General features: G+C 40.8%; 1 protein-coding gene and 1 long non-coding RNA gene across 9 annotated transcripts; one reads left to right on the forward strand and one right to left on the reverse strand.

Annotated features, from left to right (window-relative positions):
- Positions 1-47,742: 47,742 nt before the first annotated feature.
- On the reverse strand, positions 47,743-181,188 carry NR3C1 (nuclear receptor subfamily 3 group C member 1). 8 transcript variants are annotated; one of them, XR_004680902.1, is made up of 10 exons: positions 178,763-179,192; positions 175,787-176,998; positions 75,738-75,904; positions 70,075-70,191; positions 65,034-65,312; positions 63,909-64,053; positions 61,108-61,238; positions 52,488-52,645; positions 48,660-51,914; positions 47,743-48,522 (listed from the first exon to the last, which is right to left on the reverse strand). XR_004680902.1 is itself a non-coding variant. In XM_035014371.1 (10 exons), the coding sequence occupies exons 3-10, from the start codon at positions 176,980-176,982 to the stop codon at positions 51,762-51,764; spliced, it is 2,346 nt and encodes a 781-aa protein (XP_034870262.1). In that variant the 5' UTR covers positions 176,983-176,998; positions 178,763-178,848; positions 179,399-179,487; the 3' UTR covers positions 47,743-51,761. The 8 variants fall into 8 exon arrangements, 7 of the variants coding, with proteins under 7 accessions (XP_034870262.1, XP_034870264.1, XP_034870265.1 ...); XM_035014371.1 differs by adding an exon at positions 179,399-179,487 and having other exon boundaries at positions 47,743-51,914; positions 178,763-178,848; XM_035014373.1 differs by lacking the exon at positions 178,763-179,192 and adding an exon at positions 181,089-181,188 and having other exon boundaries at positions 47,743-51,914.
- LOC118016767 lies at positions 179,402-225,237 on the forward strand. The gene is made up of 4 exons (XR_004680903.1): positions 179,402-179,487; positions 185,124-185,211; positions 213,618-213,797; positions 224,386-225,237. It is a non-coding gene; the product is annotated as an uncharacterized LOC118016767 (long non-coding RNA).
- Positions 225,238-288,358: the final 63,121 nt, after the last annotated feature.

Below are 288,358 nucleotides of genomic sequence, written 5' to 3' on the forward strand. Positions count from 1 at the left end.
GAAAATTCCCTCTGAAGACAGCTTCCCACTGCAGAAGCCTAATACAGGGCATCTGCTGGCCAAGGAGGACTTTGGGAGACTCTTCCAAGATGTATAAGGGATTGTTTGCTGCAGGGTTTGGCTCTCCTGCCTCCTATCTGGGAAGGGAGTTAGACGACTTTGCTTCTTGTTAAAAAAAGACAGCAACCAGGTTTGTGTGGGGTTGGGGGTAACAGCCTGCAGAAGCACTGCCTACTGTTCAGGCCCTGCCAACACGCCCACGTGCAGTGGCGAGGCCTGTGGGCCTCCTCCCCAGCCTCGGCAGGAGCGGCTAGGGGGGAGCTGTTCTCTGCCTTCTTCAGCCTGACTTTCCCCAGGCTCTGTTTTGTGCCAGGCGTAATTACTTAATTTATGTCTTTCTGGTAAATTTGAATGTAGCTCTGAGCCATTAAAGACATTAGTACCGGTCTGGGACTCAGGATGTCTGGAGTTGAGTCCAAACATTACCGCTGACCAGGTCAGTGATCCGGCGAGTGCCCCTCAAGCCTTGGTTGCTGGATTGTGTGAGGGTGGAGATGTGGGACAGGAACTCTGCAAACAGTAACCTGACCTTGTGATAACTGCAGTCCACAGACACAAAAGAGAACCAGTCTCCATTGCACTTGAGCACCACATGGGGTTATGAGATCCATTTTACAGATGAGAAGGCTGAGGCACAGAGCTATTTGTCCAAGCTCACAAAGCCTGTAACTGATGGAGCAGGGATGTGAGCCCAGAACTTTCAGATGCTGACCTTTGCTGGGTCCAAATACCCCAACAGAAAATAGGGCGCCTGGGTGGCTCAGTTGGTTAAGCGACTGCCTTCGGCTCGGGTCATGATCCTGGAGTCCCAGGATCGAGTCCCGCATCGGGCTCCCTGCTCGGCAGGGAGTCTGCTTCTCCCTCTGACCCTCCTCCCTCTCATGCTCTCTGTCTCTCATTCTCTCTCTCTCAAATAAATAAATAAAATCTTAAAAAAAAAAAGAAAAAAGAAAATAGATCCCAATAACTGTGCTTTCTTCCCTCCCTCTCCACTCCTTATCATCCAAGATAACTTGTTTCAGCAGTTCGTTGCCCAGCGAGAGGAAATGAAGGGAGTGGGCCGAAAGAGAGAATAGCCTGTTTGGTTTGTAGCTCATCGAGGGTAAGAGTGACTAAGGGGGAAGATGCTTTGGGGGGATAGCAAATGTGGTGGGGATATTATTGTTTCCAACACAGTCGTCTAACTTTGTGATCAAGGAGGGGTGAGTTGAGGGTCTAAATCTTACTCCTCATCAACATATGTGAAACTATAGCTGCTGGTGGTCCCCTAATTCAGAAACATCTGCACACCCTCTTAGGAACAGTCCCACCAGCTTTTAACCACAAAAGCCCTCTGGGAATGCCTGATCTTAAGTTGGTGTGGCCAATGTGAAGAGGCACCAAGCATTCGGTGAGTTTTCTCCTTTTCCCACCCAGCTGTAAAGCTGTGTTTGAGACAAGGACCCGGTCCAAGTGCCACTATCTCTGTGTGGATAAAAATAGATCAGTCCTTTGAACTGAATGATGTGGCTGAATCCTTAAATATGAAAACAATAGACTGAAAAAAATCCCCCACCCATACGCACAACCAGCATATATTAGAGGACATGGTAACAGAAATGCCCCAGGCCCACTGAAGGTTTTTATTTCATGACAGTCATCTGTTTTGTGCTTACCCAGGTACGTTGCTTCTCATTGTTCTTGCCTCTCTGGGCCAGTGCAGGTCAGACCTTGGCCACATTTATTCTCTTCTTCAAGTATCACTTCCTGATTGATAGATGGATTGACTGAGTTAAGTCTCTTTGAGATCATATGCAGTTCAAAATCTATGGATGCTCTTCATCGCCATGTGCAGACTGAAACAGAGCTGGGGAGAGGCGTGAAGTGGGAGGGGACAGTGGGAGCTGGGTGACGTAGAGCCCCAGTAGGGACATACATGGTCTATAAAAAATTTATACAAAAATTAAACCAACTAAATGCTGATATGCTTTTTTATTATAAGCTGGTAATTGTAAACAAAGTCCTGATAAAATACTCCTCCCCAGAGGGCTTTCTGTGGTACCATCCTGTTTTTGGTATGCGACTGAGTGAGACTCTTCTAGCTGCTAGTGCTAGAAACTCAACTCAGAAAAGGTTAAATAAAAGATGATTTTATTGGCCCACATAAGTGAAAACACCAGGAGATGCAACTGCATTCAGAAATGGTTGCATCCAGGTGCTCAGTGATGTCGCCAGAGATCTGCCCCTCCATATCTTACCTCAGCTTTTTTTTTTTTTTTTTTTTGAGAGAGAGAGACAGAGACAGAGAGAGGAAAGTGGGTAAGTGAGAGCACACATGCAAGGCGGGAAGAGGAGCAGAGGGAGAGAGAATTTCAAGCACACTCTCTGCTGAGTGTGGAGCCCGAGGTGGGGCTCCATCTCATGACCCTGAGAGCGTGACCTGAGATGATCAAGAGTCGGGCGCTTAACTGACTGAACCACCGAAGCGCCCCACCTCAGTTTTTATTGTTTTGTTTTCAGGCAGCCTTTGTCCTCACTGTACCAACATGGCCGTCAGTAACTCCAGGCAGACATTACATCCACTAAAGTACCTCAGAGAGTCTCTCTGTCCCCAGATTGTCAGCAAAACCCCAGAATTTTATCGCGGATGGGCTTGGGTCACATGCCCATCTCCAGTCTACTGGGATGGAATATGCTGACTAAGAATCTGCCTTCTCAGAGCCCAGGGGCAAGATCAGCATATGCACTAAGAATAGTAGAGGGGTCTTTTCTCCCAGGGAATATTGAGGGGATGTTACGAGAAGAAGGGAGAGTGGATGCTCAGCCATCAGAGCAATAACTGTCCATTATATCCCTGCCTCCAGAGGTGGGCTCATGTTATTCCCCCTTTTCCTCCCCTGTCCCACACCCCCCCCTTGTTTTCTTCTTACCAGAGCCGAAGAGCCTCCTTCTAATCCTATAGTCTTCCAGCTCATGGCAGCCTATCCTCCTTTCAAGTCCAAAGAATTATTGTGCATGCCGGTCACTCTGATAGTTAACCAAGATCAATTCTTTATATGTTGCCCATTATAAAGTAATACATGTGTATTTTAGAAAAACAGAGTAGGAAAAAGAAGAAACAAAAATATTATCTGTGGCCTGACCAAGTCATGACAATCATCAGTTATATTTCTGCTGTCCATAATTTTTGTTTTTTTTCCCAATGTTCTAAGTATAACATGAACTTTACATAACATATATATGCACACAAATCAACTCAATGAATTTTACAAACTGAACACACCCATGTTACCAGCCCCCAGAAATAAGAAATAGAACATTATCAACATCCCAGAAACCAACTCCCACCCCCTTGCTCCTTCCAATTACTACTGCTCCCCAAAGGTAACAGCATAGATTAGTTTTGCCTATTTTTGAACTTTATTTAAATCATACACACTTCTTAAAAACATAGTGTGATCATCGTTTGTTATTTCAAATGACAGCATAAGCATTGCTATTTTGTTAAGCACTTTGTAAATACACTTTTGATAGCTGCATAATCCTAAATCAGGGAGGTACTGTAGTTTACTTAACCATTCCCCTCTTGCTGGAAATTAACATTTTTCTGGACCAAGGTTTTCCTGCTGGCTAGGCAGATCTGGAATCTACAGAGCAGGTCACAAGGAAGGTTGGCTGGAACTCTCAGGCAGGAGCTGAAGGGATAGTCCATGGGTGGAATTTGTTCAAAGAAACTTCTGTTTTGGTCTCCAGGTCTTTCAAATGATTCAGTCAGTTGCCCCATCCCCGCCCCAACACACACACACACCAGCCAGGATAATTTCCTTGACTTAAAGCTAACTGGTTGTGGATCTTAATCACATCTACAAAATGCCTTTGCAGCGACACCTAGATTACTATTTGATTGAATAATGGGACTATCGCTGAGCTAGGCTGATGCATAAAACCGACCATCACGAGAATGCACTATTGTTCCAGTAGGTTTAATTTATTCACACGGCCGTTCTTGCCCCACTCCTGTGCAGTGCCACCTTTAGCATTCTCAAATACATTTTCTTGTCTGCATGTGTTTCTGGAATCTCATTTGGCCTATTCATCAATCCTTCTGCCAGGACCACACTATCTTAATAATTGTAACTTCATAATAAGTCTCAACATCTGACAGAGAAGTCCTTCCATGCAATTTGATTATTTTCAAATACAGTTGACCCTCGAACAGCATGGGTTTGAACTGCACCAGTCCACTTATACATGGATTTTTTTCAATAAATGCAGTACAGTTCTCTAAATGTATTTTCTTTTCCTTATGATTTTATTTTTTAATTGATTTTATTTTTAAAATTTATTTTAGTATGTATGTATGAATGTATGTATTTATTTTTTAAGATTTTATTTATTTATTTGAGAGAGAGAGAATGAGAGCTAGAGAGCACGAGAGGGAAGAGGGTCAGAGGGAGAAGCAGACTCCCCGCCGAGCAGGGAGCCCGATGTGGGACTTGATCCCGGGACTCAAGGATCATGACCTGAGCCGAAGGCAGTCGCTTAACCAACTGAACCACCCAGGCACCCCTGTATGTATTTATTTTTAAGTAGGCTCCACGCCCAGCATGGACCCCAATGTGGGGCCCGAACTCATGACCGTGAGATCAAGACCTGAGCTGAAATTAAGGGCCGGACGCTTAACCGACTGAGCCACCCAGGCGCCCCACTCCTCCATATGATCTTCTTAATAACACTTTCTTTTCTCTAGATTATTTTAAGAATACAGAATATAATATAGGTAGCATACAATATATGTGTTAATCGACTGTTTATGTTATCTATCCTTAAAGCTTCCAGTCAACAGTAGTTTATTAGTAGTGAAATTTTGGGGGAGTCAAAAGTTATGTGTGAATTTTTAACTGAGGGGTGGGAAGAAGAATCAGCACCCCAGCCCCCATGTTGTTAAAGGGTCAAGTGTATAATGTACAAACTATTTTTGAAGAATGATATGTGTATTTTCAAGTATTACATATTGAATTTTGACACAAATGTAACTTAGCTGCCAGGCTAAATCATTTTCATGTGATCCTTGAATTAAAACTTCTATTATTATTATGATGCATGTATAAGAATTTTTTTCCCTGGTCTTTTAAAAAATTGAGGTCTGGGCATATCTGCATGTGTAAAATTATATAAGCAAGTATACTACTATGACTGATATGTACCTTAATTAAATTCTAGACAGGGTTAACGCTACTCTTCAGTGCTTGCTCTCTTAACATTATATCTTGGATTGATAGTCAGTGAAGTGATTAAAACCAGTGAATTTTTTTACAAGATTTATTTATTTATTTTAAAGAGAGAGAGAGAGAGAGGGCAGGGGAGAGGGGCAGAGGGAGAGAGAAAACCTCCAGCAGACCTCCCACTGAGCATGGAGCCCTATACAGGCCTCGATGACAACCCTGAGATCGTGACCTGAGTTGAAACCGGGAGCCAGACGATTAACCAAATGAGCCACCCAGGCGCCCCCAAACTAGTGAATTTTTAGAAGTGACACCGATGTTATTATTGTAGTCTCAGTTTACAATTGAAATGCTTTGTCTGTTTTTTATATTTGTCACAAGAAATGGAAACAGTAGGATATTCATTTTAATTTGCTAAATTATAACTATGTTTATGATTCAGTCTTTATTTTTTACTTTATTTAAGATTCAGCTTTAAATTGTTTTGTTATCCCTCTTTAAGTTTCTCAGCCAGTATGAGAAGAGTAGCTTGAGATTGTACAGCAAACTGTTGAAGAAAAACTATTAATCACTTGCACGCATTTGTGTGTTAAGATTATTTTTGACAAATTGGAACCTGAAGTTGATATGGAACAGAAGTTATCATCCCTGACTTACAGCTGAAGATTTTTATGCTTGTGAAGCAGATGTAAATTTGAACTGAATATATGCTAATAAAATGCTGCACAAGTAGTTTTAATTTTGTATTTTATATATATGTATATTATATATAAGACTTTGTAAGAGACTTTGAAAAAAGGATCTGCTACTAAAAAACATCAGATATCGTCTGCACTCTTAAAACTATTACTGGGGCGCCTGGGTGGCACAGTTGGTTAAGTGTCCAGCTCTTGGTTTGGGCTCAGGTCATGATCTCAGGGTCATGGGGTCCGAGCCCCACATTGGGCTCTGCGCTCAGTACATTGTCTGCTGGAAATTCTCTCTCCCTCTCTCTCTGCCCCTTCCATTCATGCTCTCTTTCTCTCTCAAATAAATTAATAAATCTTTTAATAAAACTATGATTTAAGAGGATAAGAGACAGTATGAATTATTTCATTATTTTTATTTTTAAAATTTTTATTATTTTTTATTTACTTTTAAAAACTTAAAATTGAGTATAGCTGATTCACAATGTTACATTAGTTTCAGGTGTACAATTATATTACCATTTTTAAGCTGCAGAAGTAATGCCCAATCATTGTGGGAAAATTAGGAAATTGTAAGAAGTTAAAACCTCCAGATGTTCTACCACTAGAGATAAACACTATTAACACTTTGTGGCATGTTTCCTTATATATGTTACGTATGTACTCATGTGTGTATGTGTGGCGACAGTACAATACAATGCTAAAATCATGGGATCTAGAGCTAGACTGACTCTCAGCTCTGCCATTTAACAGTTTTGTCCTCTTGGGAGAGTTCACTTTCAATGCCTCATTTTCTCATCCATAAAATGACAATAATAAAAGTACCTAGTTCAAAGGTTGTTCTAAGAATTAAATGGAAAGCACTCAGAATAGTCCCCAGAATATAATAAATGCTAAATAAAACTTAGTGATTTTATACTATTTAAGTATATATGCATAGACCTATTGTTTTAAAAATCTATTCAAACAGACAGCTCAGAAATAAATCCATGCATGCAATTACAGTCAATTAATCTTCCATAAAAGTGCCAAGAACACACAATGAGGAAAGGATGGTGTTTTTAGTAAGTGATGCTGGGGAAACTGGAGATACACTTGCAAAAGAAGAAAAGTGGATCCTTATCTCACACTTTATACAAAAATGCAAAAAAAACAACTCAAAATGGATTAAAGAGTTACACAAAGCCTTGAAACTGAAGAAAATGTAGGGGGAGAGCTCCTTGACATTGGTCTTGGCAATGATTTTTTTTTTTTAGATATAGATCCAGAAGTACATGCAACAAAAGCAAATATAGACAAATGGAACTGCATCAAACTAAAAAGTTTCTGTTCAGCAAAGGAAATAATCAACAGAATGAAGAGACAATCTATGGAATGGGAGAAAATCTTGGCAAACCTTATATCTGATAAGGGGTTAATTTCTAAAATATATAAGGAAATCCCCAAACTCAATATCAAAAATAACTAATAATCTGATTTAAAAGTGGGCAAGGACCTGAATAGACATTTCTCAAAAAGAAGACACACCAATGGCTAACACAAATGGCTAACAAGTATATAAGAAGGTGCTTAACATTGTTAGTCATCAGGGAAATGCTAATCAAAACCACAACAAGATATCACCTTGCACCTATTAGAATCACTATTATAAAAAATCAAAAGATAGCAAGTTGGTAAGAATGTGAAGAAAAGAGAACCCTCGTGAACTATTGGTGGAATGCAAACTGGTACTGTCACTATGGAAAACAGTATGGCGGATCCTCAAAACCTTAAAAATAGAACTACATTATGATCCAGTAATCCCACTTCTGGGTATATATTCAAAGGAAATGAAATGAGTATCTTCAAGACATAATTTGCACTCCCATGTTCATTGCAGCATTATTCACAACAGTCAAGATTTGGAAACAACCTAAGTTGGATGAATGCATAAAGAAAGTACTATACATATACAATGGAATGTTATTCAGTCTTAAAAAGGGAAGGAAAGTCTGTTATTTGTGACAATCTGGATGAACTTGGAGTACATTATGGTAAGTGAAATAAGCCAGACACAGAAAGACAAATAATGCATGATCTCACTTAAATGTGGAATCTAAAAAAATCAAACTCTTAGAGGCAGAAAGTAGAATGGAGGTTATGGGGGGTAGGGGAAATGGGGAAATGTTGGTCAAAGGGTATAAAGTTTCAGAGATGCAAGATGAATAAATTCTGGAGATCTAAACGGTATAGTGGTTATCGGCAACATTGTATTGTAGTTTGAAGTTTACTAAGTTTACTTGAAGTTTACTAATAGAATTAGTAATAGAATAATAGATTTAGTAATAGTATTAACTGTAATAGTAATAGTAATAGTATTAACTGTTCTCACCAAAAAAAAAAAAGATAATTGTGTGAGGGGATCGATATGTTAATTAGCTTGATTGTGGTAATCATTTCACAATGTATATGTAGAGCAAAACATTATGTTGTACACCTTAAATATATACAGTTTTTACTTAATTATACTAAAATTAAGCAGGAAATATGTATGTTAATATTTATATGTTATATAAATATAAATATATATATACACATGAAGGTCATCAATAGGTTAGATTTTGTTCATTGCTTTTTTAAAAATCAACTTTATTGAGATATAATTTACATGTGATAGAATGCACCTATTTTAAGTGAACAGCTTAATGAGTTTTGAAAACTATATATATTCTTGTAACGGCTACCACCACCACCACCCTGGTCAAGATACAGAGAATTCCCATCACCCCTGAAAATTCCCTCTTGCCTCAGGCCAGCCAATTTCCACCCCATCCGTAACTCCTGGCCCCCCAGAAACCACTCATCTGCTTTCTGTTAGTATCAATTAGTTTGTCTTTTATAAAATTTCCAATAAATGGAATTATATAATATGTGCTTTTTGTGCCTGGCTTCTTTCACTCAACATGTTTTTGGATTTGTCCATGTTGTTGCTTGTATCAGAGTTCATTCTTCTTATCACTGAGTCCTATTTCATTTTATGAATGTATTACAGTTTGCTTATCCAGTCACGGCTAATGAACATTTGGTTGTTTCTAGTTTTCGACTACTGTGAATAAAGCTACTATGAACACTGATGTACAAGCCTTTGCGAGGGCATATATTTCCATTTCTTTTGGGTAAATAGGTGGATTTTGAACCACGAAACGTAGTAATAACTCGCTTTGTTGGGGGGAAGGGGGTAGTTCAGAGCTTCCTGGGAGGTATCACAGAAAGGGACCGGGTTCCCAAGCGGGCAGCCTCGACTTTAGGTGGGAGCAGCCTGCCCACCCCCGTCCTACTGGCTAATAAGAGGACGATTTTGGGCGCCTGGGTGGCTCAGATGGTTAAGCGTCTGCCTTCGGCTCAGGTCATGATCCCGGGGTCCTGGGATCGAGTCCCGCATCGGGCTCCCTGCTCAGTGGGGAGCCTGCTTCTCTCTCTCCCTCTGCCATTCCCCCTGCTTGTGCTCTTCTGTCTATCTCTCTGTCAAGTAAATAAATAAAAAATCTAAAAAAAAAAAAGAGGACGATTTTAACGGTTGTCTTTCCATTTGTGGAACTGTACCTTAGCCAGAGAACAGGTGCGTTTACTCTCCTACTTTCACGTACAGTTTACACAAAGCTAAAGCTGACTCGGGATGGATTTATTATGAATGGTAGTAATGGCTATCATTCATTAAACATTCCGCATGCCTGCCATTTCTCATTGCGTTTTATTATTGAATCCTCACAACAACACTGTGAGGTGGGAACTGTCATTTGTCCATTAGGCAGAGGAGAAAGCTGAGGCCCGAAGAGGTTAAACGATGCACCGGAGCTTACATACCTAGTAAAGGGTGTTGTCAGAATTTGAACCCGGGCCAGTCTCACTCCAAATCGAGTGACACTCCATGGAGTGCCTGACTCATAGCACTTGGTAATATAGTAACGGTGACCGATGCTTAATTGCTGATAGGTTTCCAACACAGTCCTTTTAGGGACACTTAGACGACTATGTGTACTTACGCGGGACTCAAATCAAAGGCAGCCTCTCACCCCAAAGAGAAAATGGTCCTTTAAAAAGAGCACCTATTCCATTATACTGTAGATTCAGCCTTGCGTTACTGCCCCGTTGCTCGCCGACCATTTATTTACTGAGCTCTTGGCGGTAGGCCCTGCAATTGACTGTCAAGCATTCCTTCCACCGGTACCGCGGGCTTCTGGTCAATCACGATTAGTGGGCTCTTCCTCGCCGCTGACTGGCGGAGGGGTGGGCGGGCCCAAGCCAGTGTGGGCCAATAGAAGGCGAGCCCAGCGGTTTCCGAGGCCTTCTGGGAGCTCACGCTGCCTCTCCCAGCCTGCCGGTGGGTGGCCGAGCCCTGTTGCCGCCCGACGCAGAGCCGGCGTGTCCCGCGCCGCGGTCTGCAGAGGCGAGGCTGCGAGGGCCTCACGTCGAGCTTTCACGTCTCACTCTCTGGGGTACAGTTTTTCTTTTATGTGTTCCTTAGGCTGGTTTGAGTAGAGTGTCTGGCCCTTGCGCCCACCTGTTGGGGGAGGACCTGGCCAGGTGCGTGGGGCGAGGCAGGTGTTGAGCGGCAGCTGAGTCCGTGCCTTTCCGGCCCTCCACGGCGCTCACGGCGCCCGCGCCCCTGCTGGACTTCAGGCTCCCGCATCTTGGGCGCGTGGGGCCAGCCGGGCAGGATGCACATGCTGGCAAAGAGCTGGGGATGAATTCAGGACACCTTTACGGAGTGTTTTGTGTGTGTCCTTCCAAGGAGGGACGTTGACACGTTTGTTTATCGGCTCTCTGGGCCAGGTGTTTTACACATGCGTAAATTAAACATTAATTTAAGAAGTATTATTGGTAAAATGCTAATCACCATGCTGAGCCACGGGGATGAACAGTGCACATGTAAGCCTCCACTCAGAAGTACGTGTAATCTAGTGCTACAGGGTTGGTGTGTGTGTGTTGTCCATAAGAGCCCCTGGTGGGGTGCCTGCGTGGCTCAGTCCGTTGGGTTTCCGACTCTGGATTGCGGCTCAGGTGGTGATTTCGGGTGCTGAGATCCAGCCTGGCGTGGGGCTCTGCACTCAGCAGGGAGTCTGCTTGAGATTCCCTCTGCCTCCCCCGCTCACTTGCGTGCTCACTCTCTAAAATGGGTAAATAAACCTTAAAAAAAAAAAAAAAAGGCCCCTGCTAACATCCTAGAATTTTGGATTTACTGTAAACAGTAAAGAAATAATCCTTTTTCTTTAAAGATGGAGTGCTGGAAACCCTTCTGAGTGAATTTTAGTGTTCTGGCTAGTTGGTCCTTTTGTTGGCTCTCCTGGTAATTGAGAGTTTTACCTTTCTGCTGAAGTCAGCAGTTCTTTTCCAGACAATTGAACGTCCTTGGTGATATTAATTACTATTCTTGAGACTGAGTTCTTCCCAACTACCCATAACTGGCTGGAGAAGCGAAGAGTCCTTTTGGGATTATATTTGTTGCAGTGCCATTTCCCACATTGTAGACACAGATCAAAATCTTTTGTAAAACACCTCACTGTTAGGAAATGTAGTATATTCTGGAAACGTTTATATTCAAGGTAAAAATAATGTTGAGATTTTCTTCCTGTGGTACAGAAGGCCAAAAGATGGATCTGGCTACAACAGGAGTGCTAGAGAAAAATGTCTTCTCAGCTCTTTACTTAAATGTATATTTTTTGGTGAATTCTTGGGGCACATCAACCATAAAGGAGGTTTCGACAGATCCAATCTTCTGTCTGAATCCCTGGCAGCTTTGTTGATGAGAGGCAGTATCCTATCAGCTTTCTGGTTCAGTTTGTGATTTGACAGTGCCTGTCTTTGACTCTTGGCCCCAAGAAGGTGTGTAATTTGTGGTCTAACATATTTAAGTAGGAAACATCTACACTGTTTGTGGCCCTCAATGCTCAAAGATTATGCCTTGGTTAATCACATGCATTGCCCTATCCTGACACACTGTGTTTTTAAGAATTGAGATATAACTCGACATTTCAAAGTGTGTAATTCACTGGTTTGCAACCATTACCACTATCTAATTCCAGAGCATATTCATCACATGAAAAAGAGACTTTGTACCCATTAATAGTCACTCTCCCATCCCCCTGTCCCTCAGCCCTTAGCAGCCACTAATCTACTTCCTCTTTGGCTTTGCCTATTTCAGACATCTCTTATAAGTGTAGTCATACAATGCGTGCTCCTTTGTGACAGGATTCTTTCACTTAGCATAATATTTTCAAGGTTCACCCATGTTGTAGCATGGAATAGTACTCCATTCCTTTTTATAGATGAATAATACTCCATTGTATGGATATGCCACATCTTATTTATCCAGTCGTCAGTCGATGGACTTTTGGGTTGTCTCTACCTTTGGCTGTTGAGACTACTGCTGCTATGAACATTCATAGACAAGTTTTTATGTAACTGTATTTTTTCTCTTCTTTTGGATATATACCCAGGAGTGCTATTGCTGGGTCATATGGTAATTCTGTGTTTAACTTTGTGAGAAACTGCCAAACGATTTTACACAGTGACTACACCATTTTACATTAACAGGAATGGTTGGGCATACCAGTTTCTCTACCTCCTTGCCAATGCTCTTTATTGTCTGTCTTTTTAATTATAACAATCCTAGTGGATCCTGACACACTGCATTTTGCGGGTGGAAAAGTACAGCCACCATATTTTCACATCTTCAGGGTTAGAGGCCCATTCAACACAAATTGAGTGTTTTAATCTAAATCCTTGTTTTGTCTCTGACCTTCCTGAAGGCTGCAATTAGACTAATTCTATTTTTATGTTTGTTTATAGGTTAATCTTTGAAAATTCTTAATTATGGCTTGAGCTTTTGCCACCTCGCAGGTGGATTTTATTGAGAGTTCCATCTATATCTGTAAAAGTTTATTATTTAGATAAAATTTAAAAATTATCTTTAATTCACCCTGGTTTCTGACTTTGAAGGTAATTCCAAATTGTTTGTTTATTTTTAAACATTTTACTTATTTATTTGTCAGAGAGACAGAGAGAGAGAGAGAACACAAGTAGGGGGAGGCAGGCAGAGGGAGAAGCAGGCTCCCTGCTGAGCAAGGAGCCCAATATGGGGCTCGATCCCAGGGCCCTGGGATCATGACTTGAGCCAAAGGCAGACGCTTAACCGACTGAGCCACCCAGGTGTCCCATATTTATTAACATTATACATTAAACTCTTTCTTCAGAGAGGGCTCTGTGAGGCAGAAAAATAGTAATTTTTTTCTACCGTCTTAAATTTTTAAGTGTATGTATAGTATTGTTAACTAGGCACAATGTTGTTCAGCAGGTCTCTAGAAAATATCTTGCACAGTTGAAAACTTATGGCTGTTGATTAGCAACTCTCCATTTCCCTCTTCCTCCAGCCCCTGGTAGCCACCATTCCACTCTCTGACCCTATGACTGTTTTAGATACATAAGTGGAATCATGCTGTATTTGTCCTTCAACAACTGGCTTATTTCCCTTAGCAGAATGTTCTCCAGGTTCAACTGTATTGTTGCATATGGCAGAATGTCTTTCTTTTTAAAGCCTGAATAATATTCCATTGTATGTATGTGCCACATTTTCTTGACACATTCATGCCCTGATTCTGATTTCAATTCTTTTGGATACATATCCAGAAGTGAGGTTGCTGGTTCATAGGCTATTTCTATTTTTAATTTTTTGAGGAACCTCCGTACTGTTCACCATAGCAACTGCACTGTTTTACATTTCTACCAGCAGCATACAAGGATTCCAGTTTCTCCACATCCTCCCCAACATTTGCTGTCTTTTGACTTTTTGATGATACCCATCCTAATAGGTATAATATAATACCTCATCATGGTTTAATTGGTGTTTCCCTGATTACTGAAGCTAAGCATCTTTTTGTATTTTTTTTTTAAATATTTATTTATTTGAGAGAGAGAGGCAGGGAGAGGAGGGGCAGTGGGAGAGGGAAAAAAATCCTCAGACTCTCTGCTGAGTGTGGAGTCCAATATGGGGCTTGATCCCAGGACCCTGAGATTGTGATGAGCCGAAATCAAGAGTCGGACGCTTAACCAGCTGAGCCACCCAGGCACCCCCTTTCCATATTCTTGTTGGCCATTTATATATCTTCTTTGGAGAAATTCAAGTGTTTAGCCTATTTTTTTTTTCTGATTATTTATTTATTCATTTTTGCTATTGAGTTGTAGGAGTTTCTTACATATTTCAGAAATTAAACCCTTATCAGATAAATGGTTTGCAAATATTTTCTCCCATTTTGTTGGCTGCCTTTTCACTCTGTTGATTGTTTCTTCAGCTGTGCATAAAGAAGCATTTTAGTTAGATATAGTCACACTTGAATATTTTTTGCTTTTATTGCCTGTGTTTTGGTGTCCTTTCCATGAACTAGTTGCCAAGACCATTATCATGAACATTTCACCTAAGTTTTTTTCTAGGAGTTTTACAGTTTTAGGCCTGTTTAAATATTTAATCCATTTTGAGTTGATTTTTGTATAAGGTATGAGATAAAAATAAAAATACAGTTTCTTTTACATGAGGATATCCAGTTTCCCCAGTACCATTTGTTGAAGAAAAACTGTCCTTTACTGGATGTATTGTCTTGGCACCCTTGTTGAAGATTAGGTGACCATGTATGCATGGATTTATTTCTGGGCTCTTTATTCTGTTCCATTGGTTTGTATGTCTTTCTTTCTGCCAGTGCTATATTATTTAATTACTGTATCTTTGTAATGCAAGAATACCTCATTTTGTTGTGCTTTGCACTTACCAGAAGTTCTAGATGAGGTAATTCATGAAGGTAGCTACACCAAACAACAGATTTTCAGTGTAGATGAAACAGCCTTCTGTTGAAAGATGCCATCTCTTGGACTTTGATAGCTAGAGAGGAGAAGTCAGTACCTGGCTTCAAAGTGTCATAGGACAAGGTGACTCTCTTGGTAGGAGCTAATGAAGCTGGTGACTTTATGTTGAAGCCAGTTTTCATTTACCCTTCTGAAAATCCTGGGGATCTTAAGAATGATTCTAAATCTATTCTTCCGGTGCTCTGTAAATGGAACAACAAAGCCTGGATGACAGCACATCTGGTTACAACATGGTTTACTGAATATTTTTTTATTATGTTATGTTAATCCCCATACATTACATCATTAGTTTTAGATGAAGTGTTCCATGATTCATTGTTTGCATATAACACCCAGTGCTCCATGCAGAACGTGCCCTCCTCAATACCCACCACCAGGCTAACCCATCCTCCCACCCCCCTCCCCTCTAGAACCCTCAGTTTGTTTCTCAGAGTCCATAGTCTCTCATGGTTCGTCTCCCACTCCGATTTCTGCCCCCTTCATTCTTCTCCTCCTGCTATTTTCTTCTTTTCTTTTCTTAACATATAATGCATTATTTGTTTCAGAGGTACAGATCTGTGATTCAACAGTCTTGCACACTTCACAGTGCTCACCATAGCACATACCCTCCCCAATGTCTATCACCCAGCCACACCCCCACCACTCCAGCCACCCTCAGTTTGTTTCCTGAGTTTAAGAATTCCTCGTATCAGTGAGGTCATATGATACATGTCTTTCTCTGACTTATTTTGCTCAGCATAATACCCTCCAGTTCCATCCACGTCATTGCAAATGGCAAGATTTCATTCTTTTTGATGGCTGCATAATATTCCATTGTATATATATACCACATCTTCTTTATCCATTCATCTGTCGATGGACATCTTGGCTCTTTCCACAGTTTGGCTATTGTGGACATTGCTGCTATAAACATCGGGGTGCATGTACCCCTTCGGATCCCTACATTTCTATCTTTGGGGTAAATACCTAGTAGTGCAATTGCTGGATTGTATGGTAGCTCTATTTTCAACTTTTTGAAGAACCTCCATACTGTTTTCCGGAGTGGCTGCACCAGCTTGCATTCCCACCAACAGTGTAGGAGGGTTCCCCTTTCTCCGCATCCCCGCCAACATCTGTCATTTCCTGATTTGTTAATTTTAGCCATTCTGACTGACCTCATTGAGGTTTTGATTTGGATTTCCCTGATGCCGAGCGATGTTGAGCACTTTTTCATGTGTCTTTTGGCTGTTTGGATGTCTTCTTTGGAAAAATATCTGTTCATGTCTTCTGCCCATTTCTTGATTGGATTCTTTGTTCTTTGGGTGTTGAGTTTGATGAGTTCTTTATAGATTTTGGATACTAGCCCTTTATCTGATATGTCATTTGCAAATATCTTCTCCCATTCTGTCGGTTGTCTTTTGGTTTTGTTGACTGTTTCTTTTGCTGTGCAAAAGCTTTTTATCTTGATGAAGTCCCAAGAGTTCATTTTTGCCCTTGCTTCCCTTGCCTTTGGTGATGTTTCTAGGAAGAAGTTGCTTCGGCTGAGGTCAAAGAGGTTGCTGCCTGTGTTCTCCTTTAGGATTTTGATGGACTCCTGTCTCACATTGAGGTCTTTCAACCATTTGGAGTCTATTTTTGTGTGTGGTGTAAGGGGTCCAGTTTCATTCTTCTGCATGTGGCTGTCCAATTTTGCCAACACCATTTGTTGAAGAGACTGTCTTTTTTCCATTGGACATTCTTTCCTGCTTTGTCAAAGATGAGTTGACCATAGAGTTGAGGGTCCATTTCTGGGCTTTCTATTCTGTTCCATTGGTGTATGTGTCGGTTTTTGTGTCAGTACCATACTGTCTTGATCATGACAGCTTTGTAATAGAGCTTGAAGTCCGGAATTGTGACGCCACGAGCTTTGCTTTTCTTTTTCAACATTCCTCTGGCTATTCGAGATCTTTTCTGGTTCCATACAAATTTTAGGATTATTTGTTCCATTTATTTGAAAAAAGTGGATGGTATTTTGATGGGGATTGCATTGAATGTGTAGATTGCTCTAGGTAGCATTGACATCTTCACCATATTTGTTCTTCCAATCCATTAGCATGGAACGTTTTTCCATTTCTTTGTGTCTTCCTCAATTTGTTTCATGAGTATTTTATAGTTTTCTGAGTACAGATCCTTTGCCTCTTTGGTTAGATTCATTCCTAGGTATCTTATGGTTTTGGGTGCAATTGTAAATGGGATTGACTCCTTAATTTCTCTTTCTTCTGTCTTGTTGTTGGTGTATAAGAATGCCACTGATTTCTGTGCGTTGATTTTATATCTGCCACTTTACTGAATTCCTATATGAGTTCTCGCAGTTTTGGGGCAGAGTCTTTTGGGTTTTCCACATAAAATATCATATCATCTGCAAAGAGTGAGAGTTTGACTTCTTCTTTGCCAGTTTGGATGCCTTTTATTTCTTTTTGTTGTCTGATTGCTGTGACTAGGACTTCTAATACTATGTTGAATAGCAGTGGTGATAGTGGACATCCCTGCTGTGTTCCTGACCTTAGGGGGAAAGCTCTCAGTTTTTCCCCATTGAGAATGATATTCACTGTGGGTTTTTCATAGATGGCTTTTATGATCTTGAGGTATGTACCCTCTATGCCTATACTCTGAAGAGTTTTGATCAAGAAAGGATGCTGTACTTTGTCAAATGCTTTTTCTGCATCTATTGAGAGGATCATATGGTTCTTGTTCTTTCTTTTATTAATGTATTGTATCACATTGATTGATTTGCGGATGTTGAACCAGCCTTGCAGCCCAGGGATAAATCCCACTTGGTTGTGGTGAATAATCCTTTTAATGTACTGTTGGATCCTATTGGCTAGTATTTTGGTGAGAATTTTTGCATCCATGTTCATCAAGGATATTGGTCTGTAGTTCTCCTTTTTGATGGGGTCTTTGTCTGGTTTGGGGATCAAGGTAATGCTGGCCTCATAAAATGAGTTTGGAAGTTTTCCTTCCATTTCTATTTTTTGGAACAGTTTCAGAAGAATAGGTATTAATTCTTTAAATGTTTGGTAGAATACCCCTGGGAAGCCATCTGGCCCTGGGCTTTTGTTTGTTGGGAGATTTTTGATGACTGCTTCAATTTCCTTAGTGGTTATAGGTCTGTTCAGGTTTTCTGTTTCTTCCTGGTTCAGTTTTGGTAGTTGATACATCTCTAGGAATGCATCCATTTCTTCCAGGTTATCTAATTTGCTGGCATAGAGTTGATCATAATATGTTCTTATAATTTTTTGTATTTTGTGTTGGTTGTGATCTCCTCTTTCATTCGTGATTTTGTTGATTTGGGTCATTTCTCTTTTCTTTTTGATAAGTCTGGCCAGGGGTTTAAAATCTTGTTAATTCTTTCAAAGGACCAGCTCCTAGTTTTGTTGATGTGTTCTCCTGTTCTTTTGGTGTCTATTTCATTGATTTCTGCTCTGATCTTTATAATTTCTCTTCTCCTGCTGAGTTTAGGCTTTATTTGCTGTTCTTTTACAACTCCTTTAGGTGTAACAGTTAGGTTGTGTATTTGAGACCTTTCTTGTTTCTTGAGAAAGGCTTGTATTGCTATATATTTTCCTCTTAGGACCGCCTTTGCTGCATCCCAAAGATTTTGAACAATTGTTTTTTCATTTTCATTTGTTTCCATGATTTCTTTAAATTCTTCTTTAATTTCCTGGTTGACCCATTCATTCTTCAGTAGGATGCTCTTTAGCCTCCATGTATTTGAGTTCTTTCCGACTTTCCACTTGTGATTGAGTTCTAGTTTCAAAGCATTGTGGTCTGAAAATATGCAGGGAATGATCCCAGTCTTTTGGTACCAGTTGAGACCTGATTTGTGACCCAGGATGCGATCTATTCTGGAGAATGTTCCATGGGCACTAGAGAAGAATGTGTATTCTGTTGCTTTGGGATGGAATGTTCTGAATATCTCTGTGAAGTCCATTTGGTCCATTGTGTCATTTAAAGTCTTTATTTCCTTGTTGATCTTTTGCTTAGATGATCTGTCCATTTCAGTGAGGGGGATGTTAAAGTCTCCCACTATTATTGTATCGTTGTCAATGTGTTTCTTTGCTTTTGTTATTAACTGGCTTATATAAGTGGCTGCTCCCATGTTAGGGGCATAAATATTTACAATTGTTAGATCTTCTTGTTGGATAGACTCTTCAAGTATGATATAGTGTCCTTCCTCATCTCTTATTATAGTCTTTGGTTTAAAATCTGATTTGTCTGATATAAGGATTGCCACCCCAGCTTTCTTTTGGTGTCCATTAGCATGGTAAATGGTTTTCCACCCCCTCACTTTCAATCTGGAGGTGTCTTTGGGTCTAAAACGGGTCTCTTGCAGACAGCATATTGATGGGTCTTGTCTTTTTATCCAATCTGAGAGCCTGTGTCTTTTGATTGGGGCATTTAGCCCATTTACATTCAGGGTAACTATTGAAAGATATGAATTTAGTGCCATTGTATTGCCTGCAAGGTGACTGTTACCATATATTGTCTGTGTTCCTTTCTGGTCTATGTTGCTTTTAGGCTCTCGCTTTGCTTAGAGGACCCCTTTCAGTATTTCTTGTAGGGCTGGTTTTGTGTTTGCAAATTCCTTTAGTTTTTGTTTGTCCTGGAAGCTTTTTATCTCTCCTTCTATTTTCAATGACAGCCTAGCTGGATATAGTGTTCTTGGCTGCATATTTTTCTCATTCAGTGCTCTGAATATATCATATCAGTCCTTTCTGGCCTGCCAAGTCTCTGTGGATAGGTCTGTTGCCAATCTAATGTTTCTAACATTGTAGGTTACAGATCTCCTCCTGAGCTGCTTTCAGGATTTTCTCTTTGTCTCTGAGACTCGTAAGTTTTACTATTAGATGTTGGGGTGTTGACCTCTTTTTATTGATTTTTGAGAGGGGTTCTCTGTGCCTCCTGGATTTTGATGCCTGTTTCCTTCCCCAAATTAGGGACATTCTCTGCTATAATTTGCTCCAATATACCTTCTGCCCTTCTGTCTCTTTCTTCTTCTTCTGGGATCCCAATTACTCTAATGTTGTTTCATCTTATGGTATTGCTTATCTCTCGAATTCTGCCCTCGTGATCCAGTAGTTGTTTATCTCTCTTTTTCTCAGCTTCTTTATTTTCCATCATTTGGTCTTCTATATCACTAATTCTCTCTTCTGCCTCATTTATCCTAGCAGTTACAGCCCCTATTTTTGATTGCACCTCATATTAATAGCCTTTTTGATTTTGACTTGGTTAGATTTTAGTTCTTTTATTTCTCCAGAAAGCGTTTCTCTAATAACTTCCATGTTTTTTTCAAGCCCAGCTAGTATCTTTAAAATCATCATTCTGAACTCTAGTTCCAATATCGTACTAATGTCTGTATTGAGTAGGTCCCTGGCAGTCGGTACTGCCTCTTGTTCTTTTTGTTGAGGTGATTTTTTCTGTCTTGTCATTTTGTCCAGAGGAGACTAGATGAATGAGAGAACAAAATGCTAACAGGGTACCAACGTCCCCAGAAAATATACACTAAACAAATCAGAAAAGTCCTGAAACCGGGGGAAAAGCAAGGGAAAGAAAGAAAAAAGAGAAAGAAAAAAAAAAAAAAAGATGATAAAAACAGAACAAAACAAAACAAAAAAAACAGACTATGACCAAATTTGATCAGGCTGGTGCATAGATTGGTGCCACACAGTAGATTTTGGGTGTATTTTGGTCTGTTAGAAGAACGTGCCTTCCCAAGTTTTAAAGTAAAACTTATATATGTACAAAAATAAGGGTTAATACGATGAAGGGATGGAATATGACTGTAAAGATGAAAATTATAAAAGATTTTATAAAAGGAATTGATAAGGGGCGCCTGGGTGGCTCAGTTGGTTAAGCGACTGCCTTCAGCTCAGGTCATGATCCTGGAGTCCCTGGATCGAGTCCCGCATCGGGCTTCCTGCTCGGCAGGGAGTCTGCTTCTCCCTTTGACCCTCCCCTCTCTCATGTGCTCTCTCTCATTCTCTCTCTCTCAAATAAATAAATAAAATCTTTAAAAAAAAAAAAAAGGAATTGGTAAGTTGTTTGAAAAAAGAAAGAAGAGGATTTAAAAAAAAAAAAGGGAGAGAATGTGATCAGGCAGGAGACTAGAACAAAGCCGTACACTAGAGATTTAGGGTATATTTTGATCTGTTAGAAGAAACTGTATCTCAAAATTTTAAAGAGAGAACAACTTATATATATATGCCAAAAATAAGGGTAACTAATATGAAGGGATAGAATATGACTCTAAAAATGAAAAATAAAAATGTTTTTTAAAAAAGGGATTGATAAGATGTTGGTTGAAAAAGGGAAAAAGAAAAATTCAAAAAAAAAAAAACTGTTAAAAAAAATTAACTTTGAAAGACTAAAGAATCATGGTAAAAAAAAGCCAAGGATTCTATGTGCAGTATTCCCCTAGCACTGGAGTTCTGCTGTTCTCAATGACTGGTAAACTTGGTCTTGGCTGGCTGTTCTTGCTGATCTTCTGGGGGAGGGGCCTGTTGCCATGGTTCCCAAATGTCTTTGCCGGAGGTGGAATTGCCCCACCCTTGCCGGTCTGGGCGAAGTCATCTGCACGGGTTTGCTCTCGGGAGCTTTTGTTCCCTACAAGCTTTCTGTACAGCTTTGGAGGACTAGAGTGAAAATGGCGGCCTCCCAATCTCTGCCGTGGAGGAGCCAAGAACTCCGGGCCCTGCTCCTCAGTGAGCCTCCAGAGAAAAGCAGTCAGTCACTCCCGTCTCCCAGGTCTCCGGCTGCACTTCATGCTCATCCAGCCTGTGACCGAGCGTTTCTATCTCTGGCACCCAATCCTGTTGTAGAGTCTCCAAACCCAGCAGATCCCTGTGGTGCACTCCCGCGCCGCTCCTCCCGGGGGAGGAAGGGGAGTCTCCCCGGATCTGCTGCTTGTTGGGTCCCTGCTGGAGGAGCAGTGGCCCGACTGTGCTGTGGATCACGGTTTATGGCAACCCCAAGCTGAGAGCCCATGCCTGGGTTCCGTCTCTGCAGCCGGCTTCCTCGCTCCGATACCTGGGAGCTCTGCTGCACTCAGGCACCCCCGGTCTTTCTGTGACCCCAAGGGTCCTGAGACCACACTGTCCCACGAGGGTCCCCCCCCCCTTAGCCACTGGAGCGATGTCCCTCAGCAGAGCCAACTTCTAAAAGTTCCCATTTTGTGCTCTGCGGCTCTGTCACTTGCCAGAAGTGGCCAACGGAGGCCCCCCTCCTCCTGAATATCACCTCGGATTCACTTCTCCGCACGTCCTACCTTCCAGAAAGTGGTTGCTTTTCTGTTCAGAGAGTTGTTGCTCTTATTTTCTTCAATCTCCTTTTGAGTTTGTAGGTGTTCAGAATGGTTTGATCCCTATCCAGCTGAATTCCTGAGACCAGATGAAATCCAGGTCTCATACTCCTCTGCCATCTTGCTCCGCCCCCTGTTTACTGAATATTTTAAGCCCACTGTCGAAGCCTGCTCAGGAAAAAAGATTCCTTTCAAAATATTATTGCTCATTGGCACTGCACCTGGTCACCCAAGAGCTCTTATGGAGATGACATTAATGTTCTTCTCATGCCTGCTAACACAACATCCATTCTGCAGCCCATGGATCAAGGAATCATTTTTACTTTCAAGTCATGTTATTGAAGAAATACATTTTGTAATGCTATAGCTGCCAGAGACAGTGATTTCTTGGGTGGATCCAAGCAAAGTAAATTGAAAACCTTCTGGAAAGGATTCAAATTGCAGATGCCATTTAGAACATTTGTGATTCAGGGGAAGAGGTCAAAATATCAACATTCACAGGAGTTGATTCCAACCCTCATGGATGACTGCGAGGGGCTCCAGACTTCAGTGGAGGAAGGAACTGCAGATGTGGTGGAAACAGCAAGGGAAGTAGAAGTGGAGCCTGACAATGTGACCAATTTGTGGCAATCTCATGATAGAACTTGAACAGATAAGAACTTGCTTCTTATGGATGAGCAAAGAAAATAGTTTCTTGAGATGGAATCTACTCCCAGTGAAGATGCTGTAAAGATAGTTGAAATGACAACAAAAGATTTAGAATATTCCATAAACTTAGTTGATAAAATAGTGTCAGGGTTTGAGAGGATTGACTCCAATTTTGAAAGCAGGTAAAATGCTATTAAACAGTTTTTCATGCTACAGAGAAATCACTTGTGAAAGGGATAGTCCACTGAGGAGGCCAACTTCACTATTGTCTTATTAGAAGGTACTTCCACAGCCACTCCAGTCTTCAGCAGCCATCACCCTGGTAGGTCAGCAATCAATGTGGAAATAAGACCCTCATTTGGCAAAAAGATGATGACTCACTTATAGCTCAGATAATGGTTAGCATTTTTTAGCAATAAAGTATTGTAAAATTAAGGTGTGTACATTTTTTTAGCCATTATGTTATTGTGTATTTAACAGACTGCAGCATAAACACAATATTTATGTATGCTGAGAAATCAAAAAATTAATTTGACTTGCTTTATTTCAGTATTTGCTATAATGCAGTGGTCTGGAACTGAATCCACACTTTTTTTATTTGAATCCACAGTATCTTAAATGTATACCTGTATATTTTGAAATCAGGAAGCATGATGCCTCCAGCTTTGTTCTTTGAGAAGATTGTTTTGGCTATTTGGGGTCATTTATGTTTCCCTGTCAATTTTAGAATTGTTTTTTTTTCCCTCTATTTCTGTAGAAAACTGCCATTGGAATTTTGATAGGGATTGCACTGATCTGTGGATCACTTTGGGTGGTATAGGCATTTTAATAATATTTAGTCTTTTAATCCATGAACGGGGACATCATTATATTTTTTATTTTCTTCAATTTATTTGATAAGTGTCTTGTAGTTTTCAGTGTACAAAATTTTCACCTCCATAGTTGATTCCTAAGTATTTTATTATTTTTGGTACTATTATAAATGGGATTGTTAGCCTAATTTGCATTTTCAGATAGTATGTTGTTAGTGTGTAGAAATGCAGTTGATTTTTGTACGTTGCTTTTGTATCCTGCAACTTTAGTGAAATTGCTTAATATGACAGTTTTTTGTTGGAATCTTTAGGGTTTTCTATGTAAGAGATCATGTCATCTGCAAATAATGCTAATTTTACTTGTTCCTTTTCGATTTGGCTGGCTTTTACTTATTTTTCTTGCCTAATTGCTCTGGCTACGACTTGTAATACTATAATAGTAGGACTAGAAGTGGCTAAAGTGAGTGTTCTTGATTTGTTCCTGATTTTAAACGGAAAGCTTTTAGTTTTTCATCATTGAGTATGCTGTTAGTTGTGAACTTTTTATTTATGGCCTTTATTATGTTGAAGTAACTTTATTCTATTCCTAGTTTTTTGGGTGTTTTTATTGTGAAAGAGTGTTGAATTTTGTCAAATGCTTTTTCTGCATCTACTGATAACGATTGTGTGATTTTTATGTTTTATTCTATTAATGTGATATATCACATTGGTTTTCATATGGTTGAACCATCCTTGCATCCCAGGGATAATCTACTTGGTCATAAGGTATGATCCTTTTTGTGACCTACTGAATTTGGTTTGCTAGTATTCTGTTGAGGATTTTTACATCTGTAGTCATCAAAGATATTGGCCTGTTGTTTTTGTGTTGTTTGTTTCCTTTTCCTTGTGATGTTTTTGGCTTTGGTATTAGGGTAATGTTGGCCTTATAAAATGAGTTTGGAATTGTTCCCTCTACTTTTTTTTTTTTTTTTTAAGAGTTTAAGAAGGACTAACTTTGTTCTTAATGCTTTTATTCTGTTTAAATTCCTTTTAAATGTTTGATGGACTTTACCTTTGAGGTCATCTGGTCCTGGGCTTTTTCTTTGTCAGGAGGTTTTTGATTGCTGATTCAGTCTCTGTACTAGTTAGAGGTCCGTTCAGACTTTCTATATCTTTATGATTGGGTTTTGGTAGGTTGTGTATTTCTAGCAATGTATCCATTTTTCTATGTTGTCCAGCTTGTGGGCATATAATTGTTCCTAGTAGTCGAAGATTTTTTTAGTTTCTGTGACATCACTTGTAATGTCTTTTGTTTATTTTATTTTGAGTCTTCTCTTTTTCCTTAGTCTAGCTGAAGGTTTGTCAATTTTGTTTATATTTAAAAAAAAACAACCAAGTTTCTGGATTTCTGACAAGGGAATTTTCCCATGAATTGTTGAATTAGTGTGTTTGTGGAGGTAAGGAAGGAGGGCCCAGGGATTTCTATTCTGCCATCTTGCTGACTTATAGAAAATAGTAATTTTTTCCCTTATTACTACTAAAATTTATGTAGCTCCTTAACAGTTTACAAAAATCCTTTCAGAATGTGTTATTACATTATGGTATTTACATTATCCCTGTGAAGACTGATATTGTTAATATTCTTATTTATGTATCTGGAAAGTATATGCAAAAAGATTAACAGTTGGCCAAGGTAATACAGTTTAATCTAGCTCATATATACTTCATGATTTCACTTCTTGATTTTTTTTTTCCTCTCATAGCACCATCTTCAAAATGTAGAATGTTTTAATAAACAAAAAAATGATACAAAGTTTTCAACAGTTGCTTTTTCCACTGCTTTAGTGATAAGAAAAAAAAAAAAATTGCATTGAATAAGAAGTTCTCAGCAATTGCACTGACAAGTCTCCGGCCCACCAAAGCACCCATTCACTTAGAATGGAGCTATGCCTTGGAGAATTGGAGCTAAATCAAGACAGGCTACCTGTCCTTGAGAAGATCTCAATTTAGGGAGTGTGAACAAGGGAACAGATTGTAACATGTGCTGAATGCTGTAAAGGAGGTGTGTGCTGATGCAACAGGCCAAGAAAAGTCTTCCCCAAGATGACCTTTTATAGAAGAACCTTAAGAGAGATGATAGTTCAGTCAGGGGCAGGTCTCTGAGCCTGATGGTACAGAGGCCCAGGGGACATAGCAAGTGGCAATTCCAAGTGGTATGCATGATGTGATGTTGAAGTGTATTTGTGTATGTTGGGCTAAAAGTTGGTGTTGGGGAGATGGAACAGAAGAAAGGGGGCCTAAAGTGGTAAGCTAAGTCTAATCTGAGAAGGGCCTTCCTTGGCTTTGGAGTATTTTTGTCTTTGTACGTTTTTATTTAAGTTGCATTTAATTGACATACAGTGTAATATTAGTTTCAGTTGTAGAATTTAGTGATTCATCACTTCCATGCAACACCCAGTGCTCATCACAAGAGGTTTAACATTTATCCTATGGGGAAGCATCAGAAGCTTTTGAATGGAAGGCCTGCATGGCCAGATTTGGCTGGGGAGGTAAGTGTGGGAAGCAGTGTGGAGGCATGTTTGCAGGCGGTGAGACAAGATCGATGAGATTTTTGCTGTCATTCCGCTGAGGCATCATAAGGGCTTGTGTAGCGGTGTCTGGGGGACTTTAAAACAGGACTTTTTGAAAGAACTTCAAGCCAGATGTTTTAGCTGGAAAATAGAACTTATACATGTTAGTGATGGTCCCAATTTCTAATCTGAGAACCTTTGTATGAACTCTTTTCAGTGCCTAATGTTCTTTAAGAGATAATTTAGGTCTGTGTCTTATTTCTAAGGGCAATTATATCTCATTCTATAAGCTGAAGTTTGTTTTTGTTTTTAAACTTCATGTTTATCGAGGCATAATTTACATATAGTAAAGTTCACTGTATTTAATGTACAACTGAGAGTTTTGCCAGACTCACACCATTATGGAAACATATGTAAGCACCACAACAATCAAGGCATGGCTCCATAAAGTTCTCTGCTTTGTGGTAACTTCCCTCTTCTCCCCAGCCCCTGGCAAGCACCGATTGGATTTCTGTTGCTGTGCGGTGGCCTTTAGAGAGTGTCATCTAAATGGAAGCATACAGCCTGAAGCTTCCTTCACTTAGCTCAGCGCTTCTGAGGTTCATCCAAGCTAGTGCATGTCTCTATCTTTCTTTGATTTTTAGTGCTGAGTAGTATTCCATTGTACGACTTACCATGATTTATTTTTCATTTATTGATGGGCTTTTTCTATTGTGTCTGTTTTTGACTTCACAAGTAAAGCTGCTATGAATGTTAATGTACAAATGAACAAACCTGTGGACATACCCTTCTTTTTCTTTGGGGTACTTAAGTAGCTGGAAGTTGACTGTGTACAGCATAGGGTAGATATATATTTAACTTTTTAAGAAACTACTGTACTTCTTTCTGTAGCATTGGTACCATTATCCATTCCCATCCACAGTGTAGCAGAATTACAGTCCTCCACATTCAACATTGGGTATAGTCTTCTTAATTTTAATATCCTAATAGGTGTGTAGTGTTATACTACTGTGGTTTATTTTGTATTTCCCTAATATCTTTGATGATCATTTTTAAATGCCTGTTTCTCATCTGTATTTCTTATTTGGTGAAGCGTTTCTTCAAATATTTTGCTTTTTTTAATAAAAACGCTTATTGTTGAGTTTTGAAGAGCTCTTTACATATTCCGGGCACAAATCACAAATTCTTTATAGGGATTTATGCCTTAAAAAAACTTTTCTCCCAATTTGTGGTTTCTCTTTTCTTTTTTTAAAGATTGATTGATTGATTTGAGAGAGAGACAGAGGTAGCGACAGAGAGCATGAGCGAGGAGGAGAGTGGAGAAGCAGGCTCCCCACTGAGCAGAGATCTTGATGTGGGGCTCGATCCCAGAGTCCTGGGATCATGACCCAAGCCGAAGGCAGACGCTTAACTGACTGAGCCACCCAGGCATCCCAGATTTCTCTTTTCTTAAGTGTGTTTTGAAGAGCATATGTTTTAAATTTTGATGAAATCTAATCTCTCAATTTGTTTTGCTATGGATTGTGCTTCTGGTGCATGTCTAAGAAATCTTCACTCACCGAAGGTCACAGAGATTTCTCTCTTATGTTTCAATCTGTATATTTTATAGCTTTAAGTTTTACATTTATGTCTGTTTCATTTTGGGTTAGTTTATATATGTGGTGCAAGGTATGGATCCAAGTTCATTTTTAGAACTTGAATAGCCGGTTGTTTTAGTCATTTGTTAAAAAGAATTTTTTTTTTTTTTTTAAGATTTTATTTATTTATTTGAGACAGAGAGAATGAGAGACAGAGAGCATGAGAGGGAGGAGGGTCAGAGGGAGAAGCAGACTCCCTGCCGAGCAGGGAGCCTGATGTGGGACTTGATCCCGGGACTCCAGGATCATGACCTGAGCCGAAGGCAGTCGCTTAACCAACTGAGCCACCCAGGCGCCCTTTTTTTTTTTTTTTTTTTTAAAGATTTAAAAAGACTCTTTTTCTATTGCGTTGCCTCTGTACCTGTGTGAAGAGTTGGTCTCTGTATAAATGTGGGTTTCTTGGAGTCTCTAGTCTTTCTGTTGGAATATCTGTTTTTATGCCAGTACCATGCTATTGTGATGACTATAGTTTTACAATAATTTTGGAATCAGGTACAGTTAGCCCTCTAACTTTGTTCTTCTACTTTATAGATGTTTTCATTATTCTAGATTCTTTTCATTTACACATGATCTTAGAATGTGCTTGTAAATTTCTATGGAAGCCTACTGGGATTTTGATTGTGGTTACATTGAAACTACGGGGCAATTGAGGAGAATTGACATCTTAATCATATTAAGTCTTTTATCACATGAACAGATACGTCTCTAGGTATTTTTAAGTATTCTTTAACTTTTCTCGGCAGTAGTTTATACATTTCAGTGTATAGGTTTTTCACATGCTTTGTCAGGTTTGTCTCTAAGTATTTCTTATTTTTTGAATCTATTGGAAATAGTATCTTTTTTTTTTTTTTTAAAGATTTTATTTATTTATTTGAGAGAGAGAATGAGAGAGAGCACATGAGAGGGGGGGAGGGTCAGAGGGAGAAGCAGGCTCCCTGCTGAGCAGGGAGCCCGATGCGGGACTCGATCCTGGGACTCCAGGATCATGACCTGAGCCGAAGGCAGTCGCTTAACCAACTGAGCCACCCAGGTGCCCTGGAAATAGTATCTTAAACTATCAGTTTCTAATTGTTTGTTGTCATTGTGTCTGTGAAGGACCAGGTAGTAAATATTTTAGGTTTTGCAGGCCATATGTCTCTGTCACAAGCATTCAACTCTGCCATTGCAGTATGAAAGCAATGTAGATCACATATAAAATGAATAAGTGTATATATTTAAAAAACATTTTATTTACTAAAATAGGCAGTGACTAGGTTTGGCCCTAAGTCATGATTTGCTGACCGTTGTTGTATTCTGTAACCTTGCTAAGTTCACTTATTAGTTCTCATAGCTTTTTACTTATTTTTACTTTTATTTATTTATTTATTTATTTAATTTTTAAAGATTTTATTTATTTGACACAGAGAGACAGCGAGAGCAGGAACACACGCAGGGGGAGTGGGAGAGGGAGAAGCAGGCTTCCCGCTGAGCAGGGAGCCCGATGCGGGACTCGATCCTGGGACCCTGGGATCAAGACCCGAGCCGAAGGCAGACGCCCAACGACTGAGCCACCCAGGAGCCACCCAGGTGCCCTACTATTATTTACTAATAGTAAATAGTAAACTAATTGAAATAGAGTTGACGCACTATGTTACATTAGTTTGAGGTACAGTGTAGTGATTCCCCGATTTTATGTTATGTTATTTTTACTACAAGTGTAGCTCTCATCTGTTACCATATGACACTGTTTCAGCACCATCGACTATATTCCCTATGCTGTCCCTTTCATTGCGTGATGTATATGTTCCCTGACTGGAAGCCTACCTCCCATTCCCCTTTAATCCATTTTGCCTATCCTCCCACTCTCTTCCCCTCTGGCAGCCACTAGTTTGTTCTCTCCATTCATGGGTCTGTTTCTGCTTTTCTGTTTTGTTTTCTTTTTTAAATTCCACATATGAGTGAAATCATGTACTATTTGTCTGTGTCTGGCTTATTTCACTTAGCATTATACTCTCTAGGTTCAACCATGTTGCTGCAAATGTTAATTTTTCATTCTTTTATATGGCTGAATAATATTCCATTGTATGTGTATACCACATCTTTATCCATTCATCTATTGATGGACATGTGGGCTGCATCCAGATCTTGGCTGTTGTAGATAATTCTGCAGTAATCATCATAAGGGTGCATATATCTTTTTCAATGAGTGTTTTATTTATCCAGTAGTGGAATTACTGGATCATATGGTTTTTCTAGTTAAGTTTTTGAGGAACCTCCAAAAAAACTGGCTGCACCAATTTACATTCTTACTGACAGTGAAGGAGAGTTTCTTTTTCTCCACATCCTTGCCAACACTTCTTTTTGATAATAGCCATTCTCAGAGGTGTGAGGTGATACCTCATTGTGGTTTAGATTTGCATTTTCTTGATAAGTGATGTTGTGCATCTTTTCATGTGTATGTCCATCTGTATGTCTTCTTTGGAGAAGATGTCTTTTTAGATCTGCTCATTTTTAATTAGATTTTTTTTTGGTGTTGAGTTGTATAAATTCTTTATATACTTTGGATATGGACCCCTTATTGGATAATTGCTTGCAAATATCTCCTCCAATTCAGTAGGTTGGCTTTTTGTTTGGTTAATGGTTTCCCTTCATTACGCAAAAACCTTTTATTTTGATGCAGTCCCAATAGTTTATTTTGCTCATTTCCCTTGCCTGCAGAAGCATACACAGCAAAATGTTGTTAAGACCAATATCAAAGACATTACCACCTATGTTTTTTCCTACGAGTTTTATGGTTTCAAATCTCACATTTAGGTCTTTAATCTGTATTGAGTTTATTTTTGTGTATGGTGCAAGAAAGTGTACATTCTCTTGCATGTAGCTGTCCAGTTTACTGATAAGACTGTATTTCCCTATTGTATATTTTTGCCTCCATTGTTGTAAACTAATTGATCATATAAACATGGGATTACTTCTGGGCTCTATTCTGTTCCGTTTATTTGTGTGTCTATTTTTTGTGCCAGTAGCATACTGTTTTGATTACTATGTCTTTGTAGTATAGCTTGAAGTCTGGGATTGTGATAATTTGAACTTTGTTCATCTTTCTTGAGTGCTTTGGCTATTCACAGTCTTTTGTGGTTCCATACAAATTTTAGGATTGGTGGTTCTATTTCTGTGAAAAATATTATTTACATTTTGATAAGGATTGAACTGAATCTGTAGATTGCTTTGTGTAGTATGGACATTTAAAAAATATTCTTCTAATCCTTGTGCATGGAATATCTTTCCATTTGTGTCATCTTAAATTTCTTTCATCAGTGTTTTATAGTTCTCACAGTACAGGTCTTTTACCTCCTTGGTTAAGTTTATTCCTAGGTATGTTTTTTTGGGTACAGTTGTAAATGGAATTGGTTATTTCTGCTACTTTGCTATTAGTACATAGAAATGCAACAGATTTCTGTGTATTAATTTTGTATCCTGAAACTTTACTAAATTCATTTATTACTTTTAATAGTATTTTAGTAGAGTCTTTAGGATTTTCTGTGTATAATATGTAATGTGCAAATAGTGACAGTTGTTCTTCTTTACCAATTTGATGCCTTTTATTTCTGTTTCTTGTCTGATTGCTGTGGCTAGGACTTTCAGTACTATGTTGAATAAAAGTAGCAGGGCTGGACATCCTTGTTTGTTCCTGATCTTAGAGGGAAAGCTCTCAGTTTTTCTCCACTGTGTATGATGTGGGTTTGTCATATATGGCCTTTATTATGTTGAGGGTTTTTATCATGAATGGATGTTGAATTTTGTCAAATGCTTTTTCTGCATCTGTTGTAATGACTGTGTGATTTTTATCCTTCATTTTGTTAATGTGGTGTATCATGTTGAATGATTTGTGGATGGTGATCCACTGTGGGAATAGTTTGAGGAGAACAGGTATCAACTCTTCTTTAAATGTTTGGTAGAATTCCCTTGTGGATCCATCTGGTCTTGGACTCTTGTTTGCTGGGAGTTTTTTGATTACCAATTCAATTTTGTTACTGGTAATAAGTCTGTCCAAATTTCCTATTTCTTCTTATTCACTTTTGGAGGATTTTATATATATATAAATCCATATATATATGGATATATATATGTGAATATATGGATATGGATATATAATGGATATATAATGTGTGTGTGTAGGTATGTGTGTGTATATATACACACATACACATATATACATATATATATATATATATATAATGGACACACACTCTCTGAATATTATTCAGCCATCAAAAAGAATGAAACCTTATGTCTTTTGATTGGAGCATTTAGAACCTTTACATTTAGAGTAATTATTGATAGGTATTTACTTAAAGCCATTTAAAAAATTGTTTTCTGGTTGTTTTTGTGGTTCTTTATTCTTTTTTTTGCTTTCTTGTGATTGATGACTTTTTTTAATGTTATGATTGACTTCCTTTTTCTTTATTTTTTGTGTATGTATTAGAGGTTTGTGGTTTGAGGATACTGTGAGGTTCATATGAACCTAATATTTGGCACTCTGTATTAAGCTGATGGTCACTTAAGTTTGAATACATTCTAAAAGTTTATTTTTACTCCTCCCTCCATGTTTTATGTATATGTCTTCCTATTTTACTTCTTTTTATTTTGTGAGTCCCCTTTCCTATTTTTTAGACATAATTGATTTTGCTACTTTTGTCTTTTAACCTTCATACTAGCTTTATAAGTGATTACTACCTCTATTATAAGTTTGCCTTTTCATGATATTTTTTCTTTTCATCATTTTCTTTTAATTATAGCCTTTTCTACTTATAGAAGTCCTTTAACATATTTTGAGGTCTTGTTTAGTGGTGATGAACTCCTTTAACCTATGTTTGTCTGGGGGATTCTTTATCTCTGTTTTAATTCTGAATGATGACTTTGCCTGGTAGAGCACTCCCTTCTGGCCTACACAAAAAATCAATTTCTGCTGAAAAATCAGCAGATAAACTTACAGGGTTTTTCTTGTATGTTGTCAGTTGCTTCTCTTGTTGCTTTTAAAATTCTTTATCTTGAATCTTCAACATTTTAATTATTATATGTTGTACCGTGGATCTCCTGGGTTCATCTTATTTGGAACTCCCTGTATTTCCTGAACTTGGGTGTCTGTTTCCTTTCCCAAGTTAGGGAAGTTTTCAGCTATTAGTTCTTCAAATAAGTTTTCTTCCCCTTTATCTGTATTTTTTCCTTCTGGACCACTATAATGTGAATGTTTCTTTGCTTAGTGTTGTCCAAGAGATCCCTTAACCTATTCTCATTTTTTAAATTCTTTTTTTCTTTTTGCCTTTCAGCTTGGGCGCTTTCCATTAAACCTGTCTTCCAGATTGCTGATCTCTTTTTCTGCATTCTCTAATATTATTGTTGATTCCCTCTGATGTACTTTTCATTTCAGTTGTAGTGTTCTCCAACCGGATTGGTTCTTTTTTTTATATTTTCTACCTCCTTGTTGAAATTCTGAATTCATCTACTCTTCTCTCCAGTCCACTGAGCATCTTTCTGACCTTTACTCTGAACCTTTTATCAGGTAAATTTATTATCTCTGTTTCATTTAGTTCTTTTTCTGAGGTTTTGTCTTGTTCTTTTATTTGGAGTCTATTCCTCTGTCTCCTATTTTGCTTGACTCACTGTGTTCCAGTGAATTAGATGGGACAACTACTCCTAAACTTGAAGGAATGGTCTTGTGTATGGTTATAGACTATGTAGACTATGTGCCTGGTGACTTTGGCTGACTGGCTGGAGCTTGGCTGGCATAAGCTGGAGTTTCTGGGGTAGTCTGTTTGGGGATGCATGGTTGGGATAGTTGGAGCCAAAGTGAATGTGGGCTGGTGTGGTTCCAGGGTTCTCCATTCAGGAGGCACCCTGGCAGTACAGTTGAAGCTGAAGTGGGTACAAGCAGGGATCCTGGAGTTCTTTATGTAGTGGTGCCCTGGTGGTTGGAGCCTAGACAGTTGCAGGCTGGGATGCTCTACAAAAGGGCTGCTCTGTGCAAGGGATGCTCCATGCAGGGGTGCTTCTGGCGAGTCATCCAGAACCAAGGGCAGCATTGGCTGGGAAGTCCTGGGGGTGCTCTAGTAAGTCATCTGGAGCTGAAGTGGTGTGGGCCTGGAGTGTTCCAGGATGCTCTGTGCCTGTATCACTTTAGTGAGATAGCTGAAATATAATGAGTGCTAACCAGGAGGGTCCTGGCGTACACTGTGCTGGGGCTGCGCTGGGATCACATGGGCTGGTGTAGGCTAGTGACCTGGGTCTCATTGAGGTGGTGGCCAGCTGTGGCACTGGGTCTGTGCTCTGGTCTGTACTGTTAAGGTGCAGGGGGGAGCATAAACCATGGTGCTTACCAGCCCTTCCCACTCAGAGGGTGTACGAGTAGCTCCCCTGACGTTTTGCAGGGTTTTAAGGCTGGGTCTTTAATATTAGTTGTTCTTTTAAGCCATGGGTTTTTGTCTGTGTCCCAGGGATATGAATCTGCTCATGGTCCCTCTGTACTATTTCTCCCCATGGCAGTTCACAGGGCTGTGGTGCTGGTTCCAGCACCACGGTGCTGGAAAGGATGGTGTGTCTCCATCACTCCGTCCCTCTTGCTATTCTCTCTGCGCTCTCTCTCTCTCTCTTATCGTACAGAAGCTGGTCAATCAGCCCTCAGTTCTTCAGGAAGAATTGTGTATAAATAGATGTGTGTCTGTGGAGGAGATGAGTCCAGGGTCTTTCTGTGTCACCACCTTGGACACTCTCCTCTAGCAGCTCTTTAAAACTAATTTATTGAGATGAAATTAATATAACATAAAATTAACCATTTAAAAGGAAATAATTCAGTGGCATTTAGTATAGTCATAGAGTGCAACCATCCGGTCCAAAACATTTCCATAACCCCAAAGTAAAACTCTTATCCATAAAGTAATTTCTCCTTATTATCCCTTTTCCTCAGCCCCCCAAAACCATCAGTATAATTTCTATATTTATAGATTTATCTATTAGAGGTGTTTGATATAAATGGAATCTAACAATATGTGACATTTTGTGTCTCAGGTTTTCATTTAGCATATTGTTTTGGAGGTTCATCCATGTTGTACCATGAATTAGTACTTCATTCCTTTTTATGGCTGAATAAGATTTCATTGTTTATATGTACTACCGTTTACTTATCCATTCATCCATTGATGGACATGTGGGCTGTTTCTACCTTTGTCTATTGCAGATAGTTCTGCTATTATGAACATGTGTGTATTGCTTGAGGACCTGTTTTCAGTTCTTTTGTGTACATATCTAGGAGTGGAATTTCATGGTCCTATGATAATTCTGTAGGTAACTTTTTTGAAGTCTAGTTGCATTTCTGTAGATTCCACAAAATTTTTGCATGGGTGATCATTTGGTCTTTGAATAAGTATGATTTTATTTCTCTTTCTAATCTAAATGCTTTTTTTCTTTCTTTCTTGTGTGATTGTTTTGGGTAGAGCTTCCAGTGCAGTGTTAAATGGAAATAATAAGAGTGGACATCTTTGTTCTGTTACTGAAATTAGAAGGGAAATACAGTCTTTACACATTAAGTACAGCGCTCACAGAAGGTGTTTGTAGATGCCCTTTATTATGTTGAGGAAGTTCCCTTTTATTCCTACTTTGCTGAGAGTGTTAGCTTTTAATTAAGAGTGTATGTTGGCGGGGGGCGGAGCAAGATGGCGGAGGAGTAGGAGACCTGGATTTCGTCTCCTCTCAGGAATTCAGCTGGATAGGGATCAAACCATTCTGAACACCTACAAACCCAACAGGAGATCGAAGAAAGGAATAGCAACAACTCTCTCATCAGAAAAGTGACCACTTTCTGGAAGGTAGGACGTGCGGAGAAGTGAATCCCAGGCGGGAGGATAGACAGCGGGGGAGGGGCCTCCGTCGGATGCTTCTGGCAAGTGATAGAGCCGCGGAGCACAAAATCAGAACTTAGCCACCGGAGGGACGTCACTCCGGTGGCTAAGCGGGGGGTGGAACCCTCCGGGACAGTGTGGTCTCAGGACCCTCGGGGTCACAGAAAGACCGGGGGTGCCTGAGTGCGGCAGAGCTCCCAGGTAACGGAGCAGGGAAGCCGGCTGCAGAGGCGGAGCCCAGGCGCGGGCTCTCAGCTCGGGGTCGCCATAAACCGTGATCCGCGGCCCAGTCGGGCCCCTGCTCCTCCAGCAGGGACCCAACAAGCGGCAGATCCGGGGAGACTCACCTTCCTCCCCCGGGAGGAGCCGCGCGGGAGTGCACCGCGGGGATCTGCTGGGTTTGGAGACTCCACCCGGGGTTGGGTGCCAGAGATAGAAACGCAGGGTCACAGGCCAGGTGAGCACGGAGTGCGGCCGGAGACCGGGGAGACGGGAGTGACTGACGGCTTTTCTCTGGGGGCGCACTGAGGAGCGGGGCCCCGAGTTCTCGGCTCCTCCGGGGCGGAGATTGGGAGGCCGCCATTTTCACTCTCCGCCTCCAAAGCTGTACGGAAAGCTCGCAGGGAACAAAAGCCCCGGAGAGCAAACCCGAGCAGATTACTTAGCCGGGAGGGGGCAAGGGCGGGGCAATTCCGCCTCCGGCAGAGACATTTGGAAACCACGGCAACAGGCCCCTCCCCAGAAGATCAGCGAGAACAGCCGGCCAAGACCAAGTTTACCGATCAATGAGAACGGCAGAACTCCAGCGCTAGGGGAATACTGCACATAGAATTCATGGCTTTTTTACCATGATTCTTTAGTCTTTCAAAGGTAATTTTTTTTTTAACTGTCTTTTTTGTCTTTTTATTTCTTTTTGAATTTTTCTTTTTCCCTTTTTCAACCAACATCTTATCAATTCCTTTTTTTAAAAAAAACATTTTTATTTTTCATTTTTAGAGTCATATTCTATCCCTTCATAATAGTTACCCATATTTTTGGCTTATATATATAAGTTGTTCTCTCTTTAAAATTTTGAGATAGTTTCTTCTAACAGATTAAAATATACCCTAAATCTCTAGTATATGGTGTTTTCTATTCCCCTGCCTGATCACATCCTCTCCCTTTTTTTTTCTTTTTCTTTTTTCTTTTTTTAAATCCTCTTCTTTCTTTTTTCAAACAACTTCTTATCAATTCCTTTTATAAAATTTTTTATAATTTCCATTTTTACAGTCATATTCCATCCCTTCATCATATCAACCCTTATTTTTGTACATATATAAGTTTTTCTTTCTTTAAAATTTTGGGAGGCACTTTCTTCTAAAAGACCAAAACACACCCCAAATCTAGTGTGTGGCACTGATCTATATACCATATAGATCATATTTGATCACATTTTGGTTTTTCTTTTGTTGTTGTTGTTTTGTTTTGTTTTTATCTTTATCTTTTTCTTTTTCTTTTATTTCTTTTTCTTTTTTCTCTCTTTCCCTTTCTTATCCCACTGCTTCAGGTCTTTTCTGATTTGTTTAAAGTATATTTTCTGGGGTCATGGTTACTCTGCTAGCATTTTGTTCTCTCATTAATCTATTCTCCTCTGCACAAAATGACGAGACGGAAAAAATCACCTCAACAAAAAGAACAAGAGGTAGTACCGACTGCCAGGGACCTACTCAATACGGACATTAGTACGATGTCAGATCTAGAGTTCAGAATCATCACTTTAAAGATATTAGCTGGGCTTGAAAAAAATATGGAAGTTATTAGAGAAACCCTTTCTGGAGAAGTAAAAGAGCTAAAATCCAACCAAGTAGAAATCAAAAAGGCTATTAATGAGGTGCAATCAAAAATGGGGGCGCTAAGTGCTAGAATAAATGAGGCAGAAGAGAGAATCAGTAATATAGAAGATGAAATGATGGAAAATAAAGAAGCTGAGAAAAAGAGAGATAAACAACTACTGGATCACGAGGGCAGAATTCGAGAGATAAGCGATACCATAAGACGAAACAACATTAGAATAATTGGGATCCCAGAAGAAGAAGAAAGAGAGAGAGGGGCAGAAGGTATAACGGAGCAAATTATAGCAGAGAACTTCCCTAATTTGGGGAAAGAAACAGGCATGAAAATCCAGGAAGCACAGAGAACCCCTCTCAAAATCAATAAAAATAGGTCAACTCCCCGACATCTAATAGTAAAACTTACGAGTCTCATAGACAAAGAGAAAATCCTGAAAGCAGCTCGGGAGAAGAGATATGTAACCTACAATGGTAGAAACATTAGATTGGCAACAGACCTATCCACAGAGACCTGGCAGGCCAGAAAGGACTGGCAGGATAGATTCAGAGCACTAAATGAGAAAAATATGCAGCCAAGAATACTCTATCCAGCTAGGCTGTCATTGAAAATTGAAGGAGAGAAAAAAGCTTCCAGGACAAACAAAAACTAAAGGAATTTGCAAACACAAAACCAGCCCTACAGGAAATCTTGAAAGGGGTCCTCTAAGCAAATAGAGAGCCTAAAAGCAACATAGACCAGAAAGGAACACAGACAATATACGGTAACAGTCACCTTACAGGCAATACAATGGCACTAAATTCCTATCTTTCAATAGTTACCCTGAATGTAAATGGGCTAAATGCCCCAATCAAAAGACACAGGCTAACAGACTAGATTAAAAAACAAGACCCATCGATATGCTGTCTCCAAGAGACTCATTTTAGAACCAAAGACACCCCCAGATTGAAAGTGAGGGGGTGGAAAACCATTTACCATGCTAATGGACACCAAAAGAAAGCTGGGGTGGCAATCCTTATATCAGACAAATCAGATTTTAAACCAAAGACTGTAATAAGAGATGAGGAAGGACACTATATCATACTTAAAGGATCTATCCAACAAGAAGATTTAACAATTGTAAATATCTATGCCCCTAACACGGGAGCAGCCAGTTATATAAGGCAATTAATAACAAAAGCAAAGAAACACATCGACAACAATACAATAATAGCGGGGGACTTTAACATCCCCCTCACTGAAATGGACAGATCATCTAAGCAAAAGATCAACAAGGAAATAAAGACTTTAAATGACACACTGGATCAAATGGACTTCACAGACATATTCAGAACATTCCACCCCAAAGCAACGGAATACACATTCTTCTCTAGTGCCCATGGAACATTCTCCAGAATCGATCACATCCTAGGTCATAAATCAGGTCTCAACCGGTACCAAAAGATTGGGATCATTCCCTGCCTATTTTCAGACCACAATGCTTTGAAACTAGAACTCAATCACAAGAGGAAAGTCGGAAAGAACTCAAATACATGGAGGCTAAAGAGCATCCTACTGAAGAATGAATGGGTCAACCAGGAAATTAAAGAAGAATTAAAAAAATACATGGAAACCAATGAAAATGAAAACACAACTATTCAAAATCTTTGGGATGCAGCAAAGGCAGTCCTAAGAGGAAAGTATATAGCAATAATAGTAAAACTTACGAGTCTCATAGACAAAGAAGGCAAGAAAGGTCTCAAGTGCACAACCTAACCCTACACCTAAAGGAGCTGGAGAAAGAACAGCAAATAAAGCCTAAACCCAGCAGGAGAAGAGAAATAATAAAGATCAGAGCAGAAATCAATGAAATAGAAACTAAAAGAACAGTAGAACAGATCAACGAAACTAGGAGCTGGTTCTTTGAAAGAATTAACAAGATTGATAAACCCCTGGCCAGACTTATCAAAAAGAGAAGAGAAATGACCCAAATCAACAAAATCATGAATGAAAGAGGAGAGATCACCACCAACACCAAAGAAATACAAACAATTATAAGAACATATTATGAGCAACTCTATGGCAGCAAATTAGATAACCTGGAAGAGATGGAGGCATTCCTAGAGATGTATCAATTACCAAAACTGAACCAGGATGAAATAGAAAACCTGAACAGACCTATAACCACTAAGGAAATTGAAGCAGTCATCAAAAATCTCCCAAAAAACAAAAGCCCAGGGCCAGATGGCTTCCCAGGGTTATTCTACCAAACATTTCAAGAAGAATTAATACCTATTCTTCTGAAACTGTTCCAAAAAATAGAAACGGAAGGAAAACTTCCAAACTCATTTTATGAGGCCAGCATTACCTTGATCCCAAAACCAGACAAAGACCCCATCAAAAAGGAGAATTACAGACCAATATCCCTGATGAACATGGATGCAAAAATTCTCACCAAAATACTAGCCAATAGGATCCAACAGTACATTAAAAGGATTATTCACCATGACCAAGTGGGATTTATCCCTGAGCTGCAAGGTTGGTTCAACATCCACAAATCAATCAATGTGATACAATACATTAACAAAAGAAAGAACAAGAATCATATGATCCTCTCAATAGATGCAGAAAAAGCTTTTGACAAAGTACAGCATCCTTTCTTGATCAAAACTCTTCAGAGTATAGGGATAGAGGGTACATACCTCAATATCATAAAAGCCAATTATGAAAAACCTACAGCAAATATTATTCTCAAAGGGGAAAAACTGAGAACTTTCCCCCTAAGGTCAGGAATGCGGCAGGGATGTCCACTATCACCACTGCTATTCAACATAGTATTGGAAGTTCTAGCCACAGCAATCAGACAACAAAAAGAAATCAAAGGCATCCAAATTGGCAAAGAAGTCAAACTCTCACTCTTTGCAGATGATATGATACTTTATGTGGAAAACCCAAAAGACTCCACCCCAAAACTGCTAGAACTCATACAGGAATTCAGTAAAGTGGCAGGATATAATATCAATGAACAGAAGTCAGTGGCATTCCTATACACCAACAACAAGACAGAAGAAAGAGAAATTAAGGAGTCGATCCCATTTACAATCGCACCCAAAACCATAAGATACCTAGGAATAAATCTAACCAAAGAGACAAAGGATCTGTACTCAGACAACTATAAAATACTCATGAAAGAAATTGAGGAAGACACAAAGAAATGGAAAAACGTTCCATGCTCATGGATTGGAAGAACAAATATTGTGAAGATGTCAATGCTACCTAGAGCAATCTACACATTCAATGCAATCCCCATCAAAACACCATCCACTTTTTTCAAAGAAATGGAACAAATAATCCTAAAATTTGTATGGAACCAGAAAAGACCCCGCATAGCCAGAGGAATATTGAAAAAGAAAAGCAAAGCTCGTGGCGTCACAATTCCGGACTTCCAGCTCTATTACAAAGCTGTCATCATCAAGACAGCATGGTACTGGCACAAAAACAGACACATAGATCAATGGAACAGAATAGAGAGCCCAGAAATGGACCCTCAATTCTGTGGTCAACTAATCTTCGACAAAGCAGGAAAGAATGTCCAATGGAACAAAGACAGTCTAGTCTCTTCAACAAATGGTGTTGGGAAAATTGGATAGCCACATGCAGAAGAATGAAACTGGACCATTTCCTTACACCACACACAAAAATGGACTCCAAATGGTTGAAAGACCTCAATGTGAGACAGGAGTCCATCAAAATCCTAAAGGAGAACACAGGCAGCAACCTCTTTGACCTCAGCCGAAGCAACTTCTTCCTAGAAACATCGCCAAAGGCAAGGGAAGCAAGGGCAAAAATGAACTCTTGGGACTTCATCAAGATAAAAAGCTTTTGCACAGCAAAGGAAACAGTCAACAAAACCAAAAGACAACCGACAGAATGGGAGAAGATATTTGCAAATGACATATCAGATAAAGGGCTAGTATCCAAAATCTATAAAGAACTCATCCAACTCAACACCCAAAGAACAAAGAATCCAATCAAGAAATGGGCAGAAGACATGAACAGACATTTTTCCAAAGAAGACATCCAAATGGCCAACAGACACATGAAAAAGTGCTCAATATCGCTCGGCATCAGGGAAATCCAAATCAAAACCTCAATGAGATACCACCTCACACCAGTCAGAATGGCTAAAATGAACAAGTCAGGAAACGACAGATGTTGGCGGGGATGCGGAGAAAGGGGAACCCTCCTACACTGTTGGTGGGAATACAAGCTGGTGCAGCCACTCTGGAAAACAGTATGGAGGTTCCTCAAGAAGTTGAAAATAGAGCTACCATATGATCCAGCAATTGCACTACTGGGTATTTACCCCAAAGATACAAAAGTAGGGATCTGAAGGGCTACGTGCACCCCGATGTTTATAGCAGCAATGTCCACAATAGCCAAACTGTGGAAAGAGCCAAGATGTCCATCGACAGATGAATGGATAGAGAAGATGTGGTATATATATACAATGGAATATTATGCAGCCATCAAAAGGAATGAGATCTTGCCATTTGCAACGACGTGGATGGAACTGGAGGGTATTATGTTGAGTGAAATAAGTCAAACAGAGAAAGACATGTATCATATGATCTCACTGATAAGAGGAATTCTTAATCGCAGGAAACAAACTGAGTGTTGTTGGAGTGGGGGGTGGGGTGGGAGGGATGGGGTGACTGGGTGATGGACACTGGGGAGGGTGTGTGCTCTGGTAAGCGCTGTGAATTGTGCAAGACTGTTGAATCTCAGATCTGTACCTCTGAAACAAATAATGCAATATATGTTAAGAAAAAAAAAAGAAGAAGAAGAAGGTAGCGGGAGGGGAAGAATGAAGCGGGGGAAATCGGAGGGGTAGACGAACCATGAGAGACGATGGACTCTGAGAAACAAACTGAGGGTTCTAGAGGGGAGGGGGGTGGGAGGATGGGTTAGCCTGGTGGTGGGTATTGAGGAGGGCACATTCTGCATGGAGCACTGGGTGTTGTGCACAAACAATGAATCATGGAACACTTCATCTAAAACTAATGATGTAATGTATGGGGATTAACATAAGAATAAAATAAAAAAAAAAGAAAAAAAAAGAGTGTATGTTGGGTTTTATCACATGCTTTGTCTGCATCTGTTTGGAAAATCATACAGATTTTTCTTTTTTAGTTTTTCCACTATTGTCAGTTATATTGGTTGATCTTGAAACATGAATCCAACTCTGTATTCCTGGGGTAACCCCTTGGTCATGATGTGTCGTCCTTTTAATATAGTTAGATTCTATTTGCTAAAGTGTTGTTTAGAATTTTTGTATCTATGTTTATGAGGGACAGTCTATAGTTTTCTTGTAATTATTGCCTAATTTTGGTATCAGGTTAATTAATGCTGGCTTCATAGAATGGATTGAGAATTATTCCCTCTTCAGTTTTTTGTTTGTGTTTTTTTTGGAAGAGTTTCTGTAGAATTGATATTACTTCTTCCTTAAATGTTGAATAGAATTGACCAGTGAAACCATCTGGGCCTGGAATTTTCTTGATGGAAAGGTTTTTAAGTACAAATTGAGTTTAACTGATAGAGGGCTGTTTTGGTTATATATTTCTTCCTGTTTTGAACATCTTTTTTGAGTTAAAATTCAAATACTATAATATTTACCCACTTAAAATGTATAATTCAGAGGCTTTTCATATCCTCCAAGTTGTGCAACCATCAGTACAATTTTTGAGCATTTTCATTAACCCCCAAAAGAAGACCAGTACCCTTTAAGCAGTCACACCTCACTATCCCCTCCTCTTCCTCCTGCCCCTGGAACCACAGACCTACTCTGGACATTTAATATAAATGATTTATAAAATATGTGGTCTTTGTGATTAGCTTCTCTTACTTAACATAATATTGTCAAAGCCCATCTGTGTTGTATGCATGCCCCTGTACTTCATTCCTTTCTATTGCCAAATAATATTTCACTGTATAGATATACCACATTTTATTTATCCATTTATTAGTTGATGAACATTTACATTGTTTCCACTTTTTGGTTTCTTATAAATAATGCTGATCTGAATATTTGCATATAAGTTTTTATGTGGACATGTTTTCAGTTCTTTTGGGTATATTTAAAAAAAGATTTATAGTAGTGATTTTGAGCTCAGAATGTTCTCTATCTCATTAATGCCAATTCATGCAATTTAGTTCACATTTATATGCATCAGTTACAGGGAGAGCCTGGGGGAACTCTGCATGTGGGATGAAAGAGTAACAGGGTGGTTGCCTTTTTTTTGGCAGTCTCCTTACTGACCAGGAAATATTCTGTATAAAAGCCCTCAATCAAATCTGTAACTTCGCCACTTCTCCTCTGATCTTAATTGCCTTGGCACTGCTCTTCTCTGTGAGATACTCATTGGAAATGGAAGACCCTTTCTGAAAGAATGGTCCCTTCTTCTGGGGACCCTTGCCAAGGGCTGATAGTTGGGAATGTATGACATAATGAAAATGCAGGCCAGTATCCTAACAGTGTCCCCTAACCCTGTGTGTGACCTTTCTTTATTAGGGTATGTGAGGTTGAAAGTTTGTATACAGTCCTGGTGTTCACATCATTCTTCATCATTCACTTTTTCTGTGTACTTTTGGGGAGAGCATTAAAAAAAACTTCCCCTTTTAGATTTCCTTGAGGATTTAAAGAACAGCTAACATGTCTTGAGCACTTCTAGTGTGGTAGACACTGAGCTAAGCAGATTAAATACTGTATCTCATTTCCTTCTCTCATTCCTTTAAGATGATGTTACTCCATTTTTCATGTGGAACTGGAGTGGTTATAGAACTTTCCCAAGGTCACAGATAGAGTTAAAAGATAGAAGTAAGACTTGATCCCAGATTTATTGCATTATAAAGTTGTAGCTACCAAGGTCTTAGTTATTAACACTTAGTATTTGAGCCACACATCCTTTGTATTTAAAATGAGCTCCTGTATGCTAGTTTTGTGTTTACTTGACATGTTTGTGGTCGCTTTGCACATGGTGGCCGTCTCAGGGTGAGTACAACACAGAATCAATTAAATATTAGGGGAGTACATTCTTGACCATAAGTAAAAGTACATATTGTGAAAAAAAAATATTAGGGGAAAATCTATTACTACTGAGTAAGCCCTTGTTTGTGCTCTGAACTTTAATTGATCCTTTAACGCCCAGCACCATGAAAACCTCTTCTGTAGGCTTCTCAGAAAAACAGCTGCATCAGTCTTTATGTATTCAAAGTACTTCATACTGGCTTCTGATGCAAATGGTGGCTATACATTTGCTTGTCTGCCTGTTATGTATTTAAAAAATACATTTCCTTAAAAATATAGAGAGATAACATACATACCACAAAGTTTTCTCACTGTAAGTGTACAGTTGTATAATTTTTATTAAGTTTACTGGGTTGTGCAACCATCAGTATAATCCAGTTTTAGAACATTTCCATCTCCCCATAAAGCTCCCTCATGCCTACTGTCACCCAAGCCCTGTTGCCATCCCCAAGCACAGGCAGCCTTTGATCTGCTTCTGTATCTGTAGACACGCCTCTTCCGGACATCTCATATAAGTGAATCAAGTCACATGTGGTCTTTTGTGTCTGACTTTTTACTCAGCATATTGGTTTTGAAGTTCACCCATGTTAGAGCATGCATTCTGTCACTTTCTTATTGCTGTATAGTATTCTCTGGTATGGATATGCCACATTTTGTTTATGGCTTCATCAGTTGATGGACATTGGGGTGTTTGCACTTCTGGGCTGTTATGAATACTGTTGTGAACATTTGCATGCATGTCATTGTGTGCACATTTTCATTGCTTTTGAGTAGATACAGAGGAGTGGAATTGATGAGCCATGTGGTTACCATCTTTGATTCCTTGGGGGCAGAAACCTCACCTTGAAGTTTTAGTATTGCCTTTGTGGTCTTTAAATTCACTCATTTAGCATGCCCAACACATAGTGGGTCCTGAAACTCATCGGGAGAGATTTATGGTGCATCTTGTATGAACCTTTGGTTTTTATGCACACTCTCCCCGTTTCTCCATTTTGGAGAGTTTTATTCTTATCTCAGTTCCTTACAGTTTTAGCCAACAATCCTAACAGTATTGGATGGCCCCGATTCTTACTTCGAGCACAGCCGCACGTGTACTGAGACAGGACTCTAGGTGACAGTGACACATGAAGGATCCTAGAAAAGCTTATGGCTATTTTACAGTGTGTACACGATTCCTCTGTTGACCTGCATCAGTTTTCCTTTGTAAGCAACTTTATTCTTCAGTGCGAATGTAGCCCATATGCCCCTTATCCCTTGGAGAAATGTTGATTTTCCTGTGGCTGTTGATGAGACAGGTTCCTTGGATATTTGACAAAGTCAAGCATATTGTCTCTGGGCAGTTACTGTTTTTGACCAGCAACATCCCCAGGGGCTAGGACACATGCGTTTAGGAGAAGGAAATATCATTGTTCAGTGTCTAACTCGTAATTGATTATGGTAGCAGAAGGGATTAGATTAAAAGGAGATCATGTCACAAGGACTGACACAGAATGCTCAGTATGGGTTCTTCTAATCTAGTTAGGAGCTTCATATTAATAATTTCTCAGTAGTGCTTAAGAGCATGAACTCTGGAGCCAGATGCCCAATGTTTGTGGTTTTTTTTTTTAAAGGTTCTATTTAACCACTTCAGAGCTTTGTGACCCTAGGCAAGGAACTCAGTTCTGTAAGCCCGTTTTCCCATATAAATGCAATGAAGGTAATCATGGTAGTTGACAGCACTTGTGAGGAGCATTTTACAGCGCTGCTGTGGAGCTTTGCTAACTTAAATGAGATAATGTATTGAAATGTGACGCCTGGCGCTTGGTTGAATGCTCAGTAAATGTAAAACATTAAGAACAGAAAAACAAAACCAGTTCCCCAGGAGGCTTGTGGACAAGAGGCATGTTCTTGGACATGATGGGATAAATGGCCTCATTACAGAGACTTGCCGTTCAGACCTCAATAAAACAGGCGTTAGCTGCTCTGAACCAGTTGCTTAAACTCTGAGTCTGTTGCCTTTTTTATAAATGTAGTCTCTTCCTCCGAATTTTTCTCCTTTCATGCATGCACCGGGTGAGGACTCGCTGTTGTGATGTGTGTGACGGTGTTCTCCAGCTCTGCTACTTGCCGGGGACACTGAGGCAGTGCTGTGCACGCACGCTGCTGCTGGACCTGGGCCTGTGCAGCGCTGAGCGCTGGGGAACGGTTTGCTAGACACACTGCTCCAATCATGTGTTCTGACTGACTGAGGCTACAGGGATCGTATTTGTCTCTCTCGTACTCGTTCTGCAGTATTTATCACCGAGCAAAGCGGGTACGTAGCAAATGCTTGGTATACTTAGGATGGCTAAGGCAAACTTGGGTTTTAAATCATAATGCCTTTTTTCTTGGTAAAGGAAGTCAGTGGTGGAGAAAAGAGTATTTATTTTTTTTAAAAATTTTTTTTGAAAGATTTTATTTATTTGACAGAGAGAGACATAGTAAGAGAGGGAACACAAGCAGGGGGAGAGGGAGAGGGAGAAGCAGGCCTCCTGTGGAGCAGGGAGCCCGATGCGGGGCTCGATCCCAAGACTGGTGGGATCATGACCTGAGCCGAAGGCAGACGCTTAACGACTGAACCACCCAGGTGCCCTGAGAAAAGAGTATTTATAGGAAAGTTTGTCTGTGACATCATCCAGTCCACGGATCTGACCTCACACAAGGTACTTTGGGGAAATACTCAAGAGGTTGTATAGAAGAGCTGGTTTACCAGGTGAGCCCCTTCTGAATTTATGGTTTATACTGTGCCTCTGTGCTGCCGTATGTACTAAATATGTTTTTCTCTGGGAGAAAGAATTGATTTTAAATTAAGGCAAGAACTTTGGCTAGATAACATGTTTACATAAAATGTCACTTTTCATGATAAAGACTGATCGAGTGGGAGAACCCTTGGGCGTGGGTTCTTCCTTCCCTTTGTACCCTTTGCGGGAATTGGCGTAGGACCATTCGAGGTGTGGACGGCATGGTCTGTGTCTCTGGCACCAGGGTGAAGTTCACTTGGGATTTCCACCCCATTAGCCTGCAAACATTGCCACATCCACTTCAGTGTCTTAAAAAAGTTGCCTGAAGTGATAACTCTGCCTTCAGTAGAAGGAGAAAAAAAAGGAAAATTGGAACTGCATGAGTTCTACAAAAGCATGTTGGAGTCACATAATGAAAAAGCAGATTTTTTTATTATGATGTTTCTCCATATTTGGCATTGCTGTAAATGGCTAACTAACATTTACTGCCAATTCAATACAAATATGTGGTTTGGTAATACCAGAACAGCAAATTTAAATGAAAAATAAAAGTTAAACATTTCCACACAAGATTTTACAGTCTGACATTTCACTGTGTAGGTAAAAAGACATTTTTTTTTTTTTACTACAGATTATTATTCAGCATGAATAAAAAACTACAACTTTTATTTTTAAACAGGAGTCACTGGTTTTAATTTTTACACATTTTTAAAATTACTGTGATAAAAAATAATGAAAAAGCTTCTTAATAATGCCATACACAGTATAATATAGATTTGTCCCCATTATATAGCATTTGTTTAATATACAAAATAGAATATTGACACACTTGAATCTATATGTAGTTAAGCAAGTTATTTGAGGAGGGTATTTTCATACAGCCTTTCATCAGAAAATAAAATCCTTCTTTTAGGCATTTTCTAGAGAGAAGACAATCCTTTCCTGAAAACCTGGTCACTAATCCCTGGTGGACCAGGCTGACTGATCACAGTCTGGAAAATGATGCAACTTCCATTCAAAGTGGTTAAAGTGTCCTTACATTCTTCTTCTCCCATCCAACTCTCAAACCAGGCACGTGAAAACACATTCTTGAGGGTGACCGGCCAACACTGAAATCTCACTGAGGGCTGCCAGGGTTCTTGAGTTTTGACAGACCAGAGTCTAATCTTACTATTCATTCCACAGTGATGTCGCTTTAGGGTATTAAACACAAAACTAAGCTAAGACTGATGGAGAAGAGGTGGTTTAGGTAAAAAACTGCCCCTGCCCCCCCACCCCCCAAGTTCTGAAGCGAGGTCAGCTTTCCTTTGCACGCACACCCAGAGCTCACCTGATGCTAACTATCAAGCTCTTCAGACACGAGTCATGTTAGCTTTCCTTTTGGGGTGTCCTTTTCTTTTTCCTCTCTCCAGAAGGTAGATGCCCTTTCAGGTTCCCCTGCCAGAGTTTTAGACAAGCACTTGGACAGTGTCCCCAGCAAGGCCTAAAAACACCGAGAAGGACACATTTTTCCACCAGTAATTAAAAATACTTTTCAGGATTTGCTGTAAGTCACCTCGGCATGTTGCCAACTCTCCCTCAAGTTGCTACAAACTTAGTTTGGGATGACAAGACACCACCTACGTAGAAAATGAAGCTGCTTTCCAATAGCACCGGATCTTTTCTCACTTAAATCGTAACTCTACTCAAACGTAGCTAAGATAACCTTCTTCCTTCCCACTTATTTCACAAGGGCACAACTTCTTTTCCATGTAGGATACAGCCTCCTAGTTTCACAAATGTCAGTTGATTTTCTTTTGACCAAGTGCACGTGTCTCTTTTTTCACTGAACTCTATTTTTTTTGAGAACCAAAGTTGGAACTAAAATAAGAGTAACATGTGATGTGCTTTGTGGTTTTAACCATATAACCTTTCATAATGAACAATAATTTACCTTCCAGAAGCTCTTTTTGAGACTTAACACTGTCATTGATAATAATATTCAAGCAGTATTTCTTAGGCACCAAAAATTTCATATCCAGCTGGGTTACAGACCATCTTAAAATACTTTGAGATCAATTTAAACCATTACAAAAGGAACATTCCCTTTTAGAGAGCATTCAAAAAGCAAATGATTACATTTTTTATTAAATAATTTCTCCAAATACTGAAAAATAACAAATAACATTCAAAAAAGCATTCAAAGAAAACAAACATGTACTCGTTTTGTTTGGAAATGAACTCTAGTAGGATAGAAAGAAATTAGTGTATTATTTGGCAACCTACGGGATTCTGCACTATTTACAGACTGCTGGTACCTCTGCGCGTCTTATTGCCAAAGTCCTGAAGCCCCCGTGTTGACCACACTGCTGGAGGGGCTCTGTGCTCTGTGGGAAAGTAGCCCTGCTGTCAGGGAGTGCTGGGAGGGGGTGGGACGGCAGGCACCACCTCTCTGTCCCCGCCCCCCCCCCAAACTGCACACTTGAGCCAGGGGAGACTCCGCCCACATACCTGGGCGGACAGACTCACTGTGGGAATGAGGAGGGCGGTCACCTACTGTGGGAGGCAGAGGATGACGCGCTCTGTGACCTGAATGGGATGGAGCCTCGGCAGCCTTCACAGCATACGGGGGCCGGTCTCCGTGTCCCTCGTCCCCTAGGGCAAACCTGTTGCGTTTCTGAGACCACTGCTGCCTGTATGAATGCTTGCACACGCTATAAATCATATGGGTTCTCCATCAACATTTCTTTGACCCCTACAAAAAATATATAACATGTCGTGATAAAACAATCTCATCTAAAAATCATTCTTATTTTACACTATACAAGCTATTTTACAATCATTTTAATAAATTGCATGTAAAGCTGCAGTAGCCCTTCCCTTCCCAGATTAGTGAATACCAATATGATATATATCTGAAACTATAACTAAATATAAAAATATATTAGAAGTTTCATATTTTTTAATATTAGATTTTCAGTTTTCTATTACACAAATAATTTGGCCACCTTGAATAGAAATCAGATTTCTTGTGGCTTAGTAAATATAAGTTTTGAGTTTACAGAAAGTTGGTAAGGTGCACACAGAAAGGGCTACTACAGCTTCTATTTTGTTTAAAATCATTCTCAACAGTGAGGAGAAGTTCACAAGACTTTTGTTAAACTCTATGGCACACAGAGGGATGTGAGGCATGTGTAGTCTTACAAACATGGAAGTCTGACAGTTTGAAATCACAAAAATCAGTAGCTGAGCTTTCCTGCACCGCCAGGAAAGAGAGACCAATTGGTGATGGATGGGAATGTGAAAATGGGTGTCTGGCTACCTTTGCCATATTGGAAATTTATTTGGGGGGTCAAGTTGAGTGAGAGGAAATACTTGGTCTGATTCATATCTCTCAGCTGGTTATCTGGAATCCTGACTTTTTCAAGAACTTATACAAACTACAACAAAAGGTCCTGAACGACCGTTGACCAACTTTCTTGCCATCTAGCCATAGCAGAGATAGGGCATTAAGTGCAAACAGGGCCTCTTGGTAGTTTTTTTGTTGGTGGTGGTGTTTTTTTTGTTTTTAAATTAGTCGTTTGCAACCATCATCCACAGTTTACCGAGCAGGTCACTGGACTAGGTGCTCTACACCAGTTAGGACAGTTAATTTGCACAACCTAGAGAATTCTCCACTGAAGCAGATATATACAAAATATGAGCTTTTTTGACGAGAATACTGGAGATATGAGTCAATTTTTGTGGTCTTCTGACAGCTAAGGGCCATCAGGTTAGAAGCACCAACCCATTTTCACACAGAAGATTAATGTTTAGAGTTTGTTTAGGAAAGCTATGAACTAGCTGCCCATCTTAAACAGCTGTACAATAACTTGGATACAAAAATTATGTAAGAAAAAATGAGCAAGCATAGTTTGCTGAATATAAAGGAAATTGTTAAAATCAGACAGTAATAGCTATAAAAGGCACAACTTCCCTTTTCTGATATACACTTGTAAACTTTTTTTCAGGTTTCCATGCATAAATCAAAAAATACTATCCTAACTATACAGGGGAAAATACACCAACAAAAATTCTAGAAAACTTTGTCCAGCCAGCTGTGAAAAGTATGAGCAGAAAGTTTGTCACGCAGACTTCGGGCACTGGGGGTTTAGGTGCCATCCTTCCCTGACAGTGGAGATCACCCCCATGACTGTGGCTCATTTCTGGGGTCCACCTACTATCACTCTCTACTCTTCCCACCACTGAGAAGCGATGGCTTACCTGCTTCTGTTGCCAAGTCTTGGCCCTCTATAAACCACATGTAGTGCGTATTTAAAACAAAACGAAAACAAAGACCAGACAAAAACAGGAAAAAATAAAACAGCAAAACCGCTACAGGACAAATTGATAGTTTGTACAATAAAAGCTATAAATTCAACTTTCTTTAAGGCAACCTTTCTTGTTAAGGCAGTCACTTTTGATGAAACAGAAGTTTTTTGATATTTCCACTTGAATATTTTGGTATCTGATTGGTGATGATTTCAGCCAACATCTCTGGGAATTCAATACTCATGGTCTTATCCAAAAATGTTTGGAAGCAAAAGTTAAGGAGACTTTCAACCACCTGCAAGAGAAAATATACAAACGATTATTCTTAAAAACTTACTGGTAGGAATATCTTGTACTTTTTGGCCTCTAATTTAGAAAATACATCTGACCTAGAATATACCAATCTTTGCTGGACTCCACCAGATAAAGAAGTTCAGTTAAATAAAGTGGGCATTCAGGTTACCAGGCACATTTTGGATTCTTTAGAATTGTATACAGAATTACATGGTAAACTCTAGTACAATAATATGTGAAGGACATATGCTAATTTAATTGATTAGTCATATAAAAACAGGATATTGATGTTTTTTAGTTAAACAGTGCTATTCTGTACTGGCATCAGGATGTTCTATGCATGTGACTAGATGAAATAATATTTCATAACTGGCCTTAGGAGAAATGTGTGCCAAACTGAGGTTGACAACATGAGCTCCAACCATCACCAAAATCCGCCAACAGGAAAAAAACCAAAACAAAACCGAAACTATTGAGGTATCATTATATATAATCAATCAGATTATATGTAATTATAATTAACCCAATGTCCCAGACAATATTCCGGATATCAGGTCTTAGGTCTGACACTTACATCATGCATGGAGTCCAAGAGTTTTGTCAGTTGGTAAAAGCGCTGCCAGTTCTGGCTGGAGTTCCCTTCCCTCTTCACAATGGCTTTTCCTAGCTCTTTGATGTAGGTCATTCGAATTTCATCAAATAGCTCTTGGCTCTTCAAACCTTCCTTAGGAACTAAAAGGTTAAGATGTTGTCAAGAAAAGAATTTTCTCATGGTAACTCTGCCTGTGTGCCTGTAGGGCATTTGTTATTAATAGCACGCTTCCTGACATACACTATATATACACTCTGAATACATTCTATGAAAACACAAGCATTTCATGGGCTCAGGAAAGTACAGGCAAGAGAGATTAGGGGATAATAGAAAATTGGAGGATTTAACCTGGAGTCATGCCCTGCTGGGGAGCATGTATCTGCCTTCCCTTGTGTACTTAGAAAATACCTTATGGATTCTAGGTTGTAAAACTGGTATCAAGTCAGTCGTTTTATATTACTCTTCAAAAACTGGTACCAGGGAGAAGGACTGTGAACAGAAGGTTAATCATGTTGTCCGTGAATCCTGCAAAGACTGACTTTTGTACACGGCCAAATTTCTCAAAGTGTGTTCCTAGGAACTCTGGTTCTGTGTTAAATGGTTAGGGAAAAAAGGATTTGGTCAAAATGTAAGCAAAACTAAAGGCTAATACAAAGTTAGGCAGATTACTGGTTTTCAGGATTTGTCAGAGCCAAAATCAGGCACTTTCTAGGGAGGTGAGCATGTTGTTTCCCAAACTTCACTTCCTGTTGCTGACCTCTTAGAAAATGCTGGAATTCAGGAAAAGCACTGGCTTTAGGAACAAGAAGTTTTAATTCTTACTTGCCCTGTGGATTTGAGAATAACCTGCCTGAGCTGTGTCTCCTACTCTTCTCATTGAGGGTTTTTTTTTTTTAATTTGTATATATTGCAAAATGTTCACAATACATCTATACTTAACATCCATCACCATATATTAAACATATTTTTTCTTGCGATGAAAACGTTTAAAATTTACTCAGCAACTTTCACATATATAATATATAGTACTAATAACGATAATCACCATGCTGCATGTGACAGCCACGACTTATTTATTTTATGCCTGGAAGTTTGTCCTTTTTAACCCCCTTCCCCCGCTTTCTCCCACCCTTCAATCCGTCCTCCTGTGGAGACCACCAGTCTGTTCTCTGTACAAACGAGCCTATCTCCTTGTTTGTTTTTAGAGTCCACATATAAGTGAGATTCTATACTTATTTGTATTTGTCTTCCTCTGACTGGCTTCCTTCACTTAGCCTAATGCCCTCAAGGTCCATCCATGTTGTTGCGAGTAGCAAGATGGCACTCTTTTCGATGGTGGAATAATATTCCATCGAATATATGTATACTGTATATACCATATATATCCCATCTTTATCCATTCATCCATAGATGAACACTTCAGTTGTTTGTGTCTTGGTTATTGTAAATAGTTATTGCCATGAATATGAGGCTACATATATTTTTCAAGTTAGTGTTTTCATTTTGTGTGGACAGATGCCCAGAAGTGGAATTACCGGGTCATGCAGTAGTCCTATTTTTAACTTTTTGAGGAACATCCATACTGTTTTCCACAGTGGCTGCACCACTTTGCATTCCCACCAGAAGTGTGCAGAGTTCCCTCTTCTCCACACCTCTGCCAACACTTATTTCTTGTCTTTTTGATAACATTCTAATAGATGTGAGATGAGATATGGCTTTGATTTGCATTTCCCTGTTAATCACTAGTAATGATGAGCACCTTTTCACATGCCTTTTGGCCAGTCAGGATTTGCAAGTATTTTCTCCCATTCTGTAGGTTGCCTTTTCATTGTGTTGATCATTTTCTTTGCTGTGCAGAAGCTTTATAGTTAGATGTGGTGCCAGATTTTTATTTTTACTTTTTTGGCCTTTGCTTTTCGTGCTGGATTCAGAAAGTCATTGCCAAGACTGATGTTAAGGAGCTTACTGCCTCTGTTTTCTTCTAGGAGTTTTATAGTTTCAGGTCTTACGTTCAAGTCTTTGATTCATTTTTGGGTTAATTTTTGTGTATGGTGTAAGATAGTCGTCCACTTTCAGTCTTTTGCATATGGCTGTCCATTTTTCCCAGTATCATTTATTGAAGAAACTGTTCTTTCCCCATTGGACACTCTTGGCTACTTTGTTGTAAATTAATTGACCATCTATGTCTGGGTTTATGTCTGTGCTCTCTAATCTCTCCATTGAACTCTGTGCCTCTTGTCTCTTTTTATGCTGGCGCTGTCTTGTTTTTATGACTACAGCTTTGTAATATAGTTTGAAGCCAGGGAGTGTGATGCCTCTAGCTTTGTTCTTCATTCTCTAGGTTTCTTTGGCTATTCTGGGTCTTATTTATAGTTCCATACAGAATTTAGGATTATTTGTTCTGTGAAAAATGCCATTGGAATTTTAAGAGGGATTGCATTTGGAAATATGGACATTTTGACAGTATTCTTCCAATCCATGAATGTGGAATATCTTTCCATTTATTTCTGTCATCTTCAATTTCTCTCATCAGTGTCTTAAGAGTTTTCAGTGTACAGGTCTTTCACCTCCTTGTATACATTTTATTCCTAGATACTTTATTATTTTTGATGCAAATGTAAATGGAGTTATATTCTTAATTTCTCTTTCTGCTAGTTCATTATTAGTGTATAGAACTGCAACAGATTTTTGCATATTGATTTTGTATCCTGCATGGTTAGTAAATCTGTTCTAACAGTCTTTTTGTGGAGTCTTTAAGATTGTAATATCATGTCATCTGCCAAGAGAGTTTTATTTAGTCCTTTTAGATTTGAATGCCTTTTATTTCTTGTCTAATTGCTCTGGCTAGAACCTTAATACTGTGTTGAATAAAAGTGATGACAGGGGATATCCTTGTCTTAATTCCTGATCTTAAAGGGAAAGCTTTCAGCTTTTCACCATTGAGTATGATGTTAGCTGTGGGTTGTCATATATGGCCTTTATTATGCTGAGGTTATGTTCCCTATATACTCATTTTGTTGAAAGTTTTTATCATAAATGCTGAATTTTGTTAGATGCTTTTTCTGCACCTGTCGAGATGATTTTTACCTTTTATTTTGTTAATGCAGTGTATCACTCTCCCTGGATTTGGACTAGAGCTAGAACAAGGGAAACATTCTGATTCTATGAAACAATACTTGGCACTTGTAAGATGTCAGTATTACTGTGAAAACGAAGGCTACTTAATCAGAAGTGGTAAGAGCCTACCATGTTAAAAATGGGTTAATATATTACAGATAACCTAATTATTGTTAATATCTTAAATATTAAAATTTAATATTTTCACTGATAGTTTATCCATAATTTTTTTTCTTGCATGTTACCCGATTTCTAAAAATAATGATGGGAGAAGCCCTATGCAGTGCTTACATTTAAAAGAATTTCATCTATCCCAAATTACCCCTAATTATCCTTGTAGCTCCATGAATTTTTTGCTTCGTGTGGTTAAGCCATATACTTAGAATAACTTTCCTGGTAGTAGAATGCTTTATGTAAGGAGTATCTTTAAATAAAGAGCTGTTTTTTGTTTTTTGTTTTTTTTCCCCTACTTTAAAGTCTGTGCTGATAATAAATGTAGCTGCCATAGATTTCTTTTGGTTTAAAACAGTGGTCAGCAAACCATGACCAGTGGCCTAGTCCCACCAGGAGCCTGTGTTTGTAAATAAAGTTTTATTGCAACATAACCATGCTTGTTCTTTCTCTTGTTGACTGTGTTCATTCTATACGCAGCAGAGTTGAGCAGCTGTGATAGTGTGTATACAAAACTGAAAACATTTACCATCTGACACCCTATAGTGCAAGTTTATCATCACTGGGTTACTGGTATGGCCTTTTACTTCAGTCATTCAGTAGCTTTATTTACATATTCTCATGTCAACAGCATAAAGTTGGGTTTTTTTAAATACAGTCTTGGATTTTTTTGTGGGTCTTTTTTTACCTTGGAGCTTTTATCTCCTATTTAATGAAATTGCTGATAAATTTATTTATACATCATTTGTTACTTTCCCTTACCATGCATTTGCTTATGCTCTCCCCCCTCATTTCGTTTGGATTGCTTGCTTTTCCTTACCATGTTTGCCTCAGCTGCCACCCCCATCCACCAACTTGGTGGTTCGGTACTTTGCAGTCAAATGCTCTACCCCTGAGTTGGTTCGGTACTTTGTATACTTCTCCTATCTTTAGCCATCATTACTGAAATTTTTTTTTAAAAAGATTTTATTTGAGAGAGAGAGCGCACAAGCAGGGGGAACTGCAGGCAGAGGGAGAAGCAGACTCCCTGCTGAGCAAGGAGCCCAATGTGGGGCTTGATCTCAGGGCCCTGAGATCATGACCTGAGCCTAAGGCAGACGCTTAACCGACCGAGCCACCCAGGTGCCCCTGAAATTTAAACACTCATTCTTATCAACCTATCCTTCTTGCTTATATGTAATTATTGTGTATTTCAATTCTGTTTTTTAGACCCTTCAAAACACTACTGTTATTTTATACAATAAATATTAGTTTAAACGTATCTACAGATTTACCATGCTCTGTTCTTTTTTCCTTTTTGGAGATGGGACTCCTTTCCCTTAGCCTAAGTATACCCTTCAATCTTACTTTACTGAGGATCTCTGGTGGCAAACCTTCTTTTCACCTTCATTAAAAAAAGAATAGACTGGTACATTTGACTATTCACATGTCAGGTAATCGATATATTTGGGTTAAGAGCTATCATGTTTGTCACTGTTTTCTACTCATTGCACTGGTTCTTTCTTTTGTAATCCTTGCCTCTTTTCTACCTTCCGTGGTTTTTGCTGAGCATTTCGTATGATTCTAGATTCTCTCCTCTCAGTCTATTATTACTTATTTCTAAAGCTGTTTTCAGTGCTTGCCCTGGAGATCCCCATATACACAGACAACTGATCTACAGCTCCTTTAAATAAGACGGCTCTACTTGATCTGTAGTGCAGGTGCCTACAAACAGTACGTGTGGGTCCTCTCTCCTGTCGCGCATTTCCTTCATCCGCATGTTATGATCATCTCATGCACTGTTGCTAAATTACTTTCCACGGTTGTGGGTCAGATCACATAAGAAGAAAAATGAATTTTCATCTTTATTGTTTCCTCCTCTCATGCTCTCCTTTCTGTAGATCCACATTACTGAACTACATCATTTTCATTTCCTCTGAAGAACTTCCTTAAACATTTTACGCAAGGCAGGTCTTGTAGTGACTAATTCTCTGTTTTTGTTTGAGACTCTATTTCACCCTTACTTTTGAAGGATAATTTCACTGGATACAAAATTGTAGATTGATTTAACACTAAATATTTCACTTGACTCTCTTCTTGCATGTGTAGTTGCTGATGAGAATCTGATGTCATTTTTATCCTTGTTCCTCTATGGGTAAGCTGTTTTTTTCCCCCTCTGGCTTCTTTCAGGATTTTTTCTTTGGTTTTCTCCAGTTTGAGTAAAATTCGCCTTGATGTAGATTTTTTGGTATTTATCTTTTTTGGAGTTTTTTGAGCTTCCTGGGTCTATGTTTTGGCATCTGTCATTAATTTTGGAAAATTCTCAGCCATTATTATTTCATATATTTCTTCCATTCCTTTCTTCTACTTCTTATGTCCCCGTTACTTCTATGTGACACATTGTGTAATGGCGCCCACAGTTCCTGAATACTCCATTCCATGTTGTTTTTATCCTTCTCTTTGCATTTGAGTTTGGGACTCTGCCATGTCTAATCTACTGATGAGCATTCTTCATTTGTATTACAGTATTTTTAGTCTCTAGCATTTCCTTTTGTTTCTTTCCTAGAGTTTCCACCTCTCTGCTTACATTACCCATGTGTTCTTCAATGTTGTTTTTTTCCATTAGAGCCCTTAACATAGTAATCATGGTTATGTTAAATTCCCTATCTGATAATTTTTTTTTTTAAGATTTTATTTATTTATTTGACAGAGAGAGACACAGCGAGAGAGGGAACACAAGCAGGGGGAGGGGGAGAGGGAGAAGCAGGCCTCCCGCGGAGCAGGGAGCCGGATGCGGGGCTCGATCCCAGGACCCTGAGATCACAACCTGAGCCGAAGGCAGACGCTTAACGACTGAGCCACCCAGGCGCCCCTCCCTATCTGATAATTTTAACATCTGTGTCATAGCTGAGCTGGGTCCGATGCTTGTGTGTCTCTTCAGACTGTTTTTTGTTGCTTTTTAGCTTGCATACCTTACCATCTTTTTTGTTTTTTTCCTGAAAGGTGGATATAGATAGATCAGAGTAGAGGTAATGATGCATTTAGTATGAGGTTTTATGTTAATCTGGCCAGGAGCTGGACTGTTTCATGTTGGCCATAGAGGTGTTTAACAGAAACTGAAACCTGTTTCCCTGTTTTTATTGGTTTCCCTTGTTGTTTTGGGTTTCCCGGAGAACTCCTTAAATGGCTGTGCTCTGCAGTTCTGGCAGCTGTAATCCAGTTACTGTCCTGGAGCCCTACAGGGTGGTTAGGTGTTGGGGATGTGGGGGGGTGGGTCTTAATCCTTTTATGATGACATCTGTGTTATCATGACCTTCAGGAGCGTTTCTGAACCTCCCCCCCCCCCCCAGGAGACAGGAAGGGAGAGGGGGCTGCAATGATCTTTCTGCCCTTTCCCTCAGGTCCGATAAAGCTCTCTTACAGCGGTTTCCCTCAGAGGGCAAAAACAGGGGGCTCTTTCTCTGATCTTCATGGTGAGAACGTGGTATGGCTTCTGCAGGTAAACTGCAAGGAAGTGTGGGGAGACAACCCCCATAGTTTTTAATTTTCAAGCTCTTCCTCTCTCTCCAGCAATTCATCAGAATTACGGTGAGTGTTCCAGCAGTTCCCAGCTCCCGATGCTTCTGTCCCCAGTAAGCTGATCATGGCTGTGCTTCTGTCTGCCTGTTTCTCTAGATTTTGATGTGGCCATTTGCCTTATGACCTCAATTATCTGATGGATCCAAGAAAAGCTACTGATTTTCAGTTCAGCTTCTTCTTGTTGAGGATGGGAATGGCAGCATCCAAGCTGTTTACTTGTAAGAGCTGAAGCTGGAAGTCCACCTTCATTTTCCAATATTTTTTTCCTTAGCACTGTTTCAGCCCTCCTCCCTCACTCATGCCTCTTATCCTGTTCATTTACGTACATGATTTACATGTACATATATATACATGTAAAAAACTGTATTCTGGCTAAAAATTTAATAAGTTTAAAGACAGAGGTTGGAAACATATGTGTAATATACCCTCTGAGTACAGCTAACCTCTTTGGGTTCTTGCCTGCTGGTGGTCTAGCATATTTTAGTGGGAGGTTAGGGTACCTATTCTAGTATTCTGTCAGACTAGAAATCTGATTATATCTAATGGTATGTATTTTATTCCTTCTTGGTTCTATGCTTTTTTTTTTTTAAGGAACCAGTGATACTAGTTCAGTTTACTTTTTCGTATCCTCTGCAATGATAAAAGTACATGTAGTACTGTGAGTGTGGCATGTATAAAACGTAAATCACCTTTTTTTTACAAATAAGATTGGTTAGTATTTGGCACTGATCTGTACCTAGATATGATGATCAGAATTTTAACTGTTTAACTCAAAAGACATCAAGCTCACATCCTTAACAAGTGTGCTGTGTTAGGTAGCCTTAAGGTCTCTAGCAATGATCTTTTCCTTGAGGTTTTCTGAGAACAAAGGTAGTATGAAAGCATTAATGATACGTGTGCCTTGGAAAAGCTGAAACCATTAATGATACGTGTGCCTTGGAAAAGCTGAAACAGTCACATGCAACATCCATCCCTTCAAGTTATTTGACAGCTTTGAAACCAGAATTACTCATGGAAAGAAGACTTTTTGAAACATTGCAAATTTATTTGTATATGAAAGAAGTATTCAGTCATCAACTTTGTATTTTATAAACACTAACCTGGTATGTAATTTTTGTTGGAATAGCCTGTAAGTGTATAACACCAACTGTTCACAGACATTTTATGGGTTGTTGAAAACGCCACCTTTTACTAACAAGAGACTTTGTATTTTTCAAAAGCTTTCTAGGTTCACTAAGTAATGCCTTTGCTGGCCACAACTAGCCTCACTCAAGTTTATACACCAGTCCCTTTAGATTGTTCCGTAAATGCTTGCTGCTCTTTTCTAGATGGAATACCTCCGTCCCCCAGGGCGGAAGCAGCACTGCATTGGCCAGTCCTTTAACAGCCAGCAGGTACGCCTTCCGTATGCCCTGTTTTTCTCCCATAATTTCTTAGACATAGTCCTCGTGTCACTAATTTTCGACCTAGTGGTGGTACCGAAGGTCACAGGGAGGAGGAGGTCTGTACACACTCTGGATGAACAGAGGCTCCTGCAGAACTCACATACCTCTCTCTTTCCCCGTGGCACCTAGCTATCTTACTAATCTTGGTATCATTGGCTGTGCCTTTGTAAAATTCGGCATTTATGAAAACCCTAAGTTGTCTGACTAGCAGGGAATATACAAACACACCTCTGAAGTTTCTACACGTTTACATTTCATACTTCTGACATACTTAGAAGTGAATTTTAGAAGCCAAGAGGTGTTCTACCAACCTGAAGAGAGAAGCAATATGGTTTTCATACAGAGATACTCTTCATAAGAGACCTGAAGCCTCTGTAACTCGGAGGAAACATACATCATGTGTCTACATTGGTCATACATGCAGGGGAGGGCCATTCTGTTCCTGTGAAAGACAAACACCAGTGTTTGAGTTAAGTTACCCCCCAAAGTACACTTGTTTGTTTTATCTTACACAACTATGAACTTACAAAGGAAACTCTAACTATTGCTATTAATGCTAATTCCCTATAGGTGAGAACTGTGAGAAAGGAAACTTGTTCCTGAGTCCACAGGACCTAAAGAGAGTACTGAATAATCTAAGTTCACATTGGAGAAATTAGTTTTCTGTTGTGCATGCCATAGATTGTTTTATGTACTTAATTTCCGCAGGAATCCATTCTAAACACTTCTTACCAGTTGCTCATTTAAACCAGGGTTTGATGGCACCATTTGAGTCTGGTCGTTATCTGGTAGAGTGTAAGTCATACTGGCCAGGAAGTTTGTCTGGCTCGATCCCTGCTACTCGGACCAGGCTTACTAGGAATGTGATAAGTACACGCTGTTTCCTCTAATGCATTCTCCATCATGTTATCCTCTGTTTGAAAGCCTCCACTGGCTGCTTTTTGCTCCTGGAATACAATTTCAACTCCATTTCCTGGCCTACAAGCTTCCGCTTGATCCACTTCTCTCAAGCTCGTAAGGGAGTTCCACCTTTTGCTCTCGTTTCTTCTGCCAGCCCCTACTTTTCACACGACTCGTTCTTCTGTACTGTTTGGTGCTCGGCTCCCTACAGAGGTCTTCTGTGGTCCCCAAATCTAAAGTAGACTGCACCCCTTCCTCCCCCCAGTCACACTATTGTATCATGGCTCTCCAAAATAATTTCGTTTATTTATTTCATTTCCCCATTGGAATGTTAGCAGGGGCCTCATCTATTGTGCTCACAATTACAGCGCAAGCTCCTAAAATAGTGTCTGGCACTTGGTAGGGACTCATCTATCACCGAGAGGTATCACCAATAGAGAAAGAACACCAACTTTAACTCAGGATTCAGTTCAGCCAGGATTTCTGGACTAGGGTTTTATGCAGCTAGCTTGCCTGATAGCAGAAAGGTGAAATTTCTGCTTTAGGTAGTTTGTATTTATCCTGCCAGATAAGTGGCCTTGGACTGACCTCGTAGCAGTATAAAGATGTGTTCTGAATCTAGAATTAACCCAGGACTTGCAGCTTCTTTCACAGTCTTTAAAAATATCTGGAGCTAGTATCATCCAGTCTCTATTAAAACACTTAAAATAATGTGAGCTTACCACATGGTAAGGCAGGCCCATCCATTTAACACTACTCCAACAGATGCTTTTCTGGAACTTTTACACATTGTTTTGGGGCCTAGCTCACCCAAAAGATAAAAGAGTATCTCTGTAGGCTCTCCTCCTCACCCCCAACTGTGCCTTTCTCTTTCCTCCAAACATCCCGATTGTTGAATGATATAAATTTCCATACTCTTTGCCATTCTGGACATAATTAAAGTTGTCACTCTTAATTTTAATACAGCATCCTGTTCTAAACACAAACTACTCAGAATGGATCGACTCCTATAGGGTGCAATGGGACTACTCTAATAATGGGATTTAAGGTTTCATCGATTCTTCTGACCTCTGGTCAAAAGCACCCCAGCTCTCACAATTAAATCTTCATTTCTTACTCTGCTCTGACCATGGATATGTGTGTGAGAGGGTGAGAACTCCGTGGCTTCATTCTCCTAAAGGAGATAAGTTAGTAGGCACAGAAAGTTGTAATGTAAGGTAGAAAAGTGATAAGAGCTAGGGATATACAGCAGAGAGGTCTTAGAAGGTGCTGAGTTGAGATGCCTGAGGAACAGAGCCTCTGAGTGGGAGTGCTGTGAGAGAGACAAAGAGGCCAGGTTCTGGGAAGCCAGAAACCATGCTGAGTATGTACCCGGTGGGCAGGGTGGAGACTGCGAGGACATCTGCGTGTTGGGGAGGTATGTAATGGGATCAAACTGTATTTTTGTAAGAAAAAAATTGTCAATATGATGGAGGACACACAGGAGGCAGAAAACTAGTCAGGAAACGACTGCAATGAGGTCCAGGGAAGGGATGCCTCAAATACTTCACAGATGGAAGCAGAGGCCTAGTGGAAACAAGAATAGCTCATGTATAAAATCTGAAAATCTGATTGGTTCTCTCCCATTTAAAAACAACTGTCCAAGTCCTAACATGGAGTAGGCCTTGCCATGACATGAGGATCCTTGCCATGACATAAGAATCCTTTGGCCTCCCCATCAGCCAAGATGTCCTCATCTGTAGTTGCCCCTATTCCAAGTGAGATCAACTGACCCCAGAGTTGACCCCAACTATATTAAAAAGTACCCTCCATGGTGGCTTGGTAGGTTAAGTGTCTGACTCTTGATATTGGCTCAGATCATGATCTCTCATGATGTCAGGTCCTGGGATGGAGTCCCTCGTTAGGCTCTGGGCTAGGCGGGGAGTCTGCTTGAGAAGCTCTCTCTCCCTCTTCCTCTGACCCTCCTCCTGCTTACTCACTCTCTAAAATGGATAAATCTTAAAAAACGTACCTTTCAATATGTCCTGGGACAGTAATAATAATGCCCCATGTCCATTTGGCCTGCCATTAAGCATTGATAAACAACTCTATTTCAAGAAACCTGACAGAATTGATTCAGTCCTGAATGATCACAATAGCAATCCATCAGGAAGACATCAGCTGGTTAAAAATACCCTATGAACACAGGGAAAATGACTCACAAATAACTTACTCATTAATAATCAGATCAGGAGCGAAACATAGCATGCTTCCACTTGATTGTCTATATGATCTCCAGCCCAGGGCAAATGCCATGAGGAACATCCATGAATATTGCAGTAGGGTCATTTGGTCGTCCAGGTGTAAGTTCCTGAAGCCTGAATTAAGAGAAGTAAAGGTGTGAGGAAACACTCTAGTCGCCAAAGAGAAGGCTATCTCTCTGGGAACTGCCACAGACCAGATAGGACTTTAGCCTTGTTTGGGGGGACCCCTGACAGAGAAAGTGAAGCACCGAGGGGGCATAGTTCTCCTCTGTCATCTGACACGTTCAGATCAAAGCCCACAAGTGCTTTTTAATAGCATCCAATGTAATAAAACTTATTGTCACTTTCTCCCTGTTTAAGCAAATTGAGTCCTGACTTGGTACATTACTCAATGAATTTAGTTTTAAAAATGTCCCCTGATAGTTACACCTCTTTCCTTCTTGACAAGAGTAGGAATACAAGAGTAGGAATGACAGGAGGTCAGGGTACTTCATTCTTGCTCTGTCTCTTCTCTATCAGAGTGAACATAAGCTTGTCAAATCTGCAGCCGTAAAGTCTGGCTGACACCGACGTGGACCTCTGCTGTTCCACACCAAGTTCCAACAGGGGGACTTCAATTTCATATGATCTTAAAAATGAGATGAGCTCAGATTTCCATTCCATTTATCCAGTTAAGAGTTTAGTACATCCTGACAAAGTGTCACCATACCTGATTTTTACCAATTTTACCCTGAGTCTTAAAAGTGATACACTGAAGGAAAACAAATGAAGTTCTGAGAAGTATTCTACATGTTCTTGCCTAGATTTGGGTGAAAAAGGAATTCTGAGTAGGTGCTGTGACTCTAGTTCTGACAGGACCTTGTCTGACCTCAAATCACTCTGCTCTGAGCAACAATCTGAAAAGCAGGGAGCAGTGTACGAGTTTTATTATAAACTCTCCACTCCCATGCTTTCTGGCCTCTGCCCTGGTCAGGCCCCAGAGCTGAGGAGGAGAAAACAGGGCAGGTCGTGGGACTTGGATGGACAGAGCCAGAGTGCCCCTGCTGAAGACTATACAGCTCTGTACCTTCGCCAAGTCCCCTTCCGAGGCTTACCTGGTATCGCCTTGGCCCATTTCACTGCCGCAATCACTTGCCGCCCACCTAACATGTTCAGTGTGGTCATGATCCGCCAAGTCGTATCTGGGATAGAGCTGTCATACCCTGCGTATAACACCTCAGGCTCAATGACCTCCAGCAGGGACACCAGCGTAGGGGTGAGCTGTGGTAATGTTGCAGGAACTATTGTTTTGTTAGCAGGATTTTCAGAAGTTTCTTGTGACGTTCCTGGAGTGGCCTGCTGAATTCCTTTTATCTTTTTCTTTGTTTTTCGAGCTGTGGGTGTTAAAAAATATATATATACACACAAGAAATGAGTTCTAATGGGAAGGTCTGGGTGGCAGAGTTTCTTCAGGGAAGTATTTTAATTTCTGAAACTATCAATTATAAAGTGACATGGAAGAAGAGAAGGCAAAGAGTCAAGAGGAACCCATTTGTATATGAAGCCAGGTAATTCTTCATTGGTTATCCTTTATATAAAATTAAGTGTCTTTCAATATTGTGCTAAAGCAATCTAAAGAAAGCACTTCTAGAGATTCTTGCATGAATTAATTTCTGTCTCACTTTCCCTCCAAAGTTGAAATTTTCATTGGTTCAATAAGGCAGTACTTTCACTAGCATTTGAAAGAAAGAATCCAAGCTTGTAATAGCAGACTAGATACTGGGGCTTAGGGTTAACCTAAAATTATGGTATTAAGGAAGAGAGCTATATTACTGGTAACTTCGCACAGGGTCCCCTTCGTCTCAAGAAAGTATTATGATGACATTGCAGATCCCATGCTAGAAGCAGTAACTCCCAACAGCAGAAATGTCCAGTTTTTATGTCTACATGAGAGCTGTTGAGTCTAGAAACATTTGGGGAGATGAAGAGAAAACTTTACATTTCTTCATATATTATTAGTGGGAAATTTCCCTTTTGTAAGAGATTTATATTGATTCCATAAACCTAAAGCATCCTTTTTCATATGTACAAAGTAAAGCTATATCAAATTATAATACAGATTCATATTCTTGAAGTTACAAATGAGAGTGTTTCTTTTTAACTCCATATGCTGCTGAAGGCAACACAGAGTACTCTTAAATAGAAAGTACTCAGAGATCCAAGGAAGGGCAATGAACAGAATTCATATGAAAGAAGAAATGTATCCACCTCACTAATCAGGGATACAACCCATTTTGCTAAGACAAAAGTAAATATTCATCACCTTTAAAATTAATAATTGTTAGATTCTTTGTCCTTAAAATGACAGAATGGTCCCATTATTGTGTACTGTGTTGAATATGATAGGGAGAAACTGAAGAATTCTCACGTAACATTTCAAAACACAGAAAAAGGATCATGACAGAGCTGTTTTTTTTTACCATGCTCTACTGAAAACATAGTGTGGTGTGGTAGTAATGACCATAAATCTGAAGCCAGCATGTTAGAATTTAAACCCTGGCTCTGTCATGCAGTTGGTGGAGTCTCCCAGTTATTTCCTGGGCCTTAGTTTCCCTCTCTGTACAGTGAGGGTAATACTGGTACCTCGCTCAAAGGGTGGCTGTGGATTAAATCAATTAAAATATGTAAAAGGCTTAGAACAGTTGGTGGCTCCCATTAAGTGCTACAGAGCTATCATTACCTCCACTGGTGGTAGAATAGGGCTTTAGAGTATTTTGAATGTAGATAGTACAGCTGGAGAGAGGAGTGATCAACTTTAAAAAAAGAAAGTGCTACTACACCTAACATAAGGCAACACTTTAAACACCAAAGGTACATTTCAAAATCGTGGCAAGTACTTCATCCCCAATCAGTGCCCTGAGACAGTACTCTAAAGACCCCCATTCTCTACACCTTAACGCCTACACTCCACATGAGAACAGGGTGAAGGACAGTGACAGGCTGGCAGATTTTCAAAAATCTTCTGTATTTAGTATAGAATTAATTTCTTACAATTTATCTATAGCCCTGAGAGAACTAATGCTTTTGAATAAAGCTCAAAAATATTGACTAGAGCCAGAATGAGGACTAGTATGTTTTCATATAACCTAAGAAGTTGTTAACTGAATTATCTCAGCAGCCACTATTTTTAAGCACTTGACTAAGATTTTTACTTGATACCAAGTTCCTGACTCCTAGGAGCATAGAGACCGTCAGCATCTGATTTCTACAGAAGTGTTCTTGAGTCTGATAGTTTCCCTCCTTTTGTAATAGAAAGAAAGAAATCTTATTTAGTTTAAAATTTAGCTTAAAAATATTAGGTATGAAATCTGATGTCAAAAACCTCCCTGCCTTTAAGTTCCATGTGGTTCTTTATGCCAAAAATAAAGCTGTAATTTGGAATGATTACAATACACCCTAAAATGAAGTTAAAACATTGAGGATTTATCTGTACTCAACTGCCAGCATCGAGAAAGGCCACCTTAAAATAAATCTGGAGAATTACTTGGTATGGGGGGCAACGGCATCAAAATGTACCATTTCTGATACTAAGGTACATTTATGGAGAGAATCAGGCTCTGAGAAGAGCTGACTTGTTCTGCAACGTTATTTTGGGGCAGTCCTGAAAGGGAATGTTTCTAAAGATTATGGTAAAAAAAACAACAACAAAATGAAACACTTGACCCCTCTCTCTTGTTCTTCAATACAGTTGATCCTTGAAAAACGTGGGAGTTAGGGGCGCCAAACCCCATGCAGTCAAAAATCTCCATATAACTGATTCTCCAAAAAGGTCACTGGTGGCCTACTGTTGAAGCCTTACCAAGAATACACCATTTGATTTACACATATTTTGTACATTCTGTTTGTTATATACTGCATTCCTACAATAAAGGAACCAGAGAAAAGATTTCATTAGGAAAATCCTAAGGAAGAGAAAATACATTTAAAAAATCCATTTTAAGTGGACCCGCACAATTCAAACCTGCATTTGTTCAAGGGTCCACTCTGTTATGCTCTGCCAAACAATTCTGGCACAGACACATACCTACTCCAACTAAAGGTTTTATATATACAGGAATAATTAAAGACAAAAATGAGGCTTTCACATTAAAACCACACAAGAAAACCTCTATGTATTTAGATTTTTAAAAAGCCTTTCAGTTTTTTATAATTAAAATTATGTTACGTATCGTACATGCTACCTAGTAACTGATAAGAACTATGGAGAAGTGGACAGAGGTTAATCTGGCCCTGTTCCAAAGTGTTCTTAATAATGTAAGGATCTCAAATAACCTCTGTGAGTAGAAAATAGGATAGAGACTAGCACGAAGTAGCTCTTAACAAATGCTGGTTTCCCCACTATTCTCATATCTTACGTTGACATCTTATAAAACCATACAATGTATCTTTTTTTTTTTTAATAGTGTTTTGAGAAACTGCAGCTCCGTCTCAACTGTATGCTTACATTTAAAGTAAATCTGATTGGAAAGGGCAGTGATGGTATTGTGGTAACAGAAACTGCGATGTCTCCAGCTGCCCTGGTTGTCTTGTAGTGAGGGAGGGCACTGTAGTTATTAGAGAGTTGTAAGAGAGAGGAGGAATTTTATATAAAGAAAATAAAATATATTTAAGTGGTCAGACAGCAGCAAATAGAAACTCGGTAAAATCAGGGCAGAAATAAAGAGAACAAAACAATTATCCCTGTGGCCCTTGAAAATGAATTACATGAATGTGCCATTCATCTCTGTGGCTTCTGTAACACCTACAAGAAGATGGGCTGCTATCACTTTCTTTAAATCAGTGCTTAATGTGTTGGCCCTTTGCAGTCAAGTTTAAGCAACCTAGTCACACTTAGAAAACATTGGGTTCAGTGACTGGTGCGTCATGACTGTCTTCAAGACGGCGCACTTCATCTGTCTGTGAAATTGGGGAATGAGCCTCTTCACAGTCAGACCCAGCAATCTATTTAATAGTTGAAAACAGGTGCACACACAGTGCGTGCTAGACAACACCAGCACCCGTCTCCGTTCTGCTGGAAGAACCACGCGCTTGCTCTTCTCCCTCCCACATCACGATGTGTTCTCTGGATTACCTCTAGGGTCGTTCCGCTGGTCTCCCTAGACAAGAGGAGTCTTTCTCAAGTACAAATCCGATGATGTCTCTGCCTGCCCGCCCACCCTCCTTTCTTCCTAACTTCTCCTTAGCTTTTCTAGATTTCAGATTCAATGTTGCTTCTGCCCAGGGAGCTTTCCAGGACAGAATGAGGCACCCCTCCTTGTGCTCCTGGGGCTCTGGCCCCTTCTGCAGCACGCCATGCTGTTCTGGGACAGACTCTGCAACCTCGGTAGACCGTACACTCCTTCACTGCAGACAGTCAGACTCAGTGCCTGTCTCTGGCCTGCCTCCTTGGTGGCTTCTGGAGAAGGAAAGTGCTACTATCCCAAGTACGAAGCGTGTGGGTTCCTCCATAGCCACCGCTACCTTCATGGACCTCGCGTCCTCAACTACAGCAGAATTCCAAACTTCTTTCATAGTGAAGTTTTTTAAATGATGAGATCAATGTTAATTATACAACTTGTTATAGAAACAGGGATATGAAACTCAAAATTCAGGTTTCTTCTTTACTTGGAAAGCAAAACCAAACCTATCCCAGGATCCTCCTTGAGGAGTTACTTCCCCGGGCAGATTTATCGTCCATCTGCATCTCTCCAGCTATAGAGCCAAGTAAAAGGTGAATGAGAGGAAAATGGACAGGTAAATACATCTGACAGGGAAGCATTTTTAACTCTAGGGAAGAGTTTGGAGGCTGCAGAAAGGGAGGAGAAAAAGTTACGAGTAATGTTGCTTCAAAGCCACTGTTACCTAGTTGACTTCCTTGGTATATAGTCTGGCTCTAATGAAGGCTGTATGTACCGTAAGAGCTGGTGAAAAAAACTTAAGCAGAATATGAAATATTCATTAAAAAACTCCTAGTTTATAAGGCAGTCCTATAAAATTATATTAGGCACATATATTGTAATGACTAAATTAATACTTTTGCTTACTTTTATTTTAAAAAGGAAAATAATGCATTTTTATATGCATGCAGAGACCATTTCTTTCAGGCATTTACATTACCTTCCAGGTTCATTCCAGCTTGAAGACATTTTCGATAGCGGCATGCTGGACAGTTTTTCCTTCGAATCTTATCAATGATACAATCATTTCTTCCAGCACAAAGATAATTGTGCTGTCCTAGATGGAAAACAAAGGCACTGTCAAAATTTCCCAGGTTTTAAAGGATATTTTTATGGGGAGACTTGCTGTGTTTCTCTTGGGGCTTGAACACAGCCTAGGACCACAGGCACCGATTAAGAAAGGTACAGTGCACTTGCTAACATGGCCTTTACAGAGCTGTGAGCTCAGCTTAAAAAAGTCTCTTACTCTGTTCAACAAATAACTGTAGTTCATGAAAGTCACTGCAGTATATACATAGAGAAAAGGGCACCAATGCTCAGTGTAGCATCTGGTACATTTTCCCAAACTGAACACCTCCCTGACGGAGAAGCAGAACACGTGGCCACCCACCGTCCTCTTGCCTCTTCCCAGGCACCGCCCTCCAAGGCCACCTCGTTTGAGATACAAGCAGAAACTTTTTCAAGCACAGTTTAAAAGCTACGGAGGGTCTGTAAGCACTCCTTCATTATGACTTCTCACTTAATGCTAAGGAGGGTTAAACAGAGAGGAAACTGCTTCCCAAATACTGAGTCCCACATGGGAAATGACTCTCACTCAGCATTAGGCCACCACCTGCAGAATCCAGGGTGCTTCCCCTTCAGCTCTAAGTGACCGATGGCACACACTTCATCTTGAATGGGAAGGCTGCCAGCAACTAGTTAGGGAAAGCACACTGCTGGCCAACTAACTAGTACGTGGATCTGCTGCGAATATTTGAATTGACCACTGACCCCAAATATTTACAATTGTTGCTGTCTGAAATCTTCTGGCACCTAGGATTTAAGACTGTGGTAAGAGGCAGAAGTGCAGTTTTCACCTGGCAAAAAAATTTAACAGGAGAAGACCCAAAGTCTCTGTACCCTTACCCACTGCAAAATGCACATTCTTGTACTTTTCTTTTACTCTGGTTATTGAATGTTGAAGGAAATTGAGGATCTGGCCTGCCAAAAACTCTGAAAGGACCCTCCTGCACAAGACCCATGCAGCTACATGAGCCCTGGGCAACTCAGAGTCCGTGAACCTCACACTAGAGGGGATGGTATTCACAGGACTACGGAACATTTCTCTTCTCAAAAGAAACCACCTTGAGAGAAAAGAGAAAAATCATTATCAAGTCACTAGGTTAAATATACCTCGTTCTGATTTCTGCGTAAGGATCCTTCCTTCGTGAGACAGTCTAAGACTTGGATGGAAACATACTCTGTTCACGTCCCTAGGATAAATCACCATGCTATTAAGCATGTATTTTGGGGACATGGTTAACTGTATCAGGTTCCAGTCTGTGTGAGGAGTAGGCCACCGAGGTGACTAGTGACCTACAGTTGAGCTTTGTTCCAGAGCTGCCCTCCAAGGCCAAATGTCTGTACCAGCTGTTTCCATTCCTTTCTGTGTCATGCATGTTTCGTGGCTTCTCTGGGTGACAGGAAATGGAAGCACTAATCCAGCCATCCTAACCTCTTTAAAGCAAAAGTAGGAACAATGGATGCGTCCATAGTTGGAGCAGTTAAAATATAAAGCAGTTCTACCCTGTAAGCATCCCCCAACATCACTGTCCTACAGAATCTGAGCTACTGGATCAGGGGGACACTGATGAATAATTTAAATAAGTTAAAATTAGTCCTTTCTGGCTATTCCTGTGAAGCTGGGCAAGTGTGTTTGTGTCTTATCTATAAAAGGAGGAGTTTCAACTAGTGGGCAGTATTTTACAAGACATGCATCACTCATAGTCACTGCTGGTCAATCCTGATAAGACAGTGAATCATTTTAGTTTGGAGTTCCTGTGTCTTCTACCACTTTGTAAATTCCTCTTCTACCTAATAGGAGATGTGAGGAGAAAAGACTTCAAGACAGCTGGAATTTTTTTTAACATTGTTTTGTTTGTATTGTATTTACTTTTATGATTACCACCTATTTTTGGCAAGTGATTCTGGTTTCCATTTATGGTTGGTCTGGTAGCCAGCCTCCAAGATGGCCCCCAATGGTCTCTGCCTCCTTGTATTCACACTCCTGTGTAGTCCCTTCCCACACTATAACAGAATTGGTCTGTGTGACCAATAAAATATGGCAGGAGTCACAGTATGTCACATCTGAGATTAAGTCACAAGGACATGACTGCTTCCACAGTCCGCTTCTCCTGTGGATCATTTGTTCTGGGGGAGGCCAGCCGCTAGAGCAGCCCTAGCTTGAGTCCCACACAGCGAGGAACTGAGGCTTCCTGCCAAGCAGTATGACAGGTTTGGAAGTGGATCCTCCGGTCTCAGGCCGGATGACTGCATCCCCAGCCTACAGTCTGAATATGATTCGTGAGGGGCCCAGGACTGCCCTGCTACCCACCTTCCAAATTCTGGACTCAGAAACTGCAGGACACAATCAGTGCCTGCTCTTTTAAGCCACTAATTTTTGGCCTCATTTATTACACAGCAGTAGATAACTAACACAGTAGGGACAGTAAAGTAGTTGTTTTTAAGCTTAAAAAAAAACAGTGGGCCAAGAAAAAGGGCATGTTCTGGGGTTTGTGCACTTGGTTTGCCCTATTTGAAACATCCACATCTTAAATGTGAACTCTGTGAGCTTGAGCGTCTTTCTTTACCTGCTTTCAAAAACTGTGTGGTGTGGTAGAACATGCACTCATGAGCACCAGAAAGGCCCTGATACGAACTGCACCTCTGTTTCCCAGCTGTGTGATCTCAGTAATGTTCATTACATTTTCTGAGCCCTTATTTCCCCATCTGCAAAGCTGGAACATTCGCACCTAGCTTGCTGGGCTTCTGCAAGGGTTGAAGGCAGTTATGTAGAAGGCTCTTACAAATGACACCTACACATTGTGGGCGCTCAGCGAATGCTTGCTGGTAAATAACTCCCTTGGGACTGCTTTCATCTCTGTATCTAACTCGCAGACGAGAAAACTTTGGTCATCTACTCTGAGGGTCAGTGGGATCCCAGCGCTGCCACTTCCACACTCAGCCTCAGTTTCCTGGATGATCAGATGGGATTACTACAGCCTCTGAGAGCTCACAGAGCCCTTAATTCAGCGGTGTGACAAACCTAAAACGTAGTACTGGATTCATGGTACACTGAGGGTACTGGATGCTTATCGCCATTAGGACCCACCAACAAAGCTTACACATACTTCTGTGCAAAGGGGACGTAAGTCCGAGGGACTCCGTGGTGGGGGGGGAGGGCATCACTGAACTAGCATACATGGAAAGAAGTGAAGCTACCCAAAGTTTTCTTCTGTATGCAGAAAAGCGACTCCCAGAATACTGAGTTAAAAACCTCAAAATAGCCATTCAACCCAGATCAAGGATTTAGATAATAAATAAATAAAACTTGTGCAAATTTCTTAAAAACAGCAGAATGTTTGGGTATTTATATTATGCCAATCTGAGGGCGGGGGTAACCACTGTTTCCAGCAGGTGCTGAAAATGGAGTGCCAAGTGTAATGCAGACCTTACGAACGGCATCTCTGTAATTATCTAAGAAAGTGCTCCAAAGTAGGTATCTGGGCTTTAAAACACTTCCATCATGTCTAGAAAGGAAGAGTAAAACTGCTAGGAGTTAGGTTATCAAAAGATTACAGAATTTTAGAGCTGGAAAGGTCCGTTGAGAAAATGAAAATCCAAATAGGATTTACTTAACAGTCCACAGTTAAACCTTTTCCTACTAATTATGTCATCGAGCCATCAGACTTAAACACTACATAAACATTTTGAAATGGTATGGCTAATAGTCTATGAAATTTGTACCTAAAAGCAAGTATAAGAATTTAATCCTAAAGCAGGGGTTAAGCCCAGAGGGCATGGGGCCTGCAGTGGTATTTTACTGGGGAGGTATGTTTAGCATTTGTTTGTTTGTTTACACTTTTTGAAGTTAGGCCCTGGATGCTTTTAGGTAAGCTTGCTCTCTCCAACATCACTGCATGCCTTCCTTGCCCCAAATGTCTTCTCTTTGCCAGAATGACACACACTTGGTCCCTGTAGGCATTTGAATTTATAGCCCTGTTTTAAAGGATTTTTCATTCTCCTCCATTTTAACTAAAATAGTTTTTGAACCATTCTTTCTTCTAAGGTTCCATGGTCTCATTCTGAATTTCACTTTCAGAAATCAATTTATTAATGTTACTGTAATATTACTACTGCTGTCACTGTATTTATATCATGGAAATAACTCATGAGTTAGTGAAGTGCTGAAGTAGGTAAAGTGAGGACAAGAACAGGCTTCACTCTCTTGGGTCTGTGGTGGATTCTGTACCAGGAGGGCTGGGCGTTCCATGTGACCCCTCCATAGGACCCGGCAGCTGCTGACCTGGGCAAAGCCTGCATCCCTGTGCTCTGTGTGGGGTAACAGGAGTAATTTTATAGTTGGCTCATGTTACAAACTAATCCAAACAAAAGAAAATGACTCCTCTGACTCTTAAGGATATGCAAACAGTACTCTAGGCAAATAATAATAATGGATTATTACACTTCTTTAAAAATTAATATAATCAGAGCTTTAGGTAATGCATTCAGGCCACACTACCTTCAACCTGCTTTACAAGTTACTAAAGTACATGATTTTTTCCCAAGATGATTCACTGGTAACATGAAATAAGTAATTTGAGTAATTTCCAAAAATAATGGAATGAATTTCTCTCTCTTGAAGGAGTTGATGTTATTGCCCTTGTCAGTAGGCTGAATCCATAACAAGGGTAAAGTTCATAATATAATATTCATATAGTGAAATCAGCTCCTCTGAAATACCTCTTTCTTGACCACCTCAGGCAGTTTATCACTTGCTTCTCAGTATTTTTTTTTTAAAGATTTTATTTATTTATTTGAGAGAGAGAATGAGAGAGAGAGCATGAGAGGGGGGAGGGTCAGAGGGAGAAGCAGACTCTCCACCGAGCAGGGAGCCCGATGCAGGACTCGATCCAGGGACTCCAGGATCATGACCTGAGCCGAAGGCAGTCGCTTAACCAACTGAGCCACCCAGGCACCCCTGCTTCTCAGTATTTTAACCTCCGTACCTGGAAACTGTTACCTCATCCTTCACTTCAAGTAGACCGTTACCACCCAGAGGACAGGGACCAGCTCTTACGCTGAATTAAGATGCCTGGCTCAATAGGAAAAAAAAAAAAAAAAAAATCCCATCCAGAGACTTTCCCCTTCATAAGTTCTTACTGTCCCTCATTTCTGTCACACTGGAATAGTTGGTGGTTTCAGAACCAACTACCTGCTGGGAGTTAAAGCCCACAATTCTCGTACAATGAACATGATGTTACCACCCGAACCTAACACCGCCATTCCACACGCCATTCCATACCCCTTTCTTACAGTTACCTTCTGTTCTCTGACCAAACTCCTGCCCCTGAATTTATACTTTTCTATTTTATTCTAGTTCTGCTTGTGTTGCTTTTTAAAATCTCTTTCCCACTGGAAGGCCTAAGAGGCCACCTCCCCACCCCACCAGCATCTTCCTGACGTCCAGCCTGAATGGGGTTTACATAATAACAGAAACTTCAAAATCTACCTTGGGAGACAAGAACCCAATAGAGGAAAAATAAAACTCTTCAAAATACACACTACCTTCCACCGCTCTTTTGAAGAATACTTTGCAGCTCCCGCAAGTCAAGACCCCGTAATGACAGCCCGAGGCTTCGTCAGAGCACACAAGGCAGAGTTTGGGAGGTGGTCCCGTTGCCGCAGAGGAGCTGGATGGAGGAGAGCTGACATCTGGTCTCATCCCAGGGCTAAAGAAGGAAGAGGGCAGGGTTATGATGTAACTGTCATGAGTGTCAAAGAAGTATCAAAATCCACTTCTCTTACCTTCTCACTCCCCAGCGAGCATGTTTCACACTGAACTCTGGCTTCACGGACTAGTAGGCATTCCAACTGCCCACCTAAATATATTCAAAGAATGGATTCTTCTTTCAGACAAAATTAAGAGTGAGGTCATTTCTTTTTAAGTATTCCCTCAGAAGAATGGTGAAAACGAGATCCACTTAGAAACTGTAATTGTTAGTTGCTGAGGGCTTGTTTATATTCATCGTCCCCTTTATGAAGGTGTCCTGTGCGTACGGCGTCACTCACCGTTTCTAAGTGTGCAGCTGATGAGTCTGGCTTGCCGGATAGCCTGCATCTCCCACCGGGATCAAGACACAGTATGCATCCGTCACTTCGAAAAGATGCCTCCTAGCCCTTTAATTGCTTAGGACGTCAATTTGATTTTTTATTTTTAAGATCTTGTACAGGCATCTTTCTAAATTCATTCACGTCTCAGGACAGCTCTGCCTACGTCCTGCCCGGGAACTACAGCTTTTTACAGTACGTGAGCCTGGGCCGACATGTCATTCCCGGGGTCGTCTGGGCGGACCCTGCGGCTTAGGGGGGACGCAGAAGCCAGACTGTCTCTCAGCCCCGCGGCTGGCTCACGGTGAGAGCGGAAAGAGCGCGGGGCTTCCGCAGGGGGACCCTTGTTCTGCCCTCCCCACTCAGGAAGGGACTCAAGAAAAGGGAGGAAAGGGGGAATCTGCTGCTCCGCCCAGCTCCCGTTTTTCCTTTTGCGGACTTCTCACCCTGCTGAGTGCTGTTCTGGTGTTTGAAGATCCTCTATTCCTCATTTGTTTTGGAGATCTTCTACAAGCCCAAAAGCTCCTCTCAATTCTATCCGCAAATGAAGCTGCTGCCCCCCGCCGATCCTCTGTCTGTGGAAGAGGCTTCTGTCAAATGGACAGTGTCCCCGCCGCCCCCCCCCGCCCCCCCACCGGAGTTCCATGATGTTCTGTGCACACTCTCAGGAACTTCTGGAGACTTCTCTCTCAGAAGGTATCGATTCTCTGCTGGGTTTGGGAGAGTGGACGGAGCACATGCTGACAGCCTACAACGGGAGAGAGCCACCTGAAGTGACTCTGCTGTAGGTCTGGCGTGAGGTGCCCTGGATGGACGGAAGCTTGTGACTAATGCAGAGCTGCCGCTCTGGGCCGGAGTGTGACAGGGAAGTAGGAGGGCCTTTGAGGGAGTGAGCAGAGCGATGTGTCAGGGAAGCAAAAACTTCTTTGGCTTACGTCCTGAAGACGCTCCTATTCCTGCTCAGCCCATCTCTGTCATCTGACAGCTATTTTTAGAGACCAAGCAGTTGTTTATGGAAAATGAGTAGTAACATTTAAAGACTTGAAAGGTTGCTTCTGTAATTTTTCCTCAACCAATTATATGTGTTGACATACATTACAAACACATACGTGTATGTATTTTTTTTTTTTTTTCAAATAGTGCTTTGTAGTAGAGTCGTAGCTCAGTGACGCTGCAGGCTCCGTTCCAGACCACAGACAGCAGGGAGGGGGGTATCGCAAGAAAGCAAGTCAAATAACTTTCTTGGTTTCCTAGTGCATGTAAAAGTTAGATTTATATTATTTTGTAGTCTACTAAGGTGTGCAAGAGCTTTATGTCTACAAAAACAAGGTATAGGGACACCTGGCTGGCTCAGTCAGTTAAGCGACTGCCTTCGGCTCAGGTCATGATCCCAGGATCCTGGGATCGAGCCCCGCATCGGGCTCCCTGCTCAGTGGGGAGCCTGCTTCTCCTTCTGCCTGCCGCTCCCCCTGCTTGTGCACAGTCTCTCTAACAAATAAATAAAATCTTTAAAAAAAAAACCCCAAAACAAAGTATATACCTTAATTTAAAAATACTTCATTGCTAAAAAAGGCTAACCATCATCTGAGTTTTCAGCGAGTCACCATCACAGATCACTATAACAACTATAGTAAAGAAAAAATCTGAAATAGAGAATTACCATAATGTGACAGAGATACAAATGAACAAATGCTGTGGGAAAAATGGCACGGAAAGGCTTGCTTGACTTCGCATTTTTTACAAACTGAAGCTCTGTGCCAACCCTAAGTGCATAAAGCAGAGTGCCCTGCACCGAGGTGTGCCTGTCCTCTAGCTGTAAAAGGCTTCATGAGTACAACCTCGTCGAGCCTCTCAGCAGCCCTATGGAAGGGGGGCGTCACCCCGAGATGAGGCCGCACGAGAGGAGGAGGGTGATCAGGGGGCCTGTTTGTAGTCAAACCGACATGCTTCAGGTCCCTGCCCTACCACTGAAAGGCCTGTGTGACCCTGGGCTGGTGGCTACTGCGTTGAGCCTCAGTTTCCACAAGCGGACCGGGAAGTAGGACATCACCTATGTGTGCGTGCGTGCGCGCGTTCACTGGGAAAACAGGAGAATACACACATCTAGCACATTGTTCCTGCATCGAGCAAGCACTCCGTAGATGTTCCTTCTTTGCGGTTTCAGGAAAACTGGAGATTTTAGGAAAAAGCATTATGTAAGTATTATATAAGTGGAAAGTAGGATAGAGCCTAAAACCCAGGACAGTATTCCCAGATTCTATCATAAATTAGAGCATACGCTGAACCACGAGCGACCGGCGGCAACGGAAAGGGCAAATGACATGAGCAAATGCACCAATGCAAGTGTAGCTAGGGATCTGTAACTCCAGTCCGCCTCCTGGCCTCCCCTCAGTCCTTCTGCGCTACCTCACGTCGGCACAGAGTGTGTGTGTAACTGCCAAGAGTACCACAGACAGCAGTGGAAGCAGTCCGTACTTGTCGCACACAAATGAAGACACACGGCCCATGATGAACACCACTGGGAAACGCGGATGAGGACAACACGGTATGCAGCTCCAAGGGCGACCCTATGATACCGCTGAAGGACTCCAGTCCAACCGAAGGGCCAGCACGACAAGCAAACCACATGGAATCGCCATCTTTTAAGAGGGACACATGGCAAATACAGGACAGGAAGAAAGAGCGAGCACATAAGACTCCGAGTGTGTCTCACACCCCTTTGAATAGAAAAGCTACCGTGTCCTGGGTCTTTGATCAGCATGTGCCAACAGCTGTGCCAAATGTTCTGAAGATGCTAAGAGCTTCTCTTACGAACGAACTGACTTTATCCACAGTGCTTTCTTTTAAGTGAAAACTCCTAGGAACAAAATGCCTTGTTCCAAACGCATACTTGAACGCTGTTGCCCATTTACAGTGGAGAGTGCGCTCAACACCAGCTTGTTCCTGAGGCCATGGGGTTTACATTAGAGTTGGGAGAGGAAAAACAACAACAACAACACATGCAAAGCTGGGTTTTTCTCTTCAGTTCTCCTGCAAGAGAAACAAGTGATGAGAGGAGGCTCATGGATGGATTGTGAGAACTAATCACAACTTGAGGAGCATGAAAAATGTGCGGGTAAATTACATCCTTTCATTTAGCCCACATTCACGACACGTGAATAGCAGGCACTGGGACGATACGGAGGTCATATCACATATGTGAGTCACACTGTGGGTGAAATGCGTCACTGAAATAATGAACCTTGAAACTTGGTGAATATTTTTTATCTGCCTCCTGTAACATGGGACTGCCTGGAGGACTGCAGGGAAGAGAAGTGCTATCAACACCCTTCCCTATGAGCCAGGGGAGGGTTAATGGTCCTCCAGGAGCTTAGAAGTTCAGATAATTGTAGATATTCTTTGTGATTCTACCTCAAAATATGACACTGTGGTTTTTTAAAGGTTAGTGCTGCAATGTGCAATGTGAAACCCTATCAGCGAACTTTTTCTGATGCTGTTACATTAACATCCACTGGTCTGTCTTGCACTTTGAATGGATCTTTTACCCATGCATGATTTCGTACCGTCATGCATTAGTCATTTGGAAAATATTGTTTCACTGAGTTAGGCAGATTTTCCAAATATTGACACAATTCATTAAACAATGTAAGAGTCACATCTGTCAAGCTCACAGTGGCAGACAGAAGTCTTAAAAAGTTCTAAATTTTGTTTGAAAGCTCAAATTTTTATAGACCAGCAACAAATACTGTCAGTTGTCTTCTGTGAAGTGATAACCTCACTTCAATCATTTTTGAGAAAACCTTTGCCAAGCACCCAAGGCTAAACACCAGAGTTTACTCACGTAGGTCATGAAAAAGGTGGCTCTTCACCACACGACATAAACAATCTTACACCTACTCCTCTCTTTCACACAAGCCTAAGTGCTGTGTGCAGCCTAAGTGCATAATCAGCTTTATGCATCTTCCCATTTTGTCACACAGATGGATGGTAAAGGGACATTGTCAAAAGCGGAGGTTTAAGAAAATCAGTAATATTTTGCGTCCTCCAGGACATTCTTGAACTGTGCGCGCATGGCAGTGAAGACAATGACTACTGTACCCGCAGATGCCTGCAGTGTTACTCATCATTGCTTTTGGACCATCACTGCAAATGTCAACACAGTGAAAAAGGCAAACAGACTGTGTATGATCTTGAATGTATTTCTGAAAAGATCTTGGGGACTCCCAGGGGTCTGTGGACTACATAGAGAGAACTGCTGTTACAGAGAATAGTCGGGACTCTAAGGCAGGCGAGAATTCATAACCTAACTGCAATGTAGTAGCTCGGTGACCTTTTAATCTCTCTCAATCTCAACTGCCCTATTTCTAAATGGGGACTATAATGTGCCTGGCAGAATGATCCAGTATTGCTTACTCAGTTAGAGGCTTTCTCCCCCCAAAGACAACGGAACAGGGATGATAAACATTACAAACCCAAATGGTGGTGTTGGTTTAGCCTTCAAGTTAAATGAATTAAATCAACATTTTTTATTTGGAGAAAAAAAAAGGCAAAAACAGTATGACCTCAGAAAATGAGTATTAATTACCATGGGGAGAAAATCCTGAAAATAAAGCTACTACAACTGGATTTTTACCAACTACACATGGAACAGGTGTCTTCTCATAGGCTTACCAGTTTTTGTCCAAGTACTATAAACCAGTGGTTCTCATTTGGGAGCAGTTTTGACACCCCCCCCCCCCGGGTGTCCCCACTTGGCAATGGGTGGAGACATTTTTTATTGTCACAACTGGGGAAATGCTACTGATATCTAGTGAGAAAAGATCGGAGTGCTGCTCAGCATCCCACAATGCACAGGACAATCCTCCACAACAAAGAATTACCCACTTTCAAATGTCAATAATGCTGAGGTTAAGAGCCCTGTGCCATAAATTCAACAAGGACCAGAAACATATTTTAAAACCTCTTAACTATGGTTAAGTGGAGCAAGCACCCTACTGAGGCAGCCTTAAATATTCTTTGATTCAAGATAAGTTCAAAGGGAGACTGAAAACAGAGCTGACACCAGGGACTATACAGGTCTAGTGATTAATTTATTTGTCCCTCTAGCACTGGCCCTAAAAGGTGGTTTTTACACACCGAAGTCACCTGCATTTTTCTTATCTCTTTTCATTAGGAAGAATGTAAATACTCCGCTGCACACACGAGGTGATTACATTTTCTGACTGCCCATTTATCCCTGCATTAGCTAAAGGATTACTGATGTGTTTGATAATAAGCTATGGACTAGTTTTCAAATCAAACAGAAAAATTGTCTGGTGGAAGGCTTTCACAGTATTTCTGTTAAATGGTTTTAACTAGCATACATTTTGTTGTTTAGTAAGAAACGCCGATGATTCTCTTTGCTTTGCCTTTGTTGAGAGAGGGTTCTACTGGTTTTAGCTTCAAGTGCATATTAAGACAGTTTCCCCAAACTATGCATCATTTATGCGCACTCATCTTGGGGAGAAGGTTAGAGCACCAAACACTATACTCTAATAAGCCAGGAGCATTTTCAGTAAAGGATGCATGAAGAAGGTAACGCCTTTGTCACACCTTTGAGACACCAATGGCCTGTCATTTAACATCTCTGGGCTTAGCTGTTGACTGAAAAATGAAGGTCTTCCATCAGTAAACTCTAAGAGCTTGCCCATGTTTCCCAGGGTGGGGCTGGAGGTATAGGTAGGGAAGAATACATCTGGGTCTGCAAAAAGCTTCTTCGGTCCTGTGTATTTATTTATATGGTCACCCTTGTCTACATTTCTTTCTTCAAGTCTGATCTAACATGTTTCATGGAAGAAATGTATTTCTTTGTCTTTGGAAGGATCAGTCCTCAGTCTGGTCACTGTGTTAGGTAACTTGAAACCATAGGCTGCATGTGTTCAGCTCTGTTCCCTGCATCGGCAGACATGAATTTTAACCAGTAACGATGTTGTGGAGTGAGGATGTGTGTTCCTCACTTCTTAAGAGCACACAGGGATAATGGTGGCCTGGTACATACAGAATTAGGAATGTGACCTCTTCAAAGAATTCAAGAACAGGTGTGACACAATGGCATGCTTACTACCTTCTCCTCATGTCTATCACACTAGATACCGAAGGTTGAAACTGATGGCTGTGGAGTTGTGTTTTTGAGCTCACATCTCACATGTAATGTTTTTTTCCCTATCTTTTCATGATTTGGTTTTTCTCATATACCAATGTATATATGTAGTTTGACTGGATTTTATTTTTAGGGAGTCAGGTGCCAATCAAGTTGGTTAAGCTACCGTGCTGTTCAGTAGGTAAATTCATTATGGGGTCCAGAGCTGAAGGCCATTGTAATTATAATTATCTGCAATCACCCTGTAAGCTTGAATTTAGGCTGGTCCCAGCATCTGTGGGAGTCATCCTGGGTTTCAGTCATATATGTCCAGTTTGTAAGATTAAGTAGACTTTATCAGCTATGGTCTATTTCGGGTTTGTAGTTTAATTTAGAATTGTGTTAAACTGATGGTTTGTATTTGACTTCATTTTACATTAGTTTGAAGTGAACTGTTTTTGAATTCTGGAATTTTGAACATTTATTGTAATCTGTAATACAGTTGCTGTGAAACACTTAAATAAAGATGTTAAGGAAACCAAACACTGGGGCGCCTGGGGCGTCAGTTAAGCGACTGCCTTCGGCTCAGGTCATGATCCTGGAGTCCCGGGATCGAGTCCCACATCGGGCTCCCTGCTCAGCAGGGAGTCTGCTTCTCCCTCTGACCCTCCTCCCTCTCGTGCTCTCTGTCTCTCATTCTCTCTCTCGCAAATAAATAAATAAAATCTTTAAAAAAAAAAAAAAAAAAGGAAACCATACACTGCTCATTTCTGCCCCAACTGACAAAAGGAACTTATTTCTAAGTTTCTATGCTTAGTAACTTGGGCTTAAATGCAGAAATTTTGCCAATTTCAACCCCCTTTCCAGTCTTTTTTATTACTCCCTGTGGCATGGTCATGTACCTTCTCCTTCTTGTCCACTGTGACTGCAGCCATCTCAACACACGCCTTCCCTCTCTTGCCTTAACCACAATGATGGTTTATACTAAAGAGTCCTCCTGACTTTCACTGCTTCTCCTTCCGGTCCTTCCCCACACTGCTAAAACTGCTTTTGTCCCTCATGGGTCTTTTAATAAACTCTCCGGGACTCCTCCACTATATATAGTTCAAGCCCAAAAGGGTCCATATTCTGGCTCTTGTTTCTTTCTCCAATTGTAGGTCTTCCCCACCCCTCTACACAAACCATTAGGTTTATCACTTAGGGATCCTGGATTCTATAAATATTTATGAAGTGACTACTCTGTGCTACATGTTTCCTGGGAGTACTGTCCTAAGAACTGTTCCCCAAGCCTGGAGTGTCCACCATGGCTTTTCAGTTCCATGACAACCTCTAGACTCCCTTAAACACCGGCATGTAGCACTTTACATAGCTGATCCTGGGATACCTTTTGATAGAGGTTTCTATCAATAACTCCTCTTAGGTAAGGGCCATGGCTTAGGCCTGTTTATATTACCATCATCTTGTACAGTGTCCAGTAGATGTTATTGTATTTAGTTTATTTATACATCTTTATCTGTTCTGCAAAAGAATGTAAGGCAGCTAACATGGTAGATGTTTGAGATTCTAGCCAGAATATAGGTTATCACCTAACTACTACTAGGAGCTACTGTGGAAGCTCTTTTTTTATATACACTATCCCCTTTAATCTGTTCCACAAACCTATGAGGTGAGTTCTGTTTTTGAGATTTAGAGAAGGTGGCTTGCCTAAGGTGACATAGTAACTAGCAAAGCCAGGATTCAAACCCAGGCCCTTCGGCCAACAAAAACAGTGTTCTTAACTGATATTCCACCTCTCTCACAAAGATAAAGTGGCAAAACTAAGAAGCTGAGGTAGATCTAGGTCTTCAAATTGAGGTATGAAGGCCTTCTACTTTGTAGCCTGAGGTCTGACTTTAGTGATACACAACGAAAGGTACCAAATTCCCTTCCAACCAGATTCTTCAAATCAAGATTTTTGCCCAAGTAACCGTTGCCCCAAACAGGTCAAACAGATAAAAACAGCTGCCTTAAAATTGTGCAACAGTCTGTATTGTTGGACTAAATTTTCAAATGACCCACACAATAATGCTCATCTCATTCTGCACAATTAGCACAATTCCTAAATCCCTATAAAAACGTTTGTAAAATCAAACAAATTCAGAGCAGCTGTGTCCTTATTCATATTTTATATTAGTATAAAGGAAGGAACGAAACCCTCAGAACCAACCCCAACTTGATCTATGGCCACATGCTTCCTCCCTCAGTTCAAAGCCAAGGATTGATTTTTCATTTCTCAGATTTTTATACTAGTGCAAAAATTTCTTGGTTTCTCTATCATGCCAGTCTACCAGATGAGAGGGTTTTTTGTTGTTGTTGTTGTTGTTTTGTTGTATGGTGTTTTTGTTTTTCTTTTTGCTGTATACATTTTCCCTCGGGTTTTGGTGATGATGCTCTTACTTCACACCCTGGTTTCTAATATCCACTGAAACAATTTAAAGGAAGAATTCTAAGGATTGAATAAACAGTGAAAAGAATGGGCAACTTGTCCCTCGAAGAGGACCAAAAAAAGAGGTAAAGTCTTTAAAACTATGTAAAAGTTACTTAGTGGACATCTGCAATACAAGCAGGCAGATGAAGAATTTAAGACAAAAGGTTTTTAGGAGGTGAAACAAAACACTCCCAGTCATGGTAATACTCATATTTTAAGCCAGGTGATGGATATTTTAATTCTACATGCCAAGCTCCACAAAGCTAGGTACTTTAATAAGTATAATACCTCAAATAATCATTCCTACTAGTCCATTTTACTGATGACAATTAAGCCATTTGTTTGCCCAAAGTCACATGAACACAACCTGGATCTGAATTCAGCACTGCCTTATTCCAAAATCTTTGCTCCTTATCTTTGTAACTGTGTTGCCTGGCAGGGACTTGCAGGGTAATACCCATTCAAGCTTGATAGAGTTTTAAAAATCTTGTGTGAGTCACCAAGTAGATAGTCTTGAGGTAAAGTTAAACATTAAAAATAATTTCTGCTTTTTCTCTCTTCTGTCATTAGTATCACAATAGAATAGAAATTGCCTATAATTAAGAGATTTGAGAGGTGGGAGGAAAAGGGGGATCCTGGGCTCACCTCCTTGCACGGACACATAAAAACCTGCAACTCTAAGTGGAACAGCTCTCGCAGAAAGAAGCAAAGACGAGCAGGAAAGATCATACGCAATGAAGGCTGTTAGAGAGCCCGACTGAGATGTGCAGGACGGGCAGAGACACAGTTTGGCCAGGCCCCACATGCCTGCTGGGGAGGCCCACGAGTGCGAGGGAGAGCGCAACCACAGAGGCCCTCACTGAGGAAGGAGGGGTCTGAGCCCCGCATCAGGTGCCACTGCCCAGGTGAATGGCACCAATAATGACAGGCTTTGAAAAGCAATGGGGCTTACAGCCAAGAGAGCCAGAGGGCAGCAAGAAATGGGGACCGCACTCTTAAAGGGCATGCACGCATTCTCACTTGTGTGGGGGCCCAGGGCAGAGGCAGCAGTTTGAAAAGCACCTGGCTGACACGTGAAGGAAGTACATCCACTGGCGGTGGGGTGTGTGCCAGAGGGGCAGGGATCACTTGGAGCACTCCCTGGGGACATGACCCCGGCGGGCACCATTTTGTACTTGCCACTTCTACCTGGCTGGACTAGCACTGATGGACACCATTTCTAATACTTTCTCTCTATTGTGCTAGCACCATGCCTGGCCCCAGTGTTTCCCTGTGAACTCGCCCCATCCAGCCAACCTGGAGCCCCTCACAAGTGGCTTACCGCCTGACCTCTCCTGCAGGGACCACAGCCCCTGCCAAGCACCCTGCCCTGGGTGCCAGCCCAGCAAGTGGGAACACCTACAACAGCTGCAGCCAGCTGTGCAGGAGGCCTGGCCTGCCCACCAGCCCGGCCATACTGTTGGTGTCGGGCATTGCAGCCAACTCCTGCAGCCCGCCCCACACGCAGCAGTGAGTCCTTATGAATCGGGACCCACCACAACAGCGGGGTGGACACAGCCCACCCAGGGGTTACTCCTTGGGCACCTGGGTCGGGTGACCAGGGCATTTTAGGTTACTGGACCCCACAGGACACCTTCTGCACAAAGCCACTCCTTCAAAACTAACAGATGTAACTGATCTACTACTACAGAGAAACAGACAAAATGCGATAGAAGTATGTTGCAAATTAAAGAGTAAGACAGAAATTCAGGAAAAAAAAAATGAAACAGAGATAAGCAACCTACTGGATAAGGAATTCTAAGTAATGCTTATGAAAATGCTAACTGAATTCAGGAGATAAATGGATAAACACAGTGAGAATTCAACAAAGAAATAGAAAAAAAATATATATATATATAAAGAACCAGAGCTGAAGAATACAATAATTGAAGTGAAAAATATACTAGAAGGAATCAAAAGCAGATGAGATGATGCACAAGAAGGGATCAGTGATCCTGGAAGAAAGGTTAGTAGAAATCACCCAATCGAAACTGCATAGAAAAAAATTTTAAAAACTGGAACAAAGTTTAAGAAAATCCTCTGGGACAACACCAAGCATACTAACATTTGCATTGTAGGGGTCTTAGAAGGAGAAGAGAGAAAGAGACAAAAACCTATTTGAGGAAATAATGGCTGAAAACTTCCCTAACCTGGTGAAAGAAACATACAAGCCCATCCAAATAAGGTGGACCCAAAGAGACCCACACACATTATAGAGGATCTTCAAAGCAGCAAGAAAAAACTTGTTCCATAAAAGGGAAGAAGATTTTTCAGCAGAAACTTTACAGGCTGGAAGGGAGTGGTACTGAAAACACAATCAAGAATACTCTTTCTACCTGGCAAGATTATCATTCCAAACTGAAGGGGAAATAAAGGAGTTTTCCAGACAAAAACTAAAAACGCTCATCAACACCAAACCGGCCTTACAAAAAATGTTAAAGGGACTTTTTTAAATGAAAAAGAAAAGGCCATAACTAGAAATAAGGAAATTATAAAAAAAAAACAACAACACTCTGGTAAAGGTAAACTTATAGTAAAGGTAGTGGATCAAGCACCTACATAGCTAGTATAAAGGTTAAAAAACAAGAACAGTAAAATCATCTAGATCTATAGTACTTAGTCAAGGGATACACAAAATAATAAGATCTAAAATAGGACATCAAAAACATCAAAGGGGGATAAAAAGGTAGTGCTTTTGAACACACTTGAACTTAAGTGACCATCAACGTAAAGGAGACTGCTATATAGAGGTGCACAAAAAATAAAGAGGCAGGAAATCAGACATGACACTAAAGGAAGTCACCAAATCACAAGGAAAAGAGCAAGAGAAGAAGAAAGGAACAGAGAACTACCAAAACAACTAGAAACAATGAACAAAGTGGCAATAAATACCAATCTAGCAATAACTACCTTAAATGGACTAAATGCTCCTATTAAAAGACGTATGATAGCTGAATGGATTTTTAAAAAGACTCATCTATATGCAGCCTACAAGAGGCTAACTTCAGATACAAAGACACACGCAGACTGAAAGGGAAGGGATGGAAAAAATATTCCATGCAAATGTAAAAGAAAGCCATGGAAGCAATTCTTGTATCAGACAAAAAGAAAGTGTGTAACAAGAGACAAAGAAGATCACATAACAATAAAGGGATCAGTCCGACAAGCAGATATAACACTTCTAAGGATCTATGCAACCAACAGAGGGGCGCCTAAAGACACAAAGCAATTATTAATAACATAAAGGGAGAAGTTGACAATAATCCAGTAATAGGGAGTTTAACACCTCACTTACATCAATGAACAGATCACCCAGACTGAAAATCAATAAGGAAACACTGGCTTTAAATGACACATGAGACCAGATGGATTTAATAGATATATACAGAACACTCTATCCCTAACGAGAAGAATACACAGTATTTTCAATTTCACATGGAATATCCTCCAGGATAGATCACCTGTTAGGCTACAAAACAAGTCTCAATAAATCTGAAAAGACTGATTCAAAACAAGCATCTTTTCACAGTGGTATGAAATTAGAAATCAATTATAAGATGAAAATTGGAAAAAAAACCCCCACAAGCCCATGGAGGCTGAACAACATGCTACTACTCAACAACCAATGGGTCAACAAAGCCAAGAGGAAATAAAAAATAGCTCGAGACACATGAAAATGGAAACAGAACAGTCCAAAATCTATGGTCCCAGCAAAAGCAGATCTAAAAAGTTTATAGCAAGATAGGCCTACCTCAAGAAATAAGAAAAATCTCAAATGAACACTCTAACTTTACACATAAAAGAACTAAAAAAAGAAAAGAACAAATGAAGTCCAAAGTAAGTAGAAGGAAGAAAATAATAAAGATCAGAGTGGAAATAAATGAAATAGGGACAAAAAAGCAACAGAAAAGATCAGTGAAACTAAGTCTTCTCTTTAAAAAGATAAACAAAATTGATAAACTTACAGCCAGAGTCATCAAAAGAGAGAGAGAGGAGGGTCCAAGTAAATAAAAATCAGAAATGAAAGAGGAAAAGTTACCACCAGTACATAAAAATACGAAGGATCCTATGAGACTTCTACAAACAATTATCTGCCAACAAATGGGACAACCTAGAAGAAATGATAAGTTCCTAGGAACAAACAATCTTCCAAGACTAAATCAAGAAGAAGTAAAAAACCTGAACAGACCAATTATTAGTAACACAATTGTTGGGAGTTTTTTGATTATTGATTCAAACAAAGTCTAGGAACAGATGGTGACCCAGGTGAATTCTACCAAATATTTAAAGTAGAGTTAATACTTATTCTCAAACTCATACAGAAAACTGAAAAGGAAAAAATGCTTCCAAACTCATTCTCTGAGGCCAGCATTATGCTGATACCAAAACCAGAGACACCACAAAAAAGGAAAATTACAGGCTAGTATCCCAGATGAACACTGATGCAAAAATCCCCAACAAAATATTAGCAAACCAAATTCAACAATACAGTAAAAGAATCTTACACCATGACCAAGTGGGATTTCCTCCAGGAATGCAAAGATGGTTTCAGTATCTGCAAGTCAATCAATGTGATATACCACATGAACAACAACAAAAGGATAAAAATCATTTGATTATCTCAATAGCTACCCAAAAACCATGATATAATTCAACATCCATTTATGATAAAAACTCTCAAAGTGGATAGAGAGAAAGCATACTTCAACATAAAAGGCTATACATAACAAAGCCACAGCTAACACCATACTCAATGGTGAAAAGCTGAAAGCTTTTCCTCTAAGATCAGGAACAAGACAAGGATGCCCACTCTTGCCACTTTTATTCAACGTAGTATTGGAGAGCCTAGCAGCACAGCAATCAGATGAGAAAAAAATAAATAAAAGGGATCCAAACTGGAAAAGAAGTAAAACTGTAAAACTTTGCAGACAACCTGATACTATATATAGAAAATCTTAAAGGGTACACCAGAAAGCTAATCAGAACTTAAAATAAATGAATTCAGTACGGTTGCAGAATGCAGAATTAATATACATAAACCTGTTGCATTTCTATACACTTCTCTTAAGAAAACAATCCCAGTGACGATTACATCAAAATGAATAGATTACCTAGGAATAAATTTAACCAAGGAAGTGAAAGACCTGTATGCCGAAAACTGTAAGATGTTGATGAAAGAAACTGAAGATGACACAAATAAATGGGAAGATATATCATGCTTATGGATTAAAACAATGAATGTTGTTAAAATGTCCATACTACACAAAGCAATCTACAGATGCAGTGCAGTCCCTATCAAAATACCAACAGTATTTTTCACAGAACTAGAACCAAGTAATCCTAAAATTTGTATGGAACCACAGAAGACCCCAAACAGCTAAAGGAATCTTGAGAAAGAACAAAGCTGGAGGTATCCTGCTGCCTGATTTCAAAGTATACTATAAGGCTGTAGTAATTAAAACAATTTGGTCCTGCCAAAAAAACGGACACACAGATTAATGGAACAGAACAGAGAGCCCAGAAATAAACCCATGCTTATATGGTCAATCTGTTTATGACAAAGGCAAGGGAGAAAAGATAATCTCTTCAATAAATGGTATTGGGAGAACGAAACAACAGGCATGACAATGAAATTGGATCACTTTAAGAAACTCAAAAGACTTATATATAAGACCAGAAACCATAAAATTCATAGAAGAAAACATAAGCAGTAAGCTCCTGGGCATCAGTCTGAGCAGTGTATCTTTGGATTTGTCTCCTCAGGCATGCAGAACCAAAGCAGCAAATACAAACAAATGGTAATACATGGAATTAAAAAGCTTTTGCATAGTGAAGGAAACAAAAAGACAAAACAAAACAAAAAGACAACTTCCTGAATGAGAGAAGGTATTTGTAAATGATACCCCTGATGAGGCTAATATCCAAAATATATAAGGCACTGACACAACTAAAAAAAAAAAACAAACAATCCAATTTAAAATGGATTCTGAGGACATGAATAGGCATTTCTCCAAAGAAGAAATCCAGAAGGTCAACAGACACATAAAAAGATGATCAACATCACTCATCATCAGGAAAACACGTCAAAACCACAGTGAGATATTGCCTTACACCTGTCAGTCTGGTGTTATTATTAAAAAGACAAGAAATAACAAGTGTTGGTGAGGATGTAGAGAAAAGAGAACTGCCGTGCACTGTTGGCGGGAATGCAAACTGGTGCAGCCTCTGTGGAAAACAGAGGGTCCTCAAAAAATTAAAAACACAACTACCATACAATCAAGCTGTTTCCCTTATGAAAACACTAATTCAAAAAGATATATATATATACACACACCATGTTTACTGCAGCATTATTTCCAATAGCCAAGATATGGGAGCAACCTAAGTGTCCAGTAATAGATGAATGGATAAAGCAGCTGTGGTATATGTATGTATGAGGGAATATTACTCAGCTATAAAAAAAGAATGGAATCTTGCCATTGGTGACAGCAAGAATGAACCTAGAGGGTATTACGCTAAGTGAAAAAAGAAAAGAAAGACAAAGAAAGACAAATACTGTGTGATTTCACTTATATATGGAATCTAAAAACCAGAATGAACTAACAAAACAGAAAGAGACTCATAATATACAGAGAACAATCTGATGGTTGCCAGAGGGGAGGGAAATGGGCAGATGGGCAAATACAGGAAGGCGATTAGAAGATACAAAATTCAAGTTATAAATAAGATAGGGAAATGCAATGTACAGCATAGGCAATATACTTACTAATACTGTAACAATTCTGCATGGTGACAGATGGTAGCTAGATTTATCTTGGTGATCGGTTCATGTTTATAAACATTAAATCAGTATGGTGTGTATCTGAAACTAACATAATACTGTATTCTAACTATAATTCAATTTTTTAAAAAGGTATGAAAATATCCATGCTACCTCCATTTTCTTAGATTCTAGTTGTGTTAGCTTAAATCTTAAATTAGCATATTCACATTATAAATGATTAAGATGATGTCACAGTAGCCATTAAACACTAAATTACACGGCAACCATGCACCAAAAATGAAAACACAAATCAGAGTGTTTTGTATATTTATAATACTATTCTTACCTTAGAGGAGTTTTGAAGAAATTATGTTTAACTAACATAGTAGACTTTAGACTTTTTAGAGACACATTTCATTTTGTCAGAATATTGTTCCACCAAAGTATCCTGTTGAGGATATGTAATAATATCAATAGTATTCTATTTTTTTTTAACAAATGAGTAACACTTAATTTTAGTAAAATGAACTTGATATTACACAGCCTTAGCTAGAAAGGTGCTATCTAGCCACACTATCAGTTTTACAGATGGAAGGTTTATATCTATTGACTAGAAAAAAATTATGGGTGTAAATTAACATGTCAACCAGTGTCAAAGAGACTGATAAAGCCAAAAAAAAAAAAATTGTAGTTATTCAATATAAGAGCACTAAGGTACTGTAATTACACATTCAAATGGACTTATATAATAACAGCTACCCCTTATTTTGCATTTTTAGGTGCTAGGCACTTTTTGATATACATGGTCTATAATCTTCAGCACCATCCTAAAAGATCTCACTAATCCCATTTTACAGATACAGAAATTAAGGCTCAGAAATGTAGAGAACTAGTCCCAGGGCCCTATAAAAATACTACTGAAAGACAAAGTCTAATTGAATTCAAGATCCCAAGTCTACTACTTCTTAAATTTTTATCACATACCAATAATAAATTTTGGCTAACTATATGGTAGATTAAATTAGAATATGAAAATGGAAGAGCTCCTATTTCACAGAAAGTAAGGTACAGTGAGGCCTGAAATAAGTTATCCTAGATCTAGAATTAGTACTTTTCACCAATAGCCATTATCTATTTATCTTGCATTCTCCAGATACAAAGGGTATAACTACATTTAAAAAAATACATGTGAATTGTTTAAATTCAGTACGTTCCTTACTCTGGGAAGATCCCTTGGTTATATAATTAAATCAGTCAAAACACACTGGAAAAGATAATGTACTGTGGTACTGTCTATAATGTGTATGTATACTGATTTAAATATTCAATATTAAAATATTTCTCCACATAATTTTCTCAACAAAATTTTATAAAAACAGTGATAAGCAACATAAGCTATCATGTAGTTCCACTTTTGCTAAATTTAGCAATAAAAAACAAGCAAGCTTTGGTTTTTCAGAGTCCATCTAAGTGTAGATAACGCTAGCTCATTCTAGAATATTCGTTAGAAAAGTAACTTCTGTTTTTTTCTAAAATGGTATCTGCTAACGTTTTAGAAACCATGTGGGAATGGAGAAGAAACTCTGAAAGCAAGTGATGAGGTGATTTTTGTTTTAAAGTTTTGGGGCTATATGGAATGTAAAAATTTCAAGGGCACAAGCAGCAGTTTTTGGAGAAGGGATAAACGGTAACTCTTGTTGTGGGTGGGAAATTTGCAAGCTGGAAGCTTTGAAAGTGATAAACATTTATGATCAAATAATAGTAATTCCATTTATAAAATAATTTGCAGATTGAAAAATGAAACCAATATTGTATTCTCTCAAACTTGTCTTAAATGCTCTGTCAAAGTTTGTTTTCACAGAAGTGTTACAAAAATCGTTACTTTAACTAAACCAAATCCCTTACTTAAAAGAATAAGAATGTGAATAGTCATCCATTAAGAAAGCATTTTAAAGCTGAATTCTTACATAAGCAGTTGGTTGTGTATGCAGGAAACAGGACCTGCTAAATACCAGATTTGGCATTACTATCAAAGGATATCTCCAAAGTCTAGGAGAAGTGGAACTTCTGAAAATAACAGTCTTCAAGTTAAAATACCAAAGTAGTTTTCAGACTTGTTACTTTCAACAATACCATCACTTCAAACAACTTCACAATTCAACACAGTTCAACAAATAAAGCAACAAAAGAAATTGTAGGCTTTTGAGAATGGCAGGGGAGACAGGGAAGCAATACAACGATGACTTTGACAAAATTTTCATCCATAGTTTAAAACAAAACACAGAACATCTATCTGCCAAAACATCAGTCATAAAATTGATACTATAAGGACGTCATTAATTTATAGCATAAATATCTGACAAGTCTGGACTAAGTGTTTCACTGGCGATAAATGATTCTCCCACATTAATACTGAGAGCTGACATGTATTTCAGAGCAATAAGCAGCACATCACAGTGTGGACTGTTAACTGTTAGGGATAATCAGTGCATGAGCTGAGCTGTTCCAGGCTTATTTTAAGACACTTTGGACACCCTGAGTGTTCATTTTGGTTTCTGTACTTTCTATAAGAACCACAGGCTGAACCGTGACACCTGAACGGTAAGAATTAAAAGTACTGAGAGCAAGATGTTAGAGCCACTCTCTCAAAATTAAATGGAGGTGGTTGGCAAAAGTCTGCCTAGTTAGCTGGAGGAAGAAATGTGCACCCCTCCCAAAAGAGGGGGACAAATGGGCACACACAAATAGTAGCTGGAAACATCCCTGTTTGAAATTTGTTTTAAAGATTTATTTTATGAGAGAGAGAGAAAGATAGAGAGAGAATCCTAAAGCAGACTCCTCACTGAGCACAGAGCCTTACATAGGGCTGGATCCTAGGACCCCGAGATCATGACCTGAGCAGAAATCCAGAGTCGGCCACTTAACCAACTGAGCCCCCTGCCTGTTTAAAATTTTAATTTTTCTCACAATGCTCCAAGAGAGCAAAATAAAATACAGTAAAAATTTTGTGATTTTGAAAATGTAGTTTAACAGTGACTAAGGGAAACTTACAAGACAGAGAACAAGGGCTCACACTCCGCTGCCTCTGGAGTGGGGGGCTGACTGTCCTCGAGCACTGTACCTGGGGGCCTGAGGCTCTCATCTGGGACAGGAAGCCCTGCATTTCTCTCCCTGCTAGGATGCTCCATGCTATGGCAGCTCTAGGTGTGGGCCACCCCAGTTTTCAGTCATGGGGAAAAGAAACCTGAAAAAACTCAATTTTTTGAGTGTGGTTATCACCACACTGAGGAAAGCTCATTACTGTGTCCATAAAACCACACCTGTTTTTGTCCTAGTTCACTTCTTTACACTGAATCCATCAACAACTCCAAGATTATTGCTTTATAGTCATTTAGAAATATTCCACTAGACATAATAATTTGGCAAATAAAACTGAACTACAAGGTATTTTTTTTAAATTATAAAATAAGTATTTCGTTAGAAAATTTAGAAAGCACCAAGAAGTTTAAATGGGAAAATAAAGCCATCATACATTTGTCAGAGAAAACCAGCAAACACTTTTATACATCTTTTATCTTTTAAAAAATGTATGTATTTATTTTGCGGAGAATATTACAGATGACTGCTTTGTATCCAGCTTTTTATATGTGAGGCACTGCTCATTCGTTCTTCATTCCTTAACATTTTGAGAAAATGTCAACAGGTTATCTATTACATGACTTTTTGATGGTTGCAAAGTACTTGGCAGTAACTTAGCTACTCCCTTATTACTGGCCATTCTTTGTTTCTGTTTTTCCACTGTAATAAATATCAATGCACAGACCTTTGCTAACATCTTCGACTATGTAACTTAAATTAAAATCCCACAAGGGCAAGGAAAGCCAATGGGCAATTTTACATACATGCATTTTCATGCACGCTGTTAAACTGCCCACCTTCCCTTGTTTCAGGAAAGCAGATCCATGCATTTCCCCACATTTGCTCCTAAGAGAAAAACCTATCTGGTCAACTGTCAATTGATGAACACTGCCCATTTCCCTATTGGGGTGTTTGGTCTTCTCTTGATTTAGAAGACTGTTTTGGACAGTAAGTATTTCAACATTTAAGTCCACTGAGGACATACCTACAAAGCCCTAAATTTTAAATGAAATTTTAAAATATTCAAAGTCTGATGGAATAGCCCATTCAGAATCATTAGTGCTCACGTGGTACTTTTTTTAGCCACATTACCACTTCAAGTGTTGTGTGAGCTTGAAAATAAAATGACCAGCCACATGTAGTTCTGGTTAAACATGCTATCTCTAAGACATGCTTTAATTTCAGCTTCTTCTGGGACTCAGTAAAATGAGAGTAATGGCATTTATTTTTAATGGCATAAACCCTTAAGAGTAAAGACAAGAAGAGAACTGATATTCTGTCAATTATACGGCAATAATGGAAAAAAAAGAGATGATACCAGCAACATTTTACAGCGGAATGGGCATTCTGGGGCCGTTAAGTTACGGGGGTGTGGGGGGGGGAGAGCTAAGAAACAACCTAATATCACAATTTTTTCTTTTTAAAGATTTTATTTATTTATTTGAGAGAGAGAGAGCACATGAGAGGGGTTAGGGTCAGAGGGAGAAGCAGACTCCCTGCTGAGCAGGGAGCCCGATGCGGGACTTGATCCAGGGACTCCAGGATCATGACCTGAGCCGAAGGCAGTTGCTTAACCAACTGAGCCACCCAGGTGCCCAGCAGTAAGAGGGGAGGCAAGACTATCCAGTGATCCAGCAACTCCGCCACCTGACATCTACTTCCAGAAATGCATATGCATGAAGAGATTCACGTGTATGGAAGGTGAGATGTGTAAGAATGAGGATCGGCTTTTGTAGAATATCACAACCAGAAACGGGTCAAGTGCTCAAAACAATGGGAAGGATGTATCCGCAGTGGTACAATGGTATACAGCAATGAACTGCAGTTACATATCCTAACGTGGATGAATTGTACGACACAAAATAACACACAGTTTATTTAAGTTCCAAACATGTGAACTAAGCTATGGTGTTGAAGGATGTACACACAGGGGGAAAGAGAGGCCTGAATATAATTATTGTACCTGTCAGGACAGTGGTCACCTATGAGGATGGGGAGCCAAGCAGAACTGTGATCCTGAAAGGTCCCACAGGAGGCGCCCAAGGCACAGGCCCTTTCTAATTACACGAATGCTGCTTTTTAATTATCCATTACGTTGTCAGTGTGTAGGTGTATGTGTGTTTGTTCTTATGTATGCTTTGTTTCATAGTAAGAAAAATTCTTAATTCTAAAAAACCAATAGGAAAAGCAGCAGATAATCCCCATGTTACCTCTCCTACTCCAGTCACTGATGGTTTCTTGTTGGCATTTTTTCCCAAAACTCCTAGACTGGATCTCTTTCTTATTTTCTCTCTCATTTTTCCAGCTCTTTGTCTTTCTGCTCTTATTTCTGGCTTATTTTCTTATTACCTCCCAACCTTTCTACTGAGCTTTTTATTTATGCTGTAACCTTTTTAATTTAAAGTTTGGTTTTATCCCTTGAAAATTCCCTTTTTTAAACATTTTACTCTTATTTGATGAATGCAGTATTTTTCTTATCTCCAAGCATATAACCATAGGTTTTAGGAAAGTTCCTTCTCTCTGCATATTTTCTGTTTCCTTCAAGGTGGATTCTTCTGTTGTTTGTTTTGATCTCTGTTTTTCAAACTAGAAGCTGTCCTTCCTTTCACCCTATCTGTCCCCTTCTTCAAGGCAGAAGACTGGAGACCTTTCTCTGTGAACAGCAAAACAGAAGAGCTCTGGACAAGGATTCCAAACACAGTTTAGGATAGAGGTGTCTTTAAAAAAACAAAACAAAACAAAAAAACCCAGGAAGATTAAGTGAGATGTTATATATCCAGTATCAATGGAATTCATCTGGTCTGAAGAACAGAGAGGAAAGAAAGATTGAAGGAATGTTAAGAGTGCCTTACGGGAGGAGGAGCAAGATGGCGGAGGAGTAGGAGACCTAAATTTCGTCTGGTCCCAGGAATTCAGCTAGATAGGGATCAAACCATTCTGAACACCTGCAAACTCAACAGGAGATCGAAGAAAAGAATAGCAGCAAATCTCTGAACAGAAAAGTGACCACTTTCTGGAAGGTAGGACGTTTGGAGAAGTGAATCCGAGGCGATATTTGGGAGGATAGACGGTGGGGGAGGGGGCCTCCCTCGGCCACTTCTGGCAAGTGATAGAGCCTCGGAGCACAAAATCGGGACTTTTAGAAGTCGGCTCCGCTGAGGGACGTCGCTCCAGTGGCTAAGCGGGGAGTGGAACCCTCGCGGGCACAGTGTGGTCTCAGGACCCTCAGGGTCACAGGAAGACCGGGGGTGCCTGAGTGCGGCAGAGCTCCCAGGTATCGGAGTGGGGAAGCCGGCTTCAGAGAGGGAGCTGAGGTGCGGGCTCTCAGCTCAGGGTGGCCACAAACCGTGATCCGTGGCACAGTCGGGCCACTGCTCCTCCAGCAGGGACCCAACAGCAGCAGATCCAAGGAGACTCCCCTTCCTCCCCTGGGAGGACTGGCACAGGAGCACACTGCAGGGATCTGCTGGGTTTGGAGACTCCACACGGGGGTCATGAGCCAGAGACAGAAATGCTCGGTCACAGGCCGAGTGAGCACGGAGTGTGGCCGGAGACCGGGGAGACGGGAGTGATTGACTGCTCTTCTCTGGGGGCTCACTGAGGAGCAGGTCCCGAGTTCTCGGCTCTCCAGGGCGCAGATTGGGGGGCCACCATTTCACTCTCGTCCTCCAAAGCTGTACAGAAAGCTTGTAGGGAACAAAAGCTCCCGAGAACAAACCCGAGCAGATTACTTAGCCTGGCCCCTGGCAAGGGCGGGGCAATTCTGCTTCCAGCAAAGACATTTGGGAACCATGGAAACAGGCCCCTGCCCCAGAAGATCAGCAAGAACAGCCAGCCAAGACCAAGTTTACCGATCAATGAGAACAGCAGAACTCCGTCACTAGGGGAATACTGCACATAGAATTCATGGCTTTTCCCCCCCCTGATTCTCTAGTCTTTCAAAGTTAATTTTTTTAATTTTCTCTTTTTTTTTTGAATTTTTCTTTTTCCCTTTTTCAGCCAACATCTTATCATCCCTTTTTTAAAAATCTTGTTTTTCATGTTTAGAGTTGTATCCTATCCCTTCATAGTAGTTAACCTTATTTTTGGTATATATATAAGTTGTTCTCTCTTTAAAATTTTGGGATACAGTTTCTTCTAACAGACCAAAATATACCCTATATCTCTAGTGTACGGCTTTGTTCTAGTCCCCTGCCTGATCACATTCTCTTTTTTTTTTTAAGTTCTCTTCTTTCTTTTATCAACTAACTTCTTTATCAATTCCTTTTATAAAATCTTTTATAATTTTCATCTTTACAGTCATATTTTATCCCTTCATTGTATTTACCCTTATTTTTGTACATATATAAGGTTTTCTTTCTTTAAATTTTGGTACGCACTTTCTTCTAACAGACCAAAATACACCCAAAATCTAGTGTGTGGCACTGATCTATTCATCAGCCTGATCATATTTGACCATATTCTTTTTTTTTTTTATCTTTTTCTATTTCTTTTTTCTTTCTTTCCCTTTCTTTTCCCCTGGTTTCAGGTCTCTTCTGATTTGTTTAGTGTATATTTTTCTGGTGACATTGTTACCCTGTTAGCATTTTGTTCTCTCATTCATCTGTTCTCCTCTGGACAAAATGACAAGATGGAAAAAAAATCACCTCAAAAAAAAGATCACCTCAAAAAAAGAATAGGAGGCAGTACCAACTGCCAGGGACCTAATCAATACGCACATTAGTAAGATGTCAGAACTAGAGTTCAGAATGATGACTTTAAAGATACTAGCTGGACTTGAAAAAAGCATGGAAGATACTAGAGAAACCCTTTCTGGAGAAATAAAAGAACTAAAATCTAACCAAGTTGAAATCAAAAAGGCTATTAATGAGGTACAATCAAAAATGGAGGCTCTAACTGCTAGGATAAATGAGGCAGAAGAGAGAATTAGTGATATAGAAGACCAAATGATGGAGAATAAAGAAGTTGAGAAAAAGATAAACAACTACTGGGTCACGAGGACAGAATTAGAGAGATAAGTGATACCATAAGATGAAACAATAGTAGAATAATTGGGATCCCAGAAAAAGAAGAAAGAGAGAGGGGCAGAAGGTATATTGGAGCAAATTATAGAAGAGAACGTCCCCAATTTGGGGAAGGAAATAGGCATCAAAATCCAGGAGGCACAGAGAACCCCTCTCAAAATCAGTAAAAATAGGTCAACACCCCAACATCTAATAGTAAAACTTACAAGTCTCAGAGACAAAGAGAAAATCCTGAAAGCAGCTTGGGAGAAGAGGTCTGTAACCTACAATGGTAGAAACATTAGATTGGCAACAGACCTATCCACAGAGACCTGGCAGGCCAGAAAGGACTGGCATGATATATTCAGAGCACTAAATAAGAAAAATATGCAGCCAAGAACACTATATCCAGCTAGGCTGTCATTGAAAATAGAAGGAGAGATAAAAAGCTTCCAGGACAAACAAAACTAGAGGAATTTGCAAAAATGAAACCAGCCCTACAAGAAATACTGAAAGAGGTCCTCTAAGCAAAGAGAGAGCCTAAAAGTAACATAGACCAGAAAGGGACACAGACAATATACAGGAACAGTCACCTTGCAGGCAATACAATGGCACTAAATTCATATCTTTCAATAGTTACCCTGAATGTAAATAGGCTAAATGCCCCAATCAAAAAACACAGGGTATCACATTGGATAAAAAAACAAGATCCATCGATATGCTGTCTGCAAGAGACTCGTTTTAGACCCAAAGACACCTCCAGATTGAAAGTGAGGGGGTGGAAAACCATTTACCATGCTAATGGACACCAAAAGAAAGCTGGGGTGGCAATCCTTATATCAGACAAATTAGATTTTAAACCAAAGACTATAATAAGAGATGAGGAAGGACACTATACCCTACTTAAAGGATCTATCCAACAAGAAGATCTAACAATTGTAAATATCTATGCCCCTAACATGGGAACAGCCAATTATATAAGCCAATTAATAACAAAATCAAAGAAACACATCGACAACAATACAATAATAGTGGGGGACTTTAACACCCCCTCACTGAAATGGACAGATCATCTAAGCAAAAGATCAACAAGGAAATAAAGGCTTTAAATGATACACTAGACCAAATATACTTCACAGATATATTCAGAACATTCCATCCCAAAGCAACAGAATACACATTCTTCTCTAGTGCCCATGGAACATTCTCCAGAATAGATCACATCCTGGGTCACAAATCAGGTCTCAACTGGTACCAAAGGACTGGGATCATTCCCTGCATATTTTCAGACCACAATGCTTTGAAACTAGAACTCAATCACAAGAGGAAAGTCAGGAAGAACTCAAATACATGGAGGCTAAAGAGCATCCTACTGAAGAATGAATGGGTCAACCAGGAAATTAAAGAAGAATTTAAAAAAATCATGGAAACAAATGAAAATGAAAAAACAATTGTTCAAAATCTTTGGGATGCAGCAAAGGCGGTCCTAAGAGGAAAATATATAGCAATACAAGCCTTTCTCAAGAAACAAGAAAGGTCTCAAATACACAACCTAACCGTACACCTAAAGGAGCTGTAAAAGAACAGCAAATAAAGCCTAAACCCAGCAGGAGAAGAGAAATTATAAAGATCGGAGCAGAAATCAATGAAATAGAAACCAAAAGAACAGAACATATCAATGTAACTAGGAGCTGGTCCTTTGAAAGAATTAGTAAGATTGATAAATCCCTGGCCAGACTTATCAAAAAGAAAAGAGAAATGACCCAAATAAATAAAGTCATGAATGAAAGAGGAGAGATCACAACCAACACCAAAGAAATACAAACAATTATAAGAACATATTATGAGCAACTATATGCCAGCAAATTAGATAATCTGGAAAAAATGGACGCATTCCTAGAGATGTATAAACTACCAAAACTGAACCAGGAAGAAATAAAAACCTGAACAGACCTATAACCACTAAGGAAACTGAAGCAGTCATCAAAAATCTCCCAACAAACAAGAGCCCAGGGACAGATGGCTTCCCAGAGGAATTCTACCAAACATTTAAAGAAGAATTACTTCTGAAACTGTTCCAAAAAATAGAATGGAAGGAAAACTTCCAAACTCATTTTATGAGGCCAGCATTACCTCGATCCCAAAATCAAACAAAGACCCCATCAAAAAGGAGAATTACAGACCAACATCCCTGATGGACATGGATGAAAAATTCTCACCAAAATACTAGCCAATAGGATCCAACAGTACATTAAAAGGATTATTCACCACGACCAAGTGGGATTTATTCCTGGGCTGCAGGGCTGGTTCAACATCTGCAAATCAATCAATGTGATACAATACATTAACAAAAGAAAGAACAAGAACCATATGATCCTCTCAATAGATGCAGAAAAAGCTTTTGACAAAGTACAGCATCCTTTCTTGATTAAAACTCTTCAGAGTATAGGGATAGAGGGCACGTACCCCAGTATCATAAAAGCCATCTATGAAAAACCCACAGCGAATATCATTCTCAATGGGGAAAAACTGAGAGCTTTCCCCATAAGGTCAGGAACATGGCAGGGATGTCCACTATCACCACTGCTATTCAACATAGTACTAGAAGTCCTAGCCACAGCAATCAGACAACAAAAAGAAATAAAAGGCATCCAAATTGGCAAAGAAGTCAAACTCTCACTCTTTGCAGATGATATGATACTTTATGTGGAAAACCCAAAAGACTCCACCCCAAAACTGCTAGAACTCATACAGGAATTCAGTAAAGTGGCAGGATATAAAACCAATGCACAGAAATCAGTGGCATTCCTATACACCAACAAGACAGAAGAAAGAGAAATGAGAGTCGATCCCATTAAAACTGCACCCAAAATCATAAGAGACTTAGGAATAAATCTAATCAAAGAGGCAAAGAATCTGTACTCAGAAAACTATAAAATACTCATGAAAGAAACTGAGGAAGACACAAAGAAATGGAAAAACGTTCCATGCTCATGGACTGGAAGAACAAATATTGTGAAGATGTCAATGCTACCTAGAGCAATCTATACATTTAATGCAATCCCTATCAAAACACCATCCACTTTTTTCAAAGAAATGGAACAAATAATCCTAAAATTTGTATGGAACCAGAAAAGACCCCGAATGGCCAGAGGAATGTTGAAAAAGAAAAGCAAAGCTGGCGGCATCACAATTCTGGACTTCAAGCTCTATTACAAAGCTGTCATCAAGACATATGGTACTGGCACAAGAACAGACATATAGATCAATGGAAAAGAATAAAGAGCCCAGAAATGGACCCTCAATTCTGTGGTCAACTAATCTTCGACAAAGCAGGAAAGAATGTCCAATGGAAAAAAGACAGTCTCTTCAACAAATGGTGTCGGGAAAATTGGACAGCCACATGCAGAAGAATGAAACTGGACCATTTCCTTACACCACACACAAAAATAGACTCAAAATGGATGAAAGACCTCAATGTGAGACAGGAGTCCATCAAAATCCTAGAGGAGAACACAGGCAGCAACCTCTTTGACCTCAGCTGCAGCAACTTCTTCCTAGAAACATCGCCGAAGGCAAGGGAAGCAAGGGCAAAAATGAACTACTGGGACTTCATCAAGATAAAAAGCTTTTGCACAGCAAAAGAAACAGTCAACAAAACCAAAAGACAACTGACAGAATGGGAGAAGATATTTGCAAATGACATATCAGATAAAGGGTTAGTATTTAAAATCTATAAAGAACTTATCAAAGAACACCCAAAGAACAAATGATCCAATCAAGAAATGGGCAGAAGACCTGAACAGACATTTTTCAAAAGAAGACACCCAAATGGCCAACAGACACATGAAAAAGTGCTCAACATCGCTCGGCATCAGGGAAATCCAAATCAAAACCTCAATGAGATACCACCTCACACCAGTCAGAATGGCTAAAATTAACAAGTCAGGAAACAACAGATGTTGGTTAGATGCGGAGAAAGGGGAACCCTCCTACACTGTTGGTGGGAATGCAAGCTGGTGCAGCCACTCTGGAAAACAGTATGGAGGTTCCTCAAAAAGTTGAAAATAGAGCTACCGTACAACCCAGCAAATGCACTACTGGGTATTTACCCCTAAGATACAAATGTAGCAATCTGAAGGGGTACGTGTACCCTGATATTCATAGCAGCAATGTCCACAATAGCCAAACTATGGAAAGAGCCAAGATGTCCATCAACAGATGAATGGATAAAGAAGATGTGGTGTGTGTGTGTATATGTGTATATATATATGTGTATATATATATATGGAATATTATGCACCCATCAAAAAAACTGAAATCTTGCCATTTGCAACAACGTGGATGGAACTAGAGGGTATTATTCTAAGCAAAATAAGTCAATCAGAGAAAGATATGTATCATATGATGTCACTCATATGAGGAATTCTTAGTCTCAGGAAACAAACTGAGGGTTGCTGGAGTGGTGGGATGTGGGAGGCATGGGGTGGCTGGGTGATAGACATTGGGAAGGGTATGTGCTATGGTGAGCGCTGTGAATTGTGTAAGACTGTTGAATCACAGACCTGTACCCTCTGAAACAAATAATACATTACATGTTAAAAAAAAAAAAAAAGATAGTAGGAAGGGAAAAATGAAGGGGGGAGAATCGGAGGGGGAGACGAACCATGAGAGACTATGGACTCTGAGAAACAAAATGACGGTTCTAGAGGGGAGGGGGGGGAGGGGATGGGTTAGCCTGGTGATGGGTATTAAAGAGGTCACGTATTGAATGGAGCACTGGGTGTTATACGCAAACAATGAATCATGGAACACTACGTCAAAAACAAATGATGTAATATATGGTGATTAACATAACATAATAGAATAAAATTAAAAAAAAAAAGTGCCTTACGGACCTAAAAGACACTATCAAGTGGCCTAACATACACGTAAATGAAGTTCAAGAAGGAGAAGACCGTGAGAAAGGATCAGATACTACAAAAAAAACCCCCACACAAAAAAATTAATTTATCATGGTCACAGGGCACAATAATCAAAAATCTACCTTCTTGGGCGCCTGGGTGGCTCAGTCGTTAAGCATCTGCCTTCGGCTCAGGTCATGATCCCAGGGTCCTGGGATTGAGCCCCCGCATCGGACTCTCTGCTCAGCGGGAAGCCTGTTTCTCCCTCTCCCACTCCCCCTGCTTGTGTTCCCTCTCTCGCTGTGTCTCTCTCTGTCAAATAAATAAATAAAATCTTAAAAAAAAAAAAAACTCCCTTTTTTCTATATACTGCAACAAACAATTCAAAAATGAAATTAATATCATTCGTGATAGCAGCAAAACACAATCACATTTACAAATAAAACAGGAATGGGGCTCCTGGGTGGCTCAATCAGTTAAGTGTCTGTCTTTGGCTCAGGTCATGATCCTGGGGTCCTGGGATGGAGCCTCTTGTCAGTCTCCCTGCTCACAGGGAGCCTGCTTCTCTCTCTGCCCTTCCCCTCATGCTCTCTCTCTCTCATAAATAAATAAAATCTATAAAAACAAAGCAAAACAGGAATAAATGGTGCAGGGGTGGGGGGGGTAACGTATGCAAAAGCTCTAAGGGAAAACCAGAAAACACTGCTCAAACTAAGTAAAGAAGATCTAACTAAATGAAGAGATGGACAGTGTTATCTGACGGATTGGTCTGCAAATTCTATGCATTACCAATCATAATCCCACCAGGCTTTTTTCTGTGTACAGAAACTGACAAGCTGATTCTAAAAATTTACAAATTGCAAAGACAGAGAAGATCCTAAACTTTGGCTCTGCCCTCTCGGGGAGGGCTAAATATCTTGAAAGATGCTATCATTCCTTTACCATATATTGAGTACCCGGCATTAAATATATATAATGAAGGCAGCTCATCTATTAAAACTGAAACAATTCTTCAGTCTGTGGGCATACACAAACTCTTCTTTCAGATGCTTTTTTAAGCTCTTGCAGTTTCAAAATAATAACCTGTATTACTTGGTTTAGTCGAAAGCCTGAAATACATATATATGTATATATATGTGTGTGTGTATATATATAATATTTTATTTATTTGAGGGGGGGTATCTAAAGCAGACCCCATGCAGAGCACAGAGCCCAACATGGGGCTCAATCCCAGGACCCCAAGATCATGACCTGAGCCAAAACCAAGAGTCGAATGCTTAACCGACTGAGCCACCCAGGTGCCCCAAAAGCCTGAAATATATTAAACAAGTCACTGCTCCAAACAAAGAATCAGCAAGTGAATAATGGAGTGTTAAAGGAAAGCCAAACAACTTAAAGGATAATTCTTTTTGCCAAAGGCTTGGTTGGATGTATTAACTCAGAATTACAGGTGTTCTTTGATTTATGAGGTTCTCATTTGAGTACTTTTAAAAATTAAAAGTAAATATCCTGATGGCTTACAGCAAAAGGAGATGCTTTGCTTAAGCAAAGTCATTAGAACAGTGAGTCTGAGAAGAGGTGAACAGAGAAGTAAATCACTCAGCAATCAGAATGCTAGGAAAAAAAGACCGAAGGAGAAAGAACTGCATTCACCATCGGTCTTTCCAGAGTCATTGGTATACACTGCTCACACCTGCCCTAAGAATCATGCCTTCCAGTGTGAGAGGACAAGCCTTCTAACTGCCAAAACTCTTTTACACGAACACAGGCATCAGACCCCTTAGTTTTTGCCTCTAGTTGTTCTACCATCAGAATGTTCACAGTAAAAGGACATTAAATGTTTAATATGAGCCTGTTCTTAAATATTCTTAGACAATTATTATTCTTTCATTATTACAGCAGAAAGAAAAGATCCATTTCAAATACACTGAGACGGAATACAGAATTATTCAGTGCCTACAACAGATAATATATGCAAATGCCCTCAATTTTTATTATGAATTGAACTGAAATGTTACTTCTGTGGGCTTGACGTGAATAGTTTGTGGCAAAGAAAATACAGAGCAGGAAGAGGGGAGAAACGAATGCCTTTCATTACACCGTGTCCTGGCTCACACCCATCTGCTGCCTGTCCAGGATGACGTGATTGTTGAGTCAGACGCTGTCCCACTGACGCCGTGTTCAAAATGACAAATTGGTCTCTCGGGCCTTTGACAGGAATCCAGAACAGCCACAGTCAAAACAGTATGAATAACAAAAAGGTGCCATGCAGGTGTTTCATGGGGAAAAAAGGAAGTCCTGAAACAGATTATGTTTCAAGAATAAGAGAATTTCTTTCCTTTTCATTACCCCACTTAATCTGTTAATTAATGTACCTAATTTAATTTGCAATTAATTGTTGCTGATTTTCACTTAATATGTGTCAGACACCGAACCAAATGCTGTATAGGAATTATTTTTGTTATTTTCATCTTCGTGACATATTTGAGATTGGGTTCTGTTATTATCCCCACTTTAAGGACAAGATGGTCAGCTGCTCAAGGCCACCAGAGTGGCAGCTCTATGAGAATGACAATCTAGATTCTCAGACCTCTTGCTGAGGAGTTTCTTCACTGGATTCTTTTGCTGCTCTTCACTTTGATGACATATGGGTAACATTTCTTATGGATACACATTTGAAGAAGCAACTTTTAGAAGTTGGAAAAGCCACCAAAAGGCTTCATGGCAGTTAAGAGAAAATGTTAACAAAAACCATGAGAAGGAGATGCTCCAAAATGTTTGCAGATGGAATCTGAAAATCCTGAGCAAGGAAGGAAGATGGAGTTCTTAACCAGGACCTAGGAAATGCGCTGTGTACTTAGGATTATAATTATAAGACAGACACAAATTATGCTTTCATAAGGCTTCTATGGTCCCTTATAGGAGACATACAAGGAAATGGGCAATTAGAATACACCGTGATTCGTGCTACCATGGGAGAATATGGAATGCAAGGGCCTAGAGAGAGGAATCCGGGAAGTCTACTTGGAGGAGATGGCACAAATGCGAAGAGCTGGAAAGGTAAGCATGAAAGGGAGGTTGAAGGAAACAAGGTAACATGTACAGAGGTCTCTTGGTACACAGAGTAACCTCTTCTGGGAAACTCAAAGTAAAGGCAACAGAAGATGACCGACAAAAATATTACAGAACATTAGAAAATTATGTCCAACCAAGGTTCCAACATAACCTCTAAATTATACATTAAATTTCATAAAGTGCAAATGCAAGATAGCATCTAGGGATGGGAAGATGGTAAGATAGAAATTTTAATAACACAGTGGTCCTCGTGCTATTTAGAATAGCATAGCATTCTAGTGCCAAGCAGACCACTCCCTGCCCCAACAAGAAATGGGCAACCAGAGAGACTTCAGATGTCCTACCACCAACTCACTGGGTAACCATCAACAACCCATGTAGTGTCCCTGAACTTCAAGCTCCCTCTTCCGTTATTCAAAGACAAAGACACTTACATTGCGGGGGGCAGGATGCTTGACCTAATTCTTTAAGTTCTAATATCCGTGATTCTGTCAGATACATGATGGTAAATAACCAGGGAGGACAGCAACAACAACATGATCTTAAGAGAACCAGTCATAGTAGCAAATACAACATCAACAACAAGGGCCTGAACTGCACAGGGCCATTTATATGCGAAGTTTTTTCACTAAGGATGTGGAAAATTATTGGATAGCGGGAACAATCTGAAGACACTTGGAGATGAACTGCTTATCATATCACAACAAAGAATAACGCATGTCCTGAATGCATAAAATATATGTAGATATTAGTCTATTTTACCACTTACTACCATAAAATACACAAATTGTAAAAAGTTCAAACTCATCAAAACCTATGTACACACAGACCTACAGACCGTACATGGTGCCATTAACAGTCAAGAGAAATGCAAACACATGTAAAGATGCAGTATTAAATCAGAACTGCATAAAATTAACAGTAGTCCACACTGCACTCCTGTAATAATTTCACAGCCACCTCCTGTTGCTAGTCTCTGCCTAAAACACCATGTGACGCTCATCATCTCTGTGAGCGGTCCATCTCTCCAGCGAACTGCGTATCATGGTACAAAGTGATGTCTTGTGGTTCTCACCTATTTTTTACCGTGTTTCGTAGAGCGTGAATCACATCATGGAACCCATACAAAGTACCCCTAGTGCTGTGGGAAGTGCTCCCAGGAAGCAGAGAAAAGTCATGACATTGTAAGAAAAAGGTGAACTGCTTGGCAGGTACTGCAGACAGAGGGCCGCAGCTGTGGGTGCCCACCATTTCCATATATAGGAGTTCAGCATAAGGACCACAGTAAAAAAATAAATAATAAACAAATTCAAAAAAAAGGAAAGGAAATTTGTGACATGGTCCCTGCAGCTACTTCAGCAGGCTTCCTTGTACTTTCTCTGAAATACCTTTTTATTTCATGTGGAATAGCATCTTTTATGTGGATTCAGGATTGCCACAAGAAAGACACACCTAGAGACCCTAATAGGATTCCAGAAAAAGCAAAGTCATTATATAACTTAAAGCAAAAGGAAAGTGAAGGATTTAAAACTAGAGAATTTAATGCCAGCAAAGGATGGTTTGATAATTTTAGAAAGAGGTTTGGCTTAAAAAATGTCAAGAGAATAGGCAAAGCAACTTCTGCCGACCAAGAGGCAGCAGACGCATTCCCAGACGCCATTAAGAAAATCAATGAGGAGAAAGGGTATACGCCTGAATAGGTTTTTATTGCAGACAAAGTATCCTATTCTGGAAAAAAATGCCAAAAAGGAAATTTATTAGTAAGGAAGAGAAGTAAGCACAGGATTTAAGGCAGGAAGGGCCAGGCCAACTCTACTATTCGGTACAAATGCAGTGGGGTTTATGATCAGAGCTGCCCTTATCTGTAAAACTGCTAAGCCCCAAGCCTTTGAAAGGAGAAGATAAAACACCAGCCACCAGACTTCTGGTTATACAACAAGAAGGCCTGGATGGGAACCCTTTTTCTGGCTTGGTTCCATTGATGCTTTATCCTGGTAGTCAGAAAGTACCTTGCTAGTAAAGAACAGACTTTGATGATGCCCCTGCTCACCCACAACCCCAAAGATGCCAAGGTGGTGTACCTACCCCAAACACAGTGTCTCTAGCTCTGCCTCCCGATCAGGGGGTCATAAGGACTTTGGCAACTGATTATACAAGCTACTCTATGCAAAGAATCGTCAACACTATGGAAGAGAACCCTGACAGAGAGAGCACCATGCAAGTCTGGATGACCCCACTGAAGACGGCATTGTTGTTACTCGAGCTTGAAACAATAAATTCCTGCTGGACCAAACTGTGTCCAGACACTGTTGTGCAGGACTTCACAGTATTTACGAGAGAGCCCATTGAGGACAGGATCATGAGAGACATAGTCGAAATGGAAAAGAAAAAAAAAAAGTGGGAATGAAGGGTTTCACGGTATGGATCCTGTCGAAGTTCAAGAGCTCACAGCCACCACAGCAGGGGAGCTAACAGACAACTCGTCGTCTTCTGAGTGCTTCCGAGTCAGGGCCAGACAGTGAAGAGGGAGACACGGAACCAGCAGCGCCGGAGAACCAACTGACAATCTGGCTGAAGCGTTCTGATTATTCAAGACTGCTTCTGACCTCTTTTATGACACAGGCCTTTCTGTGATACAAGCACAGAAACTAAAGCAAATGATGGAAGATGGATTGGTATTACAGAGAGTCACTTTTGGAGAAAGGAAAAAGCAAAAGTCAGGCAGAAGTTAAGAGGTATTTCCATCACGTTACACTGAGTGTCTCTCCTGCCTCCTCTTCTCCGTCCTCTGCCTCTACCGCCCGAGACACCAAGACCCACCCGTCTTCTTTCTCCTCCTCGGCCTCCTGAACATAAAGGCAACAAGGACGAAGACCTTTATGGTGATCCCCATCGCTGTACAGTTAATACACGTAGCTGCTGTGTCTGTGAGTGTCTTCGTGTGGAAATCTACTTGCTGTACTGCAAGAACCGTAGGACACGCCTCTGTGTCCTCCTCATCGCCACCTAAGTATTCGGTGAATAGGACACCAAGTGCAGGACTTGGATGGAAGTGGAAAGCCTGTCCGTACACAGGCATAAGATGGGCGACATGCAATATAAAATTCATAATGTGTTAGCTTTGTTACTTTGCTTTCAAAGAATTACATTACCATACAGTATGTGTCTCTTTCTCTCTCTCTTGTCATTGAAGGAACAGCATATGAGCTTATCATCACAAGTTGTTTTTTTTTTAAATGTAACCATGTTTCCAGTACTGTGTTATAAATATGACTGTAATACTGAATGCCACTAAAACTGTATAACAAGTCATTCATGAGTGGATAGGCTAGGCTACCATAAAGCAACCAGACTGTTGCTTCTTCATTATCAATGCATGAAGCCTTACACATAAATAAGTATGAATTTCTTTTTCACATTATCTTTTCATTTTTGATGTTCACTGTTACTAATACATAAAACATCTACATTGTTTTGTATCATGTAAGACAGTACTGATGTAGATGGTGACAAACGAGTCATCTTGTAGACACACACTTACAGTATCGATACAGTATTGTAAATACATCTTCTTTTTTTTAATCTTTAAAGATTTTATTTTTAAGTAATCTCTACACCCAATGTGGGGCTTGAACCTACAACCTCGCGATCAAGACTCATACACTGTACTGAATGAGCCAGCCAGGCGCCCCCGAATGTATTTTCTGTTATGGTTTTCTTAATACCATTTCTTTTCTCTAGCTTACTTTACTGGAAGAATACAGTATGTAGCACATACAAAATACATGTTAACTATATACTAAATACTGGTAAGGCCTGAGGTCAGTAGTAGGCTAATTAGCACACAGTTAAGTTTCTGAAGCATCAGAAGTTATACATGGATTTTTGACTGTGTGGGGGGGTTGGCCCCCCTCACCCCCATGTTGTTCAAGGGCCAACCATATTATGTATTCAAGACTAAGCAGTGCGCCATCACTTGACATCCCTTACCTTACTCAACCTGCACCACGACCATATGAGGTAGGAACTATTATTATTCCTAAGCAGGCGAGGAAAATGCAGACTCAGAGAAGTTGCCCCTCCGAGGTCATATAACTAGCAATTAATGGAGCCATATTTCTCTTCTAGGCATTCCAGCTACAGAGTCCAAGCCCTTAACAGCACTGTGTGCTCCATGTTGCCTCTATTTTGTGCACTGTTAGGAGAATAGCAGTACTGTTAGCCTGTGTCCATGGAGAGTATTTAGCTTTTTCAAAGTATTTTCATAGTAGTAATTTATCTTATTTTTCATGATATTCTTGGAAGGTAGACTGAGTATTATCATCCTGACTTAGTTCTCAAAGGTCCTGCGGGATTCAGGAATGGCCCTGCGACTAGAATCTAGGTTTCGTGACCACTCTTTCCGCACTCTTTGAAATATAGCACTTTACACACAGATTTAAAAATGCCAACATTGTGGAAACAGAAGTGGCAAATGTTTTCACTCAACTTCATACTTAATTAATTTATAAAAGGATGACTAATATTTGCCTTTTTAAATTTTTTTAAAAGATTTTATTTATTTGACAGAGACACAGCAAGAGAGGGAACACAAGCAGGGGGAGTGGGAGAGGGAGAAGCAGGCCTCCCATGGAGCAGGGAGCCCGATGCGGGGCTCGATCCCAGGACCCTGGGACCATGATCTGAGCTGAAGGCAGATGCTTAACCAACTGAGCTACCAAGGCGCCCATAGAGTTAGCATTCTTATTTCTCATATGTATTAGCCCCATCTTATGGATGAAGAAATTTAGGCTCAGAAAGGTCAGGTAATCTTATGTAAGAAAGTCACATAAGTAGGAAACAGCTGTCTCTGGATCCCGGATTAGGCAGACCACTCTGATGCCAAGCTCTTAACTGCTATGCTAAACATACAAACTTAGGCCTTTAATAAAAGAGTAGATTATTAAGATTATTAAGATGCATGCACTACATGCTGTCAGAGTCCCGAGTCTATGTTATCAAAGTAAGTTACTGCAAAGCTAGAGATAATTGGTAAGGGACTGAGCTATTTGCATTTGGTTAAATGACCTACAGGCTGTGCTCAACCAAGGGGCTGGGTCAGGGTCATTACTTTGCTGTGTCCTTTCCCCTCCCCCTTACAACAAGCTTACAATTCCATGGCATCTGCGGCCCCAACTCTTCTATCAATTATTTTTACAGGGTTATCACTTTGTTAAAGAATTAAAGGTTTCTTCTTCACTTGTAAATCTCATTTAAATTACATGACATTTCTTCTATCTATTATAAACATGAGAAGGCACAGACACTGGCTTTTTGGGAAATCCGTTTTACTGTACACAGGGCTGGAAACTGCCAAGAGCTTTATAAGATACAAACTTTTGCTACCTATGAATTTTGGCCTAAAAAGGCCACCTATTCCCTCTAATCAAGAATGTGTAAGGGGTGCCTGGGTGGTGGAGTGAGTTGAGGGTCCGACTCTTGGTTTCGGCCTGGGTCATGATCTCGGGGTCCTGGGATCGAGCCCTGTGTCAGGCTCCAGGCTCAGCAGGGAGTCTGCTTGAGATTCTCTCTCCCTCTACCCCTCTCACTTATGCTCTCCTCTAAAATAAATAAATCTTAAAAAAAAAAAAGAAAAGAAAAGAAAAGAAAGAATGTGTAAAACATTCCCATTGTAGAGACTTGAGCCAAACTAGACAGGGAGGAATACCATTTGGTGACACGACATTGATACACTCAGACAGGTAATCCCTCTATCAAACATATGGTACTAAAATGGTAGCTTTTTTTTGCAACCCCTGAAAACTCAAGAGCTTAATATGTAGAGGATAAAGCCTGAATTTCTTCACTTAGCAAATACAGCTCCCCACGGTCTGTGCCCAATCTGCTTTTCCAGGTTGAGCACAGGGTCAGCTTTCAATCTCTGTCTTCCAACCAGGGTATCTGAATTCCTGTGCGGACAGGACTTTTTGGTCTGAGGCCTGAACCCTCAGAATACAGATAGCCTGATTTACCCTGCACAGAGTTGTTCGGTGTTCATCTCTAATCTCAGGGCCTCCGTGAAGGTTTAAAATTTATAACTCCAAAATTAACACAGTGGGTAAGCACAGAGTGACAAAATTTGAGGCACCTGCTGTGCATGTTCCAAGCAGAGGTCAAGCAAAGTGACATTGTGCCTCCTTGCTTCAGCTTTTATCCTGGCAACAGTTTCCTTTTTGTGGTATATTTAGTTCCCTGTTTTTTTGCATTTGTGTCCTTTTTGTTGGTGATTTCCCTATTTAAAATGGCTCCCGAGTAGAACGCTGAAGCCCTCAGTATTCAGTATTCATAAGCACAAGGAGGCTATGTAGCTTAGGGAGGGGAAGTGTATCAGACAAGGTTTGATCAGGTGTGATTTACAGAGCCGTTGGCTATACGTTCACTATCAATGAATGAAGGATTTCATTAAATAAGGTATCATTAAACAGACACACAGAAAACAAGATTACATAATGATGGGTTGGCAAAAATATTGCGACCAGAGGCTCACAGGTACCTAACTTCCTATTTCCCCTAGGAACAACAGCTTAGTGTTAACTAATGCAACATTCATTGAGCCTATTTCACAACATAATTAGAGTGAATATGAGAACTGACTATATATCCATATGATGAACGGTATACACCCATTAAAAAGGATGATGTAGATTAGGGGTCAGCAAATTTTTTCCGTAAAAGGCTAGGTAACATTTAAGGCCTTGCAGACCATATGTTACTTATATTTGTTTTTAACACCCTTTAAAAATGTAAAAGCCATTCTTAGCTCATGGCTTTTGAAGGGCTGGGTTTGGCTTGTGGGCTATAGCTTGCCAACCCCTGATGTGCATCTAGATGCATTATCCTTATCCATCCATTATCTACATCCCTTATGTATATCAGTGCATCTATTCATAAATATTATATACATCTATTTCTTGTCAGAATATTAATTGCTTTTCCTTTTAAAAAATCTAAGGGCTCAATTTAAGATTTTTATATAAATATAGAAAGCGAATATATTTTCCTATATTTGTAGATATTTTTCCACAAATGCTCCTTGGCAAATATCCAGGTAATGACTTTTCTCTCCATAAATGCCAAAATTGTGAAATTTTATACAAATTCTTAATGCCTGCTGAGTGAGTGGGGGATGGGTCAGGGAAGAGGCCTCCTACATAGGTTTTTCTCTTCTTAGCGCTCCCAAGTCCTTGAGAAAGGATGGGAAGAGACGAAGATGATCATACTGTCTTTTTGTGGTGGTGGTTCAAAAATGGTAGCGCAGTTTTCTCTAGCTGCTTCGCTTTACAAAAACCCATTTCCCCACCGAAACCTTAAGTGTCCTCGCAAGTGCGTCCGATGACGGCCGCCCCTCCTCTGTTCCCACCCGAGAGACTCGCAGCCGAGAAGAGGGCTCAGGCATCTCCTCCGGCATGCCACCGTTGCCGTCACTCTCGTCCCATGGCTCCGTCGCCCTGCAGGTGTGGGGTCTACACAGCGGTGGGCTCATCTTTCGATCCCCAAATCCTTCCAGCTGCCATGTATCACTTCAAGAACTCTGGAACCAGGCTGTCTCCAACTCCGTCCTGTCACCCATGACTGTCCGTTCTCTGATGACTCTCCTCACACCCAGGCCTCAGTTTTTTGCTTCAGGTATCATGGTCTGAAAACACAGTATTTCCTAAAACAGACTCAACTTCTTTTCCACCTCCTAACTTGTTCCTTTCCTGCACAGTCTTGTTTCCTTGCCTCCAAACTTCATCCCTCACCATTCCTTTTCTTCCTGCATTTAACCATTATTTATGGACTGCCTAAATGTATGAGGCTCTGGGTTTACCTCAGTAAGGAAGATAACCATGGTTGTCTACTCTCACAGAACTTTTAGACTAGACTAGAGACAAGTAAACGGGAAGTTGTGATACAATGAGATAAATGCTAGGACAGGGGAAATGCCTGGTGCTGAGGAGGGGCCTCTAACCCAAATGTGGTGGTGGTGGTGGGGCGGTCAAGGATGGGCTTGCTTGGGGATATGATGTTTTAGCTGAGTTTTGGCTACCCAGGAAGAAGAGCGGGCTCTACTGGTGGACAGGATACGGGGGTTAGAGGTGGGGTGAAATATAGGGAACAGCATCATGCAAAGACACAGAGGTAAGAAAAAGGGAAGGAAAAGCAGTTTGGAAGGGCAACACAATAAAAAGCTTACCAGGTCATCATATAAGCCACGATAAGCTATGAGGCTGTCCAGAGGCAGTGAGGACTCCGAGGTGTTATACACAGGGGGCTGATCTGATCATTATCTGTATGTCCGAAAACTCTAGCTGCAGGAGAGAGTAGAGACTGAAGGTGACAACAAGAGAGCCATCAAGATGACGCTGCACTTAGCCTCACAAGGTTACCGCAGCCTGAGCTAAAGGTAAGACAAGGGAAGGAAGGAAGTAGATGGGTTTGTGAGGTATTGCTTAGTCAAGTCTGTGAGGTTTGACAACTGAAATAAGTGGTTAGAAGAAAAAAGGGGTAAATGAGGATTATGTCCAGACTTCTACACTTGGGGGATGGGACTGATAAGGTACTGTACTCAGGAAGCATGGCTCAGAAGAAGCTGATGAATCATTCTGGACATGGAAGATTTTGGAAGATACTCAGTAGTTAGCTGGAACCAAGGGTCAGGAGGTCAAAACAATGTCTGACCTGGAGATATAGAAACTCTGGGTGTCCGCTGCATGTGGAACAGACTACAACTGAAGCATCAGAAGACAAGATTACTCAGAGAAAGGGAAAAAGTGAGGAGAGGGCTCCATCCTCAGACAGAGCTCTGAGAAACTCTGAAAGGAAGAGGAACTTGCAAAGAAGAGGCCAGCGAGCTTAGTGGAAGAAATCTGAAGAGTACTATGTTACGGGGCACCTGGGTGGTACAGTCGGTTAAGCTTCTTACTCATGGTTTTGGTTCATGTCATGATCTTGGGGTCCTGGGATTGAGCCCTGGGTCGGGCTCCAAGCTTAGCAGGGAATGTGCTTAAGACTCGTTCCCTCTGCCCTTCCCCACCCATTCCCCCTGCCAAGCTCACTCACTCTCTCTCACAATCAATCAATCAATCAATCAATCTTAAAAAAAAAAAGAGAGTACTATGTTCCAAAAACCATTGGAAGAAGCCATTACAAACAGGATCCTGGGGTCCAACACAAAGCTGCTGCACAGGTCACTGGAAGTGTCCACTGAATTTAACAAGAAGGTAATTGGTCACCTTGGAAAGATGTCAGTGGTGTAGACAGAAGCCAGTGATTCTGCAAGGTCAAACAGCTGCCTCGTCATATCTTCCAAATGGCTGTCAGATCTGTTCCTGTACTTCCTTCTCCACTGCCACCATTCCAGCTCCTGCTTTTACTACTACTTGCCTTCACTCACCTTTGTCAGTGGCTCATGTAACTACCCTTCTATGTAGTCTTTTTCTGCAACTCCCCCTTCCTTAAATAAAACAAGGAAATATTTAACATCTTCTACACATGCCAGAGTAATTTTTCTAAGATACCGCTTAGAGCAAAGCAATCCTGGCTCAAAAACATAATGGTTCTCTATTGCCTTTAGGATAAAATCTGACTCCTTAGCATGACAAGACTTGTTATTTTGTCCCAAAATGTACATCCAGCCATTTTGCCCACACTCCAAACAGCCCATACTCCATACACATGACTTTGTAAAAAAAAAAAATGCTAATATTAAAAAAAAAGTATTTTTTAACATTTAAAAAGTCAACATTTTAATTATGGGCATCAGGTGAAAGTAGTTTCTTTTTTTATTAAAAAAAAGGAAAGGTTCAGAGCTCTACTTTCTTTATTCCACCACAATAAACAAATAACATCTGACAAAGAATTGTCATATAACACAGAAACTCCCTGTTGTGTTATAGCATGAAGCATGTGGCTTCGAGAGGGCAAAAATGGAGTTTTAACATTCAATAATGCACTGTATAAATACTAATCTGTTACAGAAAACACATCCACCCTATTATCTTATCAGCTCACTCCTTCAACCAGATTCTCAGCTAAGTAAAATGATAAGAAAAAGAACAAAAGAAATAATGGCTTTTTTTTTTTTTTTTTTTTTTAAGGATTCCCCTTACCAACCTTGCAGAAGCTGTCTAGTGATTTCTAACTGGAAAGGGTAGTTTGTACATACAGTCCCCCCTTTATCCACTGTTTCAGTTACCTGTGGTCAACCTCAGTCCATAAGCAGATGATCTGCCTTCTGATGTATCATCAGAAGGTCAACAGAGGCCCAATGCTACATCATGACGCCTGTGTCATCACCTCATTTCATCTGTCACACAGGCATTTTGTCATCTCCCATGATCACAAGGAGGGTGTGTACAGCACAATTTAAGATATTTGGGGAGAGAGAGAAACCACATTCACGTGACTTTTATTACAATTTAGTGTCATAACTGTTCTATCTTATTATTAGTTGCTGTTGTTCATTTCTTACTATGCCTACCCTACAAATCAGACTTTATCATGGGTTTGTATCTTATAGAAAAAACAGTTTATTTAGGGTTGGGTGCTATCCACAGTTTCAGGCGTCCACTGGGAGTCTGAGAACGTGTATACACTGGGGATAAGGGGGGACTACCGGGCTGCGCTAACCAGCAAGTGTCGCAACTTTCCAGTTACACACATGTCTATTAGGAAATAATTATATGGGTTAAAAGCTATTTAAGACTTTCAGGTCAGTTTTAATCTACACAGATCAGAAAGAACTGAGACACATCTGAGCGATGTGTGCAACATGACCTAACGCATCGAGCAGGTTTTATCACTTTAGGCAGAACTGCATCCCTCATAACATTCCCATTCCCCTAACTTTTTTTGTTCCGTCCCAAGATTTTGCACAATCACACATGTGGACAAACACCCAAACAGTGCAGTGCACTGATGATAAAATACGCTTACCAAAGATGTTGCTCTTTTATAATTTACTCTGCTTGCCTTGGGACTCCATTATAATACATGGTGAATGAAATAAATTATATATAAAACATCAATGTTTATTATATAAGGATATATAAATGATATATAAATGCAATGATCCTAAGATCAATCATCAAAAGATTACCGTACATTTTATAAACCCTATACCAAAATAAATGATATTTATGAAGAATCTTACTGAGATTAATAAAGAAAAATTTACCATTGTGAACTTAAAATTTCAATTATAGTTAATCCTGTAGAACTTCTGACTCCCCAAAAACTAATAGCCTACTGTTGACCTGAGACTGCTGGGACAGACCTTCCTCAGTTGACTGAAGAGGCCATGTGGAAAAAAGGATAGGAGGGCTGGAAATATGGCTGGGAACCAAAGCCCTGGCCAGACTACCCACAGTTGGGAGGAATACCGTAAGCATGGAGAAGCAAGAGGTTCAGACCCCACAGTGGGCACCCCAGTTACTAGGGACCTATACTGGAAGAAGAGTCCCCATAACATCTGGCTTTGAAAACCAGTGGGGCTTAACTTCAGGAGCTTTTAAAATCATTAGGACTTAACTCTGGATACTTTAAAAATCAGTGGGCTCAACGGAACAGAATAGAGAGCCCAGAAATAAACCCATACTTACATGGTTAATTAATCTATGACAAGTGAGGCAAGAATGTACAATGGGAAAAAAAGCAGTCTCTTCAATAAATGGTGCTGGGAAAACTGCACAGCTACATGCGAAAGAATGAAACTGGACCACTTTCTCACACCATATATAAAAATAAACTCAAAATGGATTAAAGACCTAAATATAAGACCTGAAACCATAAAACTCCTAGAAGAAAACACAGGCAATAGTCTCTTTGACATAGGCCTTAGCAACATTTTTTTTTTTGTACTTTAATTCTATTTATTTTAAACCCTATAGACTTTATTTTATTTATTTATTTTTTTAGTGTTCCATGATTCATTGTTTGTGCATAACACCCAGTGCTCCATGCAGAACGTGCCCTCTTTAATACCCATCCCCAGGCTAACCCATCCTCCCACTCCCCTCCCCTCTAGAACCCTCAGTTTGTTTTTCAGAGTCCATCGTCTCTCATGGTTCATCTCCCCCTCCGATTTCCGCCCCTTCATTCTTTCCCTCCTATTATCTTCTTCTTTATCCTTATAAGGATATATAAATGATATATAAATGCAATGATCCTAAGATCCTTTTTTTTTTTTCTTAACATATATTGCATTATTTGTTTCAGAGGTACAGATCTGTGATTCAACAGTCTTGCACAATTCACAGTGCTCACCATAGCACATATCTTCCCCAATGTAACAGCCACCCCATCCCTCCCACCCCACCCCCCACTCCGGCAACCCTCAGTTTGTTTCCTGAGATTAAGAATTCCTCTTATCAGTGAGGTCATATGATACATGTCTTTCTCTGATTGACTTATTTCGCCTTAGCAACATTTTTCTATATATATCTCCACAGGCAAGGGAAACAAAAGCAAAAGTAAACTATTGGGACTATGCCAAAATAAAATGCTTTTGCACAGAGAAGGAAACCATCAACAAAAGGAAAAGGCAACCTATTGAATGGGAGAAGATATTCGCAAATGATACAGCCCATATAAGGGGTTTATATCCAAAATACATAAATAACTTATACAACTTAACATACACACATGTACACAAACCAAAACCAAACAGCTGGCTCAGTCGGTAGAGCATGTAACTCCTGATCTCAGGATCATGAGTTCAAGCCCCACGTTGGGTGTGGAGCCTATTAAAAAAAAAAAATTAAAACTAAAAAATTTTTAAAAAAATGGGCAGAGGACCTGAATAGACATTCTTCCAAAGAAGATGTACAGATTGCCAAAAGAAACATGAAAAGTGCTCAACATCACTAATCATCAGGGAAATACATACCCAAACCACAATGAGGTGGTAGCTTACACCAGTCAGAATGGCTAGTATCAAAAAGAAAATAAACAAGTATTGGTGAGGATGTAGAGAAAGGGGACACTTGTGCACTGTTCGTGGAAATGTAAATTGGTGCAACCGCTTTCCTCAAAAAATTAAAAACAGAATTACCATACGGTCCAGTAATTCCACTACTGGGTATTTACCCAAAGAAAGTAAAAACACTAATTTGATAAGACAGATGCATCTCTAGGTTTACTACAGCATTATTTACAATAGCCAAATATGGAAGCAACCCATGTGCCCAGTGATAGATGAATAAAGAAGATGTGTACGCACATGCATGTGCACACACGTGCACCCTGGAATATTATTACTCAGCCATGAAAAAGAATGAGGTCTTGCCATTTGCAACAAAATGGCCAGACCTAGAGAATATTATGCTAAGTGAAATACGTCAGACAGAGAAGGACAAATATCTTATGATTTCACTTATGTGTGGCATCTAAAAAACAACAGCAGTAAACAAAAAGCAGAAATAGACCCTTGAATACAGAGAACAAACAAATGGTTCCCAGAGAGGATGGGGTGGGGGATGGGCAAAATGGGTGAAAGGCTGTAGGACGTAGAGCTTTCCAATTATGAAATGAATAAATCATGGGGATGAAAGGTACAGCACAGGGAATGTGGTCAATGGTACTGTAACAGCATTATGTAGTGACGGCTGGTTGCTACACTTGTGGTGAGCATAATACGATGCTGTATACCTGAAATTAATGTAACATTGCATCAACCATACTTCAATTACCAAAAAAAAAAAAAAAAAAAAGCATTTTCTCAATTAGAAAAAAAAGAACATTTTCATTTGGATTGCTGAAATCTCAACATCTCCTATAATATGTATTTTTTAAACATTTATTTATTCATTTTTAGAAAGAGAGTGCATGCACACATGCACTAGGTGGGGGAGGGGCGGTGGGAGAGGGAGAGATAGAACGTCTAGCAGACTCCCTGCTGAGCGTGGAGCCTGATATGGGGCTCGATCTCATGACTCCCGAGATCGTGACCCAGCTGAAACCAAGAGTCAGATGCCTAACTGACTGAGCCACCCAGGCGCCCCTACAATATGTACTTATCTTTTTTATGTCCTGTGTCTATTTTTCAACCACAAAATATTATTAATATCTAAATATGACACAGTACTCCTATTATGTCCACAGCTACAATGTTACCAATAGTTCTCAGATGGAGGTCTTTATCAAGATACAGATAACCAATTCCAAGCCTCTAAATTCTGATTTAGTAAGTCTGGGAGAAGCCTGAGAATTTCCCAGATGAGAATTCTGATTTGTCAATTAGCTTTCCATTTTTTACTCATCATAGTCTCTGTAGCAATCCAAGGGGACAGAACATATAATTTACATGTTACATACTTGGGGTGTTTCTGTTTGGAGCCTCTGTCGTTGCTAATTGTTTAGTTTAGTTCAAAGAGAAATGTGTTGGTGTAAATTTTTTTTGGTAAACTGTCATGGATACTTTTTAGAGATAAAAACCAATTTCTTAGTATTGTTTACATCATCAACTGTCCTAATTTTTAGCCCGTTGCTATAATTTAAATTAAGTAAAGCATCATTGTCTGAAATGGCAAATGCTAATCCCAATTTTGACTTGTTTTCCTAGTTTTCAAGAAGGAGTTTCACATTGTTTGAGTTCCTTAAACACTGGTAAAAACAGAGATGTTCAAACCTAAACTTTCTAGGTTTTATTCTGTCTGCAATGTAGACAGAACCACAGGACATATGAACTTGAACTAGGTCCAAGGAGTTCCTCAATTATAACATTAAAATACTGCAAGTATGGTGTTCCGTGCATTTTTTTTTTTTTTTTTTTTGGAGGGGGGCTGGAACTCAACTACTTTCCTGGCCTAAGAAAGCTTAAAAACATGATTCAGGGACCAAAACTGAAAGGGTCACTAAAATATACTATACACACAAAAAATTATTTTCATATTTTAACAATGAAAGAAGCGAAGGCTACCGAAAATCAAACGTCCTTCTGTTTTTGGCTTGCTATTAGTTTTAAATTCACTGAAAGGACAGACAGGGATTTAAGTGATCTTATAAAGGGAAACATATGTCAACTCAATAAGTGTCTTTTTCACCTGAAGGAAACTTACTGCTTTGTCTTAATAAAAATCAGATTTTACATCATGCAGGTAAACCCTGCCCTGAAAGACTTTCAGATACTGAAAAGCATTTAAAGGTCAAAGATAGTTGACTACTATATTACTGTATTCTCAAGTGGTAGTATACAAAGTTTAGTTGTTAAGAAACAAAAATTTTGGGGCGCCTGGGTGGCTCAGATGGTTAAGCGTCTGCCTTCGGCTCAGGTCATGATCCCAGGGTCCTGGGATCGAGCCCCACATTGGGCCCCTGGCTCAGCGAGGAGCCTGCTTCTCCCTCTCCCTCTGCCTCTCTCCCTGCTCATGCTTTCTCTCTCTCTCTCTCTCTGTGTCTCAAATGAATAAATAAAATCTTAAAAAAAAACAAACAAAAATATTTTCTAACCTTTTAGTGTTTTGTTTTTTTTAGAGAGAGAACATGTGCAAGCATATACGTGCATAGGGGGGAGGAGCAGAAGGAGAGGGAGAGCATCTTAAGCAGGATCCATGCCCAGCCCCTCACAAAGCCCAACTGGATCTTGACTTCACGACCCTGAGATCATGACTTGAGCTGAAATAAAGAGTGGGACACTTAACCAACTGAGCCACCAAGGCACCCCTAGTGTTTTAATTTTTAAAATGAATTTTAATTTGGACAAACTTCTTCATACAATTTACAAGTAAATACAAATCTTCAAAAATCTTTTAGAAACCTTCTAATTAGCAATCGGATTCCACATAACTGCTCTAATCTTAATAAAAAACCAAGCACAGGCATTTGTGTTGTGAATACAATAGAAGAGAATACCCAAGAAGACCATTAGGTCTTGGCCAGTTTTTCAATAAAACATTGTACAGAATTTGGAAGCCTCTACTTGTCAGGACACTCAGCCAGCTAAGATTTTTTTTTTGGTTTATCCTGTGTAAATAGAACAACAGAAAACAAAATAATTCAGTTTTTATATCATATAACGTTTCCCCCCCAAATAGTATTGGACAGTAAATACTTTGAAAGTACGTCAGAGGAACACCCAAATATAATCCCAGATAAATCAGACAAGGTGAGGGCAAACCGGTTTGAAAAATTCCATACTAAAACTGTCTTTTAAAAACTCTCATTATTACAGGAGAGGGAGAGCAGAGCCAATGAAACAGTACTAGTAACTTCTGGGGGGTTGCTACGAGATTGTGTAAGCCCTAAAAGATCTTGTGCAGAATCTAAAAAATGACTACAGTTGTGCCTTTTTTCCATGTTTAAAGGAAACGGAAATGAACAAGTTAAAAGGCATTTTCCTAACCCGGACTGAGAATCACAAGCCTCAGGTCACCTGCAGCCAGCTGGCGTCCTGCCCATTTACAGTAAGATGTTTACTCGTTGTCCACCAATCACGCTGCGGAGAAAAAGGGCCTCCAGCCACAGGCCCCGTGTCTTCTCAAGATACAGCAACAGAGAAAGAGAAGTTTATAAGCTTTATTAAATTCTTAGAGGTATTACTTTTCATGCTGCTCCCGAATAGCCCAGTCCAGTTTCCACAACCTCAGCATTTTAAACGCACATAATTGTCTCTCAACAGCCAATCTGAAAAATCAGTTCCAGTGTGAATGGGTAGTGTCTTCTGATCATTTTAAGCGCCTTCTTAATTTAACTTTTAAAGGCCACAATGTCTACTTTAAAATGGATTTTAACCTACTTAGACTGAAACCTTTAAATGAGCAATATTTTAGCATAAAAACTGAGAACGGTAAAAGAAACGGAATGTCCAGAGGAATAGAAAACAGAAAAAGTGAACTCTGATTATCATGAGAGAAATAGGTAAGAATGATTCAAGTGAGTGATTCCTGGACTGCCCCCAGAAATCACGTTTGCTGCTTTGCCCTTGAGGAGCCTCTTCCCACCCACACGGGCCAGCTCAGGGAAAATGAGGTAAGAAAGAAACCTTCTTCTCATGGACCAAACTTGTCTCCTATAGCTGTTCCCTCAATGACTTTCTAAGTGACATGCCATCACTGGGGTCAGTTGCTTTTTGGAAAGCTCAGAACCGATCTCCCACGTGGTGTGTTCAAGGAGTGTTCAAGTGAGTAAAAGACATAAAAAGGGAGTATCTCAGGCTTTCTCATCAATTTGATCCTAGAATCAAGTCAAGAAGCACTTTTTAAATATTTTTTACCCATACCAATACCGATTTTACTGGAATATGGAATATAAACAGATGTTTTCAAGCAAACAATCTAACCTTCTAAAAATATATGGCATTACTAAACAGTTAATAAAGAAATCCTCAGGTATGATGTGGGCAGACATGAGCTCTAGGCTAGCTCTGCACACTCCCACAGCTGTGGCATGGCTCTGCAGCTGGGCGGAGGGGGACTGCTTGCAAACCACCTGGTGACAAGTCCCCAGAATGAAATCAGCCCTATTTTTTACTTCTTAAAACAGAATCTAGCTTCCTTCACTAACATGAATTTTGAGCAGACCTCAGCTCAAAAGGCCCTAAGGAACCGTAACTACTCTTTAAGCCACGCATTTGGGTTGTTCCCTCTGCCCCTCTGTTTTAAGTCCATTATGTCCAGTAATTTGGACTTTAAGTTGCTGCAATGTGTGGTCCTATAATACTATTTCTTTTGTTATGTCTTTTACTTTGTGTATTTCTCATAATTCCTATTTCTTCAAAAAAAGATCATGTACAAATTCTATCAAATAATAAATTATATACTGCGTTCTAAATTTTGGGGGGGCGTACAAGTTCAGTGTTAGTTATCATCAGACTGAGTTTAACTTTCTTTTTTTTTTTTTTAGATTTTATTTATTTATTTGCCAGAGAAAGAGAGAGCATGAGTGCACGCAGAGCAGGGGAAGCGGCAGGCAGAGGGAGAAGCAGGCTCTCGAGGAGCAGGGAGCCCAATGCGGAACTCGATTCCAGGACCCTGGGATCATGACCTGAGCCAAAGGCAGACACTTAACCGACTGAGCCACCCAGGTGCCCCTACTTAGTTTAACTTTCTTTTTCAGGAGCCCAAACAAAAAAGAATATACACAGAAAGTACTGGTAGTAGTTACAGATCAAAGGGCATGTTATTTCTAAGATCTTACTAGGGTGTGAGGTTTAAATTAGACTTCATCAGTAAGTAAATAAGGAAAATAAAATTCTATCTTTGTTATAATAGTTAATGGCTGGAGAGGTGCCACACTCATGGCCTTGGAAATTATATAGTTTGTAAACAGGATTTCAAAATAATGGTGAAACAGCAGTACTTCCTCACTTCCTCAGTCACTTCTGAATCCAAAGGGAAAAAATAATCAACTATTCATTAAATAAGTTGAAAGTTTTATTTGATACATGTCATGTATTCTGAGAGCATTCGCTATGGGAAAGCAGGTTGATTTGTCAACACAATGACAAATAGCTTGAGAGTAAGATTATGCACAATACTGACAAAGGAAATTCAAATTTAATAGGTTGATAATAATTGTCATAAATTATAACTATTCCCCTTCAATAATTATTATAGGAATAGTTCCATTTCTCAAATTTCTAACATCCACTTTTCCTTTTGATTTTAACCAGTGAAAAATAGAAAAACAAAAAACACCATTTCGTTAGTTTAACAAAACTCTTCTATGCAAAACTGAAAAGCATAAGGAATATGAACCTGAAGAAAATCAAAAGATGCTCACTCTTCTTGTTAAATGAAAATTCTTCACTTACAATATTTAAATGGTCAACACAATATTACAAACCAAATTCAATACAGTAAAAGGATCAAATACCATAATACAGTGGGATTTACTCCAGGGATACATGTTCAACATATGCACATCAATCAATGTGACCCATCACGTTAATAAAACTAAGGACAAAAATCATATGATCATCTCAATAGATGGACAAAATGCATTTGACAAAATTCAACATCCATTTATGATAAAAACTCAACAAAATGGATATAAAAGGAACGTATCTCAATGTAATAAAGGTCATATTTGACAATTAGCTAACATCTCACTCAACAATGAAAAGCTGAAAGTTTTCCTTCTAAGATCAGGAATGAGACAAGGATGCCCACCCTCCCCACTTTTACTCAATATACTAATGGAAGTCCTAGTTATAGCAGTTAGGCAAGAAGAAGAAAGAAAAGGCATCCAAATTGTAAAGGAAGAAGTAAAACGGTCAATATTTGCAGATAACATGATACTATATATAGACAACTCTAAAGACTCCACCAAAGAACCATCATAACTAATAAATGAATTCAGTAAAGTCCCAGAATACAAAATTAACAAATGGGAATTGGTTGTGTTTCTAAACACTAATAAGAAGCTTTCAGAAAAAGAGATTAAGAAAACACCATTTATAATTACATTAAAAAGAATAAAATACCTAGGAATAAATTTAACCAAGAAGGTGAAAGACCCATACACTGAAAACTCTGAGTGATAAAAAATAATTGAAGATGACACAAATAAATAAAACAATATACTGTACTCACGGATTGGAAGAATTAATATTGTTAAAATGTCCATACTACCCAAAGCAATCTATAGATTCAATGCAATCACCACCAAAACACCAATGGCATTTTGCACATAACTCCCAACAAAGAATCATAAAATTTGTATGGAACCACAAAAGACCCTGAAAAGTGCAAGCAATTTTAAGAACAAGGTGGAGGGGCGCCTGGATGGCTCAGTCAGTTAAGAGTCTGACTCCTGATTTTGGCTCAGGTCATGATCTCAGGGTCATGAGCTTGAGCCCCACTGCAGGATCTGCACTCACTGGGGAGTCTGCTTGAGCTACTCTCTCTCCCTCTGCCTCTGTCCCTCCCACCTCCACACACTCTCTCTCTAAATAAATAAATCTTTGAAAAAAAGCAAAAAACAAAAACAGTGTGCAGGTATAATGCTCCTGATTTCAAACTATACTACAAAGCTGTAGTAATCAAAGCAGTATGGTACTGGCACAGAAACAGACACGTAAATCTATGAAACAAAATAGAGAGCCCAGATATAAACTCAAACAAATATGGTCAATTAATTTATGACAAAGGAAGCAAGAATATACAGTGGAGAAAAGATAGTTTTGTCAATAAATGGTGTTGGGAAAACTAGACAAGTACATGAAAAAAATGAAACTGGCCTACTATCTTATAACAGACACATGAAAAAATGTTCATCATCATTAGCCATCAGGGAAATTCAAATCAAAACCACACTGAGATACCACCTTACACCAGTTAGAATGGCAAAAATGGACAGGGAAAGAAACAACAAATGTTGGAGAGGTTGTGGAGAAAGGGGAACCCTCTTACACTGTTGGTGGGAATGCAAGTTGGTACAGCCACTTTGGAAAACAGTGTGGAGGTGCCTCAAAAAATTAAAAATAGAGCTACCCTATGACCCAGCAATTGCACTACTGGGTATTTACCCCAAAGATACAGATGTAGTGAAAAGAAGGGCCATATGCACCCCAATGTTCATAGCAGCAATGTCCGCAATAGCCAAACTGTGGAAAGAGCCAAGATGCCCTTCAACAGATGAATGGATAAAGAAGATGTGGTCCATATATACAATGGAATATTACTCAGCCATCAGAAAGGATGAATACCCAACTTTTACATCAACATGGATGGGACTGGAGGAGATTATGCTAAGTGAAAGAAGTCAAGCAGAGAAAGTCAACTATCACATGGTTTCACTTATTTGTGGAACATAAGGAATAGCATGGAGGACATTAGGAGAAGGAAGGGAAAAATGAAGGGCGGGAAATCAGAGGGAGAGACGAACCATGAGATACTATGGACTCTGAGAAACAAACATGGCTTTAGAGGGGAGGGGGGAGGGGGGATTGGTTAGCCCGGTGATGGGTATTAAGGAGGGCACGTACTGCATGGAGCACTGGGTGTTATACAAAAACAATGGATCGTGGATCACCACATCAAAAACGATGTATTGTATGGTGACTAACATAATAATATTTAAAAAATAAAAAAAAAACTATATACAAAAATGAATTCAAAATGATTTAGCCCTGAATGTAAGACCTGAAACATAAAAACCCTAGAAGAAAACACTGGCAGTAAGCTCTTTGACACTGGTCTTAGCAGTATTTTTTGGGTCAGTCTCTTCAGACAAGAGCTACAAATGCTAAAATAAACAAACAGTATTACATCCAACTCAAAAGCTTTTGCACAGCGAGGGAAACTATTAACAAAACAAAAACAAAAAGGCAACCTACTGAATGGGAGAATTTGCAAATCATACATCTAACAAGGGGTTAGTATCTAAAATAAAGAATATACATACTTACTATAAAAAGACCTGATTTAAAAATGGGCAGAAGACTTGAAAAGACATTTTTGGAAAGATCTGTAGATAGCCAACAAACACATGAAAAGATGCGAAACATCACTAATCACCAGAGAAACACAAATAAAACCACAGTGAAACATCACCTCACACCTGTCAAATTGGCTATCATCAAAACCACAAAAAATAACAAGGATGTACAGAAAATGGAACCACTGCACACTGGTGTTGGGAATGTAAATTGATGGAGCCACTATGGAAAGCAGTATAAAGATTCCTCAAAAAATTGAACATAGGGGCATGTGGGTGGCTCAGTTGGTTAAGTGACTGACTCTTGGTTTCGGCCCAGGTCATGATCTCATGGGTCGTGAGATGGAGCCCCACGCTGGGCTCTGCACTCAGTGGGAAGTCTGCTTAAAGACTGTCTTGCTCTGTCCCTCCTCCCACTCACGCGAGTACGAAACTCTCTCTCTAAAATAAATAAGTATCTTAAAAAAGAAATTGAACAGAGCTAGTATATGATCTAGTAATTCCACCTCTGGTATTTATCTGAAGGAATCAAAAACACCAGTTCAAAGAGATATATGCACCCCTATGTTCAGTGCAACATTTACAATAGTTAAGACAGTGAAACAAATTGTCCATCGACAGATGAATGGATGAAGACAATGTGGTATATATACATATACACAATGGAATATTATTCAGCTATAAAAGCAAATGAAATCTTGCCGTTTGTGACAATGGTGATGGACCTAGAAGCTATTATGCCAAGTGACGTAAGTCAGACAAAGACAAATACTATATGATTTCACTTATATGGGGAATCTAAAATACAAAACAGAAAGCAGAAAAAGATGCATAAATACAGACAACTGATGGCAGCCAAAAGGGATGGGATAGGAGATGGGCAGAATGCATGAAGGGGAAATACAGGTTTGCAGTTATGGAATGAATAAATCACAGACAGGGATAAAAGATACAGCAAAGAGATATAGTCAATAATATTATAATTTTACGTGGTGACAAACAATAACTAGACTTACTATAGGGATCATTTTATAATGCTTAAAAATACTGAAATCAGTATGATATACATCTGAAACTAACAGGATATTGTATGTCAACTGTATCTCCAAAAAAAAAAAATTTTTTTAAAGCAATCTGTAATCCTCAGCTTGTAGCTGAACTGAGGAAGGGCAATGTAGGCAGATATCATGAACTACATATAAGGGAATGCCATGCTCTCTTTTCCCCCTTTTTTTTCACCTCCCCCAGTTTTTTTTTTAAGTTTTCTGAGTAATAACTTCAAAATGGCATTTCTAGCACTCAATAAAAAAAGAAAATTTTATGGCAATACATTAGTTGCCCTCACTGAAAAATACACATCTTTATAATTTCACGGTCTTATTTTGATTTGGTACTCCTATTCCTAAAGAATCCTTTCGTCTTTCCCCCATTCCTGACCATCCCTTATATAGTTGTTAGGCTTCTAGCACTAAAACTAGCTCTGAAATTTTGGTTAATAGTTAACCAAAAAGGCTGAGGCAAACAAGAAAAAACTTAAGCAGATATTTTCTTTTCTTTTTTTTTTTAAAGAGAGAGAGTGCACGTGACAGCATGCAAGCGGGTGGGGGGAGGGACTGAGGGAGAGGGAGAGAGAATCTTAAGCAGACTCCATGCCCAGCGTGGAGCCCAACACCAGGCTTGATCTCACGACCCTGAGATCATGACCTGAGCCGAAATCAGAGTGGGATGCTTAACCCACTGAGCCACCCAGGTGCCACGAGCAGTATTTTCTTGAATAAATATGTGTTCAAGCCAAATGAACAGTTCTTTCTCAGAAAACATCCCAGTTAAAAGATGTCTTGATCTTTAGGTTATTGCATGCTAATGAACAGAACATTTATTTTCTGTAAAGTATGTTGGGATTTGGCTACCTTGGGCTACAAGGAAACGAAGGTAGGCATCTCTCCTCTTCATATCCTCTTTTACCATCATCTCTTCCATTCCCCACTTCAATAAACAAAACATGTACATAACTGTTGTTTTGTTCTTTCTTCCTTATACATCCTTTCAAAACTTTTGCAGCCATTTTCCAAACCCATCATTATTTAACACTGACTATGTAGAGAACTCCCCACCAAAGATGTTTTTCTTTATCGTATCAGCGAGACCCAGGTTAGCTCAGCAGTGAAAAGGGCCCAAGAGGATACAAGAAAGAAACAAAGGTTTGGGGATGCCGACATTAACAGCAAGTATTCCATATAAGTAAATCTTTTAATTCCGAGGAGGAAGAGCCTTAATGTCATCTTGATCATGAGTCATGAATAGGATACCGTCCTCTGAACACTTCAGCCATTACAGCCATTTAATATCTGATACCGTTAAATATTTATGGAAGGAATTATATTGTATAAACGTTGGCAAAGAATTCTGAACACAAGAGTCTCCGAATAGTTCTCTTTGCCTCAAGTTTTAGTCGGCTCTAATGCATTCCTTCTAGGTGTTTTCAAGCCCGTAGCAGCAAAATCCTTTCTTTTAAAGGATTAAAGCTTATGCAGAAACCCCCCTATCCATAAAAACAGGTAACAGTGATATACTGAGAAAGCATATCTTATAAATTCATATTTACAACATTAATTGGTATAGGAAGCCATCAGTGAGATCAGTAAAGTTGTGATAAAACCAGTAAAACTGAAATTGGAAATGTCACGCTTAACATCAAACTTTGTTTTTTTTTTTTTAAAGATTTTCTTTATTTATTTGACAGAGAGAGAGAGAGTACAAGCAGCGGGCTGAGCAAGGAGCCCAATGCAGGGCTCGATCCCAGGACCCTGGGATCATGACCTAAGCCAAAGGCAGTCGCTTAACCAACGGAGCCACCCAAGCACCCCTAAACTTTGTATTTTAAATAGAGTTTGGAAACCACTGCCCTAAAACCTCACTTTATCCCCATTATCAGGCCCAAGCCTCATTTTCAAACTTCTGTTAAATCTTATAAAAATAAAGCCCAAACTTTAACAAGGCCCACCTAAATCTGGACTGTAACATTAGCTCTCACCAATTAATTGCAGGAACTGTCTTCCTGTTAGTATGTTTTCTCATTGTCCCTCAATATGCCAAGTTCATTCATTCATTAACAAGTATGTTCTGTGTACCTAGAATGGGCCTCTAGATTTTTGTTTATTCTGCCCAGTACTGCTTTAGAATTTTCTTCAACCATCCTCAACAAAAGCTTTCTCCTCTTAATTTTCCAAAGTTCTAAATGACTCCTGCCACTCAGAAATCCTGAAGTGATTGCCTTTAATAAGGAATGGGCCACACGGTATATAGTCAAGACTGCTCAAGGAGAAATGCACTAAAATACACAATTGTTTCCTCAGTTTGGATTTTTTTAAAAATCAAGCTTTTATTTCTTTTGAAGAAAACAAACCCATTTCTGACTTTCAAAACTGAAGAGTTGAGTCCTGTGGATTTTATAGAAAAAGAATAAATGAACGCATACAGTTTGATTTAAGTTGTATTTGTGGTTTCAACTTACCCTGTTTAATAATTAAAAATTTAAAAGCCACAGTTTGGCACACAGAGAAGTTCCTATGTTGGTGGGGGAAAAGGAAAAAAAAAACACACACACATGATTAAAGAATCATCATCTAAATTGTTTCTCACAGCACAATACTGGATCAGAATTTTGAGATTTACTAAATGCATGAGTTCTAATCTCTACCACTATCTATAAACTTAGTAAAACTACTTCTAGTGTCTTGTATATGATTCAGTTTTGAGATTTATTTAAGTTCTTTCTTTGCAACTTTATGTACTATCAAGCTTTAAGAAAGAAAGAAAGAAAGTTAGTTCATGGGGGGCCTGGGTGGCACAGCTGGTTAAGCGTCCAACTCTTGGTTTTGGCTCAGGTTGTGATCTCAGGGTGATGAGATCGAGCCCAGCCTCAGGCTCAGACCTCAGTGCAGAGGGTTTCTCTCTCCCTCTCTCTCTGCCCCCCACCCCATCCAGGTATGTAAGCATGCACTTTCACTCTCTCTCAAATAAATAAATAAATCTTTAAAAAAATTAATAAATGATGCCTGTTTATGTTTCAGAAAAGAATTGAGTCAACTTTAAAAGATGTGTAAAATTCACGATGCTAATTTAAAAGAGAAAGAAATTTTCAAGCTTATCAATTACATTACTATAGGAATACATTACTAGACAACTGTGAATTTAGAAACACAAAATATGGGGGCGGAGCAAGATGGCGGAGGAGTAGGAGACCTGGATTTCGTCTCCTCTCAGGAATTCAGCTGGATAGGGATCAAGCCATTCTGAACACCTACAGACTCAACAGGAGATCGAAGAAAAGAAGAGCAACAACTCTCATCAGAAAAGCGACCACTTTCTAGAAGGTAGGACGTGCGGAGAAGTGAATCCGAGGCGATATTTGGGAGGATAGATGGCGGGGGAGGGGCCTCCGTCGGCCGCTTCTGGCAAGTGATAGAGCCGCGGAGCACAAAATCGGGACTTTTAGAAGTCGGCTCCGCTGAGGGACGTCACTCTGGCGGCTAAGCGGGGGGTGGAACCCTCCGGGACAGTGTGGTCTCAGGACCCTCGGCGTCACAGAAAGACCGGGGGTGCCTGAGTGCGGCAGAGCTCCCAGGTATCGGAGCAGGGAAGCCGGCTGCAGAGGCGGAGCCCAGGCGCGGGCTCTCAGCTCCGCGTTGCCATAAACCGTGATCCGCGGCCCAGTCGGGCCCCTGCTCCTCCAGCAGGGACCCAACAAGCGGCAGATCCGGGGAGACTCACCTTCCTCCCCCGGGGGGAGCTGCACGGGAGTGCACCGCAGGGATCTGCTGGGTTTGGAGACTCCACCCGGGGTCGGGTGCCAGAGATAGAAACGCGCGGTCACAGGCTGGATGAGCATGGAGTGTGGCCGGAGAGCGGGGAGACGGGAGTGACTGACGGCTTTTCTCTGGGGGCTCACTGGGAAGCGGGGCCCGAGTTCTCGGCTCCTCCGGGGCGGAGATTGGGAGGCCGCCATTTTCACTCTCCGCCTCCAAAGCTGTACGGAAAGCTCGCAGGGAACAAAAGCCCCGGAGAGCAAACCCGAGCAGATTACTTAGCCCTGCCCAGGCAAGGGCAGGGCAATTCCGCCTCCGGCAGACACATTTGGAAACCACGGCAACAGGCCCCTCCCCAGAAGATCAGCGAGAACAGCCAGCCAAGACCAAGTTTACCGATCAATGAGAACGGCAGAACTCCAGCGCTAGGGGAATACTGCACACAGAATTCACGGCTTTTTTACCATGATTCTTTAGTCTTTTAAAGTTAATTTTTTTTTTAACTTTTTGTCTTTTTATTTCTTTTTGAATTTTTCTTTTTCCCTCTTTCAACCAACATCTTATCAATCCCTTTTTTAAAAAAAACTTTTATTTTTCATTTTTAGAGTCATATTCTATCCCTTCATAGTAGTTACCCGTATTTTTGGCTTATATATATAAGTTGTTCTCTCTTTAAAATTTTGAGATAGTTTCTTCTAACAGATTAAAATATACCCTAAATCTCTAGTATATGGTGTCTTCTATTCCCCTGCCTGATCACATCCTCTCCCTTTTTTTTTCTTCTTTTTCTTTTTTTAAATCCTCTTCTTTCTTTTCTCAAACAACTTCTTATCAATTCCTTTTATAAAATTTTTTATAATTTCCATTTTTACAGTCATATTCCATCCCTTCATCATATCAACCCTTATTTTTGTACATATATAAGTTTTTCTTTCTTTAAAATTTCGGGAGGCACTTTCTTCTAAAAGACCAAAATACACCCCAAATCTAGTGTGTGGCACTGATCTATATACCATATAGATCATATTTGATCACATTCTGGTTTTTTTGTTGTTGTTATTGTTTTGTTTTGTTTGTTTTTGTTTTTATCTTTATCTTTATCTTTTTCTTTTTTTTCTTTTTCTTTTTTCTCTCTTTCCCTTTCTTATCCCACTGCTTCAGGTCTTTTCTGATTTGTTTAGAGTATATTTTCTGGGGACGTGGTTACTCTGCTAGCATTTTGTTCTCTCATTAATCTATTCTCCTCTGCACAAAATGACGAGACGGAAAAAATCACCTCAACTAAAAGAACAAGAGGTAGTACCGACTGCCAGGGACCTACTCAATACGGACATTAGTACGATGTCAGATCTAGAGTTCAGAATCATCACTTTAAAGATACTAGCTGGGCTTGAAAACAATATGGAAGTTATTAGAGAAACCCTTTCTGGAGAAGTAAAAGAGCTAAAATCCAACCAAGTAGAAATCAAAAAGGCTATTAATGAGGTGCAATCAAAAATGGGGGCGCTAACTGCTAGAATAAATGAGGCAGAACAGAGAATCAGTAATATAGAAGATGAAATGATGCAAAATAAAGAAGCTGAGAAAAAGAGAGATAAACAACTACTGGGTCACGAGGGCAGAATTCGAGAGATAAGCGATACCATAAGACGAAACAACATTAGAATAATTGAGATCGCAGAAGAAGAAAGAGAGAGAGGGGCAGAAGGTATAATGGAGCAAATTATAGCAGAGAACTTCCCTAATTTGGGGAAAGAAACAGGCATGAAAATCCAGGAAGCACAGAGAACCCCTCTCAAAATCAATAAAAATAGGTCAACTCCCCGACATCTAATAGTAAAACTTACGAGTCTCATAGACAAAGAGAAAATCCTGAAAGTAGCTCGGGAGAAGAGATATGTAACCTACAAGGGTAGAAACATTAGATTGGCAACAGATCTATCCACAGAGACCTGGCAGGCCAGAAAGGACTGGCAGGATAGATTCAGAGCACTAAATGAGAAAAATATGCAGCCAAGAATACTCTATCCAGCTAGGCTGTCATTGAAAATTGAAGGAGAGATAAAAAGCTTCCAGGACAAACAAAAACTAAAGGAATTTGCAAACACAAAACCAGCCCTACAGGAAATCTTGAAAGGGGTCCTCCAAGCAAAGAGAGAGCCTAACAGCAACATAGACCAGAAAGGAACACAGACAATATACGGTAACAGTCACCTTACAGGCAATACAATGGCACTAAATTCCTATCTTTCAATAGTTACCCTGAATGTAAATGGGCTAAATGCCCCAATCAAAAGACACAGGCTAACAGACTGGATTAAAAAACAAGACCCATCGATATGCTGTCTGCAAGAGACTCATTTTAGAACCAAAGACACCCCCAGATTGAAAGTGAGGGGGTGGAAAACCATTTACCATGCTAATGGACACCAAAAGAAAGCTGGGGTGGCAATCCTTATATCAGACAAATTAGATTTTAAACCAAAGACTGTAATAAGAGATGAGGAAGGACACTATACCCTACTTAAAGGATCTATCCAACAAGAAGATCTAACAATTATAAATATCTATGCCCCTAACATGGGAGCAGCCAATTATATAAGGCAATTAATAACAAAAGCAAGAAACACATCGACAACAATACAATAATAGTGGGGGACTCTAACATCCCCCTCACTGAAATGGACAGATCGTCTAAGCAAAAGATCAACAAGGAAATAAAGACTTTAAATGACACACTGGACCAAATGGACTTCACAGACATATTCAGAACATTCCACCCCAAAGCAACGGAATACACATTCTTCTCTAGTGCCCATGGAACATTCTCCAGAATCGATCACATCCTAGGTCATAAATCAGGTCTCAACTGGTACCAAAAGATTGGGATCATTCCCTGCCTATTTTCAGACCACAATGCTTTGAAACTAGAACTCAATCACAAGAGGAAAGTCGGAAAGAACTCAAATACATGGAGGCTAAAGAGCATCCTACTGAAGAATGAATGGGTCAACCAGGAAATTAAAGAAGAATTAAAAAAATACATGGAAACCAATGAAAATGAAAATACAACTGTTTAAAATCTTTGGGATGCAGCAAAGGCAGTCCTAAGAGGAAAGTATATAGCAATAATAGTAAAACTTACGAGTCTCATAGACAAAGAAGGCAAGAAAGGTCTCAAGTGCACAACCTAACCCTACACCGAAAGGAGCTGGAGAAAGAACAGCAAATAAAGCCTAAACCCAGCAGGAGAAGAGAAATAATAAAGATCAGAGCAGAAATCAATGAAATAGAAACTAAAAGAACAGTAGAACAGATCAACGAAACTAGGAGCTGGTTCTTTGAAAGAATTAACAAGATTGATAAACCCCTGGCCAGACTTATCAAAAAGAGAAGAGAAATGACCCAAATCAACAAAATCATGAATGAAAGAGGAGAGATCACCACCAACACCAAAGAAATACAAACAATTATAAGAACATATTGCCAGCAAATTAGATAACCTGGAAGAGATGGATGCATTCCTAGAGATGTATAAACTACCAAAACTGAACCAGGATGAAATAGAAAACCTGAACAGACCTATAACCACTAAGGAAATTGAAGCAGTCATCAAAAATCTCCCAAAAAACAAAAGCCCAAGGCCAGATGGCTTCCCAGGGGAATTCTACCAAACATTTCAAGAAGAATTAATACCTATTCTTCTGAAACTGTTCCAAAAAATAGAAACGGAAGGAAAACTTCCAAACTCATTTTATGAGGCCAGCATTACCTTGATCCCGAAACCAGACAAAGACCCCATCAAAAAGGAGAATTACAGACCAATATCCCTGATGAACATGGATGCAAAAATTCTCACCAAAATACTAGCCAATAGGATCCAACAGTACATTAAAAGGATTATTCACCATGACCAAGTGGGATTTATCCCTGGGCTGCAAGGTTGGTTCAACATCTGCAAATCAATCAATGTGATACAATACATTAACAAAAGAAAGAACAAGAATCATATGATCCTCTCAATAGATGCAGAAAAAGCTTTTGACAAAGTACAGCATCCTTTGTTGATCAAAACTCTTCAGAGTATAGGGATCGAGGGTACATACCTCAATATCATAAAAGCCATCTATGAAAAACCTACAGCGAATATTATTCTCAATGGGGAAAAACTGAGAGCTTTCCCCCTAAGGTCAGGAACGTGGCAGGGATGTCCACTATCACCACTGCTATTCAACATAGTATTGGAAGTCCTAGCCACAGCAATCAGACAACAAAAAGAAATAAAAGGCAACCAAATTGGCAAAGAAGAAGTCAAACTCTCACTCTTTGCAGATGATATGACACTTTATGTGGAAAACCCAAAAGACTCCACCCCAAAACTGCTAGAACTCATACAGGAATTCAGTAAAGTGGCAGGATATAAAATCAATGCACAGAAATCAGTGGCATTCCTATACACCAACAACAAGACAGAAGAAAGAGAAATTAAGGAGTCGATCCCATTTACAATTGTGCCCAAAACCATAAGATACCTAGGAATAAATCTAACCAAAGAGACAAAGGATCTGTACTCAGAAAACTATAAAATACTCATGAAAGAAATTGAGGAAGACACAAAGAAATGGAAAAACGTTCCATGCTCATTGATTGGAAGAACGAATATTGTGAAGATGTCAATGCTACCTAGAGCAATCTACACATTCAATGCAATCCCCATCAAAATACCATCCACTTTTTTCAAAGAAATGGAACAAATAATCCTAAAATTTGTATGGAACCAGAAAAGACCCCAAATAGCCAGAGGAATGTTGAAAAAGAAAAGCAAAGCCGGCGGCATCACAATTCCGGACTTCCAGCTCTATTACAAAGCTGTCATCATCAAGACAGCATGGTGTTGGCACAAAAACAGACACATAGATCAATGGAACAGAATAGAGAGCCCAGAAATGGACCCTCAACTCTATGGTCAACTAATCTTCGACAAAGCAGGAAAGAATGTCCAATGGAACAAAGACAGTCTCTTCAACAAATGGTGTTGGGAAAATTGGATAGCCACATGCAGAAGAATGAAACTGGACCATTTCCTTACACCACACACAAAAATGGACTCCAAATGGTTGAAAGACCTCAATGTGAGACAGGAGCAAAGGAAACAGTCAACAAAACCAAAAGACAACCGACAGAATGGGAGAAGATATTTGCAAATGACATATCAGATAAAGGGCTAGTATCCAAAATCTATAAAGAACTCATCAAACTCAACACCCAAAGAACAAAGAATCCAATCAAGAAATGGGCAGAAGACATGAACAGACATTTTTCCAAAGAAGACATCCAAATGGCCAACAGACACATGAAAAAGTGCTCAATATCGCTCGGCATCAGGGAAATCCAAATCAAAACCTCAATGAGATACCACCTCACACCAGTCAGAATGGCTAAAATGAACAAGTCAGGAAACGACAGATGTTGGCGGGGATGCCTAGAAAGGGGAACCGTCCTACACTGTTGGTGGGAATGCAAGCTGGTGCAGCCACTCTGGAAAACAGTATGGAGGTTCCTCAAAAAGTTGAAAATAGAGCTACCATATATGATCCAGCAATTGCACTACTGGGTATTTACCCCAAAGATACAAAAGTAGGGATCCGAAGGGGTATGTGCACCCCGATGTTTATAGCAGCAATGTCCACAATAGCCAAACTGTGGAAAGAGTCAAGATGTCCATCGACAGATGAATGGATAGAGAAGATGTGGTATATATATACAATGGAATATTATGCAGCCATCAAAAGGAATGAGATCTTGCCATTTGCAACGATGTGGATGGAACTGGAGGGTATTATGTTGAGTGAAATAAGTCAAACAGAGAAAGACGTGTATCATATGATCTCACTGATATTAGGAATTCTTAATCGCAGGAAACAAACTGAGTGTTGTTGGAGTGGGGGTTGGCGTGGGAGGGATGGGGTGACTGGGTGATAGACATTGGGGAGGGTATGTGCTCTGGTAAGCGCTGTGAATTGTGCAAGACTGTTGAATCTCAGATCTGTACCTCTGAAACAAATAATGCAATATATGTTAAGAAAAAAAAAAGAAGAAGAAGAAGGTAGCGGGAGGGGAAGAATGAAGCGGGGGAAATCGGAGGGGTGGACGAACCATGAGAGGCGATGGACTCTGAAAAACAAACTGAGGGTTCTAGAGGGGAGGGGGGTGGGAGGATGGGTTGGCCTGGTGGTGGGTATTGAGGAGGGCACGTTCTGCATGGAGCACTGGGTGTTATGCACAAACAATGAATCATGGAACACTTCATCTAGAACTAATGTAATGTATGGGGATTAACATAAGAATAAAAAAAAAAAAAGAAACACAAAATATTTGGGATATCCTCAGAGTTTTATCTTTCTTTACTGATTAACTTCAGCCTAGTCTACAATTTTCTACTGCCACATAAAAGGAACATCAGTATAGAAAATGGAATATGGATGTTTCATCACACAGATGCCAAAATTGGTATGAAGCTTTGTCTTACTTATGACATTTAATGAAACATTAATGACACTGCTCCACCTACTGACGTTTCTATGGTTTCTGTTATCTCATTAAGGGACTCCTGTAAAGCAACTGATAAATAGTAAGCAGAGTGACTTCCAAGTTAGATACATGTAAGCACACAGCCTAGCTCTATTCTAAATTGCCTTCACTATAAACTGACAGCTACTTTTGTAAGGAATCCTTAAAAGTTTTGTCTCGAGACTATCCAGTGAAAAAAAGAAGTAAAGAGAGCACACAAAGGTTACAACATACCGAATACAATTTAAACTGAATAAAAATATCCCACAGAAGAAAGAAAAGAGATGAGGAAAAATAATCATGTTGCACAACGCTTCTGCATTGAGAATTACAGCCATCGGAGAGCGTCTACTGGATATTAGTTTGAAAATAATTCAAGGCTGTTTTTCTAAACTTAGGCAATTTCCTTTTTGATCGTTAGGTTAAGCTAGTTTTAATTAATATAAGTAGGAAGTACTGCTGAACAACAGAAGACCAAAGACAGAACAGCAATACAGGAATTCACTGGATTAAAACCTTGCTCTGGATTACAACATAACTAAAAAAGTGTTAAATTTTAATAGCATTATAAAAGGAAAGGAAATGAAAGATAGGTTAATTAGCAGAACTTTTTAATAAATTATTTCCTAGATAATGGACAGTCTTGATTCAGTGATAAATATAGGCATTCCCTACTGCTATACAGGACACATTCTTAAAATCATTTGCGGTAAGCAAGAAGACATAGGTTTTACAAGGGGACTAGTGGAATGTTCTATTCCAGGAGAGTTAAAATGTATTACAGAATCCCTATTTGTATTTCATGCTAAAGACTCAATATTCGATGATGTATTTCTGTATTTCACAGATGTTTTGACTTTTTTCCCCTTTTATTACTGAACATTCCACCTGACTGTACGGGAGCATATAGGTGAAACCAAAGATTGATTGTTTGGTGCATACTCACAGTTTCTATTGATGTCCTAATTTTATTAAGTATAGAAACCCAAGATTGTTATCTCCAGATCAGTACCATAGTTTTCCTATTTTCAATTAATTTCTCAAAAAAAAAAACCCATAAAAATGCAACACAAGAAGTAGCATTTGAAATACTTCTTTAAACCCTACAACTCTTTCTTCATAGAAGAGCATTGCTGGAAATACGATATGTACTAAGAGCCAGGTAGATTTCTCTGTGCTTGCCTCCACCTCCCCAGGTTACCACGGAAGTTCCTAATGGCTCTTCAGAGTTGTCGCAAATACGCTGTAATAAGATCATCAGTTGCTGAAATGCTAGCACCCACAGAAGGATGCGCTAGGACTGCGACTGTTGGCAGGCAGCTAAGTACCACCATAGAGCGACTTGAAATGTCTGTCAGCCGCTTTAAGAAATTTCTGGATTTCCTATACAAAGCACTTTTGTGCATAGGGCGTCAATATATACTTTGCAAACAAGCCCAACTTCTCCACAGAGAAACCTCGTTTGTTCCAAAGTTGGACGTATGCCAGTTCAAGACCACCTGTATGTAAGATTCAAGACCACAGTATGTAAGATTCAACAGATTCTGAAGTTAAGACAAACAGTAAAATAGTGTTGGATCTTGGCCAATATGAATTCATGTTCCAAACCAAAGGGCCATAATACTATTTTTCACTATTCAGAATTGGAGAGACTTTAAAAAGAAAACATTTGGGTGTTACAAAAAGTGCTACTAATATAAGACAGTAGAGTCAGCAAAAACAGTGGCATAAGGAACTCCAGATTCCATCCCTCCATAGGAGTAAAGGCAAAAACGGTCACAGTCAACTTCTTCTGCATTTGGAAAATTAAGCAAAGGCTGGCAGGAACCCAGAGAGTGTCTATCCCATCCCCTGCCCCCCCCCACCCCACACACATACATTGATTCTTGGTAAGAATAGTGAACTTTGTAGTGTTTTAACTTTCCCAGTCCCAACCCCTGCTCCCCAGGCTCAGGGGTGGCTATGAAAATAAGAGCCCACATTCTTGGTACCAGAGCTAGCAGAATGAGACTCACTTGCAAACAACTGTAATTAACTATGCATCCCTGGAAGACCACCTCAGAAAGACTGCCTTTATTTTGCTAACTCAGAACTGGCCTAGTGCTAAAAATGTTATATTTTGGGGGTAGGGGGAAGTAAGTTGTTGAAAACCTTCACGATAAGGTCTTCGTTTGCTGCAGCCTGAGGTGATGGATAACGGTACAGTTGGGGGCAAACAACAGACTAATCAAAACGGCTGGAGGTTTGAAAAAGTCTCACCTATTCTTGGGAATCTAGAAGGCCACAGGCATGAGTAGGGATGTGCATATGCTCTGGAAAGATCTAAGAAGGCACTAGGTTTTTACCTCCTATTGATACTGAAGTTCTAATTGAAGTTGAAAGTAAAGGCTTAGGCAGAGTTGCCAAATGCTGGGATGAGAGCTAAAGACCTGCCCTAATGCACACAAAGCCTCTGAGCAAAGACTGGTTGGTTTCTTGGCTTCCACCTATTTAATAAAAGCTCTGGGTAATCATTAGCTGACCACTAAGCCAATGGAACAGAGCCCTCAGGGTCCACATGGATAAAGAATACAAACTTTACAGAATTAATTCAGAAAAGTCACAACACAAACAACATGCTGTAACACACAACAAACACTTCAGAGACGGGAGAAAATCTGATTTCCAGAGTTGCTACATTGTAATATTCCAAATGTCCAGTTTTCAACAAAGATATGCAAAGAAATAAAAAAGTATGGAATATGCGCAGGAAAGAACAGAAGCTCCTGGGGGAAGCCCAGATGTTGGACTTTCTAGACAGACTTAAAATCAGGTATTTTAAATGTGTTCAGTGACATAAACTATGTCTAAAGAATTAAAGCAAAGTTAAAAATAAAGTCTCATTAAGTTGAGATTAATAGATGGAACCACAAAGATGGAAAAGTACAATAAAAGAAATGAAAAATTCACTTGAGAGGTAAGCAGGCAGAAGAATCAGCAAGCTTGAAGATAGGTCAACTGAGATTATTTAGTCTACAGAACTGAAAGAAAAAAAACCAATGCCAAAAACCCAAACAGAGTATCAGAGACCTATGGAACACCATCAAATATACCAACATGTGCATAATGGTAGTCACAGAAGGAGGGGAGAAGGGGGGAAGCAAAAATATATCAACAAATAATGGCCAAGAATATGCCCAATTTGATGAAAAACAGTCAAAAAACCCAACAAACCCCAATGGGGAGATTCAAAAAATTCCAAGCGTAGATACACCATAATCCAACTTCTGAAAGATGAAGAGAGGGAATCTTGAAAGCAGCAAGAGAGAAGCAACTCCTTCTGTACAGATGATTCTTAATAAGACTAAGAGACTATCATCTGAAACTACGCAGGGGCAGGCCAGAACACAGAATGACACCGTCAGAGTGCCTAAAGAATTAGATGTCAACTAAGACTTCTTTATCTGGCAACACAATCCTTTAAAGATGAAGGAAAAATTAACCCATTGCCAGATAACAAAAGCTGAGGCAGGGGCACCTGGTTGGCTCAGTGGGCTAAGCAGCCGACCCTTGATCTCAGCTCAGGTCTTGATCTCAGGGTCGTGAGTTCAAGCCCTGCATTAAGTAGTGAGCACTACTACTTTAAAAATAAAACAAAACAAAAAACTTGAGGCAATTCATCACTACCAGACCTCCCCTCCAACAAATGCTAGTGGGAGTCCTCCAGGCTGAAATGAAATGATACTAGACAGTAATTCGACTTCACATAAAGAAATAAAGAACACCAGGAAAGGTAACTACTTAAGTAAATACATGAGACACTATAAATGTATCTTTTGTTTTCAACTCCTTTTTTCCCCTGATTTAAAAAACAATTGCATAAGCAATAATTATATATCTAGATGGCTAGGCACACAATGTATAGGGAGGAAATCTGTAGCATAAAAGGAAGGGAACAGAGATGTATAAGGACGTTTCTGTACACTACTGAAATTAAGTTGGTATTAACCCAAAGCGGAGTATCCTTATTAACTAAGATGTTAATCTTCAGGGCAAACAGTAAAAAATAATTCAAGAAATATAGTAAAAGAAATGACAAGGGAATTATAATTGTCACATAGACAATATCTAGTTAATACAAAAGAAGGTAGTAATGGAGGAATTTAGCAACAAAAAAGACCCAACATAAAGAAAACAAATAGCAAAATGCCACAAGTCCTCCTTATCAATAATTACATATCAATGGATTAAACTCTCCAATTAAAAGGCAGAGATTAGGGGTGCCTGGGTGGCTCAGTCGCTTGACTGTCCAACTCTTGGTTTCAGCTCAGGTCATGATCTCAGGTCCTGGGATTGAGCCCTGTGTCAGGCTCTGCACTCAGAGAAGAGTCTGCTTGGGATTCTCTCTCTCACTCTCCTTCTGCTCCTCTCCCCACTCACACATGTGCTCTCTCTCTCTCTCTCAAATAAATAAATTTTTAAAAAAGGCAGAGATTGGCAGAATAAAGAAAACATTCTCCAACTACATGCTATCTACAGAGACTTAACCTAGATTGAGACACAGACTGAAAGTAAAATGATGGAAAAAGATATTCCATGCAAATAGTACACAAAATAGGGTTAGAGTAGCTATACTAATAACAGATAAAATAGACAACACAAAAATTGTTCCCAGAGACAAAAAGGACACCATATAATGATAAACATGTGAATACAGATATAAACACATATGCATCTAACAACAAAACCCCAAAATATATGAAGCAGAAACTAAGAAAATTAAAGAGAGAAATAAGCAACCCAATAATATTAGTTGGAGACTTTAATACTCCATTTTCAATAACAGAACTAGAAAGAAAATCAGCAAGGAAACAGAAAACTTGACTATCACCATATACCAACTGGATCTAAGGCACATCTATCAAACACTCTGCCTAACAAAAGAAGAATACTCATTCTTCTCAAGTGCACATGGCATATTCTCTAGGACAGACACTCTATTAGGCCATAAAACAAATAAAAAAAAAATTTAAAGGCGAAAATCACACAAATTATGTTCTCTGAGAAATGGAATGAAGTTAGAAATAACAGAAGATTTGGAAAATTTACAAACATGTTGAAAGTAACACTCCTAATTAATCAATGGATTAAAGAAAAAAATCACAGGGAAATTAGCAAATGCCATAAGATAAATGAAAACAAATTTACCACATGCCAAAACTTATGGCATCCAGTAGAAGCAGGGCTAAGAGGGAAATTTATAGCTGTAGAAGTCTACCTTCTAAGGAGAAAAAGAACTCAAATCAATAACTTTATCTTCTACCTTAAAAAAACAGAAGAAGAGCACGCCAAATCCAAAACAAGAATAAGGAAGGAAATAATAATAAAGACTAGAGAGGAAATAAATGAAATAGACAACAGAAAAACAGTAGAGAAGATCAAGAAAATCCAAAGTTGCTTCATTAGAAATCAGCAAGATTGACAAAAAACAGAAAGGGGACTTAAATTACCAGAATCAGAAATGAAAGAGTGAACATTACTGCTGACCCTGTAGGAATAAAAATGATTACAAAGAAAAACAAGGAGCAAATATGTACTAACCAATTAGATAACACTGATGAAATGGACACATTTCTAGAAAACACAGAAACTGCCAAAATGGTCTCAAAATAATAAAATATTTAAGAGACCTATAAAAAGTAAAGACATTAATAATCAAAAACATTCTTTTTTTTTTTTAATTTATTCATGACAGAGAGAGAGAGAGAGAGGCAGAGGGAGAAGCAGGCTCCCGCGGAGCAGGGAGCCTGATGCGGGACTCGATCCCAGGACCCTGGGATCATGACGTGGGATCATGACCTGAGCCAAAGGCAGACGCTTAACGACTGAGCCACCCAGGCGTCCCAATAATCAAAAACATTCTAACAAAGCCCAGATGGCTTAGCTGGTAAATTCTACCATATATTTAAGAAGAATTAACAATAATCCTTTACTACTAACTCTTCCAAAAAATAGGAGAGGAGGGAACACTTTTAACACTTTCTAACTCAGTCTGAGGCCAGTTTTATTCTGATACCAAAGTCAGACAAAGGTATAACAATAAAACTATTGACCGATATCCCTTAGGAAGATAAATGCAAAAATCCTCAACAAAATACTGCCAAACTGAATCTTAGAAGCATACACAAATGATTATAAACCATGAGCAAGAGAGACTAATCCCAGGAATACAAGGTTTGTTCAAGGTAGGAAAATCAATTAATGTAATAAACTGTATCAACAGACTAAAAGACAAAAACGACGTAATTGTGTCAATGGACGGAGAAAAAGCATTTGACAAAATCCAACATCCTTTCATGATAAAAGCACTAACTAACAAGGAAAAGGGAACTTTTCCAATCTGATAAAGGACATCTATGAATAATCTACTGCTAACAACATACTTAAACTGGAAGTTTTCCCCCTAAGAATAGGACCAGTACAAGTATGCTCACTCTCATCACTGCTATTCAGCCTTATACTGGAGGTTCTAGCTAGGGCAATTAGACAGGAAACAGAAGTTAAAAAAAAAAAAAATCCAGATTGAAAAGAAAAAAGAAAAACTCTCTATTTGCAGATGAGAATATCTTTTTTTTTTTTTTGAAGATTTTATTTATTAATTTGACAGAGAGAGAGAGAGCACAAGCAGGGAGTATGGCAGAGGGAGAAAGAGAAGCAGGCTCCCTGCCAAGCAGGGAGCCTCATGCGGTACTTGATCCCAGGGCCCTGGGATCATGACCTGAGCCGAAGGCAGATGTCCAACTGACTGAGCAACCCAGGCGTCCTGAGAAGATCTTATATATGGAAAAATCCTAAGGCATCTACTCAAAAAACCTTATTCGGGTTAATAAATGAGTTCAGCAGTTGAAGGATAGAAAAGAAACACAAAAATCAGCTGCAAAAAAAAAAAAAAATCAGTTGCATTACTGTGTAGTAGCAGTGAACAAACTGAAAATGAAATTAAGAATACAAATTCTTAATAGCTTCAAAAATAAAATAAAATTTATTAAAATAAAATAAACATTTAGGAATAAATTTAACTGAAAAAGTACAAAACTTGTATACTGAAAACTACAAAAATACTGTTAAATGAAATTAAAGATGTACACAAGTGGAAAGAAATCCTGTCTTCATAGACTGGAAGAGTTAATGTTGTTAAGACTGCAATACTCCCCAAAATGATCTAAAGACTCAATCCAATCCCCATCAAAACTCCAACTGCCATTTTCCAGAAACAGATGAGCTGACCCTAGCATTCATATGGATTTGCAAGAAACACAGAATAGCTGAAATAATTTTGACAAAAAGAACAAAGTTGGAGGACTGACATTTCCCAATTTCAAAATACAGTACAAAAGTACAGTAATCAAAACAGTGTGGTACTGGCCTAAGATTAGACATATATACCAACAGAACAGAACTGGGAGTCCAGAAACAAACTCATACATTATGGTTAATTCATTTCAATGAAGGTACTGAAATCATTCAGTGGAGACAGAATAGTTTTTTCAACAAATGGGCCTAAGACAATGAACTATACCCATAAGCAAAAGAATAAAGTTTGATCCTTGCCTCTCACCACATAGAAAAATTAACTCAAAATGGATCAGAAACTTAAGAACTAAAAGTTAAAAATTCGTCAGTGCATGGGGCGCCTGGGTTCTTAGTCAGTTAAGCGTCTGACTCTTGATTTCAGCTCAGGTCATGATCTCAAGGTCCTGGAATGGAACCCTGTGTCAGGCTCTGCGCTCAGTGCGGACTCTGCTTGTCTCTCTCTCTCTCTCTCTCTGCCCTTCCTCCCACCTGCATGCACATGCTTTCTCTTTCTCTAAAATAAATAGATCTTTAAAAAAGTTCTTAGATGGAAAAATAGGTGAAAATCTGTGACAGTGAATTAGGCAGCCTTAAAAAAAAAAATATGACACCAAAACCATAAGCAATCAAAGAAGAAAAAGATAAATTGGATTTCATTAAAATTAAAAACTTCTGTGAGTCAAATGACACTATCAAGAAAGTGGGAAAACAACAGAATGGGACAAAGCATCTTTAAATCTTATCTGCTAAGGGTCTAGTATCCAGAATATATTAAAAAAACTCTTACAAACAATAACGACAAAAGAAAGCCCCATTAAAAAATGAGCGAAGGATTCGAAAAGACATTTCTCCAAAGATATACCAAAGGCCAAGAAGCACACGAAAAGATTTTCAATATGATTAGTTATTTGGGAAACGCAAATCAACACCACGAGATATCTACACTCACATGATGGCTATTATAAAACAGACAGACAACATCAAGTATTGGCAAGGACATGGAGAAAATGAAATTCTCACACATTGCTGATGGGACTGAAAAATGGTACAAGCACTATGTAAAACAGTTTGGCAGCTTCTTAAAATGTTAAACGTAGGGTTTACCATATGACCCAGTAGTTTCCCTCCTAGGTATATCCGCATAAGCAATGGTACATCAATATTTGTAACAGCATTATTCATAATAACCAGGAACTGGAAACAATCTAAACATCCATCAGCTGATGAGTGGATTGAAAAATGTGGTATATTCATATAATGGAATATCAATGAGTCATAAAAAGGAATGAGGTACTGTAAAATGTAACAACACGGATGAACCTTGAAAACATGTTAACTGAAAGAAGTCAGACACAAAGGCCACAAATTGTATACTATTTATACGAAATGTCCAGAATAAACAAATCGGTAGAGACAGAAAGATTAATGATTGCCAAGGATGTTGCTAAATATCCCACAATGAACAGAACATCCCCGAATTACTCAGTTCAGAATGTCAATAGTACTGAGGTTGAAAAACTCTGTTCTAAGGTGAAGTTTATCTATTAAATGGGAAAAAATAACCGAACGTGTAAAATCATAAGTACTCCAAACTTATTAGAGCTGCAATTCCTCATTTTGACATTATGAAACAGGATGATGAAGAAGTGTTCAAGAATCAGTCTCACGTTTAGAGTATACCTTAAATCTTGCCAATTTTAAGACATCTTTAAGATACTGCAATTCAAATACATTTCTTTTATGAAAAGATGTTGGATATGAGGATTTGGGGAAATCCAAATGTCATCACAGTGTTTTTAAAACCCGTTTTAAGGATGCTTCTTTTGTAGATCTCTCCTTCCAGTTGTACATTTACATCTAGTCACTGGAGAAGAGATTATAGATTTTGAGACTGGGATCCAGGACTTCAAACAGTGGCTTGGAACAGAAAGCACGTGTGCTGCTGGCTGCGGATGCTCCACACTGTAACATGTGCAACAGCAGGAAAGCCATGAGCACACCGGTACCTGAGCATCTTTTCTAATCTTCTCCCTAGAACCGGAACCTGACCAAGCACTAGATCTTTTCTTCTTCTTGGAAAGAGGAGATAAAAGGTGTTCACAAAAGCTTTCAAAGGGAGCTCCTCACCGATGACGGTGTCTGAAAACCATGAATACTGGCAGAAATGTGTTAATTTACAAAACAGACGCACTTCTGAAAAGCAGAAGTAAACATTCACGTGTATAAATCTGTAAGGCAGAAAGCATCTAAGTATACTGGGGAAAAGGCACAGAATCAGAAGTCATGACCTAGTTTCAAATCCTGTCTCTGCTGAATTAACATCCAAGTCACTTAATCTCTCTGGACTTGTTTCCTCATTGCAAAATATAGGGATAATTTTATATTTGCTCTAAATATTTCACCAGGTTAGAGGATCAAACAATAATTTGTAATACAATTTGTATTTACCTAATAAAGAATGCATTTCAATGTAGGTTTTTTTTTTTTTAATGAACAAAATTAAAAATTCATGGACGAGAACATGGAGATAGAACCCAGCTCGTTAGTGGACTACAATATTAAAGCGGCTCAATGGACCTTCCTAACAGTGGTCCCTTGAATCCTCTTCTCCCAACCCCGAAAAAGATGGTTTCCGGTATCTCTTAAAAAATAAGATTTCCAAATAGCTCTCAAAGATGTTGAGAATGCTGTCAACTTATTAAGCTCACTCTTTTTAGCTTACTTGATGTCATCTTGGGCTGGCAGCCAGGTGCCAAAGATAAGATGGTACCCCCCCCCCGCCCGCCTCCTTGCACAGCCACCAGGCAGAGGGAACCTGCTGAATTTTTGTTTTTTAAAGACCTGAAAATGTTAACTCTGAGGAAAAATGTCCATTATCATCTTCTCAAAATCCATTAATTATAAATATGCCATTATTATTTAGACAACTTTACTTAAAATGAGGGGATAAATTACTTTTGAGAATCTTTCTTCTGGGGCAGAATGGTAACTTGAATTTCTTCAGCTGTGTATTTACGGAAGAAGAGTCTTGAGACGTGAAGCCTCATTAAGAACACTGGCTACAGATCTGTGTATTACAACACACTAGTCCTCCCAGGCTTTAGCAATGCCTGACATTTCGCTGAGGTTGTACTGGTCTGGCTTTAGGCTATTACTGGGCCCACCCCTACTCAAACACCTAATTATCTCAACAGTTCCATGACAGATGCAGAAGCTCCAAAGTTCCCACTTGGAAGTTCTTACTGACTCTCAAGAATTCAGTAAGAGAGCAACTGAAGAAAAGAAAACCTGAAGTTTAAAGAAAGTGACATTAGGTCTATACAAAAGCAAATCATCGGGGGGCGCCTGGGTGGCTCAGTCATTCAGCATCTGCCTTCGGCTCAGGTCATGATCCCAGAGTCCTGGGATCGAGCCCCACATCGGGCTCCCTGCTCAGCAGGAAGCCTGCTTCTCCCTCTCCCACTCCCCTTGCTTGTGCTCTCTCTCTCGCTGTGTCTCTCTCTGTCAAATAAATGAATAAAATCTTAAAAAAAAAAAAAGCAAATCATTGGGAACCTATAAATGCTTGGAAGCTTAGTATTTGAGAGTGAAGGCAATGTGATGCTAGAGGAGTAACAATTCAGAAGAAAACTATTAAAATTTGGGGGCTCAGTTGTTAAGCGTCTGCCTTTGGCTCAGGTCATGATCCCAGGTCATGATCCCAGGGTCCTGGGATGGAGCCCCGCATCGGGCTCCCTGTTCCACAGGAAGCCTGCTTCCCCCTCTCACTCACCCTGCTTGTGTTCCCTCTCTCACTGTGTCTCTCTCTGTCAAATGAATAAATAAAATCTTTAAAAAAAAAAAAAAAGAAAACGATTAAAGTTTGTCCATGGATTCTTTAGACCACAGCCAAATGAAAAGTCAAGTGCAAGGCATGGAAGGCTATTAACAAAAACAGAGAAATATAAGATACTCAATTTTTCTACGAGTTCTACTCTGATAACCAAATGAGTCTCTAACTGACCAAAGGCCAAAAAAGATTTTTTAGTCATCTTTATAAATAATATGTTTGGTTTTTTTTTTTTTTTTTTCATTACGTGGACAGCCTCCTTTACCCTAGGTGGCTACCTGCAGTTACCAGACAAGTTAGTAATACCTTAAATAGCAGGATGAAAAGGTGTTTTGTTTTGTTTTTTTTTTTTTAAAGATTTTTTATGTATTCATTTGAGACACAGAGATACAGAGAGAGAGAGAGAGCATGAGCGGGGGGGGGGCGAGACAGAGGGAGAGGGAGAAGCAGGCTCCCTGCTGAGCCAGGAGCCCGACGTGGGGCTCGATCACAGGACCCTGGAATCATGACCTGAGCCGAAGGCAGACGCTTAACCATCTGAGCCACCCAGGCACCCCTTGTTTTGTATTTTTAAAGAAAACGCAATTAGAATTTTGAAAACTACTTGTAATTTCAGTTCCCACATTTTTATTCCATTATGAGAAGTGCCCTTGCTTTTGACTGACATTGGTCTAGCATTCCATTAGAAACCATTTTGATCTTGTCTTATTTCGTATCAGTCTTTTTTTTTTTTTAAGATTTTATTATATTATTTATTTATCTGAGACAGAGAGAATGAGAGAGACAGAGAGCACATGAGAGGGGGGAGGGTCAGAGGGAGAAGCAGGCTCCCTGCCGAGCAGGGAGCCCGATGCGGAACTCGATCCAGGGACTCCAGGATCATGACCTGAGCTGAAGGCAGTCGCTTAACCAACTGAGCCACCCAGGCGCCCTCATATCAGTTTTTTTCGTTGCTCCCTAAGACTGTAAACTCCTGGGCAGAAATCCTGCTTTCTCTTTTAGTCCTCAGCAAGACCTACGAGTGCTCCCATGGCAAAGCATCCGTGCTGGTTGACAGACATTCATCACGGCCGACACTGCAGCTGTGGGGCTCGGGAGGCAGAAAGGTATGACGCAACAGAGCTGTGGGCTGGGCAAGAAGAGCCCCGAGGACACACTCCCTCTGTGTCACCTACAGGAGGGGTGTGTTTGGTCCACCTGCTTCACCTCTCTTACCCTTTGCCTCTTCGTCAGTAAGGCAGTGGTAAATGATACTCTTAGCCTTATCATTAAATGAGATCACAAATGGGAATGTTCTGTAAATGGTAAGAGTTCTGGGTGACTACAGCTAGTACCTGTGCCACTGTTAGTAAGATGAAATACCAACCCCATCCTTTGGTCCTTTCCCAAATAATTGTCTCCCTACCCCTCAAGTGGTGAACTGATCATCTCCAACACTTGTCCCACCTCTCTTCCTCAGCCTTCACTTAGCACTGAGTAGTAAATCTCAAAACTTCTCACACAAGTTCCTTACCTCCAGTCACAGCTGGTCAGCATTGTGCTTATCTAACATGAGTCTTTAAACCTTGGCACAACTATTGGCATAGAAAAGCTGGGGAGACTGAAACTGACCCACAAATAGCCATCGTACAATCATTCAGAAGCAGCTTCCTGCCATTCTGTTCGACAAGCAAGCACGATTACTGGTCTGACTTTTAAACCACACATGCAGAATTTAACACACCAGTTTTATTCGATGAGGCAGAGCAGCTCTAGAGTACCAAGAAAGTTTTTTCTTTTAGGCACTTTTGTAACCAATGTTTATTCCAAGTTCTAATCTCAAGTTCTGCATTAAAACAAAACAAAAAAAACTGCTTTGATTTTTAAGTATTTTTTAAAAAAATCTATTTAGACGGTACTATGAAAAACCAAAATGTAAATACTTCACACCCACCACACTGGCACAAAAGTAAGAGTAGCACTACCACGTGTTGGTGAGGATGTGGGGCAAAAAGAACACTCAGAACACTGCCTGGAAACAATTTTGCATTACCTAGAAATTGTAGATGCATATACCTTATGACCCAGTTATTCCACATCTAGATAGAATTCCCTAGAACACTCTTAAAAGTATACGTACCAAGAGACATTTTCAGAGCAGCACTGTTCAAAATAGCCAAAACACCCGGAAACAACCCAACTGTCCATTACCAGGAGAAGAAATAAATGTCTACCTCTGTATTCACTCAGAGGCATTAACACATATTGGAATTAATAAACTTCAGCTTCCAAAGATGAATCTTACAACGTCGAGTTAAAAAAGGGAAAAAAACAGGTTGGAAAAGGCTGCATTCAACACGAACCACTACATGAAGTACAAAACATCCAAAACGAAGTGATGCGTTATTTAGGGATATATAAATAGGTGGTAAAACAAGACAAAGGAAAGATAAGCACGAAATTTAATATTACAGTTCCCAAGGTGGGGAGGGAGGCGGTGGGGCCAATAGCTAATGTAATGGTAACAATCTCTTCCTTACGTTAGGGGCTGAGTACAGAGAACTACTTGCTCTATTATTCTGTAAATCATACACGTAAATTACAGATATCTTCTATAGGTATGAAATAATTCACAAAACGTATGGTGCCTATGGTAAAACAAGAAAACATGTTTTCAAGAGAGTTCATAAATTTAGTTTCTCTGTCCTTCCAGCTCCTACAAGTCTCATTCTGCCACTCTATTCACATGTAAAACATGCGACTGCCTTTATAGGATATTCCCTATTCAGTGTTTGTATTGTTTAACTTCCCGTATTCTAAATTGTTAATAATTGGCCTGAGCCTCATACCAGCTTGCGGACTCTTCTGTGGAGCAGTAAAGGAAACCAAAAGATGAAACACTTAAGGTGAATCACGAGGAAAAGAGAAGGGAGCTGAATTTAGGGCCTGGAATTCTCAAGTCACGTTTTCCTGAGTATCTACATTATGCTTCTTCTCTGAAGCCCCTTGGGCCTTCAAAGTCTACCCATTTTCAGAAGTGCTATCTTGTAATTGGGGACGGTTGGCATGAAGTGAGGAAAACCACACATCGCAGCCATGAGATGCTGGCACGCAGGTAGTCGCTAGATTCAACAAACCGCCTTGCCTGACTGCAGGCCACCGTCCTCACGTCAGCAGCTATATTTGCACACCTTCTCCAAAATCCCTCCCAGGCCCTCAGTCTTTCAGGTAAGAAAGCCTAGTCATCCCACCTATGCTTACATTGAAGACTTCAGGAATTTTACGCAAAACAAACTAGTGAAAGCCAGTCATATGGATGACACATTATTTTAAAAGAAAAACATAAGAAAGCTATTTAATGCTTCTGACGTTACTTAAGGCAATTTCAAACTTTACCTTTTTAAGACTTTAACCTAAAGAAATACCTCAAAGAGGCGGATAAATATACGTGTGTACATACATACACACACGTACACTACAACATTGTTTGTAATAGCAAAAAGAAAAATGTTATTCTAAATTCCCTTCAATGGAGGTCTAATTAGACATACTACAGCATGTCCACTGAGCTATTAAAAGAATGAGACAGATTTGACAGGGAAACAGGATACAGACTTAGTTTATATACAAACACACAAACATACACATACATATTTTACAAATAACATTACTCAATTTTTTTTTAAAGATTTTATTTTATTTATTTGAGAGTGAGAGAGAGAGAGACCGTGTGAGCATGGGTGGGGAGGGTGGGCAGAGGGAGAGGGAGAAGCAGGCTTCCCGCGGAGCAGGGAGCCCGACTCGGGGCTCGATCCCAGGACCCTGGGATCATGACCTGAGCCGAAGGCAGACGCTTAATCAACTGAGCCACTTAGGTGCACCAATATTTTTAAACATTTTAAAGAATTAAAAATCGGGCACTTTTACTGACAAGTAGATTGTCAACTTCTGGAGACTATAAAAAATTATCAAAAGTTAGCACCCATCCTAACAACATACGACCACTTACCAATTTCTGACAAGAATCTACGTCTCTGAGAACAGACTCCTGTATCAGTTTGCACTATGTGCGGATTGATTAATGAAAGCGGCAAGTGTAAAGTGCTTTAAAAAACTAAGAAAAAAGTCCTTATTTCAAAATAATCCTGTTAATTTCTTAATCGTCTCTGGATGAGTATTTGGGAGAATGTGAAACACAGGGCACAGTTTGGTATTTTGCAACATTTTGCTATTTCTTCCCTCTTAAAGTAGGCACAGTGCTATACTCTATTTTCATAAACCCTCACTGTTACTTGGCTTTCGTGGGAGGCTCCCTGAAATGAGGTCTGTGCCAATTAGAATCTTTCTAAGGCAAAACAAGAAAAATCATTACCCATCTGAAAGGTGTGGGGAAAAAACAAAGCCAGAGTAAATGTGGATAATCACAGGAAGCTGAAAAGGTTCTCGTGTTTGACACGCAAGGGCCGTGGGAGAAAATAAAGTGAAATGTTACGAAAGGGAGGAGGGGTAGAGCAGCGGACTGCAGGGGATCGGCAGGAGCCTCAGGCAAGTCCTCACACCCGGACACGGAGGGCCTCGCAGAGCTAGGGCCCTGGGGGGGAGCCCCCTTCCTCCTGGCACAGGATCCTGTCCATCACCCCTCGGCCATCTACAGCTGCCTCGGTAGCTGTGCCCGTGTTCCCCCACAGGCCGTGACATCTCGGGAGGAAAGTCGGGCCAGACAGAGTGGGCACGAGCAGCCAGAGCCCACAGGCCTCGCCACTGCTGGCTTTGCTCTTAGGGAACTGGGGATGCGGACTCCCGGGCTGCGGCGGGTTTCCCCTCATGTCAGCGGGGATCTGAGGCCCATGATCACACCTCCTTGCCAAGAGAGTTTATTTGGCATCTCTGGTGTCCTTCTTAGACCAGTGGTTCCAAACGTGGGCCATCTCCTCAGTTCTGTGGAGTATCTGAAAATACTCAGATTCCTGGGCGTATCGACCGAGAGGCACTATACAAAAATCAGTTGTTTTCTTCTAGCATCCCAGCAAGAGCTTGGTCCTACTAGTTCTTAACACCAGTCTTGATGGACTCCCGCTCTCGGACTTGAGGACAGCGGGGTTTAGATGTGGTGCAGTGGGAATGACCAGGGGAGAAAGAAGAGCAACAACAAGGCACAGCCTGCCCCTTGGGAAAGACAGGAGGGACGGGCTTCACGAATATGGGACTCAGGTACACTGGGAAGGCTCTTCTGCCGCAAACTATCTCACTGGCTTTTTTTTTTTTTTTTTTAAAGATTTTATTTATTTATTTGACAGAGAGAGACAGCGAGAGAGGGAACACAAGCAGGGGGAGCAGGAGAGGGAGAAGCAGGCTCCCCGCAGAGCAGGGAGCCCGATGCGGGACTCGATCCCAGGACCCCGGGATCATGACCCGAGCTGAAGGCAGCCGCTCAACCAACTGAGCCACCCAGGCGCCCCTATCTCACTGGCTTTTTACTAAGAAAAGGAATAGGTCTGAGGTTCCACCGTCAGGATTTCACTCCTTCCTTAAAGCTGTGTCACACGTTAAAACAAAAACAACCCTCAGTATGAAACTGTTACTTCTCACTGATGCAGCTAAAATTCATTTGCTTCTTTTTAAGAAGTCACTAAAACAAAGCAGGTTGGGGGGAGGTATCCCTTGTCCTGGAGGGAGAGGAAGGGGGTGCCTCCCCCAAAGGCCATGACTCAGGAGGGTGGATTTTGCCACTTGCCTCAGGCCAGCTTTATGGCCGTTATCTAGGGAGCAGCTGTGTGCCTGGGACAAGACTCGGCCCAGAGGAAATGTGGCTCTGCGTGAGGAAGAGCCACCTGAGGATGTGTGACGCTGTCCATTCTGCCACACTTGCTTGGCCATTCTCTGACCTCCTCCGCACGCCTCAGCACCTGTTACAGCTAATTGTTTAATTACTGCACGAAGCTGTCACCGTGTCTTCCCAGCCAGATGCAAGCTCTCTGCGATCAGGAAGAACTTAGGAGTTCTTCTCCCTCCCCAGAGCCACAGAGTGCCACACTGAACAGGTGGGAGGTCCTCAGTAATACATTCACTGACCCACCGAAGCAGCAGGTGATACTGGGCAGAAACACTCTTCTCCTGCCATCTCTTTATGAACCCTACTTCTGAGTGCTGAACTTCACTTGCCTGTCAGATTTTTCTTCTTTCCGATTAACTATCCCTCTCAACTAAAGTTCCTTCCTCAGCACAGTCTATTTCTGTTGGTTCTTGCAAACAGGTAGAAACATGAAATCACCACTGAACATTTTTGGGAAAATATCCCTGCATCTCAAATATGTTTGCAGAAGATGAAGTTCACCTCCGTTTATGGTTCAAAGTGGTCTGTGTAAGGAATGAAATAGGGAAATGTTGATCAAAAGCAGCAGCAAAGACTGAAATCCATACAGACCAGTAGCTTAGTCTTAAAAACAAACAAACAACTAAGGGCTTCTAAGCCAAGGACTTTTACTGTCCACACTAAAATATTTTATCTATCATGAATCAAAAAAGTATACCCAACCTTTCTTAGAGTAAAGCGTAATTAGAAACATGAAAGGTAGCTACGGTGCAAATAGCAACTGACTTGCTTGCATGCACGTGATCAGCTAATGCCAGAGGTGGTAGAGTCTGTCTTCAGTTCTGGGACCTCTCCTGAGAGACGCAACAAAAACCCCAGTTAACATTTCTGATTATCTGGATTCTGAAATATCTGGCTCTTTGTGTGAGTTCTGTGTGTGACCTTTTCCATTTCCTACTAGTAAGATGGAGAAAATGAAGTGATTTCTAGGTGTAACAAATCCCCAATCTAGTGTTAAGGCACCTGGTATGTCTAAGAGGGACCAGAATTCTTTTTATTTATTTATTTTTTATTTTTGTAAAGATTTTATTTATTTTATTTGAGAGAGAGAGAATGAGAGACAGAGAGCATGAGAGGGAGGAGGGTCAGAGGGAGAAGCAGACTCCCCGCCGAGCAGGGAGCCCGATGCGGGACTCGATCCCGGGACTCCAGAATCATGACCTGAGCTGAAGGCAGTCGCCCAACCAACTAAGCCACCCAGGCGCCCCGAGGGACCAGAATTCTTAAAAAAAAAAATTAAATCTAGATTTGGATTCTATCTTATGTTACAACTCTCATCCCAAGAACCACAGTGAATCCTACCCAAGGACACCCATGGGTTTGTTTGTTTGTTTGTTTTAGATTTTATTTATTTATTTGACAGAGAGAGAGTGAGAGAGCACAAGCAGGGAGGGAACAGTAGAGGGAGAGGGAGAACCAGGCTCCCTGCCAAGCGTGGAGCCCGATGCGGTGCTCGATCCCAGGACCCTGAGATCATGACCTGAGCTGAAGGCAGTTGCTTAACCATCTGAGCCACCCAGGCGCCCCCATCCGCGGCTTTTTATCTTAACTATGGGCCTCAGCCATCTTTTCTTATAGGAAAATACCCCAGTGAGTAGTCACTTGTTATAAGGCCACAATTAGTCAATTACTCCTCTTTCCTTACACACTTTCCCTTTGTTTTTATTCCAAGGAAGTGACTGAGCCTTGCACCCTGAATGGAGTGTGGGAAACAGAATAAAAGCAACTTTATTTTGCAGGAATAAAAGCAATTATTTAAGTACTTAGCAGATACCTAGCCCTTTCTTTTACATAAATTACACATGAAGAATCTGAAGTTCAGGTGCATCAACCATTACTGAGTGCCCAGTAGGGAGGTTAGGTGGCTTGTGCAGGATTTCAGAAGTGTGTGCTAAAGCTGGAACCTGAACCCCAGTTAGTCTCTAAATTCCACGCTTTTATCCTTTTGGTCATGATGACTCTGCTTTTCCACCCTGGGCAAGTTTCATAAGCAGCTAGAGTATCACCATCTGAAACATCAGAACTTTCAAATGCACCCAATTCCTATAACTACTGTGACAGATGGCAAAAACCCCCGACTCCCCCACCCCTCCCAATAGTCAAGCCTGGGCACTTTAACTCCAAAGCTCCTCCACCTTCTGAATACAGGCTGGTCTTGCAACTTGGTTTGACCAATACAACGTGGTGGAAGTCAGGGTCGTTCCACACCTGGGTCTTAAGAAGCTTGGCCTGCTTCTTTGCTGGTTATTCTGGATCCTTGTTGCTGCTACACTGTGAGCATGCTCCAGAGAGCCTGCTGAATAATGAGACGTGGCTGTCAGCCTTCACTGCCACGGTCAACCAGCCAGTTGCCACAGACACCCTGGGCCTTGCTGACATCATCGAGCCTGGCCAGTTCAGGAGAACTGCCCGGCTGACCTGCAGACTCATGAGGAATAATAAGTGGTTCTTATTTAAAGATCCCGAATTTCGGGGTGGTTTGTTACAGAGCAAATACTACCTGACACAATTCTCAAACAAATCCTTTTTGAACAGAGAAACTTAAACAAAAAATTACTTCTAAAAGACGGGGCCTCAACGTGGAAACTCTCGTTGATATAAAAATGTCAGGTGTTCAGTGAGTCCTTCATTATGCGATTTAATTTGCAAAACAAGGTTGAAACTGTGATTTGATCAACTCAAGAACGTGCACGGTGCTTCAGGAGAGGTCATAACTTTAGATACGGACACAAACAAGTGTGTATGTGAAAACAGACATCCAGAAAGTGAAGTCCTGTTCACTGGGGGATTTAATTCATACTGAATCACAAAAAGCTAATTTTTAAGTCCTTCTTTGAAGAGGCAGAAACTGTGCATTGTATTAGGACTCTGAGAGTTAATATTCTCTTTAAGAAAAAGCCAAAGATATATAAAGAGATCAAATAAGCAATGACTTACTTATAATACCCCAAGAATTTGTCAAGAAATGAGAAGATTGCTCTTCCTCAGATAGTGATTCTAGTTTACCTTAAGTTCCTAAGAGGTTCACGTAGTAGAAGAGCGATTCTAAAGGAATACTGGCAAGGATGGGGGGTAGGCAGGAGTGGGAGAAAGCCAGACAGGAAGCACTCAGCACTCATTTCAACACAACATCCATCACCTATGCATTTTTCAGTTCCTCTTCTAACTTACGGCAAAAGAAAAAAAAAAATGTTAAAGGTCCCAGAGGTTCAAGTCTCCAGGACATAACTATAATTCCTTAGTCTCAGAGTTAAGATCATAATGAAGCCAGTTTACCAACTATCAATTTATGAAAAAAGCTTAAGAATAGGGTGGTATGGCACAAGGGACAGAGTGGTCAAGCATGAACCTGTGGCCTTAGGGAGTGGTCTCATCTCAGCCACCCCACCAAAAGTAACAGTGACATTTTGTGAGTGCTTGCGAAGCGCCAGATACTGTGCTGGGCGTCTGTGTGCATTACCTCACTGTGCTCGTTTTAAAGGTGAGGGAAAGGAGGGTTCACAGGGTTATGAACTTGCTCAAGGTTCATACCCAGAGAATGTGACCAGAGTCCTCATTCTGACCCACAATACTGTCCTGATTGTACCAGGCCTTAGTTTCCTCTTGTGAAAAAGAAGGATGGGATATCAAGACTGGCTCCAGCTGGAATTCTAGGATTCTGTGACAGCCACAGGAACACCTCCTTGTGGTGTGTGTTTTGGATAGGGACGGGGATTGGCACCTTCTCCTTGCCACTCTATCTACTCCTATGCTTCTATCCTCAGCAACAGAAATGGTGAAGCTGGTTTGGGAAACAAGTCTACTATCCACGAGCCGTCACCCTGGTCCATTAGCCACCTCTTGGCAAAGGTCTGACTGCCCCTGGGCTTTCTGGGAAGTGCCTGGCAGGGTAGGCATTGAATGAATGGATAAATACTCCACAGCCTCTGTTGGAAAAAGCCTGAAATTGGTTGCCACTGCTTTCATGCTTCCTACAAATCTTCTAAATGTAACATCCAAAGACCATAAGCTCCACAAGGACAGAGACTACTTAGCCTCACTTCCTGCTCCATCCTTTGTAACTTGAATTGCGCCTCACATATTCTAACAGCTTAACACAAGTGCTGTTCTTATTGTTGTTACTGGATTCTTACAGTTCCAAACTGCCCTAAAATGGGTAAAATATATGCTTAAAGGCCAGGCCATGCTATTTGCTCCCTCTTCTAGAGGATTCTTTGTTCAAACAGCCAGCCTGAATTGAGTATCTTAAGTGCTAGGTGCTGTAGTGAAAACAGTCCTCGTCCTTAAGAACGGATCTCGTAGAAGAGAAAAATCAGAAATATATAAGGGGGGGGAGAAATACATAAAGAAACTAGTATTAATTCAACAACTATTTATTGGGTACCTACTATGTGCTAATCATGGAGTTGGGTATAAAGAACTGCATGCTGGGCAACTGCCCAGGCTACCATCAGGGAGGATATCCAGAGTGAGAGGGATGTGCAGGGCTACATAAAGGAAAGCGTAGAAAATAAGTGGGCATTAAAGTGGTCTAGAAGGCTCCACAATGTTAAAAGCAGAAGAGAAGAAGCCTGAATTCCAGACCACAACAATCCTCAGTTCCAGCATACGGCACACTGGGATGCTGTGATCAATTTTGGGATTTGTGGCCAAAATGTTAGTAGCAATCGTTTTTGTATTTTCATTGTAAAGAAAAAGTATAAACACTGCCAGATTAGACTGTGGTTTGCTGTAATCCCTGTGAAAAGCAATTTGGAAGTACACATTAAAGATGTAAATATACATACCACTGCCTCAGCAGCCTGACTTTGGGAGTAATCTATCCTTAGAAACCAAGTTGCTACATGTTGAGTATCCATAGAAACGGATGTTTATTGGAACCTTGTTTGTCATGGCAAAACTCTTTCAACAACCGGAATGGAGTACTCTACAGCTATTTAAAAAGAATGGGATGCACATGTGTTGATCTGGAAGGATGTTCAGGATGTACTGTAGGTGAGAAAATCAAGTTGCAGAGAAACTGGTATACGATAGTTCTATTCTTATTTACAAGCAAACAACCCAGAAAGCCTTATATAAGTGTTTATGCTGACGTGACACAGACAGGTGCAGGATAAGGGGGGAGACAGGCAGGAATGGGAGGAAGAAAGAGGGAAAGAGAGGGCGATGTGAATAAATTTATTGATTAATGTTTTCTTGGTATAATCTTACTGAAGGGAATTCTGCCAGGTTTTTTTTTTTTTTTTTTTTTTTTGCCAACTTTGAAAAAGCATTTGGAAAAACGATAATAAATAAATACAATTTAAAAGGAACCGGTTCACAGACTATCCCTATAAATTCACTTACATGCAGTTCTTCTTTCCTGGATTAAGACAGAAGAGCACAGAGTTGTATGAAACTGTGCAAAAACCAAATCCTCCAAGGATTCTGGAGTATTCACGGGGCTCCGTGCCATGTGCATATGGGTCATAGTGGGAAGAACATGGAGAACCACTAGCCCACGAGCAACAGAACCACAGACATCTCTTGATCAGGGGAATAATATTGAAAGCAGTATCGTAGGAAGATTAATCCGACAGTACAGTGCAGAATGGATTGAGAAAGGAGAGGGGGAAACGAAGAAAAAAATTAAGAGACTACTGAGGTGCTAAGAGTTCAAACTAAGGGATGGCCAGATTTTTTTCCCTCGTGTGCTGACTTCTTAGGGAACAGAAACTTACTTTCCTCCTGGTTTCCAGCCTTTGTCTCTTACTCCTAGCCCAGCCTCAGGGTCTCTGCGGTCTCAGAAGTGTGTTTCTTATTATTCACTTAAATATTTTAATCTAAATTTCAGAAACTGACTAAGCTCTCAAATTTAGGGTTTCTTCTTAAAAAAAAAAATAAACTAATCACTAGTTATGTTGTTCCATTTAGGGTTTCAATGATTTCTTTTGACTTTGAGTTCTGAGAATGTTTCCATACTTGGAAGGACCAGCTTCAACAATGATTTCCTCTTTTAAGGATAGTCTGTCCTGTCTCTTCCACCCCAGCTGACTGGACAGCACGAACCACTCTGTCTCTGCCCCGATTTAAACCTGCTGCCTCCCAATTCTCCAGCTATACATTATCTTTTGTGGCTACTCTCTTTGGATGCTTTCCAGAGCCCTGTCCTTGGTCCTCCCCTCTTTTTTTCTTAAACACTAAAGCAGTTTATTCTTAAATGACCTCATCTGATTTTCTTGCTTTAGTAGCTAATACCTACTTACTTTGCATTTTCTTTTTTCGGTAACTGTCTTGACCAAATTAGGCTTAACTCTCCTACAACTCTCAGTAGAAGAGATAACTCATCTTACTAACCTTTTGAATTGCTGCTATACACCATAGGTGCAATAAGTCAGAACTATATGTAGAAGAAGGCAAATCTAAAATGTAACTAAGTTAGAGAAAGGTAATTTAGAATTCAGGCAAAAATAAGCTACCTCTTGGAGTACTGAGTAATTATACACACACATGAAAAATGGGCACATCAAATTCTTTCCTGACTTTCTAGGTAAGTCAACACAAATGCATATATTAGATATCTGCTAGAATCATTCCAAATCTTAAACAGCTGAAAAACACAACGATGACAGCTTCTATTATGAAAGGTTACTACCTAGAACAAGATAAATAAAAGAAAGCTAAACCTCAAACTTTATTTACAAGCTTTGGTTACCCCAATTTGTTCAATGCTAAATGTACCAGAGTTGTTTTAAGAAACTATGAAAAGTGGTCCATTTCTAAGCCATAAAGCAAATTTAAAGAATGACAATTAAAAACACATTTGCTTTATGTCTTCTATGGATACAGAAGCACTTGTGCATCTTGAAGCCAAAAATCTGGAGGAGACAACCTGTGCTAATTCCTCTTAGTGAGGCTGGAGCAGTTGCAAGGATCTTAGAGACCGCATAAGTTAACCTCCCACTCCAGTTGTCTCAAGAATTCCTTTCCCAGAACATGCCTTTGTAGCTCTTCCTCCTATTAACACGGCGTAGCTAGGCTGCTTATATATAAGCGGTCTGCTAACATTTCCATTTCTCCACAAAGACAGAAGTGTGATCCATCCCTACATATCTCCTTGGTATGTATGTCAATTTTGTTTATTCCTATCTTCAACATGGATTTGCAGAGGTCTTACGATGTGCTAGACAGACACTCTTCTACTTGCTGGGGTACAGAAGTACAATATAGTGGCAGACAGGATCACTGCCCCACAGAGCTGACGGTCTCGCAGGTGAACAGGTAAGGTACACACAATCAGTCTAACATGGAAGGCAAGGGAACAGTGTGTGTGAAACATGCTATTTCTCATAGAGCAGTCTGAGAAGGTCTCTCTTACGGAGTTGGCCTTTAAGTGGAGACCTATATAAAGTGAGAGAATAAATGTGATAAATGAGAGAATTAATGTGGGTATCTGGGGAAAGAAGATTCCAGACAAAAATTCCTCAAGTTTGGGCTCAAGCATGGGAGACCCAGAAAGAGGACTAGGCTTCTGGAGCATAAGGAGATATTCTGAAGTGACGAGAAAAAAGGTGTCTAACACCAGGGGTGCATAACCTTAGGCTATGCAATAAGGGTGAAAATCATGTTTTCTCCCTGTCTTGTATCACATAATGTATATAATGACGGTGTGTACGTATCAGGTTCCTCCACAAGTGATTGAAATCTCCTGCTGGTTCATTCCTAACTACAGTCTTCATCTGATGAGCTCATCCATTCCATCTTTTTATTCTTCTGTCTCAGACTCCTTGTTATCACCCACCCTCCCCCCCTCCTTTTATTTTTTCCAAATAGCAGACTCAACTCCGGTTTCCCATTCATCCACACACTTTCCCCTTTGAAGTCTCAGTCATGCCTTCCTGGGGAGAAGTTTAACCTCCTTCAAGTACACATTTCAGAAAGCCAATTGCACAGGGGTGGGTGGAGGGAGAGTGGAAGAGATACAAAGATCTGGGGATAGAACATCACCAGACTGCTGAGTGAGGTCGGGGATGTTTATCTTCTTCGCCTCTGTATGCCCAATGCCTAGCTCCACAAACTGCTGCTGCTGGAGCAGTTGGAAGGATCTTAGAGACCGCATAAGTTAACCTCCCACTCCAGCCGTCTCAAGAATTCCTTTCCCAGAACATGCCTTTGTAGCTCTTCCTCCTATTAACACGGTGTAGCTAGGCTGCTTATATATATTTCCCAGTGCTCATACAGAAACACTCAGGCACAGAAATATCAAATTTAACCGGATGCTGGAATTGGAATGTAGAACTTTCCTTTTCCATGGATTTCTGAGTTCTAGCTTTTCCCTCCGGCTTCGTTTATGGTTTTCTCTTTCAAATAGGTCTGTGGTGACTCCAAAGCACTGCAATTCTGCTAAATGACATTATGAATTAAAGGGCCACTAGTCCTTAATATGCTGAGTTAGAGACTGTTTCACCTATTTGTCTTACCTTCCCTTTAAGAATATTTCTTCTTATATTATATTTAAAATCTAGCACCTGTAGACTGCACCAACACCAGATCATTATAAGTGCTTAGCAATGAGAAACATTTTCTACTTAATAGGAAAACAGAATGTAACAGAATGGTTACAAAAGGTATATCCCATTATGCATGCCACTGCATGTATCTTTATGAATTCCAAGGCTGGGATCTATTTCAATCTTAGCATTTTGTAAATAATGTTTTAAACATGACTAAATTTAGAAAATAGTGACAACCAAAATTTGCTTAATTTTTTAAAAGTACTTTCAACTATGAGCAGGACATTTCTTTTCAGGTTATAAGGAATAAAAGAAAATGTGTGAATTAACATGTGAATTTTATATTGTAGCTTTAACTCTCCGTTAAACTATTTTATCGGTGTAAGTAATTTGAGTGTACTTTGAGTTCCTGCCACACTGATTGTCAAGTAGGTTAATTCCTTGATGCACTGAGGATTGAAATGGGAACTTAAACTCTTTGGGAGATGAGGAATTACATGTAGGAATTTACCTTTACTTTTTATAACTTATGGTCATATTTCCTTCAAGTCCAAAGGAAAGACAGGCACTTTATTTGAACATAAACATGAAAAAAATCAGGCTTAGGGAGGAATACTATCTCTTTTTTCTATACTATGTCAAGAAAAGAAAACACATCAGCTGTTAACATAAATCTCCTGGATAGCTCATAGAGAACAAATCACAACTTAACCACTGAGCACCATCCATTTCAGACTGGTCATCTTGGGAACCTAGGCATTTATTCCAGGGAAATTTAACACAGTTTTAAACATCTATAGAAATACCTACATGGTTTCTTTTAAGTAACCTCAATGAAAACAAATGTTATAATGTGTGAGAGGATTAAATTTCTAAATTTCTGGAAATACTGAAATTACTTGGAATCACATAAAAAAGGTAAAAGGTAAACCATCAAGCTAAGGAATAAACACATTTTCTGATTAAGCAAGAACATTCAGGTGTTCCTATAGTGTAATGAGTCCAGTTTCTTTTATGGCTTACAAGGTGGGTCTGAAGGCAATTTCAAAAGAGGGATAATATGTATACCCTTCCAAGGTGGAGGCTGAGAAATGCAACATTCATTTAGGGTTTCTGTTTAAAAAAAAAAAAAAAATCCATCTATTTTATAGTCACACTTTGTCCTTAATAAACTCAGCTGGATTCCAGATGACAAATTTCACATAAAGTTCTAATTAAATTTTTTAATACTTCCTTTTTAAAAAGCTGCCTATGAACTTAAGTTATATTTAACATTGGCATGTTTACCATTTTAAACTGCCACTTAACTGGTTTCTGTACTTGGTTCTTTGTGATATTAAAAAAAAGAAAGATTTATAACTTTGGTTTCATCCATCAAATTTGTTTGCTTTTTTTTTGTTTTATCACTTGATCAATAAAGAAAGAAGTTATTAAATGTAGTCAAGTAAGTTACATAATCCTCCCCAATGTATGCACTTAGGACAAATTTTGGTATTCGATATAGTCAGAAACTCCTTTCACACAGCTTTGCTAAATATAATAAACATGAAAAAAAAATTAAAGCTAATAACTTCATTCTCATTTTCAGACAAATTCAAATTTCTTAGTGAAACTTTAATGAATCTCTGCACAAATCGTTTTTTAAGAATACCAGACAATAAAACAAGGGAATCTTCTAGCATTTATTAATAAAAACCTAACAATATAGCTGACGTTATCAACATGCAATTAAATTTAGATGACATACCTAATAAACAACAGAATGCACTGAAAAGCTAACAAAAAACCAAAACTGAAAAAAAAAATTAAGGTAAATACAATTACCTTGGCGCTTGAAAGCTTTAAATACAGTCCTTATGGAACTGGAATCCATGACTGTTAATGATCACACACAGTAGACCCGGGAAAAGTCTTAGGGACCGATGAACAGGATATACCTAACACAGGCACAGATGTCCTCCTGTACTTAGCCAATGAGGGTCATGCTGGTTTGAGCTCAGGAGACTTGGCAGAGCTTTAAAAATGCCACCTTGAATTTTTTTTATAGTACTTTTTAATTTTCAAAGTAAACATCCACGCACAAATCCTGTCAGGCAAAAATGCTGGGCGCTCTGTTTTACAGAAGCTGAAACTGTCACAGAAAGCTGGAAGTGACTATACAAATATACAGGGAGGACAGGAGAGGCTTCATCCCGTTTCTCCTACATATATTGTTTCAAGATTGTCTGATGGCCAATAAAAACTCGCAAAGACCTAAGGAAATTTCTAACACAGTATTTAATATTCCCCTTCAGATCAGGGTTAAGTTTTTTCTGACTATTCTTTTCTCTTGAAATATCTTGTTTTCCACCTGTAAAATTAAGTTAATAACAGCTGTCTCCTGTACCACATAGATAATGGCAGAACCAATAACCTGATGCAGAAACTACAGTTACAAACCCTCACGGGTTGCTAAGAAGTTTAAATGAGATGAATGCATACAAAGAAAGCCCTTAGCATGGTGCTACTGCTTAATGCACACTCAACATTAGTGGGGGAGAAAAGGGTTAAAAAAATACATAGGAAAGAATATGGGATACTGTACATTTTTTAAATCCAAGCTAGTTGATTTCATAGCAACTTTTATAAAACACCTGGTAATCTGTATTATGTTTCAAGTCTCTAGAGCAAGAGACCAGATGTTAAGAGAAGCCTGCTAGGGAACCTTAGACAACAGAGAATGAGGCTAGTCCAACGCGGCAATACCACAAACTAATTCTACAGTGTTTCTCTAGACATTTTCAATGGGTCTCATTTCCTCATCTGGAAAAATGAGAACGCGGGAGCAGATGAGCTCTCAAGAGCCTTTAAGCTCTAATCTAAAGCCATTGTACCTAGCACATGAAACAAGCTCGGAGAACCCAAGAGCCCCACCTCTCCAGCTCCACCAGTAACAGTGTTTACCTGTCATTTTCTACGTACCACCAACTACACTAATTCTTATAAAAATACCAAATCCCAGTTCGTTTTTTGTCTTGTACTTGATAATGAACAAAAAAAGTCAAATAAGCAACCTAAGTGTGCCATTCCCTAGGACCCCACTGCCTCCTTCACTAGTGATAGGTTAAGAGGACTGTAAAATTTTAGAAAAAGAAACACACGTGTTAAGAAAAGAATTCATCTGTAATTGTCAAGAAAGTACTTTGATTCCACAGTATCTAATCACTCGAGGTCAAAGACTGGCTCTGCTCAGCCTTAGAACTCAAGTCTTCTGATTTTGAGTCTAGTTCTTTCCTACTTCTATTACTGAGTAACTAAATCAAACTGAAAGGAATTTGAAGGGGTTTCTTTTTTAAAGTAACAAAATTTCAATTTAAATCATCTTAAAATTAAAGAAGCCTTTATCCTCAATAATTATAAAACAAAACATTATAACAACAACAAAGTCTATCCGTAACAAAGTGGTAGAGCTTTAATGTTCAACATGTGATGATCCTGAGGGTCACAAGTCACTGCACTGCCCCAACAGCATGAAATAATAAATCAGGAACTAAACTGGATGTCATTTCAAAATAGCTTTAAAAAATTGGCTATCAAACACACTTTCATAATAGCACTGTTAAATATTATGGATAATTATGAAAACAACTAGAAGAAAGGCTCTTTTTAATATAAAAAGGAGTAAAAAGTTAACATTTATTGCACCATACTATATGTCATACAGCATACTCAAGTTGAATGCTCCAAATGTTGGTTACAAAAATAAAATATCACGTTAACATGGTGTGTTAAACATCTGCAACTAATCATAGCATTAAACCTTTCTCTCCTTATATATATACATGTATGTATATATGTATGTATATATTTGGTGCCTTACAGCAAGAATTTTAAAAATTCTAAAATAAGAGGTACTTTCACTAAGTTTACTGCATTATTAGACACTATCAATCTTACAGTATCTTGAAACTGACTCAGAAAGTATTTTAAAGCACTCAAAATTAATATTTGAATGACTCTGAAAAAGTATATTTAAGCATACAGCTGTACCAAGATAAATGATTAATATTTAAATTGGCCCAGAAATAAAATTAGGGGATCACACACTTCCATTCAAAATAATTGGCTTTAAGGACTACAGTGCAATACAAATAGTTTAAATCAATTGCAGAACCCCCTAATTTATTCTATCTATCTACCACTGAATAGAATTTAATTTCCTCAATATTCCAGCAGCAGCCTCTGGAAATATATTACTAAAGAAAAAGGCTACATTCCACAGTAGGATGACAGTGTATATAAAAATGTAATAGTAAATATAAAGTGGTTCTATCAAGTGGATCATCATTATTTCAACTTCATTGCAGTAACCAGATTTTCATTGATTAAAGAGCAGATTAAGTAAAAAGGGACAAATATGAACTTGATCTTAGCTGGAATAATGTAAAAGGAATTAAAACATCCATTCCATACTTTTTGTAGTAATGAAGCACAGCAAAAGACAAGAATGTAACCCTATACACAGTTAGGGCTATATTGTCACCAATTAGCTTTAGATTTCCACCTCAAATGAAAGAAGCTAAATTGTAATACAGGTTAGTGCACTCCCTCATATATAAACACAGCCCCAAGTTTCTCTTTAGTCCTCTGAATTTCTTGACAATTGATCCAAATTGCTGGTTTTCGGAAGCATTCTTGGTATTTTTAAACTTATCCTCCACCATTCCACACTTCTAGTGCTCCTCCCTCTCCCACCCCCTTGCCCCCTTACTTAATTAACAAACTCCACGGGAAATCCTGCATTTAAGGTACATATGTAATGGCAGTTCAGATAAAGACGACAGCCTGTTAAAATTAGGTCTTTGGAAGTTGAAATCACGGTCTACAACTAATTTTGAACTGCTATAAAATTGCATATTTTCTAAAATATACACTTTAATGAACAAAATGAAGATAAAAATCTCCATTAACAGTCACATTCTAATCCAGTTCGGCATAGCAATTCACAGGAAAAAGAACACTCAGTGGGATCTTTTCTTTCTTTAAATGGTAGGAATATGTGCTTGCTTCGGCAGCACATATACTAAATGGTAGGAATATTTCTATTTACTTGAGAAATACAAAACGTAAGCAGAATAAACCAGAAGAAAATGAGAGCAGTTGGCTCTCTGAAACTACAGAAATAAGAGCATGGGCTTTTAAACCCTTCTGAAGGGTCAATAATCAGGAATTGATTTTTTTTTTCAGCTATAGCTTAATTCAACAATATTTCTTGAAAACTCTTGTGCAACAAAAGTGACCAACATGTATTCTGCATGACTCAGAAATATGGAAGCAGGTGCCTGTTAATATGGCAAATACCTGTAAATACTACCATATACAATTACTAGAATGCCTATTTAATTTGCTCACATAAGTAGTAGTACATAAACAGCTCACTAATTAAAACTAGATGTGATCTTTTAAAGTAAAAAAAAAAAAAAAATGTTTTAAGAAATATGCCCCAGACTTATTTTAAACCTAATGTAAATTAAGATTTCCTAACTAGGCTATTTCAATCACCTGCAGGCCAGAGTGGATTAAGACTTATATAACCAACCAATTAATACAGATGCTCTTTCACATTAGGTACTCATACTAAAATAAACCCTTTTGATCCAATCTCTCCTTCACTAAAATCTCAAAAGGCCCCTACAATGATCTCCACCCACATATGAATTTCATTATTAATACAATTTGCACTTAACCTACATTTATGCAAGGTATGTTACAGAGTAAGTCTTTCATAAAATTTATAAACATTCAATGATATATTTAAAGTGGTCCAACTAAAGTATCTGTAACACCAAGAGACAAAACCATACAGCATCACAATACACATTATGTTATCAATTATACAAATATAATGGAATGACCAAATAAACATTTTAAGAAATAATTTCAATAAAATCTGACCACATACTAATCCCATATTTCTATATCGGAGTCATTCCACACTAAATTGACACACCTGAATACACACAGTATGTTTTATCTTTTTTTCTTTTACTAAGACAGCCCTAATAAAGTACAAGTGTTAAAAATGAAAAAGATACTTATCATAAAGCTAAAAGTAAGTATGTAAATAACCTAAAGCAAATCTCCTTTAACATTAAACCCAAAAAGACAATGAAATACTCACTGCCAGAACCTCTGGAAGGAGAGGAAAAACAAAAGGTAGGAAGTAAACCAACTATCCTTTAAAAAGGGGAGTAAATCATAACCAAAACAAAATCTCTTCCTTATGCCTCTTTTTGGAGACAACATTTAGCACAGTGTTAATAGGGAAAAAAAGGGGGGGACGGGGAGAATTTGCTTCGCTCATCCTGTGTTTGTACAGGTCTTCAATTTCATTACATTAATAAAGTTGGACACGGATGCAATTAATACTGACAGATGTTTAAAATCTACATAAATTTTCAGAGTTTATAAATCAAAGCCCTCAACTCTCCCTAAGACAGAGTTTACAAATTCATCTTGCATCATTTCTTCTCTTCAACAATCTTACCCTTCACAAAATGGTCAACCTTTTAACACTTAAGTTTCAACATAATCCCAATAAAAGCTCTAATTCTACCTAAAACCACTTACTCCTCTGCCTCCTTTCAGCAGCTGCACCATTAATGCTTAAGTGCAAAAATGTGTTTTCATCGATGTTACTAGTTTATGCTAAATTTGTTGAATTTCAGTATTTAAAAAGCATATTCAGTTAGTATGGCTAGTTTGTTTTACTTTAAGAACGTATGTGAATATCACTATGTTTTCTCTTGTTTTAGGATCAATGAACTTAACCCTTAAAAAGAAAATATTTGACTATACTCAATCATGATAGTTATAATTTTACAAATAAATGTGAACTGGATGTTAACCTATGTTGACAAATCAGTAGGAGTTGCCTTCCCTGGCAAAAGAGAGTGTAAAGTGTTTTGTTTTGTTTTTTAGCATTTTGAGAAAAAGCAATTTTAGGTGACAGCTCAAAAAGTCAAAGTACAATTTATGTTTTTTTTAATTAAAAAAGGAATGCAAGCGAAGTTACTAGTGGCACAGAATATTCTCAAGTCAGAAAGTCAGTATTCACTATAGTTGTGGTCTCAACATGTTGATCACTTGGGTCACTGCTCATAGCTATTGTTTGACAAGAACCGTGTAACATATAGAGAAGAGAAAGCACCAATTTTAGTTATATCAGGGCTGTTGTGTGGAAACAATAGACTAATTCAATGCTGGTTAGAAAAGAAACATTGTTTCTATTTATTTGGAAGGAGCTTTGTACTGGATAATCACAGTCCCCCACGTTAATGGCATAAGGTATGAAATTTTCAAACATTAGCAAAGTATCCTGTATAAGATACTACACCTTTTCATTAGGACACAAACTACTGATTATAATTACAAATCACACATCAGCATTAAAATAATCATTTCATTGGATAGTAAATAATCTCGAAAGAGCCACATCATCACTGCTTTGCCTATCACCATAAGGTTGTTATGAGGCTCAAATTAAAAGTGAAGACACTTTATATGTCCTAAACTCTTATGAAAAGCATTAAATTATCTTTAATGATGTAAGGGTATCTATGTTCATCTAAGACTTACACTCCAGATCCCAGATTTTAAAGGCTTAATCAAAGTTCACCGTGGATGAAAAATGGTTAAGTCTTGATCTATGCCTTTTATTTTTTTTTTTACAGTAAGAAAAATGAAAACAGTACCACGGTGATTATTAGAACAAAATGCATTAATAATCCCCAAAGAGCTTCCTAAGATGTATTATGTTTCTTTGTACAATTACATGTTTTATAAATTAGTGTAATAGTTTCCTACAGACAGCTCAGTCAAATCAACAGCACTTATTCTTTAGGACAACCAAGCACACTGAATCATTAACTCCATTGCCAAAACTTTGAGATTGAAAAATTTAAAACACAGCATGTCTTTTAACATTTAAACACAACAACTTACACGATAAGAAACACCTCAAATCTCCTTACTGAAAACATTTTAAGCCTTCCATTCAGAATGACAACAATAAAAAGCTGAAGTAGTGTTCTAAATAAAAGATTATTATTATTTAAATAATAGATTACTAGATAGTTTACATGAAGACACACAAGAACCAAGGTCTTTTCTATTGATAAGAAACAAGTGAGTCCTTTAAAGGAATAGAACATAGCCAAAATCTGTCTGAATTTTTTCCCCTACCCAAAAACCTTCCTCCTTAAAGAGGATAGAAAAGAAAACACGTTAGTGTTAGGATTTATCTTTAAAAGAAAAAGTATCTTACAGAGAGTTTTAAATAAAATCTTCATTGACTAATTATTGGGAACAATGAATGCCACTAACAAAAAAAAAACCAAACCCTTGAAAAGCTCATGTACAGATAAATCACTGTCTACTACTATGCCTTTCAAAACAACAACAACAACAACAAACACCACCACCACACCCAATTAATCAATCCTGTTTCTCTACAATCACATTTTTATATTTCCTTCACACCTAAAATGTGATCTACAACCCAGTATTTATCTGAATTGGGGACAGGGGTACATGGTAGAGAACTTAACTCCTATCAACAGATACCTCTAAATTTAGCACCTTTTCCTGGTAATTCCATTTTAACAGACCTTTTTGAGGTCAAACGGAAATGTCAATATACTTACAAAGGACTGAGAAAAAAAGAAGAGAAATCAAATGACAGCTGAGATTCAAAGCTTCACAATGTTGGCCATCATGTATCTATTTGAGAACTTGTAGGAACTTTTCAAAGTTAGATTTTGTTTTGTACCATGTTGCCACCAATTCCTTTCCTAACAAGACTGAACAGCAGACACAACTATGTACTTTAGGATCGGGAACCTATGGGCAAGTCCCACGTCTAAGGCTATGTATGGTCAGGTTCACTGCTCACTGCATTGCTTTAGCAATCTCAAAACTCAAATTCTGCCACAGATAGTTCAGTGTGAAGAAAAGGCTCTTTGTTAGATCTTTAATTGTTAACCCTTTGACCTCCTCAAGCTAACATTTCACAAGTGTATGAATACAGCACACACTTTTGCTTCTATAAAATATGAAGGGTACTTTTCACTTTAATATAAGAGCGTATTTTAAAAATGTATCAGTGAACACACAATCAATGAAGTATTAGATATCAAACTCCCTCGAATTTATATAATTTTTACTCAGGATACCTGTTAATGAGCAACATTATTTTGAATTTTTAAATAAACTACTGGCCAATGATTCCTGAATGCCATTATTTCAGAGAAAACTTGCTTATGTACAGATAAATCACTTAGGGTGTCTTTCAACCGTGTCCACTTTCAAAAGGACCACTTAAACTTAGTCACACGAAAAAGCACAGGAGTCACTGGAAAACACATACAAATCACTGAAGATATAAGTCAATCAATCCATTTCATATCCGTTCTTAAGAAATAGAAAAGCGGGGCGCCTGGGTGGCTCAGTCGGTTAAGCGACTGCCTTCGGCTCAGGTCATGATCCTGGAGTCCCGGGATCGAGTCCCGCATCGGGCTCCCTGCTCGGCAGGGAGTCTGCTTCTCCCTCTGACCCTCCTCCTTCTGACCCTCCTCCCTCTGACCCTCCTCCCTCTCGTGCTCTCTGTCTCTCATTCTCTCTCACAAATAAATAAATAAAATTAAAAAAAAAAAAAAAAGAAATAGAAAAGCGTTCTTACCTTGAATAGCCATTAGAAAAAACCGATCGACCCGAGAAGTTCAAAGTCCCCAAGGAAGCCAAGTTGTCATCTCCAGATCCTTGGCACCTATTCCAATTTTCTGAACCAACAGGAATTGGTGGAATGACATTAAAAATAGGCTTCTGATCCTGTTGTTGAGAAAGCGATGCTGTATTCATGTCATAGTGGTACATCTGTCCCCCAGAGGTACTCACACCATGAACAGAAATGGCAGACATTTTATTACCAATTATATTTGCCCCAGAAAAGCTTGCCTGACAGTAAACTGGGCCCAGTTTCTCCTGCTTAATTACCCCAGGGGTGCAGAGTTCAATGAAATCTTCTTTTTCCATTTTCACTTGGGGCAGTGGCACACTGTTGGGGCTTGATAGGATCAGATCTCCATTATCCTTAATTTTAGGTTTAGTGTCCGGTAAAACAAGAGGCTTACAGTCCTCATTCGAGTTTCCTTCCAAGAGGAATGGATCATCCTCTCCTGCCAAAGGAGAAAGCAAACAGTTTTCATCTATCAAGAGGTCAGATCTCCAAGGACTCTCACTCGACTCTTTCTCTGGGGACCCAGGAAAAAACTCCAAATCCTGGAATTTTTTCCTCCAAATGTCAAAGGTGCTTTGGTCTGTGGAATACAACTTCACATTGCCCCCGTTGGTGCCAGTCTGGCCCTTCAAATTTTGCTGTTCTGAAGACACGTCCGAGAGCGTTTTTGAAAACTCCCTCTCTGTGGGGGCAGCAGAAACAGCAGCAGACGCTGAACTCTTGGGCTTCTCTGCAACACTGGTCGACCTACTGAGGTTTGCAATGCTTTCTTCCAGAAGCCGAAAGTCTGTCTCCCCAGAGGAAAGGCTGATTTGGCCCTGCTGTGGGAATCCCAGGTCATTTCCCATCACTTTAGTTTCTGTCTCTCCCATATATAATCCCATGGAGAGTGAAACCGCCTTGGACAGATCTGGCTGCTGTGCATTGCTTCCTGAGCCTTTTGAAAAGTCAACCCCAAGTCTTGGATGCTTGGAGTCGGACTGAGAAGCAGCCGAGAGTGAGGGTGAAGAAGCAGAAACCTTCACAGTAGCTCCTCCCCTTAGGGTTTTATAGAAGTCCATCACATTTCCCCTCGCCCGACCAAGCACACTGCTAGAGACTTCTTTACTCGGGGGGCTTAGTGATTCCTTGGAGTCCATCAGATATTATCATCAGCTACCAGGCAGGTGAAAAAGAAAAAAAAAAAAAGGAAAGAAAAAAGAAGGGGGGGAAACATAATAAGCTATAAAGTCACATTATCTCAGTGATCTGATTAGTAAGAGCCTGTTAAATGAGCCTTTTAGTTAACTCTGAATCTAATTCCTTGTTATCAGAAAAGTAGTTTCTGTCTCCCAGAATAAAAAAGCCATATCCCCTGCTCCCATTCAGTGTGCCACATTTAAAAGAACAATGCAGTTCAATTGCACAGCTGAGGGCAAAATTGTATCAAACTAAGCTTGGCTATTCATCCTGCCACTCACAGAACTGTAACTTTGTTAATCACAGACATTATAATTCATTACATCTGATTATTCCTAAAGTTCAAATTGATGTCAAAGTATTTCATTTAAAAAGAGTATGATCATTAAAATCCCTACTTCCTTTCAATCAGTCAAGGCTGTTTGCTTTTCTGAGAACCCATACACATAAAATTTGGTAAATACTATCACAGAATTCGCTCTCAAACTGCTCACAAACTGCCCTCCCACCTGCTAGTCACACAACCAAACCTTTGGTACAATCTATTGGTCACCATGCACATTTTATTTGAAAAATAAACGATGATGATCTTCCAGTATACTAAGAAAGGCTCTTATTTTTTAACCCCTATTTCTTACTGAATGTGTCTGTTTCAAACTTTGCCTTCAAATTTTGGATATACCAAATGAAATACGTTGTATATGGGCCAACTAAAATTTGGATTCTAACAAGCAAAGTAGAATGTGCAGTAGCTTCTCACTACAATTATAGCTTATTTAAATACAACAAATACAGCTCTCTTGAATCTTACAACATAATAAAATCTAAATGAAGCTACATTTATTTTTCAAATTGCTTAAGACCCTCAGTATGAGACACTATTATACCTCTAAATTAAGATGTTTTTCCTTTCCAAATAACCAGGTACTAAAAACAGGAAAACCCCACAACTGTGAAACCACGTTCATATAAACCCAGGTAAAAGAACAGCCAATAAAATGCTCAGAATAATTTTCTCTGTATTCTAAACCCTCACCAATCCCCATTCAGAGGCTGTTCTCGAGAGTATTAGGTTGGTAGTATATTGTTTATAATCAGGATGTTGTAAGAGGCAGGCGAACACTTTGATAAGCACATTTGGGACATCATGGTCAAATCCCATCCAATGAAAGGAAACTTTTGCTGTACGGAGACCTTCCGAGGCAGAAACTTCACCGGCCCTCACGGGAAGTGGAGTGGGATTAAGGCAGAGAGAGGGCTGGGACCTGCCTCTACACATCTTGAGGGTAAACTGCTCATCTCCCCGCCCCTCCACCGTGTTTATCTGATATCGATCTCTAAACACAAGGTATCAAATGGAGCCTAATGAATTTCCACGCCGCTTTGACAGCTGCCCTCAAACTCGAAACCAAAACAGTATTTCACAAAACGAAACGATCCCTCCAACGACTTTAGCCCCCGGTTTAAATTGCAAGTAACTGTCACATTAATGGGCCTTAGTGAGCCGTACCAAGGGGTCTTGAGTGGTATTACAGTGCGGCAGTTACCCAGCCTGCGGCCCCGAACGTCCAAGTAGCGCTGGACAAAAGACGCACCTCAGCACTGTTCCGGCTGGGGAACGTCTTTTCTACAAGGGGCCACTTAGGAGCGTCAGGCGCGCAGTGATGCCAAGCGCTGAAGAACCAACCCCCTCCCCGGGGAGAAAAAAGTGCGAGGGTAAAAAGAGAAATGTGTCCAGACCTGTTGAGTTCTTTCTCCGACACGCCCACTTCCACCAGATAACGCCAGCCCTGACCGAAGTCTCCAAGCTGCAGGCTGTCAGCCCCCTGCGTGCGTACGGTCACTCACTCACACGCACACACCCCGCGCGCCCGCCAGAAGAGAGACGCGCCGGAGCCTCGACAGAAACCCTGATCGCGCTCGGGCGCACTAGGGTGGAGTGGAAACATTCGGCCGAGTAGAATTCAAACGCGGCTCGGCGTTCACCATAAAACGCGTGTTCGGGAGGCCCCCCGGGACGGCACTGACAGGGGACTTCGGGGTGGGGAGGCTGCAGAAGCCAGAATTCCGCGCCAGGGAACCCGAGGACCGAAAGCCGGGGCAGCTCGAAGAGGCTCCACTCGCAGGGAGCTCAGGTTCCTCCCCCTCAGCCCGACCCGGGGACGGCGGCCGAGGGAGAGGAAGAGGCCAGCGCTGTCACCCGCGCGCTGCCCTTTCGTCACCATCACCCGGCCCTCGCCAGCCCCCACCCCCATTCCCCGAGGCTAATAAAAGTTTGCAGGCTCCCGCGGCAGCCCCCGAGCCGGCCCCGCGTCCACGGCCCGCGCCTCGGGGGAGCGGGCGCCCGTGCGGGCCCCGGGCCCCCCCACCTCTTACCTCTGGCAGGGGCGCCGATCACCCGCCACCGTCCGCAGCTCCCACCGCAGCCGAGATAAACAACTTAACGTGTGAAAGCAGGAGGAGCGGTAGGGAGAGATTTTTTTTTTTTTTTCTAAAAAAAGGAAGTAAACAGCCGCCCCCTTCTCCATGGGGGGGGGAGGGGAGAGCCCCTATTTGAGAAAGTCTCCCATTTCCCGGCTGACAAGCCAGCCCCCCGCCCCGCGCCGATCCCCGCGAGCCCCGGCTCTCAGGCGCGCGTCCTCCGTCCCGGCGCCCCGCAGCTTCGGCCGCTCCGGGTGCGGCGTCTCCTTCCACCCACTAGAATCCGTCCCCGACGGGCGGGCGGTGACTGGGGCTCCAGTCACAGACTCGAGCTCGCAAAATGGAGGAGGAGGAGGAAGAGGAGGAGGAGGAGGGGAGGGAGCGCGGACACGCGAAAGGGCCGCCCGACCGCGGCGAGCGAGCGGGACCGATCGGGGGGCGGGCGGAGGCGGCGCCACAGCGCGCACACACTCGCACACACACGCGCTCCCACTCCACCCCCGGCCGCTCCCCGCCCGAGGAGCCGCGCGGCGGCGGGGAACGGTGCAACCTGTTGGCGACGCTCGGCAACTGCAGGGGAGGCTGCGGCCCCCGCCCCCCCGCCCTCCGCGGGGGCTCCGCCACCGGGGGCGCGACGGCGCCTGCACGCCCCCGGCCCCCGGCATGGCCCGGGACGTAGCGGCCGGCCGCCGCCCCCCGAGCGCGCAGGACTTCTCCTAGCCCACCCACCCCCCTGGCAAGACGAGAAGCGACGAGGGCCCGACCTGGTCTCTCCGGGGCGGGCTTGGGAGGGAAGCCGAGTTTCTCTAGTTTGTCTTCTCGCTGCCTCCTTCCCGCCCCCGCCCAGCTCCGCGACTCCCGACCCACTCCAGAGCTGGCCGGGTCCCTCCGCGGCAACCGCCGTCAGCGCCCCTGCGGGTGACAGCGGGCTGTCTGGGGGTGGGGGGGGGGGCCGGGGCGCGGCCCGCAGCAGCGCCGCGGGGGTGGTCCGCGCCGCCGCCCTGGAGCCGAGTTGCACGAAGTGTGTCACTTAGCGCGGGCTACTAGGGTTGCACGGAAACGGTGCCGCAGCGTGTCTGCCGCTCTCGGGGCCGGACCGCCAGACACGCCCTCTGTGGAGGCTTACGGAAGGGAGGGCAGCGGAGGGGGTCGACGCTTACGTACTCTTGGCCCGGGGGGAGTCGCGTTCCGGCAGGTCTCCCACCGCCGCTTCGTCTGGGCGGCCCGCTGTGCCGCCGCCGCCGCCGCGCTCTCCCATCGGGAGAGAAGTTGCAAAGCAGAACCCACCCTCCCCCGCGCACCGATTGTCCCCCACCCTTTTCCCCGAGTCTGCGAGGCGGCGGCGGCGGCGGCGGCGGCGGCAGAAGGAGGCGCCGCCTGCCAAGTTCAACCCCCACCGTCCCTCCCTGCTAGCGCGCTCACACTTGAAGGAAGTTGCACGCCAAATGCAAAACCTCCGGCGAGCTGAATTTCTTTGCACTTTATTATTATTTTTAAGGAAAACAGGGGGTGACAGGCCTAAAAGCAAGTTGCAGGCGAAACAGTAAGTTGGTAGCAAAGTGCGCCCTCCCTCCCCCGCAAACTCCTGACCTCTCCTCCCACCCCCTCCAGGGCCCGCGTCAAGTTTCCCGTGGAGGCCCCTCACCCGAATCTTGACATTTGCTGCACTGCACTCAATGCGTCGCCCACCCTTTCGTGTACACGGGACCCCTGTCCCTCCAAACAAAACAAAACACACGCAGCTTTAAAATGTCAGCATTTAACTCCCTCCAGCTGTTCCCGTTACGCGCCTCCCCCTCAGTCGGAGGGAAACACGTGGCCTTTCCCCAAGGAGAGGGGCGTGGGGCTAGGGGAGTCCGCGCTGGTGACGCCCGCCCCGCCCCCTAACCCAGCTTGCCGAGTCCGCTGCGCTTGGGCTTTGCCGGGACCGAGCCTCCTACCTTGTGCGACACTTAGTATGATTTTTGTGACTCGGGGAAAGGTGCTGTGTGGCTTTAGGGTTTGGGCGGTAACTTTTGCGCCCCCACAGGTGACAGCGCTTGCCAGCTCATGACGGGGGCGGAGGCTGCGGCAGCTCCACCTAGTCCCTGCCCGGGCGCTCGGCCGCAGCCACTCACTCCTCAGGCAGCGCTCAGACGCTGGCAGCGGCCGCCTCTGCTCTGACGTCTTGAAGAGGATTGGGGGAAGCGCATGCCGGAAGCCGCTCGCCGCCATCTTGGTAAAGGACGATGACGCCAGCCCGGCCTCGCGTCCACCATCTTGGCAAAGGTTCTCCGTCGCAGGGAGCCGAAGTAGCCCTTCCTCGATTCTGAAGGGTAGGCGCTACCCCGCTGTGCTATCCGATGTGAGAGGAGAAAACTAAGCATTTTAGTCACGCGCTTGTTCGGAGACGATCTATTCGGGCCGCCCCCAGGCAATTCTAGGGCCGCCATCTTGGCAAAGGAAGAGCCGCTCTCCGCCTCGGAAAAGGGAACCAAGACGTTTGCCAACGTAGAACCTTCAGCCCATGGAATTTTTACGAAGGGCGCTGAGCAACCCAATTGTTAACACAGCCTCTTTCTGGGTCCAGAAGAGATGGTGCCCTCTTCCTTTCCCTTGGCGCTAGTTAACTAGAGGGAGGCCCTTGCCGTGGGTGCTCATAACGGACACTGAGGATTTACTTCAAGATCACTGTTTTGCCTACTTGCCAGTTTTTCCACCTTAGAAGCCTCAATTACTAAAATCAGATGTCTTGCGTGGATTGGGTCCCCAAACTGCCAAATGGTTGATGAGAAAAAATCAACCCCAAACTTAATGTAATATTTATGTTTTAAAAGTGTGTGAAATAACTCATGCCAATGTGATTATCCTTCTTTGCTTAAAAGTTATACTAGGAATTTATTACATGTATGGATACCTTATAAAAATATATAATTTGTGTATGTTTAACATATGTAAAGGTACAGTAACAGTTATCTAATAGAACGCTTCTCCCCATACCATAAACCTATTTCATAATTGAATCTCTGCTGTAAGAAAAGAATCCACCTCATCTCTTACCTCTTTAAATTTGGGTTATATATTCCGTTTTTTAAATAATAACTGATTTTACAAGAGTTCTCCATTAACTTTCTTGCCACTCATTTTGTCTGCAAGTCCAGGAGATTGCCTTGAAATGGAAAAAGACTCACATTGTTTTCAATTAAAAATTGCTATTGAAAGCACTTTCAGTTGGGCAGAAGTGTAACATTTTCAGTGGTTTACATATGCCTGTTAATTTTTTGATAGAAAAAAAAAAATCTCATTCTTCAGTCTGTCACATTCATCTGAATGCCGGCAAAGACTGTAGATTAACCCAGTGTCTGTTTTTCAGAGTTAGAATTGTTATGCTTTATGGCTAACATTTATTGACCATGGCCAACATTTATTGACAGAATGGTTTTATCATTCCCATTCCCATTGAAATAATCCAAGCCTCACTGCAGATTATTCTTCCAAAATATTAATTAAATCATGTGTGCTCTTGCTCAAGTATCTATAATAATTCCCTTCCAGCATAGAGAGATCCCAACTCCCATTCTGTTAAAACCAGCATCTTTCACCTGCTCATTTCTTTCTTTCTTTCTTTCTTTCTTTTTTTTTTTTTTTAAGATTTTATTTATTTATTTGTCAGAGAGAGAGAGAGCACAAGCAGGGTGAGCAGCAGGCAGAGGGAGAAGCAGACTCGCTGCTAAGGAAGGAGACCCAATGCAGGACTCCATCCCAGGACCCTGGGATCATGACCTGAGCGGAAGGCAGACGCTTAACGACTGAGGCACCCAGGTGTCCCACACCTGCACATTTCTTGAAGGCAAAGTCTTTTAGCTGTTGGAATTGGACTAGTATTTGATTAAACTGAAAAGTCAGTTAAAGCAAAGGAATTATTTAAAAAAAAAATCACACTTGGAAATATAAAGTTTTAAACGTAAAACCCAACATGTATGTGCTACCTCTTTGGTGAAAGCTTTTGTGAGCCTGCTAACTGGAGTTCATGTCTTCATTTGTGTACAAACTGTACCCACATTGCATCAGTACATCACAGCTGTTAAGAACAAGACTGGCTGGCTGACTTGCACCACTATGAAGAATATAACCTTGGGTGACCTAATTTTTTGTGCCCCAGTTTCAGTCATCTGCAAAATGGGGATGATAATAGTATTAACCCAAGTTACTAGAAGGATTAAGTGAGTTCCATATATGTGAAGTGCTTAGACTAATTCCTGGGACTTATTAAGTGTTTAATCAGCAGCATCAATTATTATTAATATGTAGTATTACTATTTCCCTCATTTTTTAATTGGAACAAAAAATTAAAAGTACTTACAAATATAAATGAGTGTCAGTTTCTGAATTTGTATGATTTATGCCTCCTGACCTCACCCCAATCTGTTAAAATTGTCTTGCATCCACCTAATTTGACAGTGATTGTTTATATGGCATCTTTCCATTTAGATTTTATAGAACAACTATTACTTTTTTAATCCTATTTCATCATTTAATTATTTAAGTAATTACAATAACAAGCACAAATGGAATTAAGATTTTTTGGGGGGGAAAAAACCCTAAGGAACTGTTGGTAAAACTATAGCTTAACTTGGTGGCAGCAGAAATGTGTGGAACATAAGAATTAACCTTGGCTGCAGTGTTCAGCATTCCCTAAGCATCAGTCGATTGTTTTCCAGGGAGGATGGAGAACTTGAATTAGTTGAGATAAAGGCATTGAGTAGTGTCATTTAAGAGGAGTCCATCCTGCTGAAGAAAGGGCATATACAACATCCATTCCCACCTCTACCATTGTTTATCACATATATTTCCTTTTACATAAGGATACCTCTTTGTGACTTAGTTTCCTATAGCCCATAATTCTTTGTCATGGCTCTATCTTCCATCTGTTCTATTCCCTCACCCCTACCCCCAACACACACAATTTACATCTGTGATAGTAAATGTAAATTGGAATCAAATAAATACCTACCACATTTTTATGTATTAAAAATTTTGAATATGATGGTTCATTGAGTATGCTAATTTTATATTAAGCCAACCCAAACAACTTACTTAAAAAAATTATTTTTACAGCTATCATAGCTATTAGATGACTCCTTACAATAAATAACTCGACTTTGCGGGGTGCCTGGGTGGCTCAGTCGTTGGGCGTCTGCCTTCGGCTCAGGTCATGATCCCAGGGTCCTGGGATTGAGTCCCGGTAGGGCTCCCTGCTCCGCGGGAAGCCTGCTTCTCCCTCTCCCACTCCCCTTGCTTGTGTTCCCTCTCTCGCTGTGCCTCTCTCTGTCAAATAAATAAATAAAATCTTTAAAAAAAAATAACTCGACTTTGGGAAACAGTCCTATTCTTGTTTAACCTTGTGAGGTAAGAAGTTCAAGAGAACCCAGCTAAGCTTTAAATGTCCCATCTCTTTCTGCTTCAGTATTTGCATTTTACACCAGACATGCCTGTTGTAAACAATTCACACTTAGTACAGCGAGTTCTTAATCATAATGAGTTCCACTTTGGTACCTCTCTTTGTAATTGGAATTAACATTCCCCCATGAACTGGGAAGTGCTAAATTGTTACCAGCATCCCTGGTGTCTTTCTGCTTCTCATAATGCTTTCAATGATTTCATCATATGCAACCTAAACTATCGCAATTTGTGCTCCTAGGCATGAAATGCTCTATGGGTGTCCTGCTAAATCTATATTCCGTATGCTGGCAGAACTTGTTTTAAGCAGTACCTGATTCAAGAATAAGGTAAATATGAGCAAATAAATGGGGGAGATGTTGAAATAAGCCAGGAACCTCATGTTTTTAGAGTTTGGAGACATTAGAGCAAGTACACTGAATAATTGTAACAAATATTATGTACTTTGTTTTGCATTTGTGCCTGGCCATTATGTCATTAGCTTTCTTCCTCTTCTGATTTAATCTCCTTTTTCTGTCCCATGTTCCTTTGGTAGAGATTGTTTCAATCTGCTCCATTTCCAGGTGGAATCGGTCAGCGAATTTTTGAAAACCTACATTTCCATTTTGGTGCTTACAACTTATTTATTTATTAGGCCACACTGGGTTGTATTTTGTTTTTAAGCTAAGTCAGAAATATTGGAGTTTAAAAGATCAAAACATCCTTGGTATAAGGATCCCGTCACAAGATATAAATATACTTGATATCAGACTCTGGAGTGTTATAAGGACATTTGTTACATTTTTAAAAAATGTGACCTCAGTATTAGTTAAATTTTCTCTAGCCTCCTGTTTACTTTTCACTGTAAGCCCTAGTTTTGAAATCCTGTTGGGCCACTTAACTGAATGAGCTGGGGCCAGTCATTTATTCCTTCATAGCTTGTTTTTCTATCTGTGAAGGAAGGATAATGATAGCTACCCCGCCTATCAACTCATAGGAAATCTATAAGGCTCAAATGGGATGATGCATGCAAAAGGAGTTGAGAAAACAGGGAGGGACTCATAGAATTTTGGCATCAATTCACCACAACAAAAGTGATTACTAATTTTATTGAAAATTGTCATGGCCTCTCTTTGCCCGTTCCCCAGATAATCTGTGCAATGGACAGCTTTAAAGTTTAAGTAGAGGAGTGACAATTCAGGAGAGTTTGAGCCAGCTGTATCAGCTTGCAAGAGGTGACTGGTAAATTTTCAGGAATTTTGTCTGTCACTTGTTAATCACAGCCAATACTAAAAACTAAACTATTTACAAACTTACAATTAAATATTCTAAAAATGAAGGTAATAATTGCTCAAAACATCACTTCATAATTATTTTACAACATTTTACTAGTATCTATGATTTAAAGTTATCTCCATCTGTTCTTTATAATGCATGTATTATATAGTGATATGATACAGCGTATCTCTTCCAACTCTGCACTCAGAAATGTTGTTTTGGTACTTTGAAATCAACTGGTGGAGTATTTACAGAAATTGGAAAACTACAAATCAGAGCTTGATTTCTTTTGTTGATTGTCTAAACTTAAGAAAGTGATAGAAGAAATATTAGTAACGAAGGTTAAACTTAAAGCTGTTAGTTTATGAATAATGCAAACATTTGAGGAAATATTTTTCTCGTCGTTGAAAACTGTTATCCAATCAGCAAAGAAGTTGCTCACATCATTGACGAACGAATGTCATCCTAATATATATCTTTGTTGTTTCACTTTCATCTTGCTTGTTAATGTAAAAAAGCATCAACCAACATTCATGTTTGAACTTCAGTGGCATGAGCGACTTCTTTGCTGAACTGGAATTTTTTTCTCCCTGAACTGAATTTTATTTATTTTTCTGAACTGAATTTTAATAAAATATTTATTCATAGTCTGCTTTTGCCAAATATTGTTGAATTCCAACTGTACATTGACAATGACTATAAGTTTGCTGAAACCATTCTGTGAAAATCAGTTGGCTGTACAGAATTTAAAGAGTGATTTTTTTTAATAAATTGTGTGCTACACATCTTTTATATCAGCAAAATGTGTAACAGACACATGGGTACTCCCTCCCCTCCTTCCCTGGACAGCAGTGGTCAAACATTTATCAACACGCTAATGGACATAACTTAATTTACTATTTGAAAAGTTCATTCCACCTGTAATGTGGAGCCTGGGTGGTAGGAGCTAAGAGAGGAAGAAGGGAGAGCAGTGAGGAGGCAGGTGCAAAGGTCCAGGGAAAGGTGGAGATTTGTACTGAGTGGTGGCAGTGGTGGTGGGAAGCTATGATTGCACAGGGGGAGCATTTTGGAGGCCAAAGGAAGGCAAACCAGTCATTCAGTAGCTCTATGGAAGACATGGAACTGTCTATGCTAAAGGAAGGCCATGTGGTAAAGACTAAGAAGGCTCAGTGGTTGAAGGAAGCGAGGGCATAGGAGGCTGGACCTAAGAAAAGGAGTCAGGAGCTGCATGTAGAGGGAGGAAAAGAAAGAGGCAGTTCTAGAGTTTAAGTAAATATCTCTGAAGCACACAGAGAAAGTTAGACTTGATTGCCTTACAGTGGGAGGGGGAGGGGAAACCCCAAATACCAGTAATGTGTCATAACTGGAACTCACATACTCAGAAGTTCTCTTACTCATCTAGACATTACAAAGATTTTTGCCTACATAGAGGGATTATTTGCTCATCCCAATGCCCTGATCCTATCCCGGTGTCTGGTAAATTTTTTTTTAGCATTTGTCCATTTTAATTACAAAACTCTCACTCGGTTACCTTGTGCTCACAGACAGTGCTGCCCCTTTTATGCTGCTCTTGTTCCTAGTTTTTCTTTGCTATGTCATCAATAAGGACACTACCAGAAGTCACCCTACCCTATTGCCTACCAGGCAACAGTAAGTTTTTGACTACCACTGTTCTTCCTGCTTCCTCCCTTACAACCTACGGCCTATACTCCCCACTACAGGTTGTATGTTTTGGTTTTACGTCATATTACAAATTGTTTTGGTCTTACATCATATCACATATTTGTAATATTTTATAGGAGAGGTTATTACAGGGGCTCCTGGGTGGCTCAGTCAGTTGAGCATCTGCCTTTGGGTCAGGTCATGATCCCGTCCTGGGATCAAGCCCTGAGTCGGGCTCCCTGCTCTGCGGGGTCCTGCTTTTCCCTCTCCCTCTGCCTGCCGCTCCCCCTGCTTGTGCTCTGTCAAATAAATAAATAAAATCTTTAAAAAAGAGAGAGAGGGCGCCTGGGTGGCTCAGTTGGTTAAGCTACTGCCTTCGGCTCAGGTCATGATCCTGGAGTCCCGGGATCGAGTCCCGCATCAGGCTCCCTGCTCAGCAGGGAGTCTGCTTCTCCCGCTGACCCTCCCCCCTCTCATGCTCTCTCTATCTCATTCTCTCTCAAATAAATGAATAAAATCTTTAAAAAAAAAAGAGAGAGAGATTATTACATTTTATGGAATTTTTAAAATAGTAAATGTTTTGCAAAGAAGGGACCATCTCTCCCCATTCATCATACATATTGACCAGAAAAAGGAAAAATTCCCAACCAAACAGCTACCAATGACTGATACTTTGAGGGTTTAGTTTGGATATAGCAATTTGGTCTACTTTGGGTCTTCTGATATTAGTTGTTTTATTGATGGTTTCAATTAATCATGGAATCATTATTAATAGAAGGTACTTTCTGAACTAATTTTCTCTCCCATTCATTTATTTCTTCAGCAAAATAAAATTCTTTCAACAAAATAGCAACTACTACATGTTAGGCGCCAGTGTAAGGCAGTAGGAATATAAAAATGATTAAGATACAATACCTACGTTGGAGGAAATGGAGACAGATACAGTAGTAAGTCATTATCAAACAATGCAGACTCATGTGAAAAATAGAGAACTATGTGACAGATGCATAGGGTACTACATTTGCATCAAGAAGTCATTTGGGTGTTAAGGGTAGCGAGGTAGGTATGGGTATGGAGATCGTAATATAATCAGAGAGTGCTTTTAGGAGGCCAGCATGACTGATTTGAATTATGAAGGGTTTCCTCCAGGTAATTTGATTATTTCTGACAGAAGCAATACTTATAAAGAAAGCTTGTCATTAATATTCTAGCAGGATGGGTTTTTGGTGCATTTAAAAGAAACCCCACTGCTAAGGCAAAAAGAAAGTTTATTGATTTACTTAAAATCTAGAGGATATTAGTTTCAGGTATGGCTGGATCCAGGGGCTCAATGATGTCAAAAGTGTTCGGATGATCTGTTAACTTCACTTTCCTCTGTTTTGGCTTTTCTCCTGAGAAGGCTATCTCCACCTGGTGGCCCACAGCACCTGGAATTAAAATATCTTACCAGTTTAGTAATTTCAATGGAGAGTTCTTTTCTACTAATTTTAGTGCATGTCTCTGGGAGGGGCTTCATTGGTGTAGTTAGGTCACATGCTCATGTCTGAACCAATGACTATGACCAAGGGATGTAAGGGAAATACAGTCTGATTGGCAAAATCTAGGTCAACTTCTCACCACTGACATCTAAGACTGGGGTAAAATGAGAGAGAGAGAGAGTGAGAAGAGATGTTCACTACTATAGCTATTTATCAAAATATTCCCAGTGATACATAAACATCACATTTGACATTTTAAGGGAATTACTCGTGGCGTAAAATGTTTGTCAGCAATGGAAAGAACCCCGAAAATTAAGCATAGCTGTTAGAGGTCTTACTGATTTCCCTTCCTGACTTCAATAGAAAAAGAATGTGGATTTGTACTTTAAAATTTTTATTTTTATTTTATTTTATTTTTTTTATTCATGAGAGAACAGAGCGAGAGAGAAAGGCAGAGGGAGAAGCAGGCTCCCAAGGAGCAGGGAGCCCGATGCGGGACTCGATCCCAGGACCCTGAGATCATGACCTGAGCCGAAGGCAGACGCTTAACCATCTGAGACACCCAGGCGCCCCTGTACTTTAAAATTTTTAAAGAGTACACACATGGATTGACTATTGCTTTGCCGAAATAGTACTTCTACTTAATTGGGCCATTTTCAGGTGATACAGGGATGTTTTTAACTTTTAGGCTAGGTTCATAGTCTTTCACAGAAGGAATTTGTCTTGCTTGACTATGATTCTAACAAACATGATGGGGTAGAGATAGAAGGCTGCTGTGAGCCTCTGCCTGCTTCTTTAGCTCCTTCCATCTTGACAAGCTGAATGTCATGCAAATGTCTCCAGCCTGGGCACTGGGCAGGCAAGAAGCCAGAACCAGTAATAGAAGCAGGAGGTACTCCGTGAATACTTGCTGATTAATTTTAGCTCCATAGGCCTGATGGGTTTTCCATCCCTATAATTACCATCAGCAAATAGCTGTTGAATGATGTCCAGCATATTTTTATTCCTCTTTCCTTGGTCCTGATTTTCATTTTCTATTTTACCTCTCTGTGATTTCATCCCATGTGTTTCTGTTCATCACACCAACAGAGACTCCTTGATCAGTCTCTAATTGCTTAATTGTATTCCATCTATGAGATATCTCTACCTCTCTAAATTTATTTTTATTATAAATAGTCGAAGTCCTCTCTGGAACTAGTAAGGGATAAATTATGAAAAAAATGGGTCACTAAATGGATATTCTGATAGTATATTCCACATATGCCTTATAAGTCAGGTTTTTTAAATTAGAAATAATGCTCAATAAGGCTCTATGTCCTGATCAGGTCACTCAGTGGAACAAAAGGAGAGCAGTGCGGACTAAGGGAAAGATATTACAGAAGGAAAATCGTGGGCTTCCAAGAAGTATGGTTATCTCTGTGTAAATAGCATTAGAAGAACGAAATGTATTTTTAGATATTACTTCTGTCTTAAAAAAAAACCTTTAAAAATAATACATGCTAAAAAATATACACTTATTTTAAAAATCCAAGCATAAAAAAGATAGAAATGTATAAAGTAAAAGGTGAAACCTCCCCCCCCCCCAACAATCCCATTTTGCAGATGTAACTATTTTTAAGAGTTGGTGTGCATTCTTTCAGAACCTTTTTGTCTATGCATGCATGTATACACATGCAGAATTTTTTTAAAGATTTCATTTTTTTTAAAGATTTTATTTATTCATTTGAGACACACAGATACAGAGAGAGAGAGAGAGAGAGAGAGAGGGAGAGCATGAGCAGGGGAGACGCAGAGGGAGAGGGAGAAGCAGGCTCCCAGCCAAGCCAGGAGCCAGACATGGGGCTCGATCCCAGGACACTGGGATCATGACCTGAGCCAAAGGCAGATGCTTAACCATCTGAGCCACCCAGGTGCCCCAAGATTTCATTTTTTTAAGTCATCTCTACACCCAACATGGGGCTCCAACTCACAACCCCAAGATCGAGAGTCACATGCTCCACCGACTGAGCCAGCCAGCCACCCCCCCCCACACTTAATTTTTTTAAGTGGGATTTTACTATGCATATTTTTCAACTTTATTCTTCAAGTGTTCTTGGACACCTTTCCATGTCAATATATTCAGATAATAGTAGCAGGTTTTCATTGTTTGGCTATATTATAATAAATTTAACCTTTCCCTTATTGATGAAATATTTGTTTCCAGTTTTTCACAATTGGAAGCCATGCTACAATGAGTATCCTTGTATCTATATCTTTGCACCACTGTGAAAGTATTTCTGTAGTATAGAATTAGAATTGCTCAAGCAAATGTAATTCATAACAATCATTAAGCACCTAAATGTGCCACATTAATGGGCTTATTAAAAATAGGCTTGTCCATTGCCAGCTTGTTTTCTACTTTCATCTTCCTTTAGGCATTCTAGAAAAATTCAATTAGAGCAAGAGTCATGGATGGCTGTGCAGAACAGGCTTCTACCTGAAGATCCCTCACGTGTTGCTTATGGACCCAGTTTTGCTGAATCCATCCTTATGTTACCTGTATTATAAATTCAAGAGGATCAGTTTACATATGAACTGGGAAGAGTCACCTGCAAGGGATCATTTAGGGATATCACAATGATTGTGAGGACCAACCTCCATCCTTTGTGGGCATCTGGTATGTCCTCTACCATGACCAGATGGTGGATTGATTGATTGATTGATTTATCTGCCATGAATCCACTCTCCACATGTGGTACTAGAACTTCAAGTTTCCTTTGGAAAACTATCCTTTTCCCAAATGCAGCCCATGTATTTGTGGTGGGATTAACTCCATCTCAAACTCTATGGATGGGTCAGGCCTGTCCTATCAGAGATGGGCACATAACAGGCACAAATGAGCTTTCTTTTTAGGCCTTCTGGTACTATTCAGAAACTTGCCCTTTTCAAGCTGGTAAAATGCAAGCCTGGAGGAACTGTATTTTACCACTTAGAATCTCCATTGCAATGAAGCTGATTGAAAAATAAGAAAAACGGGGCACCTGGGCGGCTCAGTCAGTTAAGCATCTGACTCTTGATTCTCAGCTCAGGTTTTGATCTCAGGGTTGTGAGTTCAAGCCCTGCATTGGGCTCCATGCTGGATGTGGAGCCTACTTGAAAAATAAATAAATAAGAAAAAAACAAAGAGATCTGGAGATAAACAGATTTCCAGTTATATAATTTGAATGTCTAGATCCCGAGGCTAGGGCTACCCCTAGACTTCACTATTACAGACTCTGATAAATTCCTCCTCCCCCTTCTTCTCTTTTCTCTTCTCCTCCTGCCCCCCACCCCCACCTCCTTCTTGGCCTCAGCCAGTTGGAGTTAGCTCTTTTAACATTTGCATCTGAAATGATCCTGACACAAAAAGTCAAGATCTAAAACATGGGTGCTCCTTCTTCTGGAAGTGAGACACAGGCTAAGATTACTAGGCATCTAGGGTGGCCCTAAAAGAAAAGGGAAACCAGAGAGAGAAGCCAGCTGGATGCCTAAAAATAAACTTTACCTGCTTTAAGAGTTTGGCTAGAGTTTCCTGTTAATGATTAACCAGGTGAGATGGTCAAACTATTTCTTTAAAATACATGTACATAAATGAGAATATCAACCTCCATTCATTCTGCCTCAACTTTCCATTTTTAGTTAATATAGAAATTACTTCTCTATTTTAGGATGGCTTTAAAAGAAAAAAAATAAACAAAACTCCAGTAATCCTCCAAAAGAAATAACTTACCTAGTTTCTTTTTAGGACTGCCTAAATTATTACTCTGCTTTCCATACTGATCCAGCCTTATATTTATTGCTTTGTTTATTGTAGACTTGATAATATATTACCTTAAATACAGTATCTGTAACTATGGTCTAGTGAAGATATTTTAATATCTTATTGTTTTTGAAATCCAAACCAGATAGTGAAGAAAAAACTCTGCTAATTAAAAAATCACTTAGTTGAATTAAATCTGTAATTCTTATAGCAATATTGCTGTATATACATAAGCTTTATACTCCTCTTTCATCCATTGCAGGGAAATAAGACATGGTGGTGGATAGCGATATCATTAGTTGGATTTGGTAAACATTTATTTAGTTATTAATAGCTCCAGCTCAGTCTGAAATAGACTTGAGACTCTACCTCTTAGTAGACATGTGCCTTCAGGCAAGTTACTGAACCTCTCTGAATCTTAGTTTCTTCATCTGAAAAATAAAGATAATGATAGTATTTGCTTTGTAACAATCACATACAGATTAAAGAAGCTACTCTAAATAAACCATAATCTCTGACATTTCATAAGTGCTGTTATATTATGTGATTATTGTTGTCACTAAACCCTGTGCTAGGGACTGGCAATGTAAAGAAACCAACAAATTACAATCTCTGCAAAAAGTGAGAGGAAACATAGGCATACCCCAATCAGAAAGGGGACACACACACACACACACACACACCAGTAGGTTCCTTTAAACTAAGCCACTTTCCTCTGTACGTGATGGATTGCAAAGTGAGCAATCTCACTGAGCACCTGCTGGGGGTTCTGCAAAAGAAGTTCAGCTACTAGCTGGGCATATTCACTATGTGATTTATCAGACTCTGCACAGCTTTGGGGTCCTATAATTCTATAAACCACACAAGTTACATATCCCTGTGGGATCTGATCGTTATGAAACCTAAGAGAACCATAGATTTCCCATATCCGCTGAGCATGCTCAAACAGGAAAGACATTTAAAAGCAAAGAACTTGATCTCACGCTCTTTAACCAGCAAAAGTCTATAGCCAAAAGAAAGAAAAGCACAAAGAAAAGGAATGATTTGTCTGTAGTCTCACCGATTTGCCAAGGAACCAAAATGAACATGCAAGCTTTCCTAGCTCCTGGTCCAGTTCTCTACACACTAAACACAGTGATATATAATCTTCAGACGTCAATATTTATCTCCCATGAATTTATTGCTGGCGATATGTCAACCCACAAATTCATTTGTTTACTTATGTCCACACCATCAAAACCCCTTTCACTTCATCATCAAAGTTTGTATAACACATTAGACAAAGCAATGAGTGAGGCAACAGACGACTGGGTTTTGGTTTTGGCTTTGGGACCCTTTCCTGTTTCACACCCCCACTACCAGGGATACAAATGGCTAGCCACCTGAGGCTGGCTCCTGCAGCCTCAAGGGGGAGGGAGCTAAGTGCCCTTGGAGTTCTCATAGTTTTCCTAACTACACTCTCGCTGGAGCTGGGCCAGCAACAGGGGTTCAGAAAGGTTTGTGCATTCATTTTGCTCAAGTGAGAATTTGCTTCAAGTAGCATTTCCAAACTGCAACATTAATGGGCCTCATCCTTCATTCTGTCTTTTATCTTCCTTCTAGAAGCAGCATAGTGGTGCAGGGGATCAGCTCTGGGGCAAAACTGCCTGGGTTTCAATCCAGCTCCAGCACTTGTTACCTATGGGACCTTGATAAGCTTCTTACCCTCTGTGTGCCTCCGAGTCCTTACCTGTAACCTGAGGGAAGACAACAGTACCCACCTCAGGAATGTTGTGAAGACTGAGTTCTGACGTGGAAAGCACTTAGAACATAGCCTGGCAATGACAAGCAATAAATACACGTCAGCTGTTTCTCGTGCTTTTGAGGTTCATTCATTTGCTGCTAGGATACCGTGAGGGAGACTGAGGGTGTGATATGGACTTGGTAGAAGGTACGTGCCCTGCAGAGTAGGCAGCATAGGCACAGAAGGCCAACTGGGGGCCCGTGGCTGAAGGGGTGTTCATTGCCTGGTCTGTTCTCCTTCTGGGTTAGACTACAAATAGCTTCTTTTTCTTCACCTGTTATCTTTACTAGTATCCATGCGTCTCTTACCATTCCTGGTTTTTCCTTCCAAGGATGACATCTCACCAAAGTCTTCCCTGCTTTGACCCTCCATGTGTTTTATTTGGCCATCCCTTGCAGTGTTGGTTGCCAACAGAGTTGTCCGTCAAATCACTGGGTCATTTGTTTGAAGTAAAGATACCTGGGCACCACCTCAAACCTGCTGAGCCAATCTGTGAGAGTAGAGCCCAGGGACCTTTAGTTGAGTCTTTATTTGACAGGTAGCATGGTGTGTTATTTAAGACCACAACCGAGGAGCCAGGCTGCCTAGGCTACTTGCTAGTTGTATGACTTTGGGCAAATTATTTAATTCTTTGTCTTTCTGTCCTTATCTGTAGAATGGGCATTATACGAGTACTCACAAGGCTGTTATGAACTTGTAAGATACTCGTAAGAATGTGAGATGATGCCGCTTAAAACAATGTGTAGAACATCATAAACATTTAGTAAATGTTAGCTGTTTCTTTTCTCTTTCTCTTTTACTTTCCCTTCCCTCTTACCTTCTCACCCATCTTCCCTTCCTTCATTATTGCCTTCTCTCCTTCCAACAAACACATATTAGTCATCCACTCAGGGCATGACTTTGGGGACGCAGAGATGAATTAGATGCCATTCTAGTCCTTTATGGGAGGTATAGTATAATGGGGGAAATAGACACATGAACAGAAATAGAATGAAGTGTTCCAGGTGCTTGAATAGATGTATTTACAGAATAGGAATGAAAGAGTTATTTTCTTAGAAAGGAGATGGACTTGAGGAGAGGCTCCAAAGAAGTGACTTTGGTATTCAGAGTTTGAAGAGAGATGAAATTAATCTATTCCATGAAACAAGCATTTTCAAAGGAACCTGCTACATACAAAGCAGAAGTTAGAGTGTCTTCTTGAAATTGTCTTCCTTTAGAGAGTTGCAGCTTCATTTTTAGCTCGATGTTTTAAAAAGTTACTAAACCAGAATAAAAATAATCTTTAAAAAGAAGAGTAAGTTTGGAGGACTCAAGTTTCCTTATTTCAAAACTTACTACAAAACTATGGTAATCAAGATAATGTGGTACTTGCATAAGGATAGACATAGAGATCAATGGAAAAGAAATGAGAATCCAGAAACCCACATGTCTGTTGTCAACTGATTTTTGTCAAGAATGTCAAGACTATTCAATGAAGAAAGAATAATCTTTTCAACAAATGGTGCTGGGACAACTGGATAGCCATGTGCAGAAAAATGAAGTGGGACCCTTACCTCATACCATATACAAAAATTAACTCAAAATGGATCAAAGGCTTAAGTGCAAGAGCTAAAACAATAACACACTAAGAAGAAAATACAGGTGTAAATCTCTATAACCTTGGATTAGTCAATGGTTTCTTAGATATGACACCAAAAGCACAAAAACAAGGAAAAAATTGACACTGCTTCAAAGGACATTACAAAGAAAATGAAAAGACAACCCACAGAATGGAAGAAATATTTGCAAATCATAAGGATCTAGATCCAATACATGTAATGAATATTTACTACTCAATAATAAAAAGACAATACCTTATGTTTTAAAAAATAGGTAAATGAGTTGAATAGATAATTTTCTAAAGAAGACATACAAATGACCGATAAACACATGAAAAGTTGCTCAACATCATTAGTCACTAGGGAAATGAAGATAAAAACACATGAGGTATCACTTCATACCCACTAGGATAGCTATCATAAAAAAAAATGGGAAAATAAGAAGTGTTGGTAAGAATGTGGAGAAATTGAAACTCTCATATATCGCTGATGAGATATAAAATGATGCAGCCACCATGAAAGTTCCTCAAAAAGCTAAACACAGAGCTATCCTCTGACCCAGAAATTCCACTCCTTAAGTATCTACTCAGGAGAAACAAAGACATACATCCACCAAAAAACTAATACATGGATGTCCATAACAGCATTTTTTTTTAAAGATTTTATTTACTTATTTGACAGAGAGAGAGAGAGAGACTGAGCACAACCAGGGGGAGTGGCAGGCAGAGGGAGAAGCAGGCTCCCCACTGAGCAGGGAACCCAAGGCAGGACTCGATTCCAGGACCCTGGGATTGTGTCCTGAGCTGAAGGCAGACGCTTAACCGACTGAGCCACCCAGGCCTCTCAACAGCATTGTTCTTAATAGCCAAAAAGGAGAAATGACTAAATGTTCATCAACTGATGAATGAATGAATGAATAAACAAAAGTGTATCTATACAAAAGAACTTTATTCAGCCATAAAAAGGAATGAAGTACTGATTGATACATGTCGCAACATTATTTCAGTGAAAGAAGACAGACACAAAAGGTCACATAAAATTCCATCTCTATTAAATGTCCAGAAGAGTCAAATCCACGAAAACGGAAAGCTGATGAGTGGTTGCCAGGGGTTTGGGAAGAAGGGAATGGGGAGTGGCTGCTGACAGGTTTGGAGTTTATTGCTGGGGTGATGGAAAAGCTCTGGGCATAGGTAGTGAGGATATACAAAATTAAGAAGATATTAAAACCCAGTGAATTGTATTTTTTTTTAAATGGTGAAGTTTATATCATATGAATTCTATGTCAATAGCAAAAAGAAAAAAGAAAAAAGTTATTAAAACCAGCATAAACTTTCTATTTTCTTTGGAATGTTGATACATCGATACAAATCAGCTGAAATAATAAAGCACAGGAGTTATGCCATTACTGTTTGTTTTATAAAAACATATGTTCCATTTGAGATGACAAGTTAAGGTTGATTCAGGTTATGATCAAGAGGAGGCAGGGGCCAAGGGAAGGCTGAGTTGAAAGGACCTGGTTGTCAAGACTCCTTTGACTAACTTCTAAACTCCCATATAATAACTCCTGTGTTCATCAAAACAGCACTTTGAATAAACGTTTTTATTAAAACTTTATGGTACACTAATTAGTGGGTCAAACCTTGTCTCAGAAGTACCAGTGAGTCACTTTGGGACATGTCCGAGCTTCTGAGGCACACTACACAGCTGTTAATCTGGGGCTAACCCGTGGCCCTGGTGAGCTCCTGCCTCCTCTCAGCACGTCTGTCTATAAGACGACGCCAGCAGCACCTGCTCTGTCCCTGACACGCGCTTTTACTTCGCTCATTCTGCGGGCAGAGCATTCGTGCGGCTAGCCGTAAGACTCGGTATGTTCTTGGGAATATAATTCACAGATCAGATGGACTTTGTCTTGTCCATTCAAGCAGATCTTTTCATTCATTTCTGCTCTCTTTCAAAAGAGTTCAGGGGGCACCTGGGTTGCTCAGTCAGTTAAGCATCCAACTCTCAGTTTCGGCTGAGGTCGTGATCTCAGGGTCATGGGATCGAGCCCCACGTGGGGCTCTGCGCTCAGTGGGGAGTCTGCTTCCCCTCGCCCTCTGCCCTTCCCCCCACTCTTGTACACACACACACACACACACACACACTCTCTCTCTCTCTCAAATAAATAAATAAATCTTAAAAAAAAAAAAAAGAGTTCAAATGTTGATTCACTCTCCTCAGTGAACTCCTGAGCATATCTGGGCAAGTGTAATATTTCTAATCCTTGAGGAGGGATGCTGGTCTACACAGTAGGAGGTTAGGATTTCATTACTTAATGTGGCAAACTGTTCTTACTGACGATTGCACTCCAGATATGCCCCCCGCCCCGCCCCCTTATTTATATCCAAGATATAAATAAGGATTCTAAAGCATTTTGCAGTCTTACTAGGTGGGGAGATTAATCATGTTGGGGACTCCCTGATGGGGGGGGTGGGGCCGAGGGAATTACCCTCAGAGTTTAATTATGAAACTCACATAAAATGGTTGCAAAGTGATCCAAAGGCACAGAAAGATTAAGATGAGACACTGAGGGAGAAGAGAGTTGATAAACCCCAGCAGTACTGCCTCCAGGCCCATCTGGGAGATAAGAGGATTTGGGAATTCCTGTCCCAGTAGGAAGGCCACTTTGGCCTGAGGTGGAGGCGGAGAAAGAGCTTTGGAACTATGGGACTATGAGCTGAGGACCTACCTGCCCGCAATGTGGTTCTGCAGCGAGATGAATGCCTGAGATGGTAAAACTGGATTTCCCTGCCTTCCTTTCCCCCAACCGATTCGATGTTCACTAGCAACTTTCTGAACAGGTTTGCCTCCCCTGGGACACCACGCTGTAGTGGTTAAGTGCCAGACTCTGGTTCACACCATGTGGGTTCAGCTCCCGTCGCTAACACTCACTCGTTTCATCATCTTACAAGTTAGAGAACCTCTGACTTTCTCTGTGAAGGGGCTTAACCACAGTTTCTACCAGATGGGCTTGTTGTGAGGATTAAACCAGGTAATCATATAAAGTGCTTTCTAAATGCTAGCCACTAGGATTATTGTTATGTTGTTCAAACGTAGTTCTGTCTATGCGGAGTGAATAGGCTGCTTACATAGGGCAATTATGTTTTCCATGGACACTTACTTAGTTGCGCTTCCGATTTCATATGCTAATCACCTGAATTTAGTGACAAGAAGAGAGCGATGGGGGGACTGAGATTCAGGGTTCTGATCCTACCTGAGGTTCAGTGATAAAGGCATGGCAACTTCATCTAGGTTATAAATACCACCTTGTGCAGCCCCTTGGGGTCTGCCTGCTGGTCTTTCCTTGAAGATACCCTCTTGGTCAGGATCTCGCTTTGAATTTCCTTAAGAAATTCACAGAGGGATACTTAAATGGGGCCAGTGGTTCCCATGGTGGTTGCAAGCTGAAACACCAATCTACTGAGGACTGCGTTTATATATATCAGGCCATACCCCTTTCTAAAACCTTCGGAAGCCTTCCTTCCTGCTCTGAGGATAAAAGTTAACTTCACGCTAGGGTCCATGAGGTCCTTCCTATCTGGCAAGTTCTGCCCTTCCAACCACTCCGTGTAACTCTCCTTTGCTCGCCATGCTCTAGTCCAGGGGTTGGCAAACGACAGCAAAGTTTGGACAAGTTTTATTGGGATACAGCACACCCATTTGTTTACCTATTGTCTAAGGCTGCTTTCATGCCGCAATGGTAGAGTTGGGCTAGTTGAGACAGAGACCCTATGACCCACGGTGTCACATGGTAATGCCTAATTGCACGGGACTTGGGACAGGAGGTCTAGTTGTGCATCCAAGATGAAGAAATGGTTTTGTTCGTCAGCTAACAATTCTTGCCATAAAAACAAATCTACGTGCTTGGGGGTCCTGAAGACCCGGCTGCCCTTACCATTCGGATTACCACTCATCCCCCACCAAAGGTCTCTGGGCCACACTCTACAGAACTTACAACTTCAGAGGGCACATATTTTGAAAAACACTGACTTTACTGATTTGATTTGACACTTTGAATATAGTTACTTTGGCATTTTGGTTACATTTTAACTACTCACACTACCCATGCTTTAAGAACATTTAACAGGAAGTAAGTGGCAATTTCACATTGAGTCTAACTAATAAGTAACAACAATAATAGGCACTAACACATGATGCACGCCTTAAATACCTGATTTTGCCTAATCCTTACCTGTGAGGTGAGGGCTATTATCCATTTTAAAGATGAGGAAAAGAGAAGTTAAGTGACTTGGCCAAGATACATAAGAATACAGAATAAATGATGGACGCAGGACTCAAAACCCATTGCCTGACTCCAGGGCACCAAGTTCACTACTTCAGCTCTGTAACCACATGATACAGTGAAACTAATACCTCAGCCTTGCAGAACCGCTCACGGTTCACAAAATCGATGAGCTTATCCTCATTTTCCAGGTAAAGTAAGCAGAGGCAGAACAAAGTTCCATGATTTGACACAGTTGTGTATCTACTCTCAGGCAGAGGAATATTGGAAACTGCGGTCAAGATTCCTCCCACCAGAAGCAAGAACCGAAGATGCGCTATAAGCCACTGCCTCTTTTGGCCCAGTCTCACAGCTGGAACCTGCCGGACACTGAGTCAGAACCAACTATCTGGATGTATTTCAGCTACATATATATATGTTAGGAGATGCCAAATACATACATCCCTTAAGAAAGAAGTTCTGCCCCTAAGAATATGTTCTCCCTCACTGAGAAGAGAGGCAGTGCTGTGATAATAAAAAAATTGGAAACTACCCTACTACTGCCCTCAAAGATCATGTTTTTCAAATTATCTGGGAAAATGCTCACAATAAAATATGCATAAACATATACATTTTCATTTATACTCATTAATATCTACTTATACTCAACAATATATACTTATTTTATATATACATACACATTTGTATAAATTGTATGTGTATAAGACCATCCCTGTTTCCGATAGATCTTTGTGTATTTTATGCTTTATATTAGACGTTTCCTAAAAGATACTAATTTATGCTAAATAATTTCACAGGAGATGCATTAAGATATTAACCATGGCTATCTGTGGAAAGTAGATGATAGTCGATTACTATTTTCTTCAACGTATTTTTCCGTGCTTTTCTAACTTTATGCCATGAAGGTATTTAACTTTTATGGGGAGAAAATGTTCACGATGCATGTGATGTTAAGGAACGGTGCTGGTGCCCCGTGTTTCACAGACTGCGTCCTCAGCAAGGGCCTGCCCTACTATCCGGGGGCACTAAGCACTAAAATGCAACCACTAAAAACATAGCTCCACTTTGAATCAACCCCGAATCGCACTCAGAAACTGCCAGTTAACCATCAGTAGCAGCTAAGCGTGTTGTGAATTTAATCATCTGTACTGTTGCTTGCGCAGAGACACGAGCAGGAGGGGGGAGATTTGAATCTTTGTGGTTTCATGGGATGCACCGTCTGGGGTCCCTTCAGAGCAGAAGACGGAAAAGGTGCAGACGTGATGGAGGACTGCAGGGCGCTCCGGGAGCCGAGGCAGGCCACGCCCTTCCCCGATGCATTCATTTCTATCTACTGATTTTCAACAGGGCTTAGGAGCCTCCTGAGAAAAATCAAAATCTTACCTACCAGGTGCAGAAAGGAGGGCGCTTCCCCATGGAGGACAGTTACAGGGAGGAACAGGTGCCTCTAGGGAAGAACTAAACGGCTTCCCACGGGAAAGGGCGCCGTTAGTGCAGAGTGGAGTTACTGATAGCATCTCAGCTGACACCAGAACTTGCCCTCTCCCAGACAGCCCACGGCCATTGCCTAGGCAATGGCTTAGGCAAGGAGTTGACCGTCCTCGAAGTGGGGATGGTAGCTGCAGCGATGTCAGGAGCAGAGTTTATACCTTGGAGGGGCAGTACTTCTGGGGAAGTCTCAGGGTGGGGGGTGATGACTGTCCCGGGCGGCCACACCTCCAGGGAGAAGGCGCTGCCACAGACCGCCATCGCGCCCGAGGTTGAACAATTTAATGTGGGACACTCCTCAGCAAGCCTTTAGCTGTCGCTTTGCTGCCTTCCCAGCTTGACGGGCAGGTATTCCAAATTTACCAACATTGGGCCTGCAGGATTTCCAGGTGCTGGTCACCGTGACAGCGACGGCGATGGGGACAGACCTCTAGTCCTGAGGGACATCTTTGCGGAAGCAGTGGAGGCCAGGTCCCTGGGTTCCTGTCGTGATGGGGACACTCGAAGGAATGATTTCTGATTACATGTCAGCACCCCTGGGCATTTGCAAAAGTATTTAGGGGAAAGGGACTCTTTAAAGGCTCAGGCAAAGCAGGGACACCCATAATCGAAGAAGTGTGCAGTGGGGACCAGTTTGTTTAAACAAAGCAAGCCAAAGGGGCCATTAGAGCACATGACTCTGAATTCAATGTTTTTCTAGAGCAATTTGGCTTCTGTAGCTACTTGTTAAAATTATTTCAAGGAGGTGTGCTTCTAGGACATCATTTTTATTAGAGGAGAGAAACACCATGATGTCAGGCAAATCCGGACAACAGTTCACCATAGACACAGTTTATTTCTGGAGGCCCCTCCCCCAAGGGATCTTCTCAATCCGTCCACAGTACACTCAGCAGCCCCACAACAGTTGTATTCTCTGTCCCATATTTATTCTGTCCTTTCTCCCATTGCAACTTAAGTTAGCTAGGATGGCAGAAAAGCAATCTGATATGTCTATTCACCCAAAATGACAAATGACTGACAGCAGGTCAGGTTAAAGTTTCTATTTTAAAGGAGGCTGTCTGAGGTCCACAGTGCCTTAACAGAAAGGAATCAGGCTCACTGTGAAATTCTTTCACTTTGACAAGCCGTTGGAGAGAGAATTTTGGGCAGGGGAACTTCCTAGAATCTATGAATGATACACCAAAGGCAACTCAATTGACTCATAAAGTTAACTCTGATGGTGCTGATGACATAACTAATAAGCCCTAAGCTGGCACTGCCTCATCTTTACATAGTTTTATTCAACATCCTTTTGAAGTAGGAACAGCAGAAATGATCATCCCTAATTCACCGCTAAGACCCTAAGGAGTAGAGAGGGCTACTCATTTGCCCTAGCCTTTTGGCTAGGTGGAACTGGCACTGAATACAGTGTCGTCTTATTTAGGCCAAAAGACGGAGTGCCCAACACAAGAATGTTTTCCTGGGCTCTGATGGGTATCCTGCAATGCTAAGTTGCGAAGGACTTACAGGTCAGCTAGATTATCTGATCTAAACCTCTCTTTCCCCATTTCCAATCCTTCAGCAAATCCCATTGACTTCACGTTCAGAACACAAGCTGCAAATGACCGCTCCCCCGCCCCTTCCACTGCTGCCTGCCTCCCCGACTCCTCACCCTGTCTCAGATGACAAGATCTCAACAGTTTCCTGACTGCTCTCCCCGCTTCCACACTTGCCCCTCTAAAGTCTGTTCTTCTCACACCAGCCAAAGGGATCCTGTGAAAAGTAAGCCATGTCCCGGCAGTCCTTGGCTCTAATCCTGGATAGCTCCCATCCCACTGAGTCAAAGCTAGCATCACCACCCTGGCCCCTGGCTGCCTTGCTGGCCAAATCTCCGCCTCTGCCCCAGCTTCTCTCCGGCCACACTGGTCTTTTTGCTGTTTCTTAAATTTATCAACTACTTTCCTCCATGACGGTCTTCCTCCTTGCTGGTCCCCCACCTGGAGTCCCTCAGATGTCCACATGACAAGTCTCCTTCACTTCATTCAGATCCCTGTTCAAATATCACCTCCTCAGAGAATCCCCCACCCCACTCCATCCAAAGCAGTGCCTCTACTCACTACCCTCTCACCAGGTGTTTATTTTCTTCATAGCACATTATATATTTTAAAAATGCATTGTCTGGCCCTCCTATCTAGATGTAAGCCCCCTGTGAGTTTTGTTTTGTTCACTGCTAGATCCTCCTTGCCTAGAGTAGCGCCCGGCTCTAACTTGCTGAATAAAAGAAACTGAGAAACAGAGCAACCCATTTCTTTTTAGATAAGCCCACATACACAAAAACGTTTTCTTCCTTTTCAGTTTAAACTGCTGAGCGTATGACACGGTCCTGTGATCATTTCTTTCTTTCTTTTTTTTTTCTGATGCTCTGACCTCTGGGTGACCGTTAGCAAGTAAGTTGACTTCATTAGAACTCACTTTACCAAGCTGGAGAATGGGAATAAAAATACCACCTACCTTCCTTCCCTGACACTTCAATGAAGCAGCCTCTGAAGAGCCTTCTTTGTGTTTTAGAGAAGGAGCCACACAGATGAAAATTCTCATTATGAAGTTACAATTAAAGCCCCAGGGGGGTAGGAGCCTTGCTCTGTTTCATTCTCAGCTGGAGAAGGCATTCAGTAAGTGCTTATCAAAGTTAATATCTGTGGGACGCAAACCACACCTGGCCTTGTAGCAGTCATCACAGAAACTGGCTCCCTTTCTGGGCCAACGCTCTGACAGCAAGAGAACGAAATCTAACTTCGAAGTGACGCAGATTCCTTTTTCCTAGAAGAAGCCAACTGCATGACACTTGGTGGACAAAAGCTACTGCTGGTGTGTTCTCTGCTTTGAACGTTAAGTAGGGAATTTCACGAGAAGAGGAAAAGTCACATCAGAGCATTCTTTTTTTTCGGTATAACTTGCTTCAAAGTGACCCTGATTAATACAGTGACTCTCCTAATTTTGGTGCATTTCCTGGTTCAGCTGAGAGCTACTGAGTCAGCAGATATTCCCCTGGTCAGACCCTAGTGAAAACTAGCATGTGCGGTCTGGTGCTGGGCTTCCCATGCCCAACGAGGATTTGCTGAATCGATGAGTGCATGCATATTCACACTAAACAATGTGCTTCCATCTTTCCCTCTTGCTTTCTCCCCCTCTTCCCTTTCTAACTCCTTTTTATTCCTTCCCCATCCTGCCCCTGTGTTTGCCCAGACACACAGGTCTTCTCTGGTGTTGCTGGGCTTGAAAGTTTCCTGATCCTTTCAAGTCCAATAGTTTGGTGTCTGAAGATCTGAGTTCTCTCCTGGTCTCTGCCATTTAAAGAGATGTGTTGTAATTTCCCCAGCAGAAGTGAAAGTGATCTGCATCTACCTGAATATCTGCACAGGCCCAAGAATGAGTGGGAGAGGCCACCGGAGAGGAGGAAGAGGGGACTTCTGAAGGGGCTGAGGGCGAACCCTCCCAGGCGTTCTGACCACCCCTTGGGAGGAAATGAAAACTTGCCTTCAAGGGCAATGTTGCCATTGATTATAATTCTCTGTCATCAAACAGGTGCCAGGAAAAAAAAAATTTCATTTTTATTTTTATACATTAATTTGAACACTCATTTGCCTGAGGAGGAACTAAACAAGGATGCAAAATTTATAGTTAAAGATGAATAAAATAGTAACATATCTTTTGTTTCCCCTAACTCATAACACCTAAATCAGCACAGCACCCTGATTACTATCCTACACATGCATTTAGATTATAAATTAGCTCAGTTTTAAGCACATTTGTTACAGTTGAGCAAGTTGAGAGATGCATTCTGTGGCCACATTAATACTAATGATGGTGACCTTCAGAACTCTCCTAACCCCAAGAACACTCACAGCAGAACCAATAATCTTGGCTTCTTTGGCCCCAATCAGAAAGTTTTCATCTAGTGCATTCAGCTCTAATCGCAGCAGAATCTTTCAAATAGATTTGTTTCCAGAAAGCTTGTTTGACACAGGTCAAATGGCAGAAGTTACAAAGGATGTCATTATTTTACATAAAATATCTGTGGAAATTTCACCTAGAAACTGTTGCCTTTTTATCCTATTAGCTGGCATAAAGAAAGTGACAGCTAGGTCAAATTGTTACCATGGTGGCAAGAATCATTTTATGGTACATTCCTAATAGTTCTAAAACATATTGATATGAAATAAAAGTTATCAGAATTAACTGGTGATGTTTCGCTTAACAAGTGGAAAAGATGAATAATTTCTTAAGAACATTAGAAGACCTAAAAGTGAGACCTGAAACCATAAAACTGCTAAAAGAAAACATGGGCCATAATTTCTTGGCCATTGGACTTAGCAGCACAGTTATGGATGTGTCTCCTCAGGCAAGAGAAACAAAGGCAAATATAAACTACTGGGACTACACCAAAATAAAAAACTTTTGCACAGCAAAAGGAAACCATCAACAAAACAAAAAGACAACCTACTGAATGGGAGAAGATATTTGCAAATGATAGATCCAATAAGGGGCTAATATCCAAAATACAAAAACCATATACAACTCTACACGAAAAAAACAAATAATCCAATTAAAAAATGGGCAGAGGACCGAATAGACATTTTTCCAAAGCAGATATCCAGATGGCCAACAAACACATGAAAAGATGCTCAACATCACAAATCATCAGGGACATGCAAATCCAAATCACAGTGAGATACCACCTTGCACCAGTCAGAACGGCTAGTATCAAAAAGACAAGAAGTAACAAGTTTTGGAGAGGTATGGAGAAAAGGAAACCCTCGTGCACTGTCATTGCATTTGTTGAAAGAATATTGTCAAGGTCTTTATCTATATTTTGTGGTTCCACAGAACACAGTTTCTTTAGATTTTAGTCTTAGTTTCCACAATACTGCTGGTTTGTTTTAGTCTTATAGAAACTGTAGGTTTTTATTTAGGATCATATTGAGAACTTTGCTTTGGTTGGTAGGAGGCTCAAAACCAAATTTACAGACTATCTCTAGTGACTCCACAGAACTTTATGTATGCATATCGTTTTCTTTCTTTTCTTAAGGGTGAGTGGGAGTACATTAATTTTATCATTGCCTTTATTTTATTACCAGTATTTTCTCTTCACTCTTAGTTTTGCAAGTTTTTTCTTTTTTCCTTTTCTATTATATACATTCTTTAAAAAAATACCCAGATAGTAGATTCTTTTTTAAATTTTTAAAAATTTTTAAAGATTTTATTTATTTATTTGATACAGAGAGAGAGAGAGAGAGAGCACAAGCAGGGGGAGCAGCAGAGGGAGAGGGAGAAGTAGACTCGCTGCTGAGCATGGAGCCCGATATGGGGCTCAATCCCAGGACCCTGGGATCATAACCTGAGCAGAAGGCAGGTGCTTAACTGACTGAGCCACCCAGGCACCCCAGTAGATTCTTTTTTTAAAGATTTTATTTATTCATTTTTAGAGAGGGGGGGAGGAGCAGAGGGGTAGGGAGAGGGACAAGCAGACTCCTCCCTAAGCACGGAGCCTCCTGTGGGGCTCAATCTCAGGATTCTGAGATCAAGACCAGAGTGGAAATCAAGAGTCCAATGCTTAACTGACTGAGCTATCCAGGTGTCCCATCTATTATATACATTCTTAAAAGCTGTCATGCAAGGAGATGGAGCATGGACATATAAATAAATGTGGTCTTAAGGCGATAAACTTAACACATCCAAAATCATCATCCTGGTGCTACTATTTATCCTATCTCACTCTCTTTTTAGAACTAGAAATTTAGAATGTTGTCCTCCTTGAAGTTACAAAAAGATTCTTTGAGTTTGCATACACCGAACTTAGGTTTTCTTCTAGTCTTAAATCTTGTTCTCTGTTTTTTAAACTTTGCCTCAGTAAATTAATATGACCTGTGACTGTAGGTTTTAGTCATCAGCTTGGGGAAGACGCTACTGCTACACTTCCAGTGAGCATCTTATCTTTTTTTGATAGTTGCGCGGGGGTGGGGGGGAGGTGATGGCTCTATTCTGATCCATCACCTTCTTTTATTCTGTCTGCCCAGTAACTGTGTTCTTGCATCTGTTCCTTCACTTTCGAACTCAACTCATCAATTTATTATTTGGCCATTTCATATTCTCTGTCTCTCTCTCTCAACCCCTTCTTTCTTTGTCTCTTTCCCTGTATCTCTTTCTCCTGTCCATCCATCCATTCTGCCTTCCTGCTATATGCTTCCCCAGAAGTTTCCAAATTAACAACAAAGGCTCCTATATAATCAGGCCATTAAAACCAAAATAAAATTCTAGAAACCACAGAAAACAAAAAAGAAACAAGTATGGCAAAAAACTAGCCGTGATTGCAGTCTTAAACTCAGTGTGGACTCTGCTAATCCACATCAAGGGGAGAACCAGAATCGATTCTGTAAGTCCTAGTGGCAGGCAACTTGTATTAACATACTGGCTGTCAGCACAGCTGGACCTGGGCTGGGTGGAGGAGAGAAGAGGGTTGTGGGGGACATTGGAGATTTATTTGAATAGACAGTGGAATGAAGATAACCAGACCCCATTTTGGAATCATCCAGAGAGAGTCCTCTCTCTTTCATTCCTCACATCCAATCCATTAACAACTTCTATTATTCCTAGTCTCAAGATGCATGTTCATGTCTTCATATACCAGGGGGCATCTGCCATATCCTTCTTCCTCCACTGCTATCTGGCCATGCTGGTCACCATCATCTCTGGCCTGGGTTGGCATAGCCTCTTTCAGTGTTCACTCTGCCCCCGCCCTTGCCCTTGAATGCATTCTTCTCCACCCAGCCGCCAATGTGATCATGTGAAAATATGGATCACATCCCTCTGCTCAAGCACTGCCAGTGGTTTTTCTTTTCATCTCGCTCAGAGTTAGAGCCAAAGTGTTTCCCATGGCTAGTTGACTCTACGAGACCTGGACCCCCCACCTCTCGGAGCTCTCCCTCCGCTTCATGGCGCTTCAGCCAAGCATCCTGAATGGCTGTCCTCAGGATGTTCCCTTTGCCTGCAAAGATTCCTCAGTTATACTCATGTCTCACTCCTCATCTCTTTCAGGTCCTTGCTCATCAGAGAGACATCTTACCTGAATTCTTTATCATCCCATCTAAAATTAAAGCTCCTCTGCTACTCCGCCCTCTCTATCCCTTCGTTTTATTGTTCTCCATAGCACTTATTTCTACCTAACATACCATGTATGATTGTATCCATTTATTTATTGTCTATCCTCCACCACCCAGTAGAGTACAAACTTCGTCAGGGCAGATGTTGTTGTTGCTATTGTTTTAATCTGTATTGTTTATGCTGTATGCCCAACACCCAAAACAGCGCCAGGTGGGGAAGTAGTGCAATAAATATTTGTTGAATGAATGAATGGAAGTAAATACTCTGGCCTCACTGGCACAAATCTACACAGCTAAGCTTATACACAGAATGCCATCCAGAAAAAATTAACAGAATGAAGGAGCAAGTTCCCCATTGCCAGAGTAAAATAGGAAATTAAAGCAATGACCAGTTAATTAGGGCACAGGGATTACGTAGTGTTATAGGATCATATAGAATCATGGACTGACAGGAAATGTGAGCTCTCTCATCCCTGCCTCCTGACTAAAGGAAAGAGAGGGCACATTTACACAACGTTGAAGGTGATATTCTCTGTACGTAAGTGCATTTGGAGAAATACTTTGGTTTTCCAGTCATTCACAATTTTTTCTTTTGATGTTCAACAACTTACTCTCCACTTGTCTTCTTGGGAAACTCACAAATCTACCTTAAATCCCACTCACTGAATGAAAAGTCAAGTGTAATGACATCAACCTCCTGCTTTTCTTTATCTTTGACTATCTGACCTCAAACAGCAATAGAAAAAAGTACAATGTTCCTCAAGTATCAATAAAAAAATCAAAATTCTACCAAACGGTATTGAAGACTATAGCCTTTTCCTAAGTTTACTTCAGTAATTTCCTCTGAAATACATTTTTCTATTATAGATTATGAACAACTTTTTAATTTTTTTTTTTAATAGGAAGGAACTGCTAGCTCAACTGTCTTTTTAAAGTTTACACATTAAAGGTCAAATTCTGTTATGGCAATGTGCTGCAGTTAAAAAAAAAAAAATCCCAGGGGGTAAGATTTTCTGGTCTAGCAGAAGGTCCATTTTTGGCTATCGTCTTATTTTTGTTAGATATTGCTTTAAGTCAGTTTAAGTCAGTAGCAAGCTTCCAGTGAACTAAAAGAGCGTGAGAGAAGGCAGGTTAGACTGGGAATTGGAAGACCTGGCTGGAATCTGGTTCTCATTCTGGTATGAATCTGCTGTGGGAGTGTGAGGCAAGTTACTCGGCCTTTCTGGGCTTGAGTATTTCTTCCAATAAAACAAGAGCTTTAGATATAAGGAAACTGTGTATTCTCTTTCATCTCTAGGATTTATGATTCTTCGTATAGTGAGAACGGATTTGGCCTTACTTTTTTTTCATTTTGTCCTTCTCTCCCTCCCTCTCTTCCTCCCATCCATCCATCCATCCATCTTTATTTACAGTTTGATTCTCTACTTTCTTTCCTTCTGCTCTTTCTCCTTTTCTTAACCTTTTCTTTTCAAAAACTTTCTTTCCTACTTCTTTCTTCATCTTTTACCTTCCTTTTCTTGTATTTTCTTGTATCCATTTCCTTCCTTTTCTTGTATTCTTTCCTTTTCTCTTTGTTTGTGCCCTGTCTCCTTTCCAGCTTTCTTTCGCCTTCTTTCTTTCATTCTTTCTCTCGGCAGCAAATCACTTGACATTTCAACAAATCCATAAAGTAGCAGTAGTTTTATGGGCTGGTGTTAACACCTATTATGACCAGCCAGGCATTACAAACTGATGGGAGTGCTGATAGAGTGGCTGTAAGGCTTTGCGTGGAAAGTAGCCAAATCAGCACATGGCTATTATTTAATGATGCCCAGAGACTAACAGGAAGCTTTCGGCAAATTGCCTCACAAATTATACAGTGGCTCCCTGCCTTCTCGCTACTGGCATGAAATTGATTTGTGAAACTGGGTTTGACATCCAAATTCTTTCCTTGTCACTGGAAGCCTCAAAGCTACCTTTTTAAACCTCAGTATTAAAAGTAAATTTAAAAAGAAAATGCCATAAACAAAGGGAGTGTAAACAACACACTTGGGAAATATTTACAATATAATGACAACCAAAAGGCCTAATTCCCATAACATATAAAGCATTCTTGCAAATTATTCGTATATACATGTGGAGATTTCCGTAGGAAATGGCAAATTTTATGAGTAGCTAATTTGCAGAGAAGAAGATAAAAATGGCCAACAAACAGAGGATACTCAACCTCAACAATTAAAGAAATTCAGTTTTAAAAGATAGTTTTTTTGAGGGGTGCCCGGCTGGCTCAGTTGGAAGAGCAGGCGACTCTTGACCTCAGGGTTGTGAGTTTGAGCCCCTCCTTGGGTATAAAGATTACTAAAAATAAATAAATAAATAAATAAATAAATAAATAAATAAATAAACTTAAAAAAAATAAATGAAAGGTAATTTTTTGAAAGGAAATTTATTTTAACAAGATATCATGCTTTACACTGGCCTGAAGGCGAATATTCACGTACCTTTTCTCTTTCTTAACTTTTAATCTCACCACGCACGCCTTTAGAAGTGACTTTAACAATACCTTCTCCCAATAAATAACTTTGCCAAATAACATCCCTTTACTATTCTCTTAAAAGTCTAGCTTGTAAAGACACTGGGGGGTATTTTTCCTTTTTTCTTTTTCTTTTTTTTTTTTTTTCAGATTCTATTTATTTATTTGAGAGAGTGCACGGAGGGAGAATGAGAGGGAGAAGCAGACTCCCCGCTGAGCAGAGAGCCCCACTCTGGGCTCAATCCAGGACCCTGAGATCATGACCTGAGCCAAAGGCAGACACTTAACTGACTGAGCCACCCAGGTGCCCCTGGGGGGTGGGTAGTTGGGTATTCTTCCGAGTGATGCTTTATGTAAGCCCATTCTTCACACTGGATCGCCAGTTATTTTTCTCTACTTCCCACCCCTTACCGAAATACTCAGAATTTTAGTTATCGCTGCCATTTTTCAAATACATGTTGGAAAGAAACTGGGGCACCTTTGAGAGCCCCTTCACTTTTATCTCTTCTTTAGTACAGTGGAAACCTAAGATCACAGGACTCGGAGTCAAACCAAACCCAGGTTCAATCTTGGCTCTGATATTTAGGACTGCATGTCCTTGAGTAAGTAACTTACTCTCTTGAGCCTCAATTTTCTCATCTGTAAAATAGGACTCCCACCAGCACCTCTTTCATAAGGTTTTGGTAAGGCTTGAGTAATAGGATGCATCTAAAGTGCTTAGTGGAGTCCCCAACACAGGACCAAATAAATACACTGCCGGGATACGGTGGGGATGGTGGGGATGCTGAGGAGGAGGAGGAAAGCTGAAGAGAGTGAGAGACCTGATCGTACCCATGCGGGGAAACTCCACATGGTATCTACACAGTTAGAAAGAAGAGGCTGAATTTCACCTAGAGGTGAAGGAAAGAACTTTGCAACTTGTTCATGGCTGGAGTCTAAGTCCCTTGCAATCTCACTGAGTCAGTGGAATACAGAAGGATATCTCATTCTGATGAACAGCCGAGCTGTAAAACCTCTCGCACATCTACATGCAGTTGAATGAGGGAAGCAGATCAGAAAAGAGTGATAATATTTGCAACAGTGGGGAAGGCAAACACACATCCAGGTCTCTGTATAATTTTGACACAATATGGGTCAACATCTAATAATATTCCAAAGATGCTGAGAGGTAACCTTGACAACTCAGCAGATGCAGGCACTGAAAGAATAAGAGATTCACAGAGAGACGCAGGAGAAAATCTGGGCCATTTTCTTGGTGCACTGATGGCTCATAGCTTTCGCTTTGGGAAAAAAAAATCTGCTGTAATTCATATGGCAAAGTCTTCTTTGACTTAATCAGCAAATCTTGACGTAACATGTGTAACATGCAAAGGCACTGCGTTAGGTGTTGGGACCGTCGGGGTATTCCCTGCCCACAGGAAACACCTCTGGAAGGACATTCCCCTTTATAGCCAAATAGGACGCAACTTACCCCATACAATAGCCCTGCGAGCTTTGCCTTATCGGTGCCATTTTCTTGGCTGAGGAAACGGAGGCTCAGAGACAATACAACTAGAGAGGGTCATGGCTAATATTTAAACCTCACTTGGCCTGGGTTCATTACTCATGCTGACAGCAACAAAAATGGAGAGATTGATTTTGATGAGGATGACACGAACGAGAGCAAGAAGAACAGGCTAGGTTTTGCAGTGGTAGCAAACCATCTCCAAATTTCAGGGCCTCATCACAGCAACAGTGTATTTCTTGATCTCGCTACAGGTGCGGGCAGGTCGGCAGGGGACCCTGCTTCGCGTGGATACCGAGCTCTACCACCTGCAACAAGCAACCTTGTCAGCTGCAGAGGGAGAGACTCGCCGGGTGCTGGCTCTTCAGGGTCACTTCCAGGGGCAACTCATGGGCCAGACCCTGTTGCACGGCCTTCCCCAGGGCTGGGAGTAGGTGAGTGGAGGGAAGTGCCTAGAGAGAAAGCCGGGAAGGCCCTGGCTCTCAGTGTCATGCAAGCACGGGGTTGGCACTTGTGTGGCCCTGGGGGCCAGTGGCTCCTCAGATTTTTCACCTTAGATACCTGCTGGTCTCATTCACCCTAGTTCTGGCCCTGGCCCTTCCTAACTGAAGGGGGGCTAGGGAATGTAGTGCTTCTCATGATTAGGACGGAGAGGTGGGGAGGACCCTGGAGAGTACTAGGAATGTGTAGTTACCTGGGCTTGAAACTGCAACCTCACCTGTGACCCTGCCTCTGTTCCTTTTCCCACACCTTCTGGTCCAGGCAGTCACCAACCCTTAGACTCTAACCAGATGGAGCAAAGTGCTAATACGTCAGCTGCTTGCATGTGTCATGCATTGTACTATGCGTGCTTATTCTCATCAGTTCATTTATTCATTACTCACAGTAGTTCTATGAAGAAGTTCCTACTACTAATCCATTTTTTTTTAATTTTTAAATTTTATTTATTTGGGAGAGAAAGAGAGAGCATGGGAGGGAGAGGGAGAGAGAATCTAAAGCAGACTCCACGCTGGGAACAGAGCCCCAGTGTCGGGCTCGATCCCACAACCACGAGATCATGACCTGAGTGGAAACCAAGAGTCGGACGCCTAACCGACTGAGCCACCCAGGCGCCCCACTAATCCAGCTTTTACCTGAGCAAACTGAGGCTTAGAGAAATTGAGAAACATGTCCCAGGTCATTGTTTATAAGAGGTAGAGTTGAGATTTGGACTCCTATCTAGCTACACAGCCTTAACTATATGCCACTGATCCTCATGGGAGCTCACACTCATTTTGCGTTCCCAATTTATTAAATGAGAGTGTGGCTAGATCAGCCCACCCCATGAGATAGCTGGAACAAAAATACTGCCTTGCAACCACTGGGAAGTATATACAGGCATCAACTTCAATGGTTTCAAGCTTATGTCATTGATAAAAAGTGACGGTATTTTGTCGTTTTGTTTTGGGTTGCCACAGGAAAAGTCAGCGCCATCCGTCAGCTGGTAGCAAATGTAAGATCTGGCATAAGACATCGACGTCTTTACTAATCTAATCAGATGCATGATTAGGGCAATTACCTTCCTCTCAGTTTTGCCACCTCTCAAATAAAGGGGCTGAATCAGATCCCCTAAAGCCACCTCCGGTACTGAGCTTCCAAAATTCTGTGCAGACGGTAGAGATCGATAAGGAAGGAAGGAAAGGAAGGGAGAAATATTTAAAGGAAACAGAAAAATATTCTCTGGCAAAGTGGAAAACACTGCTATCTGAGACAAAATAAAGAGACAGTGCCTCACCGCTGATCCCGATGCCAGTTCATCATCATATTTCCACACAGAATCATCCCTGAAGCAGAGGAAAATGGAAGGTTAATTGGAGAGATAGCAGCTGCTTCACGCGTTCATTTGCAGTGACTGAGTTTTCTTTTGTCAAATGTTAAAGTATTTACTTTGAGTTTGTGGTGCGGAACCTATAGAATGAGTGCGGCTGGAGCTGCAAGTCTGACTCCTCCTGAGGGCACAGGGGACAATGACCCGTGGCTGGGATGCTGAGGGACTGTGGACACGGAGACAATAGGTGTTCTTTACAAAGGAACCCGGGGAGAACTAATTCGCTTAATTAAGGAGGAGGAGCCTTCTGAAGCAGTCATTAAGGATGAAGTCATATGCACCAGTGCACACAAAAAACTTTGCCTTTACATTTCTTTTGTGGAAACATCTGGCAAAAACATGTTGAGAAGAGAAAACTTTTCTGTGTTGTGCAGCAGGATCTTGATGAAAGATGAAAACTTGAGCTAATTACAGGATGTCTGCAAAAAGAAAGGGCTAGCTTTATAGTTTAGACCCATTTTTCTCCCTACAGTGTAGAGCGTCTAATGCAAAAGCAGGTATGCTGTGGAAAATACATATGGGGTAGGACACGATGGATCGTATCTAATATATAACACTGTCCCAGAAGGGTTATTAAAATAGCATTCAATTTTACTTGCTTTTATAAGTGCGCCAAGAGAAAAACAGACAACTCTGAAACCCGTAGGATAAACACACCACAGCAGCGTACCTTTGCTTAGGTGTAAAATGTTGCAGACCTTTTCTCAAAAATGTCCCAGCTGTTGTCCTATATACTAGTAAATAATGCACATTTTGGACTTTTGTCTTGCATGTATTTTAAGACTACGACAGTCCCAAACTCTTTTCTCCTTTCTCAGTGTCCTTCAGCTCCTTTGGCCTTTCCCTGTAATCCTACTTTATTTTGTTCCTTTTCCAGAGCTTTGTAGACTATTCCATCTATAAAAGAAACGTTGGATGCAGCCTGGTTCTAATCTGTCTTGGAGCATCCCGTGTGACCCTGTCAAGACTCTAATCATAGGCATCCAGGAAGTTAAGACCATCTCCAGCCCTGTAACAAATCCTATAGACGATTAACCATTCTAAAAGGATTAAGTGAAGCTTAATCCCATTGGCTTCTTCTGGTAGGAATAAGATGCTTGAAATCACTCAGAGGGGGATTTTCTGAAAGCCTTCTCAAGTTGATTGAATGCAAACGTTTTTTTTTGCCCCCCATCTGTAGAATTTGGATGAATATTTAAAAAAAAAGTCTTTATAAAGAGCTAGACTACTCATTAACTGCCTCCTAGTTGTGTGACATCACCTGTCCCGCCAGGTACCTGGCTGAGCCTTGGGGGTTCAGGGAAGGGAATCTGGCTCCTGTAACCCAGGTTCCTGAGGATGATGCTGTACCCTGCCCATATCTCTTGCAACTATGCACCATCCTCTGTCCATTATGAACACCCCACTGTCAAAAAGCCGTTCTCCTCAAAGCCCGAAATCTCAAACCCATACGGAGAATGTGCCATCTTTATCATTCAGGAGTGACATCCTCCTCGGTACCTTACCATACCCCCACCACTCCCTAGGGTCTCAACGTGAGACCATGGCATCTTTTGCATCTCCCATTTACAATTATTCTTGCAATGTTGGTTTTCTTAAAGTTGAGAACGATTTCTCTGTAACTGAGCATCTATCATAAGTGAAAAAATGAAAGAGATTCTCCAAAAGGATTGTGTGGCTTTTCTCACATCTGCCAATTTCCTGTGAGTTTTTTTATTTGTAGTCTTTGCAATAGGACTGTAATCTCTATGAGGGTCTGTGTCTGTTTGTGCTCATCCCTTTCCCTTCTCCTAGACCTTAGACCTGTTTCTGGAACCTTGTAGATGCTCAAGAACTTGTCAAGCATGGTTATGAATGTACTTACTTCAGCCATGGACTGTGCTAGGTGCTTTGAATATAGGTATGAATAAGATACAGTTCTTGTCACCTCAGCCTGAGAAAGGACTCATCTCTCCAATATGCCTTTCAATGCCATTGGCTTTAAGCTAAGCAATTTAGATGGAAGTTGCCATGAAAGCTCTGGTTCAGGGATCCCAAAGGAAATTCTGCTCCCAAATGTTTCTCCAATGCATTAGCCAGACAGCACATGTTTTTTTTTCTGCATTCACTATGAATGGTAACAGCAATGGCAAGCATAATTGATGGGTGCTTAGTCTAGGTTGGGCACTTGTACAAAGTACCCGGCATATATTCTATAATTCTGACAATCCCCCTTATACAGTGGATGTTAGGATCATTTTATTGAAGACAGAAGACAAACTCAGAGAGGTTATGTGTCCTAGTTGGTAAGCCACCTACATGGCTGTTAAGGGCACATGATTGCCTTCAGCCCCCGGCTTGTTGGATTTCACGCTCCGTTGCCACGCTCTGTTCTGCTTCCCACTCCTTCATTAAGGATAGAGTCATTTTATCCGGAAAAGGCAATATATTGAGAGGCATTGCTTCGTCTGACTATCTCTTAGGCAAAACAAAATCAGGTAGCTTCCGATTTGATTCTTCCAAACTTCTCTGATCTGCAGGCCAAGTATCATATTTGTACTGTACAAATACAGAACTTGGGGCTCTCTGGAGGGCACACAGGCAAGAAGCAGCAGACTGCTGGTCTGACTAGATCACCATATAGTGTTATCTCCACTGGAGGGGGAGGGAGGCCTCCAGGGATTGCAGAAAAACATTTTCTGTCCTGTGTTTTCACCAAGGGATGGGATATCATGAAGCATTTTTGTACCTGACACAAAGTGGACTATGGAGACCAAATTGGTGATTGGAAAAATATATGACCAAAAAGCCCAATGATGGGCTTGCCCCATCTCTGTCTGCCTTTCTTGAAGGATAAGGAAACAGTCTCTGCCTGCTAGTCTCTACCATGCTGTAAAACAGTGATTCCCTAAGGGGGTGATTTTGCCCCTCGTGGTATTTGGAACTGTCTGGAGATGATTTTTTTTTAAAAGGATTTTATTTATCTATTTATGAGAGAGAGAGAATGAGAGAGAGTGGGGGAAGGAGCAGAGGTAGAGGGACAAGCAGACACTGTGCAGAGCATGGAAGCCCGAGGTGGGGCTCGATCTCAGGACCCTGAGACCATGACCTGAGCCGAAACCAGGAGTCGGACTCTGAACCGACTGCTCCACCCGGGCACCCCTGGAGACAGTCTTGTTTGTTGGGTGGGTGGGCTGGGTGGGTGCTCCTGGCGCCTAGTGGGCAGGGACCAGGGATCTGCCTCACATCCTACAACGCACAGGATAGCCCCCAACAACGAAGGACTTATCTGGTCCAAAAAATCCATTGGAACATTGCTTTGAAACATGCATGTCCCATAAAAATGAAATCCCTATCCTTCCAAAAAGTATAGACAGATAAGACGGTTCCACAGCAAGGATATCCACAGTAGCCATATAAAATATGATGTGTAGGACCATTGAGGAGAAGGGAGATATTTTACTTATTTATTTGAACATGATTTTCTTAAAAAATATTTCTCCTACTCCCAAAAGACACGTGTAGTACCCTAAATAAAAAAAAAATCCAGTATTTTGAACCCAAGTTATTATACAAAAACTAATAAAATATCAATCGGGATCCTTTTGCTTCCTGAATAGCGAGAAGAAAAGAACATGGTGAAGCTAAGCCCTAATACAGTCAGTGAAGTAAACATCAAACAGATGGACATGGAAAATTAAAGCAGTTTTCCGTAAACAAAAAGAAATAGGAATTTGTGAGTGAATATAAACCTTTGATTCACTGACTCCATTCCGAGGCTTTGAGAAGCGTTCCGTTTAGAAATGGTCCCGCTTCCCTGGCACACAGTCTGCGCTGGGGACGTATGTGGGTAACCAAGAACTCACCGTGAAGCCTCCTGCAACGGGAACTGGGGCCCCAGCCAAGTGCCTTTGCTGGCGGCCTGGGGGACCGGGGCCGAGGGCTCTCCACTCAGAGGCTGGGCCCTATCTCTCCAGGCCCTGCGACACCAACCTGCCTTCAGAAGCCGGACTCTCCACTTGAGGCTTCTCCAGGCTGTGTCCTCCACCGAGTAAAGGCTTCTTCTTAAATCTCTCGAGGAACGTTTACTTATTTTTTGAAGCAAACCAGGCTCTGTGTGAAAACGGAGAGTATGTACAGTGATAGAAGGAGGGCCTTCATGGAGCTTACAGTCCAGCAGGGGAGAAAGGGAGGCAACTGATCATCTCATAAAGGACTGTTTAATTGCAACTGTGGTAAATACTGTATGTTAATTGTACTTGAATTAAAAAAAAAAAACAAACCCTAAAAATAATTACAACTGTGGTCAACGTGACAGAGAAAATCACATAGGATTTGATGGGGGACTCTTTCCAAGTCTCTGCATCTGGGGGTAAGGGTGGGACAGGGGGAGTGTGAGGACAGGAATGGTTAGGTGGGTTTCGGGAATGAGGAGGTGATGTTTGAACGGAGACCCACAGGATTAATGAGTGACCCCGGGAAAACGGGTTCCGGGCACATCGGCTGCCTCACAGCCTCCATTTGCTTATACTTTTGGCTCAAAGGTAAATTTCGCTTGCACATGGGTCTGTGACTTTTCAGCTCCTGCTACTTCTGCCTATGGCCGATTCGCTGATAGCTCTGCCTTCATATTCATAAGGGAGGGGAGGGGATTAGGTCAGTTCATCTTTTTACCTCTGGCTTGTATGACTTTCGAGTTATTCCTGTTTCTGCAACTAGAGTCACATTTCTCCTTGGGCAGAAGCCAGGGTCCTCAGACAACCTTGCTTTGCATGCTCTGGAAGTCTTCTGGCTGTGGCCATATGGCAGTCCTTTTTCATATGGACAAAGATGGGATTTTGGACCACATGGCAATGTCACACTTGGCCTGTTCCATGGTCTTGTATAATTTACTCGAGTTACAGTGAGAGGCAGGAAGGAAAGTATAAGCTATTCTTCGACATCTTTATATTTTTCTTGACATAAAACATTTTGGGTCTGGGGCACCTGACTGTCTCAGGCAGTAGAGCCTGTGACTTTGATCTCAGGGTTGTGGGTTCGAGCCCCATGTGGGGTGTAGAGAGTATTTATAAAATCTTAAGAAAATTTTTGGGTACAAAAGAGAGAGACATGCTCTCTTGTCCCCCACCTTTATCCCTCCTGCCCGCCATTTCTACTGAACTGAGCATGGCTGGAAATGGACTTCTCTGTCTGTGCTTCCCGAAATAGGATATGGTCTTGTTTGGACTTCTCAAACAATTTAAGAAAGAAACCTTTTAAGCAGAAGGCTGAGAAGTAATATGGATAATATCTTGTTGTTACTTAATATTATCTAGAGTAGCAAATGAAAGGGTCTTCATTGAAAAACGCTTTTGGATGATTCTTGTCTTTTAGCGTTCAGAATTTTTTCCCATGTCTTTTCTTTTATTTTTTTTAAAGATTTAATTTATTATTTATTTGAGAGAGAGACAGACAGAGATAGTGAGAGAGAGCACGAGCAGGGAGGAGAGGGAGAAGCAGACTCCCCGCTGAGCAGGGAGCTCGATGTGGGGCTCGATCCCAGGACCCTGGGATCATGACCTGAGCAGAAGGCAGCCGCTTAACCAACTGAGCCACCCAGGTGCCCCAAGAAGGGAATCCTTTAGTTTAGGCCATGAATTACCCTAGAGCAGGGAGGGATACCACCTGACACTTTTTTCGTATTTACCACAGTATACAGCAGAGGTGAACAGAGAGTGATACCTAGTAAGATAGCTCTATAAAAGTTTGTTTAATCAGTGAAGGAGGGAAAGCATGAAGTCTTAGCCCTACCTCACTCTTTGGGATCTCATCACCATCCTGCCTGGGACTTTTTTTTTTTCCCATTCTTCTGTTGTAACACTGATCATATTACATCATCAAATTATTAGTGCTTTCATCATCATTGCCAACACTCATTTTCAGTTGCCTACTAAAGGTTGTTATCAAGGGTGGCCTTGGCTAGCTTTTAGAAGCTTGATTGTCTTGGTCATTCATCTGTCTATCCACCCATTTGTCTGTCTACCCAACCATCTATCCGTCCATCCAACCATTCATGCATCCGTTATCCATCCATTCATCCAAATGTCTAACTGTCGATCCAAACATCCAGCCCTCTAAATAAAAGTCATAACCCCCAAGTTATTGATAGTCCAATAGCACCTTTTTGACCACAGACAACCACTTCTTACTGGTCTGAGTTCTTAAGCTACATCAAGTTGGAGAAGAAGGTAGAGTGGGGAATAGGTGAGAGAATGTGTATGTTGTTTGGGTGAGCATGAATATGAGTAGACATAGTATACTGTGGTATAGTATAGAATCATTTGGCAGCTACTTTTGAAATAAGAGATCAATAAATAAATTAAAACTATTTTGGAGATTTTTATGGCTTTCCCTGGGAAAAGACCAAAGTCTTAAACAAAGACCTTTTATGAGAAGCCACAAATAATAAAAGCAACTCATTTAAAGAGAGAGGGGTGTCTAACTCAAGGCAAACATTGAGAAACAGGGAAACACTGAGAAATAAGGAAGAATCTTAATGAAGAGGAAGTGGAGTGGGGGTGCAAGTAAATCCATCATGCTTTAAAAAATTAGGGGAGCTATCTTACATCTCTGCAAGCATAGTCTTAGACATCGAGGCAGCAAGTGGGAGTCCAGAAGGACAAGGGACCATGACTTTGGCCTAAAAAATTTCTTACAGTTCCCCTTTGACTCTCCCCACTCCTACCCCACTACTCAATACTAAACCTGTTTTTGCTTCTCTGTGAAGCCCTCTTTGATATCCCAAGGGAGAATAAGGCATGACCTCATTTCTGCACCCATAACTCCTACACTATTCATTCTTTTACTAAGGATTAATTGTTTTATTACATGTTACTTGCTTGTCTAACCACAGCTAACCTGGCTGTGGACTTATGGGCAAGAATTTTGTCTAAGTCATCTGTTAATTTCTAGAGCCTAGTGCAGATGTCCTATTGATACTTAATAAATATCTAAGATGTGGAGGAAGAATAAAGGAAGAGTTAGGTGACTCTTCTATAGTTGCTAGATAGAAAGACACACTCAGTGAGACTTTAGACATTCGATTCATTCATCCACTCATTCAACCAGTCAACAAATACCAGTATTTACTACATGCCAATCACTGGAATAAGAAATGATCCTAGCCCTTGAAAGTAGAATCCCCATTGATAGGCAAATAAAATGCAGTGTGATACAAAGAGGTAGATAGTGGTGATGATTGCACACATTGTGAACGTAATTAACGCCACTGAATTGTATACTTAGTAATGATTAAAATGGCTAATTTTATGTTGTACACATTTTACCAAGATAAAAAAATATTTAAAAGCACATACTGCATACTAAGCTTACATGTAGTCCAATGACTGGCAAACTAAAAACTATAGTCCTAGAAATCAGAGTACGGGCTTGAGATGGTGGGATCTTTTTTGGAAAGGGGTGACGGTAAACTTTTGGGGAGTAAGAAAACTTTTTTTATGTTATTTGGGTTGGTGATTACGTGAGTGTACACAATTGTTAAAACTCATCAAACTCAATATGTAATATCTGTGCCTTTAATGGTATGTTAGTTATTTCTCAATTATTAAGTCAGGTAAAACAGAAAAGGAGGTAGAAGAGGAGTTTGGAGGAGCAAGAGGGTATGTGGGCACCAATTCCTAGGGGGGGACAGGAGTCAGGGAAGGCTTCTTAAAGGCACCTAAATATGTGCAACATCAAGGAGATGTTTACACATTTGAAGGAGGGGAAGAGACTCAGAGATGGGAAGTGACATGTCCAAGGTCACACTGCTAGCTGATGGCAGGGCTGGAAATAAAGCCCAGTTTTCTGATTCCTAACCCAGAGTGCTTTCCTTAAACCTGTTTTTCTGATTGTCATCTAATGTCTTTTAGCCCCGTTGCTCCATGTTCTGCTCTGTGCTGCTGCATTTCCCAGACGCCTGAGCTTCAAATTCGGTTCTGTTAATGCGAGCCAGCAGTGGAAAACTGGAAGGACGGCGGGAGGCAGGAAAAGGGGCACCATGCAGCTCTAAGCCCATTGTTTCCTGGTAGTATTCCACGTTATCAGTGACAAACATCCACTAGAACACCAGCCTCGCATTGTTCCCTGACAGGTTCAAGTACTAACTACCTGGCGGACCGACCGAGAGGTGCCAGGGCCAAGCCCCTAACTTCAGAGGTATGAGTCCAGGCAATGCAGTCCCCCTCAGAGGCCTGAAGTGAAATGAAAACCTAAGTCACGGCCTGTTCCCCCAAACTGTGTCTTCTCCCAGTGCTCTCAAGCTTAGTGAATGACATCAGGTTATCCAAGGAGGGAGCCTTGACACCTCCCTCTCCCTCACTCCCTCTGTCCCAAACCAACACCAAGTCCTCACCATTTTACTTCCTAGAAATCTCTTAGCTGTGCTCACTTCTTCTCCCCAGGCTTTGCTATCATCATCTCTTGCCTTCTATAATAAATTCCTAACTGATCTGGCATTCACTTTGCCCACTCTTGTTGACTACCTATCTTCCTTTGTTTTAATGCCGCGATCAGCCACTGAATCAGGAGACTTGATGTCTAGTCACAGCTCTGTTAGTATCCGGGACAGTCATGAGCAAGTCAGTTCATGTCCCTAGTTTCTAGTTTCCCCGATTATAAACTATCAGGATCTCTACATACACCTGCACCTTACTGATCAAGCAAAGTTTTACAGATAGCACCGTACCTGGACATTGAAGGAGAAGGATTTTGCCTTGTGTCTCAAGTGACAACCACAGCCCCTGTGTAACCTGCATGCCACCGGCCTCGGCCAGTGCAGTCACCCACCATGTGCTTCTGGCAAGTGACTCTGCTGCGCCATGCTTCTTCTGGCCTCAGTGCCCAGGCTCTTCTTGTTTGTTCCTCTGTCTGGAAGTCTCTGGTCTTTGCCCTTCATAGTTCAGTTCAAAAGAGACTTCCCCAGGGAATTCATCCCCGATCCATCAGACCAGGGCAGGGGTCCCGCTTATAAATTCCCACAACACCTTCTACTTTCTCCCGGCACTTGGCACTTAGCACTTATCACATGTTTGCGAGCAATCTTTCCTGCTAGAATATAAGCTTCGGGAGGGGGGTGATTTTGTCTGCTTTTTACCCACGTCTGCTTAGTACTGAGCAGATTGTGTTACGTTCAACAGATGCTGACTACATTGATTTGTTGGATGAGTGAATGATGGAACGATTTAATTCGTCGTCTTGTCCCTGTGTGATAGGAGGAAAAAGGCAGTAACGGGGCCTCCGAGTCATTGCGGCTGACAACAGCTCGTTTTTCCTACTCATGAGAAAACAAAACAAAACAAAACAAAACAAAACAAAACAAAGCAACAACAACAAGAGAAACAAAAGCAGCAACTTAAACAGAAAGAGTCTCTGGATCACAGCCAGAATGAGAAGCCCAAGCTCCTGGTCACAGCGACAGTCAGCTGAGGCTGACTGGTGAGTGTTTCAGCCAATGGGGTAATGAGAACATCATAACCTCGGGAGAGGGGAGCAAAATTCCTTCTCTGTGTCCAATGTGGACTTACGTGTGTCCCCAAACATGCACAGTGTGCCAATTAAATGAGACTCAATTCAAGTCAAGAAGCATGGTCTTTTCTTTCAACGTTCTCGAGGTTTCCATGTTTGTATTGTAATCGTTGATCTTTTTGGAATTTGATCTGGGGTACAATGAAACAGCCAACTTAAAAACAAAGAACATATGAAGGCCCTTTAAACTATGACTCAACATCTAGAAGCCACAAAATAAAAGATTAATAAAGTATATAAACATTAAAACCATTTTGCATGGCAGGAAGCCCATAAAGCAGAGACCAATACAAATGCCACACCGATAAAACGTAACTACAATTCACATTAGAAAATATTTATCCCTCTGGTATATAAGGAACGACTTGAAACTGATAAGAAAAAGACCAGCAACTGTGTAGAAGAATGGGCAAGGGATAGGTACAGATAATTCACAAAGAAGGCAAAACAAATGGCATCTGAACACGTAATAAGATTCTGTTTCACTCTGAGAGAAAGCACACTGACACACCATTTTCTACTCAGGACATTAGCAAAACTCCCAAGTATTTGATAGCTGATTCATTGGCAAGGGTGTTGGGAAGCAAACACCGTCATTTCTTCCTCATGGGTGTGTAAATTGGTAAACTCCTAGGGAGGCTGATTTAACGGTATCAATTAGCAGTGCACACATCCTACATCCCAGAAATTCCACTTTTAACAATTAATCCTATAGTTGTACTGGTACATATGTGAAGGGTTTATTGTAAAAAGTTCTCATTACAGCAGTGTTTATAACAGCAAAAGATTAGAAGTCACCTAGAACACATCAATCAGTGGGACATTTATGATTGATTCCTCTAAGTAGTGATCTGCAAAGAGGTCCAAGATGTGTTGTTGGGTGAAAAAAAAAACAACACACAAAACGCACAAGTGTTATGGTAGCTACCTTTTATGTAACACAGAGGGAGAAATAAGAATATATATCTATTTTCTTGGAGAACTGTGGAAGTAACAGGAGGTTTTTCTCCCAATAATCTTGGTGGTGGTGAGGGGTGGTGGGAACTACGTAGAAGAGAAATTGGAGGGGGCTCGTCACTGAATCTTTTATTACTTTTAATTTTTGAGCCATGTAAGACTTACTCCTGAATATTCCTTGTTAAACATTGGTACTACCTATTCACAAATGAAATAATAACACAGAGAAGCACCTCACACTCTGCCAGGGCTAGAGATAGCAAAGATAGCTCTCTTGTCTCAAAGAACTTGCAGACTACGGTGGAGATCATATTGAAACCCAGGACAAAGGGGAGAGGACCAGAAAGATAATGACTATCCAAATGTGAGGTGAAGAAACTAGGTGCTGAGCCAGAGAAGGACTAACAACAAAGCCAGGAGGGCTGGTTTCAGAGGCTGAATTCAGGGAAGAGAAAGGAACGAGGTCTTTAAGACCCAGCTGGTTTGGGAAAGCACAGGTCAAGCCAGGCACCGCGCTAAGTCCTCTTCAGGGGGTCACACTCTTAATTTTCCCCACAACCACCATGAGATCCGGGGTCTTATCATCTCTGTCACTTGATGGGAAATGTGAGTTACAGAGGTGGGGTCGCTTAGCTTGTAAGTAGTAGAGCTGGGATTCATATCCACATTGTCCTTCAACTGCACACCCACTTTTAAAAAAGAGCATACTGTTTTTATGGAGGTAAAATTTACATACAGCGAAATGCAAAGATCCCAAATCTGTGTTCATTTTGGTGAGTTCTGACATACACGCATACTTTTGTAACCCATACTCCAATCAAGACACAGAACACTTTCCATCACCCTAGAAAGTTCTGCCATGCCTCCTTCCAGTCAATCTTCGAACTGCTGTAGAAAACCACTCTTCTGGTTTCTATCACAGTAGATTAGTTTTGTCTATGTTGTTGAACATATCGGTACTGTGTTCATTTTTATTGCTAAGTATTCCATATATTCTGCTATACGACATTCCACAACTTGCTTATCTGCTTCTGCTGATGGAGATTTGAGTTGTGGTCACATTTGGATATTAGGAATATAGCTGGTAGGAATATTCTTGTACAGGTCTTTTTGTGGATGTACATTTTTATGTCTCTTGAGTAAGCACCCAGGAATAGAATTGCTCGGTTATAGGAGTGTATTTTTAATTAATTAATTAATTAATTAATTAATAAGAAATTGCCAGATTTAAACTGTGGCTATTTCATTGGCAATCCCATCAGAGCTGTATGAGAATTCTAGCAGTTCCATGTGCTCACCAAAATCTGGTATTATCTTTTTGATGTTAGCTACTCTAGGGGATATAAAATGGTATCTCATGTTTTGATGAAAGGTATTGGGCACTTTTTCATGTGCTATTAGCCACTGAGACAACTTCTCTGTAAAGTATCCATTCAAGTATTTTGCCCATTTTTGTTGGTTCTTTGTTGTTATTGATTTGCAAAAGTTCTTTGTATATTTGGATACAAATCTTTTTTTATATATATGCATTACAAATATTTTATCCCTATCTTTCGATGATCAGAAGTGTCAGAAGTTTTAAATTTTTTTTTTAAAAGATTTTATTTATTTATTTGAGAGAGAGAATGAGATAGAGAGCATGAGAGGGGGGAGGGTCAGAGAGAGAGGCAGACTCCCTGCTGAGCAGGGAGTCCGACGTGGGACTCGATCCCAGGACTCCAGGATCATGACCTGAGCCGAAGGCAGTCGCTTAACCAACTGAGCCACCCAGGCGCCCATGAAGTTTTAAATTTTCATGAAGTTTATTTTATCATTTAAGATTAGTGCTTTTTTGTGTCCCATAAGAAATCTTTGTTTATCCCAAGCTCATGAATACATTATCCTTTTTTTCCCTACAAGTTTTTGTGTTTACATCTATAGTTTAAGCTTTTGTGTTTAGTCCTAGGATCCATTTAAAATTAATTTCCGCATATGGTGTGAGGTAAATAGTAAGGTTCTTTCTTTTTTCCTATATGCTTATCCAGCTTTCCAGGACAAGTCATCGAAAAGATTTTATTTGCCCCAATACATTGCCTTGGATTTGTTATTATAAATCAATTGAAAAATATCTATAGGTCTGTGTCTGGACTCTGGATTCTGAGTCAAGGATCTCTTTGTCTACCCACCTGCCAGGGTCACTCTGTCTTGATTCCTGTAGCTTCATATTAAGTCTTGCAATCAGGTAATGTGAGTCTTCCCAGTTTGCTCTTCTAGTTCCAACTTGTTTTAGCTGTTCTGGTTCTTTGCATTCCTATATATATATTTTTTATAATCATCATATCATTTTCCTCAAAAAACCTACTTGTTCTTATTAGGAATGTTTTGAATGACTTTCAAGGAAAGACAAATGACTTCCAAGGAATTTGTCCAATTAATCTAAGTTGTCAAGTTTTAGTGGCCTAAAGTTGTTCATAACGTTTCCTTATTGCCTTTTTGATGTCTTTGGGATCTGTAAGGACATGCCCTCTTTCATTCCTGATAATTATAGTTTGTGCTCTCATTCTTTCTTCCTTAATCAGTCTTGCTAGGGGTTTATCAATCTTACTAATATTTTCAAAGAATAAGCTTTTTGATTTGTTACATTTTTCTATTGCTTGCTTTTCATTTTGTTTCATTGAATTTTGCTCTTATACGTATTATTTCTTTCTATTCATTTTGTAATTTGGCTTTCTTTTTCTAGTTTCTTAAAATAGAAACAGAGATTACTGATTTTTGCCTTTTCTTTTCTAATATAAGCATGTAATTTTATAAGTTTCCTTCTACAGGCTGCTTTGGCTATATCACACACATTTTGACAAGCTGTATTTTCTTTAATACCATTTTGAAATATTTTCTAATTTTCCTTGTAATTTCTTGATGCACACATTATTTAAAAATGTATTGTTTAGCTCTAAAATATTTGGGGATTTTCTAGGTATCTTGCTATTAAAGTTCTAACTTAATTTAATTGTTGTTAGAGAATATACTTCCATTTCAATCTTTTAAAATTGATTGAGACTTATTTTTTAGAGCTCCAGATATGGTGTATCCTGATGAATGTTCCCCGTGCACTTAAAAATAATGTATATTCTGCAGTGTTTTCACATGGTTTATAAATATCATGTAGGTCTAGGTGATTGGTAGTGTTTGGATAGTCTATACACATCACTTGCTACTGTCTACTTGTTTACTTGTCCTATCAATTACTGGAAGGAGGAGGTTAAGATCAACTATAATTGTAAATCTAATTTCCCCTTTAGTTTTGTCAGCTTTTGCTTTGTATATCTGGAATTTCTGTTTCTAAGTTAATATACATTTATAACTGCTATGTCTTCCTGATGAAATGGCCCTACTGTCATTATGAAATGTTTGTCTTTATCTCTCATATTATTCCTTATTAATTCATCCTTGATACTTTATAGCCACATTAGCTTTCTTAGGCTCGTAGTTTGCAGGGTCTCTTTTTTCCATCCTTTTGTTTTAAACCTAACTTCTTATTTAAAGCGTGTGTCTTAGGGACAACAAATGGTTCGGTCATGCTTTTGTATCCAATGTGAAAATCTCTGCCTCTTAGTTGCAGGCTTAGTCGATTTGTTTCTAACGTAATTGTTGATAAGGTTAGTTTTAAGTCTACTATCTTGCTATTTGTTTTCTATTTGTCTGTGTCCCTTCCTTCCTCTCTTTGTTCTTTCCTATTTCCTGTTACGCTAATCATATATTTAAAAAAAAATTTCCACTTAATTCCTTTATTGACTTTTCCGTCTTTTTTCTAGGGATTACAGTAGGCAGTCTATGTGTATCCCCTTATATAAAATACTTGGAAAACTGTTCCATTATCTCTATGCCCTTTGTAGTATTCTCATCATACATCTTCCATCTGGCACCTAGTAGGAACACGATAAATATACACTGAATGCGTGGATGGCAGGTCAGAACAAAATATCTAAGAGAAGGGAAGTTTTGCATTGTAACTTTGACTACAGTTAGTCTTGCTGTGTTTCCTAAGTCCAAGATTGGTGGTATTTTTATGGATTCACTGAGATCATCATTCTCAGTTAATGGCTTACTGAATATCTAGGGGGTACAGTTGTGACAGAATAGAAAGAACAGTAAACATGGAGTCAGGGCTCTTTGTTTCAAGTTATAGAAGACCAAATTGAAATGGCTAAGCTAAAAACAAAACAAAACAAGAGCAGGTGTTTTTCAGCTTTCAAAATCGAGGAGTTTAGAATGCACATCCAGGGACTCAAAAAATGTTCTTAAGCCTCTCTATATGTGTCTCTCTCTGCTCTTTGCCTCTGTTTCTCTTTTGTGTGCTGGCTTCATTGTCTCTGTTGGAGTTAGACTCTCCCCACACAGCAGGTCAGATAATTCCTGGGAATCCCAGGCCTGTATTTTTTTCAGCTCAGCAAAGTTACAAGATTCTTACTGGCTCAGCTTAAGTCACATGTTCTGCCCTGAACCAATCATTGTATGCCAATGAATGTGGAATTGTGATCGACAAAGACTGAGTCATGCGCTCTGAGCATTGGTAGTTGGTCAGGGAATAATTGACATTCCCAATAGGGTCTGGCGGAATGAGGGATGAGATACTGAGAGGAATTTGGAGAAAACAAATGAGAAAGTGTGTTGGCCTGTCCACTGCAGGTTACTAGAATGCCTTTTAAAGTCCTGCCTCCATGATTTTCTGTGTGACTTTAGCCAAATCGCTTCCCTTCTTTAGCTACATTTTCTCATCTGCACAGTGATCTCTGAGATTTCTTCTATCTCTAACATTAGAAATGATGTATCTGTCCTTCAAAAGTGGAATGAATAAATTAAATAATATTCATATAATGAAATACAGTAACAAAATGAATTAACTAAAGCCACATATTTCAATATGGGTAACTCTCAAAAACATAAGGTTGGCCAAAAGTGTAACTTGAAAAAGGCTACATCCAGTATTACACATGTAAATAAAATTTTAGAACACGAGATAAGAATATAAAAGCACAACTCACCCCAATTTGGGACTGCAGCCATGGCTGTGAAGGGAGGATGGGAATGGAAGGTGGGAAGAGTACAGAGGGGGCTTCAACTCTGTCCTACTCGTCATGTTTTGCTTCTTAAAAAAGATGCAAAAAAAGTATGGCATCATATTATGTTTGATAATGTTGAGGGGCAGGGGCGTGTGTATTCGTTGCTTTATACACTAAACTTTCCTGTATGGTTAAAATATTAAAAAAAGGGCGCCTGGGTGGCTCAGTCGGTTAAGCGACTGCCTTCGGCTCAGGTCATGATCCTGGAGTCCCGAGATCGAGTCCCGCATCGGGCTCCCTGCTCGGCAGGGGGTCTGCTTCTCCCTCTGCCCTCTTCCCTCTCATGTGCTCTCTCTCATTCTCTCTCTCAAATAAATAAATAAAATCTTAAAAAAAAAAAAAAAGTGTGTGGCAGGGCGCCTGGGTGGCTCAGTTGGTTAGGCGACTGCCTTCGGCTCAGGTCATGATCCTGGGTCCCAGGATCGAGTCCCGCATCGGACTCCCTGCTCGGCGGGGAGTCTGCTTCTCCCTCTGACCCTCCCCCTCTCATGTGCTCTGTCTCATTCTCTCTCTCTCAAATAAATAAATAAAATCTTAAAAAAAAAATATTTTAAAAAAACAACAACAATGATACCTATTGATACAATACGATTTACCATGGCCCAGGTCCTCATCTAACTTTCCATAAACCAACTCGTTCAATCTATGTATCAGTTACCTATTGGACAGCACATAGCATGACTGGGAAACTTAGAATCACTGCACAGGCAACCAGTGGGAACCAGCTCCAGAACTATGGGATGTAGTGGAGTCAGGGAGGCTAGAATACTAGCCCAAGGCTGAGGGAAGTCTAGCAAGATTTCAGGGTGGAGAGAGACACCTCAGAGCTGGGCTTTGGGAAAGGCAAGGACAAACTGCGAGATCAGAGGGAGAAGCCTAACAGGAGAGAACCAGTCAGAGGCTGTCTTGCAGCAGAGAGGGCTTTAGGGTGGTGGCTAAGAGGTGGATGGGTGGAGATGGACCAGTAGTGGCCAAGAAATGTATCTCATTTATTCCTCACCAAGGCCCTGAAGGGTTAGTACTACAATGCCCATTTTGTTGATGAGGAAACTGGGTCCCTACTGTCTACTCTCTGAGACTTGGCTCCTGGTAGTGAATCCTTCTGTTCTGAAAGGGAAAAAGAATTTATGACCTTTAAGTTCTGTTGGCTCTTCCCAACTTGCACAGTTTCTGAGAAATTCCCTGCATGACCTAAAAAAAACCTTCCTTGCTGCTAAGTATAGACCAGTGAAATTACTCATTATTAGATAGTTCTTGCCTTAAAAATATGCAGATAGATTCCTGGAATGATGGCATAGGGAAGAAAATAGCCTTATTTAAAACAAAATAAATGGGACTATTAGGTGCGGCTAATGCATTCAAGTTTCACAAGGAGAGTTAACCCCCCAGGTAAGACTGTGTTGTCAGGAAGTTTGCTTTGGTGGTGCTCTGCCCCTCTGCCCAGGCACTCCTAGGAAGAGAGATGGTACTTCCTAGAGGTTGCTCCTGGCCGTGAGTATCACCACATTTTAGTGAGGACAGGCCAGAGGCCAAGCCCTGCATGTGGGTGGGTGGGACAGGGTCCTGTCCTCAACCTGCTGACAGCTTAGCAACAGGTAACAGCAGGGCACAGAAAGCCTTCACAATTCACACTCATAAAATTACCTTTCTGTCAGTTTGCCTGTTATCACATCACAGGAAACAGTGGGATGAATTTTTATGGAATCTGGAGGGTATGTTTGAGATAGTCTGACGTAACAAGTAGGCTCTATGGAGTGCACAAAAATTAACTTTAAGGGGCCTGAGGAGGGCATTTCCAGCAGATGATTGCCCTCCCCTGCACCTGAAACTGAATGGGACTGCAACTGGGAGAATAATGCATGGCATAATAACACTGTTAAGAATAGCTAATATTTGTTGAGGGCTTACTATATATTAAGATGAGACAGAAGAGAACAAACCAGTGGTTTTGTATATGAGCCTCCAGAGGAAAGTCACTGAGGGCAGATGCTCCCAATTGTCAACTCTCATTAGCAACAATCCGGTTGCTTCTCACCAAGGCAAATATATGAACTGCTCCAGGATGAAGAGCAGCAGGAATTTATTTATTTCACTACATTTAATAATTCTCCTGGGCATGTCAGGGAGGCCAGTTACTTCCTCTGTTACCACCATTAATAATAGCTACCATTTGCCACGTGCCTGCTATGTGCTAGGCAATGGACTACAGGCTATGACAATGGTTCCCTCTCCATACTGTAGAGAACGAGACCGAGGCTGAGTAATTAGGCACTCACATGGGCTAGGCTGCCATGATTGTGATAAAATCATCTCAAACCCAGGTCAGACACTGGGATGACGAAAGAGTTCTGTGTGATTTATGCATTTGTAAGAGTTTTATCGAGATATAAAAATTCACACATGCTTACTCAATAACGAATCCCTTTTATTGAAAATATGAAAATGGTATCACATAAACACTGTCCTTGGAAAGTTTGTTTTGGAGGATTATTGGTCTGGGGTACCAGAGGGGGAAATGATCCCTAACACAGGGATCAGAGCCTGTCACTCGATTCCTCCTTGTACCGGCTCTGCGCCCTCTTGAGCATCTCTGCCCAGATGAGTCCTGCCTCCTTCCATCGCCAGTCCTGACATTCAGATCTAATCATGCTCCTCATCGGCTAAGAAACCTTTCACAGTTCAGCATCTTCAGAATTAAATCCAAACTCTTCCACGCAGCTTCTGGATTACTTCTAGTCTGGTCACAGCCTGCATCATCAACCTCTTGCCAAGAAAAATTTTAAATATTTAAAAATAATGTCATAATTTCAATGAAAAAGAATTTTAAAAATAAAAAAAATTTATTTAAATAAAATAATGCTTAAATATTTATATTCGTGGTGTGCATCAGAGTTTAGAAAGTACACTCGCATTCTTCACATCACTTGCTATTCCTAACAACCATACCAGGCAGGTAAGTAGGTGAGAGCATCCCTAGTTTTTAAAATACACTTTAGATTTTAGAATAGATTTAGATAAACTGAAATGTTCAAAGATAGTACAGCGAGTTCCCAATATGCCACATCCAGTTTCCCCCCATTACTTATATTCTGCATTAGTATGGGGGCATTTCACACCTTTATGAGCCAGGATTGATACATTAGTATTCGCTGAAGTCCATACTTTCTCCAGAACTCCTTAGTTTTTACCCACTTTTGTCCTTTTTCTGTTCCAGGAACCCATCCAGAAAGGCACATCACATTTAGTTGTCACATCTTGTTAGGCTTCTCTTGGCTGTGACAGTATTTCAGACTTCCCTTGTTTTTTATGACCTTTACAGTTTTGATGAGTACTGGTGAGGTATTTTGTAGAATGTCGCTCAATTGGGATTTTTCTAATGTTTTTCTTACAGTTACCTGAGCTTCTTAGGTACTCTTTTTCTTTCTTTCTTCCTTTCTTTCTTTCTTCCTTCCTTCCTTCCTTCCTTCCTTCCTTCCTTCCTTCCTTCCTTCCTTCCTTCCTTCCTTCCTTTCTTTCTTTCTTTCTTTCTTTCTTTCTTTCTTTCTTTCTTTCTTCTTTCTTTCTCCTTTCTTTCTTTCTTTCCTCTTTCTTTCTTCTTCTTTTTTAAGATTTTATTTATTTATTTGTCAGAGAAAGAGAGAGAGAGAGCACAAGCAGGGGGAGAGGGAGAGGGAGAGGGAGAAGCAGGCTCCCTGCTGAGCAAGGAGCCTGATGCAGGACTGGATCCCAAAGATAATGTTTGAGCCAGAACAGAAAGAATGAGCAGAGATATCAAGAGGATGCCTTGTAGGACGTCTGAACTCTCCTTACCTCTGGCCTCCCCACTTCCCATTTAGAGTTCTTCCTTTTGGTTAAGATTTATGGCACCTTGTGCTGAAGACAGAGTCACAGAGTCCCTGAAGGTGATCTAGGCAAGGTTTTCTTGGTCTTAGACTTAGAGCAGTTGTTCCTAAACTTGACTGCACATTATAATCACCTAGGACCCTGTTAGTATATGGAATCCCTCCCTCAACCTCCACTCCAGAAATGTGATCTCAGAAAGTCTGGAACGGGGATTGGAGATCTGTATTTAACATCCTCCCTCTGAAAAAAGAAAGTCAGTAAAACCAAAGCAGGCAGTCTGCAATCTAATCATCTTGGCGCTTCTGTGAAATACAGGCTCTCCAATCCAATCTGTAATATTGGAACTGTTAAAAAAAATTATACTAGAATCTGGCACCCATGAGGCGTTGGAGATAGGGTATCTACTCTCACAGGGGACCTATGGGGAAACGAAAATATATAAGCGTAAGTGAGGAGAGAGATATTGCTGCAGAGGAACCTCTTGGAGACTTTTCAGTATTGTAACATTAAACTCCTCTTTACAAGATTAAACTGGGCCAAACCAAGTTTAAAAGTGACAGTTTACAGCTTGGTACCTGGGCAGCCCATTTCGTCTTACTGCTCATGATTTATCTGAAGCTCCCTGATCTTGTGCTGTGGTTCTGAGAAATCCCCTACTGAGAACAGAGAACTGAGTTACCAGGGTATAACTTGTCCATCATTCCAGCTTTTCCAAAGTTGCTTACTAATGAAGCCTGGCTCATTTTCCACAAGCAAAGATTGTTTTACAGTTTTCCTGTTTTCTAGCCAATGTCTTCTTTTCACGTAAATTTATGAAGGCCTTATTTTCCTTTTTTCCTTTCCCCCCTCCACTCCCTGCTCCTCCTCTCCCCACCCCCTCCTTCCCCCTCCCCGCCCCCTCCCTCCCCCTCCTCCCTTCCTTTTCCTCCTTCCCTCCTTCTACAGTCACAAAACTGATTTGTTTAAACTAATTGTATTGATTGAATAGGGTAAAATCTGAATTTCAGAACATATTAAAAAGAACTGTAGTTTATAGCTTTCAACTCCTGTATATTTAGTGACAGAGATGAAGCTGAAAACCTATGGACAGAAATATTGATACAATGAGATTTTCCCAAGTTAAGGATTAGAGAACAGCAAACTTGTAAATAATTTGAACGCACAGTCTCTGGTTAATTGTTTTTACAAAAATTAATGTTGCTGATGTCTTAACATTTTTTTTTATTGTAGACATACATACTATAATATTTTATTATTTTCCTTAATAGGATCATCTTTTTCATACTCAGGAAAGGTCAACATTTTAGTGCTGCCCCAAATGACCACACATCATACTAATTTTTGTGATGATGATGATGATGGTGACAATAAAGATAGTCACTGATTTTGAGTGCTTTCTTTTTTTTTTTTAAAGATTTTATTTATTTATTTATTCGAGAGAGAGAATGAGATAGAGAGAGCATGAGAAGGGGGAGGGTCAGAGGGAGAAGCAGACTCCCCGCCGAGCAGGGAGCCCGACGCGGGACTCGATCCCGGGACTCCAGGATCATGACCTGGGCCGAAGGCAGTCGCCCAACCAACTGAGCCACCCAGGCGCCCTGATTTGGAGTGCTTTCAATATGCCAGTCACTTCACATGCATTATTTTATCCAACCCTCATTATCAACCCTCTGAGGTAGGTAGGTTATTATTCCCAACTCCAGAGAGGTCAAACAACCTGCCCAAGGTCAGACTAACAAAAGGAAGATTTCGCTTGACCGTATAGCACGCAGACCATGATTTGACTCTTACCCTATCTCCAACGCCTCATGGGTGCCAGAGTTACACACATGCATGTGTAGAACTGATGAGAACCTGATGATAGACACATATTTATATTCTGGGAGGTCAGAGAAGGATCTTTAGACAAAATGTCTAAAGTTTTCTCAAACTTTCACTGAGAGTGACATCATCAAGATGGATGATGATTCCTATTCAGAAACTTCCAGCTCTCTGTCTCCCCACTGAACATAGATCTGACAACCCCAAGGATGAAAGTGGGCGTCCAGGGGTCCAGTGGAAAAGTTCTAGCACACCGCTGCAGCAAAAAACCCAAGGACGGTCGCATCGAAGAGGCTAAGAACAATAGTTTCACTTTACCCACATAACCCCTCTCCTGAGGGGGCAGAGCTCAATGCCAGATGCCAGAAAAGATCTCCGTGCCCTGATTTCTTTCACAGGGGAAAGCAAGAGTGTAGGGAGTAAGTACCCAGCTTCCCAAGATGCAGCCCACGAGGCCCACTTCCTTCTCCCTCATCCAGAACACTGAGGGGATCAGTATGGCTGAGTCTGAGGAGCTGGGAGCAGGGAAGAGAGGTGGGCACTCACAGCAATCAGGATTCAGAACTCAACAAGGGGATGTGGATCTTATTAACTGCTTCACAGACTCCATCAGGAGGCCAGCACCGGGGATGCCCTGCTTGCGGGCCCCCTAAGTGGCCCATACACACAAGGCTAATTCTCTGGGGCCTCCTCTGCACAATGGCTGGCTCCCTGCATGCTCCCCCACTGTCTGGTGAGTGGGAGCTTCTACACACAGCTCAGCAGCACATGTGGAAAGCCAGCTCAACACTTGGGACTGGGAGAAGGCACACCAACTTGAGCATTTTAGGACACTGCCCTAGGGAAAACAAAGGGGAGTCCCCTTGACATTGGTCTTGGCAATTTTTTGAATTTCACACCAAAAGCAAAGGCAACAAAAGCAACAAAACAAAATAAGACACCGAAATACAAAAAAGAAGTGGGGTTACAATCAAACTAAAAAGTTTCTGCACAGTAAAATCAACAATGAAAAGGCAATCTATGGAAAGGGAGAAAATCTTTGCAAATCATACATCTGATAAGAGGTTAATATCCGAAATATCTAAGGAACTCATACAACTCAATAGCAAAAAGAAAAAAAAATTAACCTAAATATGAAATAGGCAGAGGACTTGAATTGGCATTTTTCCAAAGAAGATATACAAATGGTCAACAGTAAGGGAAATGCAAATCAAAACCACAATGAGCTATCACCTCACACATATTAGAATGGCTGTTATCAAAAAGTCAAAAGATACCGAAACTAAGTATTAGAGAGAATATGGGAAAGAGGAATGCTTGTGCACCGTGATGGGAATGAAATTGGAGTGGCTATGAAAGAAAACACCATGGAGGTTCCTCAAAATAAAATAAAATAAAACCACCATATGATCCAGCACTCTCACATCTAGGTATATATCCAAGAGAAATAAAATCACCACCTTGAAGAGATATCTGAACCCCCAGCATTATTCACAGTAGCTAAGATATGGAAATAATCTGTGTCTGTTGATGGATGAATGGAGAAAGGAAATATGAGAGATACGTATACACGTATATAATTTACATATTATATATCTTTATGTATTATTTTATACATATTTATATATTATATTTTTTATTTCATACTATAAGAAAGGAATATTATATATATCATGGAATATTCTGTTTGTATATATATTATATATAAAAATATATATAAAATAGAAATATATTTATATATTTATATTTAAATATATAAATATACATAAAATATATATACACACACACATACACCATGGAGTATTATTCAGTCAAATACGGTCAATCATGCCATTTGCAACAACGTGGATAAACCTGGAGGACATTATGTTAAGTAAAGCAAGCCAGACACAAGGAGACAAATACTCATGATCTCGTGGGTATATGGAATCTACAGATGTCAAACTCAGAAATGAAGTGGATTGGTGGTTAGCAGGGACTGGGGAGTAGGAGAAATGGGGAGATGTTGGTCAGGGGATATAAACTTGAAGTTATAAATTGGGTAAGTTCTGGAGACCTACTGCACAGCATGGTGATATAGTTAATATAGTTAATAATAATATATTGTATACTTGAAATCTGCCAAGGGAGTGGATCCAAAGTGTTCTAGCCATTCACATGCATGCAAGCATGCGTGAATGTGCACACGCACGCACACGCACACACACAAATGGTAACTATGTGAGGTGACGGATATGTTAATTAGTTTGATACTGGTAATCATTTCACAATGCATATGTATATCAGGACATCACAGTGTGCACCTTAAAAAAATAAAGTTTTTTTCAGACTTTCAGTGCTACTTTAGGGAATTTAAAAAGGCTTTAGTTTGGGGACTCATACTTAAGTAAAATGTGTTTTTCCTATTTTTTTTTCTTCCATACTAGGCTACCTGTAGAATAATACCAGTAAGGGTTTGGTTAATTTTGACAAAAACTACTTTGGAAACTACTTTACAAACCCACCATTTTTAACTCATAACTCTGGCACCAAGTCCCTTTAAGATGATAACTTGCCATTCTGTGAAACATACCACCCTCCCAAGTACAGCTTTCAACATGCTTTTGAAAAGTTCAAATAACTCAGAAACTCAGAAACTTAGCACGTCTTCCCAGTCTGTGTTGACTCCGTGGAAAGAGAGAGGAAACCACTCACATATAAGCAGCCACGGGTTGCTGTCTTCCGACTGGGACCATCTCCTTTCTCACCTAATGGACTCTTTGAAGTCTCTCCGGGGTCACTTTGCAGAAACGTGTTTTTCCATGTTTTATTATTGCTTCTGGAATGAATACAGTTTCCATCATTCATTTGGCTGCCTCGCGACATAAAGCATGTCTCTCTTAATTTCACATTTAAGAATGATGTGGGGGGGAAAGCTGTAGTCTGACAATATCATTGCATGAACCTTCTTTTTACAGAAGAGAGAACATGTTTACCAAAACCACGTTGTTCTCCGCATCAAGTGGTTATGAGAGTAATTCGATAACATCCCCTTTCGGGCTCACAAGCAAATAACTGCCATTCTTTCATCCAGGTGAGCAAGAATATTCGTGGCGTACTTCCTTATGGTAGCAGTCCCTGTTTGGTAAACAAGCTAGACGAGATCTTCACCCATGTGAGGATCACCATTTGCCACAAAAGGTATGCAAAGAGAAGAATAAAGTTGCTGGATTTTCTTTACTGACCTATCATGATTTGCCTGAAATTAAATAAGAGGATGGACGTTTTTGTTTTGGGCTTTTATATGGATGGAATGGCCTCCATTTCAGTTTGGGCTAGCTGATTTTACTGTTTCTCTATGGTCATGGAAATAGATCTCTCATCTCACCAAATCTTTTGCAAAATACATTTTATTGATCACAAAGGGCCTGCGTGACAGTATGTAGATGGATGAATCTGCACTTACCTAATTCTAAGCCAAGAAGTGAAAGGGCATGTCCTATGGACTGATTGATAATGCATCAGCCAGCTTCTCTATCATCAGAGCCCCTGAATTGTCTTCATCGTGCCTCCCGAACACTTGCTAATAAAACAGAATTAAGCATAAATGAAACAAGGACAGACAGATAATCTCTGTATGTCTTTTGGAGTCAAACAAGTCTCATGCAGAGGCTTCAAAGTTCAAAAGGGAAGACACTCTTACTTCAGCATCGGAGAATAACATAACATTGTAATTTGGTTGCAGTCTTTCATACTGAAACAAGAGAACAGAAGGTTCATTTGTTCATTCGTTCATTCGCTTGTTCCTTCCATAAGCACTTTTTACCTGCCTACAATGAGCCAGAAATGATGCAGGCACGGCTGACAGAGACACAAATAATATTTGGTCAACAGCTTGAGGCATCCTGCACACTGGAGAGGGAGACAAACACACTCAGGCCTCTTAGGGATGCGCCCTGAAGATGGGTCAGGGCCCTGAGGCTTGGGCCAGGCCTCGCAAAGAAAACCAGGTTGTAACCGAGTTTTGAAAGATAGGTAGATTTTTTTTTTTTCCCCAGGTGGAGGGAAGGAGGTTGAGGACAGAGAAAACTGCAGGGTGTGCTTGAGAAACAGTAGGTTAGGTGGCTGTGCACGGCGTGGATGAGGGGAGATTAGTAGGGAGGGTAGACAGAGAGGAATGCACCACGAGTAAGATAGAGCTCCTGACGGTTAGCAAGGCCAGAGGGCCCTACAGCACATATCTGATTAAAGAGTTTTGCAATCTGTTGTCTAAAAGACCTCTCCAAGAAGAGGAAGTTTGTGAAAGTAAATTGATTTTTTTTTTTTTTCCTCTTCGCATTAGTATCAGACTGTTTGGGTTCTATTTTGCTTTCACTTGGACAGACTTTCTCCTACATCATAATGCAATCTCACAGCTACAGTTTTATGTTCCTGACTGTAACCTCTCCAAGCAGGTCACAAGTACTATAACAGGAAGGAAAACTTACAGAGGCCCCAACTTTGTACCTCAGATCAGAGAAAAAATTCAGGATGGGGCTGCCAAACTGGCAGCTTTCTTGATGCTGAAATCGGTGTGAATTTGTCGAACTTTTTGCAAAGAAATTTAAAAACATCAGAAATTATGTAACTTGGCTTTGAGAAACATTTTTTTTTTTTTCTCCTTTTGGGGGTATTTGGCCTCTCCTCTCTGTCCAAAGAAATGTGCCCATCTGAATCTAGCCCAGAATGGGCCTCCCACCTTATTCCTGGCCCCTCACCCACAGTAGATTTTTCTCACTGCTCATGGGACTCTTACTCAATGTATCCAGATAAGCTGCTGGAAGGATCTTGGCAGCCAATACCCATCAGTAGTAACCGAAACCTCTGTGCTGCTTGTGTCCGAATATGAGTCCCAAACATAATTCAAACTTTTCCAGTGTGCACACTAAAGAAGTAAAAAGGGACAGGGGAAATTAACTTTAATAATATGTTTTACTTAACCAAACATATCCAAAATATTATCATTTTAGAAGGGAATCACTATTAAAACATGAATATTTTACATTCATATTTTCATACTCAGTCTCCAAAACTGGTGCGCATTTTATACTTAAAACACATCCTATTTTGTACATTTCGAGTGTTCAAGAGCCACACGGGCACGGTAGCTACTGTGTTGGGCAGCCTGGTTCTAGATTTTATCTCCGGACCTGGAAATACTTTTCTTCCTTTGGCAGCTAAACCCCTTAAATGCTAGAAGGGGCTGAATCAGGGAGAGACTAGAGAAAGCCCACTCTCAGGCTGGCTCCTACAGAGAGCCCCAGGCAGCAGGAACTGCCCTTGACAGAGTGGGAATGTCTGTGAGCCAATAAATATTATCACACGTTGCCTGTGGGCATTGTAGAGGAAAAGTCTATGATCAAAGTGAAAAACATTCCTTTATTGCAGCTTCTGCTTTACGAATAAAGGTGGAGATCACAGGAGTCCTATGAACAGAATCCTGGCACTTAGAGAAGATTTCAGAAGAAATCAAAGACTCCAGAACATCAGAACCGGATGAAATTTCGAGGCCACGTTTACATGTTTGGAAACTAAGACCCGCAGAATTTAAGGGGCTTTGTGAGCCAGCAGCTGGATAGAAGCAATGTCACGTGTAAGACCTGGTTCTCCCAGATCCTCACCCTAATAGTGACACCTTGGCCCTCTATCACACAGTGATACAACATGAGGATGCAACAACATACAACTATGGATGCAACAATATACAACTAACTTTAAGGTTGCATCTGCATAGAATGAGTGGAGACCCAGGTATCACGTGGCTAACCTCATCCATGGGAACAAACAAATAAATTCTTACCATAATTTTTTTTTTTTTGAGGGTGAGGTGGAGGTAGGTATTGGTTTCCTTCCTCAAATGTGCTTATTTATTTATTTTTTTTTATATGACAGAGAGAGACACAGCGAGAGAGGGAACACAAGCAGGGGGAGTGGAGGAGGGAGAAGCAGGCTTCCTGCAGAGCAGGGAGCCCGATGCGGGGCTCGATCCCAGGACCCTGGGATCATGACCCAAGCCGAAGGCAGACGCTTAACCATCTGAGCCACCCAGGCGCCCCTCAAATGTGCTTATTTTTAAAAAAATATTTTATTTATTTATTTGAGAGAGAGAGAGAGCATGAGAGAGGGCAGGGTCAGAGGGAGAAGCAGACGCCCTGCTGAGGGGGGAGCCCAATGAGGGACTTGATCTTGGGACTCCAGAATCATGACCTGAGCCAAAGGCAGATGCTTAGCCAACTGAGCCACCCAGGTGCCTGAATGTGCTTTTTTTTTATCCTGGTCATTTTATCCAAGCAACAGTCACTCTACACTTTAGAGGAAAAATAAAAAAGAGAGAGAGAGAGATACACTGAGAAAGTAAAAGAAGGAATAAGGGCAAATCTTTGGGTAAAGAAAACTGTCCCGTGAGGGCTGGGCTGCCCTTTCCATCCACCCCATTTTGCTGGACTTCATGACCTTGAGGGTTTCCTTTAACCTCAAGAGCCCAGGATTCTAAGATCTGTTTGACACCATCTCCCAGAACTTGGGGCAGGAGGGAAGATTTTGGGTTCTGAGTGATTTTTAAAGGGAAAAAACTATAAGCAGATGATTTAATTACCAACCCTTGAACCGATTTATTTTCGGCAGCAGAAGCAAAGTCGTACAAACCAGTGACAAGAGTCAAGTGATTACTGTTTAAATGTGAGAGTTGAAGAGGAGAAAGGAAAAAATAAAAAGCTCTGACTTCATATTATGGCTTCAGGCCAGACTGCAAAGAAGGAATCTGTGAAATTCAAGGTCCTTGAGTCTATTATTTCTCTTCGCTATTATTTCTGAAACAAGACCTGGGCGAAATCAATTCAGGTTCAGAAAGAATATTACTTTAATTTTCTACATAAAATTGTCAGGAAGTCCGAGTTAGAAGAGGGGAAAAGACAGATGACTATCACCCAAGCAGAAATTAAATGAATAAATTAAATGAAGCAAAGTACATTTATATTACCAAAATTCTGGTCATGAGACAAAACACATCTTTTGGCGTAAACTCCTAGGGGTTTAAAAAACAAACCATCAACACAAATGATGAGATAATGCCCCTGAAAATAAACTCTCTTGGGTGTTAGAAGATCACTTATAGATCAAACAGAATTAGTTTTATTTTGATGCAAATGTATCCTTAAAGCTTTTAATTAGACTTCATCCTAGAACATGAGATTTTCATAAAAAAAAGTAGCTTCTATTCACCCTTCTCAAGTAACTGACACACAATTTTTGAAAAACGGGAAAGCTCTTGGGCACATCATTCTGCCTAACAATGATGAAATACCAACTTTCTCGCCCTATTTTCAGAGTGGGTTTTCCACTAACCATAAATTCAATCTGCCTGTAATTCAATCTCTACCAGATGTTGAAAGAACAGCAAGGAATCTGAGGAAGTTGGTGATAACACTTATATGAGTCTTCCCTGCAGAGATATTCAAGTAGCTCACAGGCTGGTGGGACCATTTCATTGTTATTAAGCTTTTGGCATTTTAAGGGACTTTAGTTTTTATGCTTTACATATTCCTCGTTCCCTCTTGGTTAGCAGAAACCTTTCTAGAGTTTGATCAGCCTGAATTGCTGGCACGGTGAGATCAGTCAGGATAGTCTATGGTTGTTTGTATGATACAGACTGACGTTTCCATGGTTCTCTCCTTCCTCGGTAAATACCAGCCCATTCTCTGGGTGGAGAAGCAGATAGAGTTGATTTTTGCATTCAATTCAGTAAAAGTGTTGAGTGCTTACTTGGTGACCAGCCATGCTAGACGCTGTGTCTATGAGTGCCCACATGTTCTATGTGGTGAGCTTACAATCTGGAGATCAAATGACTCTATTTTATATCGCCTTTCTTTCTTTCCTTTTTTTTTTTTTTTGACAAACACACTAACCTTATTTCCTCTTAGGTATACAAAATTCATGGGCTGCCCAATTGGGGCAGGCATATCTCCTCTTGGTTAGGATTTATTCTGAATTTCTGTCCCTCAAATAAAAATTGACCTCCCCTAGGTCCCATTCTCTCCTGATTTTGCTCTCTAGTGACAAGAGCTAGTTTGATCCATGATCTCCCAGAGCTGGAAGGAATCATACAGCTCACACAGTCCAACATTCTCATTTTAGATATGGGGAAATGGAATCCCAAAGTGTTTGGTTCAACAAATATTTAATAAGTATCTACTTGGGGCCAGTGAGTGTGCCATTGTCAGAGTAAGACGAGATTCCTCTCATGATTATTTTGTTGGGATACAATTACAGTAGGTAATTAGAATACTTTAAGTGCAAAGAGGATGGTATGTTTCAGGTGTTATGGCGCTCACGGGGAAGGCATGGGCGGGGGCTCCTTGGATATGATGTCTAGGCCAAGTTGTAAAGGATGAGATGGTATTGGCAGGGTAAAGGCTGGCTGAGGAGAGGCAAAGGGACGCTGCAGGGAAAGGCAAGAGCAAAGTCATGAACAGACTCAGCTTGGTATGTGTGAGTCTAGAACCCTGGTCTCTTCCTTGTGAGCCTAGCATTCCACGACCACCCTGGATTACCTCCATGGACTCGTGGGAAGCAAATGCCTGGAGAAGGTTCTAAATGATTTCCTTGATTTTGTGAACATCTGCTGCTTTTGCCCGATGGGCAGCCATTTCCAATGATAACAACAGTTCAGTTTCTTTTTTGGGGGAACCATCTCTATCCCACACTCCATCCGAGATTTCAGAGGAGGCTGACCCCTGTCCGAAGGCTCCAGGGGTTGGTACCTGACCCGGCTCTAGCTAATCAATATATTCGATCCTCCTAGGAAAGTGACTAGCGCAGCAATGTGCACATGAACCAGGCCAGGCCAATGAGACTCAGTTCTACCATGGATTTGTTTTCATTCATGTGAATCCCTTTTTTAGCTTGAGACTCTTTCATCAGCTATTGGAAGGTTCCTGACATGCACATCAAGAAACATTTCTGAAAGCTTTCTAGTCACGGGCATTGTTTTAGGACAGAATTTACGTGGAGATTCCAGATGCTTTGGCACAGGCATAGACCAGGACATTTGGGAGCTTAGATCCATGGATGGCTCTTTCCTACTCTGGCCAATCCTGAAAGCCAGCCCTGACCTCTAGACCCAACTGCCCATGGCAACTAAACTTATTAAAAGATGAGTCTTGTGAAACTTCCGGCTTCCTTGTTGGGTGGGATGGGTGGTAAAACATACAAGGGTGAGGTTTAGGGGACCTCAGCTCGGTCTCCTGTGGGTGGTGACCCATTTTTCTCTTCTTCTCTGAATCACAGGCCTTGGTACTGAGAATGCCACTCAGTGATTACTGGGTCAGTGGAGAAGGACTGAGTGAGCCCTGTCCTTAGTCCCTCTACACTTGTTTGAGTTCTTAAAGGAGCAGAGCGGTTGTCCTGAGAGAAAATGGGGGCAGTAGAGGCTGAGTTTTCCCTCTCAGATTACCCCGGCAGCAGTGATGCTGAGCAAGGGGGTGTGGGGATGTGAAGATTGGGGAGGGGCGTAGGACCCAGCACCAACCAAGACCTCCAGGAAGGCAGTGAACGCTGTGTTCCTGGCATTGCCCGACTGCCACTGAAGAAACATTTGGAAAACCCGGGAAGGCGTAAGGAAGAACAGAAATGTTGCCAGGGTCCCACTCTGCAGAGCTAACTTCAGTTAACGGTTTTGTGTGTATTGACTTCTAGGCTTCTTTTCCATGTGAATACATGCCTGCACACCTCTAAGCGCATGAACACACAGAGACACCCAGGGCCCTTGGGAACTGCCTCTGTTGCTTTATCCCTGGCTTTTTCTACTGCACAGTGTATCCTGGGCATTTCCCTCCCATGCAAAGTATTCTTAAGCCTGCTGGATTAACCTCCGAACAGTTCCAAGATGACCTTATCTGACTCCCACGTTTCTAAGTCTGTGCCAGCCGCCTGAGAGCAGTTTTCTCTTGGCCACTATTTCAGGGGTGCAATCTGCCAGCTGCCGCCTTCTCCTCCTTCGGCAGCAGCCAAGCGATTTATTGGCCCCACGAAAAAGCCCAGGGCCAGGATCGGGGACCAGCCCTAGGGACAGGAGGATGGGAAGTGCCTTACTAATTCCAGACAGGTATGGAAAGCTGGTAGCCATACTGTTCACACCCTGGTTGATGATGACTCAAACGCAGATCTCATCTCCCACCATCCGCCCCCTGCTTCAAAATGCTCAGTGGCTGCCCATTGTTTTTAGGACAGCTACCTAAATCCTTATCACTGGGGGACCCTGAGCGGTTTGGCCCCTGGGGACCTCCCCGGCACCCTCTCTCCTGCCTGCCCTTGTGGCCCGGACTTTCTTTCTCATTCCTAGCAAGGTTAGTCTCTTTCAGGCCTAAGGGGCTCTTTTCTACCTCTTCTGACTTTCTTCCTAATCCCGGACGACTATTTAAAGTCCTACTTATCCTTCGGCCCCATCCGGCGACATTTCTTCAGGGAAGGTGCCCTTAACCGGTGTGCTGGTTTGGGTCCGTGTATCTGCCCTTTGCTGCACTCACTGCACTGGGATTTGCAAATGCCTATCATCCTATGGGACCGCTTACTTGAATCTCTGTGTCTCCTGCTGGACTGCAAATTTTATGAGGGCAGAGATGTTGTCTGTGCTGCTCCCTGGGTAATCCTTAGTGCCTGGGTCAGCACTGAGCATATATAGTAAGTTCTCAAGAAATCAGTGTAGGATGAATAATGTCATATTGTCATTTTGTTCCAGGATTTTGTGTCCCCTTAGTACCCGCGGTTCTTGGTCATGCCACTTGGAGGAATGAAGAGGTAGACCAGACGAAGAGTGGTGGACAGCAAAGCCAAGTTTATTGAGCAAGAGTACAGAGCTCCTGGGGAGGGAGGGGACCCGAGTGGGTTGCCCCTGGAGTTTCTAAGTTTAGGGGTTTTTATGAGCTCTTTTTGCGGAACTTTCTTAAGCAATCACGGTGTGCTGAGTCATGCCAATCAGGGCTTTGGTCACATATCTGTCTACCTATTAGGTTAATGTCCACGTGCTGATGTCTTCTTTTTTTCTTTTTTTGCTGACATCTGGGGGCTTAGGTCTTAACTGCCCCTTGCCCATGGTATTGACAAATGTTTTTGTGGTTAATTGTCTTATTTTAGGACGTTTTGCAGAAGTCATTTCTGCAAAGGCTGCAAAGCAGAATGTCAGTGCAGTCCTGTTTAAGCTGCAAAACAGGATGTCAGGGCTATTTTATTTTAGCTGTCCTGACTCCATATTTTCTTGTTGGGGACCCTGGCCCTGACTACCTAACTGTCCAACTAACTCCTAACAGTTTAGGTGGGAGGGGAGGCTGGGAGGCACACAGAGAGGAGTGGGCTTCGTTGCTGCCCCTCTTTCTTCTCGCTTCTCCTCGCCTGCCACCAACTCTGGTGATTTTTCCAGCATCCCCTTTTTCCTTGCAAAACCCCAGAAAGGACTCCAAACCCCTTGATCTTGCTTCCCTTCTCTTTTTGCCTGCCAGAAATAGGAAGCAGGAGGGAGAGGGGTCGGGACCACAGGGCTTTGTTTCTAAAACACAAAGATGACCCAAACTGTCCAGAGGACTCTGAGTGTACTGGAGCAAGAAGAGACCTCATACTCATCAAAATGAACCAAGGTCGTGAGGCAGAATTGATGAAGGCTCTGCTGTGGGAACCAGGTCATCTCAACACCTTGAACCCAGCACAGCCCATCCTTATATAACCCAGCAAGTCAGAAACTAGGGCGGGAAATAGTTACTATTTCCCTGTTTTTGGTCTAGAGCTCTGCTCTCCTCCACTTCCCTTTGGAGAGGTGATGAGCATTGGCTGTGACAATCACACCCTTCCCATCCATGAGCGCACAGGACGGTGTGACACATCTGCTCACTTAAATGCGTGTTTTTGTCCGTTGCTGCTGAATCTCAGCTGGAATTTGTATTTCTGAAGTGTATCCCCACTCAGTTACCAAGAAGGAGAGCATCTCCCACAACCACAACCACTGAGCCTCTACGTGACCGTACGCAGTCACTTCTAGGCTCAGAAGCCACCAGTGACTCTTTTTGGTCAGACAGGAAAATCCAAGTTCTTTGCCAGACATGCAGGGCCCTTCCGATCCGGGTTTCTTCTGCTGTGTCCCCTTCTGGGAGGTTGCTGTGTAGGCAAGGTCTGCTTGGACGCAGGTGGTTCCACAACTGCTACTTTGTTGCTGGGCTTTCAAGTATTGCTGTGGCCCCCTGCCCGGAATGTCTGTCCTCCTCCTGCCCACGTCTGACAGCCAGCCCCACCAACAGTTCCTTCAGGATCAGCACAGACCCTGCCCTCTCCCCCACCCAAGTCTTTTCCAGCTACCTCGAACCAAAGCCAGCAGCCCCCTGTGTCCTCACTCACTTGGCTCTCGGCAGCATTCACCTCTGCGGCTGACCTCTCTTGTCCCCTTCGTCTCTGTGATACCCACCGGTCCTTGTCTGCTTTTGCTGTGGTTACATCCTTTTCGACCTAGACATTAAAGGTGGCATTTCTCCAACTGTGCCTCCAGACTCTCTCCTCTCATTTACCACCGACAGGCAACTGACTTACAAATCTCTATCTCCATCCTAGGTATTTTGTCTGGGTTCTAAACACTTATATCCAACTCTCAGGTTCTCAACAGTGTCTCACCCCCAGGGTGCCCAAGACAAACTCATGATCTGCTCCCCACTTGCTCTGCCTTCAATCTTGCCCTTTCTAGGGTTCTTTTCCCTCACTAAGCAGCATCACCATCCATCCAGGCATGCAAGCCAGGGCTCCGGGAGTCATCCTGGGCCCTCTTGTTACAGACACACTTATTCATGCCTACTGTGTGCCAGACTTGGGCTTTCATTCATGTGTGTCATACTGTCTTCGTTCTCTGTAGACATGTGAGCTCTCTGCACGAAGACTGCAAGTTCCTGGAGAGAGGAGATTCTATCTCTTATGCATCATGCCAGGCCCTAACTTTAGCAGACTGCTACGTTCTAGCAGGCACTCCGTAAAGGTTTACTGACCAGTTAAGCAGCCATAGAGCAATCAATGATGCACAACCAAGATAGACAGGCAGAGGCTAAAAGAGGACTTCAGTGATTCTTTAGTGCCACCCGATACCAGATGTCCGATTTAAGAAAATGTAAAGGATTTTAGGGTCTCTTTGTGCTTTTAAACATGTGATTTAAACAGGGGAGTGTGTGTGTGTTTTCTAAGTCTTTATTTGAATTCGAGTTAGTTAACATTTGAGTGTGTGTTTTTAAACCAATGGAGAGCCTAATTCCAAGTGTTAAGCTTCTAAGTTTTTAGATGCACACGAGGCAATGGAAGGGTTGCCTTCAGAACAACAATTCTCTTCCTTACAGAGCAGGGTTGGGACAGGAAGCAAGCATTTCTTCCTTGTTTTTTCAAGTCTTGTGGTGCAACGCATCAGGTCATCGGCATGAAATAGAAGGTTGAGTCCATTCTGTCATAATGTGAAGGGTTATGTAAGGTGAAAAGACTAGAAGAGAGGTGACTTGTGAAACTCCCTGAAGACATAAGAAAGGGCCAGATTTACTGCATGGGGTGAGCAATTACAGGCATTATTAGTATTTCATTTTTTAAAAAGATTTTATTTATTTATTTGAGAGAACGAGCAAGAGCGGGGAGAGGGGCAGAGGGGGAGAGCAAGCGGACTCTGCACTGAGAGTGGAGCCCAACGCAGGACTCATTGTGGGGCTCGATCCCAGGACCCCGAGATCATGACCTGAGCTGAAGGCAGATGCTTAACCGACTGAGCCACCCAGGCGCCCCGATTGCAGGCAGTTTAATATGAAAATCATTAGATGGATAGATGTGAATTTTACACATAATTATGAGGGAATTTTTTTTAAGTGGGATCTTAAGTTAATTAAAGTGATACACTGCATTTTATAGAATTTCAAGGAATAGAGGAGGAACCCACCTAGTCCAACCCCTCATCTAATGCTCTACTCCTTATACAAGAGGTTTGCAAAGTAATCAGGCTGTACTTGAATGCCTCCAGTGATGGTGGGCTCACTACCCTATATTTGAATACATCTGATTATTAAAAAGTTTTTGTTACGTTTCGGCCAACATGTTTCTATTCAGTCTTCCCTTTAGAGCTATGCAGAGTAAGTTTGAGGACTTGTCTATATGAAGCCAGGGACAGCTCCCAGATTCCTTAGAATTGTGCTTATTTGTTGTTCATTCATTCAACAAATTTCTTTATGTTCCACACCTAGTTGAAGAACTGTAAGGACACGGTACTGTCTCCGGGGCAAGGATCTGTATCTCCAGCACTTCCACAGTGTCAGCACATGCTGGGCATTCAGGGGATAGTAACTGAATGGACAGTGGAAGTCCTGACTCTTAACTAGAGATGTTCACAGTCTAGTTTGAGATGCTCACAGTCACAGACATGGATAAGGAAAAGACAATAAATGCATGAGAAAATGGGCAAATGATTTCAACAGGAAATGAACGGGAGATGAAAGCCAAATGGCCAATAAACACCTGACATAATGCTCAATCTCACTAGTAATCAGGGAAATGTAAAGTGAAGTGACAACATATTCAATACACATGAAACTGGCACAAACTGAAAAGTCTGATGACACCAAGTGTTGGTGTGAAAGTGGAGCAATTAGGACAATAATACCTTACGTTGGTTGCATAATTGATAAACCAGCTTGTAGAGCCAGCTGGAACTATCTTGTAAAATTAAAAGTGCAGAAATTTGACCCAGAAATTTCCTCTCTGGGTATATGCCTTAGAGAAATGATTTCATGTAATCAGAAGGAGGTATGCATAAGAAGTTCATTGTAGCCTTGTTGTAGTAGCAGAGAACTATAAATCACCTAACTGTCCATCAGTGATGGAATGGATACATGGATTGTGTTATATCCACCAAAGCACTACTTACCAGATAGCAGTAAATTTGAACAAACTAGATTACTTGTAAAAACATGAATAATTTTTAAATATTGCAACTAGCTAAAAAAAGCAAGTTGAAGAGGGCTAAGTTCAGTATTTGCACAAAATTTTATTATTTTTTATTTTTTAGAAGATTTATTTATTTAAGGGAGAGTGAGAGAGAGCACGAGTGGGAGAGACAGAGGGAGAGAGAGAGAATCATAAGCAGACTCCCTGCTGAGCACAGAGCCCGATGCGGGGCTCCATCTCACAATTCTGAGATTATGACCTGAGATGAAATCAAGAGTCAGACGCTCAATCGACAGAGCCACCCAGGTGCCCTTGCACAAAACAGATGAAGCAGTATTATAAAAATAACCATATATGTTGAAAATACATAGATAACCAAATTCAGGGTAGTACTTGGTTATGAGGCCAGGGTAAGGAACTCTAACTGAGAAAGAGCATGCAGGAGGCTTCAGCTGGATTTGTGCATGTGTACTGGTGTCTGTGTTTAGCTGGGTGTGGTTGCACGGATAAACACTAAACTTCTTCTTCTTTTTTTAGATGAACACTTTACAGCCATGTTTGTATCCTTGCCATAACTGATCAGATCTGATGGATACCTCACTGCCCTGAGCCAATCAGATTCTCTCTTTTACATACACCTGAAATATTTCTTTTTTTCAAAAAAGGATAAGGAAACAATGACAATGGTGACAGATAGTGGTGTTCGGCTGAACTATAGCTACTGATTAATTTCCTTCTTCCTTACCACCTTTTGCCAAATACCTTCCCAGTCTCTCTTAGTAAAGGTGGCCATGAGACAGAGTACTAATGAATGAGACATACACAAAACTCTTATTGGACTCCTCAGAAAAATTTTGCTTTTCTGATAATATGGTCAAATCAAGATGGTGGCACTCCTCCTCTCCTTTCTCCTGTTTTGAACATGGATGAGCTGTCTGGAGCTCTGATGGCCATCTTGCAACCATGAGGAAAGGTCAAGAGAATCACAGAGACATTATCTTTAACATCATTGAACCACCGACTCAATGCCAAGGTCTCTAGACATCTTGCTATGAAAAAACAAACTGACAAACCAACAAAGACTGTTTAAGACCCTATAAACTAGTGTGTTTTAAATGCTTTCTAATTGTTGTGATGGTATGTTATGAAGAAACATTATTAAGTTCCACCATATCCTGTTCCACTTTGCTAATATCTCTTTTAGTTAGGCACCTCAAACTGAAGGCTATGCTCCAAGGGAGTCACATTTTTTTCCAATAAAGGAAGGATGTCACCTGTCTCATTTTAATGTATATATATTTATATTATTATGATCCAAGATCAAGTGTGCTCTTTAGGTAGCCTCATAACACTGGAGATTCGTCCTAACCTTATAGTCAACTCAGGTCCCAACACGCTTAACTAGTAATTTAAGGTTTACAGAGCAGTGATCCTTACAGTAGGAGGCAGAATTCATTTCACTGATGAGCAGAGGCTCACAGAGGACCAGTTATTTCCCCCAAGGCCACATAAGTCCCAGAATTCCCTGGATCCTTCCTTCCTCTGAGAACTTCTCTTCAGCCTGCTCCAGTAGATTCCCACTCACCCAAGCTTGCATTCTTGGTCTGAGCTGATTGGCTCAGGGGTAGATACCTGCTTGAAGCTGGATCAGCCGAATTATCTCTTTGGGATATTATCAGGATTGGAAACCGCTCTCATTTCTAAGACTTCAGTACAATGGATGGGACGAGGGACTCAAAGCCCAAATATTATTTCAGGAACCTGTTAATCTGACAGAGCGGGTATGCACAGGTTATCAGAAATGAGAGTGGAAAATGCCTCCTGCAGAGATTGGTATGCCCCCGACACTGTGTTCACACCTTCCCTGACCCAGCCCTGGTGAGCACGGCATCCTAACCCAACACTACTGTGGCTTAGTACTTAGGCTTTTGTTTCTCTCTCCACATACAACCTAATGTTCTTCTTCCTTCTTCCCTTGAAAGAATTATGTGCTATTGCATCCCTTGTCATGGACTGAGAAGCGAACATTTTCTTGTAGTAATGTACATTCATTCTGTCTATGTATCTATCTATGGTAAGAGCCACAGAAGGAGAGCAACAGAAAGAAAACACTGTTCGTTCCAAGGTAGAGAAAGATTTAATGAACGAATAGATGACAAGCTATTAGGAATGGATGCTATTTTTCCTCCTGTGGTTATTGAGGGTTTTAAGGCAGTTTTCGTGAAAGGCAGAATTCTAACATTAGAAGGAAAGCGGTTTTCGTGCAAGGGCCTCTTTGGCATCAAAGGGACAGCACCTAGGGGTTGGCCTTCTTCACATGCATGGGATTGATTGTCCTTGAACATTTTTGGTTTATGCAATAACTTGGGTGGATCTTGTATTTTCATTCATGAAGAGTACAGTGAGCTTTTTCTTCTGAGAAAATCTACAGTTGAGTGATGTGTTTTAGATCCTAAAAGCCCTCAAATTTCAACTTTAATTAGTTGAAACTATCTGATATTTTTACCCTTTCTTCCTTCCACCCTTCCTTCCTTCCTTTCTTCCTCCCTTCCTTCCGTCCATCCTCCTTCCATTTTTTTTTTCTTTTTTCTTTTGCGTAGAAGCTTTGAAGAATAATGATTACTCCTGAAGAATAGTCTTCAGGAAGAACAAAATAGTTAAGGCAATTTCCATAAAGACCCCTGTTCAGGGTAGCAACCCCCATTGGTAATTGAACCCATTCAGAGAGATGGGTATGAAATTCAACTAACATCTTGTTTCTCTGCAGGAAATGTTTAAATATCTACCATACTGCTGACTATCACTTGGGACTAAGAAAATTTTAGAATGTGAGGGGAAGATAGAAGAGACTCCTTGGAAGCAAATAAATCAGCCTATTAGGTCAAAATGATCATACAGGGAGTCCCTGTGGGTTCTGCATGAAGCATAGCTTTATAGAAAATACAGATTGAGGCAATTAGTCCTTTCCAATTTTATGCAAGCAGTAGCAATGGGAAATATGCCAAGAGGGATGATTAAGGATTAAACAACAACATGGGAACTTGATCAGAAGCTCCGAAATCCTGTTGCCAGCATCTGATATTTTTATATCACCTCCTCCTTGATTGTGAAAGGCAGGGGCACTTCGCCTGGACCCCACCCCTTAGTCTACTCACTGCTCAAGGGGAAGTCAAGGAAGAGAAGGATCCCATCTCTGAAAGGGAGCTCAGCCAAGAGAGGCAGGAAGAAGCATGCTCATTTCCAACCTTTTTGGCAAGCTCGAATGGGAGCAAAAGCCACTGCCAATTCTATTTTTTAATACAGATTTAAAAAGGGTTTTGTCCATACATGTGAAGGGAAGTGCAGAGTGCCCTGTGTTAATTTAAGCAGCACAGTGATTTTTTTTTAATTAAAGAAAAAAAAGGGACCTAAACCTTTGCCTCACTATCCAGGGACTTGTTTTCCATGTGGTCGATCCAAATTGGGGTGAGAGCCTAAAGTGCAGCGATTTCTTCCCTCAGTCACGAGCATGCTACTCAGCCCCACATTCATCACCTCACCTTCCCCCACGGGGTCAGAGACCAACCCTGGGACTTTGCAGTCTGAACCTAAGAGCGAAAAACTCTGTCCTTTTGGAAACAGTGTTGGGTTTCTAGATCTGGTGGACCCTGACCAGAGTGGCATTTCCATGGTTTGAGTTGGAAAGCTCTCCAGATAGAGGCAGAAATGCGAGAAAGTGAGTGCCAGAGAATACAGGAAACCCAGTTCTGCCTCCCCCAGCCTGCAACTCTTCCCACAGCCTGCTTGTTCCCCAACAATATTTCAAAAGTTGATTTGACATTTTCCATAAAAATCTGTGCTCAAAAGATCATATAGGGAGAAACATTCATTTACTTACTTCGTACCAAATGTCACAGCCTTTTTATATTCTAGTTTTTTTTCCCTGAAACATTATCTTGGTCTTATGCCATCACAAATAATGCTGCACTGAACATCCTTCTACTTATGCCTTCATACACTCGTTCCAGTTTTGGTCAAGGTCTTAGAAGTGAAACTGTTGTCAAAGGGTGTTTTTGTCCCTTTGGCGTATCCCACAGTGCCCAACCATGCTCACGGGGTAATGAGCACTTGGTATGAGCAGTGCAGATCGGGGCTGGAGCACCAGCTCTGCAATCAGCCAATCCCAGCTCGGCAACTTAGAGCTTGTGTGACCTTGGGTAAGTTACTTGACCTTTCAAAACCAGAGTTTACCACCTGTGACATGGATCAATAAATGGCGACATATTTAAGTACCTATGTGCCAGGTAGTGTTTTAAGCACTAGACTCATTGACTTCACAAACAACCTTATACTATTAGTATCCCCCTTTTAGAGATGAGGAAACTAGGCACAGAGAGGTTACATACTTTGCCCAAGGTCACACAGCTAGTAAGTAGTGGGGCCAGGTTTCACTCCCAGGAAGTTTGGCCGAAGAGCCCATTTTTTAAACACTTTTTCATAAGGGACTTCCACAGGATAAATGAGAACTGATGACGAAAAGACAGGTAGATATATAGGTAGGTGGGTGGGCAATGGAGAGAAAGAGCGAAAGAGGGAGAGAGAGAGGAGAGAGAGAATTTAGTATGGTATGTGGCCTTCAGTGAATTCACGGGGCTTGGCTACAGCAGAGATACAATGCCAAGCCTTCCTCCTGCAAGGCACATCCTCAAAGAATCCTCCAAGCTGGCCTGATGGATTTCTTTAAGATTTCATTTCTATGAAGAGGAAGGCTGGGAACCGAGAAGCACGTGATTCTGGAGAACTTTTGGAGTTAAATCTTTTAGCCCAGAAATCAACAGAATCATGGGAATATGTATATTTCTTAGACTGGGAATCAACTGGTACCAATTAAGAAAGTTGCAATAACTGTGAAAAATGAACCTTTCATCTGCACAAGCCAAAACAGGAGGATGGAGCTAGTTAGGAATGTGACCCCGGCAAGGAACAATGGACTGTGAGGCCAGACCATTTGGGAAAATTTTTTTCTGATCAAGTAAACTGTGATCGGTGGGGTTCCTAGAGGGTAAGGCCAGTTGTTTCTGGTTAAGTGCTTTTCATGCATCCTCTCATTTAAGCCTCATAGTAGCTGTCTGAGGTAAGCAGGATTACTGTTGTTGTTTGACCAATGAAGAAGCTGAGGCACAAAGAGGTGATGTGACTTCCCTAGGAGTCTGTGCTTTTACCCCTCACAGTTAGCTTGAAGAGGATGTAGAAATTCCTCCCACAGAGAGCACAGTCAAGATGGCAGAGATCAGGGTTTGTGTCCCGTGTCGGCCACTAACCAGGTAAGAGACCTCGGGCAGCATACTTGGCAACTCCAAATCTCTGTGTTCTCACTTACAGATGGTGGAGTAGTTGAGGCAACTCATACAGAACACTGAGCACATGGTTAGCACTCAAGAAATACATAATTAGGAGATGGACACTGGATCATGTATAGAATTGTTGAATCACTGTCTGGTACACCTGAAACTTTGTATGCTAATTATACCGGAATTAAAAAAATAAATACATTTGAATAAGACTCAGGAAATACAGATTTATTATTATTATTTTACTGGTGTAAAAAATCACAATGTCTAAAATTAGGCACCTTATATCTAGATTGTAACTATTTCATGAAGTACTGAGCATCAAAGTGTCTCTTGCTTAGGAAGGGAATAAATACAGGGTAGGCCATATGTCAAGAGTTCTAATGAAGCCAAGACTACTGTTACAGATTACTTTTACCAGCAACTTGCCAGACTCCCTGTGGCTTCAGACTTGCCCTCTGTGGGACTGAACTGTGCCATCCATGGAGTCAGGATCCAGCTGTTATCTGTCAATGATTAACAAAACTGAGAAATCTAAGGAAAATTCACAAAAATAATCACCCTAGCATAAAGAATAAACCCTTGCCTGGTCTTAATCAATGGAAGAACTTGTCTTAGTGGTAAAAAGGCAGGTATAGATTTTTTTAAAAGAGAAATTGTCTTTCATCATAAAATAATGATAATAGTCACTGTTTATAAGCTCTAACTGTGACGTAGCCTGGGCCACGAGGCTGACACACATCGGCATCATCAGTCCTCACAACAGTCCTGTGAGGTCAACAGTGGTATTTATCTCCTTTTCATTAAAAAAGAAGCTAAGAATCTCAGAGAGAAGTGACTTGTTGGATTTATCACCTTCTCAGTTATTCCTCTGCCCCCAAACCTTGTTAATAAGAGGTATAAATATTGCGAAGTCCCTGCGAATAGCTGGACTAAACAGCCAAAACACTTCGGTAATGGATTATTTAAAAATCGCTGTACATATACTTTTATTGTATGGCATAGTGACATGTGGTAAGTAGTTTTCTGGCTTCGTTCGAATCACAGACTTTATCAATTATGTGCTATAATGAGCTTTAAACATGTAGGGCCATGCTTATTTTGAAATCCTGAGGAAGAATGATGGGGAAAATAGATTTCCTGACTTCCTGGGCCCCTACCAAGAAGGTTCCCTCCAGGGCGGAGTTGGCCCAAGGCCATTCTCTCCTCCTACAACCTGAGGAAGACTCCTTCTGGAAGGTTTCCTTGCCCTCGCCTCCTGCTGTGGCAGTGGGTGATGATGAGGAAAACGGCTTAGTCGAGGTTGTTAAAAGACAGAAACTTGGGGGAAGATGGGCTTGAAACGAAGGAGCTGAGTGGGATCCCCAAGTCAGGGTCAGCAAGTTTCAGAGCAGTGGGCATGGACGGAGCCTCGAGCATGACTCTTACACCAGGACAGCCCTGCTGCACACAGGAAACGGAAGGGGTGAAGCTGAAGCTCCCCGAGGAAGTCTTCCTTGTGGACCCCCCTTCAACCTGAGAGGACCAGCTGCAGTGGGGGCGCTAGGCTGGCTCACTGGCACTAGCTACTCTGGCCTGAAATGAGCTTCCATCACATAAAGCTTTGTACATCATTTCCAGTTCCTCTCTTACATTTCCTTGAGCACCCCTCGCAAGCTTCCTGCGTCAGAACTCATGACCTATTGTTTCCCCTGTAAGGAAATTTCTTCCCTCAACAACTATTTCGGGCTTCACCTCCCCAGAGCTTTTCCCTGACCACCTTGGCTGAGGAAGGTCTTTCCTGGTATTCCCCCTTCACTCTGTTCCCTTCAGAGTGCATGGTATGAGTTTAATTCCAACTCTTGTGATTTGTTCATCTGTTTGGTGTCTGCTTCTGCCATCAGTCTGTAAATTCCAGAAGGGCACGTCTGACCGTTCAAGCATTGAATCCAGGGCCAAGCACAGAGCTGAGAACAGAGTAGGTGTTCAATAAATGTTTGCCAAATAAATAAAGGAAGGAATGAAATGCCCAGCCTCCCCCTGGGCAACAGATTCGGAAGAAAATTTCAATATACCTATGGATGAAAGAATTATTAAAAGCCTTTGGAAAGAGGTTAATTCAAGTTTTAAAACATTCTCGTAGAAAAATCCCAGGAGAAAAAGAAACATAAATAAGTTGGATTGTGGAATTTCCTGGAAAAGTCTTGATGAGAGTGTCCATCTGACATCCAAGAGCTGTGGGAATGCTGTCTCTTCTCAGTTGCATTTCCAGGAGGATTATAATGACAGAAATACTAAAATATCGAAGAGTTTGTTTTCCAATTATCCTGAAATTACATGTATGGCTTTGGAAGGACTGTCATGGCAATGTTGACATCTTGGCCACTTTGCTACTTCTCAGCATGAGAAATAAAAAGAGCATAAAATCTGGATATTTATTAACCATTCTAATAAAGATGTGGGAGGAGAGGTTGTAAAAGTTATTGGCCAATGTTACATACCAATTTACCTCAATAAAAAAAAAGTTATTGGCCAGACTGAGGTTTATATTACAACAGTAAATTTCATTTATTTAAGATAGCCCTCTGCCCCACAACCATAGAATATCTGAATCAGAAAGCCCAAGGCCAGACCGACACAGAGGTGCTTGTAACTGTGATTGGCTGGGATTAGGCCTAGACCTGGTGGAGTCAATTGCAAGTTGCTTCACTGACCTGCTGGTTGGGGAGCTTACCTTAAGCTTCAGGGATATTATTAAGGCTACAGAATTAATCTGAGCCCAGAAAGCAAATCTATTCCTTGGAATATGGGCCAAGCATCCAGATGGGGGAGAAACTATGACAAATCACACTGGCCAGGGAGGAAAAGAATATCCTCATTCACCATAGTGTTTTATATAAGTGAAGACCAATTAGAATTCATTCATTCACTCATTCACTCACTCACGCAATCCAACTCAAAACTGTATCTGTGTGAGTGTGTGTGGTAACTAACTGCAATGTAGCACTTCTCACTTGGCACAGGACCATGAAAATTATCACGCACGCTGAAATGGTGCAAAGTGATCTTCCTTATTGAGGGGAAAAATTATGGTTGTTCCACGACCTTTACGAAATCTCTGTCAGTTATAAATGTACAGGGAAATGAAAAAGACAGTAAAACTGTTATTTATCCAGTACACTGAAATGTAAAACCGTAGAAACATTGAGAATTAGTGCAAAAAACTTATCAAGAGCCAAGGGGTTGCCTTCTTATCATGTAACAATACAGAGCAGATGTCCTTTCTATGTCTGGGGGCAAAGTATCAAACTCCTTTGTAAATCTGGATCAGTTCCTACCATCTTGTCCTTTGTTCTTTGTAGGTCAATGTGAAGTATCGCCAAAAGTTCCTTTAATGTGAATTGGTTTGCCAGCACCCCTTCTTCTGGGACATCATCATCTTTTTGGTCATGACCACTGTGCTCATTTATGTCGAAAATTTGCCTTCACTAAGTTCCTCTGGCCACATATGTAGATGACATCCAATGGGAATGACGTTAACATTCCACGGCCAGCTATTTCTTCTGTAACTCCATTGACATTTTTTTTTTATTAACATATAATGTATTATTTGTTTCAGGGGTACAGGCCTGTGATTCATCAGTCTTACGCAATTCACAGCACTCACCATAGCACATACCCTCCCCGATGTCCATCACCCAGCCACCCCATCCCTCCCACCCCCCACCACTACAGCAACCCTCAGTTTGTTTCCTGAGGTTAAGAACCTCTTATGGTTTGTCTCCCTCTCTGGTTTTGTCTTGTTTCATTTTTCCCTCCCTTCCCCTATGATCCTCTGTCTTGTTACTCAAATTCCTCATATCAGTGAGATCATATGATACTTGTCTTTCTCTGACTGACTTATTTCACTTAGCATAAGACCCTCTAGTTCCATCCATGTCATTGCAAATGGCAAGATTTCATTTTTTGATGGCTGCATAATATTCCATTGTGTGTGTGTGTTTGTGTGTGTGTGTTTGTGTGTGTGTGTGTGTGTTATATCACATCTTCTTTATCCATTCATCTGTTGGTGGACATCTAGGCTCTTTCCATAGTTTGGCTATTGTGGACATTGCTGCTATAAACATTGGGGTGCAGATGTCCCTTCAGGTCACTACATTTTTATCTTTGGTGTAAATACCGAGTAGTGCAATTGCTGGGTCATGGGGTAGAATCTGACTTCCGGTGTAACCACTTTTCCGTTCTTTGCTGCACTTTCATCTTTTCTGGCTAATTCCCCATTTCGATTGTCCATAGTTGTAAAATGTCACATGGGTTAATCACTGGGAGATAAGGAGGCAACACAACTACTTAGCCTTTGCTGTCTGCGTGTGAACTGAGTAACAAACGCGCAGTGACCCAGCACCCATACCCTTGGGAAGGAATGACATAAAACGTCACTGGTTGTGAAGTGAAATCTGATTTTTATGAAGTGATTGGATAGACCGAAAGCAAGCAATGAAATGTCTAGCATATGCAATTACAGTTTACCTACTGTGGTCACTAAAGTTGGAACCACATCTTTGGAGGACTGATGTTATCTAACTGAATCGTGGTAAGCGAAGTTCATGTTTCCTGGAACTATGCAAAGTAAGGATGGCCCACACACACATCATAGGAAGAACCAGAGAACATCACGGAGATTCCCACCCAGTCTGTGGAGTCAGAGGTTTCCTGAAGAAGGTGCTATGCAGGCTGAGACTTGATAAAGGAGCAGGAGTTAGTGTGATGAAGGAAGAGCGTAGGGAAGATTGTTCCAGGCAGAGGTGAGAGTATGTGTAAAGCCTCCAATGTAAGACAGTGCACGGGGCGGGGGATGACAGCTGTGGCTGTTTCAGGTGGATTGTGGGAGGTAACCCCGGTCCACAGCTTGGCAGTCCCCAACCCCACGTGCTGTTGCTCTTGGTTACCAGGCAGCCCAGGCTGCTGTGGGTGGGAACCTCAGATGCTCTGTTTTGGGACGGTCACACTAGGGCAGTCTGCTGCCTCCTCCACACGGAGAGGCCCCCCTGTGGCAGCTGGATAAGTAACTGGGAAAATGGAACCAGACCAAGACAAAATGAATTTAGATACCGGTTTGTATACATAATATAGTAAGCCCCAATAATTCAGATACAAATGCTCTAAGTACAGGGTGGTAGGAAGCAGAAAGAAAGTCCCTTTCACAAATCAGAATTCAGAAGGTTGGTTCAAACCTTTAAACGATAAACTGCCTTTCTAGTCACGATAAATGCAGAGTACAGTATCTTTCGTATTGTGTTTGGCTAAAATCTAAACAGTTACTATGAGCCATCTAGCCCAGGCAATGCAGTGAAAATAATCTCATCTAATTTCCACAACACTCTTAGGAAACAGCTATTACTATCCCCATTTTACAGATAAGGAAACCGAGATTGAGCCACCATAAAGTCATGGAGCTTTGGATTCAAACCCAGGATTTATTCTAAAGCCAGTGCTTTTAGCTACTACACCCCCAGCGTATTTCATTATAACTAATGAAAACAAACACAAATGTCAAATTGAGTGATATTTTCTGTAAGGCAAACAGATCAAGATAAATGCTAGAGAATAGAGCTAGAATGTTTCCATCCTTGTAGAAACAGGGAGACACAGAGAATGCTTAAGAGCAGCAGTTTTAAGAAAAGATCAGTGAAAATGAGTGGAATCCCAGGCATGAGCAATGAATTCAAGATTCCATTAGGAAAGCAAAACAATGAGATTATCTCAAATACTGAGTTAACAATGAGATTTCACCATCTGCATTCTAGCCATGAGTAAGACATTTATTTGAATTAGATAAGAAGATATAGTGCCATTTGAAGGAGGCCCAGTAAATTTAATAAGAGCGATAAATGAAACTGACAATGATCTCACACTTTATAAATCTAAACATGGGACCAAGGTTAGACACAGAGACCCTAGTGGTTGATGAATGAGCTTGGGTGCTGCTTTTTGCACTGTCTATTGCAGACTGGACCTGAGTTTTGTGTTTCCTTCTTCTAACCAAGGAGATTAAGAAAGAATTAATTCAATTCCCTTTAAACCAAAGCACGGGAGCAAGAAGCAACCTTGAACCTCCCTTACTCAAATAGCAGCTCTCTCTTGGTCATTTAATCACTAACCGAGTTGTGTAACTTGCCTATGACAAAACGGTAACATACTTTCAATGTGGAAATCTGCCAGAACGATTCCTCCAGAGGAAGGGGAGGGGGGATGCCCTAGCTGGCTCACCGGCACTTACAGCCTCCTTGTCTCTTGCTCCCAGCCCTCACTTGCTGAACTCGCTTCTGTATTAGGCTAGAATACGGGAGCAGTTCTGGATCTAGCCAGAGTGAAGTTGCCGAAACATTTTAGGATGCTCGGCTTCCCGGCCCTCTCCTCCCCACCCCCACTTTGTACTTGCTGACATGTAGCCCCATATCAGGCACATGGCTGGGACCCCAGTGAAGGACAATGTTAGCAAGGACAGACCTATACATACGGAATACAAACTGATGGCTGCCGGACGGGAGGGTGGGGGGATGGGCAAAATGGGTGAAGGGGAGTGGGAGAGACAGGCTTCCAGTTACGGAATGAATAACTCACAGGAATAAAAGGCACAGCATAGGGAATACGGTCATTGGTATTGGTCACAGCATTGTTTGGTGACAGATGGGAGCTACGCTGGAGGTGCGCACAGCATAATCTAGTTGTCGAGTCACTATGTTGTACGTCTGCAACTAATGTGTGTGTGTCACTGTGTGTCAACTATTCTAAAAAAAAAACCCTCTTGGGGTTAGCACTGTAAAAGACTCCTGAATTCATAAGATATTCAGCATGTAATAAAATAATAATAAGAAGAAAATGTTAGCAAGGAGTGAAGGTGAGGTCCTGTCTGGTCTGGCTCCTACTCATTGTTCAGCCTTAGCTTGTGCCTCTTTCTCCCTCGCTCGATCTGACGCTTAGCTTTAGATACGGACATTGTGAGTAGAATTGATGTGAGCTGTTCTTCCCTTCCCTAATACCCCAAACTTTTCATTCTTCATTTTCAGTTTAAGCTTCGTTTTCTCTGGGAAGCCTTCCGAGGTCATCTGAACTATATTAATCTTCTTGTCATAAGCTCCCATACACGAACATGCTTCTGTCTCCTCTGCAGGATTGGAGGGTCTGAGGGCAGGTGCGGTACGCATCCCGTCCCCACTACATTCCAACATCGAGCATGATGCCTGGCAGGCCACCTGCCTTCAGTCAAGGCTTGCGGGGCGAATGGTTGCTTTTTTCATTTTCATTTTGAAAAAGATATGATAAGATATTTAAGACCTGCATCAATGCATCAAGAATATATCACAATGCCCAGGTATTGACTACTGACACAGGCTGAAGAATGTGTTTACCACTCCCTGATCACACTCTGCTCTCTAGAGGCCATGCGTAGTGTGAATTTAGTGACTACTGTTTCCATGCATTTCTTAATACTTTCCCTAGACATATATACAAACTTACACTATTTTGCATTTTCATACTTTAAGGGTTACGGTCTATATATCCTCCTGGAAATGGCATGTTTCTTTCAACTTTTTGTGATTCATCCCTACCCTGGCTAGAGGTCATTTATTTTCACTGTTGTGTACTATTCCATTGCATGACTATTCTGCCATTAATCTGTTTACTTGTTGATGGACTATTTTCTAAATGTTTGCGGTTACAAAATGCCACAAATGTCCTTGTACTTGCAGTGTTTTTCTTTTCTTAGATAACACTATGGTATCCAATATAACGGAGTTTTCATTTTTTGTCTGTTAAAACTGACCTGTACTTGGTCTCTGAAAGCCATACAAGAGGCAGGTAACTGGATAACCCAATTTATGTTTGTGTGAAATGTCTATCAGTGGAACTCTGAGAAGCCATGTGGAATAGTGACAAGAACACTGATAACGGGAGTCAAGCTGAGCTGGAGTCCACTACCCACTCATCAGGTGAGCAGCTGGGCTGCCGTGGGAATACAAAGCCTCAGTTTTCATTCTGTAGAAATGGAATGAGTCTTCCATCTACCTATCTCATAAGGTTGTTAACAGTGATCAAATGAAATCATGTTGCTGAAAAGATTCTGGAAGACTGATATATTATGCAATCAAGAATCAAATTTCATTACCCAGGCAAAAGAGTTAAAATAAAACATTACAACAGAATATAAAATAATTTAAAGTCATTTATCACTGCCTATAGTGAAATTTGTTATCCTCTACAATTTATTATCCCCTATCTACATTAATTGGGGTATTCTAGAAATAATACCTTATTCCCAGGGAACAGACTGGGGGAAAATCAGACTCTTGAGAGAAATCTGTCTGGATCCACGGGGTTCCACTGCTTGTAACATCCTACTGAGTTAAGGTGGTTCCAGAAAGATGTTTGTTGCAAAGGCTGTGTCTTCAAGCTCAGATGTATGCCGAGGTAAGAGAGGAGGAATGGTAAAAACAAGCGTTTTAGAATGCGAAAGACGGGAGTTCAAATCTTGGCTCGACTTTTCTTTAATTAGGACAGTACATAATCTTGTAGGGCTGCAGGGGAGATGAAATGAGCTCATGTATGTAAAGCAGTGCCCTCAGCCCTTCAGTGTGTGGCTCAAAACCAGGCTTTGTGGAAATTTCCCGATAGGTGAGGCGAGGTTGCTGGGCTTTTGTTCCCCTCACGTGATCTCAGTTACCTCAGTTTAACTCCCCTTCATTTTTTCTTTCTTTTTTTTTTTTTGCAAGTGTGGGTGCAGGATTTCTGTCAGGACCTTCAGCTCTCATATGTCTACCGACACTTTCCCCAAAATGACCAAGGTTTGTTCAGAGTAGCAAAGAATGCTAACATTTCCACAAAGTTTTAGAGGTGCTGAATGCTTTTGACCTGCACGTATTGACTTCTGGCTTGGAAACTGAGAAAGAGCCGCCTTGTTCATGTGTCTGATTCATTAGCAAGGCGTCAAAAGAAGAGGGTTTCACATGAGTTAATAAAGACTAATTTTAGTCATGCAACCTTAGTCTGCTGCAAATGCTAGGAATAGATGAAGTTAAAATCCAGTGTCAAAATTCTGGGTTCCTACAGAATTTTTGCTATCCGTATTTGCTTCACCAGAATTCTTCTATTTTATTCTTATGGTCAAAACGAGTCAAAGAATAGATTTACTTTGTGCACTGCACACTGATGTCTGGGTTCCTGGGAACTGGCTTGCTGTGAAAGCATACTTCTCTCTTTATAAACACATCTCCTGTAAAGGTCTCTCTGTGAATAGGGAGGAGGTGAAAGAGCAGGGAGGAGGGAGGACAGAACAATGTCCTTTCTATTCTACTAATCTGGGGAGGCTTCCTGGAGGGCATATGCCTGGAAAAGGTGGGTGGAGTGAGTCCACGGAATTTTGCTGTCAGAGATTGCTTCTGTTGCTCTCTATCCTTCACTTGTTCACTCAAAGAGATTTATTAAGCTCCTGCTACCAGGCATAGAGGTTTGGGAGCCAGACTCCTGGGTTTGAATCCCAGTTCTGCCACTGACCAGGTGTGTGATCTAGGGCAAAGTTTTAACTTCTCTGTATCTCAATTCCCTTGTCAGCAACATAGGAATAATAATAGTACTTGTCTCATAGGGTCACTACTGGGGTTAAATACATTAATTTTCTCTGTATCTCTCTCTATATCTTTAAACAGTAGCTAGGCCATTGCAAGAGTTCAATAAATATTACCTGCTATTGTTACTCTCTGCTAGAGACTGAATTGGTATTAAAAATAATTGTCCTGTAAAACTTAAAGACAGAGCTTTTCTGATGAGCTCATCAGTTCTTCAGGGTTAAGAAGAGGCTTTTCTTTTTCTTTCTTTCTTTTTTTTTTAATAAAACAAAAGTACTAACGTTATAATCTTCTTGGCCATGACAAACAGCTCAAACTTGGAAGGCTGAAGCCTAGAACTGGTCTGGGAGGCAGACACCAAACTATGTTTAATGGTAAAGAAAATAAATGCTATTATGTATTTGCTAAATAAGCCATCCTTTCCAAATGGAAAACATCAGTCATTTCATTTTGCCACTGAGCTCGGCCAATGCCGTGGGAGCAGCACAAATGGAACGTAATATAAAAGTATGCACATAATGTACTGTTCTAAATTCAAAAAGCGCATTTCTCTTACATGGCTATTCTCCGAAAATTTCAGAGAGATGATGCATGGAATGAGGTAGTTATTAAGCTAAATATGAACAACGGTAAAACAGGGGACGGATCGAAACCCTGAAAGAGTTGAAGGGAAACCATTAAATGCAGGTGATAGGGGATGGAGGGGGATTATCAGAAATCACGTTTGCCCGCTTACTTCAAGGAAAGACAAACCCTACAGTAGCCTGGAGTTCACAGACAGCAATCTTCAGAGAAACAAACCAACAAAGGATGGCCATAGATGGAGAACTGACATGTTTGCTCAATAGCCCATTGTTCAGAAATGCTTCTAAGAAACTGACTTTGTGTAACCTGAATTCCTCATGCGGCAGCTGAAATCTGCCTAAAAGTTGCTGTTGCGACTATAGGGAAAAAAAATCCCACATAACTAGAATTCTTCAGAATGGGTTGGGTTTATTGTTGCTGTTTTTGCTGTTCTGCTTAGCTTGGCCTACAAAGAAAATGAATGTATTTCAACCTTTCTGTTCACAGACTTCTGGGGGCGGGGGGTGGAAGCCTTGGAAAAACAGTAGAGGGGAAAATATCTTAGCCTTTTTTGCAGAATTCAGGACTCTACAGGGCTTCAGGCCTCCTTGGGAGGAAGATGATTACGACTGGGCAGGCCTGCAGACGCAGAGGGTTGGGAAGACCTGACATAACCTTCATGCGGACTCGGCCCTTTAGGATGCAGTGCTTTTTATGGAAGGGGGAGGGCTGGAAAGACAGTATCAGAGCCTTTCTTCCGGAGCTGAGAGTAGAAAGGGAAAAGAAAAAATGCTGTTCCAGTAAACTTGATGGTTGTGACACTACTAGTTTATATGATTTTTTTTTTTTAAGAGGGGGTAGAGAGATGTGGGGGAGCGGCCAGGGGAGAGAGTGAATCCTAAGCAGACTCCCTGATATGCGCAGAGCCTGCCCCGGGGCTCGATCCCAGGACCTCGAGATCATGACCTGAGTTGAAATCAAGAGTCTGATGCTTAACTGACTGAGGCACCCAGGCGCCCCTGAATTTTTAAAAATATATATGAAATATAACTTAATGCCATAAATTCACTCATTTAAAACAATTCAGTGGTTTTTAATATATTCACAGTTGTGCAACCGTCACACAATCAATTTTAGAACATTTTCATCACTCCAAAAAGAAACCCCATACTCATTAGCAGCCACTTCCCATCACTGTACCCCATCCCTGTCCCAACCTCAGGCAACCACTAATCCACTGTCTATCTCTATAGGTTTGCCTCTTCTGGACGGTTCACACAAATAGAATCATACAAAATGTGGTCATCAGTGATCTGCCTCTTTCATTTAGCATAATATTTTTAAGATTCACGGATGTTAAAGGATGTGTTGGTACTTCACTTCTGCTGATGTATAATATGCCTTTATATAGATATAATACATTTTATTTATCAATTCATCAGCTGATGAACATTTAGGTTGTTTCCACTCCTTGGCTATTACAGATAATGCTTATGTGAACATTTGTGTATGAGTTTTTATGTAGACATACGTTTTTATTTCTCTTAGGTAGATACCTTAGGATCTATACCCAGCTGAATTGCCGGGTCCCATGGTAGCTCTTTGTTCACCATTTTGAGGAGCTGCCAAACTATTTTCCAAAGTGCCCGCACCGTTTTACATTGCCGCCACCAATGGGTATTACATTCCCGCCACTAATCTCCACATCTTTGCCCAGCGTTTGTTACTGTGTCTTTTTTATTAATAGTCACCAAATGAGAGGGAAGTGGTATCTCATGGGAGTCTTCATTTTCTTGTCCCTAATGACTAATGATGTTGACTGAGCATTTTTTCTTGTGCTTATTGGCCATTTGTTTATCTTCTTTGGAGATATGTCTTTTTAAATCCTTTTCCCGGGGCACCTGGGTGGCACAGTTGGTTAAGCATCTGACTCTTGTTTTCAGCTCAGGTCGTGATCTCAGGGTTCTGAGATCAAGCCCCGAGTCGGGCTCCATGCTCAGCAGGGAGTCTACTTGAGATTCTCTTTCCCTCTCCCTCTACTTCTCCCTCTCATGCTCTCTCTCTCTCCAAAATAAATAAATAAATCATTAAAAAAAAGTTAAAAAAATCTTTTCCCATTTAAAAATTGGACTGTTCGTCTATCATTGAGTTCTAAGAATTCTTTTTATATTCTGGATGTCCCTTGTCAGATATATATGATTTACCAATATTTTCTTCCATTCTGAAGGTTGGTTTTTCAATTTCTCTGAAGTATCCTTTGAGGTAACTCAAAGCGTTTTTAATAAACCCTTTTCAGGGGCGCCTGGGTGGCTCAGCTGGTTAAGCAACTGCCTTCCGCTCAGGTCATGATACTGGAGTCCCAGGATCGAGTCCCACCTGGGGCTCCCTGCTCAGCAGGGAGTCTGCTTCTCCCTCTGACCCTACCCCCTCATGTGCTCTCTCTCTCAAATAAATAAATAAATAAAATCTTTAAAAAAAAAAACCCTTTTTAATAATCATTTTTAAATTTGATGAAGTTCCATTTATTTTCTTGATTGCTTGTGCTTTAGGTGTCATTTGTAAGAAACTGTTGTCTATTCTAATGTCACAAAGATTTACACTTAGTTTTTCTTCTAAGAGTTTTATAGTTTTAGCTCTTACATTTAAATCTATGATCCAGTTTAATTTTGTGTATAATGTAAAGGAGGGGTTCAGCTTCATTCTTTTGCATGTGGATATCCAGTTTTTCTAGCATCATTTGTTGAAAAGACTAGTCTTTCCTCATTAGTTCATACACTTTTAAAAAATTATAGCTAAATATTAGAAAAATCAGTTATAAAACTTATCTGTACACATTATATCTGATAAGAAAAATTGATTTTATCATTTTTTTTCCTCCCTAGTACATTGTTTGACTTTGGACCAAACAGTTTTCATGAATTTGTCCACTTGCTTTATTCACTTACCAATCATCTGTTGAATGTCTATTGGGCAACATTGGGCACACAGTGAGGAATTTGATAGTGGGTGGATTTAACCTGAGACTAGCTCCTCTTTCGGTAGAGAGAATGACACAGGGAGGTATGAGAGAAAGGACAAGGACAGTGGATGGTTGTTTTAATAGATTCTCGTATCTCCTGTTACTATTCCTCTCCAACATGCCAGTATGTCCTAATCAGGGTCTTCAAATACGCTATTCCACTCTATCTGAAATGCTTTCCCCTTTTCTCCTTTTCTGGTTAGCAACTACTCATTTCAGCTCTAAAAGGAACCATCACTTTCTCAGGGAAGATTTCTCGATTCCCCAGGTCAGTTGCTCTTGTTCAACATACACGAAGGGCCCTCTGCTTCAACTGTGTAGTACTTTCCATATTGGTAATGAAACAATTAGTTGGGTAATTAGTGGCTTAATGTAAATCTCCTCTATTGTTGGGATAACTTATTCAGGGTGGGTACTGTGTCTATCTTTTCATGCTCACTATTACATAGAGCTTGAGAGAGCAAGCTCCAGAGTCAACAGACAGATGTGGTGAGAAGCCTAGCTGTAGTTAAACACTATGAATCTTTATTTCCCCACCTATAAAATGGGGATAATAATGGCACATACCTCATAGGGCCTTTGGGAGAATTAATGAATAGCTCATGGAGGCCCCAGCATGGTGCTTGGCACATGGGCAGTCAGGTGCTTGGAATCTATTGAATCAATGAATACATCAGCCCTGTGGGGTAATCTGTCATACCCAATGGACCCAGGTGGGAAACGTGCACTTCCCATGGATACTGGGGAGAGAAGGCTGAATGACTGAGTGGCACAACGACTCCTTAGTAATATTCTGGTAATATGCATTCCCTCAGTATCCTGGTTAGAGGTCAAATCACATAAGAAAGGTATGATGTCTTTCAGAGGCACTGTCTGTAGCACCATTAAAAAACAATTAAACTATGTTTTTGTATTTCCACAGAACACCAAGCAACCAATTTGGCTAATTTAAAGAAAGTTTTTTTGTGCCAACATTATTGTAGCTTAGTGTTCAACACATTGCTTAGGAAGGAAGCCTCTGGAGTACAATTGCCTGGGTACCTGCTCTAGCTCCTCCACTTAGCATGAAGGCAAATTATACAACCCCACTGAGCCTCAGTTACCTTATCTGTAGAATGGAATCATTAATCATACCTTGACTGTGGGGTTGTTGAGAGGATTCAGGAGGATGGTGTCCTTAGCTCAGTGCCTGGCACATCCCACAGGCTCACAGAACTTGAGTTCCTTCCAGTTGTTAGTGTTGGAAAGGCTCTGGTTTCTGGTTCTGAGAGATCTAAATCCCAAAGTATTAGTTTCATTAAACTCTTGACAATCTTCCAAGGAGAATGAGAAACAAACAGCATATAAAACACCCATTTAGTGCTATTTTATTGTAAGCTACAGTTAATCGGATTGCCAAATTTTCCATTCATTCCCAAGAAGTCATAATTAGGAAAACAAATACTGTGTGTGTGTGTGTGTGTGTGTGTATTACTGGGGTGGTTAAATTCAGCCAACTTATTTTTGTCTGAGTTTACACAACATGAAACAAGTCACTCTCTAGAGGATTTCAATTGTTCCAGATTAAGGTAAAAAGTCAGTTTCCATTTATACTATTCCTGATCCTCGGAGAAATTTCTTGGGCCTCAGGCCTTCCACAGTCCTTTTTCTTCTATCCCAGAAGGAAGCTAAGAGCTCTGCCTGTTGTCCTCCTCTCCCCTTCCTTCCTTCTCTTCCCCCTTTTTTCTTCCTTCTCTCTCTCACTTCCCATAAAGTGACAGCATTACCTCTCAATGTCAAATGGGGATAATTGAAACGACATCGACTTCACAGGGCTGTCGGGAGAATTCAGTGAGACATGTCGATTTCCCAGTGCAGTGTGTAAAAACGTCTCTACGTGGGACTTAGGATTTTTATTACTATTTGGATAAAAGGCAAGTTACCTATCTCATTCCTTTCCTCTTGATTCTTCTGATTTTGTTTTTCAAACTCCATGTCTTGGCAACAACTTGCCGGTATTCCTCCCCCTAGGTCTCCCCATTCAGGGGTGGCTAGCAGTTTTCAGTAATGGCAGCACATTGCTAATCAGTGGTTTGCGTATGAACTCCTTAGGAGCCAGGCATCGGGCCAGCATCTCGGATGGGAACTGGTTCCCAGCTGGGATGTGCTCATGGCATTGGTTAGTGTCTGCCTAGGACCTGGCTGCCACTGTCATGTTAGAGCTGTCCCAAGGGTGCTGCGGCAATGGCCTTTAAGGTGCCACAGACAGGCAAAGGCAGGCTCAGAAGCAAGAAGTGCTTCCGTAGGGACGGGTCAATACCCCCAGGGTCAATTGCGAGTGCCTGCAGCTTTGTTCACCACATTAACTAGCATCACGTGGTTCTCTGAGGTTCAGTGTTCTAAGTTAATGCGCATGGAGGGGTCAAATTCAGTTCCTCATCGGCCAGTTGTGCAACCTACTGGAGAGGTTTCTTTCTTTTTTTTTTTTTTTTTAAGATTTTATTTATTTATTTGACAGAGAGAGACACAGCGAGAGAGGGAACACAAGCAGGGGGAGTGGGAGAGGGAGAAGCAGGCTTCCCGCTGAGCAGGGATCCCGATGCGGGGCTCGATCCCAGGACCCTGGGACCATGACCTGAGCTGAAGGCAGACGCTTAACGACTGAGCCACCCAGGCGTCCCTACTGGAAAGGTTTCTTGCAGTCCGCCTCTCTGACCCGAAGGACTAGGGTGATAGGAAAAGCAGGAAAGATGCTGGTGTTCCCTTTTCTGATTCCAGCGCTGAGCCTCACCAGTGAGAGCAGTCCCCCTTAAACTACAGAGAGCATATGAATTGTCTTCTTAGATACAGATTTCTAAGACCCGCCCCCCAAGGCTCGGACTCAGTACGTGAGGGGACACCAAGACCCTGCATCTTGGCCAAGCCCCTCAGGTTTAGCACTTCTGTGACACCTTCCTTGCTTGCAGTCCGGTTGGTCTCCCTCCAGCAGTGTGGAGGCGCTGGAAGGCAGGACCTTGTCTATACTGCTTATTGCTATATCCTTGTGGCCTGCCTTCCAGGAAAGGGGTGAACTCAGTCCAGCACCCCTCAAGCTTCAATATGCACACCAGTCACCTGAGCTTGTTGAAATGTCCACTCAGTCCGGAGCCGGGCCCAGCAGTCTGCATATCTAACCATCTCCTGGCCAGGGCTGGAGGCTGCCTCTTTGAGGAGGCAGGGCGGAGTCTCTGAGAGCAATTGGGAACAGATCACCTGAATTTGAATCCTGGTTCCACCCCTTGCTAGTGGGGAGACCTAGGCTGTTCTCTTTTCCTACAAAATAGGGCCAATGAGAAGACATTCCTCAGAGGGTCACACATGAGAAGCATTTGGCCCAGTTTATTGTGAGTGCTCAATTAAGATGAGCTCGTCTTATAATTGTGATGAGTAATACCAAGAAGTTAAATCTCAGATCACAGTTCAAGAAACTGGCATTGTTTCTTATGCCAGAAAACTGGCATTTCATTTGGCATTATGGTCAATGTACTGAGTCCAGCGTGACACTGTTTGCATCCTTGCTCCACCGCTTATTAGTTGTATGACCTTAGGAAAGCTTCTTAACAACTCTTTGGACCACAGTTTGCTCATCTGTGAAATGGGCATAATGGTGGCATCTGCCTCCTATGGTTGCTGGGAAGACTGGGCAAGATAATGCATCCAGACTCACTCGGGTACCAGGCATCTGGAAACCCCTTTCATGTTGTTGTTGTTGTTGTTGTTGTTGTTATTATTATTAATCACCTTCAGCTGGAGAATTTTGGTATGAGGTTGTGAATTAGGGGAACCTCTGGCCTGGCTAATCCAAACTGTTGGTCAGGTGCATCGGGCATCTTTGACTAGCCATAAAGTGTCAAGATAGCTACCACCCATCAGCTACTCCTCTGGAGTAATCACAGCAGTGTTTATCAGCTGTGTGCCTATGGGGGAATTATTTACCACCTGTGGACCTCAGTTTCCTAATCTGTAAGTAGAAGAAAATAATAGCAGCTGCCTCATTACATTATGATAAGCATACAAGCAAAGAATAATTAAAACAAAGTTTGGCACATGGTAAATGCTCAGTAGACGTTAGCTATAACAGCAATTATTGTCACTGTTTGGTTATCATTACTTACAATATGGTGTGTAAAGTAGGCGTCAGCTATAATTACTATATTGTAACACCGTTACATATTATATAAAATGTATGTTATATAATATAGTAATTAATACCATATGCTAATGCTTCTAATTATGCTGTGATAGTTCGCATTATTTTTTTTTGTCTGGAAATGCCTTGATTTTGCCTTTAAAAATTTAAAAACTGTGGTAAAATGCACATAGCATAAAATTTAGCATTGTCGCCATTTCGAAGGGTACAGTTCCGTGGTACCGAGTACATTCTCACTGTGCCACCGTCACTACCATCCACCTCCATGATGCTTTCCCTCTTGCAAAACTGAAACTCTGTACCCTTCATTTTTAAATTTTTATTTAAAATTTTTTAAAGATTTATTTACTTATTTGAGAGAGAAAGAGGGAGAGAGAGCATGCACACAGGAGTAGGGGAGAGAGTATGGGAGAGGGAGATAGAATCTCAAGCAGACTCTGCGCGGAGCCCAACACAGGGCTCGATCCCACGACGCTGAGATCATGACCTGAGCTGAAACCAAGGTCGTTCGCTTAACCAACTGAAGCACCCAGGCGCCCTAAAACTCTGTATCCTTTACACAATCACTCCACATTGTCTCCTTCCCCCAATGCCTGGCAACCACCATTCTACTTTCTGTCTCTATGAATGTGTCTACAGCAGGTACCTCCTATAAGTCGAATCCTAGAGCATTTGTCTTTTGGTGACTGATGGATGTCACTCAGCATAATGTCCTCAAGGTTCATCCATGTTGTAACATGTGTCAGAATGTCCTTCCTTTTTAAGGCTGGATAATATTTTATTGTATGTGCACACACATCTTGTTTTTCCATTCATATGTGGATGGACATTTGGGTGGCTTCCACCTTTCTGTCGTGAGTAATGCTTCTGTAGATGTGGGTGTGCAAAAAATCTCTTCAAGATGGTATTACTTCTGTGGTCATAGAGTAATATCTGTTCTTACACCTTCCGGCCCTAGTCAGAAATACTTCTTTTTATACTATCACACCCCATGGTAAGGAGAAAGCCAAGAAACGCATAAGCAACAGACTTCTTGCGTTTATTTATCCATGCTCTTATCTATTCACTAATTCCCAGTATTTCTTCAGTCATCGGCCAGGTGCAAGGCATTAGGCTAGGTGCTGTCAGACTTTGACAGGGACCAATATTCCATTTGGCTATTGTGTGCAGAAAAGTTAGTGCCTTTTATTTTTCTCCAAAGGTGACCTCGGAACTTTCCCTGGTATTTGGATAGAATCCAGCCTCAGGCACTCTCAGAAAGTTTGCCCAAGTCCCAGACTGAACAGCCCTCTCAGATGAAGTCATTTTTCTACCCAAAGGATTCTAAAAGAGTCTCACTCAAGACTGCAAGAAGTGAGAGTCTGTAGAGGTCAAACCTGTTAAAAAAAATTGTGAGGAAGTAAAAACCTATGGTCATACTTTCTGTCACTGAGAAATATATTTGGGGATTCTTTTTTGGGGGGCAGGTTATTTTGATTTAACTTGAGGCAAACCACACACGTAAACTTTGACACAAAAGCACTTTCCAATGCCCCGTGTCTTAAACCCCGTGTGGTGAGGTGGCCGGCAGCTGCAGGACCTTGTTCCCCGGGGGTGAGGGTGGGGCAGCGGGCAGCGTATGAATGCCCAAGCTGGGCCGCCCCGGGAAGAAAACCCAGCTCACTTACAGGATGGGAGGCCTTGGACTCCGGTCTTAACGTCTGAATCCTAACCTCTCTCATTTGCAATTTCCCCATTAGTACAATGAGGTGAACCACAGTCCCTAGCTCACAGGATTGCTGTGCAGATTTAATGAGCTAATACTCATAATGGGTCTGCTTGTCACAGAGTAAGTATAAATTAATGTTGGATATCCATCACAAAAATGAATGTGCTCCATGCTCCCTGCCTATAGCTGCACAGACCATTTTTTAATCCCTCAAATATGCCACATTCTCACTCTTCCGGGGGACCTCTGCCCATGCTCGCCCCTCCGTTCCTTCTCTCCTACCCTGGCCCCTACTGCCTTTCTAACCCTTTTCATTCTTCACGCCCCATTCTAGATATTTTCTCTCAGCAGACTCTTCACCCCGAGGCTAACTACTTGTTTCTTTCTTGAGCTCTACAAATACCCGGCATGAATCCCTGCCAGGGCGCCCATCACCCTATACCGTCACGCAGGCCGGTCACCCTCTCACTAAGCTGTGGGCTCCAGGAGCTCTGGGCCTGGCCACCTGGTCTCTGGAGGATCTCAAGTGAGAGACATTAATGAAATGTAGACTTGTATGGGGCGTGAGCTTCCACTGCCAGGACCTCCAATGTGGACGCTGGACCTCCGGCACCATGGAGACCCCCTAGGGCAGCATACCTCGTGATCCTCCCTCACAGCGTATCTGGGAAAGCGTTTTAGTCAGTTTGCAAGTAAAATGTCTACCTCCTCGTGAGCCATGTTGTTGGCTACCAAAAGGCAGGCACGCGTATGATAGGACTGCTTTGGTTTCTCAGGACTCCGATTCAGCTTTTGGGTGGAGTGGTGAAGATTTTCACAGTATGTTCTTGTCTGGGAGCACCGGCCAGAGGCTCCATCCACAGCACACTAGACTGATTTGCCTTTTCTCTTCCTCAAACCACTGTCTCAATCCTCATTAGCAATTCTCTATCCTGGTTCTTACAATGGCATATTTGTCTCCGTTTCATCCCAAATGAATTGTAATTAGCGATTGGGCTTGCTGGGTCGCTTATTTCTCAGAAAGGCTATGTTCTCAGTGATAAGACGCTTCTGTGCTATTTCTATTTCGTCCATCAACCTTCCTGCCAAATGAATTCCTCTTGGATTAATGTAAGAATCATGGCTATAATAATAAACATTTATTAAGTGTTTCTCTGTGCCAGGCACTTTGTGAGCGTTTTACGTGGGTTATCTCATTTCATTTTTACAGCAATCCCGTGAAATAGAAACTGTGAGCATCCCATTTATGGCTGAGGAAATTGAGGCACAGAGAGTTTAAATAATGTGTTCAAGGTGCCCAGAAAGAAAGTGACCAAACAGGAAGTGAAACTCAGGCCTGCATAACTTCAAAGGCTGTGCTCTTAGCCGTGAAGCTCCATCACTGCCCTATAATTTTCAGTTATTATGATGTCCTGATTTGAAAGCTCCAGGTACACTCAAAAATATACACTTTGTACCCAAAGTGACTTAGCTACTGTGATCTTACCAAACCCATGCTTTTCATATTACACCCTCGCTTACATTTTGTCTTTTGTTTGAAAGGTAAATGGGACAGACATATTTCATTTTCCCCTCTTCTTCCTTTTGGAATCAGGCACTGTTTTGTTTGTTTTGGATGAATGCAGAAGGTTATGAGATTGTCAATGGATGGTTAGCTGGACTGGTACCCGGCCAAGCAAGATTAATCTGATGATTGTGTTTTTATGGGAGCCACTTTGCTCCTCTTTGATTCCAGAGCTGACTGACAGGCCTAACACACACCAGCCAGTTAGCAGAAAGTATCCTTGGATACAAGAGGGATGGAAGGGACAGTGTAGATAGTCCTGTGTGCAAATCCACTTCTATTACGGAAGAAAATATGCTCTTATGCTCTTATGGTGTTCTCTATACTGCGTCTGTTATTCCTGTGTGTGTGTGCATGTGTGTGTGTGTATTGCGTTTTAAGATTAAGAGTAGGGAGAGATGTGAGGGAGATAGGAAATCAGTGACTCCTACCTTTGCTTTCAAAGACAATTCTTTTGAATTACCAAATTCAGAAAATAAAGTTCAATAAATATAGCAACTTGTTCATTCTTACTCAAATTGCTTTTACGTAAAAACTATGATAGAGGAAGAACTTAATACTTTTCAGGAACAAACAATAGGGATTAATTGTTTAAATCTCAGATTCATTCATTCTTCAAATACTTATTGAGTATCTACTATATGCCAGGTACCATGTTCAGCACTGGGGTTGTGGAGGTGAATAAGTCAAAACCCCTGCCTTCGCTAAATTTATGATCTGTATACAAATACTTAGAGGTGATGAATGAAATCAACTTGACATCAGAACATAAGAAAGCCAGAACCATCTCACAGGTATTATTGACACATTGTTAGATGAGACTCTTAGCTGGAATGCAAAACAGTAGAAGGAGTACTCTCGTGCCTTTGGTCTATGTAATCTGTCATTAGGAATGTATTTTCCACATTTTCCATTGGGTTTGGTATCAATAGCAACCATAGCTACTGTTCTATTGCCTTTTTTCCTCTGTATAACTTGATAAATTATTGATTTATTTTGATTTTACCAGTCAAAATATGGGGAGAAAAAACCACAAGAGGCTACCATTGTTTTTCCTATGAGCAACAGGCCACTAAGTGGTATTGTGGAAAGGATGAGAACCTGGTGAAGGTGAACCTCCCATTAAGCAAGGAGATTCTAGGCACTCATATGTGTGTCCCAGGGCTTGGGAAGTTTTCAAATGACTTGGGTAGGCTTGTCATAGGCAGAACTTCTAAAATAAGTCTAGCTCAAGAGATATATAGATATTAAAGACTGTAGGGCACCTGGGTGGCTCATTTGGTTAAGTGACTGCCTTCGGCTCAGGTCATGATCCTGGAGTCCTGGGATCGAGTCCCGCATTGGGCTCCCTGCTCGGCAGGGAGTCTGCTTTCCCTCTGACCCTCCTCCCTCTCATGCTCTCTGTCTCTCATTCTCTCTCTCAAATAAATAAATAAAATCTTTAAAAAAAAAAAAAAGACTGTAATTCTGACTGCCCACTGTGAATAATTCTAATGAAGAGAAAAGGGAACATCTAAAGCAGGCACAGTGAATAGATTTAATCTCAAATGCCAACTAGATTGATTGGTAGCAGGAGTTGGAACACTATTTGAGAAAGATTCTGAGCCTTATCTAGAATACCACTGATAGCAGACTAAACACTAGATACACTGACGTTAGACCCAAATCCCCTTGTATAATGTAACTCCACTGGAGCATTTGACTGAATTAGGACTCAGAATAATCTTAAAATACTAAAGCATAAATCAAAGCCAACAAGATGAAGGCTCATAAAGATAACTATATATTCCTGCACTTAAATTCAGAATTCAGTGATGGGTTACATTTTGGGACTGGGCAAACTTGGCTTAATGGCAGTCCATGAAAGAAGGCTTGACCCTAGGTTCCACATGAATCGACAGGGTGGTGTGGCTACAGAACATCCTAGAGCAATGGTGGGCTGCTACAGTTGAACAGGGTAGCCCACCATTAGCCACTCCACTGGAACTGAATGTCAGCGTCTCTTTCTTCCAGTCTGCTGCTTTGCTTGTAGAGTTGAGGGTGTGGATACAGTCTGGGTTTTTGGACTTGGACATTTTCTCCCTCTGAGAATAGGAAGGAATATGCTTATATAAAACAAAGAGGGAAGGGGCCTAGAAAGACCAGGAACTCTTTGCCTTTGAAATAGGCCAGATTTGGAATCAGTTTTTTAAAAAAAGTACATCAAGTGATTTTTGCAAATATATGGGTTTTTGAGAGGCTTGAAATGCGTTTTGCCCCAAGTGCTCTACCCTTAAACACACCCACATGCACTTGAGGAAGAATTTCATCCATATGGTAATATACATTGGCAGTTAACTCATCAAGATCACTGTTGTGTCAGAACTATTTGATTTTCAACTTGCCATTTAAGTTGTTCCAAAAAACTCCTGAAAGCTTATTTTCTTGAGCTAGGATATGGAGTTTGGTAAAAGGAATAAGGAGAGTGTGCATTTTTCAGTTTCAATTTAACACAGAGGGGACTCTCAAAAATCTTAAGCTTGCTGGAATCTGTTCTTTTAAAACCAGGCTGGTCTTTGCCACCCTCTTATAAAAACAATGATGATGATTGTGGTTATTTGGCTGATTGGGTTTGGGTTATTTTCTGATTGTTCCTTGAACAAACTTTTTCCTAATAATTATTGTGTAAAAATAGAGCAGGCAAAGAACTGGAAGGGAAAGTTAGAACATAATTGGGGATACTTGGGCTAACAGATTGGAACATTTAAAGAACATTAACTTTGAAGGCAGAAAATTTAGTTTGTGACTAGACTTTCTAGTAAAATACATCTAATTAGCTCCCACTTAGTCTCCTGGTAGAGAGGCAAGTTCCAGGGTTGGGAAACCAACAGTTGGTTTGGTAGCTCCTACCCAGGGGCCATCTGTTTGACATCCAACTCATAAGACGACATGGAGACCTGGCCTAACCTAACACAGTAAATGCAGGTCAGAGCAGAACTTCCCAATGGCTGTGTAATGAATATTGCTGTTTTTTGACTAGTTTTCATATTCTCCTCATTTAATTGCCTTCCCATCAAGGGCATGAAGAAAGACTTGAGGAGTATTCTGAGGCATCCTGCATAGTTAAGTAAGATTAACTTATGGGTAGACTTGACTCTGCTATTTGGGTCTTATTAAGACATGCTCTAATGATCAGTCAAGTCCTGTTACCAGATCAGTGTCCCAGCGGTCTTTTGACTTGATAGGTGATGACTGAGAGGCTAAGTACTTTTATTTTGTAGTCTTTGAATTCACTTCTTTCAACCTTACATTTAAGAAGAGGGCCATGAAGAATCTTAGCTAAATTGAGATTCACAATAAAAATTACAAAATAGGTGCCAAATAAGAAGGAAAGGTGTAGGCAGTTGCAAATAATATCAACTTGGTTATTTTAAGTGAGTACATAACGAAGGGCCATGGAGTAATATTTAAGCATTGGATGGCAGGGAAGAGGAGAGGATTTAACATCTTTCATTTTAATTCTGCATCCTCTGGAAAGACTTATTTGTTATGTATTATATTATTATTCCAGAGGAATAGTTAGCTTCAAACAGCCCATACCTCATCTCCTATGCTTTTTTTAGCCAAGAAACTTTGAACATTTTTTAGTGACAAGAAGTCATCACTGTAAGCTGTAAGTTATAATAGGCACAAGCAAGTTGCAAGTTCATGGCTGTTAAGGTGTTCCTTTTCCCAAGGATGTCATAAAAATACATATCACCCTAGCAACTCTTTATAATATTCTAGTTCTGTGCTCCTTTCTGAGATTCCAATACTTTCTTTAAAGGCCAATGGAACTGTTAAATTGGCTCCAACATTTTATAAAATAGCAAGGGTGGTTTTGATTTTGAAAACAAAAGTATAGGGGCGCCTGGGTGGCTCAGTCGTTAAGTGTCTTCCTTCGGCTCAGGTGAAGATCCCAGAGTCCTGGGCTCCCTGCTCAGCAGGAAGCCTGCTTCTCCCTCTCCCACTCCCCCTGCTTGTGTTCCCTCTCTCACTGCGTCTCTCTCTGTCAAATAAATAAAATAAATAAAATCTTTTAAACAACAACAACAACAACAAAACAAAACAAAAAACCCCAAGATATAAATGTGCTGTCCAAGGGAGGAAATAAGACATTTGTAGATGCCCTCAAACTCACTGTCTCAGGAAGAAACTTTGCAGGTAACTGGCTAAACCAGACTGACGTCAGGAACAATTGCTAAGAGAAATTAGATTCAAGCTTTTAAAAAAGCCTGAATTCTATTTATAGATTGTGGATTCTTCCGTACTTCCATCAGTTTTGTCACCAATTCCCACCCCTTTTGGGTCAAGAGTGGTAAATAAGTGGGGGAAAGGGCAAGGTTTTTTTGTTCAACATTCTATCCAATCATAAAAATCAGATTTCAAAGAGCTGGATTTTCCCACATCATCTCATGAATTCTCTGACCAACATGCTGGTATTCTTTGAGTGAACAAAGAGGATTATACTATTTTTAAGAAATTACAAACCATATCACAACGTGGAATTCAGTTGTGTATGTGGCTGATAACCATCACTTTCTTTGGCAAGCTCTTTTTCTTCCTTTTTCTATTTTAATTTTCAAAGAGTTCGCCTTACTTCCCTTTATTTTATTTTTCCCCTCTCTGTCTTTTATAAGCCCAATGAAAAAAATCTCATATATATATCTCCTGGTTATTACTTATTTTTATTTCTGTTTGCCTTAAACTGCTCTTTGAAGTACACATAAAGTCACAGTAAAGGAAACTACAACATATGCTCTAAGAATAGAGGAAGTTCTCAGTAAAAGTTTGTTAAATTGAATAGCAAATGAAGGTCTAATGAAAGACTCTGACCAGGAACACTTGATCAATTCATTTATTAGTTTAGCAAATATTGTTGATCACCTAGTCTGTGCCAGGCACTGCTGTAGGTGCTGAAGACTTGGAGGTGGACAAGAGATTTAGGGCCTTTGTGCACGTGGAGCTTACTTTCTAGTGGGGGGAGGCAGACACTAAGCAAACCAACCAAACAAATAAGGAAACCAGCAGGGCGTGCTGTGCAGAGGACTAAAATTAAATAAGGTGATGCAACAAGCAGATCACAGCTTTAGGTTGGGAGGTTAGGGAAGACCTCTCTGAGGTCATTGAAGCTGATGTCTTATTCCAGTTACTATGCCTGCATAATGAATCACCCATGAACTTGGTGGCTTAAAACAATAATTTATTATGCTCCTGGGATTCTCTGGGTCAGGAATTCTGAGAGGGCATAGTGGAGACAGCTTGTCTCTGCCTCACAATGTCTGGAGCTTAGCTGGAAGATCCAGAAGGTGGGGCTTGGAAGCATTTCGGGGTTTTTTTCAAGCACATGTCTGATGGTTGATGCTCACTGTCGGATGAATACTTAACTGGGACTGCTCTGGGCACACCTTCATGGGGTCTCTCCAGGTATCCTGGTCTCACAGTGGGGTGGCTGTGTTCCCAGGGCAATTGTCCCAAGTGAGAGTGAGCCCAGTGGAAGCAGTATTATTTTTTTAGGACCTAGCCTTGAAAGTCACATAGTGTCACTTCTGCTGTATTCTGTTGGTTAATTACAAAGACTTGCCTAGTTTCAACAGGGAGCAACATAGACCCCACCTCCTGATGGAGGAATACCAACCTCATATTGTAGGATATATATTGATGTGGCCGACTTTGGAACATACAGTCTGCCATAGGTCTGAATAAGAGAAGTTAGGAATGTGAAAATCAAGGGGAAGAACATTCCAGGCAAAGGCCCTAGGTAAAAGCTAATTTGGCACATATTTGAATCACAGAAAGAAAGCTAGGGTTCAGGATACAGAGAACAGGGAGGAGAGTGGTGCAAGATAAAAGTGGGAAGGTGGATGGGGGCAAGATCATGAAAAGCTAAGAACTCTCCTCACTCCAGGCAGAGGGTGGAAGAAGACTGGGTTGGTTTTGGGACTCATTCATACCTTCTTTGGGAAGTCTCTTACTCCTTCTTTGGGTCATTGTGTCAGTTTGGCCCTCCATCTCTCTAGCTTCTCATAGTATGCTTCCTAGCGGTGCTCTAATGTGAAATCCGCCCCCAGGTCTAAATTTCCCCTTTCTAGATACTGCACACTGTGGGCTGGGGAATGAAAAAGAACCTTTTATTCCTCCAGGCTTTCAAGTTGCTTTTAATCTAGTTGGATGGATTAATATACATACACACACACATACACATACCACATATGTTAGCTAACAAATGACTCAGTAAAAGTTTAAGTGTCAAATATATGGTAAGAATCACATGTGTTCCAGAAGTCAGCAAAAGAAGAGATCATCAAACATCGAACTAGAGTGAATATATTCCAGCAGTTATTAAAGCATTGTACATTTATCTACATAAATGAAATATTTCTATATTGTAAGAAATGCCACAGGCAAAGTAAAAGGATAAATGATAAACTAGGAAAAAAATACATGCTCTATATGTGACAAAGACTATCTTTAGAGGCTGTACCATTCACTGCACAAAAGAGAAAAATAAATAAGCAAAGATTACGAAGAGGATGCTTGCAGGAAAAAAATACAAGTGACTAATAATTATGAAAAGATGTTCAATCACATCATAATACAAGGGGCACAAAGCAAAGCAATATAAGTTACTAAAATGACAAACATAAAAATAAACCATTTTTTAATGAAATTAATAACACTACAAAGTTTGATAAAACTTAGTGCTGGTGAGGATGTGGGAGATTAGTGGCATTTTTGTACACCATCGGCCTAAAATTTTTCAGAAGGAACTTGGTGATGTTTCCAGAATTTAAAATATTTATTTTCTTTGCTTTAGCAATCCCACTGTTTGAAAACAATCTTATGGGTATACTTACTCCTATATGCAATGAGATATGTTTGAGGATGTTGAATTCTGTATTATTTAAAATAGCAAAAAATTAGAATTATTCAGATGCCCATCCTTTACGGACCATATTTATAAACTATAGCACATTTAGAGGAGGAGGGACCTTTGAAATACCATACAGGTATTTAGAAGAATTTAGAAGATAAAAAAATGCTAATTTAGAAAGCTGCCCAAAATGTATTAAGTAAAAAGGTAACATAAAGACAGTATGAATAAGATGATATTATTTGTTTGAAGAACTTTTATGCACAATCATCTAAACATATATGTCTATCATCTATCTATCTATCTATCTATCTATCTATCTATCTATCATCTATCATCTCTCTATCTATCTAATATACATTACTCAATTTCTGGAAGGATATACAGCTTATGAAACCTTAATAGTTTTTGAAGTATGGAATTCTAGGCTCAAGGAAGTGGAGAGAATTTAGTTTTCATTGTACACTTTCTGTAATGTTAGTTTTTTCTTTAAAATCTTGTGCATATATTAATTTTAAAATTGAAGAGTAATACTAAAAACATCATAAGCATGTCTGCGAGGCCCTGAGGGAGTGAAGTTAATGGTGGGAATTTCAGGAGCTGATATGTTGTCATATTTTAGGCCCTTGGGTGCCCCTCAAGTTATACTGTTTGCCATCCTTGTTGGCTGAGTGTGAGTCATAAAGCATTGTTCCTGTCTCTTTGACTGCTATTACCAAATCTTAAAAGTTTCCACCCTCAAGGAAATTATACTCCAGGGTGCAATTGCAAAAGTCCCCTGTTCTAATTTCAGTGGTGGACTTTTACCTCTCAATTCTACTCTCTTATTTTAGTCTGGTATCAGAGACGTGGGCGTGTTGGAAGCATTAAGGGCTGGTATGGGGTGGACTGAAAGCACCATATTATTCAAGAAGACAATAATCTTTTTGGGTCTACTTGGGTCTTCAACACTTGTAGATGTCTATCTTTCGCCTTCCCATTCTTTAAAGTTCCACCACCTAACACACCATCACAAGACCCCTGTGCCTAGATTTTGAAGGAAACATGCATCTAAAGTAGTGTGCTTACAATTTTTACATCTACATTTAAGTCTAGGGTTTCAAATGTTCTTGAGCTTGGAAAGACTAATTGGATGCAAATCGGTCACTATCTTGCTTATAAATATCCTATTGCTCTTTAGTGCAAATCTGTCACCTTTTGGGAAAATTCATCATTGTGATGTGTATATTCTATTTTACAGTATATGAACTGGCTGTCAATTGCCTAAGTCCTTCTTACTAAATAAAAGGGTTCTTTAGTTTTCCTATTTTTTTTTTTAAAGATTTTATTTATTTATTTGAGAGAGAGAATGAGAGCACAAGAGGGAAGAGGGTCAGAGGGAGAAGCAGACCCCCCGCCGAGCAGGGAGCCCGATGCGGGACTCGATCCCGGGACTCGATCCCGGGACTCCAGGATCATGACCTGAGTCGAAGGCAGTCGCTTAACCGACTGAGCCACCCAGGCGCCCCTTTAGTTTTCCTATTAAAGAGAATTCAGTGATAAAACACTCAGTGGTAAACATTCAATGATGATATGTCTGTCTTCCTCACCCACGTGTGTGTACATTCACATTCTAGAGCAGTTAAGATCAGAATACTAGCTTAAGCAGAATACCAAGGATAGTGTAGAAGGGAAAAAGAAAGCTCAGAAAGGCAGAAGGCAGTCTTTGGATTGAGAAAAAGGTACCGTAACTTCAATCTTGACAGTGGATGGGATTTGGGGGATGTTGGCATGTACACAAATGTTTCAAAAGCAGCTAATGCATCCACCTCCTTCATCTCCTTTTTGACTTTCTTGAGTCATTGTGGAGATACCCTTCCTACGCTCTCCTGCAGATGCATGTTCTTGCTCATGGCCTGGCAGCACATTTGAAAATGAAAATGAGCCCTGGGAAGCAGCAGTAACATCGCTAGGTATCTACCCTAGTGATCCCTTGTTTGTGCTCAAGGGACCATTGACAAGGATGTTTAGCACTGTATGGCTTAGAATAGCTCCACAGTGGAAATGACCTCTATAGGTCCAACAGAATGGAAATAAGTAAATTATGGTGGAATCATAAGATGAGATGCCACATGGCACTTAAAAGGAATGACTAGATATATATCAATATGGTAGATCTCCCACACACATTTTGCAATGAAAAAAACAAGTTGCAAACAGTATACTACTAATGTAAAAAAAACCCCTTATATATTTTATATAAATTATGAATATGTGTGTGTGCACACATGTGCGGAGGTATGGTATATATATATATATATACACACACACACACAAGTAGGGGGCAAAACACTCTCATTACCTCTGAGAACAGGGGGAAGGGGCTGGAATTGAGGATATTGGTTGAAGGGGACCTTAGCTTTATTTGCAATGTCCTAATTTTCTAAAAGGAGAATTGAGTCATGTGTATTACTTGTGGAACTAAAAATAAGTTTCAAAATGAAGAGATTTCTTAGCATTCTATCTCTAAAGAAGGCCTGGATAAGGTAAGATAACATTCCCCAAACCGGGTTCTTTGGAACACTAGTGCTCTGTCAGGTGTGAGTGGGTATTTGTTGAGTTCTAATATTATTAATCATACAGAGGTCAGGGATGGAGAGAGAATTAGGAGTGAACTCAGAAGGAGCAGACAACTCTGAGCCTTTCTTCCCATCTTTAATCCCTGCCAGAATGGCTGTGAATGCCCCAGCAGTTTCTTTTCTTTTAGTTGTGTTAGACTAGTCCTATAACCCAAGTATGTCTTTAGACTTGAGGACTTTGTTTTAGGTTCCTGTAAGTAAGAGTGAGGGAAGTAAAGAATGTATGCTGCCATCTCGATATAAATTCAGGATTCTGAAAGCTAGTAAAGATCCAAAGGAGTCTGGCCATGCCCATGTGCAATATTAACAAATGAGCTGAGACCTAAGAGGCCAGCCGTTGCCGTCTCTCTTGACAAGCTCTTCTTCCTTCTCCCCAACTTTGTCATGATGCAGGAAGCCATGGTGTATGTTAGCGATAGGTTGGAACTGGTGGAAGAGATTTGGGGCGGTTTTCATTTTGGAGCTTTGTGAAACTCTTCTGGGTCAGGATGTCCTACGACTCTCAAGAAGGGGGTGAGGCGCCACGAACTCAATGGAATTCCTACGATTCCACTGGTCTCTGCATGCTGCCTTCTTCATTTTCATTACCTCAGAATCCAAGGGCCACGGCCACTTGGGAGAACTTGGTTTTTATAGCCATATGAACTCTCATCCTCAAAGAGGTGGGTACTCAAATAACACTGGGAAGCACGGGGTAAAAGAAGTCCATCTGTGCCTACACAGCAGGACTCATCAGAACCGTTAATAGTGCTAATCCCCACCATGACTCTCCAAGAGGGGTGGAGCAAATGCAGTGAGTTTCCCCGTGTATTTGACCTTTTTCTCCCCTTGCCTTGCCTACCCCTGCCACAGACAGCACCTCCAGAGCACAGGTTGGTAAAATGCAGAATTAGGAAGAACTACCTCCCCTCGGTGAAGGTACGGTTCACAAACTGCCAAGGGAAAGTGATGCTTTACGAGACTCGATAGCTGGCTCTCACACTGATTCTAGCAGGAAAAGAGTTTAGCCTGTGTGTAACTTTGCTAATAAGAACTCACAATTCCACTCGCATAAAAGCCTGCCGGCAGGTCAAGCAGAAACGCCATGCCGTTGGTATGTGTGAGTGCCGCCAACTTGGCTGGTCCACAGCAGGCCCACGTCGCTATAATGATGACCTTCCAGAGTGAGGTGAGGAGCCTGGGGAACCAAGAGGGCAGTTCTGCTCTGGTCAAGGGGAGGTGAGGCAGGGGGCGGGGATCTAAACCTCAGGGTCTGGGAATCTGTAGGCCTTGGGCAGAGTTCAGTTCTGCTCTGTTTCGATTTCTTGGAGGACACAGTGTCATCTTAGCCATGACTGACTTTTGCCTGAATTGTGTGGGAGCCCATGATGACAAATTACTGAAAAGACTTGGGGCAATTATCCCGTTAATTTAGGTCGAGCACCTGCCTATATTATCTCTGA

This window comes from Mirounga leonina, unplaced genomic scaffold (assembly GCF_011800145.1).
Source record: "Mirounga leonina isolate KUSES-001 unplaced genomic scaffold, KU_Mleo_1.0 Mir_168, whole genome shotgun sequence".
NCBI classification, from domain to species: Eukaryota; Metazoa; Chordata; class Mammalia; order Carnivora; family Phocidae; genus Mirounga; species Mirounga leonina.

Excerpts from the sequence above, each read along its gene's own strand:
- NR3C1 (XM_035014373.1), bottom strand. The coding sequence starts at position 176,982 with ATGGACTCCAAGGAATCACTAAGCCCCCCGAGTAAAGAAGTCTCTAGC. Across the intron at positions 65,313-70,074 it reads AGCTGGAATGAACCTGGAAG|CTCGAAAAACAAAGAAAAAG; the intron begins GTAATGTAAATG and ends TAACACCCACAG. Across the intron at positions 61,239-63,908 it reads CCTGATCTGATTATTAATGA|GAACAGAATGGCCCTCCCCT; the intron begins GTAAGTTATTTG and ends TGTCTTTCACAG.